Raw genomic sequence first — 288,358 nt, 5'->3', positions numbered from 1 at the left:
TGTGTGTGTGTGTGTGTGTGTGTGTGTGTGTGTGTGTGTGTGTGTGTGTGTGTGTGTGTGTGTGTGTGTGTGTGTGTGTGTGTGTGTGTGTGTACAGATGCATGAACGTTTGTGTATGAATGTAGCCTTGCACCTCCACTGCCCGGAGGCACACAAGAGGGGAGAAACTTGGCAGCGATTAGGCGCCGCCGTTTCCCCTTGGCCTTCTCCCTCCTGGTTGCGGAGGGTGCCGCGGATTTTGACGTTGGGAGCGCCCTCGCTTCCTTCGTTGCGTAGGCCGGCCGCCCCCGCTGTCTCCGCCATCTTCATTGCTGAGCGGGACTCTCTCTCGCTCCCTTTCCGCATCCTCCTTCTGTCGCATAACGATGGAGCAGAAGGAGGAGACGGCCCTCCAATTGTCTTCACTCTCCAGCATCTTCTCGATTACTGCTGGAGGTAACAGATCCACGCCGATTGCATCCGTTAGGACACGGCGCTCGTTAGCCCACGCCGTACAGTGGGCCAACGTGTGTTGCGCCGTGTTCCTGCCTCCCTCGCAGTGGTAACAATCGGTAGTCCGCTCCTTTCCGATCTTGCACAGGTACTCACTAAAACAGCCGTGCCCCGTGAGCACCTGCGCAAGATGGAACGACACCTCGCCGTGCGACCTTTCCATCCACTCACTTAAGTGTGGTCGCACGGCCCCGACAACGCGAGTTCCGGAGTTAGTTACCGGAACTGTGGTAAGATAGTTCTCCCACTCTTCCGTTATGCGTTGCCGGGCGTGGAGTTTCATCGCGTTCTTGACCCTGGCGGTGATCTTAATGTTCCGCCTCTGAAGCTCGCGCGTCTGATTGTAAGTTTCGTTATACATAGACGCGACGAGCTCCATTGGCGGAAACCCAGCCAGGGTCGTGGCCGCCGCATGCAACACTGCGATAGCCGCGCACCACTCTGATCGCGACACGCCGCTGGATACGTCGCAGCATGTCCCTGATCCTGGGAGTGGTAAGCGCGGCCCCGGCCCATAACGGTGCCCCGTATAGGGTGACCGAATTCACAATGGCGGCATACATGCGGCGGACCCGACCGTCCGGCCCCCCAAGGTTGGGGAGTATGCGGCCCAGCGCGGCCGCGACTCTTTCCACCCCGGGAACCAGACGATCGAAATGACTGATGAAACTCCACTTCCCGTCCAGCGTGAGACCGAGATATTTTATCTCCGTTCCCACCCGGATGGGGGTGCCATCCACTGTGATGTGGGTCCTCAGGGGCTTCCCATGGGAGCCATCGTGAAGAAACAACGCCTCGGTTTTCCGAGGCGCTACCCTCAGACCCATACCACGTATGGAGCGGACTACGCACGTCACTGTGAGTTTAGCTCTCCACCTCGTTTTCCCCCAGTTATCTCCCCCGGCCAGCACTAGTGTGTCGTCTGCATAGCAGACGACGCTGCAGCCGGGGGGGGCAGTGCGGATCACCTTGTCGAACGCCAGGTCCCACAGCAGCGGACCCAGCACGGATCCCTGTGGGACCCCGCAGGTGATCTCCCTCCTGCATACGTTGCCTTCCTTATCCCGGTACTCGATGTGTCTAGATCTAAAATAGCTTTTCATGACCTCCACAAGGTTGCTAGGGATGCGATGATACTCCATCGCGCCCCTTATTTCTTCCCAGGGCAGGGTGTTGAATGCGTTGACAATGTGCAGGGACACCGCCAAGGCCACCCCGCCCTCATCTACTACGGACTCCGCGAGGGTCCTGAGTCGCCGTATGGCATCGATTGTGGATTTTCTTTCGCGGAATCCGTACTGCTCTTCGTGGAGGTCTGGTCCTTCCCAGGATAGGTGTTGGACGAGGCGGTCAGCGATGACCCGCTCCAACAACTTACCCGCCTCGTCCAACAGGCATATAGGCCTGTACGCAGGAGGGGCTCCAGCAACTCTGTCCCCCTTAGGGATGAGGGCCAGATTGGCCCCCTCCCAAACTGAGGGGAAAACGCCTTCTCTCAGGCAGTCGTTGAATAGCTGCCTGATGGGCGTGGACAAGTAGTTCAAGGCCCATACCCGACCAGAAACGCCATCTGGCCCCGGGGCTTTGTTGCCCCGGGAATTTAACCTCTTGGTTATCCTGGTCATTTCGACCCCCGAGACCTCAAAAGCCTCTTCCCATGCGGCAGGCTCCCCCGGTTGATAGGGGGCCACCGCCGCAGTCGGGAAGAGCTTCTCCAGTGTCTCCGCCAGTTCCTGAGGCTCAAGGGTCTCCGTCACCGAGGGCGCCCAGTGTCGCAGCTTGTTCATCACTGCTTTGTGCGGGCGCCCCTATGGGTCTGAGCTCAGGGCGAACAGTTGCTCGTCTCAAGCTCTGGCCTTGGCCTTGCGTATGGCTGCGCTGAGGGCGCTGATTGCGTTCGAAGCGGTAGTCCGCATACGCCTCAGCCGTCACTTCGGCATCGTCGCGCCGTCTAGCTCGTGTAAAGCGGCGCCTGGAGCGGACCGACACCTGCCTTTGTTCGGCAATGTCGTCCGATCACCAGTACGCCGCTCGGCGCGACGTTTGTCTGACTCGAGGCATCGAAGCGTCGCACGCTCTTACGACGATGTCCCCGAGCAGATCGACCCGGCCCTCAATGTCCATTTCAGGCATTATCGTTCCGGGCCAAGTAGCCGAGGCGATCGCAGCCTTGAACTTGTCCACGTCCATCTTCCTTCTTGCCAATCTTCTGGGGCATTCAATCTCCCCCTGGGCGCGGCCGAGCACCCCTTGGCGGGCAACGTTGACCCTCATCTCTAGATACAAATGATCAGAGAGAGTATCGTCTTCCGCCACCCGCCATTTGCTGATTCTTCCAGCCGCAAGGGGGTTAGCCCACTTGAGGTCCACGATGGACTCCCCCTGCGGCCGGATCAGGATGCTCCTCGTGCCTGTATTTATGAGGTACAGGCCGAGTGCCGACGCCCATGCCTCGAGGACCCTGCCCTTAGCGTCGGTGCGCCGGGAACCCCAACTACTCGACTTCGCGTTGAAGTCCCCGGCCACTATTACCGGAGGAGGCCGCTGTGCACGAACGAAGTCTGCGACCTCGTCTAATATCCTCTCAAAGTGGGCAGTGTCCAGGCTGGGGGAGATATAACACCCCACGATGGAGACAGGCCCCCACTCTACGGAGACGAAGCCTTTCCCCGCCCCGAGTTTCTTACAGGGGGGGGGACTTCGCCTCCTTCCTCCAAGTGATGGCCACCGAGCCCGTATCATTGGCCGCCCAGCATGGGTGGTCGTCTGGGACCATGTAGGGCTCGGCGGCAATACCTACACCACATCCGCATGCCATCATTGTTTGTACAAACAAGTCTTGGGCACGACGGGCGTGGTTAAGGTTGGCCTGGAGGAGCCCGACTGACATGACTAATGCGTGTTTTCAGTCTCCTCCAGGACCACATCCATTTTCTCCGCAGCGCTCTCGGGCTGCGGTTGTGATTTCGCGGGCTGTTCCTCCCTCTTCTTTTTAGGCGGCCCAGCAGCCGGTCCAGGAGTGGCTTTCTTGGGCCTGGTGTCCCTGGCCCCGGCTTTTGGGCGGCTTTCACCTTTGGAGGCCGGCTTCCGCCGGCGTTCTTGGTGTCTTCCCTCGTTGGGACCGGGGTCGCTTTCGCTTCCCCCTTGGCCTTAGGTCTTTGCTTTCTCACCTTCGGGGGAGTGCACGTGGCACTCCCCATCCGGTGGTTCGCCGGTCTTCCCGCCTCCGCGCAGAATGCGCACTTTGGCGGGTTCCGGCAACTCTTGGCCTGATGGCCATCCTCCCCACAATTGTAGCAGGCATTCCTTCTGTCTACTTTGCCACTACAGTGCTCTTGCACGTGTCCTTTTCCCATGCAGCGGTAGCACTGCAGTGGCCTCTCCTTAGCAGTTCTACACTGGCAAAGATCCAGTCAAATTGGATTCTGCCGGTCCCGAGTATCTTTTGTGCTGGCACGAGTGGGCATCTCGCCCACACCGTGCCCATAGTCTTCTGGGCGAACCTTATGGTGCCCACTTTTATTTCTTCGGGGATGCATCCTCCTGTCTTGGCCAGACCCGCCTTCACATCCTCCACAGTTGTTGCCTCGTCAAGACCGCGGACCCTAATCTCCGCCGTCTTGACTGGCCTCGCTAACTTGACACCCTCCACATCCTTGAGGGCTTCCTTGAGCTTCTCAGCAAACAGGTCCGCCTTAGCTCCTCGTTCCTCCCCGGTTACCATCGCGCCAGTGACGCCTTTGTGCGCCCTGACGCGAGGTATACCTAGGTCGGCCAGATTTATCTTATTTCTGGCCAGACCAATCACCTCGCCATATTTACCCGGCGGGCAGGTGAGTGTCACCGCCGCCGACTTCATGGCCTTCTTCCCTCTAAGATCTCCCTCCTTGGACTTCTTCTTGACCGCCTCGACATCTGCCCTCTCCTTGAGAGAGAGGGAGGCGGGAACGGTCTTACCGCCAGAGTTTCCAGGTTGGGCAGGTTGTTGTTTGCCCTTATTGCCACTTTTCCCCCGTCGCCCGGCAACTTCAGCCCAGGATGATCCCTGGGCCTCCGCACTTCGGGGAGAGGGTGTGACGTGGCTTACGCTTGGCTCCGGGGCGGGGAGACTCTTCGTTCTCACAAAGTCCTCCCTGGAGCGTTGCGGAAGAGGCTTCTGCGCTACGTTTGCATTGGCCTCTTTCCTCTTGCCCTTTTTCTTTTTCTTTTTCCCGTTTCCACCCGCAGAGGCCTGCGCAGGAACGATGGCTTGCCTAGCCACAGGGGGCTCGGCGCGGCCGGAATTCCGCGTTTGGCCTCGCGTTGACGGTTTTGCGGGAGCTGGATCGTTACCCGTGAGCGGGAGAGGGCCTGCGCTGCCTTTTCCAAGGCCGCGCATGAATTTCTCCCTCTCATCTAGAAGCTGATTTATTTTGTCGGAGAGTCCGTCGTAAGTCAGCTTCTCTTCGTAAGCCGTCTTCTACAATGCCAGGAGGGTACTCCCCCATGGTCTTCGAGGACCCCTTTAAATTATATTTTTGTAAAGACATTAAGTATATTTCTGTGCAATATATCTCACTCTTATAAATGTGCGTCCGTACGTACACCTTGAATTCGTCATATTGGTTTCGCCATTATGTATCACAATTTTTAGCACACGGCATTCGAAAGAGTATGTTTTTAAGTAAATTTTGCACCCCTGAAAAAAATTTTTAGTTGCAATCTGTTCTGAGCAGAGAGGTGGCCCGGTTGACGTGGAATGACTCATATACATACATACATATATAATATATATAAATATATATATATTTATATTTATATATATTTATTACTTCTATATATTTATTTATTTATTATTAGATACGTTTAGAAATAAATATATATTAAGTACAAAAAAATCTATCTTCCTCTTTTATTCTTGCACGGAATTTTTTTTGTACATAATTCTATTAAAGAATCAAAATTAACTGATTTTGTATTCAATTTCCCAGTAACATAACAAGCTAACAGTAATGTAACATCAATATTATAATTTCCCATTCAACAATGTAACTGTTACGTATAAGGCATGATGCATTGTATTGTTATATTATTGAGTAGAAGTTTAAATTACAACATTGATGTTACGTTGCTGTTAGCTTATGTTTATTGAATTGTAGTCTTATTGTTGACAACAATTAATATTATAGTAGATATATACATACAATTATTACTTGAACAATTATTATCTGAACGATTTAAAATATATTTTCACTGCTTTTTCTTTCGTATGTATATATTTGTAAAAATATATTAGTTGATGAACAATTTAATTATTCTGTTGATGTCAAAGAATTATTATTAATATTGCATTATATTATTTTGTAATACGAATTTATCAATTTATTATTGATTAATTATTGACTTATTAAAATATTTCCAAATATATAGCAATGGTGTATCAAATACAGAGTGTCTCTGAAGTCTGAACCAGCCTCCTGAGCTGCTTTCGCGACAGAATCAAAATGATCCAGATTAAAATAATCCTGCGCTGTGATTAGTTAAATCTGAAATTTTATTGAACAAAATTTTAATGAGATTCAATAAAATTTCAGATTTGACCAATAACAGCGCAGGATCATTTTAATCTGGATCATTTTGCTTCTGTCGCGAAAGCAGGCCTGGATCTCGGAAATGGCTTTAGATATTGAAAAATGTTTCAAACAAAAGTTGTAGGATTAAGTGGGACAGAAGATGGCGCTATTGGCTTTTTTTGGAAAGGTGTTTTTCAAGGTCATTTGGAGATTGAAATCGATTCCTCGCAATTTTTGGCAAAAAATTGAGTAATATGGTAAAAAAATGTGTTTACGAGATATTTTATTCTTAAGTTTGACATAATTTTACATAGTATTCATAAAATAATGAAAGAAATCAATTGGTGTAAAAAAACACATTTGTTTGTAAAAAAAGTATATAGCTGCTACTTGCAATTTACATACTTCTCCTTGAAAACAACTCTTTCTTTTAAATCAATTGATTCATTATTTTATATAAAATATATTAATCAGACAAATGTAGCCAAAAGATAAAATTAAATTTTACCTGAAATTTTTTAATTTTATAAAATTTAGTTTATAAAAAGTTATAATTTAGAATTGATATCTCGACATTTTCATTGGAGAAAAATCGTCTCCAAATGGTTTTAAGAATATTTAGTTTTGTGCTTGTTATATAGGGTGTTTCATTTTAATTTCCCCAGGCAAATATTTCGAAAAATATGAAAGATACGAAAAAATGTTCCCTACAAAAGTTTTACGGCTTCGAGGGGGACATAAGATGATATCATTGGTTTGACCTTGGATAGTCATTTGAAGGTCACATAAAGTTCACCTACAATAAATCTTAAATGAAACCTTTTATTTTTCCTTGCATATTCTTGTATCTTATCTCGAGAGCTTTCTAAAACACTATAATAAAGTATTTTTTCGTTAGTATTTTTTGAGTTATGAGGCTTGAAAATTACACTACTCCCGGTATTAGCATTACCCAAGGTGTACCACGTGGAAGTTGCTCGGTCAAATTTACCCCTGTTTTGCGTGTTTGTTATAACTTGTCAAAGTATAAATCCGACCGAACAACTTTCACGTGATATACCTTGGCTAATGTCGGTGGTACTGTAATTTTCAAGCCTCATAACTCGAAAAATACTAAACGAAAAAATACTTTATTATAATGTTTTAGAAAGCTTTCGAGATAAGTTACAAGAATATGCAATGAAAAATAGTAGGTTCTATTTAAGAAATTGTAGGTGAACTTTATGTGACCTTCAAACGACTATCCAAGGTCAAACCAATGGTACCATCTTATGTCTCCCTCGAAGCCGTAAAACTTTTGTAGGTCTTTCATATTTTTTGAAATATTTGCCTAGGGAAATTAAAATAAAACACCTATAAAATTAAGTTTAGAAATAATTTGTTATCTATATATTTGTATGTATAAAGATATGTTTTAATAAATTACAGCTATTATTTTTGTGAAATGTGTATTATAAATTTATAATAAAATTAAATTTTTATTTAAGCAACGTTTAAGAAGATTCAAGAAAAGAAGAACAGAAAATCAAGAAAAGAAGAAAAGAAGAAAAATTTTAAAAAGAATATAAGACTGCTGTGCGCCAATACAAAAGGCTGCTTTGTGCCTACAAAAAGTGGCTGCTGTGCGCCCATACAAGCTGCTGTGCGCTTACAAAAAGTGGCTGCTGTGCGCCCATACAAGGCTGCTGTGCGCCTACAAAAAGTGGCTGCTGTGCGCCCATACAGTGGCTGCTGTGCGCCGATAAATTATTACATATTTACAAAAAAATTGTATCTTTGTAATTATTATATTTTTATCGAATATATATAAATAATGTCTGTAAAGACAAAAAAGCATAGAATTCTATCACCTAGGGATAAAGATATAATCATTCGAGGTGAATGGTTAACCTACATGATGAATGGTTAATATACATATGGAATATTTTGACAATTTATTGCAAAATTGTTCAGATTATAGACCTGTCGAAACATGGCGATTACAACTTCCTGATACTATTCAGCCTATGCCAATTGATAAAAAGGATATACAAATATTACATAGTTCATCAGGTCCATCAGATGGACATTGGGTGTGTAGTTATTACGATACAAAAAATATATTTATTTATGATTCATTAAATAATAAAAAATTGCATAGACATCATGAACAATTCTTGAAAAGATTATTTCCAACATATGACTTTGAAAAAATTCCTGTCAAATTTCCTACTGTACAATACCAACCAAACGGTAGCGATTGCGGGGTTTTTATAATAGCCTTTGCAATTTCATTGTTATTCAATATTAAACCCGAAAAAATAAAATATGACCATAGTTTAATGCATTTGCATTTAATTAAGATTTTTGAATCTAATGTTATCGAGCATTTTCCACAGCAGGATCCACAATATGCTCTTCAAAAAGTGCTTCCATTAGCAGTAATAAAAGCCAGAGAAACTGAAGCAAACCGTATACGTACTATACGTCGATGTGAGATGGAACAACAAAATTTGAATTGTTTAGAAAAGCAACGTCATATTTACCAATGTAAAAAAGAATTAAGTAATAATCAATTACAATTAATGGAAAATTCTCCAAAGAATTTCATGAAAACAAACAATATTTATGAAGAAATTAAGCAGCATGATTTGGAAAATCACTGTGTAAATAAACGTGCACGCTATGCACAAGATTTAGAAAATAATCAGGCTAAAAAACATGATTCATATGAGCAAGATTCCGAGAATAATTGCATTGAACAGCACGATCTGTATAAACAGAGCTTTGAAGATAGACGCGCTAAACGACGCGATCGTTACAAATAAAATTTAGAAGACAACCGCGCTAAACAGCGCGGTCGATATAGACGAAATTTAAAAGATAATCGCGCTAAACAGTGTGATCGATATGAACAAAATTTAGAAAATGAACGCGCACAAAAGCGTATGCGTTATTCGAAAAACTTTGAGCATGAACGAGATAGACAAAGAAGATTGGATTCTAATCACAAATGGCTTTATAATAAGCGATATTATCAGACAAAAAAACAGAACAAAATCAAGACAAAATCTACATTTGAAATTAAAACTTGCAATATTGTCAAAAAAATTACTAAAAGTATGAACAATTCTGGTCAAAAAACACCATAAAACTTCGTAATTCTTCAGAAATATTTATAAAAAGTATTATTGAAAAAATCAATATTAAGGGTCATATTGAGAAACGATTGAAAGCCGAAAAAATTGTACGTTGGTGCATGCGCATTAGAAAAAATTATATTCGCAATATATACAAAATGTTAAGTTTAATTAAAAAGAAATCGGAAGTGTATTTAACTCTTATCGCAGATTGTTCTACAATTGAAGACAAATTAACTGCGCTATGTGGCGAATCTAGACATACAGCCTCATCTGAAAATTATTTTATTGAGTCTACATATCATCATGATGTAAATCCATTGGAACCTTTGGTAATGAATGTAGAAGGAAAAGTAGTAAACATATTACCATTAATAACAGAACGAGCTAAAAAATCTTGGTCGTGTAATACTTCAAACTGTAAAATTAACGATCCGCTTTTAATTGATCGTTCTCAGAAGTTTCTCAAAACCGTAAATACAAGTACTTTAAAGAATGAACCAAAACTGATGTGTAATACTGCAAGCTGTAAAATTAACGATCCGCTTTTAATTGACCGTTATCAAAAGTTTCTCGAAACCGTAAATACATGTAATTTAAAGAAGGTACCAAAACTGATGCAAAGTATTCATAAATGTACTATGAAAACTTCAAATGAGAAATTGGGTCATACGCGTAGCTGTTATATTGATTTAACACTTTGCAAAGGAATGTTTCTTTCAGTTCAATTATTATCGCCTCATTTTCCAAAAGTAAGATATATGAAGCGTTAAATTTACCAACTTACAGTTTTTTATCGAAAGATGGAAAATCTAGATTATGCATTAAATCATGCTGATATGAACACATTGAATGAAATTGTAAGTTCCGCACAGGAAAAAGTAGATATGTATAGACATAATAAACGGACTGATACAATTTTGAGTGATGATGATATTATTTTTAAGTATCGTAAAGTATTTAAAGCCTTGACTAAACGCTCAGTGGACACACCACGACATGTTTGCGTATCGTGTGAGAGATTGTGTTATAAAAAAAATGTTTCTAAAGTCAATAGTCTTCAGACACAAATTTGGAGATTTAATGACGTATGTCAACAACAAAAGTTGATGCGCAATATATATGTAATTATTGTGCAAGCAAATTTCGTAAAGGCTTAATGCCTGCATACTGTGTCTTAAATAATTTCTTTACAAATCAGGTGCCTGAAGTAATATCATCTCTTAATACATTCGAAAAAATTCTTATACAAAGAGCTAAAGCGTTTTAAACTGTCCTCAAAATGGGAACTGTTATGAGTAAAAAGTTGCCTCAAAGACAAATGGTACGAAAAGTTAAAGGTAGAACATTTCATTTACCACTTCCGTTACAGGAGACATTGAATAAATTATGTTTTAATACTGATCCAATAAATATTAATCATGAATTATATATATTAGTTAGAGATATCCCGACAAAATCAAAGATTATTTGGGAAGAGGTAGTTGAAGTTAAAAAAGTATTTGACGCTTTAACGTGGTTAAAGCGCAACAATACTTTATACTCTCATATTATATTGCCAAATAATCACAATGATTTACGTTTACCAAAATTAAAAAATTCTGAATTCCAAATGGAAGAGACAGAAGATAATGCAGAAGTGGCCGATGATGAGATTAAATTATTAAATGATCCGATAGAAGAGATCAAAAATGATACAGAAGGCCAACGGAAAGCAATGTTAACTCAAGTTACTAATGCTGAAAATGATGGCTATTACGAACAATATACTATCTATCCCTTATATGAAAAGAAAGCAAATAAAACTGCGACAGCCTTATATCAAATGTTAAAAATTCAGGACTTGCCTTTAAATAATCGTGAGCAACATTTAGATTTAATGTGTTTTCCAGATTTATATTCTTCTGGTATTAATGGACAACGTGAGATTAGACAGGTTAAACTTCATGATCATGAATTTATTAAATATCTAAACATCCACAGTATAGATTAAATCAACAATACTTATTTTATTTATTGAACGATGCAAATATGCGTCAATTAAGTCGTGGAATTATTCATAAAATGAATGTAACTAATCCGCGACTTCGTTATACAGCTGCAGAATACTTAGACGCAATTTCGAAAGAATTGTTGGAATCTAATTTGAGTACAATATTTGCCACACTTCGAAATACGGAGCAATATTGGCATAGACCGAGAAGTGATTTAAATTGTATGACACAGCATTATGGGCCTGCGACATGGTTTTTAACACTAAGTCCAAGTGAGTGGTTATGGGAAGATTTAGGTGAATATATTCGTGAAGTAAATGGATGGCATGACGCTTCCTTAAGCGTTAGCGTACTCATTGCTAGAGATCCTGTATCAACATCCAGGTTTCTCGATAATAAGTTTCGGGCAATGCTTGACTTTATCAAGTCCAAAGATCATCCAATTGGAGAAGTAACGCACTATTTCTGGCGACGAGAATATCAAGGTAGAGGTATACAACATTTTCACTTATTAATTTGGATTAAAAATGCATTGATTTTCGGTGAATCTACTATGGAAGAGGTCTCCAAATTTATTTTACAACATATAAGCTGCAAAATGCCGGATAAAAATATTTCGCCATTATTATACAGTCGTGTTGAAACGCATCAGCGACATATACATAACGATTATTGTCTTCGCTCTAAAAAAGTAGGACGTAAAGTTATTCGTCGATGTCGTTTTGGATTTCCTCGTCCCGTTACTGAAACTTTGAATATGAGAGAACTTCGATAGCCGGTAGAAAACAATTGAAACATAAAAGTAGACTTTATGATCTTCCTCAAACGGATAATGAAGTTAATATAAATTACTATAATCCTGTTCTTCTTACTGCATGGGAAGGTAATATGGATATACAATTTATTGGTGAAAAATCATCGCTGCTTACCTGGTATATTACTAAATATATGAATAAAGCGGGAAAAAGTGAATTGTCTGAGACTATTCTTGATAGTAAGGATAACAAAAACAAATCATTAGCGAGTCATCTTTGGAATATTGCTTTGCGATTTACTAATAATAGAGAATGTGGAGCTCACGAAGCTGCTGATACATTGTTAGGTATTCCTTTGCATGGAACTGATCGAAATACAACCATCAGATGGTTAGATGTTAATCAAATACGATATAGAAAATTAAAAAGTCGCAGAGAAATTGAAGCTCTTGATGCTGAATCTACAAATATATTTTATCAATCTTTGATAGATGATCATTATCTACATAGACCAAACGAACTAGAAAATACGTCTCTTTATGAATTTGCACAGTGGTATGATATCTCGAAGATCAAACCGAAAAATAAGTATATTCAATATTACAAAAAAGGTAATGATTGTTATCTTAAACGGCGACAGCGCGGATATCTTATTAATCATTACAGATATAATGTTAATTCACAGACGGAAAATTATTTCTTTGCGTTATTGCTTATGTTTAAATCATGACGAAAATTAGATGATCTTAAAAATGAATGCGATACTTATGCCGAATCGTTTCACAAAGTAAAACTGTATCTTGTAGAAGCATTGCAATATCATGAAAGATTAGAAGAAATGCAAAAAGCATTTGAAACTGCAAAACAGTTAGTTCAGCAATGCTTAGATGACGATTTACAAAAAGAGCTGTCTCAGGATGATCCTGAAAATGCGATAGGTATTCAAAATATAGAGACTGGTGAAGTAATGCAAGATTTTAAAGATCTTGGTGATAGAGCGATTCGAGAAATTGATGTATCTGAAATGATAGTAAAATTAAATACGGATCAAAAACGAGTATTTGATAAAGTTATCAATGTTGTAGTGTCCGATAAATCAATATTACGATTATATGTTAGCAGAGAAGGTGGCACTGGAAAAAGTTTCTTAATCAAGACTATTAAATGCTGGATAAAACAAAATCTCAACAAAGATACTGCTGTAGCAGCACCTACTGGTATAGCAGCATTTAATATAGATGGTTTGACAGTTCATAGATTGCTTCAATTACCCGTTGAACATGGTCAAACTCCTAAGTATAAACAATTATCTGATCATGTATTGAAAGTTTTACGAGCAGATCTTAAAGATGTTATTCTTTTTATAATTGATGAAGTGTCAATGATATCTAATTAGACTTTAATATATATACATCTTCGATTGTCTGAGATTTTTGACACTAGTGATTGCGATGATGGTTGGTTTGGTGGAAAGCATATTCTTTTATTTGGAGACTTGCTTCAATTACCTCCTGTACGCGAAGATCCTATCTTTATACATTTATCAGATAAAAAAATTGCTAAATGTCTTGGTTCTTTAAATGCTGTTAATTTATGGATTAAATTATTTGAGTATGATGAATTGACAATCAATATGCGCCAGCAAGGAGATGATTCTTACCGTGAGTTATTGTCGCGAATTCGTATAGGTTTAGTGACAAAATCTGATTGTAAAATTCTAGAGAGTAGAAAAATATCTTTTAAAGCTGATTCTTTCGAATCTAGATTAAATGAATTATGTGATTTTATTAACAGTTTACCATCGGACACGGTTTGTTTATTGCCAACTTGTAATATGTGTAATGTCCTTAATGATGTAATGTTAAGTTGTGACCGGACGATGGGTCTTGAGAGTTCGGGAGTTATGTTGTTTAGGTAGTTTTCCTACCTTTAACACGGTCGCCAGTCCGTTTCTCTACACCACGGACAAGATCTCTGGATCCCCAGAATGAGAACCCCTTCTACAGATGAGTACCGCTACTGCGTAGTCTACCTGGTCCACAGACAAGACCTCTGGATCCCCAGGATGAGAACCCCTGTTACAGATGAGTACCGCTACTGCGTAATCTACCTTGTACACAAACAAGACCTTTGGATCCCCAGGATGAGAATCCCTGTTACAGATGAGTACCGCTACTGCGTAGTCTACCTTGTACACAAACAAGACCTTTGGATCCCCAGGATGAGAACCCCTCCTACAGATGAGCACCCTTACTGCTTCACTGCTCGCGGCTACTGCGTAATTTCCTTTGTCAGAGACAAAGGCACAAGATGACGTCATCCAACTGTCACCTTTGTTCGTTATATGCAATGACGCAACACTCGCGTCACACACTTTGTCAATAATTAATTGTATTAATTATTGTTTCAGGATCCACCAGGATGTGGCAGCTTCCAGTCTATGCGTCAGGACCTGTCCAGGATTCACCGAAGACGTCACCACGCACAGAATTCGGTTTATGGATAAATAAACGAGCACTCGATTTTATATTATAAATATATAAAATATTTATTTTAATTAACATAAAATATACTCGCTCTATACATCCAAAAACAAAATAAAAATTGACTCTAGGCGCACAAAACAAAAAAGAAACAGCTTTGCGTGTATATTGCACGCTTATCTCCGCGACGTTCCGCGTCGGTTGTTCCGGGAGAAAGAGCCTGGAATCCTCTCTCGGCTCTCCCTATATAGCCGAGCCCCCACTCTGCGTCGTCGAGAGCTCCTTGCGCCTGCGTATTCTAAAAGTAACGCATACGCTCCTTAAAATCTAGATACATATTATATCGTTTGCGCTTATTAGATCTAACTGTTTACAGTCCAATAAACGCTTAAATGTAACGCAATAAATAATAATTAATAATTAACTAAGTATTATATGGTTATCTCTTCAATGGTAAGTACCATTGAAGATAAGTTCGAGTGTCGGTAAGGTTACCGACTGTGCTCGGTCGGTAAGTCGGTAAGTCTTGTTGTGTACACTTTACAGTCGGTCACTTATCGTCCGTCGGTAAGTGATAAGACTCGACGTGTAAAGTGTTTTTCCTCGGGTCGGTTAGTTACCGACCGTCGGCTGTCGGTAACTGTTTGTCTGCTGTCGTTCAGTTACCTCAGAAGAAGTCTGCAGTGGCTGACCTCTTTCCCAGGTCCCGGATTTGGTCTGTCGGGACCCCTTCGGCCGTCTTCTTTTCCGTAGACTGGCTTGGTGGTCGTCTTTCAGTCTTGGCCGGCTCCTTGCTGGCTCCAGCTGTGACCATCCTCTCCACCCGAATCTGCGGTTGCAAAGTCGCATTGTTTCCAAAGAAATATTATTAATTGCTCAAGATACGATTGAATGTATATCATATGTAAAAAAGAAAGTATTAAAAGTATTGTCAAATAACGATGATGATAATTCTCGAACAGCTGGGCTTTCAAAACAAATTAAAATTAAAATTGGGGCAAAAGTTATGATTACGGCGTAACATCGATGGGTCTTGTAAACAGTACAATTGCTAAAGTAATTTCAATTGTACGAGAAACGTCTACTGATGAAATAGAAAAGATTAAACTTCTTTTACCATCAGGTTTAGATATGAAATTGAAAGAGTAAAGGTTAAATTTCAGGTATTGGATAGAGCGTATGTTGAACGAAAACAATTTCCATTATCTTTAAGTTATGGCATCACTATTCATAAAAGCCAAGGATTAAGTTTGCAAAGTGTTGTTATGGATATTGGCAACTCTGTATTTAGTTGTGGTCAAGTTTATGTTGCCTTGTCGCGAGTAACATCTCTAGAAGGATTATATTTAATTAACTTTGATCCTTCAGCAATAGTTGCTAACGATGAAGCTATTATTGAATATAATCGTTTAAAACGGATACACATTCCAAAAGCAGCAATGATTGCTGTGTCAAAAGAACGCTGTCATAAAGTGAAAGATGTTCTATGGGCATTACCAAAAGTAGTTGCTTCTGTTCAAAAATCAAGTTCAGATCAAAAAATTCAAGGTATTGCTTCAAATCGAAGAATTCAAAGCACTGCTTGGGTTATACAAGGTTTTCAGAATACAGACAAAGTTTCATGTTATGCAAATATAGTATTACAATGTTTATTACATTTAAATGTTATTAGGCAACAGCTGATTAATTGCGAAAAAACAGATGTTTTACGTTTATTAATGCATCCATATGAAAATGGAATGCGTAATCTAAATACATATGCAATACGGTAATGTTTGAGAGAATATTTTTCGAGCATCGTAAAACGAAATATGTATGATTTTCTTACGGTACTTTGCGAAAAATATGATTGCATAAGAAATTTGATACAACATCAGGTAACTTCTATCAAGCGATGCAAAACATGTGGCAATACAAAAACTATTGTTGAAAATAATATTACTATTTCAATTTCCCTTGATAATTTAAAGGAAAAAAGTTATAATCTTAATGATTTATTAAATGCTACGTTTTCACATTGGTTTCACTTACACAACAAATTATGTGAATATTGTACTGGAACTGATAAAATATTTAAAAATGAAGTAACATTAACAAGAGAAATAATTGTTATTCGTTTAATACAATTTTTATCACAAGATGGTAAATTAATAAAAGCAGAACACAAATTTAACTTATGTGCTGTTCCAACAACTAAAGTATTAATAGCGGGTCAATTGTACAAGACGATGAATGTTATACTTTATGATGGTTCGTGCACCGATGAAGGTTATTATATAAGCATATGTAGAGAAGGACTATCTAATATTTGGATCGAAATTGATGATGCGCAAGTTAAAAAGAGGCAGTGGCCTAGAGGTGCTAAAGATGTTTATATAATATTTTTACAAAAAATTACTAATAAATAATACAAATTCGATATAAAATAAAGTAGTTCTAAAATTCTCACTAAATAGATTTTTATAATATCAAACTTATGATTAATATTGAATTAATCATTTAATATTGTATTTTGATCAGTCCTATATAAAAGAATGTATCGTAATGTATTAGCAATTTCATGACAACGCTTTATATTCTGCATTATTCGTTAAGTGCAAAAAAATATTTTTTACATAAATGGTCAATAATTTGCCTTTACTACTAAAAATGGAATGATATAACACACTTTTCGCTTTATTTATATTTAATAATGAACTAGATAAGCAGCAACGATTATTTATCAATGGACTTAGAGGTATAGATTGTGAATAATAAATATATTTTTAATGACATATTAATCTATAAAAATAATGATATGAAACATTGCAACAACTGATAAATAAAAATCTATAAAAATATTTTAATTAAAAATGGTTGTACAAAATAGTTGTTTCCATTTATAGTAAGCAAAGAGGACCGTTGTATTTTGAAATATGACGGGGGTGGTGGCGGGTTCTTTGCTTATTTATTTAAAGATGTTTATCATATACAAAAATAAATGATATCCCTATAAAAACTTACTTATCCCTATAAAAAAAAGGTAAATAAAGGCGCCTAGTATGGGCACGCCAGTAGTGAAAAATTACCCATTGCAAACCCATGTAGAATCGTGTGAAAAATTACCCATTGCAATCCCATGTAGAATCGTGTGAAAAATTACTCATTCCAAACCCATGTAGAATTGTATAAAAAATTAACTATTGCAAACCCATGTAGAATCGAACTACAAAAGTAATGATATAAAAAAAAATTGCGCGCCAAGTGGAAATAGAAACTTGTACTTGAAATTTAGCAGTGCCTAGTTTTTTAAATTTAAATTTGTTCATTTTTTTATTTGTATTAATTTTAATAATTTTTGCATAAATTTTTAATTTTTAATATTTGTATTAATTTTTAATTCTGTTTTTTATGTGTTTGTCTTATTTTTTTGTTATGATTCTACATGGGTTTGCAACTTTCAGCGTGAAGAGAGGTCTATAATTATACGATTCTACATGGGTTTGCAATTTCCAGCGTGAAGAGAGGTCTCTATAATTATACTATTCTACATGGGTTTGCAACTTAAATTTTCACTAGTTCATTATACGACTCTATATAGGTTTGCAACTTGAATTTTCCACTGGTACAAGTTTCTACTTTCACTTGGCGCGCAATTTTTTTTGATATCATTACTTTTGTAGTTCGATTCTACATGGGTTTGCAATGAATAATTTTTCATACAATTTTCTACATGGGTTTGCAATAGTTAATTTTTTATACAATTCTACATGGGTTTGCAATGAGTAATTTTTCACACGTTATAATATATATCGCATGCGCGCGATAAATACGTGGCAGGATCAATATATTAATAGATACCGTGTATCGAGCTTCTTCTTCTTCGCGAACAGTCAAGCCGACAAGATCGAAGTCTCATATCATATTGTAACAGTTAATTATTCAGCTTAAGAATAAATATAGACATAATTTGTGTTCATATAAATCACGATCGTCCCTCTTTATTAAATTCCCATCAAATAATAACACAAAGAGATACTGCAAAGTATTGAAACATTAATTAATTTTTTTCCTTTACAGATACAGTCGATTATACATATAATGGACAGTAGCTAAACTTACCAAAAGATGTTGAGTAATTTGATTGTCGCAATTTGTCTTTCTTGCTTCTGTTTTGTCTTGATTTCCATTTTCATCGATGGATATCGATTTATCAATATCTAATATAAAAACGATAAAAAAATTACAATCTAGTATATAGCAAACAAACGTAGACAGACAGTACCTGCTTAATGCGCTCATAAAGTCCATAGTAAAAAAAGAGTTTTTTGATTTTATGTACTACATATCTAGATAGCAACTCAATATGACTCTCGTTTATTTAAGACCTTAATATTTATAATATTACTTAAAAATGTTTAATGTATAATGATGAGAATTAATATTTAATCGCCAGTGAGAATAAAAATAAAAAATATATATAAAATTCTTATTTTCGACCAATAACTGGCTTAAGTTGCAGATGTTCCTTTATTAGGAACATAAAATAAGAATTTTATATATATTTTTTATTTTAATGTATAATATTATTAAAAATGAATATTTAGAAAGATAGATATAGTTGTGAAAACAGATATAACATTTATAGAATATTGATCGATCCATTTCTGCGAAAGATGAATACTCGTGATATACGAATACAGAGATACAATGCATAAGCCTGATAATTTCTAATAATTATAAACTTAATGAATGTATCAAAATAAACCTACTGCATATATATCCAGTTTACTAATCAATACTGACAAACATTGTATACTCACCATTATGTAATAGAAAATCAGCTTCACTATCACAATTTCTACATGGAGTAATACTAATGTTTTTCCCGTTTTCATCAAGAAAGGGTATCGTATTAATATCTGACGTAAAAAATACATTAATATTTCATGCACATGATAATATAGAGTTTATATGTATATTAAATAGTAGCTAAATTTACCAAAAAGTGTTGAGATCAATATTTTGTTTGTTGCAATTTGTCTTTTTTGCTTCTATTTTGTCCTGATTTTCATTTTCGTTGATAGATATAATCGATTTGTCAATATCTAATGTAATAACAATAAAAATGCATGTTATAATCTAGTATATAGCAATCGAACAGACTGACATACTCAGCACGCTCATAAAATCTATGGTCAAAAAGAATTTTCAGTTTTATGTATTTGCGTTTCTAGATATCAATTCAATATGACTCCTGCTTATTTAAGAAAACTTATTAATATTTAAAATATTATTTAAATAATTTTAATGTTTAATATTATTGACAATTAATATTTACAAAGACAGATGTAAAAACAGAACACTTATAGAATATTGATCCATTTCTGCGAAAGATGAATATTCGTGACACACTAATATAGACAATGCATATAAAGACTGATAAGATAATTTCTAATGATTATTAACCTAATATAATTATAAATCTGAATGTACCAATAATAAATAAACTTACTGCATAAATACCAGTTTATAAACTAATGTTGATAAACATTGTGTATATTCACCGTTACGTAATAGAAAATCAGTTTCAGTATCACAATCTCTACATGGAAAAGTATTAATGTTCTTCCCATTTTCATCGAAAATTAGTACCGTGTTATCTGAAAAAGATACATATGATGGTTACACATATACAAGAGTTATACATATAATAGATAGCGCAGCTAAGCTTACCAAAAGATGGTGGGAGATTAGTAATCTGATTGTCGGAGTTTTTTTTTCCTGCTTCTGTTTTGTCCTGGTTTCTATCTTTTTCCATAGATATAATCGGTTTATTACCTAATGTAATAATGAAAAAGAAATATAGATTAAACAATTCGTAAAATGTATCTAAATTGTTTCGTGACCGACTGTACAGCATGTAATGCTTATAAAAGGCAAAATAATAAAATAGTCAATAATATTACTTACCACTATTAAATATCATATGTTATTATCATTTGTTATGTCATCAGAATTTTTGCTTATTCTATCAGTCGTATTATCACAGCTTTTATTTATTTTATCAGTATTTTTTCTATTTCCATTATCAAAATTAAGATTTTTACACAATATATGTGGTCTATTTTTTAATATATTTTTAAAAAAATCTAACAACATACTTTTATCATCTATAATAATAAGAAAATTTTGTCTGTAATATATTCACTGTCTATAATATAACACAAAAACAAACAAATATTTTAACTTACCATTTTTTGTTATGATACTTGCTACGTATTTGCGCCCATCACTGTATAAAGCTTTTGTAATACTTTATAATTAGTAATGTATTTTGATTTGGATACATAATAAATATTATCTTCATATCGCACTAATGCATACATTTTATCATTGCAATTTTCAGCACAATTTTATCGGATCGTTGAGTATAATTAAAATAAGTGAATCTCGTTCCAGATTAATTAATCCGTTAAGCTTTTCTGCCTTTATTTTAATTGTAGAGACCCTCGGATATGTAAAGCCTATCGCACAATGCAAAAGTACAGGCAATAGGAATAAGGAATAACACAGGCAACAGAAATAACCAAATTTCAACATACCAGAAACCGTGTATCAACGCACAATGGAATATGGAATAGGCAATAGGAATTCCGACGTGTTGGATTTCTGTTCCCTATTGCCTGTACCTGATCAATCATAGTTGAGATTCAGTTTTATGACGAACGCGTATTTTTAAATAGAACTAGAGTCCGTTGTCATCTGTGTACGCTAAACATTACAATGTACATAACAAAAAGAAAAATACATAATAATAAATAAATAATTACATGTTAATAAAAACACAACTATTTTTAATTTGTATTTGGAAGTAGTATTATTAATGCGGTTATGTTTATTACACACATGCTCACAAGCAGAGAAGCAGATGATTGGACAACACTCTTGTTGAAAAAGAATTATTGTGTTTCGATTTTACATAGGTTTCTATTCCGTATTCCTATTCCCTGTTCCCTCTGTTTCTATTGCCTGTACTTTTGCATTGTGCGATAGGCTTAAGTCAACGCACAATGATTTACGTAAATCATAGACGTATTAAGATCACAGATGTCTATGCACTACTAGATCGCTAACCTCGGCAAAATAGGTGAGGCTCGTAGGATATCCGGTTTCGGCCATGACATCGCAATAAAATGGCCACTCGCGCTTTTTTCTATACACATTAATACTACTAAAAGTACTAAAAAGTAATTTATTTACCTAAATAAGTGAAAATCATCTGTAGTTCTATTTTTGCACTTCGGAATACAACACCTTCTCGACATTTTTCTGTAATTTTTATATAGCTTTTAAATACGGATCATCACGCCGGGTCACTTTCACACACACACAGAGTAGTGTATATACATCTGTTGCTTACACATATAGACATTGTAGCCATTTTGTTGCGATGTATCATGGCCGAAACCGGATATCCTGCCGGCCTCACCTTTTTCGTCCGCCAAGCCCCAAGTTAGCAATCTAGTAGTGTATAGACATCTGTAAGATAGACTGCTTTGCATTCGGAAACGTCACCCGAGTGCATTCTCTCTCTTTCTATATCATGAGAGAGAAATCATAGGCCGGTATTCATAGGGCTTCTGCACACAGGCATAGACTTAGGCCCTGCGCACAATAGGAAAAATATTAGGAATAGGAATAAATATTAAGCATTAATACAAAAGTACAAGCAGTAGGAACAGAAAATAGAAAATATTCATCAATAGAAGCAAAGAATATCTATTGTTATCTTCTAATATCTATCTGCTTCTGTTGATACGTGGATATTTTTATTTTCTGTTCTTAATTTCTATACTTTTATATTGTGCAGTAGGCCTGATGCTTAATATTTATTCTTATTCCTAATATTTTTTCTATTGTGCGCAGGGCCTTATACTCATAGACTGCGCAAGCCATGAGAGAAACACACGCTGACACAAGAGTGAGAGAGCAATAGGTGGAGTAGTACTCTCTGTCTAATATGTGATGAAGTGGGGGTAAACCTTGCAGCCGGAAGTTAGGCTGAGAAGGATGACCGCGGATGCAACCAGCGGGGAGCCAGTCAAACTCCTCAGACAACCACCAAGCCCGTCTACGGAGGAGAAGACGGCCGAAGGGATCCCGACAGACCAGATCCGGGACCAGGGAAAGAGGTCAGCCGCTGCAGACTTCTTCTGAGGTAACTTAATGACAGCAGACAAGCAGTTACCGACAGCCGACGGTCGGTAACTAACCGACCCGAGGAAAAACACTTTACACGTCGAGACTTACCACTTACCGACGGTCGATAAGTGACCGACTGTAAAGTGTACACAAAAAGACTTACCGACTTACCGACCGAGCACAGTCGGTAACCTTACCGACGCTCGAACTGACCATCAATGGTACTTACCATTGAAGAGATAACCATATAATATTTAGTTATATTTAATTATTTAATAATTATTAATTATTATTTATTGCGTTACATTTAAGCGTTTATTGGACTGTAAACAGTTAGATCTAATAAGCGCAAACGATATAATATGTATCTAGATTTTAAAGAGCGTATGCGTTACTTTTAGAATGCGCAGGCGCAAGGAGCTCTCGACGACGCAGAGTGGAAGCTCGGCTATATAGGGAGAGCCGAGAGAGGATTCTAGGCTCTTGCTCTCGCAACCACGGACGCGGAACGACGCAGAGTCAAGCGTGCAATTTTAACCAGAGATTAATTTTAATTTTATTTGTGCGTGTATTTTATTTCGTTTTTGGATGTGATGGGAGAGTTTTATTATATATTAATTAAAAGAAATATTTTATATATTTATTAATATAAATGAATCGAGTGCCCGTTTATTTATCCATAAACCGAATCCTGTGCGTGGTGACGTCTTCGGTGAATCCTGGACAGGCCCTGACGCATGGATTGGAAGCCGCCACATCCTGGTGGATCCTGAAACAATAATTAATACGATTAATTATTAACAAAGTGTGTGACGCGAGTGTTGCGTCATTACATATAACGAACGAAGGTGACAGTTGGATGACGTCATCTTGTGCCTTTGTCTCTGACAAAGGAAACTACGCAGTAGCCGCGAGCAACGAAGCAGCAGTGGTGCTCATCTAGAGAAGGGGTTCTCATCCTGGGGATCCAGAGGTATTGTCTGTGGACAAGGTAGACTACGCAGCAGCGGTACTCATCTACCGAAGGGGTTCTCATTCTGGGGATCCAGAGATCTTGTCCGTGGTAGAGAAAAACGGACTGGCGACCGTGTTAAAGGTAGGAAAACTACCTAAACAATATAACTCCCGAACTCTCAAGACCCATCGTCCGGTCACAACCTTCTCTGCCTTCTCCGTCTTCTCCGTCTTCTCCCACTCTCTCTAAAATGTGAGAGAGCGCGAAAGACTCCATCACTATTTCTGTCCTTCTATGTCGGTGTGCGTGCACCCATAAGAAGGCGCAGTCTATGAGTATAAGTCTATGCACACAGGACGCGTTGACGCGTTACGCGTGGTGAGAAGGCGACGCGATAGCCAGATTTTCGCCGCGCGTCAAAGTTGGATTCGATCCAACTTTTATTGGCCATCGCGTCGCGTTCTCACCACGCGTAACAATGAATCCAACATCTTCGAGATTTAAGTCCCGCCCCATCGACCAAAGACCGGGAAATTTGAATAAATAAACTGCATTTTTTTAAATCCACAATTATATTTTCTAGTTTTTAGTTACAAAATAATGTAAAACAATTAAAAGTTATACTTTTTAATATACTAGAGCATAATAAGCGCGCGCGTACAAATGCATACAAAAAATATGTATTTAAATATAAAATTTGAACATAACATATAGTAAGTATATAATAGTAGTATAAATTATAAAAACATAAATAACTTGTATAATTATTTGCTTATACATTTAAAATTTGAACATAATAATAAATCGTAAGTAATAATATAAATTTATAGAACATAAATAACTTATATAGGATGTTAAAAAAGTGTCGCATACGCTCAACGCTATTCGATAGAGAATAAAAATTTAAGAAAAAATGTCTAATACTATTTTTCGATGCGATGAATAGTTTCGCTGCAATTAATTATTGTAATTAGTCAATCAGCATGGAGCTACAAGAGAAAACAAACGATGGAACGCACGAAGTGGAAAAGAATTTTCCGAAAAAATTATTTAAAGAGAAACCGCTTGCTCAAGTGTGAATTTGGTCTCATATTTTAGGTCCCATTTTTTAAATTTAGACAAGGTGAAATTATTCATCGCATCAAAAAATAGTATTAGACATTTTTTCTTAGATTTTCATTCTCTATTAAATGGTGTTGAGCGTATGCGACACTTTTTTAACATCTTGTATAATTATATGCAGATACGTTTACTGACCAATAAGAATAATTGGTTTAGTTAAATTATGTTTAAGAAATGAATTGTGTTGTCTCAATGTAAATTGTTTGCCATAATAAAATAATTAAATTTTTAAAATTTACTGAAAAATTAATTTTATATTAATTTTATTATAGCAAGATATTTGGAAAACAGACAATTAATTTAATAACGTCTAAAAATTAAATATAATGATATTTTAAATGTATACTAACAGTCATTATTCGATCAAGTGTAAAGTCCTGTGATTAATAGAAAAAATATTAGGAATAAATATTAAATATTAAGAATAAGAATTATTTAAAAATAATAAAATCGAAAAAACTATGATAATAAAATATAAATTCGGGTATAAAGGGTTCTTACTAGTTTATTAGCCCTTACTAGTCCTTTATACCCGAATTTGTATTTTTATATCAGAGTTTTTTCGATTTTATTATTTTAGAATAATTCTTATTCCTAATATTTAATATTTATTCCTAATATTTTCTCTATTGTGCGCAGGCCTAGTGTTTGGCAGACGCTTGAACAATCACAAGTCGACAGTATGCCTTTAGTTCCCGCATTACTCAATTGGTTGATGGTGGCGCTACACATCTTGGCTACAAGCTGAACTTAGCTACTGGCAGTCCATATTTCTATAGTCAAAAATATACAGGGTGTCCCCGAACTCGCGGATCAACTCTCGTGGGTAGATTCCTGGGATCATTTGGAGACGATTTTTCCTCAGCGAAAATGTCGAGGGAGGTCATCATTTTTTGCATGTTCCCAATTTTTGTCATCATGTATCTGTGTAACTAAGCCTTATATTAAAATTTTATTAAAGTAAACTCTATCTGAAATTAACTGAAGAATATGATTTTGTTAATATTTTATTTCCACATGGCTTAGTTTGTGAAAAACACTTTATTTTCAATCGCTTATAATTCGAAAATTATTGGTGCCTCGACATTTTCGCTGAGGAAAAATCGTCTCCAAATGATCCCAGGAATCTACCCACGAGAGTTGATCCGCGAGTTCGGGGACACCCTGTATATTATATTGTATATATATACAGGGTGTCTCTCCCATTTTAATCTCCTCAGGCAAATATCTCGAAAAATATGGAAGATACGGAAAAATGTTTCAGACAAAAGTTGTAGGACTTGAAGGAGGACAGATGATGAAAATATGGACTTGACCTTGAGTGACCTATTGAAGGTCAGGTCAAGGTCATCGATGTTTTCTTAAATGGAACCTTCTACTTTCTATTGCATATTCTTGTAGCCCTTGTTGAGACGTTTTCAAAACACTACATATTGATGTCTCTTACGCAAGCCGTTCCCAAGATACGAAGCTACAAAGTTGACGTATCATCGGCATTCGCATTATCCAATGTACACCGCGGGGAGGTTGTTCAGTCACATTTGTACATCAAGTGGCCCTAAAAAGGGCAGACTTTGTGTGTGTATGTGTGTATGTGTGTGTGGGTGTGTGCTCCTTTAGTAAAACTTTTCTCTAATTATTTTTCTTCTGGTTATTTTAATGTAAGGATAAGAAAATGGTAGAGAAAGAGAGATAAAAGTTTTACTAAAAAAGCACACACACACGCACGCACGCACACACACACGCACACGCACACGCACACGCACGCACTAAGTAATAAAAGAGTCATAAAACAGACTTAAATTTGCATGTGGTACTTCGGGTTATTTAGAATTATTAAAACAAAAACATCCATTACCTTCTCTTCGAACGTTAACCAAAAGATTAGAAAATTTAAAAAGAAGCGGTTTAATTGATACAATTTTTTATTTTTTACGCATTAAAATTTTACAATTTGAGATAGAAATGGACAAAGACTGTATGCTAATATTAAATGAGATGAGTGTTATTGCTGGAAATGTATATGATAACTCTACAAAAGAAATGCTAGGTCAAGTAACTTAACCTTGCAACCGCAGGTACGGGTGGAGAGGATGGCCACAGCCGCGACCAGCAGAGAGCCGGCCAAGCCACCGAGACGACCACCAAGCCCGTCTACAAAGGAGAAGACGGCCGAGGGAGTCCCAACAAACCAGTCTAGGGACCAAGGAAAGAGGTCAGCCGCTGCGGACTTCTTTTAAGGTAACAGAATGACAGCTGACGAGCAGTTACCGACACCCGACGGTCGGTAAATAACCGACCCGAGGCAAAACACTGAACACGTCGAAACTTATCACTTACCGACGGATGATAAGTGACCGACTGTAAAGTGCTCACAGCAACAAGACTAACGACTTACCGACCGAGCACAGTCGGTAACATTACCGACACACAAACTTACGATCAATGGTACTTACCATTGAAGACAACCATTTAGTATTTAATTTATTATTAATTATTAATTGTTGCGGTTAATGTTAAGCGTTTATTAGATTGTAACCATGTAGAACTAATAGGCGAAAAACATATAACATATAATCTAGACATTAAGACGCGTATGCGTGATTTTAGAACGCGCAGGCGCGAGCAGCTCCCGACGAGGCAGAGTGGGGGCTCGTATATATAAGGAGAGCCGCGAGAGGAGACAAGGCTCTTGCTACACCAACGCGGAACGACGCGACATGCGGAGACAAGCGTGCAATCTAAACCAAAGTTTTTTTTTATTCTATTATTGCGCGACGAACATTTTTATTTTAGTTTTGTGGATGTGAAGAGCGAGTTGTTATTTTATATTAAACAAAATAAATATTTTATATATTTATTGATATAAATACATTGAGTGACCGTTTATTCACCCATAAACTAAATCCTGTGCGTGGTGACGTCTTCGGTGAATCCTGGACAGGCCCTGACGCATAAACTGGAAGCCGCCACATCCTGGTGGATCCTGAAACAATAATTAACACGATTAATTATTAATAAAGTGTGTGACGCAAGCGTTGCGTCATTACATCTAACGAACAAAGGTGACAGTTGGATGACGTCATCTTGTGACTTTGTCTGTGAACAAAGGAAACTACGCAGCAGCCGCGAGCAGCGAAGCAGCAGCGGTGCTCATCTGGAAAAGGGGTTCTCATCCTGGGGATCCAGAGGTCTTGTCTGTGGACAAGGTATACTACGCAGCAGCGGTACTCATCTGGAGAAGGGGTTCTCATTCTGGGGATCCAGAAATCTTGTCCGTGGTAGAGAAAAACGGACTGGCGACCGTGTTAAAGGTAGGAAAACTACCTAAACAATATAACTCCCGAACTCTCAAGACCCATCGTCCGGTCACAGTATTATTGTGCTCGCCCACGGGGAATTTGATACCGTAACTGCGAATTTGTATTGGAAACGAAGTCCGGTGTCCCGTGTCTGTGGGAAATATCGCGCGGAAAAGTAACATTACCCAGTAGAAAATAATTAAATGAAAAATAAATAATTATTCTTTCGAATTGGCGACCGTGACAGGACGTTGCTACCCAAGTATCGTGAGTGCTTTGCGAATACGTGTTCACGCGGTAAAGTCGAGTAACGAGCGTGACGAAATAACCGTGTTCGATCGTGCGTAGCGATACGGCAATAGTTAACGGTAGAGCTAGATACGTGGACATAGCATAATGGCCGACAAAGACGAGAAAGAGTGTGAGGAGAGAGCGAGCGACATCGCTACAAAAATCCCGGGACCGGTGAAGCATACGCCGATTCGTGGGGAAAATATCGCGAAACTCGTAACCGGAAGTCAAAACGAAAGTGCGACGGACGCGACCGAGAACGCGAATGATGAGATTACGTCGCGATATACGGAAGTACGCGACAAAGTAACGACGCGTTCGAAGTCAACGTTGAGCGCGGAAGAGATGTTGGGTGTCAAGTGCGCGGAAATAGATATGCTGCGTGCACAGTTAGACAAAGTGACTGGGAGGTTAGGAAGGATGATGACAGAGTCGTCCAAAACAATTCCAAGGTCACGAGTCGATAAAGAAGGAAGGGACTTGACCGGCGGGCACGCTGGTAAAGTAGATAACTACCAAACCGATCCAACGGTCGGTAAGGTAGGAACTGACCGTATCATGCGAGTCGGGCAGGGCATGGTCGGTAACGAGTCGACGGACGATAAGATATCGACAGTGTTGCGGTCAATCAGTAACCGACTAGACGCGATTGAGGCTCGAGGTAAAGGAAACGCGACCGAAGCGAGACGCGCCGAGACTGAAAGGGTCCGCGATACAACGTCGAGCGATGAAGAAGTTTCCAGGGGTCCGTTCGTAACTATAGATGAAAACACGATCGTACGAGCTAAGTTACCGAGGGGGGGGTTGGTTGAAGAACCCATTCGAGGAACTAAAGTTCACCGGGAGGAATGACGTGCAGAATCCTATCAAATTTCTACGGAAATTCGAGAATATCGTAAAGTACGAGGGGGTAGACGAGCGTGATCAGCTCTACTACTTTGGTAGGTGCATGCGTGGCGCGGCAGCCAGCTGGCATGAGATCCGCGATCCCGACGATATAAACGACGCGAAAGAAGCGTTCAGAGACTATTTTTGGGGCGAGGAACAACAGGCGCGATTCCGCGAAGAGGTATACAACGGGAAGTATAAATACGATTCCGCGATCTCGATGTCGGAATACGCGTTAAACGTGTCCAAGCAAGCCAAATACTTGTCACCGCCAATGGCGGATCACGAAGTCATTAGATGCGTAAAGAGGCATTTTGGCGAAACCGTGGCTAGAGAAATTAGACCGACTACGGTTAAAACAGTCGAGGAGCTGATTAAGCTGTTAGACGAACTAGATTACGAGCGTAAAAGGATACAAGCGCAGAAATCGCGTACCGAAACGCCAAAGAATAGATCCGAATATCCGAATAGGGATAGGACGGGTGCAAAGAGATTCGCGAACACGAGTGAGCGAAACGGAACGAGCTCGAAACCGAATCATGGGGACACAGCTAATAACGCGAAACGCGAAAACTCGGAATACGCGCAAAATACTGCGAGTAACGTCGAGAAAACAGAAAGTGTCGGTAAAATGGGCAATAAAGAGATCGCGAAATACGACAAGAGCGCCGATAAGAAAGCATTCAAACAAGTGTCGGTCAGAAACGATCTAGCTCAGCGAAAACAAGTAGCGTCTATCGATACGAGAGAGGAGACGAGCGAAGTGGAAGAAAACGCGGAACCCGACAGGAAAATCGCGATTATGAGGACCAAAGAGTTGGTTCGCGAGATCGATGATCTAACGAGCGAAGATCAGAAGAAATCCGACGCGAGGGCAATGCCGTACGCGACGGTGAGGTTAGGAGACATGTCGGTAAAGACGTTGATCGACACAGGGGCACAAATCTCAGCCATAACGAAGACCCTGTACGACACGTTGACGGCGAAGAAGATCCCAATGAGGATCATACCGATAAGAAAGTTTTCTCTGGTGGGAGCGTTCTCAGACTGGGGACAGCCGATAGCCAATCGGGTACAGCTAACTTTCAAGCTGATGAATAGGGATTTTACATACGAAGTATACGTGGTAAGAAACTTACTCGTACGACATGATCTTAGGTCATGATTTTTTAACGGAAAACACCGCTACATTGCACTGCGATATAGAGCGGTTCACCGTAGAGTTTCCCTCGGAAAAGGAAAATATTGTCCAGTTGAACGCGATCGATGTAGATACCGCGTAGAGGCAATTAAAAATAATAATCAACAACAACGGCGAGTTGTTCGAAAACGTGATAGGGTGCGTGACGCATTACCGACACGAGATAAAAATGAACACCGATAGACCGTACAAAGCTAAAATATATCCTGTACCAGAGGTACATAGGGATCGGGTGCGCGAACACTTAGCGGAACTCGAAGACCAGGATATAATAGAAAGGGCCACGACTCAATACATCAATCCAGTGGTGATAGTGGTAAAGAAATCTGGTGATATTAGGCTCTGCGTAGATGCGCGCGAACTAAATAAAAGAATGACGAATGACCACGAGCAACCTCCGACAGGCAACAAAAACTACTTTTCGACATTGGACGTGGCCAAAGCGTTCTGGCAGATTCCTTTAACGAACGAAAGCAAGCGTTACACCGGATTCATGTTCGATAACAGATCTTACGTCTTTAAACGTCTACCGTTCGGCCTAAAAACGGCGGGAGCCGCGTTTACACGGGCGATGCGAGCGGCGATAGGAGACGAATGCGACGCGTTCACAATCGCGTATCTAGACGACATTCTGATCGCGTCGAACACGATAGAGGAACATCTGTTCCACGTCAATTACGTACTCGAGAAGTTACGTAAAGTAGGATTTCGGTTGAACCGGGAGAAATGCAAATTTCTCAAGACCGAAATAACATTTTTGGGTCACACGTTCGATAACGTAACAGCCGAGATGAATGAGAGTACCAAAACCGCGATTAGGAATTTCGAGAAACCAAAGAATAAAAAAGCCATCCAAGCTTTCCTAGGTCTTGTAAATCGGGATCGCCGTTTTGTAAAAAATCTATCTAGATTAACTAAGCCTCTAGAGAATATGCTGAAAAAAGCGACAAAATTCCAATGGACGGACGAAACGCAGCAAGCGTTCGAGTCGATAAAACAGACGCGAATAGATTATTCGTGATCCGTCCGGGATTAAAATTCGGTATATACATCGACGCGTCCAAATACGGGTTAGGCGCGATGTTGTACCAATACAGCGACGATGAACCGGAAAATAAATTCACAATAGCCTATGCGAGCCGTAGCCTCAAAGGGGCTGAATTAAACTACACGGTGACGGAGATAGAATGTCTCGCATTGGTGTGGGCCTTGAGAAAATGGCACCTACGTTGCTAGGCCGACATGTTAGAGTTCATTCCGACCATCGCGCGCTTAAATTTATAAACGCATGCGTGGACGATAGTTCGCGAATCGCGAGATGGATCGCGTTCCTAAACGAATTCAATCTCGAAATAATACACGTACCGGGAAAAGAAAACAAAATCGCGGACACACTGTCGCGTAATAATATCAAAAACGGTTACGTAATGGAAGAGGAGAAAACTAAGTGTATCGCAGCGATAAGCAAACCGACGACACCGAGACGTCGAATTGGTGTGAAATGATTGCGGAAGCGCAACGGGCGGACGAGGAACTGTTGAAACAAACTCGCGAACGTCCGGAAAACTTTTTAGAGCGCGAGGGTTTAATTCGATTAAATAAAACAGGCGGAGATCGAGTAATTGTACCAGAATCGATAAAGTGGAAGATAGTAGATAGGGTACACAATTACCTACTGCATTTTGGTACCGACAAAGTTACCGACTTCGTGGAACAATACATGTCGATATTAAATTTAGAGCGCGTGGTACGAGACGTAGTAGCGTCCTGTGAGGCGTGTCAAGCCACGAAGTACTATACCCGACCGACGAGGGGTACCGAATACTATATATTACCTGAAAAACCTGGTCAAGTAATTTCTTTGGATTTATTTGGACCACTGCCGCAAACTCCACGCGGAAACAAATACATACTGGTCTTAATGGATCAGTTTCTAAATTAACGCGACTCTTCCCGTTAAAGAATCAAAAATTAGACTCCATAATGGATTGCTTGCAATTAGAGTATTTTCCAACAGTTGGTATACCGGACGAAATACTTACCGACAACGCGGGTTAATTTATAACGAATAGATGGCGAGAGTTCGGGACGGAAATAGGGTTTTCCATCCGAAAAACGTCGCCATATAACCCTCAATCGAACCCTGTCGAGAGGGTTATGCGAGAACTAGGCCGAATTATTAGGCTATATTCGCACGAGAGACAAACAGGATGGGACAAGATCATCAAACGCGCGGAGATCACAATCAACGCAACGACACACCGAAGTACGGGTTACCGACCGGTGGATCTACATCCTAACTACGAAGATGCACTACATATCGATCCCAGATTCGAACCACAGCGCAACGTCGATGACGAAGAGGAGGACATCGACCAAGCCGAGGAGGAAAAAAATCTAGAAGGGAAGATCAACAAGGCAGCCGATACACTCAAAAAGTGGGCCGATCAAAGAAAGACGCAAACCGACAAGCACGGAGAGGCTAAGCCATTCAATACGGGCGATAAGGTCTGGCTTAAACTACATCGAAGGAGCGATGCCAGTCGACGGTTGACAAAGAAGATCCATTTAGTCTTCGAAGGACCATACACCGTACGACAGGAAGTACGTCCGAACGCTTACGTGTTGGAGGACGAGGAGGAGAACAGTCTAGGGACGTTCAACTCCAGACAACTGAAACCGCACCGCGAGGCAAAACTAAAGCCCGAGATGCAGATAAATATGTTGACAACCGATAAACCAATCGGTAAAATTCAACATAAAGAGATCGACAAATTTATAAGCGATTTGAAAGAACAAGACGAAGCAACAGGGGAGGAGGAGCTTACCTGGAGCGAGCCGGAAGGAAACTCAACGCCGATAGATGTGGAGATCACAGACGACGAAGCAGGAGCATCAACGGTAAGCCACGAAGTCAGCCAGCAATCCCTGAAAAGAAGAAGAGAAAAGATTAGCGAGAAGGGGATGCGCCATATATCAAGAATAACTAAGTTGATGTACGGAAACAAACAAATTCCGTTCACGATGGGTCTAATAGAAGGTCAAGTGATGAAAATCTTGATGGACACACGTGGAGAATTTAATGTGATCACTAAAAAAGCAATCCAAAGAATTGAAAGTGATGGACACATCTTGGAGAGAATAAAAAGTCCAGAAAACATCCCAGCTTATCTGAAAAGAGAAAAGAAAATCAAAATCCGAGCAGTTCCAATAAAAATGGAAGCCTACGGAAAAGAATTAAACGTAGAAGCAATGATCCTTGAAGAAGACGAACCATGTCTCATGATTTGAAGGATAACGCGAAGAGAATTAGCCAAAAATCTCAACAAAAGCAAATGTGCGTCAATCGAAACAAAATACGCATTAACGAGATGGAGCGAACATATATCTTTGGAGTCCAGGGGAGCAGACAGCCAAGGTGACCAGAAGGATGACCAGGAACCCGAAGACAGCTAAGCTGACCAGAGGAATGACAAGGAACCCGGAGGAAGCCAATGTTAACCCCAAAACGACGGACGACATAGAAAGAAACAAAATGTGCGCGAAAGTGGTTTTCGTGTGCGCGAAAGCAGAGAAATTCCGAATCTATCGGAAATCCGAATTTCCGACAGTGCAAAAAGTGCATACGTTGCGGAAAATTCCTAAAATAGCGGAAAACCGAAACAAATAAAAGATTTCGGAAAAGACTTAAAAGACACTCATAGAGACTTTAAAACTAGTCGTAAGAAACCGAAACAACCCGAAAATAATCGGAATTTAACCTTAAGTCACGTAGATTTAAGATATAATATAGAAAAGTCACTAGATCCTAGTGATAATATATATATAAAACAAAAGACGACTAATGAAGTCGAAATAGTCGACGAATTATCAGATTCGTCGACAGAATCAATAATTTTAATACCTATTGATAATGAAATAGAGAGCGGTGCAATGGCGATGCTAAGTACCCAAAAGCTAAATAATACAGTTGAGAATAAAGATAATAGTCAAATTTTCAAGAAATTAGCTAAAATTAAAGAAGTTACTAAAGAAAAATCACTAGAATCTAGTGAAAAATTATAAATAGATAATTACGTAACACAAATATACGATTCCGAAAGGAAATATACCAACAATCCACTAACAAATCATAAAATAGTGGATAACGACGTTAAAAGTAATAATTTAACGTTAAAAAATATAAACAATATAATAAACTTAGATAATAAGTTAGAATTAAGTGAGAAATCGCGAGAAACTGCAAAAAATACGATTTTTCAAAAAGTCACTAGCCTAGGGGAAAATATTAATCGTATTAACAATGAAGATAAAACCTCAGAACACACCCAGGATAGATGGCAGAAGGACAACGACCGCAGCCACATGGAAACAAGCCCTGAGGTTGTGACCGGACGATGGGTCTTGAGAGTTCGGGAGTTATGTTGTTTAGGTAGTTTTCCTACCTTTAACACGGTCGCCAGTCCGTTTCTCTACACCACGGACAAGATCTCTGGATCCCCGGAATGAGAACCCCTTCACCAGATGAGTACCGCTGCTGCGTAGTCTACCTGGTCCGCAGACAAGACCTCTGGATCCCCAGGATGAGAACCCCTTCTCCAGATGATCACCACTGCTACTTAGTTTACCTTGTCTACAGACAAGACCTTTGGATCCCCAGGATGAGAACCCCTTCTACAGTTGAGCACCCTTACTGCTTCACTGCTCGCGGCTACTGCGTAGCTTCCTTTGTCAGAGACAAAGGCACAAGATGACGTCATCCAACTGTCACCTTTGTTCGTTGTATGCAATGACGCAACACTCGCGTCACACACTTTGTTAATAATTAATGGTATTAATTATTGTTTCAGGAACCACCAGGATGTGGCAGCTTCCAGTCTATGCGTCAGGACCTGTCCAGGATTCACCGAAGACGTCACCACGCACAGGATTTCGTTTATGGATAAATGAACGAGCACTTGCTATTATATTATAAATATAAAAATATTTATTTAAAATTAATATAAAATAACTCTCTCCCTTCACATCCAAAACAAAATAAAATATTCCGCACAAATAAAATAAAATATTCTATTGTTAAAATTGCACGACTGACTCATGCGTCTTTCCGCGTCGGTGGTCGCGAGAGCAAGAGCCTGGTATCCTCTCCCGGCTCTCCCTATATAGCCGAGCCCCCACTCCGCATGATTGAGAGCTCCTTGCGCCTGCGCCTCCTACAATCACGCATACGCGTCTTAAACTCTAAATACATATTATATCGTTTGCGCTTATTATATCTAACCGCTAACAGTTCAATAAACGCTTAATTGTACCGCAATTAATAATAATTAATCATTAAATAAAAAACTAAATATAATATGGTTATCTCCGCAATGGTAAGTACCATTGGTAAGTTCGAGTGTCGGTAAACTTACCGACTGTGCTCGGTCGGTAAGTCGGTAAGTCCCTTTTGTGTTCACTTTACAGTCGGTCACTTATCGTCCGTCGGTAAGTTGTCGGGCTCGACGTGTAAAGTCTTTTTCCTCGGGTCGGTTAGTTACCGACCGTCGGTTGTCGGTAACTGTTTATCTCCTGTCACTTAGTTACCTCAGAAGAAGTCCGCAGCGGCTGATCTCTTTCTCAGGTCCCGGATCTGGTCTGTCGGGACCCCTACGGCCGTCTTCTTCTCTGTAGACGGGCTTGGCGGTTGTTTGGCTGGCTCCTTGCTGGCTCCGGCTGTCACCATCCTTTCCACCCGGACCTGCGGTTGCAAGGTCAAGATCCAATATGGCCGTACCAAAGTGACAGCTAACACAACGTGCTACGAAATATCGAAGAAATCCAAACGAATCATGGACAAAGAACAGCAATCCAGCTCCGTAAAAACATTTTACGAGGAAGAAGACGACGCATATCAAAGAGCACTACAAATTATACGGCTCAAAGGAGTAAAAAGGCGAAGAGAAACACGTACACAGATGTTGCGGAAATTCGCCGAGGCAGAGGAGGAACTCAACGCATATTCGACCGAAGAAATCGACGAGTTGATCAAGGTCGAGGATGAAAAGACGAAAAGGATCAACGCAATGATAATTTAATCGATCAAGGCACAAGGTTTGTCGCAGACCTACTTCGATAGAACAGTGCTAAAGGACGACGACGACTCTGATCTGTTTGAAATTCAGACAATCATGGAAGTCAAGTTTTAAAAGATCAAGCCGAAAAAGCAAAGCCGTTTACAGCAGATTTTTTAATCGAAAACGGCCTAAAGCGAAAAAATATAAAAATCGTGACGGAAGAAGACATCGATATTATAGAGATCAATAAACCGGAACAAAAGGCTATTGAGACAATAAAAATTGACGTCAAGAAACAAAAGCCAAAGATATTAAGCGATATCACATTAAAGGAGGCAACCAAGAGGAGAATGTCACCTGAAGAGAACAAAGAAAACATCGCCGGGAAAAGATCCAAATTACCGACACCCGACAAATCCACAGAAGATAAAGAGCCTAGTCGTGATTTGCAAATTGCAAAGTTACGACAAAGGCCTTTAAGGGGGGCTATGCAACCGCAGGTACGGATGGAGAGGATGGCCACAGCCGCGACCAGCAGAGAGCCGGCCAAGACGACCGAGACGACCACCAAGCCCGTCTACAAAGGAGAAGGCCGAGGGAGTCCCAACAGACCAGTCTAGGGAGCAAGGAAAGAGGTCAGCCGCTGCGGACTTCTTTTAAGAGACAAGACAGCATGACAGCTGACGAGCAGTTACCGACAGCCGACGGTCGGTAAATAACCGAGGCAAAACACTGAACACGTCGAAACGTATCACTTACCGACGGATGATAAGTGACCGACTGTGAAGTGCTCACAGCAACAAGACTAACGACTTACCGACCGAGCACAGTCGGTAACATTACCGACACACGAACTTACCATCAATGGTACTTACCATTGAAGACAACCATTTAGTATTTAATTTATTATTAATTATTAATTGTTGCGGTTAATGTTAAGCGTTTATTAGATTGTAACCATGTAGAACTAATAGGCGAAAAACATATAACATATAATCTAGACATTAAGACGCGTATGCGTGATTTTAGAACGCGCAGGCGCGAGCAGCTCCCGACGAGGCAGAGTGGGGGCTCGTATATATAAGGAAAGCCGCGAGAGGAGACAAGGCTCTTGCTACACCAGCGCGGAACGACGCGACATGCGGAGACAAGCGTGCAATCTAAACCAAAGTTTTTTTTTATTCTATTATTGCGCGACGAACATTTTTATTTTAGTTTTGTGGATGTGAAGAGCGAGTTGTTATTTTATATTAAACAAAATAAATATTTTATATATTTATTGATATAAATACATTGAGTGACCGTTTATTCACCCATAAACTAAATCCTGTGCGTGGTGACGTCTTCGGTGAATCCTGGACAGGCCCTGACGCATAAACTGGAAGCCGCCACATCCTGGTGGATCCTGAAACAATAATTAACACGATTAATTATTAATAAAGTGTGTGACGCAAGCGTTGCGTCATTACATCTAACGAACAAAGGTGACAGTTGGATGACGTCATCTTGTGTCTTTGTCTGTGAACAAAGGAAACTACGCAGCAGCCGCGAGCAGCGAAGCAGCAGCGGTGCTCATCTGGAGAAGGGGTTCTCATCCTGGGGATCCAGAGGTCTTGTCTGTGGACAAGGTATACTACGCAGCAGCGGTACTCATCTGGAGAAGGGGTTCTCATTCTGGGGATCCAGAAATCTTGTCCGTGGTAGAGAAAAACGGACTGGCGACCGTGTTAAAGGTAGAAAAACTACCTAAACAATATAACTCCCGAACTCTCAAGACCCATCGTCCGGTCACAACCTGACCATAGTGGCGAAGCTGATGAAGCATTAGTATTTTTAATAGCAGGTTTAGCAAGCCGATGGAAACAGATAACAGATAGTGACATATTATTTTACAAATAAGAAAACACGCGGGAAAATATATAAACCAATTATTATAGAAATAATTAAGAAGTGCGAAGAAATAGGTTTACGAGTCCATTCTGTAACATCCGATATGGGCGCATCAAATCAAAGTATGGAATGCATTTGATATTTCAGCGAATAGATACTCTACTGTGCGTAATTCATGTAAACATCCTTGCAATAAAAATCGAAATTTATAGTTTTTTGGTGATACTCCACATGCTTTTAAAAATATTAAAAGTGGTTTTTTTACAAATGAAACTTACAATCCCTGATATTTTTGTTAAAAAGTACAATTTGCTAAATAATACTGTTAAAGCCTCACATTTTAAAGAATTACTTTCTGTCCAACAAAATTTAGTATTCAAACTCGCTCCAAAATTTACATAAGACTATTTAGATACAAAGAAACATTTCTTAAAAATGCGAGTCAGTAGTGTCACTAATGTTTTTAGCGATGAAACAAGCTCTGCTTTAAAATTTTTGGCCAAAGAACATTCTAAAGAGGAATGCTATTACACTACTACATGGTTTGTAGATTTTATTTTTCATTGGTTTAAAATAATGACTGCACGTCATCCAGCATTTGGATTAGGAAAAAAATATGGAATGCTATGAAAATGCAAGAGCACATCTGAAAGAAACTATACAGTTTTTTTCCTTTCTAAACGTCGGTACAAAAAATCAATGGAAACCGTTTCAGACATCCGTTATGATATCTACTACATCATTTCTCGAAATGTCGGAATATTTATTAAATGAACGAGATTTTAAATTTGTTCTTGGGTCAAGATTTACTCGAGATTGCTTAGAAAATGTATTTAGTGTAGTTAAATCCAAAAACAAAATACCAAATAGTTTACAATTAAAAAATAATATAAAACTTATTAGTATTTTCCAATATATGAAAAATGTTTCTTCTGGAAATTACGACAAAGATGATACAACATTTTTATCAGAATTTCTAGACATTTTACAAAATAGAAAAAATAATACAGACGAACCGAACGATAGTACGAATAAATATCAAACATTAAATTTAAATATACCACAGACACACACTAATATTGTGCTAAACAATATCGAATTAAATGGAATATATTATATAGCTGGGTATATGTATAGTGAGTAACATTAAAACATGTTATGATTGTCTAAAATATACAGATTCTAAAACGCCAAGAATATGTCATTATTCCAAGTTAATTCGTATAAAAAAGAAAAGTACCAAAGATACTTTGTTTTTTGTTAATGACACATTTAATCATTTCCTGTCTATGGAGAAAATATTTAGGGCTTATTATAATTCCCCTCCGTAGACCGCCACCTTACCGTGGTGGAAGGGCTCACCCTTCCTGCTGGAGGGAAGGGTGCTAAGAGCGGTCTGTACCTGTTTTACGGGTACATCTTTCATATCACAGATTTCTGGGGACGAACTTGGGGCAACCTAGGGGAATCTTTGGGGAAATGTGATGGGGAGGGGTTACCTTTAGCGGCGGGGGCCGTGGGGTGGGGTGGGGTCATACTTACCTTGCTTTGCGGCTTCCGTCGCTGGGGGATGTGGGTGCTAGCTCCCCTCGTGTCTGGGGTCGGGGTGGCGGGAACGCCCCCCGTCGCTCGCGGCCTGGCATGAGGTTTAAAGGAGCCAGCGTCCCACAGTGACGTGACGGATAGCGGGGTGATACATCCAGAGATATCTGGGTGTCCGGAAGCCTCCAGACCCGCTGCTCCGGGCCGTCATCGGGCCGCTCGGACGTATTCCGAGGCAGGATCAGTGGCGGCGAAGGTTTATGGCCGAAACTCAATGGTGGAGAGCCTCGGCTCTTGTCCTAGTGAGTGGAGGCCGGCCGCCGAGGCCGCTCGAAATTATCTCGAGGTCTGGGCTCGGCGGCGGGTGTATAGATACTTCCAGTCGGTCGGGACCGTTTCTTTTTCCGGCCAACTGGAAGAGGCGTTGCCCCCCGACCGGAGTTGAAAACCGAAGGGGGGCGGCTGGTCGCCACGGCGGGCAAGGCGGGGCCGGGGAGCGGCGACAACCATCCGTGGGGCCCCCCGGGTGGCGCCGCCTGACGAGGTACCCCCGCTGTCGGAGGCGGGGGACCCCTGAGCTAGAGGTAAGGGGCTGGGACCCTGGGAGGGAGTCTTATGGACTTCACCCCATGGGTGTATGCTGACCCCCCCCGGAGTACCGGGGGCCTCGGCCGGAGATGCGGCCGATCATGTTTCGGAGCATTCTCGGCTGGATGGGAGATACGCCGGTCAGCGGAGCCTCGTCAGGTAGTGGGATCAATAGAAATGAGTAGCGCAAATAAGAATAACACCATGGAGTGGGAGGGAGGTAAGGAGGCTAAGGGCTCGAAACCGGGCCCGAGGTCTTCGAAGATTACAACGAAGGAGATTCAGCAGGTGTCGATCCTTCTTCGTCGGGAGGATGCTGCTATTGCATCCACGTCGTCACAGGCGTCGGATTGCGGATCCACTGTTAGCAGCAAGGGGAGGAACGACTACATCCCTGAGGTAGCCGACGAGTCCCTCCCCAAAAAAAGGAAGCAGGGGCGCCCCGTAATAACAGGGGACTACGAGAGGCTCAAGGCCAGGAGGGCCGAACAGCTGTTCGTAAAGGAGAAAGAGGAGTCCGAAATGCTGGACTTTAAGCTCCCGGTTGGCGATAGCCAAGCGTGGAGAAGGATGGAAGAGAAGGTCACGGACTACGCCGAGGAGATGAGGCGCCCATTATGGACGTCTCCACGCAGTGCCTCGCCCACGCGATGATCCTGAAAAAAGTGGCCTTGAGGAAGAATCTCAAAGGCACAACATAGAAGGAGCTGACAGAGGCAACCTGCTTCCTGCAGGCGGCAATCGCTACTCTCGCCGTCAGGGTACCGGAGAAGGCGGCAACAACGGAGGAAAGTGAAGTGGAGATTCTCCAGAGGCAGATACGAATCCTGCGATCGGAGAACCTCCGTCTTCACAATAAGACTAAAAAGAGCCTCTTTGTGAAAGAAAGAGGGGCCAACGCGCCAAAGGACCCTTCGGGCTTCAAAGCGCTCAACAAGGAAGAGGATAAAAAGAGGGACAAAGCCCCCTCTCCACCTCCGGAGGAAGAAATGGAGGTGGACGTGGAGAGAGATACTACTCTCCTTCCACCACCGCCAACCATGAGACCCCCGATTAAGGGAGTCTCGAGCAAACTGGGGGATTACCCCCCACAGATAAAAGCTGAGGAGGATCGCAAGATATACGACGCTATTACGACAAGTATCGAGCGCCTCCTCAGCAAAAGGGAGAAACTAATGAGGGGGGAACTAAAGACCCCTTCACAAACGGCTTCTCCCTTTGAGAATACGGCCCCTCCAATTGGAAACCCGCGACCTGCTGAAGTCCCGACAAATTCGGTCCCTGTGGTCTCGGGCTCCAAGGGGAAGGGCAAATCCAAGAAAGCGAAGACATAGTCCAAGGAGGGCTCTACCTCCAAAGAAAACAATGCCCCGAAAGACAAGGGGAAGGGAAGAGACGGGCCCACTAAAACCTATTCAAAAGGGTCTTCCCCTCCCTCACTCCCGCAGCCATCGGGTAACCAGGAGGTTCCCTAGTCGAAAGTGATGAGGAGGAAAGAGGCGAGGAGGGAGAGACAAACAACATCCCAGCCTGTCCCCATACTTCCCTCAAAAAGACCGACGGTGCCAACAAAGCCTCCCCCCTCTCACTCAGAAGAGGGATAACAGGGGCAAGGCTGACCCTAACGTCGGCGAGGGGAAGCCGAGGAAAACCCCAAAATCGGCAGCTGTTACCCTCATCTGTCCCGAAGGGAAATATGGTGAGATAATACAACTGGCTCGCCAGAAAATAGATCTGGCTAAATTAGATATAGACAGGGTGAAGGTTAGACGTGCGATAACCGAAGCCCTGGTCTACGAAATTCCCGGTAAGGGGAGGACCGAGAAGGCGGACCTCTTCGCGGCCAAACTGGTCGAGGCACTAAACGGTAAAGAGGGGGTCCGAGTGGTCCGCCCTATTAAGAAGGATGACCTAAGGGTCAGAGGGCTGGACGAGTCCGCCACTCTACAGGAGGTGGCGGTGGAACTCGCCAAAATTGGAGGTTGCGATGTGTCGCAAATAAAAACGGGCAAACTCCGCTTTTTCCCGCGGGCAATGGGCCCAATGTGGGCCCAATGTCCAATGGCGGCGGCGAAGAAAGCAGCCGCCACGGGCAAGATAAAAATTGGTTGGATAACTGCCAGCGTAGAACTTAAGGCGAGGCCCCTACAGTGCCACAAGTGCTTACAGAGGGGCCACGTCCAGGAGTTGTGCACCAGCAACGTTGATCGTGGTGGCTGTTGTTACAATTGCGGTGCGCTCGGCCACAAGGCCAACGTGTGCAACGCAAAGCCACGTTGCATGGCGTGCGTAGAGGCTGGCCAATCATAGGATCGGCAGCGCAAACTGCCATCCTAAAAAAAAAGGCGGCAAAGGGGCCAAAAAGACCCAACAGAAGAAGTCATGGGAGGGAAAGAAGGAGGTTACGACCTCCAGAACACCCCCCCCCCCTAGAAAAACAAATGGAGGCACCCAAACCCCGGAGAAAAACCCGGGGTAAGGAAGCCTCCAAAAGTAACAAGGAGGAGACCAATACCGAAAATTCTCCGGCCAAGAAACCGGAGGAACTAAAGGAAGTGGTCATGGAGGAGGCCTAAATATATAGCTTTAACTATGAAGATCGGTCTCCTCCAGACCAATCTCAACCATTGTGCTAGGGCGCAGGACCTATTTGTCCACGCTCTGGCGGAAAATAAGTGTGGGATCGGGATCGCGGCTGAGCCCTATAGAGTTCCGCCAAACCACCCCTGTTGGGCGGCGGACGATAGGGGCTCGGTCGCGATCATCTGGAGCCGCGAGGTTGCCCCCCCAGCAACAAAGTGGGAGGAGAAAGATGCCGTCGAGTGGGGCCCGCTTTGGCTGGTGGGATGTTATATCCCCCCCAGCGTGGACTCTGTCCAGTTCGGGGACATATTGGACGAGATAGCCATGCTCGTCCAGAGAAGGCTCTCAGAACCAATCGTGGTCGCCGGGGACTTCAACGCCCATTCGCAACGTTGGGGTTCCCGACGCACCAATCACAAGGGCAGAGTCATGGAAGATCGGGCAGCGGTACTCGGCCTGTGCATCTTAAATACAGGCACAAGCAGCACCCTAGTCAGGCCGCAGGGGGCGTCCATCGTCGATCTGACGTGGGCTTCGCCCTCTGCGGCTGACAGAGTCAGTAACTGGCGGGTAATGGACCAAGAACCTCTTTCGGACCATTTATATATCTGAATGGGGGTGGATACCGCCTGCCATAGGGTGCCCGGACTGCGCCCAAGGGGGGATTGCGAATCGCCAAAGCGGTGGGCCCTTAAAAAGTTGGACAAGGACAGGCTGGAAGCAGCTCGGCGACCTGGCCAGATGCACAAGCATCTCAGGACATCAATAGCCAGGTGGAATGGCTCGGGGAAACTATGGAGAGGGCGTGTGACTTCGCCATGCCCCGAGCCAAGCCCAGACCACTCAGGGCGGCGTACTGGTGAACCGAGGAGATCGTGGATCTTAGACGCGCCTCGGTTCAAGCCAGACGCCGGTTCACTAAAGCGAGGTGGCGTGGTCTTGCCAAAAACACGGAGGCGGCGCTGGAGCAATACCGCAACGCGCGAAATGCTCTAAGCGCCGCCTTCAGACGGACCAAGGCAAGAGCATGGGATAAGCAATTGCTCACCCTAGACTCAGACCCATGGGGGCGTCCATACAAGATCATCATGAACAAACTTAAACACTGGGCGCTCCCCGTGACGGAATCCCTGGAGCCTCAAGTTCTAGAGGAAACTCTATCTACCCTTTTCCCGGTAGCAGACAGGGTTCCCGAACTCTTTGTTAGGGAACCCGTAAGCTGGGAAGAGGAATATGAGGTGTCCAGGGATGAAATAACCGGAGTAGTCAAAAGGTTAAGGGCACGAGGGAATAAAGCCCCCGGCCCTTACGGTATCCCCGGTCGGGTCTGGTCCCGCAGGGGTCAGTTTTGAGACCCCTACTATGGGACATCGCATACGATAGCATCCTACGGACTGCCCTCCCCCCGTCGGGACCGTCGTCTGCGTAGCAGACGACACTCTACTACTAGCTGGGGGTGCAGACTGGGGGGAGGCAAGGGCAATTGCCAATCTCGCGGTGGCCTGCGTTGTTAGGGCTATAAGGAGTATGGGTCTGAAGGTGGCCCCCAGAAAAACTGAAGCCATCTTCTTTCACGATGGCTCTCAGGGGAAGCCACCTCAGACCCACGTCACGGTGGACGACACCCCCGTCCTGCTGGGTAAATCCATGAAGTACCTTGGACTCTGGCTGGACGGGAGGTGGAGATTTAGAGATCACTTTGATCGTCTGGTTGGGAAGGTCGACGGGGCTCTTAGCCGCCTGCTGCCCAATATTGGAGGACCGGACGATCGGGTACGCCGTCTGTACGCGAATATTATCAACTCGGTAGCCCTTTACGGGGCACCGGTTTGGGCGGACGAAGCGGTGGCCACTCGGCACATACGCGACGCACTGCGTAGAGTGCAACGCAGAGTGGCCATCCGTGTAGTCCGCGGATACCGGACGGTACCGCACGCGGCGGCCTCGACCCTGGCGAGATTACCCCCAATGGAGCTCGTTGCCAGTGCACACACCGGAGTGTACCGGCAGCTTAAAGAGCTCCAAAGTATGGGGGAGATCATCACGAACAGGGCACGGGGAATCTCTGGGCTCCAAGCCCGGCGACGGATGACGGAGGAGTGGAAAAAGTATCTCTTAACCATTCCTCCAACTAATTCGGGGAGTAGAGTCGTCGGGGCCGTGAGGCCTGTACTGGAGGAGTGGATGGACAGGCCTCACGGCAAAATGTCGTTCCACCTAACCCAGGTGCTCATCGGACATGGCTGTTTCGGCGAATACCTGCACAAGATTGGAAAAGAGCCCTCAACGCAGTGCCGCCATTGCGAACATGAGAGGCGCAGCACACGCTGGAGTTTTGCCCAGCGTGGGTGGAAGAGCGCCGTGCCCTCACCGACATAGTCAGTCTAGACCTGTCGGTCCCGACCACTAACAAGATTTTGACAAGAGTTTCACTAACAAGATGATCGAGAGCGATGCTTGGAGGGCGGTCGTCTCCTTCTGCAACAGAGTTATGCTGCGGAAGGAGACGGCCGAGAGAGAACGGGAGAGACGGGGTGGCGGGGAAGAAGGGATCATACCCCCGAGTCCCGAGAGGAGAGGGACGACCCCACCTGGTCGCCTTGGCGGGGAAGGGGCTCTCGCCGGGGCGGGGGTCGGGGAGAAGTCGGGTCCCGCCCCACGCATAGAGGAAACTAGCTTCCCCCTTACATAGAAAGGGGGAAGATAGTATCGGAGGTTCGAGCGGGAGACTCGAACCCTCGTCCCGCCCCCGGGAGGGATACATAACTCCCTCCCGAGAGGGCGCGACGTGGAGGTGTTGTCCCTCCGCGCCGCAACCACAGCATATACAGTAGCGCAACTCTCTCGATTTTGTGTTGGCTAAAATGGAGTGCGCATGCGCGAAGTAAGCGAGTTGCCCAGTAGTGCCATCTGAACTTCTCTCTCACTCACTCTTACTTGTTTCGGTCTCTCTCAGTCTCATTTAAATGCCTTAACACATTTAAATATCATAAATATATATTATGTAATGTAATTTTTAGTATATCTACATTAAATCAACATGTTATTTTTAGGAAAACTAAAATACTTTTAATTTTATTTATTAATAAAATTTGTAATAAATATTTTGTGATTTGTAATAAATATTTTATATGTGATTATATTTTTGTTTCATAAATTTTATTTATATACTTCATATTAACATTATTATACAAAAATATATATTTAATAAATTAATTTTGTTATTTTATAAAAATATTGCATTTTATTATTTCTCTTTGTCACTTATTTATAGCGTGCAATTAAATTTTTGTATAATATATAATTTTATTATTTTGATATATATAATTAATAATACTATGATTTTTTTTATAACAATGTATATAGTTAATAATTTTTATATATTATATTTTCTTTTTTTTGCCTTTGTCTATTTTAACATTACACACGTCTCATAATATTTATTAATGATACGCTTTAGAAATTTTTATTTATTTTTTAACGTACATATAATAATTTTTATTTCTTTCTATTTTGTATTATTTTTGTTAAATTATATTATTCTGATATGTTAGTAATGACTGAGTTAGAAAGAGTGTCACGTCCGGCCGCTAAACATTTTTCATTTTCTTATGTTTCTCATAAAAATAATTCTAAGTCCCTTAAGCGCTATTTGAAAAGCGCGCCAGCGACGGCCATGATGCCTAACTCCGCCTAGTGCCTAAACGTGGCGCTGCGTAGCGCCTAGGAACTTTCCCACCACGGCGAGCGCTCCCACTACGGCAAGCGTCCCCCACCTCGGGCCGCCGCAACGCCGAGCCGCCGAAACGAAGGACCTCAGATCAGTCCCAAACTTAGTCAGTTCTAATCGCGACTCCAACCAGAGCAGTTCTACTCCAAACGCTCTCTAACTCTAAATCCTAGTTCGAATTCTAACTCTAATTCTAAATCTAATAATAAGCTCTAACTCTAAGATTTGATTTCTTGTATTAAGTGCGTCTAGTGTTAACTTTAAATAAATTGTGTGTTTTATATTAACAATCCTAATATTTATTTGAAAACACAACCTCATCTATAACCTCACGCGTTTCTAGTTCTACATCTTACTTATTCTCAAAATCTCTAAATTCAGTTGTTTCTCCAGCGTGCACGTGTCGTATAGTTTCTTATTAAATAAACTATTATCGATTACGAATTCTAGGCTGCGATTTAGAGAGGACGAACCGCTCATCGTCGCTAAACAATTCATTTCTTCTATTAAATTCTGGAACCTGTAGTGACTGTTTCGAGAGGACAACCCGCTCACAGTTATATACCGAAACAATAACCGACAGTGAGGACCGCCGCACGTCGACATATTGTGAAAGTAACGCAGTCTCCAGAATGTTCTATATGATTTATAATGCCTAAGACACGCCGTGCAGGAAGGAAGAATCAGCTTCGTCGAATAATCGCGCGTTATTACCACCCGGCAAAACCAAAGGAATATTCAGCTATTATTGGCACAGATTATCACAACGATCCTGAATACGAGGCATTATTCACCAAACACGTGCTACTGAGAGAGTGGCCCGCGAAATTATCGCAAATCGACATCGAAAATTGTTATTTTAATGTATATAACTATAATGCATAAAACATATGTATGATACAGATTACTTATCAATTCTCATTTCAGGTAACATCATCTCGCCACTTTGCATTATATGAAATTTGATAAAAACTAATCGCCTTAAAAATAGGTGCAAATGGTGTTATATATTATAATGTTAATGTATTTTAAATTATATTAATATGAATTATTAATAATAATAAATACTGATACTGACTTATATTTTATAATTGTTTATATAACAAATTAAATCAATCTTTCGTCAATAAAGTTGTATATAATAAATTAAATCATTCGCAGACAAAGCATTTTCACTTTTTATTTATTTTGAATAAAGTTATTATTTTCATATATTATTATTTGTAAAAAATATATTTTATTTGAGTTTGAAATAAAAAAAACCATATTATTTTTATTATACGTAAATATATAAATGGATATTGTATAATATTAATGTGATTTAGTAATGATAAACATTTTACATAAATAATATCAATTATTAAAATCATTTACATTATTTCCGAATATATAATATACATATTGTTGCGCTCACGGGCTGACTGCGTGAATTCTCGAAAGACGCTCACGTAAAACACGAAAGAACTTTAATAATAGTAACACATAAAGTAATACAAGATAACAGAACAACATGCATCAGACCGTAACAAACACGTCCGCGCGTGATAACGGCCGATCCAAAACTCCCCAACCCCTTTTTTGTTTCTATCAACACCCCTTTAGTGACCCGCTCGGAGATAACTTTCTTTCCTTGCCAAACTTCTCGCCAGAAAATATATATATCCGGCAGCCGGCAAATACGGGGACACAACACTGCCCCCTTTCTTCTCAGATTGTCGTCCCGACAATCCTGTCCTTGGTCGTTCTCGGAGTACTTGAAGTGACTTCTTGCCCTATCCTGAGCTGCTGCTACAGGTTACCGGGCCGCACTACGTTCCATACTCCATCGACGTAAAACATTTCCATCCTCCGATTGTCCTTCGATTTTCTTCAGACAAAAGGGGGATATCCTCCGTGGACCCAACGTTCCCAAAGGAACTCCTCAAGTCTCTGCCTTGGCATTCGCCCTACGACCCACGGGAAAACCACGGATGAAAAACCGTGGGTGAGGCAGTCTTCATCCAACAAAGTATGTCAATGTGCGAAGATTTCAATCTTCAATTTTCAGAAGAAATATTCCTTCTTCTCTCTAAACAAAAATTTTCTCGCGAAAGAATTATACCAAATAAAACAATCATTAAACATTATTAAAAATTCAAAATTATTCCAACATTAGTAATAAGTTGCGGGCTCCGATTTTATAATTCAAGAAAATTATCGTCTTTTAACATAAGAAGCCAATCTATTAGAATGAACAATTTTATTCCTACCCTGTTTATTCGATTTCCTAATTGTTTTCCCAATAGTTTTGTAATTTAGGAGTCTTTCCCTTTTCCCTACGTGGAGTAAATAACCAGACTTTTTGCCCAATAGAAAAAGAAATTCTCCTAGCCTTCCGATTATAATAGGATTTTGCACAAGAAGATTTGATTTCTAAACGTCGTCTAACCTTATAATGAATTCCCTCTAACCTATTCCTCATTTCTCCAATATAACTTTCACCCGAATCTACAGTTCTAAATTGTGGAGGACAACCTCGTAACAAATCTAAAGGTAACCTCAAGTCTCTACCGAAATAAGATTCAGAAGGAGTAATCCCAGAAGTTTCATGTTTAGAAATCCTATAAGCGAGCAAATACAACGGAATTAACGATCCCAGTCCCTTTGGTTCTCAGCGATAAATTTCGCTAAATAATTACTAATTGTACAATGCTGACGTTCAACTTGTCCATTGGATTGTGGATGAAAAGGAGTAGTTCTCGTCTTCCTTATCCCAAGCAACTGCATTAATTCCTGGAAAAGTCTTGATTCAAAATTCCTTCTCTGATCCGCATGTATCTCCAAAGGAACACCATGCCTAGAAATCACTTGCATAACAAAAATCTCAGCTCTTTTCTTTGCTCTAACACTCTTCATTGGAAAAGCTTCCACCCATTTCGAAAAACAATCGGTAATAACTATTAAATATTTATTTTCTGCACAAGTTTCCGGTAACGGACCAAGAATATCCAACTCTAATCTTTCAAATGGAGCTCCTACATTGAAACTTTGAAGAGAAGATTTTCCTTTACCAGAAGGACCCTTCCTTGCAATACAATTTTTGCAAGTCCTACACCATTCCTCCACATCAGATTTACTAGAAGCCCAATAAAAACGTTTTCGAATCTTGGCTAGTGTTTTGTTAACACCAAAATGCCCTCCTGAAGGGGAATCATGAGCTTCCTCTATAATCTGATAAATTTTTCTTCGAGGAACGATTACTTAAAGAACACTTAATTTTAAATTAGGTGCTTTCCACCTTTTATAAAGTACAGCGTCCTTCAAAACAAGAGCATCCCAATATGACCAATACACCTTAGTTGAATTCTCCCTAGCAACAACCTCGGACCAAAGTGGACGCCTTCCTTCTTCTTTTCCTTTAATAAAAATAGCAATACAAGGATCCTCTAATTGTTCTTTTTGCCAAATTTCCAAATTAGTTCCTTCCAAAGTGATTCGAGCAATTCTCTTCTCCTTCACTACTTCCTCTAATATTTCCACCTTGAAGCAGTATTTGCATTCAACCTTAGCACAGAGACGATGAGATAATCCATCTGCGTTTTTATGAGAAAGACCTTTCCGATGAGCTACTTCAAAATCATATTGTTAAAGCCTCTCTATCCAGCGAGCTAATTGTCCTTCTAAATTCCTGAAAGACATTAACCATTTGAGATAAATGTGATCTGTTCGTACCAAGAATTGTCGTCCATATAAATAATGGAAAGACTTGATTGAGTCCACCACTGCTAACAATTCCCTTCGAGTCACACAATAATTTCTTTCAGTCTTACTAAACGACCGACTAAAATAAGCGATGACTTTCTCGATTCCATCTTGTTCCTGAGATAATACCGCACCATTTCCTGAATTAGAAGCGTCCGTGTCTAGGATAAATTTTCCATCCTCTTTAGGAAAAGAAAGAATAGGCGAAGATATCAAAGCCTTTTTCAAAATCTCAAATGCTTCTTGACATTGCGTTGTCCATTCAAACTTGGGCAGATTTTCCGTCAAAATATATAAGGGTTTCACAATTGAAGAAAATCCTCTAACAAATTTCCTGTAATACGAGCAAAATCCAAGAAAACTGCGGACCTGTTTCTTATTTCGAGGAGCCGGCTACTCTTTTACTGCAGAAATCTTCTCCGGATCCGTACTAATTCCTTTCTCCGATATGACCTAAATATTTCACCTCTCTTCCAAATAAATTACATTTCTTTGGATTTATTTTTAAATTAGCTACCCGTATCCGAAGAAAACCTTTCTTATATTTTAAATCACTTCCTCAAAACTTTTTCCAAAAATTATTACATCATCGAGGTAAACAAGACAAATTTTTGATAATTTATATAAAACTCGCTCCATAAACCTTTCAAAAGTAGAAGGAGCATTACATAATCCAAATGGCATAACGTTAAATTGCCATAACCCGTTACCAATCGAAAATGCAGTTCTCGCTTTAACTTTTTAGCAAATCTTTACTTGCCAATAACCACTTTTTAAGTCTAAAGTAGAGAACCACGAGTTACCTGATAATTGATCCAAAATTCCATCTATTCTAGGCAATGGATACGAATGTTTCATAGCATTCAACTTACGATAGTCGACACATAATCTAATTGAACCATCATTTTTCTTCACTAAAACCGCCGGAGAAGTTCAAGGACTTTGCGATTCTTCTATTACACCTTTTTCCTTCATCTCCTCTATAATCTTATCAATTTCCTTCCTCATAGAAATTGGAATCCGTCTAGGCGTTTGTTTGATAGCACGTGAATCACTAAGATTGAGCTCATGCTCCACTAACCCAACAACTTCCTGCAACAACATCTTCAGAGAAAATATCCTGAAACTCTGAAAGAAATGCAGTAAAAATTTTCTTCTGTGAAGAATTAAAATTTTTAGAATTCTTCTTAAAAAGTATGTAGAGAATTTGAGGAACATTTTCCTCAACATTCTCTAAACGCGAATAAGAAAAGATCTGAAATTCTTTCTGTCGAGGAATCCCTAATACAGAATCAAAAACTGCTTCTAAACCCCCCCCCCCCGGTCATAGGGGGAAAATGTCTTTCTGCGGATTTGGCTAATTTTTCGATATGTTGTAGTTCTCGTCATTCTGAACAAATGTCTGAGCGGGCAGAATGATCTAATGAGCCGTTTCCGTGTTACAAGCCCTGAAAGGTCCAGATTTAACATGCAAAAGTATAAGTTTTTCGACTCGAAATAAGGAAGGATGGATTTTTTTCTTCAATTCTTAATCCACTGTATTGATGACAATTATTGTTTAGAGTCGTATAAAAACAACGGATGTATGTAGTACAGTCCAATCTATGTGGATTTATAATGTATGTCAATTATAAAAATAGACATATAATGTGTATGTATAAGTTGAATATATATTTATTGATATTATATATATAGTTTATAACATCTGTTGTCTTTATACAACTCTTAACAATAATTATCATCAGTACAGTTAAGAATTGAAGAAGAAAAATCCATCCTTCTTTATTTCCAGTCGAAAAACTTATATTTTTACATGTTAAATCTGGACCTTTCAGGGCTTGTAGCACGGAAACGGCTCATTAGATCATTCTGCCCATTGAGACATTTGTTCAGAATGACGAGAACTACAACATATCGAAAAATTAGCCAAATCCGCAGAAAGACATTTTCCCCCTATGACCGGGGGGGGGTTTAGAAGCAGTTTTTGATTCTGTATTAGGGATTCCTCGACAGAAAGAATTTCAGATCTTTTCTTATTCGCGTTTAGAGAATGTTGAGGAAACTTATGTGTCTTCTGTCACTTAGTTACCTTTAGAAGAAATCAGCTGCGGCTGACCTCTTCTCTTGGTCCCGAATCTGGCCTTTCGGGACCCCTTCAGCCGTCTTCTCTTCCTTAGACGGGCTTGGCGGCTGCTTGGCTGGCTCTCTGCTTGTTCCGGCTGTCACCATCCTCTGCACCCGGACCTGCGGTTGCATAGCCCCCCTCAAAGGGCTTCGTCGTGACTTTTCAATCTGAAAATCACGACTAGGCTCTTTGCTTGTTGAGGGTTCGTCGGGTGTCGGTGGTTTGGATCTCTTGCTGGCGATGTTTTCCTTGTTCGGATCCATTGACATCCTTCTTTTGTCAGCCTCCCTCAGTTTGACATCGCTCAGTATTCTTGGTTTGCTTTGCTTTTTAATACTGAGATTACCTGTCTCGATGGCTTTCTGCTCTGTTTTATCGACTTCGATTATTTCGATATTTTCTTGTGTCATAATTCTGACGTTTTTACGCATTAATCCGTTTGCGATGACGAACTCTGCTGCGAACGGTTTGGCTTTTTCAGCCTGATCCTTGAGGAATTTGACCTCCATAATAGTTTGGACCTCGAATAAATCGGATCCATCGTCGTTCTTGAGTATTGACCTGTCAAAATAGGTTTGCGACAGTCCTTGTGCTTTGATGGCTGAGATGATCATTGCATTTATCCGCTTAGTTTTCTCATCCTCGATCTTTATTAATTGGTCGATCTCTTCAGCCGAGTATGCACTAAACTCTTCCTCTGCCTCGGCGAATTTCCGCAGCATCTGCGTGCGGGTCTCTCTTCGCCTTTTCACTCCTTTGAGTCGTATTACTTGTAACGCTCTTTGGTACGCTACGTCTTCTTCTTCGAAGAAAGTTTTTACAGCGTCGGATTGCTGCATGTTGCTTCTTTTCAACACGATTACGTCGGATTCTTTAGATAACTCGCGGCACGTGTTGCTAGCTGTCACGAGTGAACGGCCATATTGAATCTTGACCTCAGGGCTTGTTTCCATGTTGCTGTGGTCGCTGTTCTTCTGCCATCTATCCTTGGTGTGTTCTAAAGTCTTCCTTTCATCGTTAATCCGATTAATTTTTTCCCCTAGGTTAGTGACTTTTTGGGAAATCGTATTTTCCGCTATTTCTTGCGATTTCTCACTTAATTCTAACTTATTACTAAAGTTTGAACTAATTTTAATATTCTTAAACGCTAAATTAGTATTATTAATGCTGTTATCCGCTATTTTCCTTATTGTTAGCGAATTGTTGGAATATTTCCCTTCGGAAACGTATATTCCTGTCCTATTATTATTAATTTGTGAATTTTCACTAGATTCTAGTGATTTTTCCCTAGTAACTTCTTTAAATTTAGTTGAATTATTGAAAATTTTGCCTTTCTCTTTATTCTGAAGTAACTTGTTCATCTTTTGGGTACTTAGGATCGCCATTGCACCGCTTTCTATCTCGTTATCGATAGGTGTTATAAATGTTGATTCTGACGATGAATTCGTTAATACATCGACTATTTCGACTTCATTGGTCGATTCTTGTTTTATAAATATCTTATCACTAGAATCTAGTGACTTTTCGACATCGTACCTTAAATCTAAGTGACTTAAAGTTAAATTCCGATTAATTTCGGACAGTTTCGGTTTCTTAAGACTAAGTTTAGAGTCTCTATGACTGTCTTTTAAGTCTTTGCCGAATTCTTTTTTCTGATTCGGTTTTTTCCTAAATTGAGGATTTTCCGCAACGCATGCACTTTTTGCACTGTCGGGAATATGGATTTCCGATTGAATCGGAATTTCTCTGCTTTCGCGCACACGAAAACTATTCTCGCGCACACTTTGCCTTATTTTGGGTCGTCCTTCGTTTTGGGGTTGGCGTTGGCTTCCTTCGGGTTTATGATCATCCTTCTGGTCAGCTTGGCTGCTTCCGGGTTCCTGATCATCCTTCTGGTCACCGTGGCTGTCTGCTACTCTGGACTCCAAAGATAAGTGTTCGTTCCATCTCGTTAGAGCATATTGTGAGTCGATTGATGCACCTTTGCTCTTGTTGAGATTTTTGGCAAGTTCTCTTCGCGTAATTCTCCCGATCATTAGACATGGTTCGTCTCCTTCGAGGATCATCGCTTCAATTCTTAACTCTTTTCCGTATGCTTCCATTTTAATTGGAACTGTTCGGATTTTAATTTTCTTCTCTCTTTTCAGATAAGCTGGGATGTTTTTCGGAGTTTTAATCCTTTCCAAAATGTGTCCATCACTTTCAATCCTTTGGACTGCTTTTTTAGTGATAACATTGAATTCTCCACGTGTGTCCATCAAGATCTTCATTATTTGACCTTCTACTAGACCCATCGTGAATGGAATTTGTTTGTTTCCGTATATCAACTTGGTTATTCTTGATATATGGCGCATTCTCTTTTCGCTAATCTTTTCTCTTTTCTTTCTTTTCAGGGATTTCTGGTTGACTTCCTGGCTGACCGTTGACGTTCCTGCTTCGTCGTCCGTGATTTCCACATCTATCGGCGTTGAGTTTCCATCCGGCTCGCTCCAGGTAAGTTCCTCCTCCCTTGTTGCTTTATCTTGACCTCTTAGATCGTTGATAAATCTGTCGATTTCTTTATGCTGAATTTTACCGACTGGTTTATCGGTTGTCAACATATTTATCTGCATCTCGGGCTTTAGTTTTGCCTCGCGGTGCGGTTTCAGTTGTCTGGAGTTGAACGTTCCTAGACTGTTCCCCTCCTCGTCCTCCAACACGTAAGCATTTGGACGTACTTCCTGTCGTACGGTGTATGGTCCCTCGAAGACTAGATGTATCTTCTTTGTCAACCGTCGACTGGCATCGCTCCTTCGATGTAGTTTAAGCCAAACCTTGTCGCCCGGATTGAATGACTTAGCCTCTCCGTGCTTGTCGGTTTGCGTTTTTCTTTGGTCAGCCATCCTTTTGAGTGTATCGGCCGCCTTATTGATCTTTCCTTCGAGATCTTCTTCCTCCTCGGCTTGATCGATGTCTTCTTCTTCGTCATCGATGTTACGCTGTGATTCGAATCTAGGATCGATATGCAGTGCGTCTTCGTAGTTAGGATGTAGATCCACCGGTCGGTAACCTGTACTTCGGTGTGTCGTTGCGTTGATTGTTATTTCCGCGCGTTTGACGATCTTGTCCCATCCTGTTTGTTTCTCGTGCGAATATAACCTAATAATTCGGCCTAATTCTCGCATAACCCTCTCGACAGGGTTCGATTGAGGGTTATATGGCGACGTTTTTCGGATGGAAAACCCTATTTCCGTCCCGAACTCTCGCCATCTATTCGTTATAAATTGACCCGCGTTGTCGGTAAGTATTTCGTCCGGTATACCGACTGTTGGAAAATACTCTAATTGCAAGCAATCCATTATGGAGTCTAATTTTTGATTCTTTAACGGAAAGAGTCGCGTTAATTTAGAAAACTGATCCATTAGGACCAGTATGTATTTGTTTCCGCGTGGAGTTTGCGGCAATGGTCCAAATAAATCTAAAGAAATTACTTGGCCAGGTTTCTCTGGTAATGTATAGTACTCGGTACCCCTCGTCGATCGGGTATAGTACTTCGTGGCTTGACACGCTTCACAGGACGCTACTACGTCTCGTACCACGCGCTCTAAATTTAATATCGACATTTATCGTTCCACGAAGTCGGTAACTTTGTCGGTACCAAAATGCAACAGGTAATTGTGTACCCTATCTACAATCTTCCATTTAATGGACTCTGGTACAATTACTCGATCTCCGCCTGTCTTATTTAATCGAATTAAACCTTCGCGTTCTTGAAAATTGTATGGACGTTCGCGAGTTTGCTCTAACAGTTCCTCGTCCGCCCGTTGCGCTTCCGCAATGATTTCGCACCAATTTGACGTTTCGGTGTCGTCGTTCGGTTTGCTTATCGCTGCGATACGCTTAGTTTTCTCCTCCTTCTTTACGTAACCGTTTTTGACATTATTACGCGACAGTGTGTCCGCGATTTTGTTTTCTTTTCCCGGTACGTGTATTATTTCGAGCTGGAATTCGTTGAGAAACGACATCCATCTCGCGATTCGCGAACTGTCGTCCGCGCATGCTCCTACAAACTTTAACGCCCGATGATCGGAGTGAACTCTAACGTGTCGGCCTAGCAACGTAGTGTGCCATTTTCTAAGCGCCCACACCAATGCGAGACATTCTATCTCTGTTACCGTATAGTTTAGTTCAGCCCCCTTCAGGCTACGGCTCGCATAGGCTACCGTGAATTTTTCCTCCGATTTATCGTCGTTGTATTGGTAAAGCATCGCGCCTAGTCCGTACTTCGACGCGTCGACGTAAATACCAAATTTCATTCCCGGACGAATTACGAATAAACTATCCGCTTCCTCGAACGCTCGTTTAATCGCCTCAAACGCCTGTTGCGTTTCTTCGGTCCATAGGAATTTTATCGATTTCTTAAGTAAGTTCTCGAGTGGTTTTGTCAACTTGGACAAATTTCGCACAAAACGACGATCCCAGTTTACGAGTCCCAGGAAAGCTTGAATGGCTTTCTTATTTTTGGGTTTCTCGAAGTTTCTAATCGCGTTTTTCGTACTTTCGTTCATCTCGGCCTTCACGTTATCGAACGTGTGTCCCAGAAAAGTTATTTCAGTTCGGAGAAATTCGCATTTTTCGCGGTTCAATCTAAACCCTACTCTGCGCAGTTTCTCGAGCACGTAGTTCACATGGAACAAGTGTTCTTCTATAGTATTCGACGCGATCAGTATGTCGTCCAAATATACGATGGTAAATGCATCGCATTCGTCCCCTATCGCCGCTCGCATAGCTCGCGTAAACGAAGCACCCGCTGTTTTCAGCCCGAAAGGTAAACGTTTAAGACGTACGATCTATTGTCGAACATAAATCCGGTGTATCGCTTGCTTTCCGCGGTTAGCGGTATCTGCCAGAACGCTTTGGCCACGTCCAACGTCGTGAAATAACTCTTATTGCCTATTCGGCGAAATACTTCGTCGATCGTCGGAGGTTGTTCGTGGTCGTTGGTCATTCGTTTGTTCAACTCGCGCGCATCTACGCAAAGTCGAATGTCACCAGATTTCTTCACTACTATCACGACTGGGTTTATATACTGAGTCGTGGCTTTCTCGATTATATCCTGATCTTCGAGTTCCGCTAAATGTTCGCGCACCCGATCTCTGTGTACCTCCGGCACAGGATATATTTTCGTTTTAAACGGCTTTTCCGAATTCATTTTTATCTCGTGTCGGTAATGCGTCACGCACCCTATCACGTTTTCGAACAGCTCGCCGTTGTTGTTGATTATTATCCCTAATTGTCTTTCCGCGGTGTCTATATCTATCGCGTTTAATTCGACAATCGGTTCCTCTCCTTCCGGAAAGTCTAATGTAAACCGGCTTACGTCGCATCGTAAAGTCGCGGTTTGTTCGGACAAGAAATCATGCCCTAATATCATGTCGTAAGACAAGTTCCTAACCACGTATACCTCGTAAGTGAATTCTCTACCCGTTAAAAGGAAAGTCAACTGTACTCGGTTCGCGATTGGCTGTCCTCGGTCGGAAAACGCTCCTACCAAGGAAAATTTCCTTATCGGTATGATCCTCATTGGGATCTCTTTGGTTTAACGTGTCGTATAAAGCTTTAGTTATCGCGGATATCTGTGCCCCGGTATCGATTAACGTTTTCACCGACACGTCCCCTATCTTTACCTCCGCGTACGGCATCGCCCTCGCGTTGGTTTTTTCCTGATCCTCCTTAGATAGATCGTCTACTTCGCGAATTATTTCCTTCGTTCTCATAATCGCGATTTTCTTATCGGGTTCTACGTCGTCCTCCGCTTCGCTCGTCTCTTCCCTCGTATCGATAGTCGCTACTTGTTTTCGCTGAGCAAGATCGTTTTTTACCGACACTTGTTTGAACGCTTTATTACCGGCGCTCTTGTCGTATTTGTTGACCCCTTTATTGCCCATTTTACCGACACTTTCTATTGGTTCTGAAGTTTTCGCGGTATTTGGCGTATATTCCGAATTTTCGCGTTCCGCGTTATTAGCTTGATAACCCGTATTAGGTTTCGCGCTTGTTTGGTTTCGCTCACTCGTGTTTGCGAATCGTTTGTTGTTTACCCTATCCCTATTCGGATATTCGGATTTAGTTTTCGGCGTTTCGGTACGCGGTTTCTGCGCTTGTATCCTTTTACGCTCGTAATCTAGTTCGTCTAGTAGTTTTATAAACGCTTCGACTGTTTTTACCGTAGTCGGTCTAATTTCCCTAGCTACGGTTTCGCCAAAATGCCTTTTTACGCATCTAATGACTTCGTGATCCGCCATTGGCGGTGACAAATATTTGGCTTGCTTGGATACGTTTAACGCGTATTCCGACATCGAGATCGCGGAGTCGTATTTATACTTCCCGTTGTATACCTCTTCGCGGAATCGCGCCTGTTGTTCCTCGCCCCAAAAATAGTCTCTGAACGCTTCTTTCGCGTCCACTATATCGTCGGGATCGCGGATCTCATGCCAGCTGGCTGCCGCGCCACGCATGCACCTACCAAAGTAGTAGAGCTGGTCACGCTCGTCTACCCCCTCGTACTGTACGATATTCTCGAATTTCCGTAGGAATTTAATAGGATTCTGCGCGTCATTTCTCCCGGTGAACTTTAGTTCCTCGAATGGGTTCTTCAACCAACCCCCCCTCGGTAACTTAGCTCGTACGATCGTATTTTCACCTATAGTTACGAACGGACCCCTGGAAACTTCTTCATCGCTCGACGTTGTGTCGCGGACCCTGTTAGTCTCGGCGCGTCTCGCTTCGGTCGCGTTTCCTTTACCTCGAGCCTCAATCGCGTCTAGTCGGTTACTAATTGACCTCAACAGTGTCGATAACTTTTCATCCGTCGATGGGTTACCGACCATGCCTTGCCTGACTCGCATGATACGGTCAGTTTCTACCTTACCGACTGTTGGATCGGTTTGGTAGTTATCGACTTTACCGACGTACCCGTCGGTCAAGTCCCTTCCTTCCTTATCGACTCGTGACTTTGGAATTGTCTTGGACGACTCTGTCATCATCCTTCCTAACCTACTTGTCACTTTGTCTAACTGTGCACGCAGCATATCTACTTCCGCGCACTTGACACCCAACATTTCTTCCGCACTCAACGTTGACTTCGAACGCGTTGTTACTTTATCGCGTACTTCCGTATATCGCGACGTAATCTCAACATTCGCGTCCTCGCTCGCGTCCGTCGCACTCTCGTTTTGACTTCCGGTTACGAGTTTCGCGATATTTTCCCCACGAATCGGCGAATGCTTCACCGGTCCCGGGATTTTCGTAGCGATCTCGCTCGCTTTCTCCTCACACTCTCTTTCGTCTTTGTCGGTCATTATGCTATGTCCACGTATCAGGCTCTACCGTTAACAATTGCCGTATCGCTACGCACGATCGAACACGGTTATTTCGTCACGCTCGCTACTCGACTTCACCGCGTGAACACGTATTCGTAAAGCACTCACGACACTTGGGTAGCAACGTCCTGTCACGGTCGCCAATTCGAAAATAATACGATATATTTCTTCTACGATTATGTTACTTTACCGCGCGATATTCCCACAGACACGGGACACCGGACTTCGTTTCCAAAACAGGATTCGCGGTTACGGTATCAAATTCCCCGTAGACGAGCACAATAATACTGTGACGATGGGTCTTGAGAGTTCGGGAGTTATGTGATTTAGGTAGTTTTCCTACCTTTAACACGGTCGCCAGTCCGTTCTCTACACTACGGACAAGATCTCTGGATCCTCGGAATGAGAACCCCTTCGCCAGATGAGTACCGCTGCTGCGTCGTCTACCTGGTCCACAGACAGGACCACTGGATCCCCAGGATGAGAACCCCTGTTCCAGATGGTCACCACTGCTACTTGGTTTACCTTGTCTCCCGACAAGATCTTTGGATCCCCAGGATGAGAACCCCTTCTGCAGATGAGCACCTTTACTGCTTCACTGCTCGCTGTACTGCGTAGCTTCCTTTGTCAGAGACAAAGGCACAAGATGACGTCATCCAACTGTCACCTTTGTTCGTCATACGCAATGACGCAACACTCGCGTCACACGCGTTGTTAATAATTAATCGTATTAATTATTATTTCAGGAATCACCAGGATGTGGCGGCTTCCCGTTTATGCGTCAGGAACTGTCCAGGATTCACCGAAGACGTCTCCACGCACAGGATTTCGTTAATGGATAAATGAACGAGCACTTGATTTTATATTATAAATATAAAATATTTATTTAATAAAATATAAAATATATCTCTCCCGTCACTTCCAAAAAACAAAATAAAATATCTGCGTACAAATAAAATAAAAGTATTCTATGGTTAATTGCACGACTGACTCATGCATCCGTACACGGCGGTGGTCGCGAGAGCAAGAGACTTGGTCCCTCTCTCGGCTCTCCTTTTATAAGCGCGAGCCCCCACTCCGCATGATGGCGAGCTCCTTGCGCCAGCGCCTCCTACAATTACGCATAGGCGTCTTAACTTTAAGGAACATATTATATCGTTCGCGCTTATCATGACTAATCGCGAACAGTTTAACAAACGCTTATTATATCGCACTTAATATTAATTAATAATAAAGACTAAATATGATATGGTTAGCTTCTCAATGGTAAGTACCATTGATGGTAACCCTGAGTCGGTAACCTTACCGACTGTGCTCGGTCGGTAAGTCGGTAAGATCTTTGGGTCGACTTTTACAGTCGGTCACTTATCGTCCGTCGGTAAGTCGTCAGACTCGACTTGTAAAATGTTTTTTCCTCGGGTCGGTTAATTACCGACCGTCGGCTGTCAGTAACTTATGTGTCTTCTGTCACTTAGTTACCTTTAGAAGAAATCAGCTGCGGCTGACCTCTTCTCTTGGTCCCGAATCTGGCCTTTCGGGACCCCTTCAGCCGTCTTCTCTTCCTTAGACGGGCTTGGCGGCTGCTTGGCTGGCTCTCTGCTTGTTCCGGCTGTCACCATCCTCTGCACCCGGACCTGCGGTTGCAAGGTTAGGTTATATTAAATAGTAGTTAATATTTGATGAATTTATTAAAAATATGTATTTCAATAAATTCAAAATATTGTTTTACATTTTTATATATACACTTATTCTATATATACATTTATCTATCTATATATACATATATATCTATATATACATTATCTACATCTACTACATATATATATATATCTAATATTATCTACATATATACATTATCTTATATTTTTCAAGAGTTTGACTAGCAGAGTCAACAGCATCTTGCTACATCTTCTCTGACATAATACTATATTTAGAAGATACGTACAGCTACCGGAATTACGTCCTACAATATATGTCACGTTGAATTATACTTTTTCGAATTCTTTGATAAACACCGCAATTTGTCTTTTTTAATAATATATTTTGAATTATTTGCTACTCTGGGGGCCAAGATAAGGTGAATCTATAAGATTCAAGGCACAATGCCTGGCAACAGTCAATAAGAACAGGGAATAGAAAATATTCACCAATAACAAAAGGGAATAAATATTATTCCCTGCTTCTATTGGTAGATATTTTCTATTCCCTGTTCTTATATTGCCTGTTGCCAGGCATTATGCAAGGGCCTTCATTCTTGCTGCAGATTTCGAGAACGCTCCATGCGCTCTTTAGCATGAGCTAGCCATATTTTTATAGGTGCAGCAATCTGCTCATCTGTTACATTTACATGCGATTTTCATATTACACCTGGAAAAGTAATATATTTTTATAACTTAATTATTTCTCAAGAAATAAGAACAAATAGATCTATAATTTATTTCAATTAAGTATTTAATTTAAATCAACAAATTAGTATACGTTTATTTCTAATATATATACATATATGTTTATTTCTAATATATTTTTATTTCTAATATATACAGGGTGTCTGATAAATTATGCCAACGAAAGTTTTCACCGTTTTGCAATTTTCGCAATAATTATTGAAATAATAATTTTATAAAAATGGCGAATAAGTGCGCATTTAGGATGTATGCTCTCTAAGTATGCCAGCAGTGAGTCAGCGAGTGTCGCAAGGGCCAAATTTCGTCGCGCAATTAAACTTTTCGCGCCGTGAAACAATCGTCGACTGGCCATACTTTTTAATTAATACTTTATTAATTATTGCAAAAATAAAATAGTAAAAAGGAATTTTTGTTCAGTTACAATATGTTCTAACTGTTCATGAGCGTTGGCACAATCTTTATCAGATATCCTGTATGAGATAATTAAAAAATATTAATATTTTGTGGACATGTTTTAATAATTATAATAACAAAAATTTACAAAATGTCTTTCAATTTGTAAGCAATTATCAAATTTATTAATAAAAAAGATAGATTACTTTTATTTACGTCCTTCGCTAGGACGTCCGGCATCCTCGTAATGGGCGGCGGCGCCATGCCTAGTCTGCGTTCGCATACGCTCGATTTCTCTATCTATGTCGTCGGACGGGACCGTGGGGTGTGTCATAGTGTTTCCGCCAGGTATCTCAAAAATACTACTATCGTATGACACGGGGGAGTAGTTTCGTCTTACCGAAACGCGATCAACCGTTGTTCGATCGATATTGCTCGGTCCTGCTTCGTTATTATTATGCGGCGAGGACTGGTTGTCCGTTACGCCTTGGGTTTCCGGTTCGCGCGGATTTACGCCTGGGTATTCGGATTCGAGATTCTTTCGTACGCTATCGCGAATATCGCGGGCCGCTTCTTCTACTACTTGCACGAGCGTTACGAAGCCGAATCTATTTGCTAATTTCGCCGGTGCGCTTAAAAAACGGGGTCGTTGAAATGTGACCTTTTTTTTTGACGGTGCCGACATTCAGGCTATGTTATTATACACTATGCTGACTTACAGTATAATGATGGTACGCATTCTTCTTTCGCTCGCTCGTTGTTCCCGCACGGTCAGCTGTTGGTCGGCGCCGGAGAGTCTTCTGTCGCACTCCGCGGCGTTCCCGAATTACTGGGGTCGTTCTCTTGCGCTTTTTGTGGTTGCGTACTCCTGTCCTAGTCCGCTGCAGCTTCTCTCGGTTTTCTGTTTGAGGTCCTCGAGCACTGACGATGTTGGCAGATCTCTCTTGTTATCAGGAATCTTGTATTGTCAGATATCCTTTATTGCTCAGTATCAGTATCCCACTGCTGCCACCATTTTGTTGTGCCTCTCAGGGTACAACGGGATTTGTAGGATACTGTGAGGGGTCCGTTCGTCTTAGGAGTTGGGAATCCGAGTGTCGAGGGTGGTGAACAGAACACTTTGGTCCCAAGAGAAGAGTTTATTCCAACTCACGTGTACAATTCTTTGGTATGTCGAATCGCAGCGCGTCCTCGCAATATTATATGTAATTACTTGTCTTCTTCGGTTCGGAATACGGCCCCGAGGAGTTAATCAGGCGCGCTTATATTACCCGAAAGTAGGTTTTGTTTTTCGGTTAATGTGTCGCATGTATGCAATCGGTTTTGCATCGTCTGCGTTTTGCGATCTCGAATGTGTCGCGATGTCTTAACGCGTGTATGCAATCGGTTGCGTTTTTGATTTCGAGGCGCGCGCTATATCTTTCGAAATGCTGATTCTGCGTTCTCTTTTGTGGATTTTTAGGTCGTGGTTGTGTCATAGTGTTTACGGTTACAACACGTGTCAATTGTTTAATCTGAAATTATTTTATAAAACTAGCATTATTAATAATTATTTTCGAAATATATATAATCGAAATTTTATATTATTTTTTAAATAATATTCTTTGCATAAAACATATGAAAATGAGAAGGGTATAATCTTAGGATTTGCAACTCTGAATAAAAATATTCCAGTAAATTCATTTACATTTTTGTAAATGCTTTTTTAAAATTGCTATTAAAAAACTTGTTTCATATAAATATATAATTTATATACATATGCGTCCGCTATCTGAGAAATTTATGTATGTTGCATGAATCAAATACATATTATACAATGTAAGAGGTAATAAATATGATTTTATCATGCAAGAAATACGTAAAACTTTTTTAACGACTTCTATTGAGGGCCACTTCGATCAACTCCATTAACTTTAACCGACGATTAAACTATATCTTTGTCTCTTTTTAAGAACGTATCTGAAAAGAGACAAAGATATAGTTTAATCAACGATTAAAGTTGATCGAAGTTGGTCGAAGTGGCCCTGCTACTCTTTTCAGAATTGTCCTAATTAGATCCTAAGCTGTTGTCCTTTTTTTTAAAGAAATATAATATTGAATTATTTTTAATATTGAAATATAGATCTTCGACTTACCATTTGATTTCGATAAGATGAGTCATTTTTTAATTTTTCTTCCACGAGTTGAAGACTGTTCTCATCTTTGAGCGGTAAATCTTCAAAAACATCAATTTCTCTTTGTTCCATATCCAAAGTTGAGCTGACTAAAAGTTTCTCCAATATGAGCTTTTGATTTGTATTTATTACTTTCACTTTTTGGTTTATATTGTTGATTTTTAATTCCAAATTTGTTAATTTTCTAATTACAAATTTTTGAAAATTTTCCATTCCTATAAAATATAAAATATTGAAAAAAGTTAATTCATGTACGAAAACAAAAGACAAAATTTTTAAAAAGTTTTAGCGATTAAAAATATGAAAAAATTGGAAATAAAAATAAAAAATATAACGCAAAATTGTTTCCAAATAAATAACATTATGACAAAATATAAGTAAAATAGAAACTATTTGCATACTAACTTTGTTCATTCAAGTTTGGACTTGACGTGTTATTTGCTAATATGATTGGAGGGTTAACATCATCGTTATTGTTGTTATTCTTATCATCATGATCATCATCATCCTCTTCTGAGTTAAACAAATTTTCAGTACATTGCGGCTCTAAAAATAAAATTACTATTATTACTATTTCAATACAATTTAAACATAGATTTAATTATACAATTATAATATTGATCTAATTTTTTATACATTAATGTTTTTTAATTTATATATTATAAGAGCGTCAAAGTTGGGTGTTTTCCAGCAAAAAACATAGAAAACAGTGTAACACGTCAACTGTTTCTTGTTAAAAATCTCCCATTATAAAGAACATATTTAGATGTATAATGTCACGTCCGGTTACATAAAATTTTTACTTTCACATGAAATATAATAAATTCTAAGTTCTCTAAGCGCTGTTTGAAAAGCGCGCCAGTGCCGGCCATGATGCCTAACTCAGCCTAGTGACTAAGAGAGGCGCTGCGTAACGTCTAAGAACTTCCTACTACGGGGAAACGCCCCCGCCACACCGAGCGTCTCCCACTCTCGGGCCGCCGCAGCGCCCGAGCCGCCGAAAACGAAGGGCCTCAAAGCGGTCCCAAAATCCGGCAGATCACTTCGCGACTTCAACTAGAGCAGTCATACCTAGAACGCTCTCCTAATTTTAAATCTAATTCAATTCTAACTCTAATATTATAAGTCCTAACTATAGCATTAAAACTTTAACTTTAGTTAACATTTGTATCGTGTAGCGTTAATTTAGAATAAAAATGTGTTTCATTTATAATAATTCTCCACATTTATTTTAAACAATTCCAATTCCAATTTCACGCGTTTCTAATATAATATTTTGCTCTATTATTATTACTATTCTAATATTACGATTTTAGTATTTCTAAAATATTCCTAAAACGAGTTCTTCCAATCTGCACGTGTAGTGAAAATCTATTATATGAATAATTTTCTTAGTGGAATCCAAGCTGCGACTTAGAGAGGACGAACCGCTCGTCGCTGCCGCACGATTTTACTTTTCTTATAATTTCTGAATTCTCTTGTAACTACTTTGAGAGGACGAGCCGCTCGTAGTTACGCACTGGAACAATAACCGACAGTGAGGACCGCCGCACGCCGACTTATTGTAAAAGTGACGCAATATTCAGAATGTTTTATATTATAAATCATTATGCCTAAGACACGCCGTGCAGGCAGGAAAAACCAACTTCGCCGTTTAACCGCGCGACTCTACTATCCGGCACCATCAAGTGAATATTCAAATCTTATCGGCACCTACTATCATAACGACTCAGAATACGATAAACTATTTGACGGAACCGCGCCGTTCGCTGTTAATAATAAAGACGTTAAACTGAGAAAGTGGCCAGCGCAATTGATTCCAATCGAAATCGAGAACCCTCGTATTCCGAGACACGACATCCCGGACAACGATCCTCGTCGCACCCGGTACTTGCAAATCAGGGCGGACATCCTGCACATTCACTACGACGCGCCTACTCCAGAGCATTGGGGAACCACTGTCCACCCCCTAGAGATCAACTAAGGTAAGTCTCAGTTATTATAAACAATTGGAATAAATAATAAAACTCAACGTTAAGATTCTAGTACTAAAGGATAAGATTATTTGCCGTCACGAATAGCCAAATTATCGAAATAATTTCAAACACATACGTGCGTGTATAATTATTGTTTAAACATGTTTTAAATTAATATTTTCTACGAATTATGAAATATAACTTTACACGTGGTCTCTAGAATATTCGTAAAGACTCTTGGAAAACTCAGTTTTCCAAGGGCCATAAAAGTGAAACTCTGTTTTTGCCTAGGGTCATAAAACTGATCAAAAGTAGAAACATGAAGGGCACCGTGAAAGATGAGATGGCGGACGCGGCGTGTTATTTGCAGGCTGCATTTGCTGCTATGGTCGCGCCAAGTGCGATGGCCGCGTTAAATAACAGCCAGGAAGGGGAAAGCGAAATGGAGGCGCTCAGGCGCCAAAATAAAACGCTCGTGGCTAAGGTGCTTGCCTTAGAAAGCAAGGCGAAGCGTCTTAGCGAAGAAAGAAATGGCAAAAAGGGGAAGAAGCCCCAAGTTATGCCCCCAGTGGGAGCACAAGATGGGGAAGACCCAGCAGGGGTGAGGGAGAGTACCCCACGTCCCTTGCGGGCCCCGCCGGCGGAGGCTATGGAGGTGGACGTGGCGGTGGAGGTAACAGCACCGCCACCGGTTAACAGACCCCCTGTAAAGGGGGTTGTTAAAGAGCTCAAGGACTATCCTCCTGGCATTAGGCAGGAGGATAGGTACAAGTACGATGAGATCTCAGCCCAGATACAGGGGTTGTTGGACAGGAGGCCAAATCTTAGTAAGGGAACCAAGGCTCCCCCAGTAAGACCTCCCCCGGGAGGAATAGCCCCCTCCTGTGTCGACCGGCAGTACGCCGTGACCCCGCGGGGACCGGTCCCTGCTAAGGCCGATACCGGGAAGGGGAAGAACAGGGGCAACTCCCAAAAGGGAAACAAACCCAAGGGAGACCCCAAGAAAGATGGACCAAAGCCTGTTAAGGCGAAGGTCCAAACTAAGGATCCTCCTCTAAAAAATCCTCCCCAGATCCCGCGACCTTCGGGAGCTCAAGATGAGTGGGTGAAGGTCGTCGGGAGGAAGGAAGGGAGGAGAAACCGGGCGCCGCCACCAGCGCCCGTAAAGGCCTCCACGACAGGCAGCAGCGGGGCTAAGAAGACCTCCCCCCCCTCTCAGTAAGGAGAGGGCTGAGGGCAAGGCTGCCCCAAAGGCTGCAGCTAGGAGGTCAGGGAGGATCCTTCGAACGGCGGCAGTGACAATAACCTGTCCCGAGGGCCAATATGGCGAGACTATCGCCCTGGCCCGACGGAAGGTAGATATTGAAGCACTGGGCATCCGGGATGTACGGGCCCTCCGAACAGCCACCGGGGCTATACTGTATGAAATCCCCGGTGAAGAAAAGGCGAAGAAGGCCGATCTCTTCGCCGACAAGCTTAGGGAAGCTTTAGACGAGAAGGAAGGAATCCGGGTGACCCGCCCCTGCAAGAGGGGCGACCTAAGGGTCCTCGGACTAGATGATTCCGCTTCCGTGGAGGAGGTGAAGGCGGCGATTGCGGCGGTTGGAGGGTGCCAGGCCTCCGAGGTGAAAACGGGCCAGATCCGGTTCGCCAAGGGGGCCATGGGCACCCTCTGGGTGCAGTGCCCGGTTGCGGCCACGATCAAAGTGGCCGCGGCCGGAAAAATCAAGGTAGGGTGGATTGTGGCCAGAGTGGAGCCGCTCAACACGCGCCCCCTGCAGTGTTTCTGCTGCCTAGAAAGGGGACACGTAAAAGAAATGTGCAGCAGCCCTATAGGTCGTAGTGGCTGCTGCTACAATTGCGGCTCCCCTGGCCACAAAGCCACGGACTGTAAAAACAAGACGCGCTGCGTCATATGTGTTGAGGCCGGCTTGCCGGCAGGACACCGCGTCGGCAGCGAGGGCTGCCAGGCGAGGAAGGGAAGGAGGGCCGCGAAGAAGAGTAGTGGCCAGGCGGAAAGGAAGGGAGGAGCCAAGGGGGGCTCCAGGGATGGCTCTGCCTCCCCCGGGCCTTCCCAAGGCGTAAAGGAAAAGAAGAGAGGAGGAGCTGGAGAGGGATGGTCTAGCCTCCCCCGGGCTCACCCACAGCCAGACAACGGAGGCGCCCAAACCCCAACGAAGAAGTAGGAGAAAGGGCGCCTCCAAGAAGCAAGAGGAGACGGGAGTCGACACTCCCCCGGCTCAGGGTGAGCCGATGGAGGTTGCCATGGAGGAGGCATAAAGTTCGCCCATTATGGCGAACAAAATCGGCCTCCTCCAGGCGAACTTGAACTACTGCGCCAGGGCTCAAGATTTATTCTTGCACACCCTGGCGCAGTGGAAATGCGATTTAGGGATCGCGGCCGAGCCGTATCGCGTCCCACCGAACAGTCCGTGTTGGGCAAGCAGCGATGCGGGCTCGGTCGCGATCACGTGGAGAAAGGAGATGGGCTCGCCTCCGTGTTCCAGAATCGGAGGCGGGCGCTCATATGCAGTCGTAGAATAGGGCCCACTGTAGGTGATAGGGTGTTACATCCCCCCAGCATTGACCCTGCCACGTTCGGGGATATCCTAGACGAAATTGCACTCGTGGTGCAAAGGAGACTCCCCGAACCCATTGTGGTCGCCGGGGACTTTAATGCCAAGTCACGGCATTGGAGTTCCCGGCACACTGACCGCAGAGGCAGGGTCTTAGAGAATTGGGCAGCGGTTCTCGGCCTCTGTATAATCAATCAGGGGTCGAGCAGCACCCTGGTCAGTCCGCAGGGGGAGTCCATTGTCGACTTGACATGGGCGTCTCCCTCTGCGGCGGACAGGATCCAGGACTGGCGGGTGATGGAAGAAGAGACCCTCTCCGACCATCTCTATATTAGGATGAGGGTCGACATCGCCCGCCGGGGGGTGCTGAGCCGCGCCCAGGGGGGGAATTCGCCCGGAAGGTGGGCTCTAGCAAAGCTAGACTCCGACAGACTGGTGGCAGCCATGCTCTCGGCCGCCTGGCCCGGTGCAGATAATGCACCGATGGGAATTGAGGACCAGGTGGCATGGCTCGGGGAGACAATGAGAGATGCCTGTAACATCTCTATGCCCCGAACCAAGTCGAGGCCCATGAGGGCGGCGTACTGGTGGACGGAGGAGATCGCGGATCTCAGACGCGCCTCCGTCCAGGCCAGGCGCCGCCTGAAGAGAATAAGAAGGAGGGGCCTCGGCAATGAAGACGAGGACATGGCAGAAGCGCTCGAGGGTTACAGAGAAGCACGTAACACTCTGGGCGCTGCCATTAGGAAGGCTAAGGCACAGGTCCTGGGAAGAGCAGCTCAGGAACCTCAATGCGGACCCTTGGGGGCGTCCCTACAAAGCAGTAATGAAAAAGCTGCGGGGATGGACGCCCCCCGTGACGGAGGCGTTGGACACCGAAGTACTCGAAAATATATTGTCAACCCTCTTCCCACAGTGTGACAGGGTTCCCGATCTCTATGAAAGGGAACCTGTCGAGTGGGAAGAGGCGTACGAGGTGTCCAACGCTGAGTTGGCCGGGATTGCGAAGAGACTCAGGGCTCGGAGCAACAAAGCCCCCGGGCTCGACGGCATCCCCGGAAGGGTCTGGCAATATGCCGTAGCCCATCTGTCGGAGCCCATTCGAAGGCTGTATACGAGCTGTTTGCGGGAAGGTGAGTTCCCCCAGTCTGGGGTAAGGCCAAACTGGTCCTTATCCCAAAAGGGGGCAGAACAACGAGGTCGGCAAGATTTTTGAAAGAATCATCGCCGACCGACTCGTCAGGCAGATGAATGAGGTGGGCCCAAATCTCCACGAGGAGCAGTACGGATTCCGCGAGAATCGATCGACAACGGACGCCATACTACGCGTCCGTTCTCTCGCGGAATCCGAGACTGCAGAGGGCAGGGTGGTGGTTGCAACTGCATTGGACATTACCAATGCATTCAACACCCTGCCCTGGGGAAAGGTGAGGGGCGCCCTATTAGAACACGGCGCCCCTCGTGGAGATAGTGAAGGCCTACTTCAGATATAGGAGCCTAGAGTACCGGGATAAAACCGGTACTCTGCGCGGAAGGGCTGTGTCGTGTGGTGTCCCGCAGGGGTCAGTTTTGGGCTCCCTGCTGTGGGACATCACATATGACAGCGTGCTCCGTTCTGCCCTCCCCCCCGGCTGCAGGGTCGTTTGCTATGCAGACGACACCATAATCCTGGCCGGGGGAAATGACTGGGGGGACGCAAAGGGAAAGGCCGATTTGGCCATAGCGTGCGTGGTGCGCTCCATAAAGGAATTGGGCCTTAGGGTGGCTCCCGGAGGAAGCCACCGAAGGCCCAGGTTATCGTGGACGGCATCCCCGTCCAGCTGAGGCAAAATCTCAAGTATCTTGGCCTCTGGCTGGAAGGGACTTGGAGTTTTGACGACCATTTCGGCCGTCTGGCTGAAAAAGCCGATGGGGTAGCGGCGGCACTCAGCCGCCTGCTGCCCAATCTCGGCGGGCCAGACGGCCGAGTGAGAAGGCTGTATGCGGCCGTGCTAAATTCGGTGACCCTATATGGGTCACCGGTATGGGCGGACGAGGCGGTGGCTAGGAGACGAATCAGAGACGTCCTCCGACGTCTACAACGGAGAATGGCCATCCGCGTCGTCCGCGGATATCGCACGGTCTCGCATGCGGCGGCCTCGGCCCTCGCGGGAATGCCTCCCATGGAGCTCCAAGCTCGTACTCACAAGAGAGTATACGAGAGAATCAAGGAGCTCCGTAGGTGGGGTTTTAAGATAACTGAGAGGGTCCGAGGGGTCGTCAGGACACAAGCCCGACGGCTCATGATCGAGGAATGGGGGGAAAGTTTGGGAAACATCCCCCATCCAGATCGGGCAGGAGAGTCGTCGGGGCCGTGAGACCTGTGTTGGAGGAATGGGTGAACAGGTCTCACGGCAAGATGTCGTACCACGCTACATAGGTATTCACCGGGCACGGATGCTTCGGCGAGTACCTGTGTAGAATAGGAAAGGAGCGCTACACGCAATCTCACCACTGTGAGGAGGACGAGGACACGGCGTAGCACACGCTGGAGATCTGCCCAGCATGGGCAGAAGAGCGCCGTGTCCTCGTCCAGAAGACTGGCGAGGATCTATCGCTCCCGGCCATCGTTGCAAAGATGGCCGGGAGCGAGGAAGTATGGGAGGCGGTCTCCTCCTTCTGCGTCAAAGTAATGACGCAGAAGGAGGAGGCGGAAAGAGCGGGAGAGGCGGGGAAGAGGGAGGAGGCTCCCTCTCGCCCCTGAATCCCGGGAGGAGAGGGACGACCCCTCCTGGCTGCCTAGGCGAGGAAACCGCCGTGATTGTGGCCGGGGGGGAAGAGAGCCCGTGACGAGCCGGGAGATGGCGGCGGGGTAACGAGAGGAGACCCCGTCGCCAACAAAGGCAGGCCCGGTGACACTAAGGGGGAACTCAAGTTCCCCTAAACGTCACCGGGAACGGGCCGCCTCCCTAAGACCCAAACACAGGTGGAGCAGAGGAGGAGGAGGAAGGCCACTTTTTGGGGCGCTAAGGCTGGGCGGGGGGCGCTGTGCCCTCCCGCCCGGCAATAAGAAATAGGCCCCCTCCGGGGGTGGAGTTGTAGTCCGAGGAGGTGGGCGGGGGCGGGTGTCGCCCGGCGGGCGGCCGCACGGCGAAAGCCTTGCGACCGGGAGTCGGGTGGCATCCGCCCCCGCCCCTGCCGAGGTCCTTCCCCAGGGGAGGGTCTCGGTGATGCCCCCGGGCCGACGGTCGAATCCCGTTAAGGGAGGGAACCACGCGCTGGGGACACGGGGGGATCACAGGGGCTCAGTTACTACCGAGCCCCATTGCACGTGATCCCCCCCGGGAAGGGACGCGGCAGGGGCGGCCCTCTCACCGGTGCCTAGAGCGCCGATGGGAGGGCACCACTGCCTGCGGGGGTGCTCCCTCCCCTTCTGGGGGGGAGTTCCCAGGAGTAGGGCTCCCGGAGCGTTGGCCGAATCTCCCGTCCCTTTTGGGAGGGAGAGGGAGCCTCGTTCCGGGAGCGGGGGGTGGCGGCTCGAGCGGGAACACTCGAGCCGTGACCCCGCCCCCAAACTTTTTGGGAGAGCGCGGCGTGGGGGCGGTGCCCCCCTGCGCCGCAACCGGGATAGGACCGCACGATGCGCGGGGGAGAGTATCTTCCTCTCGGGGAAGATGCTCTTCCGGGAAGGTCGGGCCAGAGGATGGCAGGAAGCAATGCTCGGTAGTTCCCTGCCATCCTCGTAGGAGCCAGCGTAGGCACCCGCTGTGGTTTTAGTGAGGTAGGTCTTGGGCCCCCTGATCGATCCATTCGTGGATCGGTCAAGGGGAACGAGGAGTCCCACATAACCCTCATCCTCTACCCGGGGGATGAGGGTACCATGAGGTTTCCACAGCGCAAAAAAAAAAAAAGGGTCATAAAACTGACCCTTAGATCCTTGTTAAAAAAAGGGGTCTCGACGATTTCTCTTTTGCAAACTTAGCTAACGTAGCACACTCAATGAATACTCTAGAATTCCGAATAAAATAACGTGAACGTTTTATTCATTTATTTAATTCCATTTATTTAAATAATTCACCCATGTGCCCAATAAGGCGTCGGTACTTTACCGCCCCGCACATCTTGCCTCTTCCCGTAGAGGAAGAAGAGCCTATTGAACAAGGAACCCCTTACTGCCAAATATCAGTCGGATTTATTAATAAAGAAACAAATGCCGCCCTTTGCGTAGACTGCCATATGCGCTTACGCGGTACTGCTCGAAACGAATGGTTGAACATTGCTAAACATTTACTCGTAATCGGCAACTTACCGACCGGAATAATTTGCTCGGTGTGTAACTTCCATCGACTGTCGGTAACTCGCGACCCTCAACTCCACTGTTACCGTTGTCAGATAGCTTACCTACGGTACAACATCAATGGCGAAGAAACCTTTCGTATCGACACCGATGGTAACATCGTGATTACAATTTTCCACTCCGTCGATGATTCCCTCGAACGTTTTCAGGATTATATTCGATAATACCCCATACTCCTGTGTAACATTTGCAACTTCCTCGTGCGAATCCTAAGGCGACACCCTCCCCTCCGCAAGACATTGAACCGTTGCGTGTAACCTGGGCGGAACACCCTTCGTCGTAGGGTATCCCCGGAAAAGTTTTCCGAAATACGACGTTGTTCAGCGCGATCCGAGCACGTGGACCGCGATAATTATTTCTCACGAATTTCACGCCGCGACTGCGCCCCGGACGTAACACTATAAAGCATCGTTGTTGAAATGGTGATGGGTAACACTGTATGACGTTTATCACTCGGTTTGTTAGACACTTCATCGTTGGGAAGCGAAAAGTAGCAAGTCCGAAATGACAACGTCCACCGTGTGTGGGTTATTTCGAATGGTATACTAATATTAAAAATAATTAATGTGATACATTATCTGTGAGTAAAAAATTATTAAAACTACTTACAAGTGTATAGAAAAAAATATTTAGTTGTCTAGGGCCTCCTATCTCTACAGTGTCTAGGTCATGATTGTTCGTATTTACAATGATGAAATTATGAGCATTAAAAAATTAGAAACAAACAAATGTGATAATTTGTTGGACAATTTATGTAGAATGTCAAGATAACTATCGTCAAGTAATTCGGTGCCTGTGTTCAAATTAATTCCTTGTGTCTGTTCTTTTATATGGATCATTTCGGAGATAATTCTTTTATGATAGTTAGTCTCCGTGTCTAAAATCTTAACGTTTTAAAGAAAAAGGTAAGCCCGATGGTTTATTTATTTATTTATTTTAAGATTAGGCAATATATTGGAAAAGTTGCAAATAAAATCATTGATTTTTATTGAATAAAGCAGATATTAGTATATATATTATATATATATATATATATTTATCAACTCATATATAAAATATTTATATATGCATATGCTTTTATATTTTTATATTTAATATTTCATATTTAATTATGTATATTCAATATAATTGTAAATATAGTATTATTTTTTATTGTAATTAGAACATATTACTAAAAACTGTTAATTTATACAAAAAATTTGAATAATTTTTATATAATATATATATTGAATATAATTCAATACAAAATAATGAATATAAAAATATAAAACCACTACACATATATTAAATATTTTATATATTGTAAGATATGCGTTCACGTATATGTATATGTAACACGGATGAGAGCGCGCTCTCTGTATGATGCGCGCGCCAAGATGGCTCATCGTAATTGGTTCGCCGGGAAGAAGTTCCGCGCGAGATTACTACGCTCGTTGCTGATTGGCTAAGAGGCCTTAGAGATGAAGAAGGAGAGGTGCTTTAGTCAGTCTTTGTAAGAGACCGAGAGCGGGCACATGGTCTCGCGTAATAAAGAGTGTTAAAGATAAAACACTTCGTCTCTTTTACAACCTCCTGCCTAGAGAAACCTTCACAATCACGCTGTTTCCTCCTGACATTTCCAACACGAAAATCACTACCTCTCACAATATGATGAGTCAATAAACATATATTTAATATTTATATTTGATATTTAGTTTTATTTTCTTTTTTAATTATTTTAGTTTTAATAATTTTTTACATTAAATATGTTACAGTGTTACTACTTTTGGAATATACATAAAATTTCCTTCCTAAATTCAATTTTTTCTTTCCTTTAATACACAATTTTTTGATTAATAATGTTCAAATGTGAAATATGCAACTGTGTATTTTCATCTATACTTTTGTACAACAAGCACCAAATTCTTCATAAAAACATGCCTTATTTAAAAATAATTTGTCTGTTTAAAAATTGTGGGCAACAATTTAATAAATATCTTAATTTTAAGAAATATATTTTTAGACAGCACTCAACAGATAATATAAAACAAACATGCATAACTTATTATTGCAAAGAACAAAATTGCAATGCTTATTTTAAAAATACATTAAATTTTAATAAACATTTATATAAACACTTAAGACAAAATAAAATTGGGATTTATTGTGGATACCCAGCTTGGTCTACTAATAAAATTTTCAAAACACTCAGCACTTATGCAGTACACATGTGTAGACATCATTCAAATTATAATTTTGATAAGCAATTTACTGCTAATAACGAAGAATTGATCAATTTTGATACCAATAATTTTGATACCAATAATTTTGATACCAATAATAATAGCAATTTTTTTTACAAGAGGAAACTTTAAGATTTTGTAATATAAACAATAGTAAAAGAGCTATAGCACAATTATATTTAAATTTGACTACACAATATTTCCTAACAGAATTTGCTTTACAAGCTGTAATAGATGATATGTCATCTATATTTACACTTATTCAAGAACACTTTATTACAACTTTAAATGAAAGTGATCTTCAAGATGATATAAAAGAAAAAATTAATGATATGTTTCAACGTAGATGTTCTTTTTTTTTTAAATATTCATAATCCTATAAATGGTTGTCTTCGAAATACATATTCGAGAAATACATATTTTCAACAAAATTTTCATATTGTGATACCTGTACAAATTAATTTAGAAATTGATAATAATTACAAGCAATGTTCTTATCATTATATTCCAATTTTGAAAACTATAGAAACATTATTACTAAATTCTGATGTTCAACATTTTTGTTTAAATTCATATAATAATGATAATAATAATGTGCTTTCTGATATAGAAAATGGCAGTGTAATAAAAAACAATAATTTTTTTTATAATAATAAAAATGTGTTAAAAACTTTGTTATATCAAGATGCATTTGAGATATGTAATCCATTGGATGCATAAAAAAAAGTTTTAACTTGTAATATATTTGATGCTACAAAATTTACCTGTTTATCTCAGATCAAAAGTTGATAATATACAGCTTATAATGTAATGTTACTAAAAATATATAATGTTCTTTGGTTAGGTTGGTTGGCAAAAAATAATGGAAATTTTAATACATTATTTAAGAAGTTTAGAAAAAGAAGGAATAGATATTTCTGTTGGTAATGAAACAATTAATTTTGTTGGCACTGTTGTTGCTATGGCGGGCGATAATTTAGGAAGCCATCAAATTGGTGGTTTTGCAGAAAATTTTCATTCTTCAGAACACTTTTGTCGTTTTTGTGACATTACTTAAAATGAATTTAAATCAAAATATACATACACGAATATAAACAGAAATTGAGATAATTACAATTTGTACGTTACACAAGCAAAAAATAGTATGAAAATTGTAAAGGGTATAAAATATGATTCGCCTTTAAATAAACTTAATTATTTTCACGTTTGCAATCCAGGATTATCGCCTTGTATAGCACATGATCTGTTTGAAGGGATTGTTCCTTATGATCTTATATACTGCATTAAATATTTTGTAAAAGAAAGTTGGTTTACTTATTAATTTATAAATTATCGCTTACAAAAAATTAAATTTTTTAACGAAAATGTATGCAGTAGCATTCCTATTTGTTAAATACAATCATAAGTTACTCAAAGAAGTTTTACCGGAACTATTTGCGACAGCTTTCGACGTCGAGAGACGTAGGAACAATAACGAGAGGAGGAAAGAAAAATAGATGTACACTGAACTCGAGTTGAGTTCCGTTATATTTTCTCTAATTGTAAATTGTCAATTCGGCTCACAGAGACCGTACAAGTTACGCGCTATCGTCAGACTGACTGACTTCGGGGGTGGTATCGACCACGAGGCCCTCGATCCTCACCTACTTGTCACGATTCCTAGTGTATGAACCAATCAAATCTAAGACTCGAAGTATATGCCCATATAAGGCAATGAACAGCTCTATTTACATCTAACACGCGGGAAGCGAGCCAATGTATGTGAGAAGTCGAGAGAGCCTCTCGTGGTGGCAAAGTCACCCTCGGTTTCAAAACAACCGTAGGAGATCCTGCTAATTATAAATTAATAGTTATAAACTCCTTTTTGCTCCGAATAATTATTCCGCAACACTATTATAAAAGATTTATTTAAAATTGCAGGCACCGCAAATCAAATTAGAAGAATACTATTAATATTTCCTTTAGTTATCTTTGACTCAGTTAAAAATATTGAAAATAATGTTTGGATTTTAGTATTGCGTCTTCGAGAAATATGTTCTTTAATGTGTGCTTCTGCTCTATTCTTTGGTCAAGTTGCGTTATTACAAGAAAAGATAAATGAATATTTATCATTGAGAATAAAATGTTTTCCAAATATCAAATTAAGACCGAAACATCATTATACCCTTATTATCCCTCTTTAACTATATCTTTTGGTCCGCTGAAACATTTATGGACGTTGCGATTTGAAAGCAAACATAAGTATTTTAAAAATATTGTTAAATATTCTCAAAATTTTAAAAATATAACAAAATTATTATCATACAAACATCAATTTTTATAAAGTCAATATTTCAAGAAAATACTATGCTTTAGCAATAGCAGATAATACACAAAAATATATTTCTGAAAACTTCAATGATCAGATTTCTTATATCATAACGGATTATTTTCATGACAAACAAAACGAAAATGTAAAGTATATATCCTCAAGTTACTTTTAGAGGAATTAGGTATTAAAAAAATGTGTATCTGCATAGGTAAAGATTGCTATGATTATTTCATCATTTGCAAAATTAAATATATTTTAATAAATGAATGCTATACAAATATTTATTTTTTGGGCAGTACAACAACAATTATATACAATCCTGATTTTGCTGTATATGAACAATTTGAAATTAAAGATCAAAATTATAATGTCAGGAAAATCTTTTTGTTTCCATACACTTGCCTCCTTGCACCACATCCTATTCTTGAAACTAATTTTAATTCCATTCCCATATACGTCTTCAAATACACACCTCTTGATTTATAAGTTTGGATTTTAAAATTATGTAAGCAATTTATATTTCAGCATTACTTATTTTTATTATATTATGCATATATATTTATATATATATGTTTCTTTTTATTTTGTAGATGTCATATTTGTATAAAGTCTGGTCTGTCAATAGAAAAAAAAGATATCACTCATAATTAATGAATCAGAAAATATGCAATCGAATCTTATTGTAAAAAGTAATATCAAACTTGGCATTGTTGGTTCTATTCTTGTTATGGAAAAAGATGGCACAATAGTTAATGATGTTCTAAAATTTTGTTCTGGTGAAACTTTCATGTTGCTACAGCCTGAAAAATCTTGGTCTATACAAAATGAAACTGAATCTAACATAGCAACTTCTGATACTGCTTCACTCACATCTAGTTTAAATGAAGAAATTTTTTCCAAGTTCCTCACCAAGTTCGCGATCCATTGCATCGCCAACAAATCAAATATCGAATAATAAAATACAATCGCATAATGAAACTTGAAAAAATTTTCGAATACCATGGAATCATTTAGAACCACCAGTGATTAAAGAACTAGAAAGTGGACGTCGCAGCAAATATGCAATAAATGCGGTTGTGAATTGTACAGTTTCAGAAATATACAAGAATATATACTATTTAAAGCGTTCAAGATAGCGGAAAAATTTGCCGATAAATACTCGCAAACTTTCAAAGATATGGATGAGGACGGCAAATGTTTTGGAGACGGATCTCATACAATATATTTAAAACTTCGAGACCGAAATTGTTATTTAAATAGACCACATATGAAAAGATGTATAAGCCAAAGTTTAAATATACTGTGACGTTGCCGTCACGACGCGCGTCCATTTCGCCGTAATCGCGGGGCAAGGGCTGAGCGGTCGCGCCACGCGAGAGAGAGTACGAGAGCCGTACCGATTTTTCCCGGAGAGACGGTTTGCGATAGCATATAATTTACAAATATTAATTCGCGTTTTATTTTTTATTTTTTTTTATATCGGATAGGAGCCTTATCAAGCGGACGTATTTTAATAACAAAAGAGAGGTAGCGACACAAAAAACGTTTGGCGACAATCTTGGCGGGCCACACAAAAACAGCCAGGAGCAACAATATTTGCCGAACGCCGGAATTCGGCCCATCCAAGGACGCAGCCGTTACCGCGCGGAACGCGCAGATCCTCGAGGCAAGACAGTAACGCACCCTGCGAGGGCGAGGAATTCACCCCGGATCACCGAGAGCAGGAATTATCACACTGCAGTCCGGCGGAGCCGGAAACTGATTTCGGTCACACCCATTGAGTCACACCCATTGAATCCCCGAGATTCAGGGACCAAAACGGCTAGCAGAAAAGTGATGTAATTCGCGATTACCCAATTTATAGCGAATTTGCGATAAGGGCGCTGTCGCCCTAAGTACGGCCTTGCGTAGGCCGCGCAGTAACGATAAGCCACGCGACGCGGTAATTGGGTGGGCGTCCGCGCACCCCCTTTCGCGCAGGATTGAGCCCCAATATCGACCTGGGGCGATAGCAAAGAAAATAGACGAGTATAGAAGCACGGATCCCGTACATAAACGGGTTCATGAAAATTAAGTACAAATCACACCATTAGATGGCGACACTCAACAATGTTTTGTGGGCACGTTATCAATAAAATCACTAGACTTTATATTTATAAATAAATAACATTTAATTAAGCAGAACGATATGTACAATACAACGCGTGCGTGCGTGTAAATTTGGGCTCAAATTCCTCAAACAGCAATTAGAGCATGCATTAATATGCGTGAACGTATAGAAAAAGTAATCTGAAGACGAGGGCAGGAACACACAATTTTGAATGAGAACATTCCTACATTTCCCTCTCTTAACCATACGCACGCACGCACGCACACATACATACACATACATACACACAGCAGAGAGAGGTTTGGAGTCATTAAATGGAAAAAATGTACGGGTAACTTTCATATGTAATAACGCCGCGAAAAAAAATCGTACGAACTTTGCTTTTTTTTAAATTTGTAGTAAAAAGTCCACATTTTACGATAGTTATGATAAGATTTGCGAAAAAAATTTATTCCACTCCGTGGAGTGCGTCAAAGTACGCAATTTTTTAGAGACAAAACACGTCCTTATTTTTGAAGTAGTAGCGTACGGGGGAGGAGGATAAATTAAAAATCTGACGAATGGTTTTTAAAAGAGACTTCAAGCTTGACAGTAAAAAAAATTTTCAAATCCGATCATTTTTAGCGGAGTTATGCTTATTTGAAATTATGCGAAATTTTGACTTAAAATACATATGTGTTAATTTTGTTGACGAGTGTATAAGACCAAAGGGAAAAATCTCAAAACAGAAAATTTCAATCAGGGGCGCAGCCAGGGTCCCCTTAATGCGCCATAGGGTTAACATGGAAAAATTTCAATCTGGCCTAAGAGGAAAAAAATAAAGTATACCCCGACAGGGGCTAACGTAAAACAAAAGGGAAAAATCGGAAAACCCAAAATTTTTATTCAGGGGCCCCTAATTCTGCCGTAGGGGTTTACACGGAAAACTTTACATGACGTAGGAAGATGAAATTTGGTGTTCTGCCAGGGGCTAGAGTAAAAGCAATGAAAAAAACCAAAGGGGAAAATCAGAAAACTCAGGGGCGCAGCTAGGGGCTCTTTAATATCCCATGAAAAAATAACGCCTGGCGTACTCAGGCTTTTCCCCTAGTAGCAAATAAAGCATATTAATTATATTAAAACAGAATACAAACAGTATCAATGATGTAAAACTTTAAATAATTTTTTATGTTTCCTCGGAGTTTTATATGCTGCAGAATTAATGATTCTTTTTCTATTATTTTTATCTCTATAATCACGCGAAATCCATTTTAGATTATAAAAAATGTGTACCCGAACAAAACAAGCTATAATATATTCGAGGTGATGATAACAATTACTATCAGTAACCCAAAAATCAAAATGGTTTTTAATCAGCATATCACTAATAGATTTACGGAGATGTGCTGCTATTCCTATTTTATGACTATGGATGCGTTCTGAACACACAACAGTTGAGCAACGTTACTAGATTTTATATATTATATGGCGATATAATATAGATTAATCTGGTAACGTCGCTCAACTGTGTGTGTTCTGAACGCACCCTATGTAATTTAAATTCTTCATTAAAAATTTTATATGCGGATGTTATTACAGAATAAAACTCATCAGATGGTGCTTGAAGATTGCCAAATTCACTTTCATTACTATTACGATAGGCTTTCCAAAATATTAATAATTAATTGATAACTTCCAGTTTTTTATTATCTTTTATTAAAGAAGCAAGACATAAGGAACAATTAAATTTAATTAAACATTTATGTACCAAGTAACCACTCACATATCTAAAAGAGCAATCTTCTAAAGTTGTAATAGAAAAAATATTATTTTCGATAGAAATGCTGTCTTGCAAGTTTACATTTGCCGATTCAAATCTTATTGTATCTTCGCTATCAACCCACATTTCAATATCTTTATTAACAGATGTTAATCTAACCATCTTGACATTCAAAATTTGGAGTAGCCAATAACAATGAATCTGTGTCATCTACTTCACAATTAGTGCCTACAGGAGGTTTCATTAGATTAGCTGTCATAGCATATTGTAAATTTCTACGAAACTCCATTGCAGATGGATTATCATTTCGTCCGGAACGATTTCGAAGGATAGCAAAAAGATTTTCTAAAGGATCTTGATTTAAGTGACATGTAATAAGATATAATTAATTTTTTTTATAGATTCCCGCATAGATTCCCAAAACATTAATATACTCTTAATGATTAATCCCGCAAAGCAAGGAAGTGAATTACCCGAAACTGTATGCCATTCATTTAACCACGAATACGATTCTTTTAAAAAACTTTCAATTTGTGGCTGCTTCTCAGATAATGCACATTTATAAGGATTCGAATCATACGCTCGACGGCTATTTAAACAATCAAAAAGCTCATTCATCTTTTTATAAAATTCGCTGTTGCCTCACAAGCAGGATGTTTTAAATCACCTGTAATTTTACTGTATAGTTAATGCGGCCGAGACTGTTGCGCTAAAAATTTGCGTAGCTAAACTAACAGACATACGTTCAAAATTATTTGGATTTACATGACGATTAGTTAATTTAGGTGCTGCTCTACATATATTATTTCGCTCAATTTCTCGAATAACATTCCACGCGTATAACATTCCACGAAATAATTTTACCTTTAATAATGAAATCTTGTTTTAAAAGATTGTTCCGAATACTTTTAATAAGATGAGGTACATCATAATTAAAAAATATTTTATAGCCTTCTAATTCGAAATATGGGTGTTCTTCTGAAATATTTAAATACCCAATAGCTTTTTGATTTGTTGATCCTTGGTCACATACCATACTTTTCAATATAAGTCCTGTTTTTAATATTGACTCTATTATTTTATAATAGTTAAAATAATACTTAAATCGCGTCCATGAACATTTCCATGTAAAGTAAAACAAGCTATAGGTTGTTTCCACGAACTTTTTAAACCTCGAAGCAGAAAACAAAGAGCATATTTTGCAAAATTATTCGTTCTACCAAGACCTCCCAAATCTTGATATCCTTCTACAAAATATCTCTTGAGTTATATTGAAGAATAGCTTTTATACTCATTTCGTCCCACATTAAAACGCATTACTTTTCAAAATTACTCATATTTTCAGCCATCATAGTTATTTTATGCATTATTTGTGGATTTATACTGGATTTGAGCTGAAGGTCATTAATCCATTCACGAATTAATGTTATGCAAGGTAATGCGAATTTTGTTTATTTCTCAAGAAAATATAAGTTTTAAGAGATGTATAATATAAGGATTAAGCAAATTCTTTTTTATTCTGCATCCATTTTCATTTTTTAAGATGATTTATTTCATTTTTACAAATAATAATTGATCTTGATTTAAATATTTAGCAATATAATGCAAAACGTCATTATAGATATTTTTTGTTATGGTTAATGGCATTAATTTTTCTAATTTTTCGATTTTTAAAAATTAATTGCCGACGTAAATTTCTTATTTGATTATTGAGATGTTTCTCTGTAACTGTAGGAATTGTAAATCTCCTTACACAATGAGTTGTAATATTTTTCGGAGTTAATAATACATTTTCTTTTGTAATTACATTTTCAGACGTTGCTAAAGATTTATTTTGATTAAAAGAATCTGATGTCTGTAGTATTAATTTCTCTATTTCATCTCCAAAATTATCAATCTCCGAATTAACATTATTATTTTCATTTACATCAATTGGTACTGCTGTACTTATAAGCATCATCTTACCAGATGTAAAAGTGTTTTTATCTCTTGGTAAAAAATGAATTGAGCAAATACGTTTTTCTATAAGTTGCTTTGTACTTAACTCAGCAAAATTATCATTCCCAGAACGCATTATCCACTCTAATTGACTATAGATGTAGGAAGAAATAAGAAATATATGTCAAAAAAGTATAATGAAAGGATCAATATTGAAAATAATCGACCAAACTAGCACAAATTTTTTATACTTTATTAAAAGTTACGACGTTTCGACCATATGGTTGTGGTCCTTTTCAAGTATACACTAAAATAATACAATTGAAAATTAAACTTATAAATCTAAACGGTTTAAAGATAGTAATATGCATAGAATAAATTGGATATAAAAAGAGTACATACGTTATAAATGTGAATCTTAGACAAGCATGTTCAAATAAAAGATTCGCTCACACATGTTGTCAATATTAAAGGCGAGAACGTTAAGTCAGTAAGAAACTTTGTCAATAACTAACAATATTAGAAAACTTATTACACGACCTTTATTATTTTATCATAAATATTATTTAAGCTCTCAGTGTCCTTTTGAAGATTAATTGTATTCTTAAATTTTTTGATGTAGAACATTTCCGCAATTTCTCTTTTACGCATATGTTTCTCATTATGTAATATATTGAGTTTAGTCCAATCAAATTCATGTCCATAATTTATTTTGTGTTTACTTATAACAGAGTGATTTGTTTCATGTAATTTAATATTTTTAAAATGTTCGTTCGTACGAGTCCTTAAATGTCTTTTAGTTTGTCCAATATATGATGCATTACAATCTAATTTGTATACCACATTCGTTCGGTCATCTTTATGTAAATTGTCTTTGCCGCGTTTTATTAACATATTTAGTTTTTTATTAATTTTATAAACGACGTTCAAACCAACTCCACGTAAAACTCGACATAAATCTTGACTCGTATCTTTAACATATGGGAATGACAGAAAGGACGTCCTATCGAATTTCCCTTGGTTCAAATCTATATCGTTATTGTGATTGCGATTTTTTAAAAAATTAATTCTTTTTTGTATGTGTCGTTTAATAATGTGTTTGGGGAAACAATTGTTAAGTAAAATATCGTATACTAAATCAATATTACTATGGTGGAATCTATTAAAAGGACCACAACCATATGGTCGAAACGTCGTAACTTTTAATAAAGTGTAAAAAATTTGTGCTAGTTTGGTCGATTATTTTCAATATTGATCCTTTGATTAATTTACTAGCGATATTTAAAGAATTTATTGTTTGAATTTACTCCTGGACCTAATTATGGAGCTTAGTCGGATAGATAATTTTTTCCAACTGGTATCAAAACGGTTTGACGACAACAGTACAATCCTGTTGAAATCATGGATAGGCTGCAAGAAGAAGATGTGCACATCTAGACAACAATTAACCTTTTTAATCCGGTGCAGAAGATACGATTTGATCCCTGCACATATAAAGAATCTAAAAATTAACATTTCGTTTCATAGCAACCATATTAAACGTAAGCTTGACAATTTCATAGTTGCTAATCAATTCAAACTGTTAAATTTTGAGATCGAAGATCTAAATATTAATTTAAACTACTTACATAAAAAAATTAAAAACATTGAGGTTAAACTCCGGGATAGCTTACCACAGGAATTATTGACTAGTTTTTTCGAATTAAATAAACATAGAATTACATCATTTGATCACAACCAAAAAAACAACGCAATCAAGAAAATCAACAATTTAAAACTAAAACACAACAGTATTATAAACCCTTTTTTAAATATTGATAATTCAAAGTGGTTAGTAAATATTAGTGGTAAAAAAATTTCTGACAGTGTTTCTGACCTTTTAAGCTTAGGAGACAACTTTGCATTACCTATACAACAAGAACATAAAAATGATCGCGTTAATTATGTACTAGATGTTGTTAAGAACTTTGAATTGAAGTGTACGAGTATTCCTACAGATCTAATTGAAACAACTAGAATTAATGTCGCTAATACTCTCCAAAAATTCTTACGGGAAAATAAACATGTCAATTATTTAGACAGATATATCCTCAATGCTGCGTCTTTGTCTAAAAGATATTTATATGAAAATAAAGATATTCTTGTCACTAGAGCAGATAAAGGTCAGACTACGGTCATTATGGACAAAAAAGACTATTATGAAAAGATGGAATTAATATTGAATGATGTATCGACGTATAAAAAGTTAAAGAAAGACCCGATAAAACGAATAACGAACAAAATAAACTCACTAGTTAAATCTTGGCGCAATAATGGCTTGATTGATGATAGGACTTACAAACATTTAAATTGTACCAATGGCAATATGCCACGTAGTTACGGTCTCCCGAAGGTTCACAAAACTGGTATGCCATTGAGAATTATAGTATCGTCACTTGGTAGTCCGTTATACAATGTTTCTGGTTATCTTCACAAAATATTACATAACTCAATCAAAAAACCAAAATCACATGTCAAAGATGGTTGGTCCTTTGTCAAAAATATTAAGGATACTTCTATGAATGATAATGATATAATGATATCGTTAGATGTTAGTGCGTTATTTACAAACGTTCCCAAAGAATTAGTGTTAAATGCTATTAAAAAAACGTTGGGACGATATTACTAAGAACACAGATTTCAGTTTAACTCAGTTCCTATACGCAATAGAATTAGTCTTAGATTCAACCAGTTTTATTTTCAATGGTCAGTTTTTTGAACAAATTTTCGGCACACCAATGGGTTCCCCCCTATCACCTATCCTCGCTGATATGGTAATGGATGATCTTGAGACACAATGTTTAGAGTCGTTAAGTTTCATGGTACCTATATATTATAGATATGTAGACGATATATTCGCCATTGTACCGCGTAAAAAATTGAGTGAGATATTAGCGACTTTCAATAATTACCACCAACGCCTGAAGTTCACGTATGAAATCGAGGTTGATTCATCCATCAGTTTTCTAAATACAACGATCACTCGCGTGGATAATATACTTATTACTAATTGGTACAGGAAACCTACTTCGTCTGGAAGATATATTAACTTTTTCTCCAACCATCCTCTAAAATATAAGATCAATACTATTTATAATCTTGTAGATCATGCAATTTTATTATCACATGATAGATTCCACCATAGTAATATTGATTTAGTATACGATATTTTACTTAACAATTGTTTCCCCAAACACATTATTAAACGACACATACAAAAAAGAATTAATTTTTTAAAAAATCGCAATCACAATAACGATATAGATTTGAACCAAGGGAAATTCGATAGGACATCCTTTCTGTCACTCCCATATGTTAAAGATACGAGTCAAGATTTATGTCGAGTTTTACGTGGAGTTGGTTTGAACGTCGTTTATAAAATTAATAAAAAACTAAATATGTTAATAAAACGCGGCAAAGACAATTTACATAAAGATGACCGAACGAATGTGGTATACAAATTAGATTGTAATGCATCATATATTGGACAAACTAAAAGACATTTAAGGACTCGTACGAACGAACATTTTAAAAATATTAAATTACATGAAACAAATCACTCTGTTATAAGTAAACACAAAATAAATTATGGACATGAATTTGATTGGACTAAACTCAATATATTACATAATGAGAAACATGTGCGTAAAAGAGAAATTGCGGAAATGTTCTACATCAAAAAATTTAAGAATACAATTAATCTTCAAAAGGACACTGAGAGCTTAAATAATATTTATGATAAAATAATAAAGGTCGTGTAATAAGTTTTCTAATATTGTTAGTTATTGACAAGGTTTCTTACTGACTTAACGTTCTCGCCTTTAATATTGACAACATGTGTGAGCGAATCTTTTATTTGAACATGCTTGTCTAAGATTCACATTTATAACGTATGTACTCTTTTTATATCCAACTTATTCTATGCATATTACTATCTTTAAACCGTTTAGATTTATAAGTTTAATTTTCAATTGTATTATTTTAGTGTATACTTGAAAAGGACCACAACCATATGGTCGAAACGTCGTAACTTTTAATAAAGTGTAAAAAATTTGTGGTAGTTTGGTCGATTATTTTCAATATTGATCCTTTGATTAATTTACTAGCGATATTTAAAGAATTTATTGTATAATTTAAAGTTAATATTTATAAAAAATGTTTTATATTTCATAAGACATTCTTATTTATTGCGAATTAAGAATTTAAAATATGCGTTAAAAAATTGAGTTTATATATAGAATGCTTTGCTGATATATATGGGGCATTCGCCAAATCAACGATTTTTTTCCCCGACCATTTTTTATTTGCTTCATTTTTTTTATGTTTTTGTATCCATTGAAAGTAGCTTCTATGAATTTTTTTAGATTTTTATCTTTATCGATTTCCAAGTTACACATTTAAAAAAAATTGATTTTAACAATTTTCGAAAATTTTAAATATTTATAACTTAAAGAAAAATAAAAATATTGTCATTGATAAGGTGGTCATTTTTTTTGACTTTGAATGTACTTTTCGAAAAAAATATTTAAATAATTTTTAAAAAAATGTAATAATGTTTTAATCAATTTTAACCAAAATTATATTTTTTTATAAATTGAGTATTACATAGGCTATAGGAGCACGTACGCGGATTTCGGTGCGTTGATTCCAACAAAAATTAAGTTTTCGTTGGAATTAAATAATGGTGCACGGGGCACGAATATTGCTTGATACACTGCCAAGACTTTTTTCAGAATAATCTCTACTAGAGGGGATCAGAGGGGATAATCGGAATTAAAAATCTCTAGTAGAGATTATTCCGAAAAAAGTCTTGGCAGTGTACCAAACAATATTCGTGCCCCGTGCACAATTATTTGATTCCAACGAAAACTTAATTTTCGTTGGAATCAACTCACCGGAATCCGCGTACGTGCTTCTATAGCCTATATAATACTCAATTTATATTTAATATAGAAGGAACCTTTAAAAATTCTTAATGTTTAGTTTACGCCGGCTGAAAAAAGACGTTCACAAATAGTTATTCAAAGGCGAAGGAGAGAAGTATTGTTTCGAAGGGTCTGAATAGCTTAGAGGTAAGAGCAGTCGCTCGGCAAGTGAAAGACTCGGGTTCGATTCCCGATTCAGCGACTTTCGGACCAATATTTTTCTCGCCTATATTTCTGTAGGGGAGTCAGAGGGGATAATTGGAATTAAAAATCTCTAGTAGAGATTATTCCGAAAAAAGTCTTGGCAGTGTACCAAGCAATATTCGTGCCCCGTGCACAATTATTTGATTCCAACGAAAACTTAATTTTCGTTGGAATCAACGCACCGAAATCCGCGTACATGCTCCTATAGCCTATGTAATACTCAATTTATATTTAATATAGAAGGAGCCTTTAAAAATTCTTGATGTTTATATTTTTTTCCTCAATGAGACCCCTTCGATTTTTTTCAAGAAAATGTATATTATTCTAGACTTAAAAACAAAATTTTTGAGCTACTGGCGAAGAGGGGATTCAAATATTTTAGATTTTTTAAAACTATTTTTCGAAATTTTTTTCAATTTTTTTTCAAAAATCGCACTTTTTGGTGTTTTACACCACTCTGATTTAAAAAATAAGTATTTACAAAATTAATAGGCATTCATTTCGAAGTATTAAAGGGTTAAGAAAAACGAAAATTCCAATATGATAGAAAATAAAAAAATATTGGAATTTTCTTTTTTCCTGACCCTTAAAACCCTTATAACTTTAAAATAAGTGCCCGTTAATTTTGTAAAGACTTATTTTTTAAATTAGAGTTGTGTAAAACATCAAAAAATGCGATTTTTGAAAAAAAAATTGAAAAAAAATCGAAAAATAGTCTTAAAAAGTCGAAAATATTTGAATCCTCTTTTCGCCAGTAGCTCAAAAATTTTTTATCTTTTTTTTTACCTTTTTTAAAAAAGGTAAGTTTTTTTTATGGATATCACTATTATGAGTGCTTTGAGCTATCAAAAATGTATATATTATTTATAATTTTTTAATTTACATTTTATTTATTATATATTATTAGCTTTTATTCACTTCCTTATTTTATGTCAATAATTATAAACTTATGAAGAAATAGTATGATAGAAGCGTAACAAGAAAGGTTGTTATAAAAGAAAATCACATATATATGTTATCGCATATCATATGTATATAGTATAGTATTGCAAACTGTAGATTTAAAAGAAATAACAGGATTTTACACTACTATACTATACTACATACATGTAATATGCAATACTACATATTATATGTGATAAATTATATTTCTTTTATAATAATAATTTTTCTGTTACGTACCATGCTCTTATAATAATTACTTTCTTATTGCGCTACCATCTTCCTAATTCTTCTTCATAAGTATGTTATTGTTGATATAAAATAAAAACTTGAATCTCTATCAAAAATGCATATTATTTAACTTTCCTCTTTACGTTATTTATTATATTATTAGCTTTTATTCAATTCCTTATTTTATATCAACAATTATATACTTGTGAAGAAATAGTAGGATGGTAGCATGACAAGAAAGCAATTTATATTTCTTTTATATCTATCACTCTATTATTTCTTCATAAGTACATGTACATATAGTTGTTGATATAAAATAAGAAAATGAATGAAAGCTAATAATATAATAAATAATATAAAGAGAATAGCTTATAGCATTTGTAATTGTGCTATGAATTATCAAATTCTTACTGACCTTTTTTACGTTATTTTTTATTTAGTATTGTAAGACTCGGCACTCGCTCATTGGTATATGCGCATGCGTGCAAGGGCGCTCGTCAGTAGCGCGCGCCAACCTTACGGAAGTAACCTCGCGCCGGGCATGTCGGATATTACTACGCGCGGCCGTGATTGGTTGTCCCGATCACGTGAGCACGAGAGATGATGAAGAAGGCGGATGTTCGAGTCAGTCTTTGTACAAGAGTCATACAGCACAGACGTGCTTTCTAAATACACGTCTTCCATTTTAGCACGTGTTTCTTTTGTTATCCCCACGTTCAGAGCGAGCTTCTCCACATTCTCCCTTTCAGATCCTGACCATCCTCTAAAAATATCCCTTCTTTACAGTATTAATTTTTATTCACGTTTAACTTTTGTATTATACACAATTATTTTTTTTATACATAATTACAAGTTTCTTTTACTTTCTTTCAATCAATTGATTAATGAATTAATCAAACATAATAATGAATTAACCTACATTAAAACTAAACCTATGTGTCAAAACTAATAACCTAATGACATCATTCATGGAGCGACATCAACGCTGTCTTGCAATGAATGTTCGAACTGGACATTTTCTGGTACATGCGTATTGAGAAGGTCGATGGCGACCAAAACTTGAATCAATTTTTTATAAAAACAAACTTTACATTATAATATCTCCGTTTATAAAGCACATAGAGAAAAAATAAAGGCACTTTTATTATATAATTTGAACTCAATCTATCGATGGAACGTAGTAAGAACTCGATCGCTTCAGCCGTTATTGCGTATCTGAAATATATGATACTCTCATCAACTGTCCGACTCGCGTATAGATACACGGCATGCCTCGCGGTCGCTACGCAAAGCTACGCTTATTAAACTTGGCGCGAGACATTACCGTGTATGTGTATTTGTGTTCTGATATACGTATACAAAGAACCACAATAATTATAGTAACTTTTAATTATTATACATTTATTAAATTATTAAGGCTCTTTGGTCCTTGCCGCGATCATGTTGGATTATGACGTCAGAACCGAGAAAATACACGCTGAAAATTTTTGCGTGCCATTTTTTGATAAAAAGATATTGTGTTTCAACACAATATCTTTAGATTGTTTTAGCACACTTTTAAAATTGTCCGAAAATTATTTTTTTCCCTTGACAGTCAATCAATTACCGTAAAATAATTGAAACATCAGACGTTGTCTTGCGGAATGACAACGTATGTGCAAAGACCAGACGAACTGAGCTTCATGTTACAGTCATTTACAGCTGTTAATTGGTTATGAAGGGAAAAGGATAGTTTTCGGACTATTTTAAAAGTATGCTGAAGCCATCTAAAGTTGTATTTCATCAAAATATCTTTTTATCTAAAAATGGCACGCAAAAATTTTCAGCGTGTATTTTCTCGCTTCTGACGTCATAATTCAACATGGTCGCGGCGAGGAACAAGGAGCCTTAAGATTCTACATATAAAATAAATAAAATAAATATTTAACATTATTTTAAATTAAACAAAAATTTAAACAGTAAACAATAAACAACAAATCTAATAACATTAAAGTTATAACATTAAACTTATAACATTAAAGTTAACTTTTTTAATAACATTTAACAATAAATTTGAATAAAATAGTAATAACTTCTTTCTTCTTTTCCACAATTTTTTTTTTATTAAATTCTTTTATTTAGATTCTATTCTGTTTATTTAGATTGCGTTCTGTTTATTTAAATTCCATTATTACATATTTTTTTATTCTGCAAACACAAACATATATATTTTTCCATATTTAAAATATGTATTCCGTAAATATCTATTATATTAATATATTATATAATATTTTCATTCTATTTAAATGTCTATTTTTATTATAGTTGATTTATAAAATAGAAAACAAAAATAAATTTTCATTTACTAGTAAATTTTCATTTACTGTATGTATCTATGTATATATTTATTCTTCCCCTTGGGGATTGAAGGCGCTTTTTCGAGGAGCGTGCCCGAACCTCTCACACAAATTTACAATCGCCGGTGGCAACGCTTTTTACATTGTCCTTAATTCTATACTTAACTTATCAACTTAACTAACTTATCTTCCTAACTTATAAACTACCCTAACTAAACCATCGAGAGAGAGAGCTCTGCCTCCTGACTACCGCCTCGCTTCGACTTCCAGTTCCAACACACATTCTCTTCATTCACCAATCATCCTTCCACCCTTCCATCCTCCTCCTCTACCCTTCTTCCTCCCCTTCCCCTCTTCCTTCCCTTTTCTCCTCAAGCTCCCTCATCCACCATTCCCCTTTCCCCCCTTGTTCTAAAATCTCCCTCATTTTCTCCCACCAGTTTCCTATCCCATCCCCCCATACATTCCCCCAACACATGCTCCCACTTCTCTTCTCCTCCCCCACATATCCTACACACCTTCTTTTCTTCTTCTTCCCAGTATCTCGCTCCTCTCATCTCATTGTTCAGCCTAAACCTGGTCACGCTTCTCCATCTACTTTTCCCCCATCCTTTCCTTAAGTACCTTGGCACTCCCTCTTCCTTTATCTCCTTATACCATCTATTATAACTCGACTCCCTAATCTTTTCCCATCTCTCCTCCCTTTGCAATTCCTTATCTCTTTGCTCCCACCCTTCATACACCTCCTCTTCTCTCCCTCTCCTTTCCTCCATCTCCCTCACTCCTTTTCCCCTGCTTTCAAAAAACTCTTTCCTTTCTTCTTCCCACTTTGATAAATCCCTTCCTTCGCATATCCTTTTTTCATTTCTTCGAAGCATTTTTTCGCCAAAATTCCTCCTCTCCCCTCTTCCAGTTTCCTTTCGTACCCTACTGCTCTCTTTCCTGCTCCTATTCTAAACTTATCCTTCCCTATCTCCTCCCTCACCATGTATCCCGGCGTACACCAATCCACTCCTAACGTCCACCTTATCCATCTTTCTTGCATCGCTTCCACTTCCCTTCTTTCTTTCCAACCCCATATTTCTGCCCCGAACTCCATTACCGTCCCTACCAGCCTTTCACACAACCAAATACTTCTTTCCTAATCTCCTGCAAACCTCCTTTTCCCTATCCCCCAAACCTGCCTTATCACCGCCCCTGCCTTCCTAACTCTTTCTCTTACGTGAGCCTCCTGTCCTCCGTTCCTCATTAACTTATTATATATCCCAAGTACGTAAACTCTTTCACCTCCTCCATCTTTTTCTCCTTCCATCTCCATTTCACACTTTTCATCCTCTCCCCTCCCTTTCTAAACCTCATTACCTTCGTTTTTCCTACATTTCTTTCCAGCTTCTTCCTATCCAAATATCCCTCTAGCTTCCATAACATATGACTCATTCCCTCCTCATTCTCCGCTAGCAGAACCATATCATCCGCGTACGCCAGACAATACACTTTTTCTTCCCCCAATTTCACTCCCCCCATCCTCCCTTCCTTAACACTTCCTCCAGGTCCACCAATACCATATTAAAAAGATGAGCTCATAGGGCACCCTTGTCTCACCCCTCTAGCCGTCCAAAAACGCTCTCCCATCGTCTTCCCTACCCTCACTCTGCTCCTTGTTTCTTTATACACCTCAATCCTATTCCTGACTCCTTCCCTAACCCCTCTTTCCCTCATAGCCTCCATTAGTACCTCCCTATCCACCGGGGTCAAACGCCGCCTTTAAGTCTATAAACGTAGCCACCACTAATCCCCCTTTCCTCCCTATTTGCTTATTCACCAGATAGTTCAAGACATATATATTATCTACAACCCCCATCCCCTTTCTAAAGCCCGTCTGACTCGGTGGGATCATTCCCTTCTGCTCCACCTCCTCTTTTAGCCTTTCTGTTAAAATTCCTACATACACCTTATACAGTGTCGGCATCAACGTCACTCCCCTATACTCCTCTACCTTATCCCCCGTTCCCTTTTTCACCAATGGCACTATAATTCCCTCCTTCCATTGGTCCGGCCATCCTTCTCCCCTCCATATCCTATTGCAGTCTCCCTATCCATTCCTCTATCCTTTCCCCACCAAACCTCCATACCTCATTCGGCACTCCATCTGCCCCTGCCGCTTTTCCCTTCTTCAGCTTCTCCACCGCCTTCTTTATCTCTCCCCTCCCTATTTCCTCCTCTTCGTCCTCCTTTCTCCCTCCCTTCCGCCCCTTTAATACCCTATCTTCCACACCTCCCAACAATCTCATAAAATATTCCCTCCATTCCTTCTCCTCTATCTCCTCATTTATTCCCTTCCACCTTTTCCTTTCCCTGTTCACTATTCTCCACACCTCCCCTTCTGTCTTTGTTCCTTTCGCTTCCTTTATCCATTCTTCATTTTCCTCTTCCTTTTTCCTTCTACATATCAATTTATATTCCGCTCTTTCTTTCCTATACCTCTCTACCCCCCCTCCTATCCTTCTCCAATCCCTTAGAACTTTCCTCACCTCTTTCCTTTTCCCCTCACACTCTTCATCCCACCAGCCTCTCCTTTTCCTCCCTCTCTTTCCTTTGCCCCTTTCTTTAGCTCTTCGTCAATTCTCTCCACCTTTATCTTTATCTTCTCATTTATCTCTTTATCCTCGCTATCATCCCATTCTATCATGTCCCTAATCCTCTCTCCTCCCCTTCCTGTCCATCTTCCCCCTCTCTCTCCCTCCCTTCTCCGTTCTCCCCTCACCGTCCTATCCCCTTTCCTCTCTATCTTCACTATTAGCGGATGATGGTCTGACTCCACGCTATCTCCTACTTCCATCCTTACCACTCTATCTCTCATTCTCTCTTCCCCTATCACATAATCGATCACCGATTCTCCTCTCCCCCCCGTATAAGTAAACTCTCCTTCCTCATCCCTATTTGTGTTTCCATTTAGTATCACCCATCCTACTTTCTCTAACTCTTCTATTAATTTCCTTCCATCCGCATTCCTCTTTTTATCCTTCGACTTTCTTTCATCCTCCTCCCCTTCGCCGCCCTCTTTTCTTCCCCCTAAGCTACCTGTCCTCGCATTGAAATCCCCTCCTATCATTGTCCATCTGTCCTCCCTCTGCTCTTCAAATCATTCCCTCATTGTTTCCAACTTTTTCTCCATGTCTCCGTTCACAAATGCTCCAATTATCCTTCATCTTTCCTCCCCCATCCTTACTTCTACTGCCATCACCCCTTCTTCCTTCTCCTCTACCCCAATTATCTTTGTTACCCCCTTCTCTTTCCTTATCCCAATAATTATTCCTCCCATCGGTCTCCCTTTTCTATTCTTTCTTTTCGCCCACTGCTTCTCCCATCTATATCCTCTCGGCATCCTGCTTTTTACCCCTTCCCAACTCTTCCTGTCTACCCATGTTTCAATCATCACCACCACATCCAATTTTTCCACTTCTCTCCAAAATTGCTTCCCCTTATTCTTTATCCCTGCCACATTCCAAAATCCTACCTTCCATCCACCTCCATCTCCTTTTTCCTCCAGCTTTCCCTTCCCTCCACCTCTCCCTCCCTCTCTTCTCTCCCTTGCTCCTTCCTCCCATCTTATTCCCTTCCTCTCCTCTCTACACTTCCTTATTCCTTTTCTCTCTTCCGGTCCTCTTCTTCCCCCTTCTCTTCACTCCCCTCTCTTACCTCTTCCTTCCAGTTCCTAAGCCTACCTTCCCCTTCATCCCATCTCTACCAACATTCATTTATTCTAATTTTCCCATATCCTGTCCACACTCTATTCCCCTTCTTCCTTTTCTCGTCTGCAATTCCCCCAGCTTCTATTTTATTTTCCTCTCCTCCCAAGTTAAATCGTCCTCAATCCTTACCGCCTTCCCTCTTAATCCTTTCTTCCTCTCCACTACCTGTCTCTTCTGCTCAATACTTCCTAACTTTACCACCACCGTTTCCATTTCCCCCTATCCTTTCCTCCCACCTTTCTAGTCCACTCTATCTCAGGTTTCACTCCGATCTCCTCTAACACTTTTTCCACCTTTTCCCTCGTCTCCCCCGTTCCCCCTTCTAATCTACGAATAACAATATTATTCCTCCTTTCCTCCCTCTCCTTCATTTCCATCTTCCTATCCCATCCTATCATCTTAACTACCATTGTCTCCTTCAATCCCCTACTCCCCTCCATCCCCCTTTCATTCATTACTCCTCCTCCCCCTTCCACCCCCTTGCCTTTTTCATTTTCCATCTCCGTTACCCTCTTTTCTAAGTTTTGAATCCTTTTTCCCATCTCCTCTTTTTCCTTTTTCCACTCTTTTTCCCTTTAACATATTTCCAGTCTCAACATCTCCTCTCTGATCATTTCACTAATCTTATTCGTTATTCTTTCTTCCATTCCTCTAATCAAGTTGCCTATATCTTCCTTCCCCTCCTCCTGTAATTTCTCCGTTTTTTTTGTATCTCCTCAATTCCCCCTCTTCACTATCCTTTCCTTCCTCTCCTAACACATCCCTTTTCCTTTTGAAAAAATCCTCCATACACCCCGTGCTCCCCGTACTCCCTCTCCTTTCCTTCCCTAACTCCTCTATCCTCCTTGGCCTCCCCACCTTTTTCTTTTCCGCCTCCACGACTTCTCCCCCGTCTCCTACCTTCACCAATTCCTCTACTTCCATTGCCGCCTTTTCTTTCTTCTCGTCACCCTTCTTTTCTCCGCGTCCTACTCTCTCTTACCCCGGGCTATCTTCTCTACTCTTTGTCCGTGCTCTACCGTTCCGTCCCACCCACTCGACTCTTCCTTCTCCACTGCCTATACTCTATGCCTTCTCACCTTCCGCACCACCCGTCTACACTCTCTACTCTCTCTGCACCTTCCACGCCTCGTGCCTTTCTCTCACCTTGCGACCGACAGGCGCTCGAATATTCCCGTTTCAGCAGCAGAGCCGAGACCTGGATCTTCCAAGGAGTGAAGCCAAGGTACCTGTAAATAAAAAGAGAGAAATGTATATAGTTAGTTATAAGTTTATTTAAAATAATAAGTTATAGAGTTTAAAAGGAAAAAAGAATTATAATTAAAATTATAATTGGGAAAGGAATAAAAAGTTAAATAAAGTTAAAATGTAAAATAATATAAATATTTAAAGATAGAGTTTTTGAATAAAAGAATAAGTTGTTTTTATTTTGTTTAGCAAACTTTAGGTTTGATAAGATTATAATTATAGAATGTGCAAGAGCAAAAGTTAATTGAAATAATAAGAGCGCAAAAGGAATAATTAATTTTGATTTAGAATCAAAAGGAAAGATAAATCCTAGAGTTATTTTGAGTTGAAACATTAATTATAATATACGCACGATAGAGCGTACGAACAGAGGTTCGTAATATAATTAATAATAATCTTTTAATAATTAGAATAAGTTTGTAACGTTGGAACGTTGTAACGTTGGAAGAAAATAGAATATATGAAAACAAAATAAAAAGGAAAGAATTAGAGAACGATCCGTATGATCAGTGCGAGGTCAATAAACGAAAGTTGACGAATCGTTATAAAACTCTAATGATGTAACCCTATAAATATTTAAAACACATTCCAATCATTAATTCAGTTAGGAAATTAATTTGAGTTAACGTAATGAAAAATCAATCATAAACAGGTGTTGAAGAATAAAGACACTGATTGGAAATTATTTTATAATTTAAAACAAGCAGACAGATGCTATTTATTTTTAGTTTTATTAGAATTATTAATTGACGTTATTTTTAGTTGTGAAAAATAATCACGGTTTGTAGTCAATTAACAATATTAATTTATCAGCATTATGTTCAAGGAATGAATGATTGAAGTGTGTAACTATGTAAATATATATGTACAGTTAGTTTTAAGCATTATAATATACGCGAAGCGTCCGCTAAGAACGCGAAAAGGGAAATGATATGATTGGCTAGCGCGAGCGTGGTGGGGATAACTAGGTGACTACCAAGCGGCGAGCGCGGACCATAACGAGACGCCTGACGCGCTATTGGCGCTGAACGACTGCCAGCGCGGAGGACACGGATTGGCCGGTGACCCAGTAGTGGGGAGACATAGTATAAGAAGCGGCGATCCGAAGACTCGAGAGCGAGAGTCTCACCGAATCCCGACGCGTAAGGATCGCTCGGCGATGGGGGTTTCCGCTCACACCCTCGTACCGCGTAGAAAAAACACGTTCAAGCTCGTTGACGCGAACGCGAAATAACTTGTAACGAAACGTGACGTGATATAAGTGCGAGAATTGTAACCGCGTTATTACCTGCCATAGTAAAACAGCGCGAGTTAATTTAATTGAGATTCCCTGTAATAAATCATAATTTCATTAAATATATATAACGTATTAGTGACAATAAAAATCAAGTGTTACTTACCTGTGATACTTACCCAATCCTAATCGGTTGAGTTGACCATCCTTGTGAATGGTTGTCCTGTCGATGAATCCGGATCCTACGGGCGGTGCATCGATGTCCAACGGCGACCTGAAACAGAAAAAGAAGGAAGTCTAAATCGAGGAAATAGGGAAATTGGCTCGAAGAAGGATCTTTGGCCAAAGTTGTCCATCGTTACTTTCCAAACAACCAAACCTTGGTATTTCCACTGGTTAAAATACCTGGCGACCGATGAAACTTGGCGAAAGCGTTGCAACCTGGGGACTGGTGAGTGATACGTATCACGCGTTACTCTCTAAAGACCGGTCACAACCTAACCTCCTTTACTTTCTTCCTCCTATCCTGTCCCAACTATCACTACTCACCGCCCTCCCTTTCTTTCTTTCACTCCACTTCTGCTCTCTATCACCCGTACACACCTCTCTTCACTCCTCTCCTTCCAACCACCTTTTTCCGTAGAACTCTGACCACAGACTCTCACACCTGTCACACACTCTCACTCCGGAACCGGAAGCCAATTTTCATTTACTGATTCATCTTCATTAATTTTTCTTTTTATTGGAGTATGTACTCCTTTCAATAATTCTAGCATAGAATATGCCCATCAATCTTACCTATATCTTTTATTGAATTTACTATTAAATATGGAGGTTCTATAATAAAGTAGAAAAATATATAAAATTATAAATTTGTTTACAATTACATTACATTTTTGTAAATTATATATAAAAGCTTGTTTTCGACTTTTTAGTATATGTATACAATGAATACATACACACACACACACACATGTATATACAGATATGTTTATAATATCTACACTTGTGCGTGTAACTTTTTATTACTTATCGTAATAGTAACTATGTGTAACGTTGTTTAATTTTTGCAATAGGACATGATCTTATATTAAAGCGATAATATAATTAAATACTTATACGTACCTGTATTGCTCATTATTCCTATAACTTCAATTTTGTCTCCTTTCTGTATATCATATTTAAAGTAATCGTTATGTACAAAATTTATAATGTGAATCTCCAACTTTATTATACTATCTGTGATTGATCCACAGCGAATTTTTTTATTTAATTTGTTATTATAAACGCTACTAAAATTAGATTTTATATATCCTTGTAATACTGCAAAAACAATATATATATTTATTATAATTAAAAATGTGTTACGTCCAGACTCACGGAAGGAAGAGTCGAAAGGAAGGATGCAACTAAACTTATTTCGAATGACGGCAGACTATCCGTCTGTTCGACCCGAACGAACGTGCTTAGGCCCAAATAGGTCAACGATCAGGAAGGTCGCTCTTACTCCATTTAAAGGGCCGTTCGCTCGGTGGTCCCTTTTCGGCAAGAGAATCTAATCTCTTTTGCTCGGGATGGGACCTTGTGCGATCTTGGATTACGGGAATGGAAGTAACGAGATCGGGTCTATTAATTAAAGAGTATTAGGCATCATATTAAAACAATTAATTAATTTTTACTCTTAAAGAACGAGAAAAGAAGAATTAGATTCATAAGAATCATTATACTTATACGTTATTATTATTATTATTATTATTTATTCTAATAGTGTAGCTCTCTTAGTCGGAGAAAAAAAATAGATGCTCCTATGTATGAGTGAGTGTGTGTGTATGGATCGCGAGTGATACATAGATACGGAGGTCTTTAATCGGGGCAGAGAGGGGAAACAGTTATTGTTTAAATTTTAGAATCCCGATTGGTTGTTACAATAATTTAAAACGATAATAGATATATAAAATTTGTGTCCATGTGTGTGCGTGTGTGAGAGAGTGCGAGTTTATGAGAGTTCGGTAATTTCGACGGTGGAGGGGGGAAGGAAGGCGCGGAGGATATCGGCGGGGAATCCGATAGGGTAGGGATGGATAGAGGTAAACATAGGGATGAGGGTACCGGGGAGAATTCCCGTTACAATTTTGTAAAACTGTTCTTCATCGGGATCGTCTGACCTGCAGGTGTAAACACCTTCTGGGAGAGGGAGATCTAGTATAGGGAAATTAGAGAGGAGTCATCTATAACATTCATCTTCGTGTTGGAATGGAATTCGCCCGATGTGTTTCCTGAAAAAGGAGTAGGCCTCGTTATAAATAAAGGGGATTTCTACTACCTCTTGACAAGTGCAACCTTCGTCACACTCTATATTAAGTGGGGAGAATGATCGAGACAAGGAGGGGGAGGGTGGTTCTGAGGTGCAGGAGATGGAATGCGCGGTGGCTCTGGAGAGGAAATCAGAGGGTCATGGGGAGTGTCAGGGTTCCTATTTCCGCTGTGTTTATTAATTATATTAATATGTTCTGTAATTAAGCGCTCTAATAGTTCCTGGGTTGAACTATCGTCCGGGAATGAGTCGGCCGTAGCCCGAGCCACTTCTTGCCTCAGGCGTCGATTCCGACGATTTCGCGCACGTTTTGCTCCAGCTCTCGAAGTCCGCTTACTTAAGTCGTCCACTAAGAATGACGAACGATAAGAAATATCGATCGAGGCGATGGAATGCAATTTCGAAATAATTCTTGCAATACTATTCTCTTTCCATTCTGTCGTTATTAATTATATTTCTTATTCTTTGCGCTTGTATAATTTTAGAGAGAGAGAGAGAGAGAGAGAGAGAGAGAGAGAGAGAGAGAGAGAGAAAGAGAGAGACTGGATAATGTTGAGTAGGGGAAAGGTATGGGAAACGGTATCACGAATCTTTCCGTTATCACGGGAGATCCTGAGTGATTTTTGGAACGGGTGAAATCACGAATCTCGCCGTTATCACGGGAGATCCTGAGTGATTCTTTGGGATGGACGAAATCACGGATCTTGCCGTTATCACGGGAGATCCTGAGTGATTTTTGGAACGGGTGAAATCACGAATCTCGCCATTATCACGGGAGATCCTGAGTGATTTTTCGGGATGGACGAAATCACGAATCTCGCCGTTATCACGGGAGATCCTGAGTGATTCTTGGAACAAGTGAAATCACGAATCTCGCCGTTATCACGGGAGATCCTGAGTAATTTTTCGGGATGGACAAAATCACGGATCTCACCGTTATCACGGGAGATCCTGAGTGATTTTTGGAACGAGTGAAATCATGAATCTCGCCGTTATCACGGGAGATCCTGAGTGATTTTCGGGGTAAAAGAGAGAGAGGGAGAGAAAGGTTTAAGGTTGGATAGGATAGGACATGCGCAAAAGGAGATAAAGAAGATGGCTTTATCTTGAATCCAAGAATTATTTCGATACGGGGTGATGATTTTACTTTATGTTTTTCTCTTTTTGTTATACATGTCTTGACTTATTGTTAGTGGAGTGCGTTGTTAATAATGGCTGCTGGGTTCTAGTCTGGTTGTGTGGTCTTCCGGACTTGCACTATGTTCTTTCACTTGCACTCTAACGAACGTCGGAATTTGAGTTGAAACCGGATTTCGAAATTGAAAGTGTATAAAAGTCCGAAGAGTCTAAATACGAGCTTGTGCACGGCAAACTGCGCTCGAAAGTTCGGAGTAAAATCTGCTCTCTCGAGGGATATCGCGGGTATATAAACCTTCTTGCTCCTCCTCTCCATTCGTTTATTAACATTTCCTGACGAATAGGAAATTTTTCAATGACGCCCTTTAAGTCCCGGAGGCGTCTCTTTTAATTTTACAATTGTCGTGATTGGTCAGGGCTCTGTTTAGGCCCTTATGTTTCGACCAATGGAGAATTTGTTGCTATCAAGTGTGATTGATATGTTTATTACCTCTCGATCTTATCTTAGACAGATATCGCGTAACGACGATCTGTCAGCCGAGAATTGTTTAGAATTGCTTATCGTTGTTAGTCTTTCTTCTAAAATTTTATTAGTCTTTCCAAGTGTTGGTTTCGTTTTGAGAACTGTCGACTAGTTTAACTTCTTAGAATATGATGAGTTACAGTTGAATTTTGTGAGTTGATCTGTATACTTCTCTAGTTCTGTATATATTCTGTTACTTTTGCGATAAAGCTGTCTCGGAATATGTTTGCATCGCCTGCCAGATCGTCGGTTTATTTGCGCGACTGTGATGTTTAAAATGTGGCGATTATATCGGCACATATTCCCCACGGTTAACATATAAATACATACACGAGACAAAAACAATAAGCGAGACGCGAGACGAAATAAACAGGTAGAAAACACAACAGACGAGACAGAGAGACAAAGACGATAATCTAGACTCAAAATTTAATAACACAGGCGAGTTAAAAACACGGATTATTCGCGAAGATTCTCGAAGGTCGTAAGACCGGAGAGAATAGGAAAATGTAACGCTCGTTCGGGACGGTCGGCTACCTACAGTTGTTGCGTGCGGACGTGCGAACAAAGAAATTCTGTATCGAATTCAAAGTCGGAAATTATAACACATTATACACATATTTGAAGGCTCGATTCTTTTCACACTCATATAACACTCCTGCAGCCGTGCATTGACACGAAATTATAATCCCAAAGTGGTGACCCCGACGTGATCGGGTATACGCGAAGAGAACAATTTCGCGATCGGGTGTCGAGTGTGTGCATAAAAAGTGACATGCCTGTGATGCGGGACGGCGAAGACGCTATTCCGCGCGTGGAGCCGGAGACGCGGGCATTCGAGCAGCCGAGGATTCAAGCGCCGAATTCGCACCTGATCGCGATGCAGCCGGCCAGGGCGGAGCAACCACCGGGGTATTTTTTACCTGTCCCCGAGGTGAGTCGAGTGGGCATGCGAATGCCGGAGTTTACGCCGACGGATCCGGAGCTATGGTTTAACATCGTCGACCGGAGTTTCCAAGCCGCCGGGATTACGGTCGACGCGACGAAGTTCGGGTACGCGTTGACCGCCCTCGGACCGCGTTATACTACCGAAGTGCGCGATATAATTATGGATCCGCCCCCGGAGCGCGCGTACGAGACTCTTAAGGCCGAACTCGTTAAGCGACTTAATTTGTCGCAGGAGCATAAGACCCGGAGGCTCCTCGAGCACGAAGAAATCGGCGATCGGAAACCGTCGCAGTTTCTGAGACATCTTCGCGGTCTCGCCGGGAACGTGGTTGGCGACCAGGTGTTGCGGACGATCTGGTTGAGTCGATTGCCGGCTCACCTTCAGCCGCATTTAATTACGCGCACGGCAGATACGCCCGAGCAACTGGCGGATATCGCGGACGCAATCGTGGAGGCTTCCCGGGCGCCGGTATTCCAGGTGGCGGAGACGACGAGATTCGTCGCTCCTCAGGATCGGAGCGCGTGCGACCCGGTTTCCCTGGAGACGAAAATGGAGCTGCGAATGACGCAGATGCGACTGGTGATGCAACAGGAGATGGCGGAGCAGTTGACGGCCATACGGAAGTCGATCGAGGCGATCGGAAGTGATCGCTTTAGAGAAGATCGCGATGACGATCGACGTCGTCCGCGTTCGCGCCAACGCTCGCGTTCGCGCTCGCGAGCGCGATCAGGAAGCCGTGATCCGCCGGCCAGTGGAATTTGCTGGTATCACTGGAAATTCGGATCGAGTGCGCGACAATGCAGGCCGCCCTGCTCGATGCAGCAGCCGGGAAACGCGGGGGCCGGTCGCTAGTGGCGGCGAGCGACTCGGGCCACGGTGCGCGTCGCCTGTTCGTGACCGACGCGAAGACTAAAGTAAATTTTTTAATTGACACGGGCGCTGATCTCTGCGTGTATCCTCGGGGGATGACGCGAGGACCACGACAGAGGTCAACCTACGAACTTTCGGCCGCGAACGGCACACCGATTTTTACGTACGGAACAGAAACTTTGAATTTAAATTTTGGTTTACGACGGGCGTTTTCGTGGCGGTTCGTGATCGCGGATGTCTCGCGACCTATAATCGGCGCGGATTTTCTCGCGCACTATGGACTCCTCGTCGATCTGCGAGGTTCCCGTCTCGTCGACCAGGTGACGAGTTTGACCGCGCGCGGACGATGCATCCGATGCGATGCACCCTGCGTGAAAGCGGTCACGGGAGAGACGTCGTATCACCGGCTGTTGGAGCGGTACGCGGACATCGCGAGGCCAGACGGGCGTCCAAGAGAAACGATCCACACGACGCGACATCATATAGAGACGACGCCGGAACCGCCTGTCGCGTGCAGGCCGCGGAGACTCGCTCCGGATCGATTGGCGGCCGCGAAGAAGGAATTTAGGAGAATGGTGGAAGCCGGAATCGCGCGACCTTCGAGGAGTAGTTGGTCGGCTCCCTTACACATGGTGCCAAAAAGGGATGAAGAATGGCGACCCTGCGGAGACTACAGGGCGCTGAACGCACGAACGGTCCCGGATCGTTACCCGGTGCGACATATCCAGGATTTCGCGCAGGCCCTCGGCGGTAGGAAAGTTTTTACCACGCTGGACCTGGTGCGAGCATATCACCAGATCCCGGTAGCGGAAGAGGACATCCCGAAGACGGCTATCACCACGCCGTTCGGCATGTATGAATTTCCATACATGTCGTTTGGATTACGCAACGCGGCGCAGACGTTTCAGCGGTTCATCGATGAGGTTTTGCGCGATTTTGAATTTTGCTACGCGTACATCGATGACATCCTCGTCGCGTCATCATCGGAGGAAGAACACCACGAGCACCTGCGGACATTGTTCGAGCGTCTGCGAGAATACGGGGTGATTATCAACCCCGCGAAGTGCGTGTTCGGACAACGGAGAGTAGAATTCCTCGGATACGAAGTTTCCGACGAAGGGACACGACCGCTGCCGGCGCGAGTGGAGGCAATCCTCGCGTGTCAGATGCCGAGGACAGCGAGGGAGCTGCGAAGGTACTTAGGCATGGTGAATTTCTACCGAAGATTCTTGCCTAAAGCTGCCGAGAGTTTGGCGCCGCTCAATGACCTCCTTCGAGATAACATCAAGGGCAAGACACCGATATCGTGGACGCCGCAGACTCAACGAGCATTCGAGTCATCGAGGGAAGGTTTGGCCGAAGCCGCACTTCTGAGGCACCCAAGGACAAACGCGGAACTCGCTTTGTTTACTGACGCGTCCGAACAAAGCATCGGCGCGGCAATACAACAGCGGGGCAGCGACGGCTGGGAGCCGTTAGCATTCTTCTCGAAGAAGCTAAGCCCAGCCGAATCGAAGTACAGCGCTTTCGATAGAGAGCTGTTGGCGATATACTTGGCGGTCAAGCATTTTCGGCACATGCTGGAGGCGCGCGCGTTCGCGATATATACCGACCACAAACCAATCATCTTTGCTTTCCGACAGAAACCCGAGAAGAGCACGCCGCGCCAGTTTCGTCACTTGGACTACATCGGGCAATTCACAACCGACATCCGGCACGTGGCGGGCGAAGAGAATGTCGTGGCGGACGCGCTGTCAAGGATAGAGGAGCTGCGCTCTCCAATGGACTACGCTGCACTGGCGGAGTCGCAGGAGGACGAGGAGCTCGAGGAGTACAGGAGGCGAGAGTCCGGACTGAGACTCAACAGAGTCGAGATCCCCGGAACCGGGACCACGATATACTGCGACACAGCAACGCCAACGCCAAGACCATTTTTGACAAGGCCTTTCCGGCGGGCCGCATTCGACCTGGTGCACAACCTGGCACACCCAGGAATCAAGTCGACGGGCAAGCTCGTGGCGCAGCGCTACGTTTGGCCGTCGATGAACGTGGACTGCCGCAATTGGGCTCGATCCTGTGTGCCCTGCCAGCGGTCCAAGGTGTCGCGGCACGTCTCGGCACCGCTGGGAAAATTCGCTGCTCCATCTGGCAGGTTGAGCACGTGCATCTGGACATCATCGCAATGCCAGTCTCAGAGGGAAAGAGATACTGTCTCACGTGTGTGGACCGTTACACGAGATGGCCTGAGGCGTTCCCCGTACGAGATCAGGAGGCGAAGACGATCGCAAGAGCCTTTTACGAGGGGTGGATCTGCCGATTCGGGGCGCCCCTCCGAATTACGACAGACCAGGGAACGCAATTTGAGTCCGGTTTATTTCGACGGCTGAGCGAGATGACGGGGGCAAAGAAGTTGAGGACGACGGCATACCACCCGCAGGCAAACGGAATGGTCGAGCGGTTCCATCGCCAGCTCAAAACAGCGATAAAATGCCAGCAAAACGATCGCTGGACGGAGACGCTGCCGACGGTCCTGCTGGGAATTAGAGCAGCGTGGAAGGACGACCTACAGGCGACCACAGCCGAACTGGTGTACGGCCAGGCACTGAGGATCCCAGGGCAGTTCCTGAGTCGGCAGCCGACGGACGACGAGGACGACGCCGCTGATTTCGTCGGAGCGCTGCGCGAGCACTTCCGGAGGCTGCGACCGGTGGACGGGACCCGACACGGGGAGCGACGACCGTTCGTCTTCAAGGATTTGGCGACGGCTGAGCAGGTCTTCGTGCGAAACGACGGACCGAGGAGGATGCTGCAGGCGCCGTACGAAGGACCATACGCAGTCGTCAGCCGCGGGGACAAAGTCTTTGTCGTGCGCGTGCACGGCAAAGACAAAACAATAACCATAGACCGACTAAAGCCCGCGTATATATTTTCAGAAAACGATATAGGAGGCGACGGGCCGGCGGGGTCGACGACGCAGAGCCGAGACAGCGAGGTCGATCGGCGAGGGGTGCACGACGACGCGAGGCCACCGCTCCGACAGGGAGAGACGACGACGAGAGCGGGAAGAAGGGTCCGATTCCCGGATCGTTTTCGGGCGGGCCTGTGACGCGGGAATAATTATTTCGAGTCGCAAGGTTCCAAGGGATCGTCGTGCTGAGCGAATTATTTTTTATTCTATATTATTTATTTATATTGTTCTGTTTTGTTGGACACGCGTACGCATATGCAAGTACGAGCAAGATTATTATAATAATTATTGTTGGATTTTATTTTTCTCGGAAACTTACGTCGCGCGAAATGGAAAAAAAAAAAAAAAAATAATACATATATATCGGTCAGCGTCCGAACATCGCAATATCGTGCTATCGGCATAGCACTGGCGGGGGAGTCCTGTGGCGATTATATCGGCACATATTCCCCACGGTTAACATATAGATACATACACGAGACAAAAACAATAAGCGAGACGCGAGACGAAATAAACAGGTAGAAAACACAACAGACGAGACAGAGAGACAAAGACGATAATCTAGACTCAAAATTTAATAACACAGGCGAGTTAAAAACACGGATTATTCGCGAAGATTCTCGAAGGTCGTAAGACCGGAGAGAATAGGAAAATGTAACGCTCGTTCGGGACGGTCGGCTACCTACAGTTGTTGCGTGCGGACGTGCGAACAAAGAAATTCTGTATCGAATTCAAAGTCGGAAATTATAACACATTATACACATATTTGAAGGCTCGATTCTTTTCACACTCATATAACACTCCTGCAGCCGTGCATTGACACGAAATTATAATCCCAAAAAAATATCGCCTTGCATTCTCCGATAGAAAAGAATCGTGGAGTCCACAGGACGTAGCGATTCTTTACTATTATTGTTAAGTTATCTCGGCATATGATTTCTTCGCCTATCAGTTCGTAGTTTATTTGTGCCTCTGCGATATTTCGAATATCGCCTTGCGTTCTCCGAAAGAAAAGAATCGTGGAGTCCACAGGACGTAACACCCCCCGCCTTAGACAAATGTTGGGGGTGTAAAAACGCAAGAATAATATGTATGAAATTTGATTCTTTTCTTTCGGGGTTTTAGAAATTTGCTCGTTTAATTGACAATCTAAGATACATGGTAGATATATATAGTTTGTGTTTTCCTTTATTTTTAAGAAGGAGGAAAAAAGAAGGCGACCTCCAAAACCCCTTCCTTCTGTTTTTTCGTCTTTCTTTTACATACATTTAATTTTCCTTAATGGTTAATATTTGGATATATATTTCATTACAATATACGCTTGATTTTGAGAAGGAGGAAAGAGAAGGCGACCTCCAAAACCTCTTCCTTCCGTCTTTCGTTCTTCTTTTGTATACATATAATTTTCTTAACATCTAGCTTTTTTAATATATTTTCCTTCCAAAGGCCCATTTTCCTATCTATTTCTTTAAGTGGTCGTGACCGTATTACCATCGCCTTGTGACATATGGTTTCGAGATGTAGGTACTCGGAAAAAAGGTCTTCGCTCTTCTCTTATTACTCTTCTTGCCATCGTTGGATTACTTCTGATCCCCATCCTTCGTCTAGGTAGTCTCTGGGAGTGCAGGTATTCTTCGATGCAACCTCTGCATTCGTGTGCGGATTTTATCTGTACAATTCTTTTATTGCAATAGACGCAATGAGTTTGATGGTCGGCTGAGTCTTTGTGCACTAGGTTGTGTGGCGCCACAAATACGTATGTGTTCTTGTATTCGTCCTGTATATTGTTATAACACGTGGTACAGATTTTGTAGCTGTTATTAATGTTTTGGTAAAGCTGTTCTTCTAGTGCCATTACGCATCTGAGTTCCATGAGGTATTCGTGTGCTTCGGGGTAGTCACTCGGTTTTACTCCATCGATGGGTCCGTGGTATTCTTCTCCTTTTATTTCAGGGATCCACAAGAGGCGATGGTATACCGGCATTTTTCTCTTCCCCTTTTTTTTTATTTTACAACCGATGAGTAAGTGACTATGAGAGAACGAAAAGAAAGTAAAAATAAAAAGGGAAAATGGCTCTTTTTAAGATTCTTGTAAAATATATATACAGGGTGTCCCTACACACATACAAAGTCTGCTTTTTTTAGAGCCACTTGATGTACAAATTCGACTGAACAACCTCCCCGCGGTGTACATCGGATAATACGAATGCCGATGATATATCAACTTTGAAGCTTTGTATCTTGGGAACGGCTTGCGCAAAAGACCCACATAGGTAGTGTTTTGAAAACGTCTCGACAAGGGTTACAAGAACAATAAAAAATAGGGGGTTCCATTTAAGAAATCATCGATGATCTTCACGTGACCTTCAAATGACTATTCAAGGTCAAATTAATGACACCATCTTATGTCTCCTCGAAACCATACAACTTTTGTCTGAAACATTTTTGCTGAAAATGCTTCGTTAAAGAATTATCGAGGTGCGTTTTTTTAAATGGGACACCCTGTATATATGGGCTATTAATAATATAATATATAAGGGATATATATATAGCTATAGAATATAATTATAGAAAATGTAATATAATATTGCTTATGATTATTATTGTCGCTAATGTTCTTATGAGTTAATGAAACGGTTAATAAAAGAAAAATATGATAGAAAGAAAATGAGATAGTCGTAAAAGGAATTTATAGTCATAGAAATGAATAGAGTAATTTTTCTGTAACTACTTTATTTGTATGTATATGTATATATATATGTATATAAAACGGCAGTTTTCGGTCCACTTTCAATGATGAAATGGCAGTTTCCAGGACTTTTGGCAGTTTTCAGGTCAATCCTGAAAGTTTTGTCCTTGTAATGACAGTTTTCAGGACGGTCTTGAATAATGCCTATCAACCTGTTTTATATAGAAGGTCCTTGATACAATCTTTATGTTGAAAAGTTTTATCTATAATTTGTATAAATGCTTTAATTTAATAATAAATTTATAGATATGAATAAAACATGTATAGATATCTTTGGAAATATTTTCTTAATGTATGTACCTACATGTAGTTGCTATGTATGCAGTATTATAAAATATATGTTATATTCATGAACTTGAAACCTTAAATATGTTCTTTTGTATTTCTACTTTTTTTGTATTACTATATATTTTAAAAAAATTATTAAATTTTTTTTATTTTTTTAAAAATGTTATACATATACATATATTTATATGAGAAACATAAAAAATAAATGAGTAACAAATATACAACTGATCTTGTTGACACGCACAAGTATAATGTAAAGTATAATTAAAATACAATTAAATATGTAATATGTAATTTAATATGTAATTAAATATGTAACTAAATATGTAATTTTAAAAATTTTTAAAGAAAAAAGGTCATATACATATATACATTAAGAAAATATTTTCAAAGATATCTAAACATGTTTTTTTCGTATCAATAAGTTTATTATTAAATTAAAGTATATATACAAATTATTAGATAAAACTAATCAACATAAAAGTTGTATTAAGTAAAGATAGTATAACAGAGATCGACCGATATGCCGTCGTGACGTAAAAACGGATATCGGATATGACGTTTTCGATGGTGGTGTATTTTCATTGTTGAATAAATGCAAGAATACGATATATATTCTGGATCCATATTTTTTTCTTTCCGAATCTTTTGGAAATCGACACATTTGCTGAATCTCTTTTAATTGTATTAATGTAATAACCAGCACAGCAACTATTAGGCATTTCTGATTCATTCACCTATTTTATTTGAAAAAAAATAATTATTTTTGAGATTGGAAATATGCAAATGTTAACACATTCATATACTTCCACTTTATATAAGTAAAAATAAAAATTCTATATAAATTACTTTTAAAAAAACAGAATACAAAAATCGATTAACAGAGGCTGTTTTCTTCTGACAGGTGACAGGTTAGGTCGGATAGGCTTTCTTTGTCAGTTATATATATCTTTCTCTCTCACACTTCCGGTTATACCCCAAGGGACAGGAACCGATCAGAAAACGCATCGAATGATCTTTGATATAGTATCTCTAGTATCAAGGATCTTCTACATATATAAAACAGGATGATAGGCATTATTCAAGACCGTCTTGAAAACTACCCTTTTGAGGAAAAACCTATCAGGACTGATCCGAAATCTACCAAAAGTTTTGAAAACTGTACTATATACAGGGCGTCTCAGAGCATCCTTAACAATGTTCGTGAGGTGATAGAACGGATAGAAATGAACAAAAAAGTATTATACTATTTTGCTAAATTCCAAATAATTATTAAGTTAGTAATTAAAATATCTGAGGGAATGAGTAGATGGCAAGCGGTAGGTCGGAATCAGTGGGCATGTAGGATGGCGTATTTGTCTATTTCGCTTAGTAACAAAAGTATCATCTTACTTTTCAGCGCGGCGTCATTGCTCGCTGCTCGCTGCATGACTCCGTCTCTCGCTCAGATAATGCTTTTGTTACTAAGCGATGTAAACAAATAAGTCATCATATATGCCCACCGATTCCGGTCTACCGTTTTCCACCCGATCATTTATTCGCTCAGATATTTTAATTAATAACTGAATAATTATTACGAATTTATCAAAATTATATAAGACTTTTGTGTTCATTTCGATCCATTCTATCACCTCAGGAACGTTGTTAAGGATGCTCTGGGACACCCTGTATACATACGAGTGCATGTGTGCGTGTGTATACAAAGTATGGAAAATATTTATCTTTCTTTTTCTTTTTTTCTCTCGTTTTCTTTCCTCTCTTTCTCTTTCCATGTGTTTAATGTAGCAAGACATTTGATGATAAAGAGAGACAAAGGCAGAGTGGAGGAAAGAAATATGAAGAGAAAAAGAGAAAAAGGAGAAATATTTCTATGTGATACAATGCATGTACGTATGTATACATATATATACGGTGTTTTTGGCTGAAGCAGATTTGGTCGCTCTGAAAGCGATTAAGTCCTATTTCTCATGAACTTATGTTCGATTGAATCACTCTTTTATTATAAATTAAGTATTAATCTATTATTAATAATTAATTTAATATTAATAATATTAATTTAAAATAATTTAATAATTTATTACAGCTAATATTGATATTAATTTATTACTAATAAAGTCTATTACTAATAAAATATTATAAGTTTATTACTAATAATTAATAATATATTTACTATTAAATAAATTTTGTATAATTATGACTCCTGCACACTGAACGCGATAAACCTTCCCGCGCGTCAAGAAGCGACGCGGCAGCCAATCAGATTTCCGCCGCACCAAAAGTTGAACTCGATCCAACTTTTATTGGCTACCGCGTCGCTTCTTTTCGCGTGGCAAGCTTTATTGTGTCCTGTGTGCAGGAGCCATAATTGTTTCTTAATATATTTTTTTATAAATAATATTTTCTTTAAAATAAACATGGGTTGAGTATGGATCGGAATTTAGTCTGTCATTTCACAACACGATTCAGGCCGCACAAGGCACATCTTGGTATGTAAAGTCTACGCTTGAACTGTATAGGATGGATTTGTTATTACAGAATCTGTCATCTTAATTTCTTCTTATTTAATCATAGAGATATAAGAATAGAGCGCGCGAGTCATATGCTAGCACGTAAGAGGCAGCGAGAAAGGAATAGAAAGAGAGCTGCCATATAGGCCCGTATTCATAATCCGATCTTATATTTAAGATCGTCTTAAGTCTTGTCGGAAGTTGACTTAAGACCCCATTCAACCAATCAAATGGCTGCGTAGCATCTCAAGCTCGGACTTAAGGCCATCGCACACGAATTTCCATAACCGTAAGCATAAGACGTAACGTAAGAATTATTTTATGTCTAAAATATGTGTATATATTTATATATATTACATATTAATATTCTTTAAAATTATTAAATATCAAATCATACATAAATCAGATATATGCATACATATGTCATGCAATGAACATAAATCGAGTAGAAGAATAGAGATGTGCCATAACCTTTTAGTAGCAATACTCATATACAGGGTGTCCGGTAATAGTCGCATCAACCGTCGTGTGCAGGTAGAGCTAGTTAAACCGAGTAGAAAAGTCCTCTACCATTTTGCGATATTCTCAATAATAAGAGAGATATTAATTAATAAAGATCGGCCAATTCGCGTGACGACGGCGAGAAGAGACAGCCCAGTTTTATGTCGTTACTAAGCATGCGGCGAAAAGAAACAGTATAATGTTACACGGTTGCTAAGCGCGCGATGAAGCGGGGAGGAGCGCTTTACAAAAGACAGTAACTCCATACGAGTAGCGCTAACTCTGGACCCCAGAGTGGGCTGTCTCTTCTCGCCGCACGCTTATCATCGCGCGAATTGGCTGATTTTCTTTAATTTATTTCTCTCTTATTATTGAGAATATCGCAAAATGGTAGAGGACTTTTCTACTCGGTTTAACTAGCTCTACCTGCACACGACGGTTGATGCGACTATTACCGGACACCCTGTATATATATGTACACAATTCTTCGTACGTAAAAATTTCAACCGACTGAAATTCATGTTAAGATTATGGTTATTTCTGATCTTACGGAATAATTTAGATCAAAGCTAGTTTTTGATTGGTTCTCGAGCTTATGATTACGTCTTATGCTTACGGTTATGGAAATCCGTGTGCGATGGCCTTTAAAACGATCTTAAATATAAGATTGGACTATGAATACGGACCATAGAGTACTCTGTCTTTGTCAGTCCTTGTTCAACGCTAATACGCTATAGAGTATGGCGTATGCGTCGCTGAACAAGGACTGACAAAGACAGAGTACTCTATATGATTTCAGCTCGCTCACGCGCTCTATTCTTAAGGCCCGCACAGACTTTTGCATAACGCATAACGCATAAGCATAAGAAATTTGATTGGTTGAATTTCTTATGTATACGTTTATGGATCAATCAAATCTCTTATGTATATACGTTATGCGTTATGTAAAAGTCTGTGGTCTGGCCTTTATATCTCTATGTATTTAATGGAGAGTAAGAAACCACAGAACATATAAGAAACGTTTCCCGCGTACGCAAAGACTTGTTCCACAAATTTGCGTTGCATATTAATAATCTTATTAACGTTTACGAAGTGCTTTATATGCTATTAAACATAGCCAATACGTGATATATTTTAATAATGTGTGTCCAAATCTCAGATAGCGTAATAGTTTTACAAACGCGCGTATTGCATTAATAAAGGTTATATTTGAAACTACTAATGATATCGCTTTAGCGATAATTTAACATGTATGGTCTATATAAATATCAAAAAAAGTATTCTGTTCACATTCGCAATACACGAAGAAGGAAACAATTAATAGAATATTGAATGGTAAGTATTTTATTGTAAGCATAAAATATTGTTTAAATTCTATAATTTTTTTAATGTTTATGATTATAAAGATAAACATGTTACTCTAAAGAAATTCTTTAATTTGTAATTATATTCTAACTTAATGTTAGTAATTATATTCTATTTTTTTTAATTTATAAACACTACAACAAATTCACATTTTTTTCAATTTTATTAACATTAATAGATGCATTTTTCTGATAGTTATAACCAAATTATATTTATAAAGTACTAATGAATATAAAAATGTTTTGATATAGATAATCATAAAATGCTTGAAGCAATAGCTGAAAATTTAAATTTAAAAGTACCAGTCTTACAATTGCACAAAGACATTGGTAAGTATTATAATTTTTATATATATTATAAAAAATATATATTAAAAGATTGTAGCATGTTATAATAATTATTAGTAATTTTTAATTTTTAACCTTGATACATACTGTTGTCCATAATACCATTGATGGATTTGACTGTATTATTACAAATTATTTTCAAACACTTTCTGCTGAAATTATAAATATTGAAGAGTTGACAAAACAAAGTAATATGTGTGATAAAAATATCAGTATTGAATTAGGAAATAAATCGACTTCTAATATTACACTGCCAGCATGCAATCCGTATGTATCAGTCATGCAATTGAGTGAAGATAAGAATTTAATTCTTGCTTATATACATTATGATACAAAATATTTTACAATTGATTATAATTCATTTTTTTACAGTCGGTGATAATATTGATACACAATGCAATCGTAATATAACTAATGAATCTGAATCTGTTGTCCAAATAAATAATTTTCAAACAGTATAAAAGCTGTACATTCTGATGATTTAATGAAACAAACTGATACGTTAGATAAAAATGTTAATGCTGAATTACGAAATGAAATTATCTCTAATGTTGTGTTAGACAACAATCTATGTACAAATACAAGTGATAACTTAAGTTTGAAAATACCAGTCGTACAATTGAATGAAGACAATGGTAAGCATTGTAATTTTTGTTTATATTATAAAAAATGAAAAGAAACTGTAATATGTTTCAGTTAATTACAGAAGAATCTTTATTTTACAGTCAATAATAATGTCGACAACGATATTGTTCCTCGTAATGGTACTGATGAATCTGAATGTACTAATGAAACCACAAAGGATTTTGAAACACTTTCTAAAGTTGTAAATACTGAAGAGCTGACGAAACAAAATCAAAATAAGTTAGATGAAAAGATAAGTACTGAATTAGTACAAAATAAATTTGCTTCTAATGTTACATGGCCAGAATGCAATCTAGATATACCAGTCATGCAATTAAATAAAGGTAAGAAACATAATTTTTGCTTATATTATAAAATATTTTACAAGTTACATAATATTTTAATATTTTATTAAACTTTTTATTATTTTACAAATGATCATAATTTATTGTTTTATAGTCATTGATAATGTTGAGCCACACATTGCTTATAATTTAACTAATAAATCTGAATCTATTATTGAAACAATAAATGGTTCTCAAACACTTCCTACTAGTATAGAAGCTGTACATTCTGACGATTTAATGAAACAAACTGATACATTAGATAAAAATGTTAATGTTGAATTACGAAATGAAATTATCTCTAATGTTGTGTTAGACAACAATCTATGTACAAATACAAGTGATAACTTAAGTTTGAAAATATCAGTCGTGCAATTGAATGAAGACAATGGTAAGCATTGTAATTTTTGTTTATATTATAAAAAATGAAAAGAAACTGTAATATGTTTCAGTTAATTACAGAAGCATCTTTATTTTACAGTCAATAATAATGTCGACAACGATACTGTTCCTCGTAATGGTACTGATGAATCTGAATGTACTAATGAAACCACAAAGGATTTTGAAACACTTTCTAAAGTTGTAAATACTGAAGAGCTGACGAAACAAAATCAAAATAAGTTAGATGAAAAAATAAGTATTGAATTAGTACGAGATAAATTTTCTAATGTTACGCTACCAGAATACAATCTATATAATGATATACTTATTCTATCTGAAACGAATACTAATAATTCTACATTAGAATGCAGTCTTGATCAAATAATTTCAACTGACGAACTGAATCATTTAGACGTATCTTTGAATAGTATAATAAATTGGAATACAGACGAAAATAATATGCTTAATGATAATCTTGATGACTGCTGCAGTTACAACGATAGTGATAATATGGAAACTCAGGATAATAATAGAAATGAAGTAAATAATAATAGTACATATGAAGCAAACCTGATGCAATATACTAATAAGAACTTGAAACAGTTTCATAAAGCACCTTCTAATGTAAATAATTCTCCTGATAATAGCAGTGACTGTAGCAATGATAATATAGATAGAGATCCTGATTATTGCTATTCAGATTCAGAAGATTCTGATGAGGAGAATAATATTTCTGTACCATCATGTCCAATAGAATCTAATAACGTTACAGGAAGTAGTTTAAAAACTTCATTAAATATTTCTGGACAAAAAATCTGTGATGATACAAATTTACAAGTTAATTGTTCAAATCCTAAAGGTACAGGAAAACAAAATTTTTGTTAATGCAAGAAAATGCAATCGAAGATAAGTAGGCATCTAGAACGGGTGTATAAAAATGAAGAAGTAAAAAAATTTGCTGCATTACCGAAAGGTATAGAAAATATATTGTTGAAATATGTATTTTTGATATTTATTTTTATTTTTTAATGTTATTCTATTTATTATCTAGCAGCGATATTTCCATTATTTAATGAATTATTTTATTTTATTGAATTATTATTTTTACAATAGAATTTATTTATTACTTATTGCATTATTTTATTGAAAATTATTTTATAATAGAATTTTTTGGATATCGTATTTATTAAACATATTTAAGAGCAAGTTTTGAAAAATATATATTATTATATGTATTAATTAATGCATATGCTCTCAAACTATTTTCTAATTATAGAATACCGTTCTTTGTGTATTTTCTAATTGTATATATAAATATTCGATAATTGTATTATATTAATAATTTAATTATATTTTTATTTCTTTTTTAATACAAATATTGTATTTTATATTAGGTAATAAAGAAAGGCAGAAGATTATTGGACTTCTCAGACGAAGAGGAAATTATTTGTTCAACACAGATCCTGCATATAATAAGGGAGAGCTTATAGTTTGTAGAAGACCAGCAGAAAATCAAGAAAAAAACAAGAAAATCAAGAAAATCAAGAAAAAAAACTGCATGTGATTTTATATGTTGCGCTGGATGTAAAGGCTTTTTTACAAAAAATAATATACGTCATCATTTTAAAGAGTGCACTCAGAAAACTGTTGGCATATGTGTCAAAATGCTTGGCAGAAAAGTCCAAGGCCGAATTCATGAATGTGCAAATTCTATTTTGAGAAATGTTGTATTTCCAGTATTAAGAGAGGATGATATTATTAGATTAATTAGATATGATGAATTATTAATTACTTACGGCAATAAATTATGTTTGAAATACAAGCATCAGCACCAACAAGATATGATAAGATTTCGTTTAAGATTATTAGGAAGATTTTTACAAATCCTCAAAAGGATTAATAAGAATGTAACAGATTTTTACAGTATTTATCATCCATCGATATATGATGATTGTATTACAGCTGTAAATCAAGTAGCAGGTTTTATTACAAGCACAAAAATTTATGCAGCTCCTGTTGCATCAAGAATTGGCACTCATAAAACAAATAGGAAATATGGGTATTGCTGAATGTATAAAAAAAAATAAATTGCAACCCAAAGTTGATATAGAAAACTTTTTAAAGTTACTCGAAGAAGATTTTAGTGTGTCTGTTAATAAAACTGTTGAAGAATCCATATTACAAACTAAGCGCTATAAAGTACAGGATTTACCTTCATTAGAAGACATAAAATTATTACACAATTTCCTACAAACTAATAGGCGCTCGGCATTTCAACGACTCAGTGAGACATTTACATACAATAATTGGCGGCAGCTAGCACAATTTACCTTGATATCCGTTCAAGTGTTCAATAGGCGAAGAGCCGGAGAAATAGAACGTATATCTATTGATGATTACAAACATCAGGAAGATATAAATGAGCGAACGAATCCAGATTTATATGAATCTTTATCGCCTGAAGCTCAAAAGGTATGTTTACTTTTTGTATATTTTCTATATGATTATTATTTATTATTATATATTTTTATTATATACTACATAAAAAAACTAAGGATCTAAATGTTATAAATCAATTAAATAACATGCACAGAATAAATTATGTACAATTCAATAATCATCACTTAGTATAATACAGCAAATATTACACTGCAGATTAAAATATATATTATATATTAAATATAAATATTTTACAAAATATAACAGATTTATTTATTATAAAATATGATAGATTAAAATAAATTTGATATAGAGAATAGAGCATTTTTAATATATCATATATTTATAAAGAGAAATATTCCAATTTTTACATATCAGATTATTTTTAATAAGTTTGAAAATATAATTTATAAAATATAAAATTTTTTAAATATAAAATATAAATTTAGATTGTTTAAAAAGAGAAAAAATTTCTTTTCAAAGAAAAAGTTTTGAATTTCTATTTACATATTCTTTTAATAATTAGAGAGAGAGAGAGAGAGAGAGAGAGAGAGAGAGAGAGAGAGAGAGAGAGAGAGAGAGAGAGAGAGCAGAAATTGAATTTTTCATATATTTATGAAATATATTAAGATAATTTAATTTATAATTTATCAATTATATCTTGCAATTATAGAACATATTTTATTTTTTATTGAATAGTTAATGTATATATAGAGAAAGATGTAAACTCTCTCTCTCTCTGTCTCTCTCTCGCTCTCTTGAATGTTATTAATTAATAGAATCTAAAAGAGTTTAAATATTATTAATAGATTATTAATTCAACATTTTAACAATATTTGCAATTATATTAAATAATTAATTTTAAATATTTCTGTAAGTAATACAATAAATAATTATTTTAGATTGCCAATAAATATGTAAGATTTCTCATTAGAGGAAAATTAGGAAGATCTGTACCTGTTCTTTTGGATAGTGAAATGAAAAGCTCTATAGATTTGCTCTTACAGTATCGTAAGGAAGCAAACATACCTGAAAAAAACCCATATATCTTTGCTTTACCAGGTTATGATAAAAATCGATTTAAATATATAAGAGCATGCGATTTATTACGCACATATTCCTTAGACTGTGGAGCAAGTATGCCTCTTAGATTACGAGGTACAAAGCTTCGCAAGCATATTGCAACTAGATGCATTACATTGAATCTGTCGGACCTTGACATAACATAATTAGCCGATTATAGGCCATGATAAAAGTATTCACATGCAACATTATCGTCAGTCTATTCCACAACTTGAAATAGTTAAAATGTCTCGATTACTTAAAATAGCGCAGGGTGAAGAACATGATTTTGAAGATGATATTCAACAAAATGACTTTCACATTAATACAGATAAAGATAATTTTACTGTCAATAAAACACTTCAAGTGAACAATGACAGTGATTCAGATTCATATACAAATTTAATTTGTAATACTACAAATAAAAGAAAAAAACGTAGTAGTAAGTATATATGAAAATTATCTAATTTTCTTATTGTATGTGCAATATTTCTTATAATAGTAACATTTTAATTTTATGCAGCTTCACCGTATGGTTCCACAAAACGCGTAAGATGGACACAAGAAGAAAGTAATATAATAATTACAGCATTTAAACAAGAGATGACGAAAGGACGTTTGCCTTCAGGAAAACAAATGGTAGAAATTAAAATGAAAAACAAATGTTTAAGCCGTCGTTCCATTCCACAAATTAGAAGCTGGATCCACAATCAAATTTCTAGAAAAACTAAATCACGTGTTAATGGTAAAAATGATACATTTTTTTAAGAAAAGTTTTTTACTATGTATAGCGTAATGATATTTAATATATTTTCAATACTATGGCTCTAGTAATTTTTTTATAACAATATAAAAATTTATTTTTAAAAAATATATAATGATCTATGTGTGTGCATGACAAAACTTTTTAAAATCATAAATGATAATTGAAAAGTAAATTAGAAATATTATTCGCAAATATATGTATATAACTGTAATTATCTTTATATATATATATATATATATATATATATATATGGAATTATATTTTCAGTTAGTTATAAATTTTTATATTTATATTAATTTTCCTATTTATGTTGTGCAGTTTAAGTGTGCGAATTGCGGTGTAGTGCGCGGACGCGAGTGCGAGAGAGACAGAACGAGAGAGACAGAACGAGAGAGACAGAATCGAACGCCACAAAAGAATATTTGAAACGGCACTATATTTACAGTTAATGTACAGAGATTGATACACGGCGATTGCGAGAAGTGCAATCGCTGCGCGAAGCTTATTTGTCAGCCGGAAGTGCGATATAACAAAAGAAACTTGTTTGCGAACTGCGATCTATCGGTACGAACGACGTCAAGACGAGTGAGCGCGATCGGCGCTAAACGGGCAGCTTTATCCTTTTCGACCTTCGAGAAAGTACCAAAAATGAGATCATCAATTCTTGGTCTCGTGACGGAGCGATAAAGGACTCTCTCGCAAGCCGGAGGACAAAGCTGTTTGTTTTCCGCGCGTTTGTTTTCTCGCGATGATTCGAGCGGCCGGTGTTTCGAACGAGCGATGTTTGACGACGCGCTAGAGCGAGAGCGCGCGATGTTTGACGACGCGCTAGAGCGAGCGCGCGCGGGCTTGCGCCGACGCACCGGCCGGCAGCTCGGATTTATTAGCCGTCGCGTTATAGATGATCGCCAGAATTGCATATTTCTTGAAATAGCACATTATGCTCGCCTACCCACACACACATACACACACACACATATTTGCGACATCCCGCCCGCCTCGTCGAGATGCGAGCGACGACCAACCTCGCGATTCCTTTCTCATAGATGCATTCTTCGCGGCGATATGTCTCGAATCGATCGTATCGATGTTGCGATCGAAATCAAGGGGCGTGCAGTCGCGCGTTTGACAGGTGAGGTTATGTGCCCCATGTGCACCGTTGCGACGTGATACGAGAAAAGGGCGAGTGTTCGAGCTGACAAGTTCGGGACCGGACAACGCGACAATTATGCAAGTGAGTGAACGTATGACTTACAATGTTACTGAGCGGAAACGAATACGTGTGTAATTGAGTGTGCATCTTTTTTCAGGCGCGATTGTACGCGTGGCGCGGAGGAGATCGAAGCGCGATGAATTACGCGGACGATTCCGGATCCGCGGCGTCTGTCGTCGGCAGTGGCACAATCTTGACCACTGGGCGGGTCAGCTCGCCGACGGCGGTCCGGACATCCACCACGCGCACGTGGCCGTCCTGTCCCGGGTGCAGGCGAGTGACTCGCGCGAGCGGCCAGCGGCACGGCGGGGTGTTCTCGCCCTTGATGAGGCAGAGCTGGCCTTCCCTCAGGTTCCCTCGCGTGGCCCACCACTTGGGCCTTGGCGTAAGTCCCTGGAGGTATTCGCTGGTCCAACGTTGCCACAGGTGGTCGCGCATCTGCTGAAGGAGGCGCCAACGACTCAACCGACCTGGCCGCGCGTCCAGGAGCGAGGGCTCTGGGACCGCGTTGAGCGGACCGCCAACCAGGAAGTGTCCAGGCGTCAGGGAGTCGAGATCCTCCGGGTCATCGGACAAGGCCTGAAGTGGTCTTGAATTGAGGCATGCTTCGACCTCGGCGAGGAGTGTTGTGAGCTCCTCGAACGTGAGCTTTGTCTCTCCGATGGTCCGTCGCAAATGGTGTTTCACCGCTTTGACCGCCGCCTCCCAGAGTCCTCCGAAGTGGGGGGCAGCCGGCGGATTGAAACTCCACTTGATGCCGTCGTCTGCCAGGTGTCCGGCGATCGACCTCATCTCTCGGCCAGCGGCCTTGAAGAGCTCCCTGAGTTGGTTGTCGGCGCCGACGAAATTCGTCCCACGGTCACTGTAAATGGTCTCGCACAGCCCTCGGCGCGACACGAATCGACGGAAGGCAGCTAGGAAGGCGTCGGCCGAATAATCGCTTGCGACCTCCAGGTGGACAGCGCGGGAGCTGAAACATATGAAGACGACCAGAAACCCCTTATATGACTTCTGGCCGCGACCCTTCGAAGTCCGAAGCCAAACGGGGCCCGCGAGGTCCACCCCGGTGTGCATGAATGGCCTGCTTGGAGTGACACGTGCCCGTGGTAGAGCACCCATCATCGGCTGGGGAGTTGCCGCCCGCCATCGCACGCAAGTGAAGCAGCGATGGATATGTCGGCGAACCAGCTGACGTCCCCGCGGGATCCAGAACTGCTGCCGGATGCTAGTCAAGGTGGCCTGGACTCCCCCGTGCAGCGTGCGTCGGTGACAGGCGTCTATCACCAGGTGAGTTAACCGGGACTCCGGTGGTAGTATTGTAGGGTGGCGTTGATCGTTGTCTAAAACGGAATGTTTCAGCCTTCCTTGTACCCGCAGGATCCCTTCGTGGTCGAGCGTCGGAGCCAGCTTGCGGAGTGGACTTCGTCGAGGCATGGCTCTCCCGGCGCGGGCATCATCCAGTTCCGGATGAAAGTGCACTAACTGCACCACCCGGATCCAGCGGCGCATTGCCGCTTCCAGCTCTCGTGGCTCCAAGAGTGCCGGACGCGCCGTGCCCATTTTGATCTCTGCAGATTGGTGGTATCGGCTCCGCCAGCGCCACATCCAGGCGGAGACGCGGAGTAGATGACGGAGACTCGAGAAACGGCAGAGTTCTTCGGGTTCCCGAACGTCGGCAACCACGAGACATCGCAGCGGTCGCTGCTCCGGGATGTCATCGGCGGCTTCCATACTGGCGTCCTTTGGCCAGGCTTCCGGGCTTTCGCAGAGATAGTTCGGCCCCCTCCACCAGAGAGGATGTGAGAGAAGCTCCCTCGGTGATACTCCTCGGGATGCGCAGTCGGCTGGATTTTCTCGGCCAGGTACGTGTCGCCATTTTGCTTCTGGATTTGCTCGCTGTATTTCGCTCACACGATTTGCTACATATGTGGTCCATTTTGTAGGGTGTCCACGTACCCAGCCGAGCGTAACTGTGGAGTCCGTCCAGAGGTTCACCGCCGAGACTTTCAGGCCCAGCGTAACCCGTATGTGCTCGGCTAGTTTGGCTAGCAAGGTCGCAGCGCACAACTCCAGGCGAGGGAGCGATATTCTCTTCAACGGGGCGACCTTTGACCTGGCAGCAACCAGGAAGATGCTAGGTGTATCGTCGACATTGGATCGCAGGTATACCACGGCGGCGTAGGCGCGCTCGGAGGCATCCGAGAAGCCGTGGAGCTCCCAGGCACTCGCGGAGACGTCGCTGCCAAACCAACGCGGTAGTCGAACTCCTTCTAGCAGCGGCAGCTCTTCCTCCAGCATGGTCCACGACGAAGCTTCTTCTTTGGCCAACGGTGCGTCCCAATCGAGCTGCTGCAACCATGCAGTTTGGACGAGCAGCTTCGCTCGCACGATGAGTGGCGCCATCCAGCCTAGCGGATCGAACAGTCTAGCGGTTTGAGATAACACCGATCTCTTTGTAGGCGTGGTGTGGGGTGTTCTCCGCACTATTAACGCGAAGTCGTCACTGTCCGGATTCCATCGGAGGCCCAGCACGGAGTGGTCGTCCGTCGGCAGGCTGGCGTCGGCTGAAGACGTCAAGCGGTGTTCGATCGGGACTTCCTCCAGGAGGGCCCGATGATTTGCGGCCCACTTTCGCAGAGGGAAACCGCCCGCCCTGCAGAGAGCTGACACCTGCATCAGACGCTGACGTCCCTCCTCCAAATCACCCGCTCCGGTGAGTATGTCGTCGACATAAATGTCTCCTCTCAACACGTCGGCGCCCAACGGGAAGCGGCTCTCCTCGTCCGCGGCTAGCTGGCGCAGCACGCGGATGGCGAGGTACGGTGCGCTTGCCAAGCCGTAGGTGACGGTGTTGAGCTGATAGTCTGACGGCTTGTCTTTCTCTCCCCACAGAACCCGCTGCAGGTCTCGGTCGTCCTGGTGCACCAGGATCTGCCTGTACATTTTTTCCACGTCTGCCACGAAGACGTAGCGGTGACGTCGCCAACGGATCAGAACGTCCGCGAGCGCCGGCAGCAAATTCGGTCCGGTGTGAAGAAAGGCGTTGATTGAAGCGCCGGCCGCGTTGCGTGAAGAGCCGTTGAAGACCACGCGGATCTTGGCTTCGGGCCCGGAGCCCCGCAGCACTCCGTGATGCGGCAGGTAGCAAAGCGGAGTCTTCGACGCAGGCGACGGTCCGACGGCTTGCGACATGTGACCGAGTGACAGGTATTCGGCCATGAAGAGGTGGTACCGCTCACTGAAGTCGCTGTCGCGGACGAATTTTCGCGACATGACGTCCAGCATGCGGGAAGCGGCGCGACGTGTGAACGAAAGGTCAGGCAGATCCGAGCGCACGGGCAATCGCACTTGATAGCGACCGTCGCTAAGTCTCTCGTGCGTGTGCGCGAAGTGCTCCTCGCACGCGAGTTCGTCGGCGGTCAACGGCAGCGCGACCCGAGGAAGCTCTTCTGCTTCCCAGAAGCGTCGCACCAGCCTGGTGAGCTCTTCCACAGCGGAGCACTGCAAAGACGACACTTGAGTTGCAACGTGACCGACGCCTGCGGCTCCCAGCAGCACCCAACCTAGCTGAGTCCGCTGCGCGATTGGTTCAGAGGGTTCTCCACGTCGGAGGTCGGGCATCACGATGCTGGCGTAGGCGTCCGCTCCCAACAGCAGTTCCACGGGATCCTGGCGGTGGAACTCGGGATCAGCGAGCTCGAGCCCGTGAATATGAGACCACGACCGAGTCACGCCGTCTGACGCGCCGCTGTAGATCGTCAGCCGCGGCAACACCAAGGATGACACTGCGAGCGAGAAGTGTCCAGTTAACGAAGACACGGTGACCGCGACTCGACCTCGTGAAGAGCCCGTCTGAACACCTCCGACCCCGAAGATGGCCACTGACGACGGGGTTCGGGAGAGGCGTAGTCTCTGCGCGAGAGACTCGGCTATTAGTGAGGTTTCGGATCCCGGGTCCACGAGCACGCGGACGATGTGACGGACTCCGACGCGATCCGTTACCCGCACACGAGCTGTCGCGAGTAAAACCGGTCCGCACTCCGCAGGTGGCTGCTTGGCGACGTGCACTGTAGCCGACGCGGATGGCCCGGCGGTGGGCACAGCGGTGAAGGCATCGTGCAAAGATGTGTGGTGGCGAGCTGAGCACTTGACACATACCTTGGCGGAGTTGCACTCTCCAAGTAAGTGGCGGCCCAGGCAGTTCCAACATCGTTGGTGAGTAGTGACGGCCTCGCGTTTCTCCTGTGCCGTCTTCCTCTTGTATAGGTCACAATAAGCCAAAAAGTGTTCCCTTTTGCACAGGGGGCAGCTGCGGTTCGAGTCCGGCCCTTTACCTCCTACTAGACTGGAGCGAGCAGGTTTCCCGGATTTCTCCATTGACTTGCCGGACGACTCGGCGCTGATCGTCTGCAGCACCTCCTGCGTCATCAGTTGCTCCTGCAGGAACGTGCGAAGCTCCTCATAGGTCGGTGGCTCAGATGATTTTCCAAGAGAGACCAGAAAATGTGCAGTTTAAGTGTGCGAATTGCGGTGTAGTGCGCGGACGCGAGTGCGAGAGAGACAGAACGAGAGAGACAGAACGAGAGAGACAGAATCGAACGCCACAAAAGAATGCATCTATGAGAAAGGAATCGCGAGGTTGGTCGTCGCTCGCATCTCGACGAGGCGGGCGGGATGTCGCAAATATGTGTGTGTGTGTGTGTGTGTGTGTGTGTGGGTAGGCGAGCATAATGTGCTATTTCAAGAAATATGCAATTCTGGCGATCATCTATAACGCGACGGCTAATAAATCCGAGCTGCCGGCCGGTGTTTCGAACGAGCGATGTTTGACGACGCGCTAGAGCGAGAGCGCGCGATGTTTGACGACGCGCTAGAGCGAGCGCGCGCGGGCTTGCGCCGACGCACCGGCCGGCAGCTCGGATTTATTAGCCGTCGCGTTATAGATGATCGCCAGAATTGCATATTTCTTGAAATAGCACATTATGCTCGCCTACCCACACACACACACACACACACACACATATTTGCGACATATGTTATATTCATCTTTTTTTGCTATGTATTTAAAATAAGCTTATTTTGATTTTAATTCTAATTTCTTATTTTATATTTTTATTTATTTATTTATTTATTTATTTAACGGGACTCATCCCTCTAATACAAAAAACAAAATTGAAAATTTTATGTATTAACATCAGTAAAAGACATAATTAAAATAATTATAATAAGAGACAACGCAATATAAGTATTAACAATCAGAAACAAAATATACGTGATAAATTAGTGAAAACATTTCGATAGAGATCGTTTGAATGAGTAGAGCGAACAGTGAAAGAAATCGACACGATCTGAAAATTTATTCGCCAATATGCTAAGTTTGTTTAGCGGTTTAAATTTACCAAATGAGGTACGATGAAATTCTTCCCCGAAAATTGGACTGATTCTGAGAGGCCTAGCTGGGATACGCAAATTTACTCGTGCCAATAATTCCGAACAACAGATATGGCCGTTGATCAATTTATATAAAAACAGTAAATCTAAAAGAACTCTTCTATCTTCCAATGTGCTTAAATTAAGCTTCTTCAAAATTACATCATACGTATGATCGGAGAAACGCATTGGCCTGTCCGTAAGAAAACTCATCCTGCGGAGAAATCGATGCTGCACTCTTTCAATCAGAATGCAACAACTCTTCCGATACGGATCAGACAATCGATGCATATTCCAGCTGAAACTTAACAAGCGTGCAATACAACAATCTTAAAGTAAAAACATTTTTAAAATACTTGAAAGAGCGCATTATAAAGCCAAGTTTTTTAAACGCCCAACTCGTGATATTTCGAATATGTTTACCAAACGATAAATCCGCGCTAAAAGTGACACCCAAATCTCGTATGTCATCAACAACTGATAGAGTAAACCCATCTATCATGTAGTCGTGCTTATACACTAATATTTTATGATTAAAACGAACTACATGACATTTAGATAAATTAAAGTGTAATTTATTCCTATTGCTCCAATGGTCAAGGCGAAGCAAATCTTGCTGTAAAAGATCCGCATCCACAGAGTTATCCACCCGACGAAAAATCTTTAAATCATCAGCATAGAGCAAAAATTTACTATGATAAAATATTTCTCCAATATCATTAATAAATAAATTAAATAGTAACGGGCCTAAATGAGAACCCTGTGGTACGCCTGACGACGCTTTTATAACTCTGGATAGACAATTATTGTACTTAACGGTCTGCAATCTATCAGTTAAATAACTAGTTATCCATTTTAATATGTTACCGCCAAAGGCACGCAATTTGCAACGCAGTGTAGCATGGTCAACACTATCAAAAGCTTTTTTAAAATCGGTATAAATAGCATCTACCTGGGAGCCATCCTCAATTGTCGCGCTTATAAAATCCTGATACACCAATAAATTCGTAACCGCAGAACGACCAGCAATAAATCCATGCTGCTGCTCAATCACTACATTCTTCAACATTAAAGCAAGTTTATTAGTAATCAAATTCTCAAATATTTTTGGTATAATACTTTGCTTACTTATAGGTCTATAGTTGGAGACTAAAGACCCATCCCCGCTCTTAAAAATCGGAGTAACGATAGATAGCTTCCAGGATTCCGGAAAGATACCACTTGATAAGGACTTATTAAAAATTATCCACAGAACTCTAGACAAGATATAGTTGCATGACTTAAGAAGCACCGATGGGATGCCATGGGCGCCCGGACTGGAATTTATTTGAGTGGAATTAATAAAGTTGAAAATGTCCCCAATGGAAATATCCATATCCCGTATATTCAAGTCATGCTCATACATCACGTCACAAACTTGACCATTAGAGACGGAATAGACAGATTCGAAATAATCTGCGAAACAATTTGCAATATCCAAGCTATCATCGATACAAGAATCGTTATGGTATATATACGTAGGTGATTTATTGGAGGTCGTCATAGAATTAATAAAATTCCAAAAAATTTTTGGATCTTTGGTGATCGCTGACTCTGAGTTAAGTACGTAACTCCGCAAGCATGTCGATGCAAGTGATTTGCACTGCGCTCTCAGTCTCGAGAAAATCAGATAATCGGAATATTGATTGCTACATTTATAACGGAAATGAGCAGATTTCTTAGCCTTAATAAGAGATATCAATTCCCCCGAAAACCATGCAGGATGCAGAGACCTGCGAACCGGATATCTAGGCACATAGGCAGATGTCGCATACTCAATATGATTATACATCAATTCAACAGCCGCATTTACATCAAGATACCTGAATTCATCATCTCATAAAATACTGCCAAGATAATCATTAATAGCACTGTAATTCGCACGCTTAAAATTCCATCTCCATTCAACTTTAGAAGGTAGAGAAATCTTCATCGGTAACTGAACAGATATCGCAATAGCCGGATGGTATCGGTCGCATTCGCATAAAGGCTCTGTGGCTGTCCGCACCGAAACACTGCGTAAAGAAGAGAAAACTAGGTCCAATGCATTATAATCGACATTTACTATCTTATTATGCTGAAAAAAGTCAAATTCATTGGAGTATTGCATTACAATATTCGCCTGCAAAGACATTCTACTGCAATGTTCAATATCACATTGCAGAAAGTCATTATTATTGTGCCAATGGATTTGAGGCAGATTATAATCACCAACAATTAAAATCGCTGCATTAAGTGACCCAGCTCTCACCTCTCCCACAGAGAGGCAGTGAGATTCATAAATAGACGGATCCGAGCCCGGCGGTATATAAACAGTACCCACAATTAAGTGTTTATGCTCGAGTCGAATGTCAACAAATATTTGTTCGACCCATGACACCGTTACATTCAAAACACGACAAAACAAAGTATTTCTCACAGCAATCAATACACCCCCTCCCCGCGAGTATTCGCTATTAGAGTTATTTCTATCATTTCGAAAAACGTTAAAATTATCAAAGCCCAATTCCATATCAGATATGCCATCGTTCAGCCATGTCTCGACAAGAATAATAATGTCATAATCATCGGAGACAGATGCAATAGCACAGCGCAGATCACAAAGTTTCGTTCGCAGGCCACGCACATTCTGATAATAGATTAGAGGGAGGCGAGCAGGTTTTTTGAGGATGTATTTACATCAACGATTTTAGGCACACCATTTTTATAACGTATAGTCTTATTATTATCACCCGCATCCTTATACTCTTTTAATTTATCTTGAAGATTTTTAAGATGCTGTCTCTGTTTAAGCGTTTGATCCTGTGAGATTTTGACTGGACCGGAATAACGCGATTTGTTCTTCAAGATCGCAATGGCTTCACGTTTAGCCTGGAAGGTTACTCGCAGCGGTCTCAAATGATCTTGCTTTTTCTTCCCCAGTCTCAAAATACGCGTCACATGAGCATCAGGTTGAATATTCCGGATGATATCATTTACAAGATCAGCATCAGTACAGTTTCCTCCATCCGGCTCATCGAGATTATAGAAGATTAAATTTTTTGATCTCCTCTTCCTGTCCTCAAGTTCTTCGATCAAATCCTCCTCAAGAGATAATGGGGAGACGGCTGAGATTCAGTCAACAGACCTTCGACATGTTTGACTTTTTCCGCTAGGCACCGTATGTCCTCCTTAAATTTATCCATATCTGCTCGATATAACTCCCTCATTTCAGTGCGAAAAACAAGAAATTCAGCACGAATCATATCCTTGATGTTTTTTAGAAAGGCGGAGTCTGTATCCAGGCTCATCGCTGCACTCGCAGAGTTTTTACAGTTCGTAAATTGCCCATTAGAATGAGGGTGACCCGTTCGAGAGAGACAGGACGGATGTGATGCAAAATTGCAGTCACCACAAATTACAGGCTTAGCCACGACAGTGTCACACCCCTTGCACGTCTTTCTTCCGTCCATGACGTTAAAGAAAGCTTAAAATCACGTTAAATGTCACAAATAGCCAACTATCAAAAATTCAAAATCACGCCAGTAACAGCCCGAACAAAAACACGTCCGTCCTCTACAGATGTATACTTGAGACTGATATTAACTGAATTTTATTAATAATATTGAATAATACTATATATGTATAATAATCGATAAATTTTAAATATACAGAGTGTGTATAATACTAAACAAACATATGAAGCATAGCATCAGGTACAGGACAACAAACCAAATCGAAAAATCCTGAGTCATTTTTTGATCCGAGCTTTTTTCTCGATGCTATAAGGTGTTAAAGTTTGCTAATCAGCGCGTGGCTACAACGAACAGCAGTGTGGATGGGAGTTCTGCCTCGAAAAGAAAACTCAGATCAAAAAATGGCTCAGGACTTTTCGATTTGCTTTATTGTCCTGCACCTGACGGTGTGCTTCATATATGTTTGTTTAGTTACACCTATATAATTGGGTGTATGTGTGCGTACATCTCTTATACTTTTATCGAAAATATTAAAGATAAGATAATTATTCTATGTTTCAGACCCTGATAGTGGGAGCGAATAATATTCATCTCTACATATGTATTTTCTGAAATCAAACTGCCTAAAGTAATTTTACAACATATAACGTATAAAATTTTGCTATATAAAGCTTTATAATTATATAAAATTCATTAATTTCTTAGCTTTTTTGTTATAATCATAATTTTTTCATACATTTAAGCTGTTCGTCATCATAAATTATATTTATTTAAGACTTATGTGTTAAGTACTATAAGAGAAATATTTTGTTCTCCTTAACTTTTGTTTCTCTCATATTCTGTTATAAAATTATAGTACAAAGATTTGTGATACAATTAATACTTAAGATATAAAGAGAGAAAGTGAGAGAGAAAGATAGATAGATTATTTTAAGTAAAAATAAATACTTTTTCTTTAATTTTTCATAAAGTACAACATGTGATAGAATTTATTTTTAAATAAATGTGCAATGAATGAGAAAAAAGTTTATTTAGTGTAATTGTTTCATATTCATTTTATTTTTTATGTAATTGTTTCAAAATTTGATATTCATTTGAGACTTATGTGTTAAGTACTAAAAGCAAAATATTTTGTTTTCCTTATCTTTTGTTTCTCTCACATTCTGTAATAAAATTATAGTACAAAGATTTGTGATACAATTAATATTTAAAAAGAGAAGTGAAAGAGAAAGATAGATATATTATTTTAAGTAAAAATAAATACTTTTTTTTTTAAGTTTTCATAAAGTACATGCGACAGAATTTATTTTTAAATAAATGCAATGAATAAGAAAAAAAATTTATTTTATGTAATTGTTTCGTATTAATTTTATTTTATGTAATTGTTTCAAAATTTGATTTCATTAAAGTAATAAATGTATTCGTTAATAAATGTATTCGCGTCAATAAATGTTTTCTTATTACTGAACATTGTATTGTTTTTATAACCGTCCAAAATAATACACATATTTATAAAAACTCTTTGTTTAAAATGATATATACAATTATGTCCTAGAATACTAATCATTCTTCCTGAAATATCCTCTGTACATCAAAATATTATATTGCGACCTAAAAACTACAAATAAATATTATATCAATAAATAGGCAGTTTTCAGATTTATTGATTTCTTTCAAATTATATAGAATTATTCTATTTTTCCATTTGCTTAGGATAATACAAATAATACAAATTAAATATAAATATAGTACTTATTAGTACATGTGCATATTTAAGGGATCGTAAACTAAACAATTATCACTATTGCCATTTAGTCAATGATAAAATTGTGATATTTATTCGTTAATAATTTTTAAAAAATTTTTTGTGATTTGATATATAATATAAAAATGCACTTTGAGTTTCCAATTAATAAATTATCATTTTGTAAACGGACTGCTGTTTTGTGAACAATCTGTATATATTATATACATTTTACGTTTAAGGCATTATTATTATTTTCAATTAAAAAGTAAAAAAATAATCAATTTCAAGATATCAGAATTTAAAGTTTTCTATGAATAAGAAATATATCCTAAGAACAGAAATTTGTATTATTATTATAGTTTCACAAGATTTTATAAATAATATGCTTTTTGAAAAGAAGATTTCTTTTTCTGAAATAAAGAAACCTGATTATTGGTAAAATTATATGCGTGTATGTTTCCATTAATCACATTTTATTAAATTTAAATCTAAGCAAATAAAAAATACCATAGTTTATGTTTTGTACAAAAAATTAATGGTCCTGAAAACCACTTAGTTGTTGATATATTTATTTGAACGGCAGTTTTCAGGTCGCAAATATTCTATCTATAATTCTGTTATTAGTTTATATATTAATATATTATAATATAATTTAGATTCTAAATTTTATGTTTTTCTATTTAGATCATAAGAACTATAAAATGTGATATAATAATATATTTTAAACATGAAATTATAAACGACCTGAAAAATACCTCTCTATAAATATATAATTTTACAAAAAGGTTTTTTTCAGGACATGCAAAATATTCATTAAATATTTTGAAATTCCAACTTGAAAAGACATAAATATAGTGTATTATTACTTACATATGGTATATTTAAAAGAATTAAGTGTTAAAATTAATGTATTTTATTGTATTTATGAAAAAATATGTTGGTCTTCGAAGCTGCCCTATCATATATTATTCTTGATATCCAAAAAAGTACTTATTATTTTTAAAATTTTCGAACGGCACTAGTTTCTGCATAAGACTTACTTAAAATCTATACAAAAAAATGAGGGGTTGTTTCCGGTCTTGGAAACTGACGTTTCATATACATATATATATATATACAGGGTGATTCAAAACAACCGTTTGTCCTTAAAATGTCGTATTCCTGACTGAATTCTAAGACAATTTTTCCTTTGCCAAAATTTGATCCGAAGCTTAGTTTTCAAATTATTAAAAGAAATATTTAGCGAATTATGGCACGAGTACGGGCGGTAGGCAGGAGCGGCGCAACTCATTATCCAACGCGGGCGACTGTGTGAGGCACTCGCTGCGATCAGCTGTTCGCTACACGCGATGGTTAGTGTTTGTTTATGTCTGTGTTTTGCGTGTGTGCGTACATACACACACACACACACACACTCTCTCTCTCTCTCTCTTCTCTCTCTCTCTCTCTCTCTCTCCCTCTTTCTCTCTCTCGCACTTACTCACTTTTATTCTTACCTTGTAGAGGTGTTTGATGACTTTACTTCTGATGAATAATTGTTGCACGACTGTTAACAATGAGACGTTCTCATCTGACACACCGAATAATAAACAAATTTTTTTTCTTTCAGAAATTGTATCCACATTTAGAGCGAATACACTCACGCACTTGATCGAAAATAAAGAATATATTTATCGATTGTAACAGTTAATCACAATCTCGGTTACTACTGATTGATTATTAAAATCACTCACAAAAAACGCGTTAAATGCAAAGCGCACGTTACTCGATGCGGATGACAATAGTCTGCGACGATGACAACAGACTGCGGTGACGCGACGCGACGCGACGATAACAATCACGGCGTTGCCGAACGTGAACGCGTACATACATTACATGTGATAATAATATGTATAATTTTTAAGTTATTAAAAAAAAACATATTATAACGTATTATAATACGTTATGCTTTTCTTTTTTTTTTTTTAATAACAACATTATTTACTGTTTTGCCTTTTTTCGCAAGCGAGACATAAGAAAAATTAATTTTAGGTTTTTGCGAACAAGATGTTCCACGTATGAATGTGTTGGTTGCTCTGAAAAGAGCGAGTTGTTTTTTGGCCGCTCTGAAAAGAGCGGATTTTTAGTTTCAAAAAAATTTATAATAAGTGCTCAAAATGACCACCATCGATTCTAACGCAAGCTCTCATGCGTTTTAATAGATTTCTTTGGACGTTCGGCAACGCCGTCATTGTTATCGTCGCGTCGCATCGCGTCATCGCGTCACGTCGCGTCACCGCAGTCTGTTGTCATCGTCGCAGACTATTGTCATCCGCATCGAGTAACGTGCGCTTTGCATTTAACGCGTTTTTTGTGAGTGATTTTAATAATCAATCAGTAGTAACCGAGATTGTGATTAACTGTTACAATCGATAAATATATTCTTTATTTTCGATCAAGTGCGTGAGTGTATTCGTTCTAAATGTGGATACAATTTCTGAAAGAAGAAAAATTTGTTTATTATTCGGTGTGTCAGATGGGAACGTCTCATTGTTAACAGTCGTGCAACAATTATTCATCAGAAGTAAAGTCATCAAACACCTCTACAAGGTAAGAATAAAAGTGAGTAAGTGCGAGAGAGAGAAAGAGGGAGAGAGAGAGAGAGAGAGAGAGAGAGAGTGTGTGTGTAGGTACGCACACACGCAAAACACAGACTGTTACGTCCGGGGGTGCAGTTGCGGCGTAAATTTTGCGAAATTTAAATCGCGACCTACGAACTCGAACTGCGGGGCGGACTACGTCGTATTTCGGAATTACTCCGGGGATACCCACGACGACAGGTATTTCCTTTATGGTCACGGTTGCGTTTTGGGAGAAAGGGAGCGTTTCGTATAGGTTCGATTACTGACGAATCAGTCCATGTATCCGCGGAATCGTTCGAGTGAATCGTTGACGGAGTGGAAAATAGTGATTACTGTATTACCATCCGAGTCGATACGGTAGGGTTCTTCACCACGGCGGTACAGAAGGTAAGCTCGTTGGCAATGATAACAAGGGTGGTCGATGTCACGTGTTTTCGACAGTCGGTAAAAATTGCAGACTGAGCAAACGACTCCGGTCGGTACGTCGCCGATAACGAGGAGATGCTTAGCGCAAGTTAACCACTCAGATTGCACGCCAATAGGTAAACGCATATGGCAATCCGTACAGAGAGCGGCACTTGTTTCCTTATTAATAAAACCGATTATCCGTTGGCAATACGGGAGGTTATTTAGGGTTTCTTCAATAGTTTCTTCCTCGGAATCATCCTCGGGGAGAAGCAAAGTGGTGGGGATGTCCAAGTGTGACGGTATTATTGGACACATAGGAGTTGATTGTTTAAACTAATGTTAGTTAAAATAAATAATTGCCATGAGGTCGATTTGAATGTTCTAACACGTTCACGAAGTTTCTAGATATTCTGGAAAGATTTAGAATTTTCCAAAGGGTTGACTGTAGGATACCTACTGCAGTTTTATGAGGGCCATAAACTGACCCTTGATAAAAAAAAAGGTTTCGCACGATTTCTCTTTTTGGGAGATGAGAAAATTTAAGACGCGCAGAGAATATTCTGGAAACCACGTGGTAAGCTAATATTTCTAAAATTGCAAGAGAATTTATTAGTTATTATTGTTAAGTGATTCAAAAATGCGTAGACGTAGTTTCCGAAATAGATTCTTGTATTTCGCGGGTTCCCGGGCAGAAGGGAGGCTCGTGTTGTAAAGAAATATCTTGAGCACCTACCTTTTTTAATTTCCAAGGAATGGACAACGACTGGATGGCGATGATCCGGGGTACCCGCGTTGTAGAGGGTGTACAGGATGCCAGACCTTTCTGCAGATACCTTGTACGGCGTGGATCGTTGTCCGGGATGTCGTTCAATGGCACCTTGGAATTCTTGATTTCGATCGCGTGCAATTGCGTAGGCCACTCCCGTAATTTAACGTCCGCGTGATTATTATTATTATTATTAATGCTAAAAGGCACGGAGTCGCCGAACAATCTATCGTATTCCGCGTCGTTATGATAGTCGATTCCAATGAAATTAGAGAGACCACGTGTTGATTCAGTGCGATGTAGTCGTGCTGTTATACGCCGTAGTTGATTCTTTCTTCCTGCACGGCGTGTTTTAGGCATTATAAAATTTAAACATTCTGAACGTCGTTTCGCTTCTGCAATAATTAACGTGCGGCGGTCCTCACTGTTTGTTGTTGCTTTCGGCGAGAGATTATGAGCGGTTCGTCCTCTCTGAATAATCACTACGAGGTTCAGGAAATATTTCTATGTTATAGAATAGTAATTTGTTAGGAATGAATTACTTGACGCGTGTTTTAGGCATTGTAAAATTTAAACGTTCTGAACGTCGTTTCGCTTCTGCAATAATTAACGTGCGGCGGTCCTCACTGTTTGTTGTTGCTTTCGGCGAGAGATTATGAGCGGTTCGTCCTCTCTGAATAATCACTACGAGGTTCAGAAAATATTTCTATGTTATAGAATAATAATTTGTTAGGAATGGATTATTCGGCATGTGCAGGCGAGAGAATTCGAGATGCGTTTTAGAAATAATATAGGCTTGGAGATACACGAGGTTGGAACTAATTTAGAATGAATTTAGAATATATATATATATAACACTTTTATTCTAGTATAACACTACGAGTAATACAAAATATCTAAGTTAAATTTTAGAGTTAGAATCTTAGAGTTAAAGTTAGAATTAGAGTCTTAGAATTAGAATTAGAATCTTAGAGTTAGAATTTGAATTTTAGAAATCGGAGAGAGTCTTAAAAGTGACTGCTCTGCTTGACGGCGCGATTAGAACTGAGCTCCTCTGGGCTCGCTCTGAGGTCCTTCGGTTTTCGGCAGCTCGGTTGCGGCGGCCGAGAGTGGGGGAACTCTCTAGAGTAGGGAGTTGCCGTGGTAGGGAAGTTCCCAGGTGCTGCGGAGCGCCGCGCTCAGGCACTAGGCGGAGTTAGATGTCATGGCCGGCATTGGCGCGCATTTCGAACGGTGTTATAAGAACTTAGAATTATTTTGCATAAGAGTGGAAAAATTTAAGTAGCCGGACGTGACACCTCCCCCCTTAGAAGAAAAAGTTGGACCATGTCTAACTTTTTCAGTTCTATATCATAGTGGGTATAATTTTATTTATGCTTAATGTTAAGGTTAACACTTTCTTATTTCCTAGTGGTGAACGAGTCTATACCTCTTCGTTGAGGAGGTTGCGCAATTCTTTATAATTTACATGCACTTCACTTTTCACTTTTTGTATTGGTGGGGAGTCTTCTTCTTGTGAGGGGGGGGCTAGGGGTGTTGATTCTTCCTGTACGGGTAGTGGTCCCAGTGGTGGTTGCTTCCTTTTGTTATTTTGTCCTCCGTCGGCCGGTCTTCCCATGTGTAATAATATGTTCGTGACTGATGTCCATACGGCTCCCAGGAGGTGTAGGCTCCATCCGTAAACGGAGTGAAGTGCGTAGCCATGGATCAGTGTGTCTATTATTAATTTGGCAAGTCGTGCGACGACAAAGATGCCCAGCACTCCGGCGCTGGCGGATCCGAAGCTTATGAAACCTTTCCATAAGCGTGCTCCCGTGTTTTCTGCTAGCTTGTCGAGTGTTTTCTCGTCTAGCAGGTTTAGCATGGATAGACTTCCTGTGGGGACTTCGTGTCCCATTGCTCCCCTGGCGATCGTGTTGAGCATTGAGGGTTTTTCCATCGGGAACATGATGTGGTCGCGCAGACGATCCAGGTCTTCGCTGGTGTAAATGCCGCTGGAGGCGAGCGAGTCAGGGCTTACGTATCTCCATGACGGCTTGGTTAACGGCTGGATTGTCGGAGGTGCGATTGACTCCACTGGTTTCGGTGTCAGTCGGTACCATATGTTGTGCACTTGGTACATCGCTGGTAGGAGTTCGTTGCAGTCCCTGAGTGTTCCAGATTTTGTGAGTATTTTTGATCTGGGTAATAGGAAAAGGGATTTATTCTGGTGGGTGACGGGAAGCTCGTTGTAGCAATTGTCGACGGGTCGTACTCGGCATTCCACAGGTACGCATTTGATGAGGTGGATAACCTCGCCAGCTGTAATGGCGGTGTACCCTGGTGATTTCATAATTCTGTGCGCCATCTCGTCTGGTGCAATGCTTGCAAGGGAGAGAGCGTTGAGCAGGATTTGTCTCTCTAGAGCGCATTTCTGTTCCATTATGTCTCTGTATAGTTGTGATAGCTGTGTTCTGAGGTGTTTTTCTACGTAAATAAACTTGGAGTTTACGTACGCGAAAATATCAAGATTGTCGATTTTGATTTTTGAACGACCTTTGAACACGCGTCCTGGCTGCGTTTCGAGGACGCAGAGCTTGGGGTGCTCAGTTCGCAGGAGTTTATATCCACAGATGTTTGTCTCGGTTGTGCTTGCCAGCGCGAACGTGGTATCTTGTGTCGTTACCGTGTAGACCGTTGGGGAGTCCTTATGCGATGATTTCGGTGATAAGCGATGTGCCAATCCTTCGTATAGGACATCGTATCGGCCGAAATGGCAATTGTCGGCAGGTAACACCGACCAGTATGTGGAGGCTCCGTCTGCGTCGTTGCATTCTCCTGTTGTCACGGGGCAGCGAACACCTGAGGGGAGTATTACCTCGTTAGTGTTGTGTTTAACGGGTAACTCCAGCTTCCGGGTAGTGATCCGTATTGAGGCTTGGACGATCGCGTTATCCCAGGTGCCGTACGGATCGCTGTATTGAGTCCCGCTACATCCTCCGTCGGTTTTTACGGAACCTGCGAATGTTACTGCGCGCAGATTGGTAGCATTTGGTTTAATGTCGGAGAGATGTCCGTTTAATCCTAAGGAGATGGTTCCCGTTTCGTGCAGTTTTCTACAAGTATCGGCCGATGTTTCGTGAATGTATTCGCGTCTGCCGTTATGTACGGCAGATATGTGTGAGTGCATCCCACAGTAATAGACAGTTCGGTCGACTTCAATTTTGCACTGGATTCCTGATGTGTGCTCGAATTCGCTCAACTGTAGCAATTGTACGTAGACCTCTTCCTTCTTTGGCTCGATGTCGTCGACTTTGCATTCTTCTATGTCCAATAGTGAGAGCGTAGTGATATTTAAACCGCGGCCTCCGCAGTCGTACCCTATTAGCCCATTAGAGGTTAGGGCTAACAGTGCGATTGCAGTTAGTATGCTTGCGTAGGTCTTCATTCTGTCGTGGTTGGCTGGTTACTGGCCCGTCCTCCGTCGGGGTGTCCGAGATATAGTCATCTTCGGAGTGGGGGTATTCCGGGGTAGGGGCTTGATGTGGCGAGGGTTTTAGCTTATCCATATGTACAATTCTAAACCTATTATTACTTATAGCTAACTTAACATTATGGTTTTTTAGGATTTGTATAATTTTATAGGGGCCTGTATATTGGTCGGATAGTTTCCCCTTTTTGGGTTCTTTTAATAGGTATACGTTATCTCCTACCTTAAATTCCTTTACATTTAGTTTCCTATCGTAATATTTCTTAGATCTAATCTTAGCTTCTATTAAATTTTCGCGCGCGTTATCTTGTACGTCGCGGATTCTAGAGAACAATTCTCGAAGATAATGCGAGTATGTTTCGTTTTCTTCATTCTCTAGTGGCGGATCGTTGGAGGGGACACGCGCTATTTTGCCGAATATAAGTTCGTGCGGAGTGTATCGCGTGCCTTCGTGTACACTAGTGTTATATGAGAACGTAGCTAACTTCAAAAATTGATCCCATTCGCGGTTTTTATTAACGTATTGTTTAAGGTATTCCCATAGTACATGGTGGGATCTTTCAATCGAACCATTCGATTGCGGTCTATAAGCTGTAGTTTTATATTGCTTAATTCTAAACTTACGTGCTATATTGCGCAACAGAGAATTAAGGAAATGTGACCCTTGGTCAGTTAACCAAGCTATAGGAGCGCCGTATATACATATGAATTCGTTAGTGAGTGCATCGGCTACGTCGGTTGCGGATGCGTGCTTTAATGGAATGGCTAGTGAATACTTAGTTAAAAGGTCCTGTATGGTAAGAATGTATGTATTTCCTAAGGAAGTTGTAGGAAGAGGTCCCATTATATCCATTGAGATTTTATCAAATGCTGTGCCTGGCGTATCTGTAAGCACCATTGGTTGTTTAGTTTTTACTCTTACTAATTTTTTCAGTTGACAATCTTTACATTTACGAATATATTCACAGACGTCTTCCTTCATCTTTGGCCAGGAGTATCGTTCTTTTAGTCGGTTATACGTTTTAGTTACTCCTTTATGGCCTCCTATCGCTGAGCTGTGGTTATCTTTTATAATTCTTTCTCTATCTGCAGGGAGTGGAATTTCGATCTTGTTTGCGCATACGAATATCTTAAGATTAGTGTCGCTTAATGTACGCTGCAGCAATGAATATATGATATTCCAGGTAATGCTATCTACATTGTCTTGACATATCGAGATTGACTGTAGGTCCAATTCTGTAACTACGTCCTTTAGTGAGCGTAGCGTTTCTTTGATAATTTCTATTTCAGTGGCGGCTGAGACTCTTTCTTTAGCGATAAGTGATATTAAGTGTCTGTTACCGTTGCAATTAACTTTTGCTCTGCCCAACGTGGCGTCTTTAATTACGGGTAGTATGTTATTATCATGCAACATTTGAGCTCCTCGTCCCAGCGGTACGCCTTGTTGCGTAGCAAATATAACAAGATTGTCTTTTCTGGTTATAAAGTTATCTGGAATAGTTATTATTTTGAATCTCGCGTTCGGTTCTCGTAATTCAAAGGGGGTTCTAGGGTTATCGAAGATTTGATTCTCTTCGTCTGAACTGGAGCTATCGTCAGTCTCGATTTCTTTGTCGGATTCATTTTCTGCGGTACTATCAACGTTATTTCTTGTTGATGAATTTACATTTGTTGGTATGGGAGAATCGACATTTGTTGGGGCTTGTGTTTTCTTATGTTGATTAGTCGAAAATAGTGATTCGTCGGAGTCGGATGTGTTTACAAGCGGGAGAATTTGTTCGATAACAGGGTTTCTAGATAACGCGTCGGCGTTAGCATTTATTTTACCTGCTTTGTATTCTACTTTATATTCGTACTCTAGTAATTTTAGACGCCATCGGACTAAACGCGATGATGGGTCCTTTACTGAGTGTAGCCATACTAAAGGCTTATGATCGGATACTAACTGGAATTGTCGGCCATATAGGTATGGTCTGAAATAATTTACACTATATACTATTGCTAACAGTTCTTTCTCAATGGTAGAGTAGTTTATTTCTGCTTTATTCAATAGTCTCGATGTGTAGGCTATAGGAAGATCCTTCCCTATAGTGCCCTGGCTAAGTATTCCTCCAACCGCATATCCGGATGCGTCGGTAGTTACAATGAACGGTTTAGTGAAGTCTGGGTATTGCAAAATCGGTTCGTTACAAAGCGCATTGCGGAGCTGCGTGAAAGCCGACTCTTCTTCCTCTTTCCAGACGAATGATTCCTCTTTCTTTAGCAGATTCGTGAGAGGTTGTGCTATCTTGGAGAAGTTAGGTATAAACCTTCGATAGTAGCCCGCGAGTCCTAAGAATTGTTTTATGTTTTTCGCGTGTTTGGGTCTAGGGAAATCTTCGACCGCTGTTATTTTCTTGGGATCGGGTTTTACTCCGGCTTCACTTATTACATGGCCCAGGTATGTGACTTCTTTGCGGAGGAATTCGCATTTGTCGGGCTGGAGGCGCAGTCCTGCCCTTCTGAGTCGTTCCGCTAGTTTGTGGAATTTGATTTCGTGTTCTCGCAACGAACTGGAATACAATACTATATCGTCGAGATACACGAAGAGTTCGGCACCTTGAAGTCCCGACAGTACCTGGTCCATGAGCCTTTGGAAGGTCGCGGGGGCATTTTTGAGCCCGAATGGCATTCGTTTAAATTCATAATGCCCATACGGAGTGGAAAACGCGGTTTTATGTGTGTGGGATTCGTTCATCTTTATCTGGTGAAAACCCGATGCCAAGTCAAACACACTAAAGTATTTCGCGCTCCCCAGCTGATCGAGGATCTCTACTATGTTTGGTAAGGGGTAAGCGTCCCCGACTGTTTTTTCGTTCAGTGCTCGGTAATCTATTACCATTCGCCAACGCTTGTTACCTTGTGAGTCCGGTTTTTTGGGCACGATCCACAAGGGGGAGTTATATGGTGACATAGATGGTTGGATTACATCATTCTCAATGAGTTCTTGCACTTGTTTGTTAATCTCCTCCTTGTGCATCGGCGGGTATCTGTATTGTTTTGTGTGTACCGGAAGTTCGTCGGTCGTTGGGATGGTGTGTGTGGTGACGTTAGTAGAGTGTAGTTTGTCGGTAGGAAGGCGAAACAGATCATTGTAAGTGTGTATTAGGTTATGTACGTGTTTCGTTTCTTCCGTGTTTAGATGATCGAGTCGCAGTAGTGTCTTAATCTCGTCGGGACGGGATGTGTTTTGTTTACTTAGTGTTGCGACGTACTGTGTTTTCTTAGCGAAGGTCTCCTCATGCCCTAAGGTTGGGAGAGCGGCTTCGGAGGTTTTATGACTCTTGGTCGAGGGATGAGATTTGGAGAGAGTGCTTTTACGACTCTTAGAAGGGGGCGGTGAGTCCTCATGGTCTCGAGGATGGGATGTGGAGAGTTTTTCTATCTCTTGAAGACTTATTCTAGGTAAGTTGAACTTGAGATCCTTATCGCTTATATTGACGGCTTTTATGTAGGCTATGCCGTTGCGGTTGGTGACGATGGCGTCTCCTAAGTAGATGTCATCGTTTACGTGGATCCGTGATATATACCCTACGCTAACGTTGGTATCGCTAACACGGAGCGGTAGTGTAGTTCGCGATCTTGCTGGGATCGTGAATGTTTGTTCGGCGTTGAAAGGGATTGAGGCCCCTTGCCAAATGATGCAGCGTTTGACGTAGTCTATTTTAGACGCGTCTTGTAAGAATTCGGAACCTAAGATTCCGTCTTGCGAGATTGGAAAATCGTCGGTGACGACGTGGAGTTTGATTTGGTGACCGAGGTATTTTATGCTAATAGTCCCGAGCGTTTTGATTTTATCGTTCGTGATTCCGCTAAGGAAGATCGTCGAACTTTTATCAATGTCGTTGCTGGGGAGTATTTGTCCTTGTTTAACAAGATTAGGCGCTGCACCTGTGTCTATCATAAAGCATGTCTCGGTCGATAATCCACCTGCGGCTATGGTGACCGCGGGCGCATGTGAAAAATCGTTCGGAGTTAACATTGCGATTCGCGTGTTTCCGGATCGTGTTCCGTGCTTATCGCTCTTATCGGGCGGTTCGTTTGAGAAGAGGCCCCTTGGTGAGGTGTACCCGACCTTCCCGCGGGGCTCGGTGCGTTTCCCGACTCATTTTTTTGCACGTTATTATTATATTCACGTTTTCTGCATTCTTCTATCTCGTGCCCGTTGTTTTTGCAATAGCGGCACCATTTATTGCGACGGTCGTTGTAACGAGTAGGCGCATTAGTGTTTGTGTTAGTATTATTGTAATTTTGGCGTCTATCGCCATATGTTGGGCGTTCGTCGGAGAATCTCACCGGATCGTTACGCGTATTGTTCGGATAGCGTTCCCGAAAATAATTTTCGTTACGCGGAGGCGTATTAGCGTATCCTCGACGCATATGTTCGTTTCGCGGTGGTTCGGGTTCGCGGCGGTCACGTGTTTTATATCGATCGCGGTCTATTTCTTCCCGTTTTGCGAGTTCTTTCGCTCTCGCGAACGCCTCAGACGGGACGGAGTATAATCGTCTATCCATCTGCAATCTGTACTGCAGAGGGAGTCCTTCGCAGAAGGATCGTGCCGTGAGTTCGTCGATTCTTAGGGCTGTCTCATTATCTATGCGTCCCATTGCGCGGCGTTCGGCGTCTAAAATCGCGGATCGTAGATCTTTGACGCGGCTGATGTAATCTAACATGTGCTCTTGGGGTTTTAAGTATACGATACTAAGTTCTCCCCTGTATTGATCGATCGTTTTCGCGGGCCCGAATGCGTTATTTAATAGGTCGATCAGTTGTGTGATGCTTTCGCAGGGCTCCCCCTCGACGGCGCTATAGGCACGCCCGCTAAGCTTATTAAGTAAGAGTTTGGTGAGGTTGCGTTCGGATGTCGGGGGAATTATTTCTTTCGCGCGTTGGCATGCCCGTGTAAATTGCCTTAACGGTATATTATAACCGTCGAAAGTAGGCACGGTTTCGGTCGCTTCGCGAAAGGAGACCTTGGGGGACTGGGGTCGTCCGGAAGGTAACTCGGAATGCCCGGCGGAGTCGTCGAGCGATAGTAGAGGTTGGCCCGAGAGTCTGATAGACGGACTGGGCTCTCGCCGCAGCCGATTCACCTCATTGCGTAATATTTCGATTTCCGCGAGGAGATCGTTTTTGAGGGAATTCATATCCTCAGGGATGGTGCCCTGGGGTTGGCTCTTTCCCGGATTCCTTTCCATATTTTCGCGGAGCGTTTCGATTTCGCGTTCTCGTTTATCTGCTCTTTTCCGTTGCTCTTCGAGGAGTGCGGCCTCCTCTCTTAGGCTGATTTCTTTGGTTTTCGCGAGAGCTTCCCTAGTTCTAATACGATTTTGAGCTTCGATAATTTCGACTTCCTTTTGCTTTAATTTTGCTTGTATATCCGCGAGCTGTGCTTCAGTTAATTCCTTTCCCGCGAATTCCTTTTCAACCGATTCTTCCTTATCTCCCTGTCTTCCGCGCGTCCCGACCATAGCTCGGAAATTTCAGTATCCCACCGCTGTCACCAGTTTTGTTACGTCCGGGGGTGCAGTTGCGGCGTAAATTTTGCGAAATTTAAATCGCGACCTACGAACTCGAACTGCGGGGCGGACTACGTCGTATTTCGGAATTACTCCGGGGATACCCACGACGACAGGTATTTCCTTTATGGTCACGGTTGCGTTTTGGGAGAAAGGGAGCGTTTCGTATAGGTTCGATTACTGACGAATCAGTCCATGTATCCGCGGAATCGTTCGAGTGAATCGTTGACGGAGTGGAAAATAGTGATTACTGTATTACCATCCGAGTCGATACGGTAGGGTTCTTCACCACGGCGGTACAGAAGGTAAGCTCGTTGGCAATGATAACAAGGGTGGTCGATGTCACGTGTTTTCGACAGTCGGTAAAAATTGCAGACTGAGCAAACGACTCCGGTCGGTACGTCGCCGATAACGAGGAGATGCTTAGCGCAAGTTAACCACTCAGATTGCACGCCAATAGGTAAACGCATATGGCAATCCGTACAGAGAGCGGCACTTGTTTCCTTATTAATAAAACCGATTATCCGTTGGCAATACGGGAGGTTATTTAGGGTTTCTTCAATAGTTTCTTCCTCGGAATCATCCTCGGGGAGAAGCAAAGTGGTGGGGATGTCCAAGTGTGACGGTATTATTGGACACATAGGAGTTGATTGTTTAAACTAATGTTAGTTAAAATAAATAATTGCCATGAGGTCGATTTGAATGTTCTAACACGTTCACGAAGTTTCTAGATATTCTGGAAAGATTTAGAATTTTCCAAAGGGTTGACTGTAGGATACCTACTGCAGTTTTATGAGGGCCATAAACTGACCCTTGATAAAAAAAAAGGTTTCGCACGATTTCTCTTTTTGGGAGATGAGAAAATTTAAGACGCGCAGAGAATATTCTGGAAACCACGTGGTAAGCTAATATTTCTAAAATTGCAAGAGAATTTATTAGTTATTATTGTTAAGTGATTCAAAAATGCGTAGACGTAGTTTCCGAAATAGATTCTTGTATTTCGCGGGTTCCCGGGCAGAAGGGAGGCTCGTGTTGTAAAGAAATATCTTGAGCACCTACCTTTTTTAATTTCCAAGGAATGGACAACGACTGGATGGCGATGATCCGGGGTACCCGCGTTGTAGAGGGTGTACAGGATGCCAGACCTTTCTGCAGATACCTTGTACGGCGTGGATCGTTGTCCGGGATGTCGTTCAATGGCACCTTGGAATTCTTGATTTCGATCGCGTGCAATTGCGTAGGCCACTCCCGTAATTTAACGTCCGCGTGATTATTATTATTATTATTAATGCTAAAAGGCACGGAGTCGCCGAACAATCTATCGTATTCCGCGTCGTTATGATAGTCGATTCCAATGAAATTAGAGAGACCACGTGTTGATTCAGTGCGATGTAGTCGTGCTGTTATACGCCGTAGTTGATTCTTTCTTCCTGCACGGCGTGTTTTAGGCATTATAAAATTTAAACATTCTGAACGTCGTTTCGCTTCTGCAATAATTAACGTGCGGCGGTCCTCACTGTTTGTTGTTGCTTTCGGCGAGAGATTATGAGCGGTTCGTCCTCTCTGAATAATCACTACGAGGTTCAGGAAATATTTCTATGTTATAGAATAGTAATTTGTTAGGAATGGATTATTTGACGCGTGTTTTAGGCATTGTAAAATTTAAACGTTCTGAACGTCGTTTCGCTTCTGCAATAATTAACGTGCGGCGGTCCTCACTGTTTGTTGTTGCTTTCGGCGAGAGATTATGAGCGGTTCGTCCTCTCTGAATAATCACTACGAGGTTCAGAAAATATTTCTATGTTATAGAATAATAATTTGTTAGGAATGGATTATTCGACGTGTGCAGGCGAGAGAATTCGAGATGCGTTGTAGAAATAATATAGGCTTGGAGATACACGAGGTTGGAACTAATTTAGAATGAATTTAGAATATATATATATATAACACTTTTATTCTAGTATAACACTACGAGTAATACAAAGTATCTAAGTTAAATTTTAGAGTTAGAATCTTAGAGTTAGAGTCTTAGAATTAGAATTAGAATCTTAGAGTTAGAATTTGAATTTTAGAATTCGGAGAGAGTCTTAAAGGTGACTGCTCTGCTTGACGGCGCGATTAGAACTGAGCTCCTCTGGGCTCGCTCTGAGGTCCTTCGGTTTTCGGCAGCTCGGTTGCGGCGGCCGAGAGTGGGGGAACTCTCTAGAGTAGGGAGTTGCCGTGGTAGGGAAGTTCCCAGGTGCTGCGGAGCGCCGCGCTCAGGCACTAGGCGGAGTTAGACGTCATGGCCGGCATTGGCGCGCATTTCGAACGGTGTTATAAGAACTTAGAATTATTTTGCATAAGAGTGAAAAAATTTAAGTAGCCGGACGTGACAACACATAACACTCATATAATGCGTGTACGGAATAACAGGAACACACAACAAATTTTGAAAATTGTACCGTTGGATACAATTAAATGTAAAGTAGTGTATATAGATGTGAAAGATAATATATACGTGTGTACTCTTCCAAATGTTCTTGAAATCCAATAATTATACCGTTTATAATATATAAGCCAAAATGTTACTCTGTAAACATTACAAATTAATAAAATTGTTTATTTGTAACAACAAATAAAACACATATCGATTCTATATTTTATTTTTTACCTACTGTAGACAATTATGTATTTTATATTAATTTGGAGTATATTCAACTGGAGTTAAAATTCGACATAACTATAATAAAGTTTTATAAATAACCTTTCGATAATCCCGTATATAAAACTAATAATCTCCGTATTGTGTTCACATAGAAAACGATAACATATCTGTACATAATTATGCAAGTTGTCCGATTGTTATACAAGTATGTGACTCATCTAGACACGTAAAATTAAAATTGTATAAGTCACACAAGAAATGATAAACTCTTTCGTGAATATCCAATTCAATATCATAAGTATTAATGTTTAACATAATAACAATAGGTTATTATAAATAATCCTTAGTAAGTCCCGTATAAAACTAATCTTCGTATTTTTCACATAGAAAACGATAGCACACCTATACATAATTTTGTTCGATTGTTCAACAAGTATGTGATTCATATTTAGACATATAAAATGAAGATTGTATAAGTCACCCAAGAAATGATAAACTCCTTCGTGAATTTCCGATTCAATATCATAAGTATTAATGTTTGACATAACTACAATAGGTTATTATAAATAATCCTTAGTAGATCCCGTATAAAACTAATCTTCGTATTTTTACATAGACAACGATAGCACATCTATACATAATTTTGCAAGTTGTCCGATTGTTCAGCAAGTATGTGATTCATCTCTCTCTGTAGTCGATACCCCATTACTGGGGATCGTGATCTTCGGTGACACGAGTGACTAGTTCTTTCCATTGAGTACGGTCCTCCGCACTTCTCATAGAGTAATGTCCCAGTGGCCCTCTGTATTTGGTCGGTCCAACGTGTTGGCGACCGTCCCCGACTCTTGCGTCCCTCCACATTTCCGATTACAATTAGCCTCTCTAGGTTATCATCTTCACGACAGGCTATATGACCAAAAAATGTAAGTGTGTGTTGTAGGCAGATGGAGGAAGCCTTGTTTGGATTCTCAGTTCTTGAAGAATCGATACGTTCGTCCTACGTGCCGTCCATGGGATTCGGAGCATCCGCCTCCAGCACCACATTTTAAAGGCATCTATTTTCTTGCGCTCTGTAGCTCGCATTGTCCACGTTTCCACTCCGTATAAGAAGATGAAAATACCAGCGTGCGGACTAGTCTCATCTTGATTCTTTTGGTTATTGAGCGATCCCTCCATAACATCGTCAGTCTGCTCATTGCGCCCTTCGCCATTCCCATACGTCTTCTGATTTCCGTTGCACAATTACCCTGGTTGTTAATACATGACCCTAGATATACATATATATTCATTTACTTGTTCAAAGTCGTCCAGGGCTGTCGTTAGCTGTATGGAATTATGGCGATCTACTACCATTATTTTTGTTTTTTGTTTGTTGATTTAAGACCTACTTAGACTTTCAGTCTCCACTCTGCATAGAAAGGTTACCATTTCCTTCTCATTGGCTGCGACTAGGGTGGTGTCATCTCCGATGGTTGGATCCCGCTGAGGGAGAGAACCGCGGCCCGGGGGCACGGGGGGGTCACAGGAACTCAGTCATGAGTCCCATTGCACGTGTCCCCCCCCCCGGGAAAGGACGCGGCAGTGGCGGCCCTCTCACCGGTGCCTTAGAGCGCCGGTGGGAGGGCAACACTGTCTGCGGCGAGGGTTCCCCCCCTTCAACAGGGGGGAGCCCTCGGGAGAAGAGCTCCCGGAGCGCCGGCCGAATCTCCCGTCCCTTTTGGGAGGGAGAGGGAGCCCCGCTCCGAGAGCGGGGGGTGGCGGCTCGAGCGGGAAAACTCGAGCCGTGACCCCGCCCCTCAAACTTTTGGGAGGGCGTGGCGTAGGGGTGGTGCCCCCCTGCGCCGCAACCGGGAAGGACCGCAGGTTTATTCGCGGGAGGGAGTATCTTCCTTTCGGGGAGGATGCTCCCCTAGAAGGTAGGGCCAGGGGATGGCAAGAAGTAATGCTCCGGCAGTTCCTTGTCATCCCCATAAGCGCCAGCGAAGGCACTCGCTATGGTTTTAGTGCGGTAGGTCTTGGACCCCACCGCCGATCCATACGTGGATTGGCGATGGGGGACAAGGAGTCCCACATAACCCTCATCCCCTACCCGGGGGGTGAGTGGTACCATGAGGTTTCCACAACGCAAAAAAAAAAAAAAAAGGGTGGTGTCATCTGCATACCTGAGGTTGGGGATCTTTCTCCCGGCAATAGTGATTCTTCCGTGCCAGTCCTCTAGTGTCTTTCTCATTATATGCTCACCGTAGATATTAAACAGAATTGGCGAGAGAATGCAGCCCTGTCGAACTCCTCTTTCTATTTTAAACGGTGCCGAAAACAGATTATCCAGCCTGATCCTTGTATTATTTGCTTCATAGAGGTTTTTGATAAGCATCACGAGGTGCTTGGGAGTTTCCATTTGTATTAGAATATTCCATAGGTGCTGCCAGTCAACGCAGTCAAAAGCTTTCTGATAGTCCAGGAAGCAGATAATCATTGAAAGTTGAAATTTGCGATTTTTTTCGATCATCTGTCGCATATTCAGAATCTATTCTCTTGTGCCTTTCCCTTTTACGAAATCAGCTTGTTCTTCTGGTTTGACAATCTAGGAATGATCTAATACGTGCTAGTATTATTTGGAGCAGTATTTTACTTGCATGACAAACTACAGAGATTGTGCGATAGTTTCCACATTTTGTTGTCAGTCCCTTCTTATGTGTAGGAACGAACGTAGATGCGCACCAGTCCTCTGGCCTAATTCCGGTGTTCCAAATTTTTTTACACACTTCCAATATGGCCTGTTTTCCTTTTTTGCCCAAACTTTGAAGTAGTTCACTTGAGATCTCATATCTCGTCGCTTTGTGCCTCTTTAGCGACTTTATGGCTTCCTCGATCTCCGCCAGCATTATCTCCGGTTCTTTCTCCATTCGACTTAGGTCTCCGTCTATCAGGGGTGTATTACCCATCTGTTCTTGTTGGTATAATTTAGCGCAATAGTTCTTCCACACCTCCATTTGCTCATGATCATTTATGGTCTCTCCTTGTTCGTTTTGAATTGCCCAGTTTTTGAGTTTGAAATCTTGAGCTAGAAGTCTCACTTTGGTATATAGATCGCATGACTCATTACGATTCCCATGTGCTTCAATTTCCTTGCATATGTCCGATATGTATCTTTCTTTATCCCTTCGGCATTGGCGCTTAATTTCTTTGGATAGTTTTGTATACTGGTCTTGATCTTAATCATCAGATCTCATCTTAACAACTTTCCTTTTATTAATAGTCTCCCATGTTTCTTCACTTATCCACGGTTTCTTGGGTTTTTCTGTAGTGCTGTCACATTGCTGGGCCGCATGTATAATTTCCTGTTTTAGTAGTGGCCAGTGCTTTGTTCACCTTTTAAAGCATTCCATTTCAGATTCGTTTAGGATTGTCGGTTTTTTACGGTTGTAAGAATACAATTCCTTAAGCCTAGTCTACAATGGCAGTAAGCAGTATAGAGTAAGCAGTAAGCAGTAAGCAGTATGAAATGGGAATTGCCCATTTCGTTACTCTCGGTCTTTACATCCATTAAAAACAGTATACAATGGCAATAACAAGGCTGTAGAATAGAGAGTATACTGTTTTTAGTGGATGTAAAGACCGGGAGTAACGAAATGGGCAATTCCCATTTCATACTGCTTACTGCTTACTGCTTACTCTATACTGCTTACTGCCATTGTAGATTAGGCTTTAGGAGCATTCCTTAGACGCAACCTAAGATTCATTGTCAATAGCTGGTGATCACTTCCGCAATCCGCGCCGGGATATGTTTTTACATTGGTTATCGATGATTTCCATCGCCTGATGATTAGGATAAAATCAATTTGATTTCTTGTTCAATCCCCCGGGGATCTTCACTTGGAGATATGTACACTTGTACAGCCTACGTGGATGATGTTTAAATCACGTGTTCATCACTGTTAGTCTGTGTTGGAGACAGAAGTCAAGGAGACGCTCACCCCGCTCATTTCTCTGCCCCAGTCCGAAGCTTCCCAGGATCTGTCTCAGATCATGATCATGGTCTAAATTGGTTCTTCCTATTTTGGCGTACCAATCATCAAGGATTATTATAACTCCCCGACCAGGGATTCGGCTTGTTACGTCCTGGAGGGAGATTTTTGACGCGTTCTTGCGTGACCTATGAAGGTACGCAATAGAAAGCCTGGCTCGCGGGCCGAGCGTTAAAACACGCGTGGTCAGGACTTATGAAGAGAACGCGACGTCGCAGGACGACATAAATATGTATGCTTAAGTATGAGCGTGTATGATTTAAATGGAAGGAAATGTAAGTAGTGAATGCAAGCTTCTTAAGTACTATATTATTGCGGGTGATAAATTAAATAAGGCTAACTCGATGTAAAATATATATATATGTTTATTTCATTCCAGGGTTATAACTTCCGGTTCCCGGCGTCGTATAGTCAAGCGAACGCTATGCGGTTCCCTAAAGATTTCAACTGTATACGAGGGAGTTTCTCGTCGTATACCTTCGTATACGATTTCCGGAATCGAATCATCGGTTGCTGGGCTGTTAAATAGTCTGAGAAGCTTCTGAGTTGTTCAGGCAACGTGAGATTGAGCCAACTCTGTGGGAGCTTCCCGTTGTCAATTGAGCGAAACAGTCGCTTTAATAATTGAGTACGTCTGGATTTCCTCGTGCGTTCCATTTTACTAATAAGTAATTAACGTGTGAGTACAACAAATTTCATTTGTTATGTAAGTTGTTAATATCCTGTTGTTAGTTAATTAATGGTGGTTATTAACGTTATTTTGAATGTTTGCGCGTTTACATTAATTGTTTTCCAGTTACCTTGTCGCCTGAACTGCTTAAGGTTACATATAACAGTTGATTTTATTTATTAATAATTTATTTATTCTTCAATAAGATGAACTAATTCTGTCTTTTATTAATTTACAGGTAGAGAAGGGAAGCAGTTATCGTCCTGAGAGAGGCGTGACCCTGAGGCTATAGGCTGAGGTTCACCCTTGTAGAGGCACTCCCCGAGAATAGGATATAGAGCTGGATGAATTATCAAGGATCGCTCGCCCTGTCGGAGGCGCTCTAATGGATAGGAGCAGTGCGACGCCCTGTGAGAGGCGCGCGGTAAACCAATGAAATATTGATAGAAGACTGAATTATAATTAGATAAGTATAAAAATTCTTTATGTAATAATCATTTTTCTTATATAGCAGTCTGAGCTTGTAGTTATTTTACAGGTTCGAAAAGATGTGCCAATAGGAGGCTGTGGTTTTGCTATTATGCGGTCGATGAAGAAGATTATGGAGAGAAGAGCGAAAAGTAGTGAAACGTTGTGTCGAGTTAAATATATAGTATTAGAATTGTGAAACAATTGTTAGTACTGTCGCGGTACTTTAGTTATTCGATTATTAATACGTTGCGTTGATTAATTATAATGAAATAATTTATAATGTAATTAGTTAATACATGGTTTGGTAGCACTCGAGAATAATTATAATAATAAGTTGATTAATACTTACTATAAATTGTAGGTTTCCAGCAAGTTACTCGTAGAATAAATATGTAAGATAGCTTAAGAATAATGAGTATTTATTTTATACTGAACTGGTATAATTATAAGAATATTAAGATATAAATATAGTATAATAATTATTAAGTAGTTTGTAACGATATTTGTAAAGATTCTGATTTTTGGTTTGTTGATGCTATTAGTATGATAGTATGAATATTAATCTCTTAGTGTATATACATCCCTTGCGAGCGGCGTATATATACCTCTGGGCTACCCCCAGATTACGGAAACAGGCGGTTACAATATTTCCACGTGTCTCCGAATGATAGGGTCTCGCGTGAGAGTTTGAATATAATAACCGTTTTATTATATTTGCACAGCAACATTTGTATCTATTTTTAATCGAGATGTTATTATCGCTGTTTTTATAATGTATTTTCTTTTAATATTTGTACTTGTCAAATAATAGATGTTTTTATATTGAATAAATAAAGAATACGTTGATTTCAAATGTTCCTGTGTTTTGGTGTTGTTATTTAAGTGCCTTTGTTTTTATATTTTCGGAAATATATATATATATATATATATATGTGTGTGCCTTTTTATACGTGTATGTATGTACGTGATTGTACTCGGTAAGAATATAATAAAGAAAAAATAATTACATATATGTGTATATATAATTATATAGCCCTTTTGAAGCTTATAATATTTATCTGTATTTAATAATAATATTACTATTGCAAGACTGTTTGTTAAAATAATATATGCTTATTACATATTTTCATTATATATATTTATACTTATTTAGTATTTAATTAATTTAATACCTATCAAGTTTTTATTTTAATGTTTCAATCCTGCAATTGACTTAATGCTAGTGTTAGTATTAAAGATAATATAATTCTTAGAATTATCTTAATTTAACATAATATAATTATTTCTCTTAATATATATATATATATATATATATGTCTACAATTAAATATTGTTAAAAAGGAAACGTGGAACGTAAATGTTCCTTAAGGAGGGTGGTTGCTCAAGTCAAAATAATAAGAATAAGTTCAAATTTATAGAGGATATTCGTCAATGGGAATCTGTCGTTCATGCCAAAGATGAAGGCAATTGTCTGCACGATTGTCGAGTAATTAATTATTAAAGTTATACTTCTCTCTCTCTTTTTTACACACGGGCGACATAGCAAAAAGGTTATGTCACCTGTAATTTAACTCTCAAAAGCATGTTAAAAATGATAAGAATTTAATGAAAATAGATGCAAATAATTTGTTATACATTTACCAAGGACTTTGACGAGAACTGAAATCATTTGTCTACATAGTTATCAAGAAATTGTAAAAATAAAACAGCATATTGTAACTGTTTCGCGTAAAACTATCGACGCTTCACGACAAACGACAACGTCGCAGTGAGTCGGCCCTGATAAATGGGCGCTAATGGGGCCCTAATTCAATCAGAATAGTGAAATAATCGACGCATTATTTTATTATTTCATTATTATTATTTTTTATCGTTACATATAGGAGTAATGTAAAATCAAATGTAAGGACACGTAATATATATACGAATTAAAATTTGTTAATTGTAAATTTAACAAATTTGAAAATTTTAAATAAACAAGTAAATAAGTAATAAGTAAATTGAACTTGTTCAATTATTACTTATTTACTTGTTTAATTAAATTTACTTGGAAAATTAGAATTAATTTTCGTGCGTGGCTCTATAGGCCGGATTTAAAAATCACATTTAGTTATTATACTGAGAGCCGATAAAAATATTTCTTAATTTAAATTGAACTTGTTAAATAAAAAATATAAAAGAAATTAATATATTTTATTAAATAGATATGCTATTAAACTTTATAGCGCAGCAACATGACATGTGAAAACATAACGCTTAAATATAGCTTAAACATAGCTTACAGCATACATATTACAAATTTAATTAAGCAATTCTTCGAAATGACTTATAATAGTATTCAGCATTTTTTTTGTTTTAATCACTTGCTTTTTTCCATTCTCTTTCTTTTCAAGCAGTGATATAATCTCTTTCTTTCCTTGGCTGTATGTATGTTGTAATAGTACGTAGCTAATACCTGCATTAGCCATTATTTTTCTTATCTTGTCAGAAACAAAATCTGCCAAAGATACGAGTGATTTTAAATTCTAGTCGTATTGCAACATTTCTACGTATTTTTTATTATTGATAAGTAATTCGTCGACTGTGAAGTTATGAAAGGTCACGTTCTGTAGCATTATTACATCATACATCGCATCGTGAGCTTTTTGTGGATGTAGAGCGAAATTTCGAGCTGCTAGCTTTACTAAACTGCAATCTTCACCGGGAAACTTATTCCTAAAAAGTGGCAGAGTGTCTACGAATCCATCAATAACGTGAGTAAATTCTGTAACAAGACCTACATGATTGATAAGACGTATAAGTCGTGGAGCATCAAAGGCACAATTATGTGCAATTAGCACGCAAGGCTTCTCTAAATCCTTTAAAAATTGGAGCAATTCGTTTGCGACTACTTGCAAAAGCTTCGCAGGTACGCTTCTTCCGTGTAAAAACAGATCGTGTCCTTCGTTGGTTAATCCATTGACTTTCGAACCAGCTAAAGATATATTTTCGTTCGGTCTTATATATTCATTGAACGTTTTGCTCCCACATTTCATAGCAATCTGTAAGACTTCGCAAGTCAGTTTTAAACCCGCAGTTTCCAGATCGAAAAAAACCAAAGCTGTGGAGATATTGTCGTGCTCGAAATTATTTACTAAGCTTGGCAACTCAGTAGATGATGTATCGCGGTCAGTTTCTACTGCAGGCATGCTCAATAGACCGATGTGACTGCTGTAAGTTTCACCTTCGAGATGATCCCGTCTGTTTCGTAATTGAGATCTCTGTTTTCTGAGAAATCGTCTTCGCGCTTTGAAAACCGGTGTCTTCGCTTTCATCACTTTTATCCGAGCTGATTTCGCACATCTTTTTACGTGTTTAGATAGATGTGATCCTGGATTTAATTCGTAATTTTTACATACCTCTTGTACATATTTTTCGCCGTAATTTTTCTGGGCAACCGCGGATGCATATCTAAAATCAGCAGATTCGGAAAGACTATAGCAAATGGCTTTTGACGCTTTCCTTGACATAATGCTATTTAGGCTTTCATTAGCATGGCTCGAAGCGCAGTCGAGAATTTCTCTGCATTATTTGCCAATTTATGAAACAGTTCTTTTAATTCTTCAAATAAACGTTCCTTTTGAAAGCCACCAAGAACGGTTGTATGTGTGTAATTTTCCGGATCCTTCGAATAATTGCACCAATCTCCGCAATTATCATGTATGTTAAAAGCATGGAATGGGATATTTCTAATTGCGGCAACCAAATTATCCGGATTTCCTTCATTCTGGGATACAGCATATGTAAAACATCTGTGTAGATATTTGATAGCTAAAATGTGATTCTTAAATATTCTTAAAGATTCTTAGATATTTGATAGCTTCTGACGTCAGCTCTTTATTAGGATCACTTCTCTTGTCAATTTTGTATAACATATTTATCACACCTCTCGAAGTGTGGTTTTTGTCTGAGTGCTTCACAACGGAGTGATTGCATGCGTTTCTCACAGCGCAGATACTTGAACTATCATCATCACCTATAAAAACTCCAACTTGAACGTTTTGCGAGTTAAAAATCGTGCTATTAACCGCTAATTGAGCTGCAGTATCAGGCTCCATTGCCTTGGCACTGCCGTAGAAATTTAAACGACAGTCATGCATTTCCTTCGCTTGCCCTAAATAGCATAAACAGCACTGCCTGTTTCTCGTTGCAAAATCTAAGACTTTACCAGATTGCGTACTGATCATAGCAGCGTAAGCATTCAAACTGTCATACTGACGCCCAGAGCCTCGTTTGCTCCAACCCATGTCATAAGAAACGAAGATTCGTACTAAATCGTTCATCACTTCATCGGTCGATTCGTCTGACGCGTTATAGTTTTCCGGGAGTTCACTCGAATTATTGGTTTCTTTCGTTGATAGAACTAAATATTCGGATTTTTCTATACTTCTAACTAAAAACCCACTTTGAAGATCTTGAGGCCTATATATACAGGGTTTGTCAAAAGTGTGGAAACCCCTAAATAATTTTTGTAAAAATGAAAATATCAAAAAACGGTAAAACACGTATTTTGATTTATCAAAAAAGCTACCCTATGACATGGATACCGATCATCCCCCACCCCCTGGTACGCGGGGATAAGAGGGGGGTTGAAAATTTTAAATTGGATTAAGGGTCGAGTGGGGGCTCGTTTGAAAGGTCTTTTCATAACAAACACACCCTTAAAATTTTAAGTCGCTACGACCCCCTCATTCAAAATGGCGGCCGTTCAAATTTCGAAATTTCATTCACTTATGTTAGTGTTATCCAGGATCAACTGCGTGGAAGTGGCATGAATTTGATCCCTTGTGTGTGTGTGTGTGTGTGTGTGTGTGCGCGCGCGCACACACACACACACACACACAAGGGATCAAATTCATGCCACTTCCACGCAGTTGATCCTGGATAACACTAACATAAGTGAATGAAATTTCGAAATTTGAACGGCCGCCATTTTGAGGGGGTCGTAGCGACTTAAAATTTTAAGGGTGTGTTTGTTATGAAAAGACCTTTCAAACTCGACTCTTAATCCAATTTAAAATTTTTAATTCCCCTCTTATCCCCGCGTACCAGGGGGTGGGGGATGATCGGTATCCATGTCATAGGGTAGCTTTTTTGATAAATCAAAATACGTGTTTTACCGTTTTTTGATATTTTCATTTTTACAAAAATTATTTAGGGATTTCCACATTTTTGACAAATATATATAATTGTACAGTTAATAATTGACAAATATATATAATTGTACATATAATTGTACATTTAATAATAAATAAGAGGATAAGAATAAGGGTTAAGAATAAATTTACATACATAATTTCTACATACATACATATAATTTCTTACATTATTTATGAGTCATTTTATAATAGCCATATACAATTATTTGAAATTTGTATTTATATTTTTTTATATTTTATATTTTTATTGTACTTATTATTTATATTTATATATACTTTTATTTATATCATTTATATATTTATTTATATTCTATAAGCATGTAATTATAAAATTCATTATTAAAAGAATGTAAAGTTTCAAAATAGAAAGTAAATATGAAAAAACTAGATTTCATTATAAAAAAGTCTTAGATATACAATGATTATTGATTTATGCAATTTAAAATCCTGAGACGCCAAGACTTACAAAACTTTTTCTAAAAATGCTGCATTTTTTATTGTTAAAGATCGTTCCAATGCTGTGGCTTCCTGACAGCTTTGTTTTGCAACTAATTCGATTATAGGTTCGATCTCTCTCTCATGTCGTTTGTACGAGGTCGAACACATGTTTGGTATATTCAGACACTGCAGATACTTGTTAACAGATGTGTACCCTAATCCTGAGTGCACAGTTCCTATAAGAAAGTCGCATCGTTAGAAAATGTAAATATTTTATTTAATTTTCATTTTTTATTAATAAATTATACAAGTACGCATTTATGTAAACTTTTATGTAAAATTATAATATACAAACTTACCTAACGCTGATTTAGTGTTGACGTCGTATAGCGACTTATTTATCGGTCCAAGATGTAGTTCCAGTCGATACCTTATTCATTAGCAGGCAGTTTTGGCAGAGTACAGAAAATATTGAGGCTAAACCGTGTTTCTCTTCTTTTTTAATATATCTCAGCAATAAATCCTCGTGACAGAAATTACAGCATATGTGTTGCGACATAATCTTTAGATCTATTATACGTCGCCCATCGATCACGCATTCTGTTTCTGTCTCATCTCTCGCTTTTTTTAACCGCTTTCCATTTTCTACTTGTTTTAGACGTCGATTATATTACTTCTCTGTTTGTAACTTTCCCTTCCACCTTTTCATTTTTGAGAACACTAAAATAGATATAGTCGGTGTGGTCGCGTTCTGACAGGGTGGTCGCGTTCTCTCAGGGTTATTCGTGTATCAATGCTACCAGTTATTGAAAATGAAATGCGCGGTTGCCACATTTCAACGTTAATAATAACGTAGATTAACTTTAGATTTTTCTTTCGCTTTTATTCAATTGTTTTTGGCGGATTCTTGTAAATCGCGAGTTTTTGCAAATAGATTAGCTAAATACGAATTATATGTTTCAGGTTCTTCTTCGCAGTTGAAGCTAGATGGGATCCTTGCTGGATAGCCGAAAATTAATTCGTGTGGTGTGTATCCTGTTCCTTCGTGTACGGCGGTGCTGTAGTAAATCTATGACAGCATGTGATGGTGACGGAATCGTCGGCGAGAGTGCTTCGCAGCGAGAAATATAGTTGTCTCCAAGGTATTGTATCTAATCTTTTGACTTTACGCAGGCTTATCGTACATATATTTAATTCAATTATTACGTCGCGTAAAGACTTAATACATTCATTTAATATATTTTCGTCTAATTGTGTATTCATTCTTTCTTTTATAGGTAGAATGATAATGTGCCGCCTAGGATGCATGGAAGGATAGACGCGTGCTCTTCCAAGTGTGAGTAATTCGAGAGGAGGCATGTTTCCTGATTGCAGTAATTCGTGTGCTTCGTTGTCTAGAGGATTTTTATCAACAGTGACAAAAATTACAATATTGTCGTCCAGGTTAGTTATCGGTGTGTTGCTTTCTTTAAATCGGCATTGAAAATTACGTTGTAAAATTTGGTTTCTTTCTGGTTGTAGATCCTCTTTGGGAAATATTTCATCGATTGGCTCGTCTTCGCTGTTCATCTCAAAATCGTCTTCGGAGAAGTCTTCTGTCGGTTCAAGCTGTGTTTCTAATGGTTGATGCGGAGTAATTAAAGTTGCAGTGAAGAATTCGAGATCTGACTATTGGTCACTTGGTTCGTTTAAATTAAAGTTTCTAATTTCTGTTTCGTAATTATTTTGTTCGTCAACGGTTTCGGCAAATCTGACAATTTTCTTTTGTTGTTTGTCAGGTGGTTTTGCAGGTGGACGTTCTCGTGGAACGGTGAAGATATCATCTGTGGTGTCGGAGTCTTCTGTTAACTTGTCGTGATCCTGTGTGTAGAGGCTGCTCGTTGGCGGTTCGAGAGCTTCTTCGTCGGTGTCGTCGTCGGAATTTTCGAACATTCCAGTCTCGAATAGGATTCGAGGTCGTTTTTCAACAGGATACGAGGAAGGATAAGTAATATTATTTATCGGATTTCGAGATAATGCATCTGCATTTTTGTTAGAGGTTCCTGTTTTGTATATCACTGTGTAGTCGTATTCTTCTAATTTCAGACGCCATCTCATGATGAGATGTGGGATCTTTGACCCTATGTATTCATGTGAGTGGTTGATGGTCCGTTACGAGAGTAAATCTGCGCCAGTAAAGGTATGCTCTAAAGTGAGCTACGCAATATACGATAGCGAGAAGTTCTTTTTCGATTGTTGAATATTTTCTTTCAGCGGCGTTAAGTACTCTGGAAGCATATGCGATGGGTAAATCTTGGCCTATTTGTCCTTGGCTTAATACACCAGCTATTGCGTAATCGGATGCGTCTGTGGTGAGTACAAAATCTCTATTAAAATCGGGAAACTGTAATGTCGGTTCCTTACATAATGATTCGCGTAGAGTGTTGAAAGCGTTTTGCATTTCGGTGTTCCATATAAATTTTCTATCTTTTTTCAGAAGAAGATAATGGTTTGGCGATCCGTGAAAAATCAGGGATGAAACGGCGGTATTATCCAGCTAAACCGAGAAATTGTCGCACGTTTTTTGAGTTGCGTGGGACCGGAAAATTCTTGACAGAAATTATTTTCTGAGGATCTGGACGAACTCCGTCATCGGTGATAATGTGTCCGAGGTAAGCGACTTCGTGTCGTAAAAATTCGCACTTGTCTGGTTGTAACGTTAAAATTTGCGGCTCTGAGTCTTTGCATTAGTTTTTCCATTTTGATATCGTGCTCGCGTAATGAACTTGCATATATTACGATGTCATCCATGTAAACTAATAATTCTACTTCTTGCAGGCCGGTCAGTATTTGATCCATCAATCGTTGGAACGTTGCGGGTGCGTTTCTGAGACCGAATGGCATTCGTGAAAATTGATAGTGGCCGTGTGGCGTCGAGAAAGCTGTCTTGTGAGCATCTGCGATGTCCATTGATATTTGGTGAAATCCACTGGCGAGGTCGAGCACTGAGAAATATTTCGCTCCGCCGAGTTGATCGAGTATATCGCAAATATTTGGCAATGGGTAAGCATCTCCTAGTGTTTTTTCGTTTATCTTTCTATAGTCGATAACCATGCGCCATTTCTTGTTTCCCATAGAATCCGATTTTTTTGGAACGATCCATACAGGCGAGTTATACAGTGACATCGATGGTTCTACAATCTTCTTCTGAAGTGATTCGTTTACTTGATTGGTGATTTCTTGACGGTGTATCGGCGGAAATCGATACTGCTTGGTATGTACAGGTGTTTCGTCGCTGGTAATTATTTTGTGTTTTACAATGTTTGTTTTTCCTAAATATTCGACCGTTAAATGGAATCGGTCGCTATTTTTTTGAATTAATTTAATAATGTTATCTTTCTCAATGTCATTAAGATGATCGAGTCGTAATAAGTGTATAATCTTATTTTTTCTATCGTTTTTACAATGTTCTCCCGGATCTAAATCGTGTTTTGTGGTTTCGAGTTTTTTATCATGTAAATTTTTATAATTCTCAATAAATAAATAAATATGATGTTTTAGAAGTCGGCCAATAGAGCCAAGCGCGAAAATTAATTTTTAATTTTTCGGAACAGTATCTCTTGGTTTGAGATTACTGAGTTCCATTGATTAATTATTAATTAACCTCGAACTTACAACGGAAAAATAGGCGAGAAAAATATTGGTCCGAAAAGTCGCTGAAGCGGGAATTGAACCCGCGTCTTTTGCTTGCCGGGCGACTGCTCTTACCACTAAGCTATTCAGACCCTTTCGATCCTATATTTTTCATTTGCCTTCTAATAGATGTTAGTAAATAACGCCATGATTAGGCCCAGGCGTAAATAAATATATAACTTAAGAAATATTTTTTTAATCGGCTCTCAATCTTAATAAATAAATAAATATGATGTTTTAGAAGTCGGCCAATAGAGCCAAGCGCGAAAATTAATTTTTAATTTTTCGGAACAGTATCTCTTGGTTTGAGATTACTGAGTTCCATTGATTAATTATTAATTAACCTCGAACTTACAACGGAAAAATAGGCGAGAAAAATATTGGTCCGAAAAGTCGCTGAAGCGGGAATTGAACCCGCGTCTTTCGCTTGCCGGGCGACTGCTCTTACCACTAAGCTATTCAGACCCTTTCGATCCTATATTTTTCATTTGCCTTCTAATAGATGTTAGTAAATAACGCCATGATTAGGTCCAGGCGTAAATAAATATATAACTTAAAAAATATTTTTTTAATCGGCTCTCAATATTAATAAATAAATAAATATGATGTTTTAGAAGTCAGCCAATAGAGCCAAGCGCGAAAATTAATTTTTAATTTTTCGGAACAATATCTCTTGGTTTGAGATTACTGAGTTCCATTGATTAATTATTAATTAACCTCGAACTTACAACGGAAAATTTTTATTTATTAATATTGAGAGATGACGAGAGGTAGCGAGGCGCACGCGAGAGAGGTAACGCGGCGAAGGAGAACGCAAAGAGAAAGGCGTTCGCAAGAGAGAGAGGTAACGCGAGGCGCATGCGAGCGCAAGAGAGAAAGAGATAGCGACAAGATGACGCGAGAGAGGTAACGCGGCGAAGGAGAGCGAATGAGAGAGGCGTACGCAAGAGAGATTTTTTCTTTCATAATAATAATAAGATTTTAATAGGTGGAAAGGAGAGGAATTTTAAATAAATACATTTATTTAATAATAATAATTTTTTAATGAATATATATATGTATATACATATGTGTGTACTGTACAAATGTGTGTGTGTGTTTACAAAATGTGTGTGTGTGTGAATTTAAAATATAAAATATACAATATATAAAATATACAGTATAATAATATAATATAAATATAAAATATGAAATATAAATAGGGGATGTGGGGCGGTGTTGAGTGATGGTGCGACGGCGGCGGCATGGCGATGTGGTTTCTGCATAACAAAATATTTATTAATATTTTCCTAATTTTTTAATTTATTCTAAAATAAAAAACTTACACAGATTACCAAGAAAACTCGTTTGCAATACAACCAGGATTGAGTTCTGTTACATAGAAATTATGAACTCGCCATTCAAAAAAGTCGAGTGGAGAATGATACAAATTATGCGTAAAGATGCAATCATACAGGTTTTTCGTGTGACGTTTTTTGAAACCTATTTCGCGCCCGTGTATTGCCTGCACGATTGAATTTACTGGAGTGTTTGTCGATAGTGCTGGAACATTATCTACGCTTAAGTAACGTCTGCATAGCGATCTTCTTATTTCTTCAAGTGCGCGATTCGAGCAGTCCGTGACTGCAAATCTCCGATCAATAATTTTGGATTTATTTTTATTTCATAAAATTTCCAAAAAAATCTCCATGGTTGTGGGTATTGTCCTTTCAGCAAATCGATACATCCATCGCACTCCAACTCCCATTTATTATAACTCATTTTACGTTCATTTGGATGCACTGCAAAATTTTCTTTTTCAAAGAAATCGGCTTTCTTCAACACATCTTTTTCCAGCGATGCAATCGATGTATTCGTCCTGAGTTAGCATCTTCATATCACTCGCCATTTTCACAGCACTTTAAATGTTTTAATATTTAAACAGTTTAATGTGTGCAAATAGGACACACTGCACGATAAAATTTGATTTGATTTAGGGAGCATCTACAGTTGCAACACGTTTTCCCTTCAATTAGAATATATCTTACAGTTTCATGCAACCACACAGCACGAACATGTGAGTATAAGTCTGCTACTCGCAGAAAGCATGTAGAACAAAATTTTTCATCTTCATTAGTTTTATAATAAAAGAAAATATTGCACATTTTTGTCAGTTCATTAAAATCATTTATATCGGCCTGATTTAAAACTCATACACATTTGTTATTAAAGTCATCGCTATCGTAATCAGAATCTGCTGTCGATGATATTTTAATTTCAGATTCTTCCTCTATAATTTCTTCATCATTTACTTCTTCGGCATCTATATCCATGTATTCATCACTATCATCAATTACAATTACTTCTATATCCATTTTACATTCAAGACTGTCAGAAACGTGACGATGGGGACACATATTATAATGTTGCTCCCCTCTTGATTTTTAATTCTACATCTCTCTTGTTCTAACTGGAGTATCACGTCTCAGCTAGCTCATCACTTTTCTAGAGAGCGAAAAAGTTTTGTCAACTATGCACTTATCAGACAGGGAAAAAATAATTAAACGCAGATTAACAATGAAATAATTTATTCGTTAGAAGCATCGTGAAGAATAACATTTACAGCACAAATTATCAATTCACAATCTATAAGTGATTCGTTGTCAAACATACGACTTTCATGTATCGCTTTTGCGGCATTGCTCGCATCGCAGATATTATCACGTTGTAAAACATTTACAAATTGTTTAAACTTTTCAGTAACAATATGCGTATTTTCACACAACCAGAAAGACATATGATCAACACATTTTTCAAAATCGAATAAATGTAATAAAGTTGATGGTTTCATGTACAAAGTATTATCTGATAATGTAATCTTTATAATTTTTGAAGTATGCATATTAACCACTTCGAGTCTCAGATCTCGAATCCATAGTGGAGTTTCAGTTAATCGCTCAATGTCTGCTCGCTTCTGCATTAGCAATTTCCACGTTTTAATAGACAATACTATTTGATTGCCTCGATTATCTCCGAGAGCTAATTCCACAGAAAATATATTTCCAACTGATTCCAGCTGATTCCATTTTCCAAATATTTGTACGATGTTGATCTTAGAGGATATCTTCTTTCAAGAATACGAACCGCACGATGAGCGCTATAAATTTGAGGTTATTTAAAAATCATTATTTAACAAAAAAAAGTATTAAAACTTACATATCACATTTCTTCTTGCACAAAACATCGCTCTTCTGAATTCTCGGAGTGTAATAATTCATGCTGCTTAAAAGAACCTTTCACTCAAGTAATCAACCCAATACTAAATAATTATTATTACAAATTTACATTGTTGCATTGCAACTGCAATTATTGCTGACGCGATAATATTTTCAACCAATCAAAGCGCCGATACACGGCTGCTGTCATCTCCAGGTGTTCAAAACCTATGTGACAAAATCAGCTGATTAGCAAAATGTATCAAAGCTCCAATGTACAGCTGCTATGATATCATCCTCAATAAAATCATCGTAAAAATGCAACATATATAAATTTCAAGCTCCGCTGAACGGCTGCTATGACATATATTATCCTCAGATGATTAGACGTAAAAAATGCAACATATTCACAATTTCAAGCGCCGATGTACGGCTGCTATGAAATCATCCTCAATGAAATCATCGAAAAAATGCAACATATCCAAAATTTCAAGCGCCGATGCACGGCTGCTGTCACCCTCAAGTTTTCAAAATGTACGTGACAAAATCACACCGATTTGCAAAATTGCAATTTTCAAGCGCCAATGTACAGCTGTTATGATATCATCTTCAGATGAACTATTAGATGGAAAAAATGTATCAATTTCAAGGCCGATGAGCCGCACGTGACAAAATCGCAACATACTCGAGTTTTTCAAGTGTCAGTGATCAAATAAAAATGCTGGTAAGGAGGCATACTCTGTCAGTATCTTTGTCAGAGGTTCAAGAAGTGCATCTCGAGTAAAGAAATATGGCACAATTGGAAACTGTTACGTCCGGGGGTGCAGTTGCGGCGTAAATTTTACGAAATTTAAATCGCGACCTACGAACTCGAACTGCGGGGCGGACTACGTCGTATTTCGGAATTACTCCGGGGATACCCACGACGACAGGTATTTCCTTTATGGTCACGGTTGCGTTTTGGGAGAAAGGGAGCGTTTCGTATAGGTTCGATTACTGACGAATCAGTCCATGTATCCGCGGAATCGTTCGAGTGAATCGTTGACGGTGTGGAAAATAGTGATTACTGTATTACCATCCGAGTCGATACGGTAGGGTTCTTCACCACGGCGGTACAGAAGGTAAGCTCGTTGGCAATGATAACAAGGGTGGTCGATGTCACGTGTTTTCGACAGTCGGTAAAAATTGCAGACTGAGCAAACGACTCCGGTCGGTACGTCGCCGATAACGAGGAGATGCTTAGCGCATGTTAACCACTCAGATTGCACGCCAATAGGTAAACGCATATGGCAATCCGTACAGAGAGCGGCACTTGTTTCCTTATTAATAAAACCGATTATCCGTTGGCAATACGGGAGGTTATTTAGGGTTTCTTCAATAGTTTCTTCCTCGGAATCATCCTCGGGGAGGAGCAAAGTGGTGGGGATGTCCAAGTGTGACGGTATTATTGGACACATAGGAGTTGATTGTTTAAACTAATGTTAGTTAAAATAAATAATTGCCATGAGGTCGATTTGAATGTTCTAACACGTTCACGAAGTTTCTAGATATTCTGGAAAGATTTAGAATTTTCCAAAGGGTTGACTGTAGGATACCTACTGCAGTTTTATGAGGGCCATAAACTGACCCTTGATAAAAAAAAAAGGTTTCGCACGATTTCTCTTTTTGGGAGATGAGAAAATTTAAGACGCGCAGAGAATATTCTGGAAACCACGTGGTAAGCTAATATTACTAAAATTGCAAGAGAATTTATTAGTTATTATTGTTAAGTGATTCAAAAATGCGTAGACGTAGTTTCCGAAATAGATTCTTGTATTTCGCGGGTTCCCGGGCAGAAGGGAGGCTCGTGTTGTAAAGAAATATCTTGAGCACCTACCTTATTTAATTTCCAAGGAATGGACAACGACTGGATGGCGATGATCCGGGGTACCCGCGTTGTAGAGGGTGTACAGGATGCCAGACCTTTCTGCAGATACCTTGTACGGCGTGGATCGTTGTCCGGGATGTCGTTCAATGGCACCTTGGAATTCTTGATTTCGATCGCGTGCAATTGCGTAGGCCACTCCCGTAATTTAACGTCCGCGTGATTATTATTATTATTATTAATGCTAAAAGGCACGGAGTCGCCGAACAATCTATCGTATTCCGCGTCGTTATGATAGTCGATTCCAATGAAATTAGAGAGACCACGCGTTGATTCAGTGCGATGTAGTCGTGCTGTTATACGCCGTAGTTGATTCTTTCTTCCTGCACGGCGTGTTTTAGGCATTATAAAATTTAAACATTCTGAACGTCGTTTTGCTTCTGCAATAACTAACGTGCGGCAGTCCTCACTGTTCGTTGTTGCTTTCGGCGAGAGATTATGAGCGGTTCGTCCTCTCTGAATAATCACTACGAGGTTCAGGAAATATTTCTATGTTATAGAATAGTAATTTGTTAGGAATGAATTACTTGACGCGTGTTTTAGGCATTGTAAAATTTAAACGTTCTGAACGTCGTTTCGCTTCTGCAATAATTAACGTGCGGCGGTCCTCACTGTTTGTTGTTGCTTTCGGCGAGAGATTATGAGCGGTTCGTCCTCTCTGAATAATCACTACGAGGTTCAGAAAATATTTCTATGTTATAGAATAATAATTTGTTAGGAATGGATTATTCGGCATGTGCAGGCGAGAGAATTCGAGATGCGTTTTAGAAATAATATAGGCTTGGAGATACACGAGGTTGGAACTAATTTAGAATGAATTTAGAATATATATATATATAACACTTTTATTCTAGTATAACACTATGAGTAATACAAAATATCTAAGTTAAATTTTAGAGTTAGAATCTTAGAGTTAAAGTTAGAATTAGAGTCTTAGAATTAGAATTAGAATCTTAGAGTTAGAATTTGAATTTTAGAATTCGGAGAGAGTCTTAAAAGTGACTGCTCTGCTTGACGGCGCGATTAGAACTGAGCTCCTCTGGGCTCGCTCTGAGGTCCTTCGGTTTTCGGCAGCTCGGTTGCGGCGGCCGAGAGTGGGGGAACTCTCTAGGGTAGGGAGTTGCCGTGGTAGGGAAGTTCCCAGGTGCTGCGGAGCGCCGCGCTCAGGCACTAGGCGGAGTTAGATGTCATGGCCGGCATTGGCGCGCATTTCGAACGGTGTTATAAGAATTTAGAATTATTTTGCATAGGAGTGAAAAATTTAAGTAGCCGGACGTGACACCTCCCCCCTTAGAAGAAAAAGTTGGACCATGTCTAACTTTTTCAGTTCTATATCATAGTGGGTATAATTTTATTTATGCTTAATGTTAAGGTTAACACTTTCTTATTTCTTAGTGGTGAACGAGTCTATACCTCTTCGTTGAGGAGGTTGCGCAATTCTTTATAATTTACATGCGCTTCACTTTTCACCTTTTGTATTGGTGGGGAGTCTTCTTCTTGTGAAGGGGGGGCTAGGGGTGTTGATTCTTCCTGTACGGGTAGTGGTCCCAGTGGTGGTTGCTTCCTTTTGTTATTTTGTCCTCCGTCGGCCGGTCTTCCCATGTGTAATAATATGTTCGTGACTGATGTCCATACGGCTCCCAGGAGGTGTAGGCTCCATCCGTAAACGGAGTGAAGCGCGTAGCCATGGATCAGTGTGTCTATTATTAATTTGGCAAGTCGTGCGACGACAAAGATGCCCAGCACTCCGGCGCTGGCGGATCCGAAACTTATGAAACCTTTCCATAAGCGTGCTCCCGTGTTTTCTGCTAGCTTGTCGAGTGTTTTCTCGTCTAGCAGGTTTAGCATGGATAGACTTCCTGTGGGGACTTCGTGTCCCATTGCTCCCCTGGCGATCGTGTTGAGCATTGAGGGTTTTTCCATCGGGAACATGATGTGGTCGCGCAGACGATCCAAGTCTTCGCTGGTGTAAATGCCGCTGGAGGCGAGCGAGTCAGGGCTTACGTATCTCCATGACGGCTTGGTCAACGGCTGGATTGTCGGAGGTGCGATTGACTCCACTGGTTTCGGTGTCAGTCGGTACCATATGTTGTGCACTTGGTACATCGCTGGTAGGAGTTCGTTGCAATCCCTGAGTGTTCCAGATTTTGTGAGTATTTTTGATCTGGGTAATAGGAAAAGGGATTTATTCTGGTGGGTGACGGGAAGCTCGTTGTAGCAATTGTCGACGGGTCGTACTCGGCATTCCACAGGTACGCATTTGATGAGGTGGATAACCTCGCCAGCTGTAATGGCGGTGTACCCTGGTGATTTCATAATTCTGTGCGCCATCTCGTCTGGTGCAATGCTTGCAAGGGAGAGAGCGTTGAGCAGGATTTGTCTCTCTAGGGCGCATTTCTGTTCCATTATGTCTCTGTATAGTTGTGATAGCTGTGTTCTGAGGTGTTTTTCTACGTAAATAAACTTGGAGTTTACGTACGAGAAAATATCAAGATTGTCGATTTTGATTTTTGAACGACCTTTGAACACGCGTCCTGGTTGCGTTTCGAGGACGCAGAGCTTGCTCAGTTCGCAGGAGTTTATATCCACAGATGTTTGTCTCGGTTGTGCGTGCCAGCGCGAACGTGGTATCTTGTGTCGTTACCGTGTAGACCGTTGGGGAGTCCTTATGCGATGATTTCGGTGATAAGCGATGTGCCAATCCTTCGTATAGGACATCGTATCGGCCGAAATGGCAATTGTCGGCAGGTAACACCGACCAGTATGTGGAGGCTCCGTCTGCGTCGTTGCATTCTCCTGTTGTCACGGGGCAGCGAACACCTGAGGGGAGTATTACCTCGTTAGTGTTGTGTTTAACGGGTAACTCCAGCTTCCGGGTAGTGATCCGTATTGAGGCTTGGACGATTGCGTTATCCCAGGTGCCGTACGGATCGCTGTATTGAGTCCCGCTACATCCTCCGTCGGTTTTTACGGAACCTGCGAATGTTACTGCGCGCAGATTGGTAGCGTTTGGTTTAATGTCGGAGAGATGTCCGTTTAATCCTAAGGAGATGGTTCCCGTTTCGTGCAGTTTTCTACAAGTATCGGCCGATGTTTCGTGAATGTATTCGCGTCTGCCGTTATGTACGGCAGATATGTGTGAGTGCATCCCACAGTAATAGACAGTTCGGTCGACTTCAATTTTGCACTGGATTCCTGATGTGTGCTCGAATTCGCTCAACTGTAGCAATTGTACGTAGACCTCTTCCTTCTTTGGCTCGATGTCGTCGACTTTGCATTCTTCTATGTCCAATAGTGAGAGCGTAGTGATATTTAAACCGCGGCCTCCGCAGTCGTACCCTATTAGTCCATTAGAGGTTAGGGCTAACAGTGCGATTGCAGTTAGTATGCTTGCGTAGGTCTTCATTCTGTCGTGGTTGGCTGGTTACTGGCCCGTCCTCCGTCGGGGTGTCCGAGATATAGTCATCTTCGGAGTGGGGGTATTCCGGGGTAGGGGCTTGATGTGGCGAGGGTTTTAGCTTATCCATATGTACAATTCTAAACCTATTATTACTTATAGCTAACTTAACATTATGGTTTTTTAGGATTTGTATAATTTTATAGGGGCCTGTATATTGGTCGGATAGTTTCCCCTTTTTGGGTTCTTTTAATAGGTATACGTTATCTCCTACCTTAAATTCCTTTACATTTAGTTTCCTATCGTAATATTTCTTAGATCTAATCTTAGCTTCTATTAAATTTTCGCGCGCGTTATCTTGTACGTCGCGGATTCTAGAGAACAATTCTCGAAGATAATGCGAGTATGTTTCGTTTTCTTCATTCTCTAGTGGCGGATCGTTGGAGGGGACACGCGCTATTTTGCCGAATATAAGTTCGTGCGGAGTGTATCGCGTGCCTTCGTGTACACTAGTGTTATATGAGAACGTAGCTAACTTCAAAAATTGATCCCATTCGCGGTTTTTATTAACATATTGTTTAAGGTATTCCCATAGTACATGGTGGGATCTTTCAATCGAACCATTCGATTGCGGTCTATAAGCTGTAGTTTTATATTGCTTAATTCTAAACTTACGTGCTATATTGCGCAACAGAGAATTAAGGAAATGTGACCCTTGGTCAGTTAACCAAGCTATAGGAGCGCCGTATATACATATGAATTCGTTAGTGAGTGCATCGGCTACGTCGGTTGCGGATGCGTGCTTCAATGGAATGGCTAGTGAATACTTAGTTAAAAGGTCCTGTATGGTAAGAATGTATGTATTTCCTAAAGAAGTTGTAGGAAGAGGTCCCATTATATCCATTGAGATTTTATCAAATGCTGTGCCTGGCGTATCTGTAAGCACCATTGGTTGTTTAGTTTTTACTCTTACTAATTTTTTCAGTTGACAATCTTTACATTTACGAATATATTCACAGACGTCTTCCTTCATCTTTGGCCAGGAGTATCGTTCTTTTAGTCGGTTATACGTTTTGGTTACTCCTTTATGGCCTCCTATCGCTGAGCTGTGGTTATCTTTTATAATTCTTTCTCTATCTGCAGGGAGTGGAATTTCAATCTTGTTTGCGCATACGAATATCTTAAGATTAGTGTCGCTTAATGTACGCTGCAGCAATGAATATAAGATATTCCAGGTAATGCTATCTACATTGTCTTGACATATCGAGATTGACTGTAGGTCCAATTCTGTAACTACGTCCTTTAGTGAGCGTAGCGTTTCTTTGATAATTTCTATTTCAGTGGCGGCTGAGACTCTTTCTTTAGCGATAAGTGATATTAAGTGTCTGTTACCGTTGCAATTAACTTTTGTTCTGCCCAACGTGGCGTCTTTAATTACGGGTAGTATGTTATTATCATGCAACATTTGAGCTCCTCGTCCCAGCGGTACGCCTTGTTGCGTAGCAAATATAACAAGATTGTCTTTTCTGGTTATAAAGTTATCTGGAATAGTTATTATTTTGAATCTCGCGTTCGGTTCTCGTAATTCAAAGGGGATTCTAGGGTTATCGAAGATTTGATTCTCTTCGTCTGAACTGGAGCTATCGTCAGTCTCGATTTCCTTGTCGGATTCATTTTCTGCGGTACCATCAACGTTATTTCTTGTTGATGAATTTACATTTGTTGGTATGGGAGAATCGACATTTGTTGGGGCTTGTGTTTTCTTATGTTGATTAGTCGAAAATAGTGAGTCGGAGTCGGATGTGTTTACAAGCGGGAGAATTTGTTCGATAACAGGGTTTCTAGATAACGCGTCGGCGTTAGCATTTATTTTACCTGCTTTGTATTCTACTTTATATTCGTACTCTAGTAATTTTAGACGCCATCGGACTAAACGCGATGATGGGTCCTTTACTGAGTGTAGCCATACTAAAGGCTTATGATCGGTTACTAACTGGAATTGTCGGCCATATAGGTATGGTCTGAAATAATTTACACTATATACTATTGCTAACAGTTCTTTCTCAATGGTAGAGTAGTTTATTTCTGCTTTATTCAATAGTCTCGATGTGTAGGCTATAGGAAGATCCTTCCCTATAGTGCCCTGGCTAAGTATTCCTCCAACCGCATATCCGGATGCGTCGGTAGTTACAATGAACGGTTTAGTGAAGTCTGGGTATTGCAAAATCGGTTCGTTACAAAGCGCATTGCGGAGCTGCGTGAAAGCCGACTCTTGTTCCTCTTTCCAGACGAATGATTCCTCTTTCTTTAGCAGATTCGTGAGAGGTTGTGCTATCTTGGAGAAGTTAGGTATAAACCTTCGATAGTAGCCCGCGAGTCCTAAGAATTGTTTTATGTTTTTCGCGTGTTTGGGTCTAGGGAAATCTTCGACCGCTGTTATTTTCTTGGGATCGGGTTTTACTCCGGCTTCACTTATTACATGGCCCAGGTATGTGACTTCTTTGCGGAGGAATTCGCATTTGTCGGGCTGGAGGCGCAGTCCTGCCCTTCTGAGTCGTTCCGCTAGTTTGTGGAATTTGATTTCGTGTTCTCGCAACGAACTGGAATACAATACTATATCGTCGAGATACACGAAGAGTTCGGCACCTTGAAGTCCCGACAGTACCTGGTCCATGAGCCTTTGGAAGGTCGCGGGGGCATTTTTGAGCCCGAATGGCATTCGTTTAAATTCATAATGCCCATACGGAGTGGAAAACGCGGTTTTATGTGTGTGGGATTCGTTCATCTTTATCTGGTGAAAACCCGATGCCAAGTCAAACACACTAAAGTATTTCGCGCTCCCCAGCTGATCGAGGATCTCTACTATGTTTGGTAAGGGGTAAGCGTCCCCGACTGTTTTTTCGTTCAGTGCTCGGTAATCTATTACCATTCGCCAACGCTTGTTACCTTGTGAGTCCGGTTTTTTGGGCACGATCCACAAGGGGGAGTTATATGGTGACATAGATGGTTGGATTACATCATTCTCAATGAGTTCTTGCACTTGTTTGTTAATCTCCTCCTTGTGCATCGGCGGGTATCTGTATTGTTTTGTGTGTACCGGAAGTTCGTCGGTCGTTGGGATGGTGTGTGTGGTGACGTTAGTAGAGTGTAGTTTGTCGGTAGGAAGGCGAAACAGATCATTGTAAGTGTGTATTAGGTTATGTACGTGTTTCGTTTCTTCCGTGTTTAGATGATCGAGTCGCAGTAGTGTCTTAATCTCGTCGGGACGGGATGTGTTTTGTTTACTTAGTGTTGCGACGTACTGTGTTTTCTTAGCGAAGGTCTCCTCATGCCCTAAGGTTGGGAGAGCGGCTTCGGAGGTTTTATGACTCTTGGTCGAGGGATGAGATTTGGAGAGAGTGCTTTTACGACTCTTAGAAGGGGGCGGTGAGTCCTCATGGTCTCGAGGATGGGATGTGGAGAGTTTTTCTATCTCTTGAAGACTTATTCTAGGTAAGTTGAACTTGAGATCCTTATCGCTTATATTGACGGCTTTTATGTAGGCTATGCCGTTGCGGTTGGTGACGATGGCGTCTCCTAAGTAGATGTCATCGTTTACGTGGATCCGTGATATATACCCTACGCTAACGTTGGTATCGCTAACACGGAGCGGTAGTGTAGTTCGCGATCTTGCTGGGATCGTGAATGTTTGTTCGGCGTTGAAAGGGATTGAGGCCCCTTGCCAAATGATGCAGCGTTTGACGTAGTCTATTTTAGACGCGTCTTGTAAGAATTCGGAACCTAAGATTCCGTCTTGCGAGATTGGAAAATCGTCGGTGACGACGTGGAGTTTGATTTGGTGACCGAGGTATTTTATGCTAATAGTCCCGAGCGTTTTGATTTTATCGTTCGTGATTCCGCTAAGGAAGATCGTCGAACTTTTATCAATGTCGTTGCTGGGGAGTATTTGTCCTTGTTTAACAAGATTAGGCGCTGCACCTGTGTCTATCATAAAGCATGTCTCGGTCGATAATCCACCTGCGGCTATGGTGACCGCGGGCGCATGTGAAAAATCGTTCGGAGTTAACATTGCGATTCGCGTGTTTCCGGATCGTGTTCCGTGCTTATCGCTCTTATCGGGCGGTTCGTTTGAGAAGAGGCCCCTTGGTGAGGTGTACCCGACCTTCCCGCGGGGCTCGGTGCGTTTCCCGACTCATTTTTTTGCACGTTATTATTATATTCACGTTTTCTGCATTCTTCTATCTCGTGCCCGTTGTTTTTGCAATAGCGGCACCATTTATTGCGACGGTCGTTGTAACGAGTAGGCGCATTAGTGTTTGTGTTAGTATTATTGTAATTTTGGCGTCTATCGCCATATGTTGGGCGTTCGTCGGAGAATCTCACCGGATCGTTACGCGTATTGTTCGGATAGCGTTCCCGAAAATAATTTTCGTTACGCGGAGGCGTATTAGCGTATCCTCGACGCATATGTTCGTTTCGCGGTGGTTCGGGTTCGCGGCGGTCACGTGTTTTATATCGATCGCGGTCTATTTCTTCCCGTTTTGCGAGTTCTTTCGCTCTCGCGAACGCCTCAGACGGGACGGAGTATAATCGTCTATCCATCTGCAATCTGTACTGCAGAGGGAGTCCTTCGCAGAAGGATCGTGCCGTGAGTTCGTCGATTCTTAGGGCTGTCTCATTATCTATGCGTCCCATTGCGCGGCGTTCGGCGTCTAAAATCGCGGATCGTAGATCTTTGACGCGGCTGATGTAATCTAACATGTGCTCTTGGGGTTTTAAGTATACGATACTAAGTTCTCCCCTGTATTGATCGATCGTTTTCGCGGGCCCGAATGCGTTATTTAATAGGTCGATCAGTTGTGTGATGCTTTCGCAGGGCTCCCCCTCGACGGCGCTATAGGCACGCCCGCTAAGCTTATTAAGTAAGAGTTTGGTAAGGTTGCGTTCGGATGTCGGGGGAATTATTTCTTTCGCGCGTTGGCATGCCCGTGTAAATTGCCTTAACGGTATATTATAACCGTCGAAAGTAGGCACGGTTTCGGTCGCTTCGCGAAAGGAGACCTTGGGGGACTGGGGTCGTCCGGAAGGTAACTCGGAATGCCCGGCGGAGTCGTCGAGCGATAGTAGAGGTTGGCCCGAGAGTCTGATAGACGGACTGGGCTCTCGCCGCAGCCGATTCACCTCATTGCGTAATATTTCGATTTCCGCGAGGAGATCATTTTTGAGGGAATTCATATCCTCAGGGATGGTGCCCTGGGGTTGGCTCTTTCCCGGATTCCTTTCCATATTTTCGCGGAGCGTTTCGATTTCGCGTTCTCGTTTATCTGCTCTTTTCCGTTGCTCTTCGAGGAGTGCGGCCTCCTCTCTTAGGCTGATTTCTTTGGTTTTCGCGAGAGCTTCCCTAGTTCTAATACGATTTTGAGCTTCGATAATTTCGACTTCCTTTTGCTTTAATTTTGCTTGTATATCCGCGAGCTGTGCTTCAGTTAATTCCTTTCCCGCGAATTCCTTTTCAACCGATTCTTCCTTATCTCCCTGTCTTCCGCGCGTCCCGACCATAGCTCGGAAATTTCAGTATCCCACCGCTGTCACCAGTTTTGTTACGTCCGGGGGTGCAGTTGCGGCGTAAATTTTACGAAATTTAAATCGCGACCTACGAACTCGAACTGCGGGGCGGACTACGTCGTATTTCGGAATTACTCCGGGGATACCCACGACGACAGGTATTTCCTTTATGGTCACGGTTGCGTTTTGGGAGAAAGGGAGCGTTTCGTATAGGTTCGATTACTGACGAATCAGTCCATGTATCCGCGGAATCGTTCGAGTGAATCGTTGACGGAGTGGAAAATAGTGATTACTGTATTACCATCCGAGTCGATACGGTAGGGTTCTTCGCCACGGCGGTACAGAAGGTAAGCTCGTTGGCAATGATAACAAGGGTGGTCGATGTCACGTGTTTTCGACAGTCGGTAAAAATTGCAGACTGAGCAAACGACTCCGGTCGGTACGTCGCCGATAACGAGGAGATGCTTAGCGCAAGTTAACCACTCAGATTGCACGCCAATAGGTAAACGCATATGGCAATCCGTACAGAGAGCGGCACTTGTTTCCTTATTAATAAAACCGATTATCCGTTGGCAATACGGGAGGTTATTTAGGGTTTCTTCAATAATTTCTTCCTCGGAATCATCCTCGGGGAGGAGCAAAGTGGTGGGGATGTCCAAGTGTGACGGTATTATTGGACACATAGGAGTTGATTGTTTAAACTAATGTTAGTTAAAATAAATAATTGCCATGAGGTCGATTTGAATGTTCTAACACGTTCACGAAGTTTCTAGATATTCTGGAAAGATTTAGAATTTTCCAAAGGGTTGACTGTAGGATACCTACTGCAGTTTTATGAGGGCCATAAACTGACCCTTGATAAAAAAAAAGGTTTCGCACGATTTCTCTTTTTGGGAGATGAGAAAATTTAAGACGCGCAGAGAATATTCTGGAAACCACGTGGTAAGCTAATATTTCTAAAATTGCAAGAGAATTTATTAGTTATTATTGTTAAGTGATTCAAAAATGCGTAGACGTAGTTTCCGAAATAGATTCTTGTATTTCGTGGGTTCCCGGGCAGAAGGGAGGCTCGTGTTGTAAAGAAATATCTTGAGCACCTACCTTATTTAATTTCCAAGGAATGGACAATGACTGGATGGCGATGATCCGGGGTGCCCGCGTTGTAGAGGGTGTACAGGATGCCAGACCTTTCTGCAGATACCTTGTACGGCGTGGATCGTTGTCCGGGATGTCGTTCAATGGCACCTTGGAATTCTTGATTTCGATCGCGTGCAATTGAGTAGGCCACTCCCGTAATTTAACGTCCGCGTGATTATTATTATTATTATTAATGCTAAAAGGCACGGAGTCGCCGAACAATCTATCGTATTCCGGGTCGTTGTGATAGTCGATTCCAATGAAATTAGAGAGACCACGTGTTGATTCAGTGCGATGTAGTCGTGCTGTTATACGCCGTAGTTGATTCTTTCTTCCTGCACGGCGTGTTTTAGGCATTATAAAATTTAAACATTCTGAACGTCGTTTCGCTTCTGCAATAACTAACGTGCGGCGGTCCTCACTGTTCGTTGTTGCTTTCGGCGAGAGATTATGAGCGGTTCGTCCTCTCTGAATAATCACTACGAGGTTCAGGAAATATTTCTATGTTATAGAATAGTAATTTGTTAGGAATGGATTATTTGACGCGTGTTTTAGGCATTGTAAAATTTAAACGTTCTGAACGTCGTTTCGCTTCTGCAATAATTAACGTGCGGCGGTCCTCACTGTTTGTTGTTGCTTTCGGCGAGAGATTATGAGCGGTTCGTCCTCTCTGAATAATCACTACGAGGTTCAGAAAATATTTCTATGTTATAGAATAATAATTTGTTAGGAATGGATTATTCGGCATGTGCAGGCGAGAGAATTCGAGATGCGTTTTAGAAATAATATAGGCTTGGAGATACACGAGGTTGGAACTAATTTAGAATGAATTTAGAATATATATATATATAACACTTTTATTCTAGTATAACACTACGAGTAATACAAAGTATCTAAGTTAAATTTTAGAGTTAGAATCTTAAACTTAGAATTAGAGTCTTAGAATTAGAATTAGAATCTTAGAGTTAGAATTTGAATTTTAGAATTCGGAGAGAGTCTTAAAGGTGACTGCTCTGCTTGACGGCGCGATTAGAACTGAGCTCCTCTGGGCTCGCTCTGAGGTCCTTCGGTTTTCGGCAGCTCGGTTGCGGCGGCCGAGAGTGGGGGAACTCTCTAGAGTAGGGAGTTGCCGTGGTAGGGAAGTTCCCAGGTGCTGCGGAGCGCCGCGCTCAGGCACTAGGCGGAGTTAGATGTCATGGCCGGCATTGGCGCGCATTTCGAACGGTGTTATAAGAACTTAGAATTATTTTGCATAAGAGTGGAAAAATTTAAGTAGCCGGACGTGACAACACGTTCCGTTTCACGCATATGCGCGCATTTACCTATAGTACACGTTACGTTTACTATAGAAAATGCGCGCGTATGTATGAAACGGAACGCACCTATTATATATTTTCCAGAAGTCTCTCCGCATAAAAAGCTACCATTATTACAATATTCTACTGAACCACAACCGTTGCAAGTAAGAATACATTTGGAATGTACCTGAATCTTTATCGACATCTTCGTGGAGAAAAGACTCATTGTCTTTTCCTTCGGGACCTTTTCGCACCGCTGTTGTCAGTGTATTAGAATCAGTCTCATGGTCTCCTACTTCCTGCGTATTATTCTCCAATGGCGGAATACTAGGTGTAGGAGCACTAACATATGTCTAAAAATATATATAATTCTGAAATATGCTTTTATTATTTTAATGGTCGATAATTGGTTAATGATCGTCATTTGAGTGTAAATGAATTATTCCTGTCAATATTAGAATTCTGAATACCTAATTACTTGAATACCTAAGTTAATTTTTGTGCATTAAATGTATGGATAAAAAAAATTTGTGAAAAATAATAATTCGCGAACATAGATGTTTATTTATTGCAAAAAAAGTGTACTATATCCATATAAATAAATGCAACTAACTATTCCATATAAATAAATGCAACTAACTATTCCATATAAATAAATGCAACTAACTATTCCATATAAATAAATGCTTGTAATTATTACTGCTCGATAAAGTAATAATTATTTATATGGCTCTGTGTGTGTGTGTGTGCGATGTTCAAAGAATAGCACAATCGAAGAAACGCTGAAAACTTATTATTATCTATCGTGTGTTGTATCGACTTTGCATTAATCTCTCTGAATTATATGAAGACAAAATATTTCAGTAGATTAATTCGTTTTTTTTCTGTGAGTTAATAATATTAAGATGTCTAATGTCAGGTATAAATTATTTTGATATAAATTATTGACGATTCTTTTTTTATATGTCGCAAGGTTAACTTAATTCTTGATGCAAATTAATACATTTAGTTAATTATTATTCACTTTATAATACACTCTCTCTCTCTCTCTCTCTCTCTCTCTCTCTCTCTCTCTCTCTCTCGCAATGGGAAGATGGAAACGTTAATTATAGCATGGTTCAACGTTTGATTACAACAGTTATCGCTGGTGCGATACAAGAAGAAGAAGCGTCATTCTCTTTCGTGTACGTAAAAGAACATGAAAAGCGAGAATGATTGGCCGATATATTGGTTGATGCAAGAAACGGTTTCATTATTGGGACCTTGGATGCAAACTGAAGATATTCCTGCCTTAAGCAAATTAGATTCCTATAACATGCGTTGTGAAAAACATACTGAAAATTGTGCTTTACAAATGTATTTAAAATATTTAATTGGTGGTCGAATTATCGCGATGATTTGCCACACCCTTTTTTTGAATAAATTATTACAATAATATTCTCTTTGTTCTCTCTCCTTTTCCTCTACCATGTATGCGAGCGAATATTATATTTCCGCACGTGCACGTATTATTTTCAGTACGTGAAAGCATTTTTATAATTTTTTAAATGTAGTGGATCGAATATATTTTGAACGCGGATCGAACGTGGTTGATCGAGGTTCGAACGTGGTTGATCAAGGTTCGAACATGTTTAGGGGGGAAAGAAGGGGTCAGAATCGATCGCCCCACGAAAACTGCGGAAATACGCATCAGGGGGCTAGATGACTCCACAACCCTTGCAGAGATAAGGAGAACTATCTCGGAAACAGGGGGTTGCGAGGAGGAAGAAGTAAGAATCGGGGATATCAAAAGAGCCCCAAACGGAGTAGGAATGGTGTGGGCTCGATGTCCGCTAACAGCGGCTAACAGAATGCTGGCAGCAGCGCAAGTCAGAATGGATGGGCAATTGTAAGGGTCGAAATGTTGGAGAATCGATTCTTACAATGTTATAAATGCCTAGAAGGGGGACACGTCCTGCAGCGATGTCCGAATAAAGAAGACCGCAGCGATAGGTGCTATCGCTGCGGAGAAAACGGACACGAGGCCAGAAAGTGCACAGCTGTGCTAAAGTGCCCGGTATGTAGCGACAAGAACCTCCCGTCGAATCACCGAACGGGGGGAAAGTCCTGCATACCGGTGCAGAAAGGAAGGAGAGGTGTCCAGCTCGGCAAGGTGATAGGAACTCCGAGCAAGGTAAAGGACAAAAGGAACAAGGAAGCCTCGCCTCCAAAGAGTGGGAAGGCCTCCACGTCCCAAGGAGGAAAGGAGGGAACCGGGAGTGAAAGAATCTCACCTCCACCGAATGGTGGGGAAATCCCGACACTCTCAGAATCCCCCAAGGAACAAAGACTTCTCAGGACAAGGATAAAGGAAAGAAGGAAACAGGAGGAAGAACTCCCAGAGGGAGGGAAGAAGAAGAGGCGAATAAAGGAGTCTCTGGAAGAAGAAGGATCATCCGTTATGGAAACGGAGGAGGAAGGTACGGAGGATGACATTGCCAAATAGAATGGTGAAAGTTATTCAAACTAATTTGAATCACGCGAAGGGTGCATAGTCCCTCCTTGACCAATCAATGGCGGAGAGGGGCTGTGGGCTAGGAATTGTGGCTGAGCCGTACAGGATTCCGAACAATCCAAACTGGATCAAGAGTTTGGACGGCTCAGCCGCAATTGTGAGAAGGCATATGGCAATGTCACCCCCCCCCCCTGCAAATGGAAGAAGCGGGAAAAGGCTTTGTCATAGCTTCCTGGGGGTCCACCATAATAGTTAGTGTCTACCTCCCACCCAGTTTGGGAAACAGGGAGTTTAGGAGGGGGTCGCGCGCCTGCGGTGTTGCGCTTCCTGCTTGGCACCGTGGGGTGCGGCCCCCTCCCCTCTAGGACGAAGATGCGGCGGGAAGGCCCTCTCACCGGGAGCCGAAAGGCACCGGTGGGAGAGCAACAACGCCACAGGGGGGGGGCCCTCTTTTTCCGAGAGGGCCCCCCCCGGTGAGGGCCTCCGGGGCTGGATGCCGAATCCCCTATCCCTCTAGGGAAGAGGAGGGAGCATCACTCCGGAGGCGGGGAGTGGCGGCTCCTCGAGCGGGCTACTCGAGCCGTGACCCCGCCCCCCAAACTCTTGGGAGGGCGCGGCGTGGGGTCGGTGTCGCCCTGCGTCGCAACCGAGTACGGTCCGCACGATGGCGGAGGGAGAGTATCGTTCCTTCGGGGACGGTGCTCTCCCCGATAAGGATAAAGGGGGGGGGCGGCGAGACGGCATGGGATACCAGCATCCTCGCCGCCCCCCACCTAACGCCCGAGTAGGACACCCGCTGTGGTTTTAGTGAGGTAGGGCCCCCTGACCGATTCATTCGTGGATCAGCCAAGGGGAACAAGGAGTCCCACATAACCTTCATCTCCTACCCGGGAGATGAGGGTACCATGATGGTTTCCACAGCGATACAAAAAAAAAGTTTCGAACATGGCTCGATTATGGTTTGATCATGAATGATCGCGGTTTGAACATGATTGATCGAGATTTAAACATGATTTGTGAATTATAATTCGTTATATGGGAACATGACAACTTTAATTTTCTCATGGACCATTGCCTGAGAACATGCTAACTTTTGTCTTTTTATCATGGATATGTGCTAACTTTTGTTTTCTTATCAATTGCTATATTATATGTTATCCCCTACTGTTTCTACCGAGAGCGGGTCTATCTCTGCGATGTTCATCATAAAGTCTACGATATTTGATGTGTAAAGATTAGAAGTGACAAAAAATGGAGAGAGAAGTTATTATGATTGATAGTGATGATGAAGATGTAATTATAATCGAAATCATTGACAATCAGGTGGAGATGATAGATATTGCGGGAGAATCTGATAATAGTGATATAGAAGGATTAGGTGAAGGGTCAGATGTAGAACCCTTCATAGATTCAGACTATAATAGTGAATGTAGTGAAGACTTCGTTGAAACATCCCAGCGAGTATTAAGCACATCAAAAATTTTAACAGTGAATGAAACTATAGAGATGTGTGCTATATATTATTATTATACCCCTGGACATGATCTCAAAATGTGTACACATTGTTTCGTAAGAATAGCGGAATTGTTTACATCTATTCACGCAGTACGTGAACATTTAACAAATATGTACGGTGTAAGGTTAGAAAAATGGTATTGCGATTGTGATGATCCGTTGCACCGAATAATGGCATGCAACATGTGTCCGGTGTGTATGCATTGTAAGTATCAATTTTTATTTATGTTAATTTATTCTAAATTTAAATATTATTAATGTTTTTTCTGTTATGTAGGAGTCCCACCCGCCTCGGAGCAAGCCATCACAGCCGCCTCCGCCACCGACAATTTTTTAAATATTATATAATATTCATTAATATTTATATATTCTTTTATATTTTATATTCTTATATTTAAAATTTTATTATTTATTATTTTATTATTTATATATTCTTATATTTATATTCTTATATTTTAAATTTTTATACAAGGTTTAAGATTTTATTGACCAACACTGACTAAGACTAATTCTTATATTATAAGACCTTATTTGGGAATAATCTCAATTCGAGATTTATTTCCCGACTCCCCTCTAACCCCCCTATAAAATTATAGGCGAGAAAAATATAGATCCGAAAGTCGCTGAATCGGGAATCGAACCCGAGACCTTTCGCTTGCCGGGCGACTGCTCTCACCAACTGAGCTATTCAGACCCTTCGATTCTATACTTTTCTCTGCCTTGATAAACAATTTCAATCAACACCATTATTAGGTCCAGGTGTGTAAATAACAATATGTAAGATGTGATTTGCCAGTCGTTAAATTTTTATATTTATATATTCTCATATTTTAAATTTTTATATTTATATATTCTCATATTTTATATTCTTATATTTTAATTTTTATATTTATATATTTTTATATGTATAACTTTATTTTTATATATTCATTTATATATTTTTAGATATTAAATTTTTTAATTCACACACACACACACACGTATTACACATTTATTATGATTAAAATTATTAATGGTAAAAAAGTATTCATTTAAAAATACTTCTCTCTCCTTTTCTTGTGCATATTAAAAAATATTATTAAAAAATAGTGAAAGAAAAAAAGTCTCTCGCGCTCTCCTAAGCGCTATCTCTCCTTTGCAAACGTTGCCGCGACATCTCTCTTCTTCACCGCGATATCTCTTTCCTTCGCATACTTTGCCGCGACATCTCTCTCTCTCTCTCTCTCTCTCTCTCTCTCTCTCTCTCTCTGTTTCTTCGGTGAGTGGTGGTGATAGAGGTGTCTCTCGTCGCTCTGTCTTGTGTGCCTATTTTCTGCCGCTTTATGCCCTCCGGGGCCTTTCTTTTTTAGATACTGTATTATCAAGGCTGATATTCTTGAATTTCAATAGTTTTGTGGATCTGGCATGGTCAATATAGGCTGTTGATGGACTGAAATTAGTTTGGACATCAATTAGACTAAATCTGGCTCGGTGGTAACGGAGCTCTTTATTGTGTTTACTTGACCTACTACAATAACAACGGAAACACAATTGACAGATGGAAACAGGCGTAGGCGACGGTGGGCGCGATGACAGTGGCGCAGAAAGGAAGGGGCTTACGAGGCAGTCATCTGGCGCGGCAATTTTAAATCCAGGTATGTTAGAGAAGTCGTTCAAGGCATTAAATACATCTAGGGTAAATGCGCTTAGAGCCATGATAGAAAGGGAAAGCGACGCTATATATAAGGCGCTGTTGACGAGTAAGGAGACGTCGGATAAGAGAGCGACAATTGAGTCGGCGTGTCGAGACGCCTTTATGGAGGTGGCTACAGTTTTCATCAATATGATGGAGGAACGGAAGTCGTCTGATAACATATCGGAAACTGATATTAAGAGAGTGGTTAAAGAGGCGTTGGATGATGCAGATGTTGGAGGCTCGCGAGGAGGGAGAGAGGAGGGCAGCTTAATGACGGATCGAAGTGTGGAGGGAAAAATATATGCCTCTGCTGTGGCTTCTGCAAGGATGAAGGTACGGGTTTCGCGAGGTCCTGCGGTTGAGCCGCCTAACACAACAAGTTTTTTGATAGTACCGGAGGAGCGAAATAAGAACAAATATGCTTCATCTCAGGCAGTCAAGGAAGCTCTGTGCAGGGTATTTAAGCCTGCGGACTGCGGCCTGAAGGTGAACAAGCTTACACTTGTGAGAGATGGATGTGTCAGGGTCGAAGCACTATCCTCTGATCTTGAGAAACTAAAGGCTCATCCTGGATTTGTGGCAGCTGGACTCAGGATACAAATGAACATAAAGTCCAACCCAAGGTTAATAGTACACGGTGTACCAACAGAAATGACTGACAACGAGATCAAGGAAGAATTTATTGCTCAAAATCTTAATAAAGAAGAGACAAGCCAAGTAAAAATCATTTATCGTGTTAAGCCTAGACAAGACAAATGAGCAAGTAGTGTCATTGAGGTTTCGCCAGCTGCGCGTGGAGTTCTGCTTGAGCGTGGAAGGATATACTTGAGATATACGGCATGTCCGCTGGCAGATCATGTAAGGATTGTGCAGTGCTTCAAGTATCTCTCTTTTGGGCATTTTGCTGCTGATTGCAGGGGAGAGACTGCTTATGGGCATTGTGCAGGAGCTCATGAAACGAAGGATTGCAAGGATAGAAATCTTCAGCCGAAATGTGAAAATTGTAAGCGCTATCTTGGACATCAGAGTGACCTTGCACATACTGCTGTGAATGCAGTCAAGTGCCATATTCTACTCAAGAAGATTAAGGACAAAATAGCACTAATAAACTATGGCTGATAGATTTGCCATGTGAACTGTCAATCGTTCTTCGCACACCTTGATGAATTTCGGTGTTTCTTAAGCAACTCTGACTACCACGTTATCTGCATGTCTGAGACATGGCTGCGGCCTAGCATCTCCGACTCCATGGTAGAGATGCAGGGTTACTTAGATATTTAGCTATTTAGATTAGCTATTTAGATGTGACAGAGAAGGTAGGCAAGGAGGGGGTGTATCGTTTTATGTGTCTAAACATCTTCGTGCCTCTATTTTATGCAGTTCGGCTGGGTCTCAGCCTGGAAGGCCGGAATTTATTATTGCCGAAATTTCATTCTCGGGTACATCTAAATTACTGCTGGCTGTTGTATATCGTCCCCCTAACACAGGATATTTGAATGAGTTTTTTGAAAATTATTCTGAGCTCCAGGTAGGATACAGGCATGCGGTTATTCTCGGCGATTTTAATGCAAACATGTGTCAGGTTACTTTTGAAAGCCAGCAGATGGATACTTTCATTTCTGCGTTGGGTCTATATCTGGTGCCGTATGGACCTACGCATCACCTAAGGTGCTCTAGCACACTGCTGGATTTATGCATAATGGACGACAAAGATAAGTTAATAGAATATGGTAAGCAGGATATGGCGTTTCTATCTGCGCATCATTTAATAGATACAGGATTAGGATTCGGCGCAAGAAAAGCAGGCGGGTTACTTTCAGAGACTGGAGTGGCCATTGGACTACGTTTCGGACAGCCATACAAGACATGAACTGGAGTGATCTCCTAACATGTAATGACATGGATGAAAAAGTAGACTTGTTCAACACGAAGCTAATGGACATTTTCAATTCTCAAGTTCCACTGCGGACACGCCTTCAGAAACCTGCCTGCTCCCTGGTTGATACATGATATTCGTGTGGCCATGAGAGGCAGGGACCCAGCGAGACGAGCTTGGCGTAGACACAGATGCAACCGCCTTTATGAAAGATACAGAGCCTCGCGAAGCAGACTCTGGTGCGCTCTGCGAAGAGCAGATACTTTGCAAGCATTTTTAATCGAGCTGGGGGCGCGAATAAAGTATGGAGGGAACTCAGACACCTTGTGGACTTGTTAAGGCTGCAAAACATGGAGAAGGTCTTCTACACACGGTCGAGGAACTTGGAGAATTTTTTGCCCGTGGCACTGATTCGGTCCGACAATGTGAGGACTCTATCGATGACATATTGTCGTGAGTTTTCAATGAGGAAAATTTTCACTGGAGACATGTCACACCAATATCAATAACCAGGGCGATTTCAAAGATCGAATCAAATGCCGTTGGAGCAGATGGTATCTCCTTGGCATTGTTGAAGCACTTTATTCACGATTTGATGCCAATGCTAGAGCATTTGTTTAATTTTTCTCTTATCAGTGGAGTCTTTCCGGCAAAGTGGAAAACGGCTGAAATCTGTCCGATACCCAAGATCAGAAGTCCAGTGAGAGTTCAAGATTATCGACCTATTTCGGTTCTACCTGTGCTGGCGAAGGCGTTGGAGAGTGTGGTTTGTGAACAATTGCGAGGATTTCTTGAGGATTCAAATCTCTTTGACCAATATCAATCTGCCTACCGGAACAACCATTCGGTTCAAACAAGCCTGATCAGGATGATTGATGATGTCAGACAAGCAGCGGATAAGAGAATGATCACAGTATCTGTACTCTTTGATTTTTCTAAGGCCTTTGATAGAGTGAATCACCATCTACTGATCAAGAAACTGAAGCACCTGAATCTTTCAGATGGTGCATTGAAATGGATAAATTCTTACTTGACAGGAAGGACGCAGGTTGTTGTGGATCGTGCAAGGAATACCAGCTCTTCGGGGTCTCTTGTCAGGACAGGAGTGCCGCAGGACTCAGTACTGGGACCCTTGCTTTTTGTACTTTATCTATCGGATTTCGGTCCTATCCTCAGGCACTACAGATACAACTTCTATGCGGATGACCTCCAAATATATGTACACTGTGAACCGAGGAATTTGATGGACGCTATCAGCAGAGTGAACGAGGATGTTGAAGCCATAGTTGACTGGTCTGTGGCTAATGGACTCCTACTGAATGCCGACAAAACACAGGCAATTATCCTTGGAACCTCAAGATTCATCAACAAAATCGACTTGAATGTTCTCCCTGGAGCACAGTAGCGCAACTCTCTGTCGGCGCCTTTGAAGTTAGTGTTGGCCAAAATGGAGTGCGCATGTGCGAAATAAGCGAGTTGCCCAGTAATGCCATCTAAACTTCTCTCTCGCTCACTCTTGTTTATTCTCTCTCCAACTCATTCTCTTTCTAACTCAGTCATTATTAACATATCAGAATAATATAATTTAACAAAAATAATACAAAATAGAAAGAAATAAAAATTATTATAATAATATGTACGTTAAAAAATAAATAAAAATTTCTAAAGCGTATCATTAATAAATAATATGAGACGTGTGTAATGTTAAAATAGACAAAGGCAAAAAAAAAAAATATAATATATAAAAATTATTAACTATATACATTGTTATAAAAAAAATCATAGTATTATTAATTATATGTATCAAAATAATAAAATTATATATTATACAAAAATTTAATTGCACGCTATAAATAAGTGACAAAGAGAAATAATAAAATGCAATATTTTTATAAAATAAAAAAATTATATTTATTAAATATATATTTTTGTATAATAATGTTAATATAAAGTATATAAATAAAATTTATGAAACAAAAATATAATCACATATAAAATATTTATTACAAATCACATATAAAATATTTATTACAAATTTTATTAATAAATAAAATTAAAAGTATTTTAGTTTTCCTAAAAATAACATGTTGATTTAATGTAGATATTCTAAAAATTACATTACATATTATATATTTATGATAAACAAAGAAATGTTTAAAAAATATTTTTATAAATATGCATATACATATATATATATATATATATATACCTAATATCTCTATTTTTTTCTTCCAAATTCTTTACCTGTCTGTACCTCAGCTACTTGATCCACCTCGATACAAACAAGAAAGAACCTCAGAAGAGCAAAAGAGACTTTATATAATAATTAATAATATTATAATACATATAATATAGTAAAAATACATATAGTAATAATCTATAAATAATGTTTTTATAAAAAATGAGACTGAGAGAGACCGAAACAAGTAAGAGTGAGTGAGAGAGAAGTTCAGATGGCACTACTGGGCAACTCGCTTACTTCGCGCATGCGCACTCCATTTTGGCCAACACAAAATCGAGAGAGTTGCGCTACTGTATATACTGTGCCTGGAGTAAAGGTGAATAAGTCTATGACTAAATTCTCGACATCTGTAAAGTACCTTGGAGTGATCATTACAAACACGCTGTCGTGGGAGAAGCAGGTCACCAAGACTACAAACAAAGTTCATTCGGTTCTTTACCAGCTAAAATTGTGCAAACATCTATTTTCTGAAACACTTAGAACTAGACTTGTTACGTCCCTGATACAACCGCACCTAGATTATGGATGTGTTGCCTTTACTGATATGACGGCGGAGCATGATAGGAGATTCTACAGGGCTCTAAATGCTTGCATACGATTCATCTTCAATGCGAGAGCGGATGTTCGTATAATACCGTATTATGAGAGGCTACACTGGCTTAAGGTTGGTCAACGTAGGAACTACTTCGTGGGATGCCTACTATTTAACATATTGCGGAAAAGACAGCCTGACTATCTCTACTCGAATCTCTCCTACAGGACTCCTGCATCGGAGCGACTAACTAGAGCTTCCACTGGCACTTTAGTACACAATGTAGGACAGAGTTGTTCAAATGCTCCTTCAGAGTTGCGTCTATTAGACTGTGGAATGGTTTGCCTTTATCTGTTCGGGATGCGGAATCGTTAAATGTCTTTAAACAGGAACTCTATGCGCATTTGCTCAATCAATCTTCTTAACTGTATATCAATTAATGTATAAAATACGAACACTCTCTAGCATGCCTCAATGATAGAATGGAGACTTTAATGAGTAACTGACTGCTTTCGATATGCTAACATACTAATGCACCTGCTGACCCAAAATATTTGGTTCTGTCTATGATCTTTATGATCTTCAAATTTAATATATGCCTTTACCATATTACATCTACTACACTTTCTACTATACTATTTATGCTCTATACTTTACGTATATGCTTCTACTACATCCTACATTTATTATAATACTCTTAACTATCAAGCATGTAACATTTATTGACTGTGTCAATTATTGTAGTCTGTGCGCTTGAGGGGATTTATCCCAGAACGCTCAATAAATATAGCTTTCTCTCTCTCTCTCTCTCACGAACGTCTTGCGCTATCTCTCTCTACATCATCTCTCGCGTTCCCCTCCCTGCGGACCCTTCTTTCACGGATGATTGTGGTTCGAACGTGGTTGATCGAGATTCGAACATGGTTCGATTCGCTATCTCTCCTTCGCATACTTTGCCGCGACATCTCTCTTCTTCACCGCGATATCTCTTTTTCGCGTGCTCCTCGCGCTGTCTCTTTCCTTTGCATACTTGGCCGCGACATCTCTCTCTCACGAACGTCTTGTGCTATCTCTCACCACATCATCTCTCGCGTTCCCCTCCCTGCGGACCCTTTTTTTACGGATTCCCCTCCCCGCCGAGGTTCGATTGTGGTTCGAACGTGGTTGATCGAGGTTCGAACGTTGTTCGATTGTGGTTGATCGCGGTTCGAACGTGGTTGATTGAGGTTCGAACATGGTTGATCGAGGTTCGATTATGTTTCGAACATGGTCCTCTGGGTGGTCGTCGGATGGACACACCTTGACGTGGTGGAGAGGCTCACCCTAGAGCAGGAGGATAGTCCTGCTCTGGGGTGCCAACGGGTCCAGTCGAGAAGTCCGCGGCTCTGCCGCTTTCATTCTTCGCTTTGGGGGTTCTGTTGGGGGGTGCAGACTTGGGGTTTTGTCTTAAGAATGTATTCCCCTTCGGGGGGCTCTGGGATAGGGACTGTTGCGGCGTGGACCGCGGGGTGGGATCGGAGGAGTTATCCTCCTTTTCTGGGATGGACGGCTAGTGGGGTTGATGCTCTCAGAGATATCCGAGAGCCCGGAAACCTCCGGACACACTGGCTGGGCCGCCCTCGGGCCGCTTGGACGTATTCCGAGGCAGGGTCGAGGGTGGCGGTGACTTACGGCCGCTATGCGGGGACCAAGAGGGTCTTTGGCCCTGGAGGTCCAGCGCCGCGGCCGGCCGCCGAGGCCGCCCGGACATATTCCGAGGCAGGGCTCGGCGGCGAGAGAAGATACCACCAGTTGGAAGCGACCTTTCCTCTTCCTAAGCGACCAACTGGTGGAGGCGTGCCCCCGATTCGGATGTGATTACCGATAGGGGGCGGCTGGTTGCCACGGCGGGCAAGGCAGGACCGGGGAGCGGCGACCCTGCCCCATCCGTCCAGCTGACTGTACGATACCCCCTGCAGACCCTGTTTGCCACCCCCAGTAGAACTGCTGGCCCGCATGTACGCCGACGTCTATCGGCGTACACGCGAGTACCAAAGAGCGGGCATGGCGATAACGGACGGCATTCGGCGCACCATTAGGGTCCACACCCGGCGGGAGCTGATCCAGCGATTGACCGACAGCCTCTTAGACCCGAGGCTGCCGGAACAACGTACCGTCGGGGCCATCCAGCCCTGTCTAAGCGAATGGTTAGACAGGGTAAGGGGAGGTGTTACATACCGGATGACTCAGGTACTCACAGGCCACGGATGTTTTGGCGAGTACCTGAGACGAATACAGAAGGAGCGCACGGCACGTTGCCACTATTGCGGCTACGAGAGTGACAGCGCCCAGCATACACTTGAAGAATGTGTTGCCTGGGCGGCTGAGAGAACAGAGCTCGTGGCCGCAGCTGGGAGGCACCTGTCACTGTCGGCAATTGTTAAGGCCGCAGTGACAGATGAAGATGCATGGAAGGGGTCCTCCTGCTTCTGCGAGAATGTAATGAGGCAGAAGGAGGAGGCCGAGAGAGAAAGGTAGTGGAGCGGAAGGAGAAGACGCTCCTGGGAGCGGGCGGAGGAGGAAAAAGAGAGCAGTGGGGAGGAACCCCCTCCACAATCACGGAGGGGGAGATTCAATAATGACCCGGCCTCCCCGGGGTCAATATTGACCCGGGATGAGATTTTCGGGGGTGGACCCGAGACGCTCAAGTCTTGGTCTCCTCCCCCGACGACCACCCAGGAATTTGGGGCGGGGCCGGGTAGGCTACGCTCCGGCGTGGCATGCTCGCCCAAGCCCTCCCCCAAAACGGGCAACCTCCTTACTCCCAGGAAAAGGGGAGTCCCACCTCACCTGTAGGAAACTCGGTGCGGGGAGAGGCTTCGTCTCCGTAGAGTGAGGGCCTGCCTCCATCGTAGGGTGTTATATCTCCCCCAGCCTGGACACTGCACACTTTGAAAGAATATTAGACGAGGTCGCAGACTTCGTTCGTGCACAGCGGCCTCGTCCGGTAATAGTGGCCGGGGACTTCAACGCAAAGTCGAGTAGTTAAGGGTTCCGGCGCAACGACGCTAAGGGCAGGGTCCTCGAGGCATGGGCGGCGGCACTCGGCCTGTACCTCATAAATATAGGCACGAGGAGCACCCTGATCCGGCCGCAGGGGTAGTCCATCGTGGACCTCAAGTGGGCTAACCCCCTTGCGGCTGGAAGAATCAGCAACTGGCAGATGGCGGAAGATGAGACCCTCTCTGATCATTTGTATCTAGAGATGAGGGTCAACGTTGCCCGCCAAGGGGTGCTCAGCCGCGCCCAGGGGGAGACTGAATGCCCCAGAAGATGGGCAATAAGGAAGATGGACGTGGACAAGTTCAAGGTTGCGATCGCCTCGGACTTGGCCCGGAACGATAATGCCTGAAATGGACATTGAGGGCCGGGTCGATCTGCTCGGGGACATCGTCGCAAGAGCGTGCGACGCTTCAATGCCTCGAGTCAGACAAACGTCGCGCCGAGCGGCGTACTGGTGGTCGGACGACATTGCCGAACAAAGGCAGGTGTCGGTCCGCGCCAGGCGCCGCTTTACACGAGCTAGACGGCGCGACGATGCCGAGGTGACGGCTGAAGCGTTTGCGGACTACCGCTTCGAACGCAATGCCCTCAGCGCAGCCATACGCAAGGCCAAGGCCAGAGCTTGGGACGAGCAACTGCTCGCTCTGAGCTCAGACCCATGGGGGCGCCCGCACAAAGCTACTGCTTGTTCATCACTATGAACAAGCTGCGACACTGGGCGCCCTCGGAGACTTTCGAGCCTCAGGAACTGGCGGAGACACTTGAGAAGCTCTTCCCGACTGCGGCCCCCTATCAACCAGGGAGCCTGCCGCATGGGAAGAGGTTTTTGAGTTCTCGAGGGTCGAAAAAACCAGGACCGCCAAGAAGTTAAATTTCCGGGGCAACAAAGCCCCGAGGCCAGATGGCATTCCTGGTCGGGTGTGGGTCTTGGCCTTGAACTACTTGTCCACGCCCATCAGGCAGCTATTCAACGACTGCCTGAGAGAAGGCGTTTTCCCCTCAGTTTGGGAGGGGACCAATCTAGCCCTCATCCCTAAGGGGGGCAGAGTTGCGGGAGCCCCTCCTGCGTACAGGCCTATATGCCTGTTGGATGAGGCGGGTAAGTTGTTGGAGCGGGTCATCGCTGATCGCCTCGTCCAACACCTATCCCGGAAAGGACCAGACCTCCACGAGGAGCAGTACGGATTCCGCGAAAATCCACAATCGATGCCATATGGCGAGTCAGGACCCTCGCGGAGTCCGTAGTAGATGAGGGCGGGGTGGCCTTGGCGGTGTCCCTGGACATCGTCAACGCATTCAACACCCTGCTCTGGGAAGAATTAAGGGGCGCGATGGAGTATCATCGCATCCCTAGCTACCTTGTGGAGGTCGTGAAAAGCTAATTTAGAGCTAAACACATCGAGTACCGGGATAAGGAAGGCAACGTATGCAGGAGGGAGATCACCTGCGGGGTCCCACAGGAATCCGTGCTGGGTCCGCTGCTGTGGGACCTGGCGTTCGACAAGGTGATCCCCACTTCCCTCCCCCAACCCCGGCTGCAGCGTAGTCTGCTATGCAGACGACACAATAGTGATGGCCGGGGGAGATAACTGGGGGGAAACGAGATGGAGAGCCGAACTCGCAGTGACGTGCATAGTCCGCTCCATACGTGGTATGGGTCTGAGGGTAGCGCCTCGGAAAACCGAGGCGTTGTTTCTTCACGATGGCTCCCATGGGAAGCCCCTGAGGACCCACATCACAGTGGATGGCACCCTCATCCGGGTGGGAACGGAGATAAAATATCTCTGTCTCACGCTGGACGGGAAGTGGAGTTTCATCAATCATTTCGATCGTCTGGTTCCCGGGGTGGAAAGAGTCGCGGCCGCGCTGGGCCGCATACTCCCCAACCTTGGGGGGCCGGACGGTCGGGTCCGCCGCATGTACGCCGCCATTGTAAATTCGGTCACCCTATATGGGGCACCGTTATGGGCCGGGGCCGCGCTTACCACTCCCAGGATCAGGGACACGCTGCGACGTATCCAGCGGCGTGTCGCGATCAGAGTGGTGCGCGGCTATCGCACAGTGTCGCATGCGGCGGCCACGACCCTGGCTGGGTTTCCGCCAATGGAGCTCGTCGCATCTATGTATAACGAAACTTACAATCAGACGCGCGAGCTTCAGAGGCGGAACATTAATATTACCGCCAGGGTCAAGAACGCGATGAAACTCCACGCCCGGCAACGCATAACGAAAGAGTGGGAGAACTATCTTAGCACAGTTCCGGTAACTAACTCCGGAACTCGCGTTGTCGGGGCCGTGCGACCACACTTAAGTGAGTGGATGGAAAGGTCGCACAGCGTGGTGTCGTTCCATCTTGCGCAAGTGCTCACGGGGCACGGCTGTTTTAGTGAGTACCTGTGCAAGATCGGAAAGGAGCGGACTACCGATTGTTACCACTGCGAGGGAGGCAGGGACACGGCGCAACACACGTTGGCCCACTGTACGGCGTGGACTGACAAGCGCCGTGTCCTAACGGATGCAATCGGAGTGGATCTGTCACCTCCAGCAGTAATCGAGAAGATGCTGGAGAGTGAAGACAATTGGAGGGCCGTCTCCTCCTTCTGCTTCATTGTTATGCGGCAGAAGGAGGATGCGGAAAGGGAGCGGGAGAGAGTCCCGCTCAGCAGTAAAGATAGCGGAGACAGCGGGGGCGGTCGGCCTACGCAACGAAGGATGCGAGGGCGCCTCCGACGTCAAAATTCGCGGCACCTTCCGCAACCAGGAGAGAGAAGGCCAAGGGGAAACGGCGGCGGCGCCTAATCGCTGCCAAGTTTCTTCCCTCTTGTGTGCCTCTGGGCAGTGGAGGTGCAAGGCTACATTCATAACTTTAGTTAACATTTGTATCGTGTAGTGTTAATTTAGAATAAATGTGTGTTTCATAATAATTCTCCACATTTATTTTAAACAATTCCAATTCCAATTTCACGCGTTTCTAATATAATATTTTGCTCTATTATTATTACTATTCTAATATTACGATTTTAGTATTTTTAAAATATTCCTAAAACGAGTTCTTCCAATCTGCACGTGTAGTGAAAATCTATTATATGAATAATTTTCTTAGTGGAATCCAAGCTGCGACTTAGAGAGGACGAACCGCTCGTCGCTGCTGCACGATTTCACTTTTCTTATAATTTCTGAATTCTGTTGTGACTACTTTGAGAGGACGAGCCGCTCGTAGTTACGCACTGGAACAATAACCGACAGTGAGGACCGCCGCACGTCGACTTATTGTAAAAGTGACGCAATATTCAGAATGTTTTATATTATAAATCATTATGCCTAAGATACGCCGTGCGGGCAGGAAAAACCAACTTCTCCGTTTAACCGCGCGACTCTATTATCCGGCACCATCAAGTGAATATTCAAATCTTATCGGCACCTACTATCATAACGACTCAGAATACGATAAACTATTTGACGGAACTGCGCCGTTCGCTGTTTATAATAAAGACGTTAAACTGAGGAAGTGGCCAGCGCAATTGACTCCAATCGAAATCGAGAATCCTCGTATTCCGAGAGACAACATCCCAGAAAACGATCCTCGTCGCAGCCAGTACTTGCAAATCAGGGCGGACATCCTGCACATCCACTACGACGCGCCTACTCCAGAGCATTGGGGAACCACTGTCCACCCCCCAGAGATCAACTAAGGTAAGTCTCAATTATTATAAACAATTGGAATAAATAATAAAACTCAACCTTAAGAGTCTAGTACTAAAGGATAAGACTATTTGCCGTCACGAATAGCCAAATTATCAAAATAATTACAAACATACGTGCGTGTATAATTATTGTTTAAACATATTTTAAATTAATATTTTCTACGAATTATGAAATATAACTTTACACGTGGTCTCTAGAATATTCGTAAAGACTCTTGGAAAACTCAGTTTTCCAAGGGCCATAAAAGTGAAACTCTGTTTTTGCCTAGGGTCATAAAACTGACCTTTAGACCCTTGATAAAAAAAGGACAATTCGGAAATTCCTCACTATACTCGTCATTATAGTCCACTTTTGAGTACCTCATGACATATTATGTCACTTTGTCTATCTAATGGGATATCGATAGGGGGGGCTCATGGCTTTTGCGCTACGTGCGGTAGTATGTAGATTCCCCATTATTATTTATTGTATTAAATTTACTGAAGAAGGTCCAAAGAAAGGACCGAAACGTTTAGATTCAATAAATTTGTTATTCCAACAAGTTTGTTTTTAATATTTGCGTACCTACACCTTACGCGTGGTTCCATATAGTCTCCTTTTGAATTTGTAATTTATCAATGCAGGGAGCCTACATTGTTACTTATTAAAAATAAAGTAGTTATTACATATAATAAATTGCTAGAAATTGTATAATTATTTCTTGATATAACTGAAAACATTTCTTTATGTTTATTTTAGGGCAGAAAAGGATGCAGCAGTATCAGATCCATCTATAGTTTCAACTGATACATCTTCAACAGTTTCAGTGACTTCACGAAAGCAACTGAAACACAAAAAGTTCGTCAATCTTCAAGATTCTGGTGTAGTTGAAAATAATAATAATGTAAAATATCCTTGTATTTGTACTCTTAAAAATATTTTAAGTTTTTATTTTTTGACTAATTAAACGTTCTTTTCTTTTTCAGACCTAAACTATAATTAAAATATAAAAACAAGAATATATATAAAAACATAAGAATATATATTTATAAAAACATAAGAATATATATTTATATAAACATAAGAATATATATCTATAAGAATATAAGAATAATATCTTAAACATTTTACAAATATTATAAAAATAAAATTAAATTATAATAACAATATTGGTAACCTATCTCTAATACTTATAATTAATTAAAGAACATTCATTCCCGCATCATAATTGTTAACTAAAAACTAGTTTAACGTAAAACTAGTTTTTTGACGCTTTTACACTGGTTGTCGTTTATCGCTAGGGGCTAATGTTTTTTGCCAGGGTTTTAGTTTATCCAGTGACATTGTGGTACTGTACGGTCTCGCTGTTAAATTAAAACCCGGAACATCTTGTATTACGTATCAATTATTATTTAACACCTTTGCGACTATAAACGGTCCTTTATATAACGCCTTGATTTTCTTACTTTGACCGGGCTTTGTCTGAGTGTTGCGTATTAATACGAAATCTCCTTACTTATACAAGGTAGGTAGCCTGTGTCGTTTATCATATTGTATCTTATTGTAATTTCGTATCTTTTCCATCGTTTCACGTGCGATGTGTCTCGCCTATTGTTTCTCTCCTTTTCTAAATATATTTCGATTTTTAACAATTTATCAATTAACTCTCTAACAACTTCATCGGTATGATTGCGCTGTTCATATCCTAATAAGAGTTTACTGGGTGACATTTTAATGGACTTGTTTATCGTGTTATTTATTACATATTGGACTTACGGTGTATATGATTTCCATTCATGAGGCTTATTAATTAATTTATTCAAGGATGGTTTTAAAAATCTATTTACTTTTTCAGCGATGCCATTAGCCCATGCCACTGCTACCTTGCGATGCTTGATTTTATGGGAATTCATGAAGAGCATAAAATCATTAGCGGTAAAAGCACTTCCTTTATCAGAAATAATTTCTTTTGGTGTTCCAAAAATATTAAATAAAGGGCCTAGGGGGATAAGCATGTAAAAGTTGCCCCCGCACGTATCAAGTTTAGATTGACACCATAGATTGACATCTATGTAACTAAAAAATCCTGCAAATATTAACCTTAAAATTATATTTTTGTAGGAGTTATGGAGGGAGAAAGCAAAATCAAAAAAGTGGTTTTTCTCGAAAACGGCTGAACCGTTTATGAAAAAAATATATGTTATAAACATCAATGAGACTATTTTAAGAATAAATTTAAAAAAAAAATTCTGACAAAAATACGGGTAAAAAAAAATTTTTGAATTTTTCAAACATTTTTTTGAGGTTATGTTTCAGAGATACACCTCTAATTTTTTTTTTAAATATACCTTGAAATGTCTACTTTAACATATATTTTTTTCAAATTTTTCATAGAGGTACTTCATGACGAAAAATAATGAAAATCATGTATTCGGCGCGGCTGCAGTACGGTTTTAAACTTCTTATTGGGGTGCTTTATTAGTGTGAGTCCCCTTGCCTCTCACAAAACGGGGTGCTTTTTTAGTCTGAGTTCCCTTGCCTCTCAGAAAACCGGGTACTTTTTATGAGTCAAGATTATTTTTTTAATCTTCATCATTATCACTCTCTATTACTGGAATGTAATTGTTTTTCTTGAATACTTTGCTGAGTATTTCCGCTGGTTTGAAAATTTTTGATAAGTACCTAGCATGTGATAAATAATATACCACTGCAGCAATATGGGAGCAACAACCAACAGTTCGTTTTCCATTGGCACATTCACATGTATAATGTGTCAAACCAGAAAAACCAACACTGTTAGGCTTATATCTTAAGAAGCACCTATATGTTGTTCGAGAAATATGACGAAATGGAACTTTCAATTTGAGTACATTTGACTGATCTTTAAGATACTCAATTTTTAGCTTACCATCTTTGTACACCATTTCTGCCAAATATGATACGGCTTGACCGAGTTGATATGAACCGGTGAATAAGATTTTTAAATCTCTTGCTGTCATTTCTGGGAAATCTAAAATGTCATCTGATGTAACATTTTTGAAAGGTAGCTTTCGACGAAGCCACCATTTTCTTCTAACTCAGCCGCCAAAGTATTCTGCACGTCTTTTTGACTATGCATTCTCTGTAGAATGTCATCAAAAGTGTCTACATCAGAATGAAATCTTTTTCCAAAGGTGTTGTTGAGAAATGACGCGATTCTGAAGTAAGATCCAATTTTCGGTATCAACTTGTTGTCAATTTTATGATCCAACAGGCGATATTTTTGTTTAAGCACACCGTGAACAGATTCAACTGCCCAGCGAATTTTAATGACAAAACGTGACTCATTGGACTCTTCCATGGATAGTTGTTTTCTTTTTCCTTTCAGAGCAGGCATCAAAACTCTGAAATCTTTTTCTAAAATATTTTTTATATCACGGAAACCGCGATCAAGAACAAAAATATCATCTTTTTTTAGGAACTTACGCAAACTATTTGAATCATCAATGACACTTTTTAAAATCTCCGCATCATTTTGATTAGCAAGGTATGGTCCAAGCATGTCAACAATGTAGCCGTCAGTTGTGCAGAGAGTAAAAGGTTTGTACAGACTTTTTTCTGCCCAGAAAGATTTCCTCTGATATTCATTGTTGGTGCTTTTTGATGACGAGCGTATGTGCCATCACAAATCAAAAATAAATTGTCATTAACATTGAATAATTTTTTTGCCATTTTAGTTGTATGATTCTGAATAAGATCATCTCTATTGAGAAAACTTATGCCGAAACGAAATGGTAAAACATCATCTTCGAAAGATTTTATTATACTGTTAGAATAATCTGAAACATCATGTTCATTCTTTAATTGTAAGATAGAAGCTATCATTTTATTAGAGTTCCCTGTCCTTAACTTAAATAGAAAGATAACGAATGCTTGGATCACCGAACGGGATTTACTGTTTCGCAGTGAAATCAACATATCTTTTATGGTATTAAGATTTTCCCAATTTAATCCCGTAAAAACTTTTAACTGTTCTTCTGAAATACTATATTCGCCCACTTTGTCTAATAATGTTGAATCACATTTTATAGAAAGTTTCCATCACTTTGGATAACTCTAGCGCTGTGAGATTTGCTGTGTTCGAGTGTACTCTCAAAAGACCAAGATCTTCTTCATAAATTCTATTTTTTATTAAGTGACTTTTACAATACCGATTTCCACATGGTATGTAGATTTTTTTCTTAATATATGCTTTTTCTTAATATAAAATTCGAGCTTCTTCAGGAATCGTAGTTAAATTATTTGACAATGAACAAATACAACAATATTTATGCGTAGCTACAGTTCGTTGGATGGGAATTTCGACACATTGAACCTCAGTAATTGTTTTATTTGGTCGGAAAATTTCGAATGTCGGATCATCGGTATCGAATTCAAAAGGAGAGTCTCTTTCGATTTCAGACTCAGCATCTTTTTCGGGATTCTTTTTTTTATATATGGAAAGTCGACATTTTTTACATAAAATATCATTAACAATTATTATTCGTTGTAAAGATGAAGAGAAATCATTTGCTTCATTTACATTTTTTACAATTTTCTTTTTACCTTTTACTTTATTCAAAAATGTGTCGCAACCGGCACATTTCAAGTTTATCGCTGGCGTCCTAGGCATTCTCAAATAAAGAAAAACAAAAGCTTCAAGTAACAAGTAGTACGAATAATCGCGATTATTAAACGAACAAATACGATTAATCAAAGAAAGAAACGCGTTTCAGTTTTCATAAAACATAAGAGAATGTCCAAAATCAAAATAATCACAGCAAAGCAGTCACAGCTGAAATTGGCTTTCACTCGGCTCTCTATCAAAAATCCTAGAGAGTTAAATAAAATAAATGAATAACGGATTTGGAAGACCGACTGCCTGCGCAGTATTAATCAGAGAAACAAATGACTATCAAATAACTAAAGCTGGTATTACGTACTTTTGAACATACGTTGCTAGCAGTTATTATGCGTCACGAATACACATCAATCATGAAATAACGAAAGATTCTTATTAATAGCTCTTTTCAGATGTTTCATGTGAGCGGGAAGTAAAAATTACGGCTGAAGTTGGTTTCTAGAATGAAACGCTCGGCTCTCTGTCATAAACTTCAGAGAGTTAAAAACTAATGAATAGCGGATTCGGAAGGTTGTCAAAGATGACATATGATCAAGACTAATTGTAAAATTAATTCAATATAGTGTCAACCAGTCAATCGAGTTTCATGTATGCGGCTGGAGCGAGAGTGCCATGTGCTGTGAAAGCGTGGTAGCGCGCCGCATACATGATTTTCATTATTTTTCGCCATGAAGTACCTCTATGAAAAATTTGAAAAAAATATGTTAAAGTAGACATTTCAAGGTATATTTAACAAAAAAATTAGAGGTGTATCTCTAAAACATAACCTCAAAAAAAATGTTTGAAAAATTCAAAAATTTTTTTTGAAAAAAAAATTTGAATTTTTCAAACATTTTTTTTTACCCGTATTTGTGTCAGAATTTTCTTTTAAATTTATTCTTAAAATAGTCTCATTGATGTTTATAACATATATTTTTTTCATAAAAATTGGTTCAGCCATTTTCGAGAAAAACCACTTTTTTGATTTTGCCTTCTCCCTCCATAACTCCTACAAAAATGTAATTTTAAGGTTGATATTTGCAGGATTTTTTAGTCACATAGATGCCAATCTATGGTATCAATCTAAACTTGATACGTGCGGGGGCAACTTTTACACGCTTATCCTCCTAGGCTCTTTCTCAAATGTTCCTTGGTAGTTGTGAACCGTGCAGGGAACAACAATCGTGTGAACCCATCTACGACTACCAGAATGTATTTGTACCCATCCTCTGCTTGCGGCAAAGGACCAAAATGGTCAATGTGTATCGCTTCAAAAGGTAAATCTGGAGACTTTTCTATTTGCTTCTTTCCTTCTCTTGCATGGGCTGACGCATTAGCTGCTAAGCACGTTACACAATTTTCTATATACGTTTGTATTTTTTTCTCATAGATGGAAACCAATACGTTGTTTTCATTCCTTCGCAAGTTTTGTCGGTACCACAGTGAGCCATATCATCGTGATATGCCTTAATAATACTGTTTATCATCGCATCAGATACAACGAAGCGTGATCTATCACTATCCTTCTTATATACAAAGCCTTCGATAAGTTCGAATTTATCATTTTCAGTCTTTTCTAATTCACTAACAACTTCTTGTATCCTATCATCTCGAAGTTGTCTAAATTCCAATTCTCTCTCTAGTGCAGGCATGTCAAACTCGTTTTGCATTACGGGCCACATGATCTATTTTGTATTAAGCTGAGGGCCGCATGTTTTCAATGTTCCTAGAATAAATAAAATACGATTTTTTAAATTATTATATTTAGTATATTCAATGTATATTATACATAGTCGCTTTATATTTATATCTTATGTTACTTTTTAAAATAAAAATATTTTACGATTTTTTAAATAAAAAAACAAAAATAGAAACTATAATAAAAAATATTTTACTTTTTTTTATAAAAAACAAAAATAGAAACTATAATGAAAAATAAACAAAATCACAATTTAATATTATTTTTTAGAAGATATTTGACATCGTTTTTCACAAAACAATTTTTTTGAAAAGATTTTCAAGAAGTTTCGGCGGGTCGCAGTTTTTTTGTTGGCGGGCCGCGTGTTTGACATGCCTGCTCTAGTGGCAATTGACTAACATACATTATTTGTCTATTTAAGGCATCTACATGGGCCATTCGCTTGCCAGGCCTATGCGCTACTTTAAAATGATAGTTTTGAAGTGCGAGGGTCCATCGAGCAATTCTGGGATTAAAGTTGGTTTTATTGATTGCATATACTAAAGCGTTGCAATCTGTTACAACGGTGAACTCTATCCCATACAGGTACGTATGAAATCTTTCGATAGCTCTCACTATAGCTAACTTTTCTAATTCAAAGCTATGATACTTTGCATGAGGATGGCTGTAACACCTTGCGAGCTGGCATCCGTATGTTCTGTCTCCGCTTTGTGGTTATACAACCTTAAGACAGGATAAGTCATCAATTCCTTTTTTAATCTGTCAAAAGCATTTACACAATTTGTATCAAAATTAAATGAATTATTTTTCTTTATTAAATTGTACAAAGGTCGAGCTATCTCTGCATATCCTTTAATGAATTTTCTAAAATAATTAGTTAATCCCAAAAATCTCTCTCTCTCTCTCTAGACCTCTAACGCATTCTTTGGTTGTGGGAATTTTTTAATCGACTCTGTATGTTTTGTGCTTAACGTTATTCCGTCCTCCAAAATCACACAACCAAGATATTCTACTTTTTTTATCAAAAATTGACATTTACTGTAATTTAGTTCTAAACAGTACTTTTTCAACAAAATTAAAGTTTCTCTTATTATTTCTAGATTATCATTCGCGGAATCCGAAGCTATCATAATGTCGTCAATATAAACAACGACCTTGTCCTGTCGAATCAACGGCTGTAGGATATTTACCAAACGCTTCTGGAACTCAGCAGGTGATTCGCAAAAACCGAAAGGTAAGCGTTTATATTCGTATTGCCCGTCGGGAGTTGCGGAAAGGCAAAATATTTAGTGTCCTCCGGATGGACTCTAATATGATGGAATCCGTCTTTAAGGTCAAGTACGGTAAATACTTTTTTGTTTCCCAAGCGAATCAAACAGTCTTCTATTATCGGAAAAGGATATCTCTGCTTTGTGACTCGGTTATTTAGGTGGACGAAGATCAATACCATTCAAGCATCATACCATTTCTTTTTCTAACCGGAATGATCCTAGCACAATACGGCGAGACGCTTGGTTTAATAATTTCCCTATCTAAGAGATCATCTATTATATTTCGTATTTGCTTTTTCTCTTCGAAGGCAAAGCGGCAAGGCGCATACGCATAAGTCGATTTATCTTTAATATTAACTCTTACTACGTAATTATCCTCTATCAATGGAATCTTATCATTTTCTACTTTCAAAATAAAATGTTTCAATCGATTCTTAATGGTCTTGTCGAAATTAATTTGCAAATCATCAATTCTTGCCTCTAAACTATCCGTAACTTCATCCGTAACACATCAAATTGCGGAAGAAGTTGCACATAATCTACCGATTCTGTTTCTTCCGGTCTATATATTAATGCTAATTTTTCTTTCTTTAGAAAATCTCTACTAACAATAAGATCATGAACAAAATTGAGATTATTTAAGTAAATCTATATCAAACCAGAGACCAGGCCATTGTTCGAAAGAAATCATTGATTTTATTGTACCTCGCGTACTTATCGGTAAATCATTTAACGCTGTAAACGTTCTATTTATTGCCTTCGACGGCTTAACTTTCTGCGCGAAAAACTTATTAAAAATATTCTTGCAAATAAACGAAACTGGACTTCCCGTGTCTATGAGCGCTTGAAACTCGCGATTCTGCCCATAAAGTTTTATTTTTTGTACAGGTGAGTTACTTATCGTTAAACTCTTCTCGCTTTCCAAGACCGACGCCACTGCTTGTTCCTCGTCTGGAGACGTCTGGTGACGACCGCCGACACCTCTGCCTTCGACTGTTCTGGTTGCCCCTTAGACGCGTCCTTCTTCAATTTAGGACTCCCATTTTCTGTGACCTTTCTCTTTGCAGGAGAAACATGTGATCTCCGGACTTCTGCACTCCTTCGCGGAATGACCCTTCTTTCCGCAGTTTCTGCAGGTACTGTCCTACGCCTTGACGCCCTTGGTGTTAGCTGCTGATCTTTTCTCCGCCTCGTTTGCAGTTGCTGTGATCCGTAGCATCTGCTCCAGGAACTATTCGACGGTCTCCGCGGTCACCGTCATCACCGTGGCCCTCAGGGACGCTTTTGCACTGCCTCCTATTATGGAATCTTTATCAGATAAATTCAGACCGTGCATTAAAGCAAGTTTTTCTATTGCATAATGCTGAAATGTCTCTTTTCCAGGGGTCCACTTCCGGGCTTCTATTTTCTGCATCTGGACATACAGAGGCACCTTCTTCTCGAACATCCGTTGCAATGCCACTCGCAAATCCGCCCAGGACTCGAGTGTTGCACCGGTTTGGATGTCCATCCACTTCCTGGCCGCCTTCACTAATTTGCTGGACGCCGCCAACAATGTGACCTCGTCGGCAACCCGATGGATTTGTGCCACCAGATCCACCCGTCGGATCTACCGCATCACGTTCTCCTCCTCTCCGCCACCGAATTCTGGAATTTGCAGAGCTAGGAGAGATACTGCGTTTGCCGGCGGCAACGCTCCTACCAGCGATTGCACCATTCCTCGGCTATTTCCGGATGTGAGCTCCTCGGAGTCTGCTAAAGCCGTCTCTCGATCCGGCGTTCCGCCCGTCGCAGAAATTCCAATCGTGGTGCCTCCGGACGGTGTCCGTCTATCGGCTTGCTGGGGCTGTCCGAACTGCTGCAGGGTCTGTCGAAATTGCTCCATCATCTACTGCTGCTGACTTTGTATTTGAGCGGTAAGCGTGAGCATAAATTGCGTTAGCGTTTGTTCTATAATACTTGTGGTTCCCGGCGTCATGTTCCCTGTGTTTGATGTTGCAGATGCTGCTGCTGTCTGGTCCGTAGACTGCTCTTCACCGTCCTGTGGCTCTCCAGCATCGGGCTGTTTCGCTCCAGGTGGGACATAATAACGTCTATTAGTTGATCTCTTGTTTCCTCCTGGCGAAAATAAAATGTAAAGCGAGCATTAACAAAGCGTGATTTGGAGAGTAAATCAAGTGTAGAAGAAGAGTGACGGAAGCGTAAACAAAACTTCTAGGAAGCGTAAATTGAAACATCGGAACGTAAAGAAAGCGACTTTAAAGCGTTAAAGAAGCGTTAATAAAGCATCATCAAATTCTTCGATAAGTGTGAGCATTCTCGTAATGTAAATGGAGCGTCATCGAAGTCCTGCCAAAGCGTAAACAAAGCGTCAATGAGATTGACGGTGAATCCTGGCGAAAATAAAATGTAAAGAAAGCGTTAACAAAGCGTGATTTGGAGAGTAAATCTAGAATAAGAGAAGTAACGGAAGCGTAAACAAAACTTCTAGAAAGCGTAACTTGAAACATCGGAACGTAAAGGAAGCGACTGTTAAACATTAGAAAAGCGCGTTAATTAAGCAACGTCAAACTCTTCGACAAGTGTGAATAAAATGTATAGGGAGCGTCATCAAATTCCTACAGAAGCGTAAACAAAGAGTAATCGAGGTGTCAACCTTGACGAATGTGAATGAAATGTTGTCGAGCTTCTCGGCAAACGTGAACGGAAAGTAAGCGTTATCGAGACGTAAACAATTTCAAAATTTATACCATACCATTACATGCCATATCAAATGCTTTAATATGTTTTGATTCTAAATTAAAACATATTAATGCGTGAGCAAAACTATTGATTTAAATATATATCTGTAAATTATTTATGTGTCTAAAAATTATATGTAAAGAGTAATATTATATTGCAGCAATGTTGCTCTTCACATACAATTAAACGATTTATAGATATATATTTAAATCAATAGTTTTGCTCATATTAATGTGTTTTAATTTAGAATCAAACTATATATACATATATTGTCACGTCCGGCTACTTAAATTTTTCACTCCTATGCAAAATAATTCTAAGTTCTTATAACACCGTTTGAAATGCGCGCCAATGCCGGCCATGACATCTAACTCCGCCTAGTGCCTGAGCGCGGCGCTCCGCAGCACCTGGGAACTTCCCTACCACAGCAACTCCCTACTCTAGAGAGTTCCCCCACTCTCGGCCGCCGCAACCGAGCTGCCGAAAACCGAAGGACCTCAGAGCGAGCCCAGAGGAGCTCAGTTCTAATCGCGCCGTCAAGCAGAGCAGTCACCTTTAAGACTCTCTCCGAATTCTAAAATTCAAATTCTAACTCTAAGATTCTAATTCTAATTCTAAGACTAATTCTAACTTTAAGATTCTAACTCTAAAATTTAACTTAGATATTTTGTATTACTCGTAGTGTTATACTAGAATAAAAGTGTTATATATATATATATTCTAAATTCATTCTAAATTAGTTCCAACCTCGTGTATCTCCAAGCCTATATTATTTCTAAAACGCATCTCGAATTCTCTCGCCTGCACATGCCGAATAATCCATTCCTAACAAATTATTATTCTATAACATAGAAATATTTTCTGAACCTCGTAGTGATTATTCAGAGAGGACGAACCGCTCATAATCTCTCGCCGAAAGCAACAACGAACAGTGAGGACCGCCGCACGTTAGTTATTGCAGAAGCGAAACGACGTTCAGAATGTTTAAATTTTACAATGCCTAAAACACGCGTCAAGTAATTCATTCCTAACAAATTACTATTCTATAACATAGAAATATTTCCTGAACCTCGTAGTGATTATTCAGAGAGGACGAACCGCTCATAATCTCTCGCCGAAAGCAACAACGAACAGTGAGGACCGCCGCACGTTAGTTATTGCAGAAGCGAAACGACGTTCAGAATGTTTAAATTTTATAATGCCTAAAACACGCCGTGCAGGAAGAAAGAATCAACTACGGCGTATAACAGCACGACTACATCGCACTGAATCAACACGTGGTCTCTCTAATTTCATTGGAATCGACTATCACAACGACGCGGAATACGATAGATTGTTCGGCGACTCCGTGCCTTTTAGCATTAATAATAATAATAATAATCACGCGGACGTTAAATTACGGGAGTGGCCTACTCAATTGCACGCGATCGAAATCAAGAATTCCAAGGTGCCATTGAACGACATCCCGGACAACGATCCACGCCGTACAAGGTATCTGCAGAAAGGTCTGGCATCCTGTACACCCTCTACAACGCGGGCACCCCGGATCATCGCCATCCAGTCGTTGTCCATTCCTTGGAAATTAAATAAGGTAGGTGCTCAAGATATTTCTTTACAACACGAGCCTCCCTTCTGCCCGGGAACCCGCGAAATACAAGAATCTATTTCGGAAACTACGTCTACGCATTTTTGAATCACTCAACAATAATAACTAATAAATTCTCTTGCAATTTTAGAAATATTAGCTTACCACGTGGTTTCCAGAATATTCTCTGCGCGTCTTAAATTTTCTCATCTCCCAAAAAGAGAAATCGTGCGAAACCTTTTTTTTATCAAGGGTCAGTTTATGGCCCTCATAAAACTGCAGTAGGTATCCTACAGTCAACCCTTTGGAAAATTCTAAATCTTTCCAGAATATCTAGAAACTTCGTGAACGTGTTAGAACATTCAAATCGACCTCATGGCAATTATTTATTTTAACTAACATTAGTTTAAACAATCAACTCCTATGTGTCCAATAATACCGTCACACTTGGACATCCCCACCACTTTGCTTCTCCCCGAGGATGATTCCGAGGAAGAAACTATTGAAGAAACCCTAAATAACCTCCCGTATTGCCAACGGATAATCGGTTTTATTAGTAAGGAAACAAGTGCCGCTCTCTGTACGGATTGCCATATGCGTTTACCTATTGGCGTGCAATCTGAGTGGTTAACTTGCGCTAAGCATCTCCTCGTTATCGGCGACGTACCGACCGGAGTCGTTTGCTCAGTCTGCAATTTTTACCGACTGTCGAAAACACGTGACATCGACCACCCTTGTTATCATTGCCAACGAGCTTACCTTCTGTACCGCCGTGGTGAAGAACCCTACCGTATCGACTCGGATGGTAATACAGTAATCACTATTTTCCACTCCGTCAACGATTCACTCGAACGATTCCGCGGATACATGGACTGATTCGTCAGTAATCGAACCTATACGAAACGCTCCCTTTCTCCCAAAACGCGACCGTGACCATAAAGGAAATACCTGTCGTCGTGGGTATCCCCGGAGTAATTCCGAAATACGACGTAGTCCGCCCCGCAGTTCGAGTTCGTAGGTCGCGATTTAAATTTCGCAAAATTTACGCCGCAACTGCACCCCCGGACGTAACAAAACTGGTGACAGCGGTGGGATACTGAAATTTCCGAGCTATGGTCGGGACGCGCGGAAGACAGGGAGATAAGGAAGAATCGGTTGAAAAGGAATTCGCGGGAAAGGAATTAACTGAAGCACAGCTCGCGGATATACAAGCAAAATTAAAGCAAAAGGAAGTCGAAATTATCGAAGCTCAAAATCGTATTAGAACTAGGGAAGCTCTCGCGAAAACCAAAGAAATCAGCCTAAGAGAGGAGGCCGCACTCCTCGAAGAGCAACGAAAAAGAGCAGATAAACGAGAACGCGAAATCGAAACGCTCCGCGAAAATATGGAAAGGAATCCGGGAAAGAGCCAACCCCAGGGCACCATCCCTGAGGATATGAATTCCCTCAAAAACGATCTCCTCGCGGAAATCGAAATATTACGCAATGAGGTGAATCGGCTGCGGCGAGAGCCCAGTCCGTCTATCAGACTCTCGGGCCAACCACTACTATCGCTCGACGACTCCGCCGGGCATTCCGAGTTACCTTCCGGACGACCCCAGTCCCCCAAGGTCTCCTTTCGCGAAGCGACCGAAACCGTGCCTACTTTCGACGGTTATAATATACCGTTAAGGCAATTTACACGGGCATGCCAACGCGCGAAAGAAATAATTCCCCCGACATCCGAACGCAACCTCACCAAACTCTTACTTAATAAGCTTAGCGGGCGTGCCTATAGCGCCGTCGAGGGGGAGCCCTGCGAAAGCATCACACAACTGATCGACCTATTAAATAACGCATTCGGGCCCGCGAAAACGATCGATCAATACAGGGGAGAACTTAGTATCGTATACTTAAAACCCCAAGAGCACATGTTAGATTACATCAGCCGCGTCAAAGATCTACGATCCGCGATTTTAGACGCCGAACGCCGCGCAATGGGACGCATAGATAATGAGACAGCCCTAAGAATCGACGAACTCACGGCACGATCCTTCTGCGAAGGACTCCCTCTGCAGTACAGATTGCAGATGGACAGACGATTATACTCCGTCCCGTCTGAGGCGTTCGCGAGAGCGAAAGAACTCGCAAAACGGGAAGAAATAGACCGCGATCGATATAAAACACGTGACCGCCGCGAACCCGAACCACCGCGAAACGAACATACGCGTCGGGGATACGCTAATACGCCTCCGCGTAACGAAAATTATTTTCGGGAACGCTATCCGAACAATACGCGTAACGATCCGGTGAGATTCTCCGACGAACGCCCAACATATGGCGATAGACGCCAAAATTACAATAATACTAACACAAACACTAATGCGCCTACTCGTTACAACGACCGTCGCAATAAATGGTGCCGCTATTGCAAAAACAACGGGCACGAGATAGAAGAATGCAGAAAACGTGAATATAATAATAACGTACAAAAAAATGAGTCGGGAAACGCACCGAGCCCCGCGGGAAGGTCGGGTACACCTCACCAAGGGGCCTCTTCTCAAACGAACCGCCCGATAAGAGCGATAAGCACGGAACACGATCCGGAAACACGCGAATCGCAATGTTAACTCCGAACGATTTTTCACATGCGCCCGCGGTCACCATAGCCGCAGGTGGATTATCGACCGAGACATGCTTTATGATAGACACAGGTGCAGCGCCTAATCTTGTCAAACAAGGACAAATACTCCCCAGCAACGACATTGATAAAAGTTCGACGATCTTCCTTAGCGGAATCACGAACGATAAAATCAAAACGCTCGGGACTATTAGCATAAAATACCTCGGTCACCAAATCAAACTCCACGTCGTCACCGACGATTTTCCAATCTCGCAAGACGGAATCTTAGGTTCCGAATTCTTACAAGACGCGTCTAAAATAGACTACGTCAAACGCTGCATCATTTGGCAAGGGGCCTCAATCCCTTTCAACGCCGAACAAACATTCACGATCCCAGCAAGATCGCGAACTACACTACCGCTCCGTGTTAGCGATACCAACGTTAGCGTAGGGTATATATCACGGATCCACGTAAACGATGACATCTACTTAGGAGACGCCATCGTCACCAACCGCAACGGCATAGCCTACATAAAAGCCGTCAATACAAGCGATAAGGATCTCAAGTTCAACTTACCTAGAATAAGTCTTCAAGAGATAGAAAAACTCTCCACATCCTATCCTCGAGACCATGAGGGCTCACCGCCCCCTTCTAAGAGTCGTAAAAGCACTCTCTCCAAATCTCATCCCTCGACCAAGAGTCATAAAACCTCCGAAGCCGCTCTCCCAACCTTAGGGCATGAGGAGACCTTCGCTAAGAAAACACAGTACGTCGCAACACTAAGTAAACAAAACACATCCCGTCCCGACAAGATTAAGACACTACTGCGACTCGATCATCTAAACACGGAAGAAACGAAACACGTACATAACCTAATACACACTTACAATGATCTGTTTCGCCTTCCTACCGACAAACTACACTCTACTAACGTCACCACACACACCATCCCAACGACCGACGAACTTCCGGTACACACAAAACAATACAGATACCCGCCGATGCACAAGGAGGAGATTAACAAACAAGTGCAAGAACTCATTGAGAATGATGTAATCCAACCATCTATGTCACCATATAACTCCCCCTTGTGGATCGTGCCCAAAAAACCGGACTCACAAGGTAACAAGCGTTGGCGAATGGTAATAGATTACCGAGCACTGAACGAAAAAACAGTCGGGGACGCTTACCCCTTACCAAACATAGTAGAGATCCTCGATCAGCTGGGGAGCGCGAAATACTTTAGTGTGTTTGACTTGGCATCGGGTTTTCACCAGATAAAGATGAACGAATCCCACACACATAAAACCGCGTTTTCCACTCCGTATGGGCATTATGAATTTAAACGAATGCCATTCGGGCTCAAAAATGCCCCCGCGACCTTCCAAAGGCTCATGGACCAGGTACTGTCGGGACTTCAAGGTGCCGAACTCTTCGTGTATCTCGACGATATAGTATTGTATTCCAGTTCGTTGCGAGAACACGAAATCAAATTCCACAAACTAGCGGAACGACTCAGAAGGGCAGGACTGCGCCTCCAGCCCGACAAATGCGAATTCCTCCGCAAAGAAGTCACATACCTGGGCCATGTAATAAGTGAAGCCGGAGTAAAACCCGATCCCAAGAAAATAACAGCGGTCGAAGATTTCCCTAGACCCAAACACGCGAAAAACATAAAACAATTCTTAGGACTCGCGGGCTACTATCGAAGGTTTATACCTAACTTCTCCAAGATAGCACAACCTCTCACGAATCTGCTAAAGAAAGAGGAATCATTCGTCTGGAAAGAGGAACAAGAGTCGGCTTTCACGCAGCTCCGCAATGCGCTTTGTAACGAACCGATTTTGCAATACCCAGACTTCACTAAACCGTTCATTGTAACTACCGACGCATCCGGATATGCGGTTGGAGGAATACTTAGCCAGGGCACTATAGGGAAGGATCTTCCTATAGCCTACACATCGAGACTATTGAATAAAGCAGAAATAAACTACTCTACCATTGAGAAAGAACTGTTAGCAATAGTATATAGTGTAAATTATTTCAGACCATACCTATATGGTCGACAATTCCAGTTAGTAACCGATCATAAGCCTTTAGTATGGCTACACTCAGTAAAGGACCCATCATCGCGTTTAGTCCGATGGCGTCTAAAATTACTAGAGTACGAATATAAAGTAGAATACAAAGCAGGTAAAATAAATGCTAACGCCGACGCGTTATCTAGAAACCCTGTTATCGAACAAATTCTCCCGCTTGTAAACACATCCGACTCCGACGAATCACTATTTTCGACTAATCAACATAAGAAAACACAAGCCCCAACAAATGTCGATTCTCCCATACCAACAAATGTAAATTCATCAACAAGAAATAACGTTGATGATACCGCAGAAAATGAATCCGACAAAGAAATCGAGACTGACGATAGCTCCAGTTCAGACGAAGAGAATCAAATCTTCGATAACCCTAGAACCCCCTTTGAATTACGAGAACCGAACGCGAGATTCAAAATAATAACTATTCCAGATAACTTTATAACCAGAAAAGACAATCTTGTTATATTTGCTACGCAACAAGGCGTACCGCTGGGACGAGGAGCTCAAATGTTGCATGATAATAACATACTATCCGTAATTAAAGACGCCACGTTGGGCAGAGCAAAAGTTAATTGCAACGGTAACAGACACTTAATATCACTTATCGCTAAAGAAAGAGTCTCAGCCGCCACTGAAATAGAAATTATCAAAGAAACGCTACGCTCACTAAAGGACGTAGTTACAGAATTGGACCTACAGTCAATCTCGATATGTCAAGACAATGTAGATAGCATTACCTGGAATATCATATATTCATTGCTGCAGCGTACATTAAGCGACACTAATCTTAAGATATTCGTATGCGCAAACAAGATCGAAATTCCACTCCCTGCAGATAGAGAAAGAATTATAAAAGATAACCACAGCTCAGCGATAGGAGGCCATAAAGGAGTAACCAAAACGTATAACCGACTAAAAGAACGATACTCCTGGCCAAAGATGAAGGAAGACGTCTGTGAATATATTCGTAAATGTAAAGATTGTCAACTGAAAAAATTAGTAAGAGTAAAAACTAAACAACCAATGGTGCTTACAGATACGCCAGGCACAGCATTTGATAAAATCTCAATGGATATAATGGGACCTCTTCCTACAACTTCTTTAGGAAATACATACATTCTTACCATACAGGACCTTTTAACTAAGTATTCACTAGCCATTCCATTGAAGCACGCATCCGCAACCGACGTAGCCGATGCACTCACTAACGAATTCATATGTATATACGGCGCTCCTATAGCTTGGTTAACTGACCAAGGGTCACATTTCCTTAATTCTCTGTTGCGCAATATAGCACGTAAGTTTAGAATTAAGCAATATAAAACTACAGCTTATAGACCGCAATCGAATGGTTCGATTGAAAGATCCCACCATGTACTATGGGAATACCTTAAACAATATGTTAATAAAAACCGCGAATGGGATCAATTTTTGAAGTTAGCTACGTTCTCATATAACACTAGTGTACACGAAGGCACGCGATACACTCCGCACGAACTTATATTCGGCAAAATAGCGCGTGTCCCCTCCAACGATCCGCCACTAGAGAATGAAGAAAACGAAACATACTCGCATTATCTTCGAGAATTGTTCTCTAGAATCCGCGACGTACAAGATAACGCGCGCGAAAATTTAATAGAAGCTAAGATTAGATCTAAGAAATATTACGACAGGAAACTAAATGTAAAGGAATTTAAGGTAGGAGATAACGTATACCTATTAAAAGAACCCAAAAAGGGGAAACTATCCGACCAATATACAGGCCCCTATAAAATTATACAAATCCTAAAAAACCATAATGTTAAGTTAGCTATAAATAATAATAGGTTTAGAATTGTACATATGGATAAGCTAAAACCCTCGCCACATCAAGCCCCTACCCCGGAATACCCCCACTCCGAAGATGACTATATCTCGGACACCCCGACGGAGGACGGGCCAGTAACCAGCCAACCACGACAGAATGAAGACCTACGCAAGCATACTAACTGCAATCGCACTGTTAGCCCTAACCTCTAATGGGCTAATAGGGTACGACTGCGGAGGCCGCGGTTTAAATATCACTACGCTCTCACTATTGGACATAGAAGAATGCAAAGTCGACGACATCGAGCCAAAGAAGGAAGAGGTCTACGTACAATTGCTACAGTTGAGCGAATTCGAGCACACATCAGGAATCCAGTGCAAAATTGAAGTCGACCGAACTGTCTATTACTGTGGGATGCACTCACACATATCTGCCGTACATAACGGCAGACGCGAGTACATTCACGAAACATCGGCCGATACTTGTAGAAAACTGCACGAAACGGGAACCATCTCCTTAGGATTAAACGGACATCTCTCCGACATTAAACCAAACGCTACCAATCTGCGCGCAGTAACATTCGCAGGTTCCGTAAAAACCGACGGAGGATGTAGCGGGACTCAATACAGCGATCCGTACGGCACCTGGGATAACGCAATCGTCCAAGCCTCAATACGGATCACTACCCGGAAGCTGGAGTTACCCGTTAAACACAACACTAACGAGGTAATACTCCCCTCAGGTGTTCGCTGCCCCGTGACAACAGGAGAATGCAACGACGCAGACGGAGCCTCCACATACTGGTCGGTGTTACCTGCCGACAATTGCCATTTCGGCCGATACGATGTCCTATACGAAGGATTGGCACATCGCTTATCACCGAAATCATCGCATAAGGACTCCCCAACGGTCTACACGGTAACGACACAAGATACCACGTTCGCGCTGGCAAGTACAACCGAGACAAACATCTGTGGATATAAACTCCTGCGAACTGAGCACCCCAAGCTCTGCGTCCTCGAAACGCAGCCAGGACGCGTGTTCAAAGGTCGTTCAAAAATCAAAATCGACAATCTTGATATTTTCTCGTACGTAAACTCCAAGTTTATTTACGTAGAAAAACACCTCAGAACACAGCTATCACAACTATACAGAGACATAATGGAACAGAAATGCGCCCTAGAGAGACAAATCCTGCTCAACGCTCTCTCCCTTGCAAGCATTGCACCAGACGAGATGGCGCACAGAATTATGAAATCACCAGGGTACACCGCCATTACAGCTGGCGAGGTTATCCACCTCATCAAATGCGTACCTGTGGAATGCCGAGTACGACCCGTCGACAATTGCTACAACGAGCTTCCCGTCACCCACCAGAATAAATCCCTTTTCCTACTACCCAGATCAAAAATACTCACAAAATCTGGAACACTCAAGGACTGCAACGAACTCCTACCAGCGATGTACCAAGTGCACAACATATGGTACCGACTGACACCGAAACCAGTGGAGTCAATCGCACCTCCGACAATCCAGCCGTTGACCAAGCCGTCATGGAGATACGTAAGCCCTGACTCGCTCGCCTCCAGCGGCATTTACACCAGCGAAGACCTGGATCGTCTGCGCGACCACATCATGTTCCCGATGGAAAAACCCTCAATGCTCAACACGATCGCCAGGGGAGCAATGGGACACGAAGTCCCCACAGGAAGTCTATCCATGCTAAACCTGCTAGACGAGAAAACACTCGACAAGCTAGCAGAAAACACGGGAGCACGCTTATGGAAAGGTTTCATAAGCTTCGGATCCGCCAGCGCCGGAGTGCTGGGCATCTTTGTCGTCGCACGACTTGCCAAATTAATAATAGACACACTGATCCATGGCTACGCGCTTCACTCCGTTTACGGATGGAGCCTACACCTCCTGGGAGCCGTATGGACATCAGTCACGAACATATTATTACACATGGGAAGACCGGCCGACGGAGGACAAAATAACAAAAGGAAGCAACCACCACTGGGACCACTACCCGTACAGGAAGAATCAACACCCCTAGCCCCCCCCTCACAAGAAGAAGACTCCCCACCAATACAAAAAGTGAAAAGTGAAGCGCATGTAAATTATAAAGAATTGCGCAACCTCCTCAACGAAGAGGTATAGACTCGTTCACCACTAGGAAATAAGAAAGTGTTAACCTTAACATTAAGCATAAATAAAATTATACCCACTATGATATAGAACTGGAAAAAGTTAGACATGGTCCAACTTTTTCTTCTAAGGGGGGAGGTGTCACGTCCGGCTACTTAAATTTTTCACTCCTATGCAAAATAATTCTAAGTTCTTATAACACCGTTTGAAATGCGCGCCAATGCCGGCCATGACATCTAACTCCGCCTAGTGCCTGAGCGCGGCGCTCCGCAGCACCTGGGAACTTCCCTACCACGGCAACTCCCTACTCTAGAGAGTTCCCCCACTCTCGGCCGCCGCAACCGAGCTGCCGAAAACCGAAGGACCTCAGAGCGAGCCCAGAGGAGCTCAGTTCTAATCGCGCCGTCAAGCAGAGCAGTCACCTTTAAGACTCTCTCCGAATTCTAAAATTCAAATTCTAACTCTAAGATTCTAATTCTAATTCTAAGACTAATTCTAACTTTAAGATTCTAACTCTAAAATTTAACTTAGATATTTTGTATTACTCGTAGTGTTATACTAGAATAAAAGTGTTATATATATATATATTCTAAATTCATTCTAAATTAGTTCCAACCTCGTGTATCTCCAAGCCTATATTATTTCTAAAACGCATCTCGAATTCTCTCGCCTGCACATGCCGAATAATCCATTCCTAACAAATTATTATTCTATAACATAGAAATATTTTCTGAACCTCGTAGTGATTATTCAGAGAGGACGAACCGCTCATAATCTCTCGCCGAAAGCAACAACGAACAGTGAGGACCGCCGCACGTTAGTTATTGCAGAAGCGAAACGACGTTCAGAATGTTTAAATTTTACAATGCCTAAAACACGCGTCAAGTAATTCATTCCTAACAAATTACTATTCTATAACATAGAAATATTTCCTGAACCTCGTAGTGATTATTCAGAGAGGACGAACCGCTCATAATCTCTCGCCGAAAGCAACAACGAACAGTGAGGACCGCCGCACGTTAGTTATTGCAGAAGCGAAACGACGTTCAGAATGTTTAAATTTTATAATGCCTAAAACACGCCGTGCAGGAAGAAAGAATCAACTACGGCGTATAACAGCACGACTACATCGCACTGAATCAACACGTGGTCTCTCTAATTTCATTGGAATCGACTATCACAACGACGCGGAATACGATAGATTGTTCGGCGACTCCGTGCCTTTTAGCATTAATAATAATAATAATAATCACGCGGACGTTAAATTACGGGAGTGGCCTACTCAATTGCACGCGATCGAAATCAAGAATTCCAAGGTGCCATTGAACGACATCCCGGACAACGATCCACGCCGTACAAGGTATCTGCAGAAAGGTCTGGCATCCTGTACACCCTCTACAACGCGGGCACCCCGGATCATCGCCATCCAGTCGTTGTCCATTCCTTGGAAATTAAATAAGGTAGGTGCTCAAGATATTTCTTTACAACACGAGCCTCCCTTCTGCCCGGGAACCCGCGAAATACAAGAATCTATTTCGGAAACTACGTCTACGCATTTTTGAATCACTCAACAATAATAACTAATAAATTCTCTTGCAATTTTAGAAATATTAGCTTACCACGTGGTTTCCAGAATATTCTCTGCGCGTCTTAAATTTTCTCATCTCCCAAAAAGAGAAATCGTGCGAAACCTTTTTTTTATCAAGGGTCAGTTTATGGCCCTCATAAAACTGCAGTAGGTATCCTACAGTCAACCCTTTGGAAAATTCTAAATCTTTCCAGAATATCTAGAAACTTCGTGAACGTGTTAGAACATTCAAATCGACCTCATGGCAATTATTTATTTTAACTAACATTAGTTTAAACAATCAACTCCTATGTGTCCAATAATACCGTCACACTTGGACATCCCCACCACTTTGCTTCTCCCCGAGGATGATTCCGAGGAAGAAACTATTGAAGAAACCCTAAATAACCTCCCGTATTGCCAACGGATAATCGGTTTTATTAGTAAGGAAACAAGTGCCGCTCTCTGTACGGATTGCCATATGCGTTTACCTATTGGCGTGCAATCTGAGTGGTTAACTTGCGCTAAGCATCTCCTCGTTATCGGCGACGTACCGACCGGAGTCGTTTGCTCAGTCTGCAATTTTTACCGACTGTCGAAAACACGTGACATCGACCACCCTTGTTATCATTGCCAACGAGCTTACCTTCTGTACCGCCGTGGTGAAGAACCCTACCGTATCGACTCGGATGGTAATACAGTAATCACTATTTTCCACTCCGTCAACGATTCACTCGAACGATTCCGCGGATACATGGACTGATTCGTCAGTAATCGAACCTATACGAAACGCTCCCTTTCTCCCAAAACGCGACCGTGACCATAAAGGAAATACCTGTCGTCGTGGGTATCCCCGGAGTAATTCCGAAATACGACGTAGTCCGCCCCGCAGTTCGAGTTCGTAGGTCGCGATTTAAATTTCGCAAAATTTACGCCGCAACTGCACCCCCGGACGTAACAATATACATTAAAGCACTTTATATATATGGATGCACATGTAATATGGTATCTTCTTCTTCTTCTTTTATGGCTGCTTGAGCTTAAGGGTTTACTCATACGCCATTAATTGATTAAAATGATTCAAACTGCTCTCCGATCGCAGATATAAGGATACTTTCCAAAAAATATACTTTATGCGTAAAAACGCGACAAAACACGTCCGCACACGTCGAAGGACGCCAACGGACTCTAATATGATATATGGTATAAATTCTAGATTTATATAAATTTTGAAATTTCTTACGTCTCAATAGAAATATAAATTATATAAATTTTAAAATTTCTTACGTCTCAATAGAGGTAAACTACATTGAAGCATTTAAATATAGCATTCCACTCAAATTCAGTTCAAAAATTCTGGATCTGATATAAATTTTGGAATTTCTTACCTCTCGATAACACTCCATTATAACAAATAAAGGCAATATTTCATTAAAAAATCAATATAAATAATCTTAAACAATAAATATATTATAATAAAATCTTAGAAAATTTTTAATTTTATTCTTATAATATTTGTAAAATGTTTAAGATATTATTCTTATATTCTTATAGATATATATTCTTATGTTTTTATAAATATATATTCTTATGTTTTTATAAATATATATTCTTATGTTTTTATAAATATATATTCTTATGTTTTTATATATATTCTTGTTTTTATATTTTAATTATAGTTTAAGTCTGAAAAAGAAAAGAACGATTAATTAGTCAAAAAATAAAAACTTAAAATATTTTTAAGAGTACAAATACAAGGATATTTTACATTATTATTATTTTCAACTACACCAGAATCTTGAGGATTGACGAACTTTTTGTGTTTCAGTTGCTTTCGTGAAGTCACTGAAACTGTTGAAGATGTATCAGTTGAAACTATAGATGGATCTGAAACTGCTGCATCCTTTTCTGCCCTAAAATAAACATAAAGAAATGTTTTCAGTTATATCAAGAAATAATTATACAATTTCTAGCAATTTATTATATGTAATAACTACTTTATTTTTAATAAGTAACAATGTAGGCTCCCTGCATTGATAAATTACAAATTCAAAAGGAGGCTATATGGAACCACGCGTAAGGTGTAGGTACGCAAATATTAAAAACAAACTTGTTGGAATAACAAATTTATTGAATCTAAACGTTTCGGTCCTTTCTTTGGACCTTCTTCAGTAAATTTAATACAATAAATAATAATGGGGAATCTATATACTACCGCACGTAGCGCAAAAGCCATGAGCCCCCCCCCCCCTATCGATATCCCATTAGATAGACAAAGTGACATAATATGTCAGGTACTCAAAGTGGACTCTAATGACGGGTATAGTGAGGAATTTACGAAAGGGGGCTCACTCTTACTCACACACTCATCCATCGCACGTTCACACGACCGTACGCGGACGCGCCCGACGCACGAGTGAAGAAGATATTCGTTTTGATGCTATTTATAAGGCGCCCTACCACGGCTCATAGCCTATTATCGAAGTCAATGTCAAACAATGTGTGGAATTTATTTCTCCTTCTCTCTCTCTTCCTCTCCCCCTCTTCCCCACCCCCCTCCGTCTCCTCCCTCTATCCCTGTCCCCCCTTCCACTCGCTTTCCCCCCTTTCTCTATCTCCCTCTCTCAAACATACGATGTATGGAGATTAATGTTACAAATGACTTTATTTTTATTAAAATATGAAATTAGAACTAACCTTTGCAATATATTATCATTTTTAGATTTCTTTGAGCGTTTTGCACGAGAGGATATACTTCTTCCTCCTCCAAGATCAAGCGCTCGATCTGAAAGATAAGTTGGTAGTGATTTGACCATTTTATCAATGCCACCTTCATAGTTGTCATGATTCAATCGCTCTCTGTACAGGTCAAAAAAATATGTAAAAAAACAAAAGAGATGAATATAAAATAAGAGAAAAAAACATAATATTTCACAATTGAATATTTAGCTTTGAGCTAATATCAGAAATCCAAGCGGAAATTTATTTAATCCCTGTTTTCTAGGATAAACCCTCATTAATTTAGCATCTTCGCCGAAAACTCCAACAAGAAGAGCTACAGCCCAGTCGCAATCATTATGTGATGCTTTCATTGCTGTGAAGCCTGCATGCGTGCAATAGAAACCACTCCCAAGATGAATCTGACAAAATAAAAGAATTTATGCAAAATATGGTTTTTAAAAAATCACCAAAAAAGATAAACAACCTTGTTTTCTGTTTCTAAAGACATACCGCTAGTGCTGTGTCTATCTCCAAAGTTGCATACCCTTTCTGTAAAAATTTATTCAATTTTATTAATTTTGTGTATTTTAAATTTTAATTATGCTGTCTTTCTTTGAAAATTAGTTATTGTACACAAATACTTTAGAAATTAAAATCAATCATTCTTCACACATTCTTTATAAAAATAAGTTTAAATAAATAATTGCATTAACTCTAATACTTACCTAGTGGTCATTGAATTAACTCATAAAATTCTGTATAATCTCGAGAATTATTTAATCATTCTGTAACATATTGAACATTATCTAAAATGCTTGAATTAAACTTACTCAACATTTATTCCATATTAGAGATTGCATTTTCACATGCTTGTGAAAGTTCTTGTTTCATAATGTCTAAAATTTTTTCTTCCATTACTTTGTTTCTGTTCTCTATTTTCTCTTTCATATCCTCTCCTCTTTCTTATTTAAAAAACTTTTCAATTCTTCAAATGTAACAGACACAGTCTTAGTTTGATTACGAACACCCATTGATATTTTTTCTTGATTTTGTGAGTGTTTTTAGTAATATATCCACTAGAATCTGTTATCTGCTCAGAGAAATCACTAATTTTATCTTCTGACTCTTTTACGAAACTACAAGTGTACAAAAACTTCTGATATTCTTCACCTGTTGCTGCTCTTCTTTTGGATTTTTTTAATGTCTGCATATGAAATACATTTTAAAGAAATTCATTAAAAGTAATAAGTAACAATGTAGGCTCCCTGCATTGATAAATTACAAATTCAAAAGGAGGCAGTATGGAGCCACGCGTAGGGTGTAGGTACGCAAATATTAAAAATAAACTTGTTGGAAAAACAAATTTATTGAATCTAAACGTTTCGGTCCTTCCTTTGGACCTTCTTCAGTAAATTTAATACAATAAATAATAATGGGGAATCTACATACTACCGCACGTAGCGCAAAAGCCGTGAGCCCCCCCTATCGATATCCCATTAGATAGACAAAGTGACATAATATGTCATGAGGTCCTCAAAAGTGGACTCTAATGAAGAGTATAGTGAGGAATTTCCGAAAGGGGGCTCACTCTTACACACTCATCCATCGCACGTTCACACGACCGTACGCAGACGCGCCCGACGCACGAGTGAAGAAGATATTCGTTCTGATGCTATTTATAAGGCGCCCTACCACGGCTCATAGCCTGTTATCGAAGTCAATGTCAAACAATGTGTGGAATTTATTTCTCCTTCTTTCTCTCTCTCCCGCTCCCTCTCCCTCTCCACTCTCTCTCTCTCCCTCTCTTTCCCCCCTCTCCCTCCCCTTCCCCCTCCGTCACTCTCCCTCTATCACTGTCCCCCCTTCCTCTCACTTCCCCCCCCTTTTTCTCTATCTCCCTCTCTCAAACATACGATGTATGGAGATTAATGTTACAAATGATTTATGGCTCTCTAAAGGAATTCGATAACAACTAAACGAAGACCGTCTTTCAAGAAATTTGAGGCATATTTGTCACAACAGATATATATGCTTGACTTAGACACTCTGTGTCTTCTTGTCGGTTTAAGCCATTTATCTGGCGCCTGATAAACAGCATCTCTGAAACAAGTCTCTTCCTCATCCAAGATCTCAACGTTATCCCAATCAAATTCGTGGTTATTCAGCCTGTGATCCGTGATCACGGATTTTTGCGCGGTGTTTCTTTTTATGTGATTTCTGTGCTCCCTAATGCGTGTTCTCAACTGCCTGCTGGTCTGACCGACATAAGAGGCATTACAATTTTGACATGAAATTTTGTATACAACGTTATTATGCCAATCTTTCTGCAGTGTGTCTTTATGCACGCGGATAAACGAGCGTAACTTATTCAAACCTGTGTAGGACATTTTTACATCTAGATCACGGACCACATGGCTAAACCGCTCGGACCATTTGGGTATGTATGGGACATTAAAATATGCAACGCGAGCCGAATTAGTATCAGGTGTTCTGTTAGCGTCACCTGAATTATTATTTTTATTTCTCGCAAACAAAGTCCTAAGCCTTTCGTGAAATGTTTCAAAAATCAGTTGTAATGGATACCCATTCACGTAACACCCCAATGACCAATTCGAGGTTCTTTTGGTGGTATCTTGGATGTGATAACCAGAAAGCCCTATCTATTAGGCCAAATATTGTGCCTCTCTTGTGGCAGAGAGGGTGACAGGAGTAATAATTCAGATATCTTCCCGAAAATGTTGGTTTATGATACCAATCGAATTCAACGTATCCCCGATTTAGAATGAATGTAATCCAAAAAATCGAGTTCATTAAAAGTGTTGTTAAATATTGTCTGTACTTTAGAAGTAACCATATTCCAAACAAACTTTTATTGTTTATATTTCGAAAACTGAAAGAAAGCTACGACTAGAACTGTCAAGATATTAAAAGGATAATTGCAACCTCTTTGTCAACTTTTGAGATAGCATTAAATTTTCTCTCACATATACATATATTATTTTATAAACATTTTGATTTTAAAATTGTTATAGAGAGCTACACGCTCTCTCTCTCTCTCTCTCTCTCTCTCTCTCTCTCTCTCTTTCTCTCTCCCTCTCTCTCTCTCTCTCTCTCTTTCTCCCTCTCTCTCTCCCTCTCTCTCTCCCTCTCTCCCTCTCTCTCTCTCTCTCTCTCTCTCTCTCTCTCTCTCTCTATATATATATATATAACAATTTCAAATAAACAATAAATATTTTCATTATGAAGTATAAGCAGTATCTTTTCAAGGATGTTCCCATTCCTCGTTGTATTGCATATCGACGGCAAAAAAGGACACATGTAAAATGGATTACAAAGAATATTATACAGGTTAAATGCAAGTATAATATTTATTTTAAAAAAGTTAGTTTTATGCTTTATTTCTAATATAGTCTAAGTTTTTTGCAAAAAAATACTTATCTCATATTTTATTTTAGAAACATGCAGAACATAATGACATGCATGTAATGCAATTGTCAAGTGAAGATGATGGTTGCATTCACAATTCTAAGGAATTTGTGAACTTGGTGGATAAGGTATAGTAATTTAATATGCATGAATATATTTTGCAGCAAATTTAGATGAATAAGCACTAATATATATTAAAAGACTATCGTGTATAAACTTACAAAAGCATACATAATTAAAACAGTAATTAATATTTTTAATTATTTTTATTACTCATTATTATTATTGTTAAATACAAATACTGTTTAATTTAAATAGTAACTGTTTTAAATACTATTGTAAATTTTTATCACAGTTTTTAATATGCATTAGTGTACAAATTAATCAAATTTACTATTAAATTTCTACAGAAATAATTTTCAATTTTGTTTATAAAATTTATTTCGCATATTTAACAATTGAGAGCTTGATATGAAATTATTTATGCTTGTAATTTGTCAGGAATCTGAACTGAGGAATTCTTCAAACAGTGATCACTCTGAGGAAGTTCAATTAGAAATTCTAGCAAATAACTCACAAATTTCTTCACATCCAAACACATCTGAGCCATCTTTTTATCAACATCAGTCTTCTTGCATCATTGTTAATGAAGAACAAAATTTTTGGGAGGAAAGACAAAATCAGAAATGTACTATATGTCTGTGTACAAAGTCAGAAGATGTTATGTTTATGTGTTTAACTCTAGGATTGAGACATAATTTATCATGGGTAGCACGAGAAGATATTTTGAAAATGATAAATGCAATTTATGGAGATGAAAAAATTCCAAATACTAAATACATGTATTTTAATCATATAGATCGATCAGGTCATAATTTCAAATATCACATTTTTTGTTGAAGACAGAATGTGAGAAATATTTTGGAAATAAGGATAATTTACCAGAATCTATCGATTACAACTGTGGACATGTTATTAGTGTTTACTCTTCAAATTATTTTTTATCTATAGATTTGGAATTTCAATTCAAGAGACTTCTTAAGAATACAACCATTATTAATTCTCTTTTGACTTATAGATTTAATCGTATCAAAATTAATGATACTGCTTTAGAAGATATCTATGATGGGGCAGAATATAGAAAACACTTTGATAATGGAAATATTCTTTCATATCCTTATAATTTCTCGTATTCATTTTGTTGGAATAAAAGTCCGGTGAGAATTCTGGTTGGTTGGAGTGAGGCGGAAATATGGGCAGAAGCCACAAAAATAAAAGGGCGATGTTTCACTCAAAATTATAAGTCTAATTTATTCACTATAATTAAAAGGAGAAAAGAAATAATACTGGCCTTCTGCCAATTTACCGCAAAATAATAAATGTGAGTTCAGAAACTAAAATAACAATGTCTTTGGCAATTAATAACAAGTTGGAAGGTGAGAAGTCCGATTGTTATTGAGACACGTGCCGTTAAACGGGACTGGTAATAGCCGCACTGCGGATCACACCGCACTTGTATGGGTTGATTGAGATTCACTTGTCGTAGTCCGTTGTCACAATGAGAGATCCGATAATCGTTCCGTGAAGATGGAGAGTCCGAGAGATAGCAATGGTCCGTTGTAGAGTTGTCTGATATCACACTTTCCGTTCGCTTACTTATGTTCACGTTTAGCCGAGAGAGAACTGCTCGAGGTAATCGGAAACGAAGTACTGACTCGATGCTAGCGAGATCCTTGGAGAGGCGATGTGCGCACGATGATTGATGTGTTGCTCCTTGATTGGCCTAGTTACCTCAGGGAGATAGCCCGTGATTTGTGGGTCACGGCCGTGGGAAAGGGGGAAAGAGAATGCGTGAGCAGTCAGAAAGAGAGAGAATGAGAGAGCGAGTGATAGCGGGTGAGTGGGAGTGACAACGAACAAGGAAGAGGTCGTTTAGGAGTGTAGAGATTTTCCAAACACATTTAATACTGATAGTGTTCCTATGGGTAAATCTTGTGGCAAAACAATATGGCCCATTTATATTACGATAAATGAGCTGCCACCAAAGGAAAGGAGAAAACACATCTTACTTGTATGTTAGGAAAAAAGATCCAAATCAAAATGTCTTTTTACAATCTTTTATTGAACAAGCTAACAAATTGTCCCTTCACGGCTTTCATTGGAATCACAATGGAAAAAATGTGATAAGCAAAGTAATTCCTTTGTGCGCTATTGTTGATTCTGTAGCTCGATTTCAGATGTTAAATATGTCTGGTATCAATTCTTACTATGCATGTATATTTTGTTATCAAAAAGCTGAACATACGGTAAAAGGGCAGAGATTCCCTCCTTGTACATACCTGAATGAACAACCGATAGTACTATAGAAGACGTTAGAAAAACTTACGAAAAGCGGAATGAACGTGATGAAAGAAAACGATATGTAAAAGGCTTGAAGGGACCAACAGCGTTGTTACAATTACATTTCTTTAATTTGATTGCTGGATTTGTGTCTGATTATATGCATTGTATTCTTCTGGGTGTTATTCGATTACATACTGAATTACTTTTTGACTCTACTCGTAAACAATTTTGGAAAAATGTGAGAAACAATGATGAAATAGCTATGAAACACTTAATATCTGCCATTGATGAACGTTTCATTAATATATGTGCTTTGACCTCTATCACCCGATCCGTTCGTTCTCTTTCACAAATAAGTATTTGGAAAGCGTCTGAATGGAGATCTTGGTTAATATTTTATTGTGTACCGTGTTTGAAACGCTTTTAAAAAAAAATATTTAAAGCATCTTGCTATGCTGTCAAAAGCTACAAACATGCTTTTGCAAAAATCTGTTACAAAAGAAAATACCGTACAGGCATACGAGTTATTTTTGAGTTATGTTTTCTTATTTAACAAGTACTTCTCACATTGCACTAAATGTTTTAAACTGGGGTCCTCTTAGGACTCATAATGCTTTTGTGTATGAAGGACAGAATCGCCATTTGTTGCAGAGTCCAGGTCAGGTTGTAAAGCAAATAGCTCGCAAGTTTTTGATATTCAATGATTTACCAATTTTATGCAATGAGTTGATATCAACCAAATCAATAATCAAATTTTGTGAAAATGTTATACAAAATAAATTACAGCATTTTATAAGATGCGAAGGAGTAATTTTGTTAGGTAAAAAAAAATATGTAAATTTTCACACGAAGAATATATCTGCATTAAAGAATATAGTTTTAATTTAGAAGATTGTAGATTGTTTAAAAGAATGTTATATAATGGTATAAAATATTGTTCTGAGGATTATGCAAATAATAAGAAACATAATGATTCATATATTTTGACTCGTTATGAAATAATTGCAATTATAAAAAGATTATACATGTGTCTGATTCAAAAGTAGTAATTTTAGTACAAGAAGTTGTGGTGCAGAAGGAACCTTTGTTGTCTGATCAAGATTTCAAATATACTCAAGTTAAACGATTCACAAATTATGGGAAATATTTTTGTACTGAACCCTCTGAAATAGAAGCTCAATATGTATTTATAGATCTTATAAGCGATAAATATCTTTGCAAAATGTCATTTGGCTGTTACGGTGATTAATGATACACATATATTTCATCATTTTACATCATTGTCACATAACATTAAATTAAGCATTTTTAAAATGACACTTCATGTTTATATACTCAGATATAGATTAGAACATTGTAATCCGTGTAATGTAATATTAATAAATGTAATATTTATAAATGTAATGTAAATCTTAATTACCATAGCTTTTAAAAATACATTGAAAGTTCTGAACATTTTCTTGAACCCATTTTATTTTCCATATAGAATCCATTTCCTTTTTTACAGTTTTTAACATTGCAGAGTTTTAAACAACACGGGGTGAAATAGAATAAGCAAAATAATTGATACAAAATATTCTCATATCATATAGAAGTAATAAAAAAACAAAATATGTTCCCATCTTTCTATATAAATTTTTCAAATTACTTTTAACTTTATTGTCATATATTTTGTTTTGAATAAACTCTTTCAATTAATACATATAATAAATTTCAAATAATTACCTGAAGTATTTTTTTTTATTTACTCCATTTTTTTAATTTTAAAATCTTTTATTGTATTTAATGTTATCAATAAATAATATATAAGTTAGTAAGTTTAAAGCAAATGTCTGTGTGCGCGCTCGCGTGTGTGTGGTACAAGTTTTTATAAAATTTCGAATTGAAAGAAACGTTAGTTTAGCGATGTTATTAAAAAATATTTATAAACGTAAATAAAAATTTTTATTCTAGAAGTATGTACGAAGCGTATTGAAACGCTCCATATATTTTTTCAGGAGTATTTAAGAAGTGTAGATGGAAAGCTTTTATTGAAGTGTACGGAAAGCATGTCAAGTATTTACATACATGTTTTGTGAAGTGTTTAGGAAACGTAGATGAAGAGTTTTTAAATGTCAATCATCGAAGTGTGAGGAAAGTGTATCGAGACACTCTTTGCAGAGCGTTTGGGAAATGTAGATGAAGAGTTTCTAAGTGTCAACCATTGAAGTGTGAGGAAAGTGTATCGAGATGCTCCGTACACTCTTTGCAGAGCGTTTGGGAAATGTAGATAAAGAGTTCTAAGTGTCAACCATTGAAGTGTGAGGAAAGTGTATCGAGATGCTCCGTATACTTTTTGCGGAGCGTTTAGAAAGCGTAAAGGAAGAGTTTCTAAATATAAATTATTGAAGCGTAAAAAAAGCGTATCGGAGTGCTTCGTACACATTTTGTGGAGTGTTTGAGAAACGTAAAGGAAAACATGAAATATTGGAGCGTGCGAGAAACGTAATAAAATGTCTCATACATGCTTTATGGAACGTTCGAGAAGTGTGTATGAAGGTTCGAAATCGCGAAGAGTCAATGGAAAGTCAATGAAGTGTCTACGAAGCGTTCATTACGTTCGTTTACACTTCCTTAACGTTTCGAGAAGCTTTTAATTTTCGCCAAGGCCGGGATGCGTAATTGATATTTTTTCGCTTCCTTTTTCAGCTCTTCGAGAGTCATGTGTTCCAGGCGGTCTCGTTCGGTCATGGCTGTCTAATGTTTTTCGACCTCGCTGCCCTTCGAAATTGCTGACGTGGCTCCGCTTCAACACACTTTGTCCGAGAATAACTCGGAGACACAATAGAATACGCGCCATTATTTTAAGGAACTGGGAAGGTAACCCACTTCTGAATTTAATTACTGTGAGCTAATTACTAGAGTTTTGCCGGTAAACGAAATTAACTAACAGTTCGTATCCCAGTTATTTTTAGGAGTCCAGGATTGTATTTAGAAGTAGATGGCCAAATAAACTGATTTCTCTTTAACACAATAACTGAATTTATTTTGAACCGAATTTGAACTACTTTCCGCAACCATTTTATTATATTTATCGATAAAGTTCTTTTGCTCCCAAAAACTACTAGTTTCGCGCTCGCTCTTGTCTTCTGTTCCACTGCTCCTCCGGAAAAGGTGCCTGTGTCGTCTGGTGACCGCTTATATAGGGAGAAAGTTCCCCAGGATGGAGACCCTAGTGAGTTCCTATATATTCCCTATTGAAATCTTACACTACTTTACGACTCCATTAGATGGAGTCCCTTTAAGGGCCTTTCCACACACCTTCCGTAACCGTAAACTTAACCGTAACATAAGGATTCCATTAATTGCGTTGCTTGATTCGCATGACGTACAACCGAATTAACCAATGCGATTGGTCAAATCCTTACGATTACGTTTACGAAAGGTGTGTGCTATAGCCTTTACTGCTTAAGTTTTTTTATGTGCACCGGCCCTAAAATATAAGATCGGATTCATAGAACTTATACATATGGAAAGGGAATAGCATATACTTTCTATATATAGTCGAAACTACGTCCGACATTTGTGCGACAAGGTTAGATAAAACATGACTTTTGTTTGTTATGCGCACGCGCTAAACCGTATACAGACGAAAATGCACACCTACAAACACAATCTCGCTTCGGCCGCTCATGCGCATTTCGAGGAAAAGTAATAGAATGAGACAGAATCTCATATAGTTTAGAATGAGACAGAATCATAGTTTGTTGTCTCACTTCTTGGACACAGTTGTGCGCATCCTCCTATTCCTCTTCCATATGTATAAGTTCTATGATCGGACTATAAATACTGGCCATAGAAGATAAAAGTAAATTACTATATAGCATTTACAATATAAAATTATATTTGAAGAAGTTGATAATATTAAGAGAAAAGTTACCACAGAATTTTGAAATATCTCCCTTTCCCTGATAATCGCAGGCATCATTTAGTTTACAAGCCTTATTTTTCGTTTCTATTATTATCAGTGCAGTCTATTAGCTCGTTCATATTATTATCTTCCATTATTACTAACAGTACTTAAAAATCTAATATACATAATGTATACGTAAACCTACAGATTTTCAATACTGTCACTTATGATGAAGCATGCCTTAATTTAAAACGACAGAACTAAATTACTGTGTGGCACTTGTAATAAAACTGTGTGTGTTAAGAAAGAGAGAACTAATTGTTATATAATATTACCAAAATTTTAACTACAAGATATTAGGACATAAGAATATCTCCTAATTACATTCTTTTTTTGATGTACTTGTCTTGTCTTTGCTTTCATTTCTATTAATGCAGTTTATTATTTTGTTACTATATAATACTGCAATATACATATATGGAACAGAAACAGATATCATATATAGAATAGTAACAGATTTATACATATACCATACACATTCAAAAGAACTGTAATTTGCAGAAATACTTTATAATAGCAAAAATATACATACCAGAAAAAACATCAGCATTTCCTGTTTCAATTATTTCAATGCAACTAATTCCTATTATTTAATATAAAACAATAGAATTAAACTATGTGGCACTTGCAATATAAATGGAGAGAAAGAGAGAGCGCCAGAAACGAAAGAACTTAAAAATATGATATTATAAAACATACTATACGTATTGAAGATGGCATTAAAGTAAGACGTTCTTAAATTGAAAGTTTTTGGATATGCCAACAAGTTCTATACTTTTTTATTTTACTGTTGAAAATAGTCAGCATACCTAGCATTTGTTTTAAATCTGAAAAAAGAAGAAAAACCCACAAAGAATCAAATTGTAACAAACTGTAAATCTAATTCTAAATTAAAATATTTATCTGATGAAGACTGTATTGTACTTAAAATGCGGATGCACTAGCTATTAAAAATCCAAATCAAAAGCTGCAAGATACAAAACATATTTAAATAAAGTTTTAAAACTGCAGTAAATGTCTCTTTTATTACAGTATTTAATCCTTATTTTATTTTGTATTGTGTTAGAAAATTGAGTAGCATTTATATTACTAATCAGTTAGTTAATATATCAGCGAAGACAATGCCTTAGCATGCCATACAAATGCAGCATATTGTTATTATCTATCATAAAATAAAACTCTCATAACATTTTGTTCTTAACTGATTTATCATCAACTTTACAATTACATTGGAGTGTATTATATGAACACAATCATTAGCAATATAATTATCATATAGATACAAGATTATTTCTCTGAAAAATGTGGTCATATATACATTCCAATATAATTGTGAAGTTGCAAAATCGATTAAGAACAAAATGTTATAAGCGTTTTCTTTTGTGTGATATATAATAAATATATGCTGCAATTTAATATGGCATGCTAAAGCACTGACTTTGCTGATATATTAACTAACTGAAGAGCAATACAAATGCTGCTCAATTTTCTAACACAATAATATGAAATCTTTATTACTTCAGCAGACACTGCAAGTTAATGAATGATCGTTGATTATTCCATTACAAATCAAAAGATTCTATAAGCGGAGACTACAATATTGAACTCTCGCTTAAAGATTCTCATGATTTGTAAATAGATTCTTTTTCGATGCTTGATGACAGGTTTGCTCTGCAAATTACTACCGATGCATAAAATATGTCCATTCTTTTATATCTAAAATAGGCATTTAGTAATTTTAAGACAGCATAATATCTAAGAATGTTATATGATATCAAGACTCATATCGTATACATACATTATCGCAGTTTATTAAAGAGAAAATAACTTTAAGAATACTGAAACAGCAACTTGCGTTATCAATGACATTTTTCATAGCATTGATGGAGATATTGCACAAAACACTATCATTTGCTATAGAGCAAAGTTGATGTACAACTGAAAATAAAAAATATAGTTACTTATCGGAACATTGTTAAAAATATATTTAATTGTGTTCAATAAATGAAGTCTGGAATCACGTACAGCAGGCATGTCAAACTCGTTTTGCATTACGGGCCACATGATCTATTTTGTATTAAGCTGAGGGCCGCATGTTTTCAATGTTCCTAGAATAAATAAAATACGATTTTTTAAATTATTATATTTAGTATATTCAATGTATATTATACATAGTCGCTTTATATTTATATCTTATGTTACTTTTTAAAATAAAAATATTTTATTTTTTATAATAAAAAAACAAAAATAGAAACTATAATAAAAAATATTTTACTTTTTTTTATAAAAAACAAAAATAGAAACTATAATGAAAAATAAACAAAATCACAATTTAATATTATTTTTTAGAAGATATTTGACATCGTTTTTCACAAAACAATTTTTTTGAAAAGATTTTCAAGAAGTTTCGGCGGGCCGCAGTTTTTTTGTTGGCGGGCCGCGTGTTTGACATGCCTGACGTACAGCAACGGCAAAATTCCTTCTAATCTTCAATAATATTATAACCTTTATAATCGTTGAAACAATGTTATATCCTTTTCTTTGTTGTAAAGGAATCAGAATAATAATATAAAAGATTACAACTAAAAAAAACTTGAAAGGAAATGTCGTAAAAAGTCGTAATTAAGACTCTATAAACATGTCGTAAACATATTTAAAATTGTGAAAGATTTTGTCACCTTGCGGCATATAATATTTGTAATTATGAATGATTTTGTCACCTTGCGGCATATAATATTTGTAATTATGAAAGATTTTGTCACCTTGCGGCATATATTATTGATTAGAAAAAGAGCCGTTAAAAACTCTCATCACCATAAGGCAAAGAAGAAGCAATGATAATGTGAGAGTATCACCTTGTGGCTAGCCTCTGGAAATTGGCTTGATGGAAGGTCTCAACTTATCAAAATTGTTTATTAAATCGGACTTAAGTCCCTATCCAATGATATGTTTGAAAGATTTGATTGCAATAAGCCTCAGTAAAGACACAAATCTAAGCGTTTATATGATGCGCACTATAACCTAGATATAAGACTGACAGATAAGCAAAATCTCAGAAGCCAGGCAACGAGACATTCTTCTTTTTACGAACACTATGAATTTATTATCTTCAAGTTTAATCGAAAGAATTGCTTTTCTAAACAAATTGCAATCTTGTTTTATTGCGAGTATTTGAATACAGTAAATAATACTCACTGACAATTGTAATATTTCCAATTGCTCGAATAACAATTTATTTCAGACGATAAATATGATCAATTTAATTTCTTTTGATACGTACTTTAACACTTAGATTTACATTACGAAAAGTTAGGAAATCTGTCATCACAAGGATGTGCAAGGCAAAGATGCAGAGTGATATGATATAATTCTTAATTATTAACGAACAGCCGCATACAAATAAAAGCAGAAATGTACTTGCTTCCAAAGTAATTTAGCACATATTTTTATGCTAACGCGCACGCGCGTTTTAAAAACATGTATATTTCAGCTCTTTGTTCAAAATATAAAAATTTCAAAAAAAAACTAACACGGGAAGTTAGGCAACCCGGAAATTCAAAAAATTTTGAAACTTGGTGTACAAGTATAGTAGTTGTTTATCCACAACAGAAACCTATTTTTTTTGTGCTGAATTTCGGTCTGAGGGGGTGAAACCACCCCTCATAAGTAGAATGGCTTTCTGCTTTTTCGATATATCTCGAAAATTATTCAAGATGTCAAAAAATGTTTTAGACAAAAGTTTTATAGTAAAAGCACCTCTATCTAACCACATTAATAAAACTTTGAAAAAAAATTTTAAGGAAAATTTTTTTCAAAAATTGTTGCACACAATTTTTTTTTCAAAATGTTATTAATGCGGTTAAATAGATGTGCTTTTACCTAAAACTTTTGTCTAAAACATATTTTTATATTTCGAATAATATTCGAGATATATCGAGAAAAGCGAAAAGCTCCTCAACATATGAGGGCAGTTTTTCCTTTTAATTTATTTACTTACTTCCCTACATGTGTAAAGTTTCTCATCATAAAAACAGCTCCATTTAATTACATTAATATAATTTTTCAAAGATAATGTTTTTAACAAAGGAAGTTAGACAACCCGAGAAATCAGAAAATTGTGAAACATGCAAAATAAAACTAATCAATCCTACAAGTAATCTAATTCATTAAAACTAATCAATGACGTATATGAATCATAACAACAACAACATAGATATATATAATATTATTAAACAATTTTGCAAACCGCACGAAAAATAAGATATTGCAATTCTTTTAACATTAAATGACGCAGAGTCACATTGATGCGTCGATAACTTTGTCGATCACTTTCCGATTTAAATGATGCGGACGTGTTTGACTCCTGACCACTAATATATATTGATAAGATAATCTTAAGGAAAAACAGTTTGTACTTATACATTGCATTCACTTTTTGTACATGCTTTGTTGTTTAATTATACTTTGGAAGAGTTATATTAGTACAAAACGACAGATAATGTCACGTCCGGCCGCTAAACATTTTTCATTTTCTTATGTTTCTCATACAAATAATTCTAAGTCCCCTAGCGCTGTTTGAAAAGCGCGCCAGCGACGGCCATGATGCCTAACTCCGCCTAGTGCCTAAACGTGGCGCTGCGTAGCGCCTAGGAACTTTCCCACCACGGCGAGCGCTCCCACTACGGCAAGCGTCCCCCACCATGGGCCGCCGCAACGCCGAGCCGCCGAAACGAAGGACCTCAGATCAGTCCCAAACTTAGTCAGTTCTAATCACGACTCCAACCAGAGCAGTTCTACTCCGAACGCTCTCTAACTCTAAATCCTAGTTCAAATTCTAACTCTAATTCTAAATCTAATAATAAGCTCTAACTCTAAGATTTGATTTTTTGTATTAAGTGCGTCTAGTGTTAACTTTACATAAATTGTGTGTTTTATATTAACAATTCTAATATTTATTTGAAAATACAACCTCATCTTTAACCTCACGCGTTTCTAGTTCTACATCTTATATTTATTCTCAAAATCTCTAATTCAGTTGTTTCTCCAGCGTGCACGTGTCGTATAATTACTTATTAAATAAACTATTATCGATTGAATTCTAGGCTGCGATTTAGAGAGGACGAACCGCTCATCGTCGCTAAACAATTCACTTCTTTTACTAAATTCTGGAACCTGTAGTGACTGTTTCGAGAGGACAACCCGCTCACAGTTATATACCGAAACAATAACGGACAGTGAGGACCGCCGCACGTCGATTTATTGTGAAAGTAACGCAGTCTCCAGATTGTTCTATATGATTTATAATGCCTAAGACACGCCATGCAGGAAGGAAGAATCAGCTTCGTCGCGCGTTATTACCACCCGGCAAAACCAAACGAATATTCAGCTATTATCGGCACAGATTATTACAACGATCCTGAATACGAGGCATTATTCACCAAATACGTGCTACTAAGAAAGTGGCCAGCGAAATTATCGCAAATCGACATCGAAAAACCTGAGTCCCCGCCAGTCGACATCCCAGAAAACGACTCCCGCAAATCCGGGTACCTCCAACGCAGAGCTGAAGCCTTGCACGAGCAATACGAGAAGCCACTCCAAAACATCGTGGAACTGCCACTCACCAACTACAAGCCCGACTAAAAAGTAAGTAAAAGAAATATCTCTCGTCAACTTATGATCCTTCGGTTTCACTTAAAAGTAACAATAACGTTCTACTTTAACTGTAAATGAACAACTTCTTCAACGGGCAAACCAAACTAAAATAGTACGTAGCTACAGAGTCATAAAAGTGAAACTCGGGTCATGATAGAAAAAAAGGTCAGTCATAAAAGTGAAACTCGGGTCCGATAGGAAAAAAAGGGTCAGTCATAAAAAAAAGACAAAGGAGCGATTTCTCTTTCCAAATTCTTTGGCCGGTTTCGCTTTTCGTGCTAGAGTAAGAGAACGAATATTTTCCAATATTAACAAGCTTTAATTGTTTAAACAATACATTACTCATGTGTCCGCGTAGTTTTTCCAACTATATTATTCCACCCTTTGAGGAGGAATACGAGACAATCGAGACTGTCGAGACGATTTATTGTCAACGTGCCACAGGGTACATTCATCTAGGTACGGACGCCGCGTTGTGCATACGTTGTTACTTCAAATTAAGTACAAGCGAAAAGTCTAATTGGGTAATTTCAGTAAAGCACCTCCTTATAATCGGCGAGTTGCCCACTGGAATAACGTGTTCCGTGTGTAAATTGAACAGATTGACACAAACTCGCGATCCACACCACCATTGTCTCATGTGTCAAATCGCGTATCTAAAGTATCTCGACGGAGAAGAAACTCCCTACACGAGCAGTGACGGCAATACAGTAGTGACCGTTTTCTACGCGATTAACAATTCGTTCGACAGGTACCCAGAATACCTCTAACTAAACAACGCAAATTCGTGTTTCCTATTCACTCTTGTATCTATCCGTTCTTGACGCGTGACCATACAATCGGATAGCCTCCGTCGCGGGCAATCCCCGGAAGTAAATCTCCGAAAAGCGACGTTGTCTTGCGCAATAGTCCGAGTACGTTGTTCGTGACAATATATTCCGCGAATTATACCCCGCGACTCCGCGCGGACGTAACAAAATTGGTGACAGTAGTGGGATAGATAAATCCGTACAATGGTTATCACGCGCAAGAATCCGGAAGAGAAGGGAGAAAAGGAAGGATCGAGTAAACTACTATCTGATTCCGAGTTAGCAGATATTCAAGCGAAATTAAAACAGAAGGAAGTCGACATTGCGGCAGCTGAACTTAGGTTAAAGGAACAGCAAGAAAGTTTAAATAATGAAGCTGCGTACTTAGTAGAACAAAGAAAGAAACAAGATAGAAGAGAGCACGATATCGAACTGCTCAAAAGCCAAATGAATAAGGATAGCTTCAGTCATAAGCAAGGGGTTAACTCTAGCGAAATGGATAATTTCAAAAGTGATATTTTGTCCGAGATAGAACAATTACGTAGGGAGTTCGGGCGACATCGGCGCTCAACTAGTCCGACACCGCGCCACTCCGGGCAACCCATGTTAGTACTCGATGAAACCGGACCAGTTAGAGAATCGACGTACAGATCCTCTCAACCACCAAAAGTATCCTTTCGCGAAGCCACGGAATCCGTGCCAAATTTTGACGGATATAATGTATCGTTAAGTCAATTTATCCGAGCATGTCGCCGCGCTAAGGAAATCGTGCCTCAGTCATCCGAACGGAATCTCACGAAACTGTTAATAAATAAACTTCGCGGACGCGCATACTACGCTGTCGAAGACGAATCTTGTGAAACCGTCACTCAACTAATCGACCTTTTAAACATCGCCTTCGGATCTGCGAAAATGATTGACCAATACCGCGAAGAGCTCAGTACGGTATATCTCAAACCGAACGAGCACATGTTAGATTACATAAGTCGCGTTAAGGACCTCCGTTCCGCTATCCTTGACGCAGAACGCAGAGAGATGGGATACCTCGACGAAGGGACTAAAACCGACGTAGATGAGCTTACCGCGCGCTCTTTTTGCGATGGCCTTCCGCTACAATATAGGTTACAAATGTACAGGCGCCTCTACGTCTTCCCCTTCGAGGCTTTTGCAAAAGCCAAGTCCCTCGCGAAACGAAAAGAGCTAGACAGAGAGCGATACAAAGCTCAAGACCGCCGTCAACCAGATAGGCCGCGATACGAATACGCTCAACGCTCAATTACCTATGCACCACCGCGCGATGGAAACCGCCCTAGAAGTTACCTCGCGAACGCTCCACCCCGTGACGCATATGTAAGACATGCTATTTCTCGAGAACCGGAAGGACGACGTGACAATAACGAGCGCAGGTCCCCTAATGCGAATTCAAACGCGAACGTCGCCCCTCCTCGGGATAGTCAGCCCACTAAACTGTGCCGGTATTGCAAACACCCAGGACATGAAATCGACGAATGCCGGAAAAGACAGTATAACAACTCACGTCAAGAGCAGGGAAACTTCCCCCGCCCCTCGAGGCCAACGGACGAACCTCGAGCGGGAACCTCTCGGGAAGCAGTCCGTCCGATAAGAACGATAGTCGCGGAACAGCAGGAAGAAGCACAAGGTTCGCAATGCTAATTCCCGACGACTTCTCCCACACACCCACTGTATCTATATGCGCAGATGGCTTATCGCAAGAAACAAGCTTTATGATAGACACTGGAGCCGCACCGAACCTTGTTAAGCAAAGCAAAGTACACCCCGAGACAAATATTGATTAAAATACTATCATATTCCTTAGTGGAATAACGAAAAGTAAAATTAAAACTCTCGGGTCGACCGACGTCGAATATTTAGGTCACAAGATTAAGTTGCATGTTGTCCGAGACGACTTTCCCATCTCACAGGGCGGAATCCTAGGATCTGACTTTTTACGCAACGCGACTAAAATTGATTACCTAAAACATTGCGTCGTATGGCAAGGATCACCAATTGCCTTTGTCAACAATGAAACCGTAACGATCCCGGCAAGGTCGCGCACCGTTCTCCCACTCCGCGTAAAAAACCCTAACGTACGCGAAGGTTATGTACAGCAGATTCACGTAAACGACAAAATCTACTTAGGAGATGCAGTCGTTACCAACCGTGAAGGAAAGGCGTATATGAGCGCAATAAACACGGGCGAAGAAGACTGTAAAATTACCTTACCGAGCATTGAGCTCCATGAGGTTGAAATATATTCTACATCCGGTCTTCAAAACCTTACTAACTCAAATTCCATATCTTGTTCTTCACAGAGTCATAAAAGCACCCTTCCGAACACCCACCCAATGTCTAAACGTCGTAAAAGTTTAGAGAGCGATATCTCGTCCCTAGGGCACGAAACGATCACTCCTAAACAAACAAGACATGTCGCAACATTAAACGGGAACAGCGTACAATCCCGTAACAAAGAAATACAGTCTTTGCTGCGACTCGAGCACTTAAACGAGGAAGAGACGGAACACGTCCATAACCTTATAAATAATCACGACGATCTGTTCCACCTTCCGTCCGATAAACTGCATTTCACTGACACTGTTTCACACACTATCCCGACGACCGACGATCTTCCGGTCCATACCAAACAATATAGATTTCCGCTTATACACAAGGAAGAGATTAACAAACAAATACAAGGCTTAATAGAAAACGACGTTATACAGCCGTTAGCTTCATCTTACAACTCCCCCTTGTGGATAGTGCCAAAGAAACCCGACTCCAAAGGTAATAAGCGCTGGCGGATGGTAATAGACTATCGCGCCCTGAACGAAAAGACAGTCGGCGACGCCTATCCCCTACCCAACATTGTGGAAATACTCGACCAACTAGGCAGCGTTAAATATTTCAGCGTGTTCGATCTCGCATCCGGATTTCACCAAATACCGATGCATGAGTCTCACGCGCTAAAGACCGCATTTTCAACGCCGCACGGGCATTACGAGTTTAAACGCATGCTGTTCGGACTAAAGAACGCACCCGCGACGTTCCAAAGACTCATGGACCAGGTATTGACCGGACTACAAGGAATAGAGCTATTTGTGTATCTAGACGATATCGTACTATACGCGAGCTCCTTACAAGAACACAACATTAAATTCAATAAATTAGCCGAAAGGTTGCGAGGAGCAAACTTAAGACTCCAGCCGGACAAATGCGAGTTCCTGAGAAAAGAGGTCGGCTACTTAGGCCACTTAATTAGTAGTGAAGGCGTAAAACCAGACCCTTCCAAAATAATCGCAGTCAAAGAATTCCCCAGACCCTAGCATGCGAAGAATATAAAACAGTTTTTGGGTCTGGCCGGTTATTATCGTAGATTCATCCACGGATTCTCTAAGATTGCACGACCTCTCACAGATCTTTTAAAGAAGGACGAACCATTTGTCTGGAAGGACGAACAGGAGATAGCTTTTACGCAACTCCGCGACGCGTTGTGTTCTAAACCCATCCTACAATACCCAGATTTCACGCGACTGTTCGTCGTGACAACCGACGCCTCAGGACACGCGATCGGAGGAGTCCTGAGCCAGGGAGACATCGGCAAAGATCTGCCCATCGCGTACACCTCGCGTTTACTAAACAACGCGGAAAAGAACTACTCCACAGTCGAGAAGGAGTTGTTAACTATCGTTTACTGCGTTAACTATTTTCGTCCTTATTTGTACGGACGTAAATTCACGTTAGTAACAGACCACAAGCCACTGGTATGGTTACACTCTGTAAAAGACCCCACCTCACGACTCGTCCGATGGCGACTGAAACTCGCAGAGTACGAATATTGCGTAGTATATAAGGCGGGGAAAATTAATAATAACGCCGACGCGCTCTCCCGAAATCCTATCCTACTTAACGCCTTACCTAAAAGAAACAAGACAATGCAAACGTTACCTTAGACACACGCGGGAACTCTCTAATTCGGAAGAATCGCTATATAACCCAAAAGGGGGGCGAATCGAAGAATCGCCGCGACAAGTAATATATGTAAATGATAATATAGACCCTTTATCGACTCCGCGATCCCTTAGCACGGACGAAGAAAATAACGAACCGAACGAAACAGACGAAACCAACACTGAAAGCGACGACTGCTCCGATTCTAACGACGAGGACCGCATATTTGATAATATAAATCAGTGCTGGGATTTACTTGCCATTTACGGCGAGATTTCGAGACGCATGCTTCTTGCCCCCCACTCCTCGCTCGCGCTATAGCAACGCAGCGCCGGCCGCTCGTAACTAAGGAGCGCGGCACATAGTCTCAGGAACGTGCGTATCAAACGTAATAGCACAATTAGCATTCTATGTTACGTCCGGGGGTGCAGTTGCGGCGTAAATTTTGCGAAATTTAAATCGCGACCTACGAACTCGAACTGCGGGGCGGACTACGTCGTATTTCGGAATTACTCCGGGGATACCCACGACGACAGGTATTTCCTTTATGGTCACGGTCGCGTTTTGGGAGAAAGGGAGCGTTTCGTATAGGTTCGATTACTGACGAATCAGTCCATGTATCCGCGGAATCGTTCGAGTGAATCGTTGACGGAGTGGAAAATAGTGATTACTGTATTACCATCCGAGTCGATACGGTAGGGTTCTTCACCACGGCGGTACAGAAGGTAAGCTCGTTGGCAATGATAACAAGGGTGGTCGATGTCACGTGTTTTCGACAGTCGGTAAAAATTGCAGACTGAGCAAACGACTCCGGTCGGTACGTCGCCGATAACGAGGAGATGCTTAGCGCAAGTTAACCACTCAGATTGCACGCCAATAGGTAAACGCATATGGCAATCCGTACAGAGAGCGGCACTTGTTTCCTTACTAATAAAACCGATTATCCGTTGGCAATACGGGAGGTTATTTAGGGTTTCTTCAATAGTTTCTTCCTCGGAATCATCCTCGGGGAGAAGCAAAGTGGTGGGGATGTCCAAGTGTGACGGTATTATTGGACACATAGGAGTTGATTGTTTAAACTAATGTTAGTTAAAATAAATAATTGCCATGAGGTCGATTTGAATGTTCTAACACGTTCACGAAGTTTCTAGATATTCTGGAAAGATTTAGAATTTTCCAAAGGGTTGACTGTAGGATACCTACTGCAGTTTTATGAGGGCCATAAACTGACCCTTGATAAAAAAAAGGTTTCGCACGATTTCTCTTTTTGGGAGATGAGAAAATTTAAGACGCGCAGAGAATATTCTGGAAACCACGTGGTAAGCTAATATTTCTAAAATTGCAAGAGAATTTATTAGTTATTATTGTTGAGTGATTCAAAAATGCGTAGACGTAGTTTCCGAAATAGATTCTTGTATTTCGCGGGTTCCCGGGCAGAAGGGAGGCTCGTGTTGTAAAGAAATATCTTGAGCACCTACCTTATTTAATTTCCAAGGAATGGACAACGACTGGATGGCGATGATCCGGGGTGCCCGCGTTGTAGAGGGTGTACAGGATGCCAGACCTTTCTGCAGATACCTTGTACGGCGTGGATCGTTGTCCGGGATGTCGTTCAATGGCACCTTGGAATTCTTGATTTCGATCGCGTGCAATTGAGTAGGCCACTCCCGTAATTTAACGTCCGCGTGATTATTATTATTATTATTAATGCTAAAAGGCACGGAGTCGCCGAACAATCTATCGTATTCCGCGTCGTTGTGATAGTCGATTCCAATGAAATTAGAGAGACCACGTGTTGATTCAGTGCGATGTAGTCGTGCTGTTATACGCCGTAGTTGATTCTTTCTTCCTGCACGGCGTGTTTTAGGCATTATAAAATTTAAACATTCTGAACGTCGTTTCGCTTCTGCAATAACTAACGTGCGGCGGTCCTCACTGTTCGTTGTTGCTTTCGGCGAGAGATTATGAGCGGTTCGTCCTCTCTGAATAATCACTACGAGGTTCAGGAAATATTTCTATGTTATAGAATAGTAATTTGTTAGGAATGAATTACTTGACGCGTGTTTTAGGCATTGTAAAATTTAAACATTCTGAACGTCGTTTCGCTTCTGCAATAACTAACGTGCGGCGGTCCTCACTGTTCGTTGTTGCTTTCGGCGAGAGATTATGAGCGGTTCGTCCTCTCTGAATAATCACTACGAGGTTCAGAAAATATTTCTATGTTATAGAATAATAATTTGTTAGGAATAGATTATTCGGCATGTGCAGGCGAGAGAATTCGAGATGCGTTTTAGAAATAATATAGGCTTGGAGATACACGAGGTTGGAACTAATTTAGAATGAATTTAGAATATATATATATATAACACTTTTATTCTAGTATAACACTACGAGTAATACAAAATATCTAAGTTAAATTTTAGAGTTAGAATCTTAAAGTTAGAATTAGTCTTAGAATTAGAATTAGAATCTTAGAGTTAGAATTTGAATTTTAGAATTCGGAGAGAGTCTTAAAGGTGACTGCTCTGCTTGACGGCGCGATTAGAACTGAGCTCCTCTGGGCTCGCTCTGAGGTCCTTCGGTTTTCGGCAGCTCGGTTGCGGCGGCCGAGAGTGGGGGAACTCTCTAGAGTAGGGAGTTGCTGTGGTAGGGAAGTTCCCAGGTGCTGCGGAGCGCCGCGCTCAGGCACTAGGCGGAGTTAGATGTCATGGCCGGCATTGGCGCGCATTTCAAACGGTGTTATAAGAACTTAGAATTATTTTGCATAGGAGTGAAAAATTTAAGTAGCCGGACGTGACACCTCCCCCCTTAGAAGAAAAAGTTGGACCATGTCTAACTTTTTCCAGTTCTATATCATAGTGGGTATAATTTTATTTATGCTTAATGTTAAGGTTAACACTTTCTTATTTCCTAGTGGTGAACGAGTCTATACCTCTTCGTTGAGGAGGTTGCGCAATTCTTTATAATTTACATGCGCTTCACTTTTCACTTTTTGTATTGGTGGGGAGTCTTCTTCTTGTGAGGGGGGGGCTAGGGGTGTTGATTCTTCCTGTACGGGTAGTGGTCCCAGTGGTGGTTGCTTCCTTTTGTTATTTTGTCCTCCGTCGGCCGGTCTTCCCATGTGTAATAATATGTTCGTGACTGATGTCCATACGGCTCCCAGGAGGTGTAGGCTCCATCCGTAAACGGAGTGAAGCGCGTAGCCATGGATCAGTGTGTCTATTATTAATTTGGCAAGTCGTGCGACGACAAAGATGCCCAGCACTCCGGCGCTGGCGGATCCGAAGCTTATGAAACCTTTCCATAAGCGTGCTCCCGTGTTTTCTGCTAGCTTGTCGAGTGTTTTCTCGTCTAGCAGGTTTAGCATGGATAGACTTCCTGTGGGGACTTCGTGTCCCATTGCTCCCCTGGCGATCGTGTTGAGCATTGAGGGTTTTTCCATCGGGAACATGATGTGGTCGCGCAGACGATCCAGGTCTTCGCTGGTGTAAATGCCGCTGGAGGCGAGCGAGTCAGGGCTTACGTATCTCCATGACGGCTTGGTCAACGGCTGGATTGTCGGAGGTGCGATTGACTCCACTGGTTTCGGTGTCAGTCGGTACCATATGTTGTGCACTTGGTACATCGCTGGTAGGAGTTCGTTGCAGTCCTTGAGTGTTCCAGATTTTGTGAGTATTTTTGATCTGGGTAGTAGGAAAAGGGATTTATTCTGGTGGGTGACGGGAAGCTCGTTGTAGCAATTGTCGACGGGTCGTACTCGGCATTCCACAGGTACGCATTTGATGAGGTGGATAACCTCGCCAGCTGTAATGGCGGTGTACCCTGGTGATTTTATAATTCTGTGCGCCATCTCGTCTGGTGCAATGCTTGCAAGGGAGAGAGCGTTGAGCAGGATTTGTCTCTCTAGGGCGCATTTCTGTTCCATTATGTCTCTGTATAGTTGTGATAGCTGTGTTCTGAGGTGTTTTTCTACGTAAATAAACTTGGAGTTTACGTACGAGAAAATATCAAGATTGTCGATTTTGATTTTTGAACGACCTTTGAACACGCGTCCTGGCTGCGTTTCGAGGACGCAGAGCTTGGGGTGCTCAGTTCGCAGGAGTTTATATCCACAGATGTTTGTCTCGGTTGTACTTGCCAGCGCGAACGTGGTATCTTGTGTCGTTACCGTGTAGACCGTTGGGGAGTCCTTATGCGATGATTTCGGTGATAAGCGATGTGCCAATCCTTCGTATAGGACATCGTATCGGCCGAAATGGCAATTGTCGGCAGGTAACACCGACCAGTATGTGGAGGCTCCGTCTGCGTCGTTGCATTCTCCTGTTGTCACGGGGCAGCGAACACCTGAGGGGAGTATTACCTCGTTAGTGTTGTGTTTAACGGGTAACTCCAGCTTCCGGGTAGTGATCCGTATTGAGGCTTGGACGATTGCGTTATCCCAGGTGCCGTACGGATCGCTGTATTGAGTCCCGCTACATCCTCCGTCGGTTTTTACGGAACCTGCGAATGTTACTGCGCGCAGATTGGTAGCGTTTGGTTTAATGTCGGAGAGATGTCCGTTTAATCCTAAGGAGATGGTTCCCGTTTCGTGCAGTTTTCTACAAGTATCGGCCGATGTTTCGTGAATGTACTCGCGTCTGCCGTTATGTACGGCAGATATGTGTGAGTGCATCCCACAGTAATAGACAGTTCGGTCGACTTCAATTTTGCACTGGATTCCTGATGTGTGCTCGAATTCGCTCAACTGTAGCAATTGTACGTAGACCTCTTCCTTCTTTGGCTCGATGTCGTCGACTTTGCATTCTTCTATGTCCAATAGTGAGAGCGTAGTGATATTTAAACCGCGGCCTCCGCAGTCGTACCCTATTAGCCCATTAGAGGTTAGGGCTAACAGTGCGATTGCAGTTAGTATGCTTGCGTAGGTCTTCATTCTGTCGTGGTTGGCTGGTTACTGGCCCGTCCTCCGTCGGGGTGTCCGAGATATAGTCATCTTCGGAGTGGGGGTATTCCGGGGTAGGGGCTTGATGTGGCGAGGGTTTTAGCTTATCCATATGTACAATTCTAAACCTATTATTATTTATAGCTAACTTAACATTATGGTTTTTTAGGATTTGTATAATTTTATAGGGGCCTGTATATTGGTCGGATAGTTTCCCCTTTTTGGGTTCTTTTAATAGGTATACGTTATCTCCTACCTTAAATTCCTTTACATTTAGTTTCCTGTCGTAATATTTCTTAGATCTAATCTTAGCTTCTATTAAATTTTCGCGCGCGTTATCTTGTACGTCGCGGATTCTAGAGAACAATTCTCGAAGATAATGCGAGTATGTTTCGTTTTCTTCATTCTCTAGTGGCGGATCGTTGGAGGGGACACGCGCTATTTTGCCGAATATAAGTTCGTGCGGAGTGTATCGCGTGCCTTCGTGTACACTAGTGTTATATGAGAACGTAGCTAACTTCAAAAATTGATCCCATTCGCGGTTTTTATTAACATATTGTTTAAGGTATTCCCATAGTACATGGTGGGATCTTTCAATCGAACCATTCGATTGCGGTCTATAAGCTGTAGTTTTATATTGCTTAATTCTAAACTTACGTGCTATATTGCGCAACAGAGAATTAAGGAAATGTGACCCTTGGTCAGTTAACCAAGCTATAGGAGCGCCGTATATACATATGAATTCGTTAGTGAGTGCATCGGCTACGTCGGTTGCGGATGCGTGCTTCAATGGAATGGCTAGTGAATACTTAGTTAAAAGGTCCTGTATGGTAAGAATGTATGTATTTCCTAAAGAAGTTGTAGGAAGAGGTCCCATTATATCCATTGAGATTTTATCAAATGCTGTGCCTGGCGTATCTGTAAGCACCATTGGTTGTTTAGTTTTTACTCTTACTAATTTTTTCAGTTGACAATCTTTACATTTACGAATATATTCACAGACGTCTTCCTTCATCTTTGGCCAGGAGTATCGTTCTTTTAGTCGGTTATACGTTTTGGTTACTCCTTTATGGCCTCCTATCGCTGAGCTGTGGTTATCTTTTATAATTCTTTCTCTATCTGCAGGGAGTGGAATTTCGATCTTGTTTGCGCATACGAATATCTTAAGATTAGTGTCGCTTAATGTACGCTGCAGCAATGAATATATGATATTCCAGGTAATGCTATCTACATTGTCTTGACATATCGAGATTGACTGTAGGTCCAATTCTGTAACTACGTCCTTTAGTGAGCGTAGCGTTTCTTTGATAATTTCTATTTCAGTGGCGGCTGAGACTCTTTCTTTAGCGATAAGTGATATTAAGTGTCTGTTACCGTTGCAATTAACTTTTGCTCTGCCCAACGTGGCGTCTTTAATTACGGATAGTATGTTATTATCATGCAACATTTGAGCTCCTCGTCCCAGCGGTACGCCTTGTTGCGTAGCAAATATAACAAGATTGTCTTTTCTGGTTATAAAGTTATCTGGAATAGTTATTATTTTGAATCTCGCGTTCGGTTCTCGTAATTCAAAGGGGGTTCTAGGGTTATCGAAGATTTGATTCTCTTCGTCTGAACTGGAGCTATCGTCAGTCTCGATTTCTTTGTCGGATTCATTTTCTGCGGTATCATCAACGTTATTTCTTGTTGATGAATTTACATTTGTTGGTATGGGAGAATCGACATTTGTTGGGGCTTGTGTTTTCTTATGTTGATTAGTCGAAAATAGTGATTCGTCGGAGTCGGATGTGTTTACAAGCGGGAGAATTTGTTCGATAACAGGGTTTCTAGATAACGCGTCGGCGTTAGCATTTATTTTACCTGCTTTGTATTCTACTTTATATTCGTACTCTAGTAATTTTAGACGCCATCGGACTAAACGCGATGATGGGTCCTTTACTGAGTGTAGCCATACTAAAGGCTTATGATCGGTTACTAACTGGAATTGTCGACCATATAGGTATGGTCTGAAATAATTTACACTATATACTATTGCTAACAGTTCTTTCTCAATGGTAGAGTAGTTTATTTCTGCTTTATTCAATAGTCTCGATGTGTAGGCTATAGGAAGATCCTTCCCTATAGTGCCCTGGCTAAGTATTCCTCCAACCGCATATCCGGATGCGTCGGTAGTTACAATGAACGGTTTAGTGAAGTCTGGGTATTGCAAAATCGGTTCGTTACAAAGCGCATTGCGGAGCTGCGTGAAAGCCGACTCTTGTTCCTCTTTCCAGACGAATGATTCCTCTTTCTTTAGCAGATTCGTGAGAGGTTGTGCTATCTTGGAGAAGTTAGGTATAAACCTTCGATAGTAGCCCGCGAGTCCTAAGAATTGTTTTATGTTTTTCGCGTGTTTGGGTCTAGGGAAATCTTCGACCGCTGTTATTTTCTTGGGATCGGGTTTTACTCCGGCTTCACTTATTACATGGCCCAGGTATGTGACTTCTTTGCGGAGGAATTCGCATTTGTCGGGCTGGAGGCGCAGTCCTGCCCTTCTGAGTCGTTCCGCTAGTTTGTGGAATTTGATTTCGTGTTCTCGCAACGAACTGGAATACAATACTATATCGTCGAGATACACGAAGAGTTCGGCACCTTGAAGTCCCGACAGTACCTGGTCCATGAGCCTTTGGAAGGTCGCGGGGGCATTTTTGAGCCCGAATGGCATTCGTTTAAATTCATAATGCCCATACGGAGTGGAAAACGCGGTTTTATGTGTGTGGGATTCGTTCATCTTTATCTGGTGAAAACCCGATGCCAAGTCAAACACACTAAAGTATTTCGCGCTCCCCAGCTGATCGAGGATCTCTACTATGTTTGGTAAGGGGTAAGCGTCCCCGACTGTTTTTTCGTTCAGTGCTCGGTAATCTATTACCATTCGCCAACGCTTGTTACCTTGTGAGTCCGGTTTTTTGGGCACGATCCACAAGGGGGAGTTATATGGTGACATAGATGGTTGGATTACATCATTCTCAATGAGTTCTTGCACTTGTTTGTTAATCTCCTCCTTGTGCATCGGCGGGTATCTGTATTGTTTTGTGTGTACCGGAAGTTCGTCGGTCGTTGGGATGGTGTGTGTGGTGACGTTAGTAGAGTGTAGTTTGTCGGTAGGAAGGCGAAACAGATCATTGTAAGTGTGTATTAGGTTATGTACGTGTTTCGTTTCTTCCGTGTTTAGATGATCGAGTCGCAGTAGTGTCTTAATCTCGTCGGGACGGGATGTGTTTTGTTTACTTAGTGTTGCGACGTACTGTGTTTTCTTAGCGAAGGTCTCCTCATGCCCTAAGGTTGGGAGAGCGGCTTCGGAGGTTTTATGACTCTTGGTCGAGGGATGAGATTTGGAGAGAGTGCTTTTACGACTCTTAGAAGGGGGCGGTGAGCCCTCATGGTCTCGAGGATAGGATGTGGAGAGTTTTTCTATCTCTTGAAGACTTATTCTAGGTAAGTTGAACTTGAGATCCTTATCGCTTGTATTGACGGCTTTTATGTAGGCTATGCCGTTGCGGTTGGTGACGATGGCGTCTCCTAAGTAGATGTCATCGTTTACGTGGATCCGTGATATATACCCTACGCTAACGTTGGTATCGCTAACACGGAGCGGTAGTGTAGTTCGCGATCTTGCTGGGATCGTGAATGTTTGTTCGGCGTTGAAAGGGATTGAGGCCCCTTGCCAAATGATGCAGCGTTTGACGTAGTCTATTTTAGACGCGTCTTGTAAGAATTCGGAACCTAAGATTCCGTCTTGCGAGATTGGAAAATCGTCGGTGACGACGTGGAGTTTGATTTGGTGACCGAGGTATTTTATGCTAATAGTCCCGAGCGTTTTGATTTTATCGTTCGTGATTCCGCTAAGGAAGATCGTCGAACTTTTATCAATGTCGTTGCTGGGGAGTATTTGTCCTTGTTTGACAAGATTAGGCGCTGCACCTGTGTCTATCATAAAGCATGTCTCGGTCGATAATCCACCTGCGGCTATGGTGACCGCGGGCGCATGTGAAAAATCGTTCGGAGTTAACATTGCGATTCGCGTGTTTCCGGATCGTGTTCCGTGCTTATCGCTCTTATCGGGCGGTTCGTTTGAGAAGAGGCCCCTTGGTGAGGTGTACCCGACCTTCCCGCGGGGCTCGGTGCGTTTCCCGACTCATTTTTTTGTACGTTATTATTATATTCACGTTTTCTGCATTCTTCTATCTCGTGCCCGTTGTTTTTGCAATAGCGGCACCATTTATTGCGACGGTCGTTGTAACGAGTAGGCGCATTAGTGTTTGTGTTAGTATTATTGTAATTTTGGCGTCTATCGCCATATGTTGGGCGTTCGTCGGAGAATCTCACCGGATCGTTACGCGTATTGTTCGGATAGCGTTCCCGAAAATAATTTTCGTTACGCGGAGGCGTATTAGCGTATCCCCGACGCGTATGTTCGTTTCGCGGTGGTTCGGGTTCGCGGCGGTCACGTGTTTTATATCGATCGCGGTCTATTTCTTCCCGTTTTGCGAGTTCTTTCGCTCTCGCGAACGCCTCAGACGGGACGGAGTATAATCGTCTGTCCATCTGCAATCTGTACTGCAGAGGGAGTCCTTCGCAGAAGGATCGTGCCGTGAGTTCGTCGATTCTTAGGGCTGTCTCATTATCTATGCGTCCCATTGCGCGGCGTTCGGCGTCTAAAATCGCGGATCGTAGATCTTTGACGCGGCTGATGTAATCTAACATGTGCTCTTGGGGTTTTAAGTATACGATACTAAGTTCTCCCCTGTATTGATCGATCGTTTTCGCGGGCCCGAATGCGTTATTTAATAGGTCGATCAGTTGTGTGATGCTTTCGCAGGGCTCCCCCTCGACGGCGCTATAGGCACGCCCGCTAAGCTTATTAAGTAAGAGTTTGGTGAGGTTGCGTTCGGATGTCGGGGGAATTATTTCTTTCGCGCGTTGGCATGCCCGTGTAAATTGCCTTAACGGTATATTATAACCGTCGAAAGTAGGCACGGTTTCGGTCGCTTCGCGAAAGGAGACCTTGGGGGACTGGGGTCGTCCGGAAGGTAACTCGGAATGCCCGGCGGAGTCGTCGAGCGATAGTAGTGGTTGGCCCGAGAGTCTGATAGACGGACTGGGCTCTCGCCGCAGCCGATTCACCTCATTGCGTAATATTTCGATTTCCGCGAGGAGATCGTTTTTGAGGGAATTCATATCCTCAGGGATGGTGCCCTGGGGTTGGCTCTTTCCCGGATTCCTTTCCATATTTTCGCGGAGCGTTTCGATTTCGCGTTCTCGTTTATCTGCTCTTTTTCGTTGCTCTTCGAGGAGTGCGGCCTCCTCTCTTAGGCTGATTTCTTTGGTTTTCGCGAGAGCTTCCCTAGTTCTAATACGATTTTGAGCTTCGATAATTTCGACTTCCTTTTGCTTTAATTTTGCTTGTATATCCGCGAGCTGTGCTTCAGTTAATTCCTTTCCCGCGAATTCCTTTTCAACCGATTCTTCCTTATCTCCCTGTCTTCCGCGCGTCCCGACCATAGCTCGGAAATTTCAGTATCCCACCGCTGTCACCAGTTTTGTTACGTCCGGGGGTGCAGTTGCGGCGTAAATTTTGCGAAATTTAAATCGCGACCTACGAACTCGAACTGCGGGGCGGACTACGTCGTATTTCGGAATTACTCCGGGGATACCCACGACGACAGGTATTTCCTTTATGGTCACGGTCGCGTTTTGGGAGAAAGGGAGCGTTTCGTATAGGTTCGATTACTGACGAATCAGTCCATGTATCCGCGGAATCGTTCGAGTGAATCGTTGACGGAGTGGAAAATAGTGATTACTGTATTACCATCCGAGTCGATACGGTAGGGTTCTTCACCACGGCGGTACAGAAGGTAAGCTCGTTGGCAATGATAACAAGGGTGGTCGATGTCACGTGTTTTCGACAGTCGGTAAAAATTGCAGACTGAGCAAACGACTCCGGTCGGTACGTCGCCGATAACGAGGAGATGCTTAGCGCAAGTTAACCACTCAGATTGCACGCCAATAGGTAAACGCATATGGCAATCCGTACAGAGAGCGGCACTTGTTTCCTTACTAATAAAACCGATTATCCGTTGGCAATACGGGAGGTTATTTAGGGTTTCTTCAATAGTTTCTTCCTCGGAATCATCCTCGGGGAGAAGCAAAGTGGTGGGGATGTCCAAGTGTGACGGTATTATTGGACACATAGGAGTTGATTGTTTAAACTAATGTTAGTTAAAATAAATAATTGCCATGAGGTCGATTTGAATGTTCTAACACGTTCACGAAGTTTCTAGATATTCTGGAAAGATTTAGAATTTTCCAAAGGGTTGACTGTAGGATACCTACTGCAGTTTTATGAGGGCCATAAACTGACCCTTGATAAAAAAAAGGTTTCGCACGATTTCTCTTTTTGGGAGATGAGAAAATTTAAGACGCGCAGAGAATATTCTGGAAACCACGTGGTAAGCTAATATTTCTAAAATTGCAAGAGAATTTATTAGTTATTATTGTTGAGTGATTCAAAAATGCGTAGACGTAGTTTCCGAAATAGATTCTTGTATTTCGCGGGTTCCCGGGCAGAAGGGAGGCTCGTGTTGTAAAGAAATATCTTGAGCACCTACCTTATTTAATTTCCAAGGAATGGACAACGACTGGATGGCGATGATCCGGGGTGCCCGCGTTGTAGAGGGTGTACAGGATGCCAGACCTTTCTGCAGATACCTTGTACGGCGTGGATCGTTGTCCGGGATGTCGTTCAATGGCACCTTGGAATTCTTGATTTCGATCGCGTGCAATTGAGTAGGCCACTCCCGTAATTTAACGTCCGCGTGATTATTATTATTATTATTAATGCTAAAAGGCACGGAGTCGCCGAACAATCTATCGTATTCCGCGTCGTTGTGATAGTCGATTCCAATGAAATTAGAGAGACCACGTGTTGATTCAGTGCGATGTAGTCGTGCTGTTATACGCCGTAGTTGATTCTTTCTTCCTGCACGGCGTGTTTTAGGCATTATAAAATTTAAACATTCTGAACGTCGTTTCGCTTCTGCAATAACTAACGTGCGGCGGTCCTCACTGTTCGTTGTTGCTTTCGGCGAGAGATTATGAGCGGTTCGTCCTCTCTGAATAATCACTACGAGGTTCAGGAAATATTTCTATGTTATAGAATAGTAATTTGTTAGGAATGAATTACTTGACGCGTGTTTTAGGCATTGTAAAATTTAAACATTCTGAACGTCGTTTCGCTTCTGCAATAACTAACGTGCGGCGGTCCTCACTGTTCGTTGTTGCTTTCGGCGAGAGATTATGAGCGGTTCGTCCTCTCTGAATAATCACTACGAGGTTCAGAAAATATTTCTATGTTATAGAATAATAATTTGTTAGGAATGGATTATTCGGCATGTGCAGGCGAGAGAATTCGAGATGCGTTTTAGAAATAATATAGGCTTGGAGATACACGAGGTTGGAACTAATTTAGAATGAATTTAGAATATATATATATATAACACTTTTATTCTAGTATAACACTACGAGTAATACAAAATATCTAAGTTAAATTTTAGAGTTAGAATCTTAAAGTTAGAATTAGTCTTAGAATTAGAATTAGAATCTTAGAGTTAGAATTTGAATTTTAGAATTCGGAGAGAGTCTTAAAGGTGACTGCTCTGCTTGACGGCGCGATTAGAACTGAGCTCCTCTGGGCTCGCTCTGAGGTCCTTCGGTTTTCGGCAGCTCGGTTGCGGCGGCCGAGAGTGGGGGAACTCTCTAGAGTAGGGAGTTGCTGTGGTAGGGAAGTTCCCAGGTGCTGCGGAGCGCCGCGCTCAGGCACTAGGCGGAGTTAGATGTCATGGCCGGCATTGGCGCGCATTTCAAACGGTGTTATAAGAACTTAGAATTATTTTGCATAGGAGTGAAAAATTTAAGTAGCCGGACGTGACATCTAATAGCAAAAGTTATTATTAAAATTTTCTATTCAATCTTTTATTTTGTATTAATAATATAAATAGTTATTATTCTATTATTAATCACGTATATGTGTTCTTTTGCTATTAGAATGCTAATTGTACTATTGTGTTTGATACGCACGTTCCTGAGACTATGTGCCGCGCTCCTTAGTTACGAGCGGCCGGCGCTGCGTTGTTATGGCGCGAGCGAGGAGTGGGGGGCAAGAGGCGTGCGTCTCGAAATCTCGCCGTAAATGGCAAGTAAATCCCAGCACTGATATAAATGAACCATTCGTCCAGAGAATCCAAACGGGACCGCGAGTGGTAGCGATTCCCGATAATTTCAGTATGCGAAAAGACAATTTAGTTATTTTTGTGATGCAACAAGGCGTACCAATCGACCGTGGAGCCCGCATGCTCCAGGATAGTAAATCCTTGCCCATGATTAGAGGTGCCGCCCTAGCCAGAGCAAAGGTAAATCGCGACGGGAATCGCCAAATTATATCGTTAGTTGTTAAAGAACGAGAATCGGGAACGACCGAAAGAGAAATATTAAAGGAAGCGTTTCGGTCACTTTTGGACGTCGTCGGAGAGTTAGAGCTGCAGTCTATCTCGATAGCTAAAGGCGACATCGACAATGTTACCTGGGACGCAGCATACTCATTGTTGACGCGTGTGCTAGACGAAACTAATATAAAAATATTCATATGTAGAAACGAAATCACCATTCCACCGGAGGATGAGAGAAACGACATTATCGCCGAAAATCATAGTTCCGCGATCGGCGGCCATAAAGGCATAACGAAAACATTTCAGCGAATAAAAAAGCGGTATCACAGGAACGGCATGCAAGCCGACGTCAAAACATTTATCGAAAATTGCCGCCCTTGTCAACAGAAAAAGCTAGTTCGCTTAAAAACTAGGCAGCCCATGGTACTAACGGACACGCCCGACGCGAGTTTCGATAAAATTTCGATGGATATCATGGGACCGCTACCCGCTACGCGAGCAAGTAACATGTACATACTCACTATACAAGACCTTTTGACTAAATATTCCTTAGCGATCTCCCGGCGACAAGCAAACGCAATCCACGTAGCAGACGCATTCACTAACGAGTTAATATGCATTTTCGGAGCGCCGAAAGCCATATTAACAGACCAGGGATCACACTTCTTAAATAGTTTAATGCGTAATTTAGGTAAGAAATTTAAAATCAAACATTTTAAGACTACAGCCTACAGGCCTCAATCTAACGGCTCGATAGAGCGCTCCCACCATGTTCTGTGGAATATTTAAAACAATATGTGGATAAGAATAACGAATGGGATAAGTACCTAAAATTGGCGTCATTTTCCTACAACACGAGCGTACATGAGGGAACGCGATACACCCCTTATGAACTAGTTTTCGGGAGGATAGCCAGGACACCTTCTAGCAATCCCGACATTGCCGACGTCGCGGACGAAAGTTACTCTAATTATCTTACAACTCTTTTTAATAAATTAACCGACGTCCAGGCCATCGCCCGCGAAAACTTAATAGCAGCTAAGCGAAGATCAAAAACTTATTATGACCGCAAAGCCAATGTTCGTGAATTTAGAAAAGGAGATTATGTCTATTTGTTAAAAGAACCAACAAAAGGGAAACTAGGGAACCAATATACGGGTCCATATAGGATAATTAAACTCTTAGGAAATCATAACGTTAAGCTAGCGTACATGAAGATAAGCTGAAGGTCTCACTGCATCGAACCCCCACCGAGGAGGACCCTCACTCCAAGCCAAACAGCTATAACTTCGACGCCCGGATGGAGGACCGGCCAGTTCCAAGCAAACGTCGAAATGACTAACATCGCACTCTTATTGATAGCGCTGACAGCCATACCGGCTCATGGACTAGTAGGATATGACTGCGGAGGTCATGGACTAAATATCACCTCGCTTTCTCTCTTAGATATAGGAGAATGCCGGATGGATAATATCGAGCCTGACAAGAAAGAGGTGTACGTGCAGCTACTACAACTAAGCGAGTTTGATCACACCATTGGACTTCAATGCAAAATCGAAATCGATCGAACTATTTACTATTGTGGGATGCATTCGCATGTATCCATAATACACAATGGAAGACGCGAGTACATACGCGAGGTGTCAACTGAAACCTGTAAAAAGCTGTATGACACCGGGACCATATTCCTAGGAAACAACGGTCACATCAAGGTAAACACCACTAACCAACGCAGCCTCACATTCGCGGAGACCATCAAGACTGACGGAGGATGCATCGGTACACAGTTCAGCGACCCGTTTGGAACATGGGATAACGTGGTCGTCCAAGCTTCAATAAAGATTTATACTCGAAAATTGGAACTACCTGTCAAACATAGCACCAACAAGGTGATATTACCCTCCGGTGCTCGGTGTCACGTAACTGAAGGAGAATGCAACGATGCAGACGGTACAACTACCTATTGGTCGGTGTTACCCGCCGACAACTGTCACTTCAATCGTTATGACTGTTTGCGAAAAAAATTTAGCACACTTCATAGAGTTCGTCAAACAATGCAATTTTTTGAAAAAAAAACGTCCCTCCTTTTAAAGGGATGGAGAAAAGGGGAGAGAATAAAATCATATTCTATACCAGGGACTTGCCTACCGACTTACGCCAAAGTCTATGCAGAGAGAATCCCCGACTGTCTACACAGTCACCACCCAGGAGACCACATTCGCACTCGCACGCACAACAGAAATAAACGTGTGCGGATATAAAATTCTGAGAACAGAGCACCCCAAACTCTGTATCCTCGAGACGCAACCTGGACACGCGTTCAAAGGCCGCTCTAGAATCCCGATCGATAATCTCGACATATTCTCCTACGTAAACTCAAAATTTATTTACGTGGAGAAACACCTCAAGACACAACTGACGCAACTATACCAGGACATAATGGAGCAAAAATGCGCCTTGGAAAGGCAAATTCTTCAAAACGCCCTCTCACTCGCCAGCATCGCTCCGGACGAGATGGCACACCGAATTATGAAGACACCAGGCTACACCGCCATTACAGCAGGTGAAGTCCTTCATCTAATCAAATGCGTGCCAGTAGAATGCCGAGTACGCCAAGCCGAGAACTGTTACAACGAGCTTCCCGTAACCTACCAAAACAAATCCCTCTTCCTGTTACCAAGATCAAGGATACTCACCAAAACAGGAACACTCAGGGATTGCAATGAACTACTTCCGGCAATGTATCAAATCCACAACACCTGGTACCGCTTGACGCCGAGGCCAGTAGAGTCGATCGCGCCGCCAACGATACAACCACTAACTAAACCCTCCTGGAAATACGTGAGTCCTGATTCACTTGCCACCAGCGGCATCTACACCAACGAGGATCTCGATCGACTCCGCGATCACATAATGTTTCCGATGGAAAAGCCCTCTATGCTCAATACAATTGCGAGAGGAGCCATGGGACAGGAAGTTCCAGCGGGAAGTTTCTCGATGATGAATCTCCTGGACGAAAAATCGCTGGATCAAATAGCAGAAAACGCGGGAGCACGTCTCTGGAAAGGTTTTATATCTTTCGGATCCGCCAGTGCCGGAATACTGGGAATATTCGTCACTGCGCGTTTCACTAAACTAATAATCGACACACTCATCCACGGTTACGCACTTCACTCCGTATACGGGTGGAGTATACATCTTTTGGGAGCCATCTGGACTTCAGTGACTAACGTCCTGCTACATCTCGGAAGACCAGCAGACCAAGGGCAGAACAATGGAAAAGAGTTGTTACCACTAAATCCCCCTTCGACGACCGAAGATTCTGCGCCCCTAGCCCCCCCCCACACAAGGAAACCAACCCCCTCCAACCGAAAAAATGCGAGCGAGTGAAGTGCAAATTGACTATAGAGAACTGCGTAATCTTCTCTCAGAAGAAGTTAAACTCTGTCAACGCGATAGCGAAAATTAGAATTAAGCGTAGAAAATAAGTAAAAACCGTAACATATATATTACTAAGCCCTAGAATAAATTCGGAAAATTTTGGAACATGGTCCAAAATTTTCTATTTAAGGGGGGGGTGTCACGTCCGGCCGCTAAACATTTTTCATTTTCTTATGTTTCTCATACAAATAATTCTAAGTCCCTTAAGCGCTGTTTGAAAAGCGCGCCAGCGACGGCCATGATGTCTAACTCCGCCTAGTGCCTAAACGTGGCGCTGCGTAGCGCCTAGGAACTTTCCCACCACGGCGAGCGCTCCCACTACGGCAAGCGTCCCCCACCTCGGGCCGCCGCAATGCCGAGCCGCCGAAACGAAGGACCTCAGATCAGTCCCAAACTTAGTCAGTTCTAATCGCGACTCCAAGAGCAGTTCTACTCCGAACGCTCTCTAACTCTAAATCCTAGTTCGAATTCTAACTCTAATTCTAAATCTAATAATAAGCTATAACTCTAAGATTTGATTTCTTGTATTAAGTGCGTCTAGTGTTAACTTTAAATAAATTGTGTGTTTTATATTAACAATTCTAATATTTATTTGAAAATACAACCTCATCTTTAACCTCACGCGTTTCTAGTTCTACATCTTACATTTATTCTCAAAATCTCTAAATTCAGTTGTTTCTACAGCGTGCACGTGTCGTATAGTTCCTTATTAAATAAACTATTATCGATTACGAATTCTAGGCTGCGATTTAGAGAGGACGAACCGCTCATCGTCGCTAAACAATTCACTTCTTTTACTAAATTCTGGAACCTGTAGTGACTGTTTCGAGAGGACAACCCGCTCACAGTTATATACCGAAACAATAACGGACAGTGAGGACCGCCGCACGTCGATTTATTGTGAAAGTAACGCAGTCTCCAGATTGTTCTATATGATTTATAATGCCTAAGACACGCCATGCAGGAAGGAAGAATCAGCTTCGTCGCGCGTTATTACCACCCGGCAAAACCAAACGAATATTCAGCTATTATCGGCACAGATTATTACAACGATCCTGAATACGAGGCATTATTCACCAAACACGTGCTACTAAGAGAGTGGCCAGCGAAATTATCGCAAATTGACATCGAAAAACCTGAGTCCCCGCCACTCGACATCCCAGATAACGACCCCCGCAAATCCGAGTACCTCCGACGCAGAGCTGAAGCCTTGCACAAGCAATACGAGAAGCCACTCCAAAACATCGTGGAACTGCCACCCACCAACTACAAGCCTGACTAAAAAGTAAGTAAAAGAAATATCTCTCGTCAACTTATGATCCTTCGGTTTCACTTAAAAGTAACAATAACGTTCTACTTTAACTGTAAATGAATAACTTCTTCAACGGGCAAACCAAACTAAAATAGTACGTAGCTCAGAGTCATAAAAGTGAAACTCGGGTCCGATAGGAAAAAAGGGTCAGTCATAAAAAAAAGACAAAGGAGCGATTTCTCTTTCCAAATTCTTTGGCCGGTTTCGCTTTTCGTGCTAGAGTAAGAGAACGAATATTTTCCAATATTAACACGCTTTAATTGTTTAAACAATACATTACTCATGTGTCCGCGTAGTTTTTCCAACTATATTATTCCACCCTTTGAGGAGGAATACGAGACAATCGAGACTGTCGAGACGATTTATTGTCAACGTGCCACAGGGTACAATCATCTAGTTACGGACGCCGCGTTGTGCATACGTTGTTACTTCAAATTAAGTACAAGCGAAAAGTCTAATTGGGTAATTTCAGTAAAGCACCTCCTCATAATCGGCGAGTTGCCCACTGGAATAACGTGTTCCGTGTGTAATTTGAACAGTTTGACACAAACTCACGATCCACACCACCATTGTCTCATGTGTCAAATCGCGTATCTAAAGTATCTCGACGGAGAAAAAACTCCCTACACGAACAGTGACGGCAATACAGTAGTGACCGTTTTCCACGCGATTAACAATTCGTTCGACAGGTACCCAGAATACCTCTAACTAAACAACGCAAATTCGTGTTTCCTATTCACTCTTGTATCTATCCGTTCTTGACGCGTGACCATACAATCGGATAGCCTCCGTCGCGGGCAATCCCCGGAAGTAAATCTCCGAAAAGCGACGTTGTCTTGCGCAATAGTCTGAGTACGTTGTTCGTGAAAATATATTCCGCGAATTATACCCCGCGACTTCGCGCGGACGTAACAATAAATAAAAATTACGGATTGTAATTGGTACAGTAATGGTATTAATAAAAAGGGGAACACAAACAATACGAATATATGCAAATAAATTAAAGCCGTTCGTAGACAATTAACTAGCCACACATGCATGCAATACAGTAATCAGATACCTCAAATTTGTTACAGAATTGTAATTAATAAATTGAATTTTAAAATAATCTTGTCAATGTGATGTTATTTTATTCTCAAGTTAATTGTTTAATTTCAATATCATAAAATCGATATTCTGGGATTTTCCCTCTAGAACATGATTAAAGTTAGTTATTAATAGATTCTTCTGCTCTATACGATTTGACCACTAAATGACCCCTAAAGGTTATCTTAATTCAAGACTTAAGTACCATTCTGAACGTAAAATTTCCCGTTTTTTCCGAATCCGAGGTCAAAAATGGGGGTTTCCGTTTTCAAAAATCGAATTAATCTTTAAATGACCTTTAAACTTGACCTCAAGGTCAAGTTCTAGGTCACAATCAAGTCCCTTCTTTTTAACCCTACAACTTTTGTCTGGGGTATTTCTTCCTAAAATTCGATACTTCTGAGTTATTCAGGGGTTCCGGTACATTTTGAACACCCTGTATATATGTATATGTATATATATATATATATATATATATTATACTGGCCCTTAACGGGCCAAAAGCCGAAACCAGGCTATCAATCACAGGACAATCTCGACAGTAAGGCGAATTCCCGCGCGCCGCACAAGGATCGCGATTCTGAACATATTAGCGGATAACATCCGATTCACGGACGGCAGTTCGAAAACAAGAATGGGGTAAAACTGCCTATTCTCCTGCTGCCACTCCGGAGATTCCTCCAAACGAGGTAAATTCCACAGTACTTCTTCGTATGTAAATAAACCTCTATTCGGGTCCTCCCATCCCCATGGGGAGGGAAAACGCATTTCACGATTTGGAACAAACCATATTAATAAGAAATAAAACGTTCGGGATGGCATTCAAGACAAGACTAAAGAAAAACGTACATCTTGACAATTTTGCAAAATGTTAAAAGAATTGCAATATCTTATTTATCGTGCGGTTAGCAAAATTGTCTAATAAAATAACACTTCCTGTTATATATATAAGTATACTATATATATATATACATATATACAGGGTGTTCAAAATGTACCGGAACCCCTGAATAACTCAGAAGAATCGAATTTTAGGAAGAAATACCCCAGACAAAAGTTGTAGGGTTAAAAGGAAGGGACTTGATGGTGATCTAGAACTTGACCTTGAGGTCAGGTTTAGAGGTCATTTAAAGGTCAATTCGATTTTTTAAAACGGAAACCCCATCTTAATTCAAGACTTAAGTACCATTCTGAACGTAAAAGTCCCGTCTTTTCCGAATCCGTGGTCAAAAATGGGGATTTCTATTTTAAAAATCGAGTTGACCTTCAAATGACCTCTAGACTTGACCTCAAGGTCAAGTTCTAGGTCACCTTCAAGTCCCTTTTTTTAACCCTACAACTTTTGTTTGGGGTATTTCTTCCTAAAATTCGATTCTTCTGAGTTAATCAGGGGTTCCGGTACTTTTTGAACACCCTGTATATATATATATATATAAACAGGGTGATTCAAATCAACTGTTTGTCCTTAAAATGTCGTATTCCCGACTGAATTCTAAAACGATTTTTCCTTTGCCAAAATTTGATCCAAAGCTTAGTTTTCAAATTATTAAAAGAAATATTTAGCGAATTCCGGCACGAGTACGAGCGGTAGGCAGGAGCGGCGCAACTCATTATCCGACGCGGGCAACTGTGTGAGGCGCTCGCTGCGATCAACTGTTCGCTACACGCGATGTGTTTGTGTGTGTGTCTGTGTTTTGTGTGTGTGCGTACACACATACACATACGCATACACCTCTCTCTCTCTCTCTCTCTCTCTCTCTCTCTTTCTCTCTCTCTCTCTCTCTCTCTCTCTCTCTCTCTCTCTCTCTCTCTCTCTCTCTCTCTCTCACTTACTCACTTTTATTCTTACCTTGTAGAGGTGTTTGATGACTTTTACTTCCGATGAATAATTGTTGCACGACTGTTAACAATGAGACGTTCCCATCTGACACACCGAATAATAAATAAATTTTTCTTTTTTCAGAAATTGTATCCACATTTAGAACGAATACACTCACACACTTGATCGAAAATAAAGAATTTATTTGTAACAACGTCCCCGCGTCATTCCCGACCGTCCATCCGTCGGAAGGCTGCGCCCGACGAACACCGGCTGGGCAGGGCAGCAGGCACCGAGCGCCCATTGTTAATCATTTATCACCGCGATATCAAATTCGGAAACCGGCTCCGAAAGCGCCCGACGCGCGCCGGAAAAGACCGACTATCGTCGCCCCACTTTTCCCGTCTTTCCAATCCCGTTATCCGAGCGGTATAAAAACCGGAACGGGAAATGAGAGGGGCGAGATTCCGTTCCACCTCCGCCGCTTCCTAAGCTCCGCAGAGTCAACCAGAGAAGGAAACCGAGGTAGACGTATTCGCTGCCTCTGCGGAGATAGTCTCCGCACTCCAAGCTCCGGCCCTCGGAACCTGAGAACTTGCGTATCCGAGGTAGACGCGTCCGCTGCCTCTCCCGAGATTGTCTCGGGATACGTAGATTCCCGTCTCTCTCATCAAGCGCAGCGGCGACAGTTAGATGGAGCTCCGCCACCTTTGTCAAGGTATCTCGATCGCCGTTGCGTTCCCACCCCGTCCTTTAAGCAAATTAGTAGACGGCCGGGGAACGCCGTTTATGCGATATCCGCAGCCACGCGGACGCCCCGCACCGTCGAACTTACCGCAACGCGTACGGACGATTACATTATCGCGAGAATAATTGTGCCGGTCGATCACGCTCTCTTCGATATATCGGAGAGCGGCCGCTCTCGCCCGCCGCGTTTTTCTTGTACACGCCGACTCACGCGCCGGCAAAAACTCCGGCCGCCCCTCTCGCCGCGCCGACACCCGCGCCTAGCCGTCGCGTAAATACGACCGCGCCGCGAGCCGACACCGATACCCACCGTCGTACCTGTAGATACGCACGCACACCCACCACACACACACACACACACACACACACACACACACACACACATACGCCGCGGCGATTTAAATCCCCGAAACACAGCTGTCAGCCGATAGCGAGACAGTTATAGACGCGTGCGACATACACACATACATTCACGATACACGTTCACGCACACTTGTAAATACCTACAGCATACATGTTATAAAGTTCGTTTGTTTTAATTACCGCGTTCGCTGTCTCACCCTTCACGAGCCCTAATCCCGACTGAGATATTCCGAGCTCGCGAAAGGTACCGTTACATATTTATCGATTATAACAGTTAATCACAATCTCGATTACTACTGATTGATTATTAAAATCACTCACAAAAAACGCGTTAAATGCAAAGCGCACGTTACTCGATGCGGATGACAATAGTCTGCGATGATGACAACAGACTGCGGTGACGCGACGCGACGTGATGACGCGACGATAACAATCACGGCGTTGCCGAACGCGTACATACATTACATGTGATAATAATATGTATAAATTTTAAGTTATTAAAAAAAAACATTATAACGTATTATAATACGTTATACTTTTTCTTTTTTTTTAATAACTTAACATTATCTACTGTTTTGCCTTTTTTTCGCAAGCGAGACACGAGAAAAATTATTTTTATGTTTTTGCGAACAAGATGTTTCACGTATGAATGTGTTGGTCGCTCTTGAATTGATATATTTCACTTGAACATTTATTTATACAATACAAAAGATAAATTAAAAAGAAGGTTAGATACAGTATATAAGTATATAATTATCTACGATAAAAATTATCTAAAAATTGTATTATACTTCTGAAAAAAAACTCAAAAATGCTATTAGAACAATATAATAATAATATAGGTATAGGTTATATATATATATATATATATATATATATATATCTCAAAGATGAAATAATAAATCAAAGATGAATAATATAAAAAGAAATGTTTAATTTTCTTTAAAAAGTTTATTTTTATTTTTAACAGATATATTTAACAGATTTGTATGCACACGCATCGGCAGGAATGGTGTCCTGCGTTAGATGTGTGCGAATACGTGTATGACAGCCGAAAGTCATACACGTATTCGCACACATCTAACGCCGGACACCATTCCTGCCAGTGCAAGTACAAAGATAACCAAAACTTTTATTGCTTGTTATGGAACATTTTTACACATGTTTACGAAAATATTACTAGTGCAGCAGAAAGAACATAGAATATGTTTAAATAAGTATAAAATCAAAATTTTCTTTAGATCGTGAATTATTTTTACAAAAAGATAAACATTAATCATTTGAAACTAAATTAATATCTACATTAAATATCTAATTTTTGTTCATAAAAGCATATATCAACAAATTTTCGTAATTATAAATTTAAATTTTCCGCTAACTTTGGCTATTACATATGGCGGATTGGAATAACCAATCAGCAATTGATAGCCCGGTGTCTTAACTCTTACTAGAGGAACTCTATTTTAGATACTCTTCCACTACATTTATTACTAATCTATCCCACTACTTTTGGAAAAAGAGCATCACGTATACTCTTAATTTTTATACGATCACGTTAACCGCTCGTACCGATAGTTCACTTTTCACAACCTAAAGAAATGTACTACACTGAAAGAAGCAGCAGCTGCCCCGGCAGACGCGTGAATAATTACATACCGAGTCGTTATGAAACTCCATCGCTTGAGAACAAATGTAAAAAGTAAGTTTTGTTTAACTATTTTTTTATTTTCTTACATTTTTACAAATTTTTTATTTTTTAAAACTACTTTCATTTTTTTTATGTTTTCTACAGCACTTCATTGGAGCCTCGTGCGGTTCGTATACTAACAATAAGTAGACGATACGCATTGACAGCTACGGAATTCAAATTCCTCGAAATTGGTATCAACGTAGGTCCACCGAGTTACGTGGAGATTGTCATAGGAGATCATCGAGGAAAGGAACTGATATTATCTCTCGAAACGTGGAAGGGACTCTACGAGCAGCGTCACAATACTGAGAATTTTCTTCGGAACGACTCTAAAGATATCCACAGTTCTATAAACGTTGGACCGCTAAGTGTAAAAGTTCATACGATTAATAACGTCAAACTCATAAGTCTCGAATCTTTAAATGTACGCATGATGATGATCGAATCGACGTTACACCGTATGTTCGATCTCGATCAATGCATTGATATAACTTTAGATCGATTGGTTAAAATTACCGAGACAGTCGATGTCAAGTTTACGCAATTCTCCAATATCGCGTCTACTGTAACAGTATATAAAGAAGTATCAAATGTAATACGTGTTAGTAACGCTTTCAATAAGCATCAACTCGTCGATTGCGAGCTGGCATTTTTAGTTTCTAGTCCATAATATGTAAGAAAAAAATATGTAAAAGAATAATAAAGAGTTTTTAAGTCTAAATTATGATGTAATTTCTTCGCACGCATTTCCATTCACCATCTTTCTCCTACCCGTAAACAGCCCCCAGCCCTCATACGTAGCTCCTAATAGTTGCGGAGAATAACGTCATGCGGGGAAAGGGGACCGCGAGGCTAGAGACCGCGAGAGAGATAGCGCTTAGAAGAGAGAGAGAGAGAGAGAGAGGTAGCGAGAGGCTAGGAATCGCGAGAGAGATAGCGCTTAGAAGAAAGGAAAAGGAGAGGAATTTAAAATGAACACATTTTTTTTTAAATATTAATAATTTAATTAATATAAATGTGTATTTACATATGTGTGTGTGTGAATTTAAAATTTAAAAAGAATACATAAATGAATATGAATGAATATGAAATATATAAATTTTAAATATAAGACAAGGTTAAAATTTTATTGACCAACACTGACTAAGACTAATTCTTATATTATAAGACTTTTTATTTGGGAATAATCTCAATTCGAGATTTATTTCCCGAATCCCCTCTAACCCCCCTATAGAATTATAGGCGAGAAAAATATAGATCCGAAAGTCGCTGAATCGGGAATTGAGATTATTCCCAAATAAAAAGTCTTATAATATAAGAATTAGTCTTAGTCAGTGTTGGTCAATAAAATCTTAACCTTGTTTTAAAAATTCGACTGGCAAATCACATCTTACATATTGTTAAATATAAGAATATAAAAAAATATAAAAATACAATAAAAAATAAAAATAAAAGAATAAAGATAATATATGAAATATAATGTTATATAAGATAGCGGATTAGCTGCGACTGCGGAGCAGTGACTTCGAGACGGTGGCCGGGCGGTGGCAGCTGCTGCGAGGCGGTGGATGCGGGACTCCTGCATAACAGAAAAATTATTATTAGTATTTTCTTAATTTTTAGTTTAAAAAAGGATACTTACCAATTCCTGCACATCGGAAACTATTTAAATATCACTATTAGTATCTGTATCCCAGCACAATCTCCCAAAGTTTATTGTGTGCAAATAGGGCATAGACTGCATAATACTATTTGAGACACTGATAATGACATTCACAGCATCTATCTCCCAAAAGTAGAATGTATTGCTCAGTTTCATGTTTGCGCACAGCGCGCGCACGTGAAAACAAGTAATTGACTCGCAAGAAACATGCTGTGCAAAATTTGTCACTATTAACTTCGTAATGAAAAGAAATCCAACACATTTTTTGTAGTTCGTCAATGTCATAAATATCAGCTCGTTTTAAAACCCGCACTTGTTTCTCACTAAACTCCTCACTACATACACTATTATAATCGGAGTCTTCTAAAATTCTTATATTATCATCATCATCGGATAATTCTTCTTCTACGTTCATAACTTCATTGTCCATTTCTTCGACATCTATATACATGTCTTTTCCTCAATGGCCTCATTATTCCCAATGGCCTCTTCTCCATTTTCGATGACAATTACATCTTCTTCAATATTCATTTCTTTTATACACTTTTATACACTTTGCTCTTTACTATATGAATGCTAAAGACTTTTTGACGCGGAGACAGACCCTCTCTCCATAAGTTTTAGCCCCATTCTTCTCAAAATTTCCACAAAGAAATATCGTAGTAATAAAATCGGGCGCTATCTGTTTATATTGTTTATAAATTCGAGTTGCCGAACATCGGTGCTATTTTATTTACACCTGAAAAAACATATACCCTGACACGTTCGTCGATAACCGCAGTATCGAGATCCCTCTACACCCTCCCCTCATAAATTTCCATAAGTGATAAGAAATATCGTAATGATAAACATCTCTTACTAATAAAACAAGGAAGATAATTCCGTCGATTCTGAAGCGCTATTTGTTAAAAAATTCGAGCGGCTAGACATCGGCACTCACTTTTAGTGCTAATCGTAGAATTATTTTAAATAGGGAAGATACCGCGAGGGTACAAAGCTGCCGAACATCGGGGCGCTATTTTGTTTACACCTGAGAAAACATGTTGCGACACGTTCGTTGATAATCGCAACGTCGAGATCCCTCCATGATAAATCATTACGATATTTCTTATGGAAATTTATGAGGGGAGGGGATTACGACGTTTACGTCTCTTACTATAAAAAATGACGAAGATAATTTCGTCGATTCTAGGGCGCTATTTGTTTAAAAATGCGAGCGGTCGGACATCTCACTTCTTTAGCCCTAATCGTATAATTATTTATAAATAGGGGAGATACCGCGATAAGCGTCCCTGCCCGCGTGATGTCAGCCCCGCTCCGCCGAGATACCCCGCGCTCCGCTCGGAGCCCCATGGGTTAGAACCGGCCTCTTACACTTACTAACATAATAAGAATATACGTAAAAATGTAAAAAAAGTGAGTGATACAAAAGTAAGCATACGTATGTTACATAAGAATGAAATACATAATGATTTTTTTTAACGGAATATTTTAATATTTGCATAGTACTAAAGAATATTTTGTCAAATTGAGTCACAAATTATTATTTTTAATAAACTAACTCAACTTCGAATTTATTGTGTTCAGTTCTTTGTTTTTAATAAACTAACTAAACTTCGACAATATTTATATGTTTTTTTATACTAAATAATTTTTTAACAAATGTGAAAAAGGAAATAATTAATTTTATTAGTGTATAAAATTACACGCGCTTGAGTAACAATGCTAATGTAAGCGAAACGCTTCTCTCGAAAGTTGCTATAGCGCAACCAGCGCGAGGCGCGAAGCGAAGCGGAGTGGCTGAAGCTCGAAGCCACGAGGAGAAGCGAGGAGTGAAGTGGCCGTAGGCCCACGGAGCGCAGCAAAGGCGCCGAGCAAATTCTCAAATGTGAACTTTTGGCATTATTGTTAAATGATTACTTCTCTTTTTTTTCATAATTTAAGTTTTTTTAATTAATTGATTAAAAAGTGAAAGGGAAAAATATGGTGAATTATTATGAACTAATTATAATAATATATATATATATAATATTAATAAATATACATTCAACAAAACTAATAATCGTACTTTTCGTAGGAGAGTGTCAAAAGTATCGATAAGTACCACGAAAGAGTGGTGAGGAGGAGGAAGTCCAGGGAGGCATCAGGCAACAGCGAAGCAACTTATAAGATGAGTGATATTTACAATTACTTATAAGTGCAATAGTTTTCAAAATGTAGTAAGTATTTTTTACATAAATAAACTATTATTAAAACTCTTGGCTCTTCGCTGATTATGTCGTACGGTTATCTATAATACACAAAAATCATAATTATACAGGGTCTCCAATTTTAATCTATCATTCCTCTTAACTTTGCAGGAAGCGATCGTAGAGAAAAATTATACAGAAAGAGCATCCGCAAAAACATCCGTTTTTTCGTCCGTTTGGTGGGCCTCGTGGATCAAATCGAATTGTGCGGTCTAAATGATAGCTTATGATGATATATTAATCTGGGAAAAATTTCAAGTTGAGCATAGGAATGGTTTCGAAAATATGAAGAGTCAAAGTTGTCGAAATCGATAAGCAAATCCATAATGGTATAGGATAGATAAAAATATGTTGACTTACTAGTATGCTTGTTGCAAAAATCAATCGAAACGGTAGTCCACATAATATTTTGATCTATCACATACCGTTGAACAACTTTGACTCTTTAAGTCTCTGAAATCATTTCTATGCTCAACTTAAAATTTTCCCCAGCTTAATATATTATCATAAGCTATTATTTAGACCACAATTCGATTCGATTCGTGAGATCCACTAAACAGGCAAAATTTTGCGGATACTCTTTTTTTAACTTCGAGGGGGGACATAGGATGGTGTCATTAATTTAACCTTGGATAGTCGTTTGAAGGATTACGTGAAGATTACCTTCAATTTTTTATTAAGTACTTTCCGAATTATCAGACAAAGTTTACAGTATTTTGACATAAAATATAATATATCTTGTGAAATATTCACTTAAAGGTGACCTTCACAAGATCCTTAAACAACTATTCAAGGTCAAACCAATAACACTATTTTATGTCCCCCCCTCGAAGTTAAAAATTTTTTTATGAAACATTTTTCTTTACGATCGCTTCCTGCAAAGTTACGAAGGGGGGTAATATATTAAAATTGGACACCGATTTTTAAAATATTTCCACAGGTTAGTAGTAATATACATTTATCAACAAAATCGACGCATATATGTTTTAAGTCAAAATTTCGCATAATTTTAAATAAGCATAACTTCGCTAAAAATGATTGTATTTGAAAAATTTTTTTTTACTGTCAAACTTGAAATATCTAACAATATGTAAGATGTGATTTGCCAGTCGAATTTTTAAACAAGGTTTAAGATTTTATTGACCAACACTGACTAAGACTAATTCTTATATTATAAGACCTTATTTGGGAATAATCTCAATTCGAGATTTATTTCCCGACTCCCCTCTAACCCCCCTATAAAATTAGCAGTCGCCCGGCAAGCGAAAGGTCTCGGGTTCGATTCCCGATTCAGCGACTTTCGGATCTATATTTTTCTCGCCTATAATTTTATAGGGGGGTTAGAGGGGAGTCGGGAAATAAATCTCGAATTGAGATTATTCCCAAATAAGGTCTTATAATATAAGAATTAGTCTTAGTCAGTGTTGGTCAATAAAATCTTAAACCTTGTTTAAAAATTCGACTGGCAAATCACATCTTACATATTGTTATTTACACACCTGGACCTAATAATGGTGTTGATTGAAATTGTTTATCAAGGCAGAGAAAAGTATAGAATCGAAGGGTCTGAATAGCTCAGTTGGTGAGAGCAGTCGCCCGGCAAGCGAAAGGTCTCGGGTTCGATTCCCGATTCAGCGACTTTCGAATCTATATTTTTCTCGCCTATAATTTTATAGGGGGGTTAGAGGGGAGTCGGGAAATAAATCTCGAATTGAGATTATTCCCAAATAAGGTCTTATAATATAAGAATTAGTCTTAGTCAGTGTTGGTCAATAAAATCTTAAACCTTGTTTAAAAATTCGACTGGCAAATCACATCTTACATATTGTTATTTACACACCTGGACCTAATAATGGTGTTGATTGAAATTGTTTATCAAGGCAGAGAAAAGTATAGAATCGAAGGGTCTGAATAGCTCAGTTGGTGAGAGCAGTCGCCCGGCAAGCGAAAGGTCTCGGGTTCGATTCCCGATTCAGCGACTTTCGGATCTATATTTTTCTCGCCTATAATTTTATAGGGGGGTTAGAGGGGAGTCGGGAAATAAATCTCGAATTGAGATTATTCCCAAATAAGGTCTTATAATATAAGAATTAGTCTTAGTCAGTGTTGGTCAATAAAATCTTAAACCTTGTTGAAATATCTATTTTTTTAAAAAGCATTTTGAATGAATGCTTTTTTAAAATAAAGACTCAAGCTTGACAGTGAGAAAAAAATTTTGACTTAAAATACATATGCGTTAATTTTGTTGACAAGTGTAATTATGATTTTTGTATATTAAATAATTTATATAATATAAATTTATAGTCTACTGAAGTTATTTCTGATGGACAAAAATTGACTCAAATTTGATACCTTCCTTTTAGCAATGCTTTATTCTATCTACATTCTTTGGATATGTAGAAAATTATTTTATTTAATATAGTATTAAAATTATTATATATAATTATTATAATCATTAGAATTATTGTTATAATTGCAAAAAAATAAATTTTTTATTTTACTACTATATGTCAAATCGCGCGATTCGCGCGGCACTATACAATAACCTATAATAGTACATACACGTTGAGTTGGTTGTTTTTTTACATGTGTACCTTTCTTTTGATAATTTCCCTGGCGATAAATACGCGCTAGTTATACTTATTGCGATTTCTTTTCTATTTATTCCTCATTTTTTAGAAATTGTTGAAAATTTTAGAAACAGAAAAGAAAGGACACCACACTTTTTGTACGTAAAATACAATTAGACGTATCATTAGATAGATCAACCGCAAAAATGATTTTTCAAAAGTCTCTTTTTCGAGCTGTTGAAGCGATATACTCGATAACGATGCAGAGTTCGTATTATACAATATTTTTGAGATTTGCATTCTTATAAATAAGGAAAGAGATGTAATGATATCTAGAATTATGTATATTCTTGATTTTGGAAGATTTCTCGATATTCTATTTCACCACAAAGCTCATATTCGAAAAATGCTTCGATGATAAAGTTGAAATCATATCGTTTTTCTAGATCAATCCTCATGAATTAATATATTGCCAACATATTATAATATTACAAAAATATTACAATGGTTTGATTGTATGTTATTCGGACTCAGTTAAATCTCCAATCCGTAGGATAATCATACGATTATCATTTGTCATCGAAGCATTTTTTAAAATATGAGCTTTTTTGGTCAAATAGAATATCGAGAAATCTTTCAAAATCGAGGATATATGTATATAATTCTAGATATCATTACATCTCTTTCTTTTTTTATAAGAATGATTTCCGATGCAAATCTCAAAATATCGTATAATACGGACTCTGTATTATTATCAGGTATATCGCTTCAACAGCTCGAAAAAATGACTTTTTTAGAAAATCTTTTTTGTAGTTGATCTACATAACGATATGTCTAATTGTATACGGAGTTTGAAGAAAATCGGACCTATTTTATGTACAAAAAGTGCGGTGTCCTTTCCTTAAATTTATTTAATATCTCTTATGTAATATATTCTTTCATGTGCATTAAATTACACAAAACAGCAAATGACTTTGTCATTTTATTATATACAATGTAACAGAATAAATTGGATTATCATTGCAATATACAAAACAAAAATTAAGAAATTCTTATAATTCCAGCATAAAGATTACATAACTCACAAGGGACATGTCACAACTGTCCGGAACCGATTTGATTCTTCTTCAAATATGTTGTTAAATACACAAATCTAAAAGACACGTATTTTTTTATGTGCGGATATTGAGTTTTAAGGGGTGAAACACCCCTTTAAAGAAAAACGGTATTTTTCTTGAGGATCGAATATCTGGTAAACTATAAGAGGTAGAAAAAAAAGACGTACAACAAATTTTAATGGCTTGAAGAGTACTTTAAAGTTATATGAACAAAAATGTTTTATTTTAATTTTTTTAAATACCCCCATCACTTAATTTTTTTTTTTCAAAATAAAAATATTTTGTTCATATAACTTTAAAGTACTCTTCAAGCCATTAAAATTTGTTGTACGTCTTTTTCTTCTACCTCTTATAGTTTACCAGATATTCGATCCTAAAGAAAAATACCGTTTTTCTTTAAAGGGGTGTTTCACCCCTTAAAACTCAATATCCGCACATATAAAAAATACATGTCTTTTAGATTTGTGTATTTAACAACATATTTGAAGAAGAATCAAATCGGTTCCGGACAGTTGTGACATGTCCCTTGTCAGTGTAACCGAATGTAACAAGTAATATTACAGGATTATAACATGTAATACTCTCATTCCTTGTAATTTCTCACTCAAGGAAGCAACAATGTTATATGAATATTACATCATAATTTTCAAATGTTTTTAAATATACATGTAATATTTATATAACAATTATATAAATATCAAATCAGTAGCAATATTATGTTATATATTAATTTTATTACAATTATGTGTTTTCACATTGTACCAATTTATATAATTGTTACAATTAAATGTAATTTTCTAAATTTTTTTTGTTAGAATGTAAACATAATTAAATGTAATTTTCTAAATTTTTTTTGTTAGAATGTAAACATAGTACACGATGTTAATATAGCTTTTCTGTAAAATTTGCATGTTTTAAAAAAAGGAAATTTTACAAGAAATAAAAGTTACGTTAATATCATCATTATATTTTGCACATATTCTACAACAAAAGAAATTTTTAAAAATTGAGTTACTACAGATTTTTCTTCTTGAGAGATGCGTGATATATATATGTGTGCGTGTTTATGTGCATATATATATATTTTATATATATATATTTTATATATATAAAACATATAACAATCTTTTATTATAATCACTTTTCAAACATCGAAAATAATATAAAAGATTATGTAAGTAGAAATACTATGCCGATTCTAACTCAGGTCCTCTGAGAGGGGTGCGGGGTGCGGGGGGTTCTCCGTGGCGAGGGGTATGACGTCACGCGGGGCGGGGGTATCTCGATGGTGCGGGGGCACGCGGGTGGAGGGGGATGTTTCGACAAAGGAGGGGGAGTTTTCTCCGCTTGCCACCCGGCCGCCTCACCACCGTTGCCGCCACCACTGCCCAGCCGTTGCTCCTCCGCTTGCCGCCGACGCATTTAAAATTTTTATATTTTGTATTTTAAATTTATATTATTTATCTATTTATCTTATTTGTATTTTTTCTTATATATTCATATTATATTATTATATTTTTTAAATATTTTTATATTATATTCATATTATATTATTATATACTTATATATTCTTATATTTTAAATTTTAAATTCACATACACACATACACATTCATACACACACACAAATGTATAATACACATTTATTCATAATTAAAAATAATTAATATTAAATTAATATATTCATTTTAAAAATTCCTCTTCTTTTCCTTCACTACGTCATCTCTCGCTCTCTTTCCCTCGCGTTCACCTCGCGCTCTCTCTTTCTCTCCTAAGCGCTATCTCTCTAGCAGTCCCTAACCTCGCGTCATCACTCTCTCTCTCTCTACTCGCTGCGCCTCGCGTCATCTCTCTCGCGCTATCTCTCTCGCGCTACCTCTCGGTCCCTAGCCTCTCGGTCCCTAGCCTCTCGGTCCCTAGCCTTTCAGTCCCTAGCCTCTCGGTCTCTAGCCTGGCGTTCCCCCCTCCCCGCATGACGTCATCTCCCGCAAGGACCTTGCAACGAGCTATGTATGAGAGCTGGGACTGCTTACGGGTAGGAGAAAGATAGAGAATGGAAATGCATGCAAAGAAATTACATCATAATTTAGACTTAAAAACTTTTTATTCTTCTTTTAAATATTTTTTTCTTACATATTATGGACTAAAAACTAAAGCTGCCAGCTCGCAATCGATGAACTGATGCTTGTTGAAGGCGTCGCTAGCGCATATTACATTTGATACTTCTGTAGGACTCGTTACATTGGACGCGATATTTGAAAATTGCGTAAACTTGATATCAACTGTATTGGTAATTTTAACCAATCGGTTAAAAGTTACATCGATGTATGGATCGAGATCGAACATACGGTGTAACGTCGATTCGATCATCATGCATACATTTGAAGATTCAAAACTTATTAACTTGGCGTCGTTAATCGTACGAACTCGCACTGTTAAAGGTCCAACGCTTATAAAACTGTAGGCATCTTTAGAATCGTTTCGAAGCAGATTCTGAATATTGTGACGTTGCTCGTAGAGTCCCTTCCACGCTTCGAGAGATAGTATCAGTTTCTTTCCTCGATGATCTCCTATTGCGATTTCCACGTAACTCGGTGGATCCACTTTGATACCAATTTCGAGGAATTTAAATTCCGTAGCTGTCAATGCGTATCGTCTACCTAGTATACGAACTGCACGAGGCTCCAACGAAAAGCTGTAAAAATGAAATTAGTTTAAAAATAAAACAATTTGTAAAAAATATAAAGACAAAAATAGAAAAATAGAAAAAGTTAAACTTACTTGTCGCATTTGTTCTCAAACGATGGAGTTTCATTACAATTCGGTATGTAATTATTCACATGTCTACCGGAGCCGCTGCTTCTTTAAGCGTAGTACATATTTCCAGATTTTAAAAGTGAAACCATCAGTACGAACGGTTAACGCGACACTGATCGTATAAAGAAATTAATCGAGTGTTGTACATGACGCTTATTTTTAAAAGTAGTGGGGTAAATGTGGTGGGAGATTCTAGAATACTATTGGCGATATGAAATTTAGGAGAAGGGGAAACGGCGCTCGGATAAAAGGAATTCTTAAATGACTCGCGAGGGAAGGAATGAGGAGGGGGAATAAGAAATAAAACATATTAATGATTAAATATTTTATTTTTCCAAATCTTGCAATTCTTTCTGGCGTTGCGACCACCAGTTAAATATTTTGAATACATTTTGTAATGCGCAATTCTTAACATGTTTTCCGCATCGCATAGTGTTTTTAACATCTAGATTATTTAGAGACTCGATATCGTCGTAATCAACATCCAAGGTCTCAATAATGAAACCGTTTCCCGCATCATCCAATATATCGGCTAACCATTCTCGCTTTTCAAGTCGTTTTACATATACGAGAATGGATTCTTCTTCTTCTTCATGTGGTCCACCAATGATAGCTGTTGTAATCAAACGCTGAGCCATGCTATATGGAACGTTTCCATCTTCCCATCGTAATCCATGATGATTTCGAGTCAACCATGAGGCTTGGTGTCTCTCCGATTTTATGAGCACACCCCATGGTACAGGACATGCGAAAAAATAATACATGTGATAAAATAAATCCTCTTCTCAGGAATGCCGCTTCCTTTACAATGAATTGTTTATTGAGGATAAACCCCTGTAGATCCACAAACGTTGGTACAGACATGACGAGATCTCTCTTCGGTGCATCAGTTAAAAAGAAGAATGAGAATCATCTCATAACACTTTGATTTATATTCTGCTATGCTTCCCCCTCTCTAAATTGTTGGTGCGTTTAGGTGATTTTACGCACAACGTTGGTCAACGGGTTGTACTGGATCACGCGATCATGTATGATGAGACAGTACGCAGTGGTATTCATCGGCACATTCTCCTTACACTCGAATTCCAATCTCACATCCACGGTTGCGCTCTTGACCGATTCGTTTTGTCGAGAACAATCGATGATCACGAACGGACCGTTACGTAGAAACATTGAGACGGTGAGACTTGGCTCGAGATACTCATATCCATAATAGTTCTTGCAGAAACGCGCATATGTGTCGAATCGACCATCTATTCTTATCGAAATCCAGATTCATATCGTCGTACGGATAACATTTCGAGTTCAAATAGAGTTTCACATTGGTCATCTTGCAATCGTCGAATCGACTCATATCCTCAGACATGATGTTTTTCCGAGCGTCTGCAGAGCGAAGATAACGTGGCTTCTCCAGCTGAGTCGCTGTCTTAATGGCCCATGGCTTGGTTGTACGCTGCAATAGCGGATACTCATACAGATCCCACGAGCGAAAACACATGCTGAGTCCGCTTTCCAGAGCGCGCAGCTTCGACAGCTTCTTAATCTCGCTCAACAACACATGTGGCATTCGCCATTGTATCTTGAATATGTTGATCACAGGCTCCAGCGTCGAATCTCCAACCAGACAATTGTTGTCGTTGCGCGATCGTAATAAGATTAACTCATGATGAGCGTTAATTACCACTCGTCTGTAATCCTCACAAAATCCCAATAACATGTAGAGCGGTACGCAAAAATTGAAGTTTCCATTCGCAGTAGTCGGATCAGTCCAGCCGGCGTTTCTCATAATCACGCTTCTATCGGATGATATCGTTACATAGTTTTCGAGCAAACTTGTTAATCCCACGTTTCTGTTGCCATCAATCTCCACGCCAGCGAGTTCGTATCGAATCTCATCGAACATGAATGCGACACAATTATTTCCCAGTATCACAGCAGATCCTTCGGCTGGTTTATTTATCTTTAGTTCTCCCTCGATGTATAGGAAACTTTCATACGACTACGTATACAGATCCTGTTGTTGTATAGGTATTCATATCTCATCACTGTGTCCGAATGTTGTGTTAGCGAACGGGTTGTACGTGTGAGTCTCGATCTTGACGATGCGATCGTCGATGATTAGCTCGTCTCCAATGTTAAGGATGTCGGTCATTGTTCAGATGTTTCGCACCGCGAATACCAAAGATTGTAAAAACGCAACGTTTGATGCGTTCAGTTTCATTTTCTTAGTGCAACCGGATGATTGGATATTAGTGAATGTCGACGTTGTTGTTGTCGCTGGCTCGGTAAAGATTGTGTTATCTCTCGAATCTTTCGATCCGTTCAACACAAGCATTTCATACGCCGCACACGTACGTTATCGCTGTCGTCGTCGTACGTGCAATCTAATGGTGATCTCTTCTCGAAAATCGAGCAATCGACTGTCCTGGTCAACAACGCGTAACGTTAAATCTGTAATGCTCCGCACGATGATCGCAGGTAAATGATGTGCGCCGGTGTTTCCGATATCTTATATCCTGGTGGTACCCTCGGTGAAAATTCATGTATCGTATGAACGAGTTTGCCGTTGCTGTACGCGTCCGCGGTCACGTTACATTCCACGCGGATAATGTTCACGTTGATAATATTAATCGGCATGTCCGACTGATACCTTTTTCGCGGCTGCAGTATATGGTTCGAGAATCCCAGCTGCGATCCAATGTTGTTAGGCTTGCTAAAATTCATTCTGTAGGCGCATTTGATCTCGCTCCTCATCGTATTATAATTAGCGCGGAGCACTATCGGATATTCTCCATCTTCAAAATCACCGTCGTCATTCGTCCGAATATGCGTGGTGTTTGCGTGTTTTTTATCATCGTCACAAACAGCGTGTCGCGGACGTTTTCGTAAAATTGCATGTTTCAAAAACTCATGTATCGCTTGCAGCTCGTACGATCCCTCGGGAATCGTAATTTCCGCGTCATCTTTGCCAAAGTAAAATTCATTATTTGAGGAATTCATGTTCGATATCGTATGATAAGTTTCAAAATCCGCTGGCCCTAGCTCGTATTCATCGTCGCTCAAATCTACGGCGGGAAAGTAGTTCACCGCGAGAACACTACTCTTCCCAGTCAGTGTGAATGTCATAGACATGTTGACTAAACTGTTAAACGAATACTGAGTTAAATAGCGCAATGTCAGTCTTTAAATTCACGTGCATCGACCGCTCGGAGAAATTGTAAGCACAATTGTCCACAGATGCTTTGATTGTAAGTTTGAACAGGTGTGTAATTGTATTGTATCTTTGTCACATTTAAATATTGCACCAATTCATTCGGCGGTCGAAGATTGCCGAAACTGTCAAAATATATAGCGCGATCTCCCCAATTTCGCGATCATCCAAATTTACGATGCCGCTCTCGTTTCGATATATACCACCAATCGGTAATGAATCACGCATTAAAACACCTCTAAAATACGGAAGGTGCATACGTTTTGCCAGTTGTAGCAATTGTATGTTGGTAGTTACTCCCAGCGGCATTTTTAGCGTCTCTCTGACGTTTTTTTTCCCCTTTTTTCTTGTTGAAACTCCTCGTCCGTGTTTGTATGGAGAGAGATACAATCCACGACCTTCCATGGCGCGATTGTGACGTAGCATCTTTTGCAACTGACGTGCAACTTTTCCGTCGTTCACCATCTTTGCTACACCAGCCGCTCCACCGACCAGAGATCCGAGCGCGCCCAACATTAGTAGAATCGGCAATACACCCCACGTTTCGCTACCGGAAGTATTCGTTTCTTCGCCATCTTATTCTTCGTCTTCGTCTTTGTCGTCTTCAGGCCCATACCTAACTTCGTCTTGCCTTTCATCGCTGCCCAGACAGCTGTGGCGGCAGCTCTCTCACCGAGAGTCGAATCTCTCGCAACGATGCGAGTTTGCGCTTCTTTGGCGAGTATCCTATCTGCCGCGTGTCTCTCGATGAGATCGTTGCTTCGAGAGTACGCTATATCGTGTTCACGGCACGCCGCGTCCAATGGGTCGTCTCTGGATAATCGCTTTTGTAGTCGCGTGCCCGGACCGCAAAACTGATAGCTAGGGATATGGAATTCGATCGGAAGTGAGTTTATCGCGAGATTTAATAGGCCTCTACCTATTTTCGTTAACATTCGCTGCAATCTTTTATCATCGGCGCTGGACCGTCGATGTGCGTTCGCTGCCACGGTCGATGTAATGTTCGAAACAGCGACGATGGGTTTGAACCTCCAAATCAGCCTTTATATGTTCCGGAAGCTTGTCCCACACGCAGTGGACGTAATTGCCGCACATTCGCAATAAAACTGTTTTCGACACAAATTGTAGCTGTTCAGCGCTCAAATTACAAATATCGTAAGGACTTGATAGCAGGACAAACATTTTTTCGTTACTGAGCAATTCGCGGTTCCGCGCAGCTATAAATAGGCGTTCGATCCAGTCAGGAGTGTGAACATGAATTTCGTGCGACAACCTTTCGCGATACGCTGTTACGTCCGGGGGTGCAGTTGCGGCGTAAATTTTACGAAATTTAAATCGCGACCTACGAACTCGAACTGCGGGGCGGACTACGTCGTATTTCGGAATTACTCCGGGGATACCCACGACGACAGGTATTTCCTTTATGGTCACGGTTGCGTTTTGGGAGAAAGGGAGCGTTTCGTATAGGTTCGATTACTGACGAATCAGTCCATGTATCCGCGGAATCGTTCGAGTGAATCGTTGACGGAGTGGAAAATAGTGATTACTGTATTACCATCCGAGTCGATACGGTAGGGTTCTTCACCACGGCGGTACAGAAGGTAAGCTCGTTGGCAATGATAACAAGGGTGGTCGATGTCACGTGTTTTCGACAGTCGGTAAAAATTGCAGACTGAGCAAACGACTCCGGTCGGTACGTCGCCGATAACGAGGAGATGCTTAGCGCAAGTTAACCACTCAGATTGCACGCCAATAGGTAAACGCATATGGCAATCCGTACAGAGAGCGGCACTTGTTTCCTTATTAATAAAACCGATTATCCGTTGGCAATACGGGAGGTTATTTAGGGTTTCTTCAGTAGTTTCTTCCTCGGAATCATCCTCGGGGAGAAGCAAAGTGGTGGGGATGTCCAAGTGTGACGGTATTATTGGACACATAGGAGTTGATTGTTTAAACTAATGTTAGTTAAAATAAATAATTGCCATGAGGTCGATTTGAATGTTCTAACACGTTCACGAAGTTTCTAGATATTCTGGAAAGATTTAGAATTTTCCAAAGGGTTGACTGTAGGATACCTACTGCAGTTTTATGAGGGCCATAAACTGACCCTTGATAAAAAAAAGGTTTCGCACGATTTCTCTTTTTGGGAGATGAGAAAATTTAAGACGCGCAGAGAATATTCTGGAAACCACGTGGTAAGCTAATATTTCTAAAATTGCAAGAGAATTTATTAGTTATTATTGTTAAGTGATTCAAAAATGCGTAGACGTAGTTTCCGAAATAGATTCTTGTATTTCGCGGGTTCCCGGGCAGAAGGAAGGCTCGTGTTGTAAAGAAATATCTTGAGCACCTACCTTATTTAATTTCCAAGGAATGGACAACGACTGGATGGCGATGATCCGGGGTACCCGCGTTGTAGAGGGTGTACAGGATGCCAGACCTTTCTGCAGATACCTTGTACGGCGTGGATCGTTGTCCGGGATGTCGTTCAATGGCACCTTGGAATTCTTGATTTCGATCGCGTGCAATTGCGTAGGCCACTCCCGTAATTTAACGTCCGCGTGATTATTATTATTATTATTAATGCTAAAAGGCACGGAGTCGCCGAACAATCTATCGTATTCCGCGTCGTTATGATAGTCGATTCCAATGAAATTAGAGAGACCACGTGTTGATTCAGTGCGATGTAGTCGTGCTGTTATACGCCGTAGTTGATTCTTTCTTCCTGCACGGCGTGTTTTAGGCATTATAAAATTTAAACATTCTGAACGTCGTTTCGCTTCTGCAATAACTAACGTGCGGCGGTCCTCACTGTTCGTTGTTGCTTTCGGCGAGAGATTATGAGCGGTTCGTCCTCTCTGAATAATCACTACGAGGTTCAGGAAATATTTCTATGTTATAGAATAGTAATTTGTTAGGAATGAATTACTTGACGCGTGTTTTAGGCATTGTAAAATTTAAACGTTCTGAACGTCGTTTCGCTTCTGCAATAATTAACGTGCGGCGGTCCTCACTGTTTGTTGTTGCTTTCGGCGAGAGATTATGAGCGGTTCGTCCTCTCTGAATAATCACTACGAGGTTCAGAAAATATTTCTATGTTATAGAATAATAATTTGTTAGGAATGGATTATTCGGCATGTGCAGGCGAGAGAATTCGAGATGCGTTTTAGAAATAATATAGGCTTGGAGATACACGAGGTTGGAACTAATTTAGAATGAATTTAGAATATATATATATAACACTTTTATTCTAGTATAACACTACGAGTAATACAAAATATCTAAGTTAAATTTTAGAGTTAGAATCTTAAAGTTAGAATTAGTCTTAGAATTAGAATTAGAATCTTAGAGTTAGAATTTGAATTTTAGAATTCGGAGAGAGTCTTAAAGGTGACTGCTCTGCTTGACGGCGCGATTAGAACTGAGCTCCTCTGGGCTCGCTCTGAGGTCCTTCGGTTTTCGGCAGCTCGGTTGCGGCGGCCGAGAGTGGGGGAACTCTCTAGAGTAGGGAGTTGCCGTGGTAGGGAAGTTCCCAGGTGCTGCGGAGCGCCGCGCTCAGGCACTAGGCGGAGTTAGATGTCATGGCCGGCATTGGCGCGCATTTCAAACGGTGTTATAAGAACTTAGAATTATTTTGCATAGGAGTGAAAAATTTAAGTAGCCGGACGTGACACCTCCCCCCTTAGAAGAAAAAGTTGGACCATGTCTAACTTTTTCCAGTTCTATATCATAGTGGGTATAATTTTATTTATGCTTAATGTTAAGGTTAACACTTTCTTATTTCCTAGTGGTGAACGAGTCTATACCTCTTCGTTGAGGAGGTTGCGCAATTCTTTATAATTTACATGCGCTTCACTTTTCACTTTTTGTATTGGTGGGGAGTCTTCTTCTTGTGAGGGGGGGGCTAGGGGTGTTGATTCTTCCTGTACGGGTAGTGGTCCCAGTGGTGGTTGCTTCCTTTTGTTATTTTGTCCTCCGTCGGCCGGTCTTCCCATGTGTAATAATATGTTCGTGACTGATGTCCATACGGCTCCCAGGAGGTGTAGGCTCCATCCGTAAACGGAGTGAAGCGCGTAGCCATGGATCAGTGTGTCTATTATTAATTTGGCAAGTCGTGCGACGACAAAGATGCCCAGCACTCCGGCGCTGGCGGATCCGAAGCTTATGAAACCTTTCCATAAGCGTGCTCCCGTGTTTTCTGCTAGCTTGTCGAGTGTTTTCTCGTCTAGCAGGTTTAGCATGGATAGACTTCCTGTGGGGACTTCGTGTCCCATTGCTCCCCTGGCGATCGTGTTGAGCATTGAGGGTTTTTCCATCGGGAACATGATGTGGTCGCGCAGACGATCCAGGTCTTCGCTGGTGTAAATGCCGCTGGAGGCGAGCGAGTCAGGGCTTACGTATCTCCATGACGGCTTGGTCAACGGCTGGATTGTCGGAGGTGCGATTGACTCCACTGGTTTCGGTGTCAGTCGGTACCATATGTTGTGCACTTGGTACATCGCTGGTAGGAGTTCGTTGCAGTCCTTGAGTGTTCCAGATTTTGTGAGTATTTTTGATCTGGGTAGTAGGAAAAGGGATTTATTCTGGTGGGTGACGGGAAGCTCGTTGTAGCAATTGTCGACGGGTCGTACTCGGCATTCCACAGGTACGCATTTGATGAGGTGGATAACCTCGCCAGCTGTAATGGCGGTGTACCCTGGTGATTTCATAATTCTGTGCGCCATCTCGTCTGGTGCAATGCTTGCAAGGGAGAGAGCGTTGAGCAGGATTTGTCTCTCTAGGGCGCATTTCTGTTCCATTATGTCTCTGTATAGTTGTGATAGCTGTGTTCTGAGGTGTTTTTCTACGTAAATAAACTTGGAGTTTACGTACGAGAAAATATCAAGATTGTCGATTTTGATTTTTGAACGACCTTTGAACACGCGTCCTGGCTGCGTTTCGAGGACGCAGAGCTTGGGGTGCTCAGTTCGCAGGAGTTTATATCCACAGATGTTTGTCTCGGTTGTACTTGCCAGCGCGAACGTGGTATCTTGTGTCGTTACCGTGTAGACCGTTGGGGAGTCCTTATGCGATGATTTCGGTGATAAGCGATGTGCCAATCCTTCGTATAGGACATCGTATCGGCCGAAATGGCAATTGTCGGCAGGTAACACCGACCAGTATGTGGAGGCTCCGTCTGCGTCGTTGCATTCTCCTGTTGTCACGGGGCAGCGAACACCTGAGGGGAGTATTACCTCGTTAGTGTTGTGTTTAACGGGTAACTCCAGCTTCCGGGTAGTGATCCGTATTGAGGCTTGGACGATTGCGTTATCCCAGGTGCCGTACGGATCGCTGTATTGAGTCCCGCTACATCCTCCGTCGGTTTTTACGGAACCTGCGAATGTTACTGCGCGCAGATTGGTAGCGTTTGGTTTAATGTCGGAGAGATGTCCGTTTAATCCTAAGGAGATGGTTCCCGTTTCGTGCAGTTTTCTACAAGTATCGGCCGATGTTTCGTGAATGTACTCGCGTCTGCCGTTATGTACGGCAGATATGTGTGAGTGCATCCCACAGTAATAGACAGTTCGGTCGACTTCAATTTTGCACTGGATTCCTGATGTGTGCTCGAATTCGCTCAACTGTAGCAATTGTACGTAGACCTCTTCCTTCTTTGGCTCGATGTCGTCGACTTTGCATTCTTCTATGTCCAATAGTGAGAGCGTAGTGATATTTAAACCGCGGCCTCCGCAGTCGTACCCTATTAGCCCATTAGAGGTTAGGGCTAACAGTGCGATTGCAGTTAGTATGCTTGCGTAGGTCTTCATTCTGTCGTGGTTGGCTGGTTACTGGCCCGTCCTCCGTCGGGGTGTCCGAGATATAGTCATCTTCGGAGTGGGGGTATTCCGGGGTAGGGGCTTGATGTGGCGAGGGTTTTAGCTTATCCATATGTACAATTCTAAACCTATTATTACTTATAGCTAACTTAACATTATGGTTTTTTAGGATTTGTATAATTTTATAGGGGCCTGTATATTGGTCGGATAGTTTCCCCTTTTTGGGTTCTTTTAATAGGTATACGTTATCTCCTACCTTAAATTCCTTTACATTTAGTTTCCTATCGTAATATTTCTTAGATCTAATCTTAGCTTCTATTAAATTTTCGCGCGCGTTATCTTGTACGTCGCGGATTCTAGAGAACAATTCTCGAAGATAATGCGAGTATGTTTCGTTTTCTTCATTCTCTAGTGGCGGATCGTTGGAGGGGACACGCGCTATTTTGCCGAATATAAGTTCGTGCGGAGTGTATCGCGTGCCTTCGTGTACACTAGTGTTATATGAGAACGTAGCTAACTTCAAAAATTGATCCCATTCGCGGTTTTTATTAACATATTGTTTAAGGTATTCCCATAGTACATGGTGGGATCTTTCAATCGAACCATTCGATTGCGGTCTATAAGCTGTAGTTTTATATTGCTTAATTCTAAACTTACGTGCTATATTGCGCAACAGAGAATTAAGGAAATGTGACCCTTGGTCAGTTAACCAAGCTATAGGAGCGCCGTATATACATATGAATTCGTTAGTGAGTGCATCGGCTACGTCGGTTGCGGATGCGTGCTTCAATGGAATGGCTAGTGAATACTTAGTTAAAAGGTCCTGTATGGTAAGAATGTATGTATTTCCTAAAGAAGTTGTAGGAAGAGGTCCCATTATATCCATTGAGATTTTATCAAATGCTGTGCCTGGCGTATCTGTAAGCACCATTGGTTGTTTAGTTTTTACTCTTACTAATTTTTTCAGTTGACAATCTTTACATTTACGAATATATTCACAGACGTCTTCCTTCATCTTTGGCCAGGAGTATCGTTCTTTTAGTCGGTTATACGTTTTGGTTACTCCTTTATGGCCTCCTATCGCTGAGCTGTGGTTATCTTTTATAATTCTTTCTCTATCTGCAGGGAGTGGAATTTCGATCTTGTTTGCGCATACGAATATCTTAAGATTAGTGTCGCTTAATGTACGCTGCAGCAATGAATATATGATATTCCAGGTAATGCTATCTACATTGTCTTGACATATCGAGATTGACTGTAGGTCCAATTCTGTAACTACGTCCTTTAGTGAGCGTAGCGTTTCTTTGATAATTTCTATTTCAGTGGCGGCTGAGACTCTTTCTTTAGCGATAAGTGATATTAAGTGTCTGTTACCGTTGCAATTAACTTTTGCTCTGCCCAACGTGGCGTCTTTAATTACGGGTAGTATGTTATTATCATGCAACATTTGAGCTCCTCGTCCCAGCGGTACGCCTTGTTGCGTAGCAAATATAACAAGATTGTCTTTTCTGGTTATAAAATTATCTGGAATAGTTATTATTTTGAATCTCGCGTTCGGTTCTCGTAATTCAAAGGGGGTTCTAGGGTTATCGAAGATTTGATTCTCTTCGTCTGAACTGGAGCTATCGTCAGTCTCGATTTCTTTGTCGGATTCATTTTCTGCGGTACTATCAACGTTATTTCTTGTTGATGAATTTACATTTGTTGGTATGGGAGAATCGACATTTGTTGGGGCTTGTGTTTTCTTATGTTGATTAGTCGAAAATAGTGATTCGTCGGAGTCGGATGTGTTTACAAGCGGGAGAATTTGTTCGATAACAGGGTTTCTAGATAACGCGTCGGCGTTAGCATTTATTTTACCTGCTTTGTATTCTACTTTATATTCGTACTCTAGTAATTTTAGACGCCATCGGACTAAACGCGATGATGGGTCCTTTACTGAGTGTAGCCATACTAAAGGCTTATGATCGGTTACTAACTGGAATTGTCGGCCATATAGGTATGGTCTGAAATAATTTACACTATATACTATTGCTAACAGTTCTTTCTCAATGGTAGAGTAGTTTATTTCTGCTTTATTCAATAGTCTCGATGTGTAGGCTATAGGAAGATCCTTCCCTATAGTGCCCTGGCTAAGTATTCCTCCAACCGCATATCCGGATGCGTCGGTAGTTACAATGAACGGTTTAGTGAAGTCTGGGTATTGCAAAATCGGTTCGTTACAAAGCGCATTGCGGAGCTGCGTGAAAGCCGACTCTTGTTCCTCTTTCCAGACGAATGATTCCTCTTTCTTTAGCAGATTCGTGAGAGGTTGTGCTATCTTGGAGAAGTTAGGTATAAACCTTCGATAGTAGCCCGCGAGTCCTAAGAATTGTTTTATGTTTTTCGCGCGTCCCGACCATAGCTCGGAAATTTCAGTATCCCACCGCTGTCACCAGTTTTGTTACGTCCGGGGGTGCAGTTGCGGCGTAAATTTTACGAAATTTAAATCGCGACCTACGAACTCGAACTGCGGGGCGGACTACGTCGTATTTCGGAATTACTCCGGGGATACCCACGACGACAGGTATTTCCTTTATGGTCACGGTTGCGTTTTGGGAGAAAGGGAGCGTTTCGTATAGGTTCGATTACTGACGAATCAGTCCATGTATCCGCGGAATCGTTCGAGTGAATCGTTGACGGAGTGGAAAATAGTGATTACTGTATTACCATCCGAGTCGATACGGTAGGGTTCTTCACCACGGCGGTACAGAAGGTAAGCTCGTTGGCAATGATAACAAGGGTGGTCGATGTCACGTGTTTTCGACAGTCGGTAAAAATTGCAGACTGAGCAAACGACTCCGGTCGGTACGTCGCCGATAACGAGGAGATGCTTAGCGCAAGTTAACCACTCAGATTGCACGCCAATAGGTAAACGCATATGGCAATCCGTACAGAGAGCGGCACTTGTTTCCTTATTAATAAAACCGATTATCCGTTGGCAATACGGGAGGTTATTTAGGGTTTCTTCAGTAGTTTCTTCCTCGGAATCATCCTCGGGGAGAAGCAAAGTGGTGGGGATGTCCAAGTGTGACGGTATTATTGGACACATAGGAGTTGATTGTTTAAACTAATGTTAGTTAAAATAAATAATTGCCATGAGGTCGATTTGAATGTTCTAACACGTTCACGAAGTTTCTAGATATTCTGGAAAGATTTAGAATTTTCCAAAGGGTTGACTGTAGGATACCTACTGCAGTTTTATGAGGGCCATAAACTGACCCTTGATAAAAAAAAGGTTTCGCACGATTTCTCTTTTTGGGAGATGAGAAAATTTAAGACGCGCAGAGAATATTCTGGAAACCACGTGGTAAGCTAATATTTCTAAAATTGCAAGAGAATTTATTAGTTATTATTGT

At 40.5% G+C, this 288,358-nt stretch overlaps 15 protein-coding genes, 1 long non-coding RNA gene and 5 pseudogenes across 16 annotated transcripts; 14 read left to right on the top strand and 7 right to left on the bottom strand.

Annotated features, from left to right (window-relative positions):
• Positions 1–178: 178 nt before the first annotated feature.
• Positions 179–655, bottom strand: LOC145939895 (uncharacterized). The gene has a single exon (XM_083044526.1). It carries the CDS (start codon positions 653–655, stop codon positions 179–181), a length of 477 nt encoding a protein of 158 aa, XP_082900652.1.
• A 7,290-nt stretch (positions 656–7,945) lies between these two features.
• On the top strand, positions 7,946–8,851 carry LOC145939894 (uncharacterized). The gene has a single exon (XM_083044525.1). The coding sequence runs from the start codon at positions 7,946–7,948 to the stop codon at positions 8,849–8,851; it is 906 nt and encodes a 301-aa protein (XP_082900651.1).
• A 4,028-nt stretch (positions 8,852–12,879) lies between these two features.
• Positions 12,880–14,422, top strand: LOC145939893 (ATP-dependent DNA helicase Pif1-like; annotated as a pseudogene).
• A 28,584-nt stretch (positions 14,423–43,006) lies between these two features.
• LOC145939892 (uncharacterized) lies at positions 43,007–43,609 on the top strand. Its single transcript, XM_083044524.1, has one exon. It carries the CDS (start codon positions 43,007–43,009, stop codon positions 43,607–43,609), a length of 603 nt encoding a protein of 200 aa, XP_082900650.1.
• A 23,612-nt stretch (positions 43,610–67,221) lies between these two features.
• LOC145939891 (uncharacterized) lies at positions 67,222–77,706 on the top strand. The gene is made up of 7 exons (XM_083044521.1): positions 67,222–68,064; positions 68,156–68,792; positions 69,222–70,345; positions 70,395–70,588; positions 70,662–70,905; positions 71,239–71,670; positions 77,602–77,706. Exons 1-7 carry the CDS (start codon positions 67,222–67,224, stop codon positions 77,704–77,706), a joined length of 3,579 nt encoding a protein of 1,192 aa, XP_082900647.1.
• Positions 77,707–78,937: 1,231 nt separating this feature from the next.
• On the top strand, positions 78,938–79,653 carry LOC145939890 (uncharacterized; annotated as a pseudogene).
• A 24,106-nt stretch (positions 79,654–103,759) lies between these two features.
• On the top strand, positions 103,760–105,071 carry LOC145939982 (uncharacterized). Its single transcript, XM_083044706.1, has one exon. It carries the CDS (start codon positions 103,815–103,817, stop codon positions 104,838–104,840), a length of 1,026 nt encoding a protein of 341 aa, XP_082900832.1. The 5' UTR covers positions 103,760–103,814; the 3' UTR covers positions 104,841–105,071.
• A 2,179-nt stretch (positions 105,072–107,250) lies between these two features.
• On the top strand, positions 107,251–107,964 carry LOC145939889 (uncharacterized). The gene has a single exon (XM_083044520.1). It carries the CDS (start codon positions 107,251–107,253, stop codon positions 107,962–107,964), a length of 714 nt encoding a protein of 237 aa, XP_082900646.1.
• Positions 107,965–122,178: 14,214 nt separating this feature from the next.
• Positions 122,179–123,521, top strand: LOC145939633 (uncharacterized). Its single transcript, XM_083044086.1, has 2 exons — positions 122,179–122,433; positions 122,510–123,521. The coding sequence occupies exons 1-2, from the start codon at positions 122,428–122,430 to the stop codon at positions 122,855–122,857; spliced, it is 354 nt and encodes a 117-aa protein (XP_082900212.1). The 5' UTR covers positions 122,179–122,427; the 3' UTR covers positions 122,858–123,521.
• Positions 123,522–123,649: 128 nt separating this feature from the next.
• On the top strand, positions 123,650–124,408 carry LOC145939876 (uncharacterized). The gene is made up of 3 exons (XR_014425914.1): positions 123,650–123,699; positions 123,772–124,274; positions 124,356–124,408. It is a non-coding gene; the product is annotated as an uncharacterized LOC145939876 (long non-coding RNA).
• Positions 124,409–125,087: 679 nt separating this feature from the next.
• Positions 125,088–131,017, bottom strand: LOC145939888 (uncharacterized). Its single transcript, XM_083044519.1, has 5 exons — positions 131,009–131,017; positions 130,561–130,893; positions 128,795–128,902; positions 125,162–126,849; positions 125,088–125,106 (listed from the first exon to the last, which is right to left on the bottom strand). Exons 1-5 carry the CDS (start codon positions 131,015–131,017, stop codon positions 125,088–125,090), a joined length of 2,157 nt encoding a protein of 718 aa, XP_082900645.1.
• Positions 131,018–138,301: 7,284 nt separating this feature from the next.
• On the bottom strand, positions 138,302–139,300 carry LOC145939887 (uncharacterized). Its single transcript, XM_083044517.1, has one exon. The coding sequence runs from the start codon at positions 139,298–139,300 to the stop codon at positions 138,302–138,304; it is 999 nt and encodes a 332-aa protein (XP_082900643.1).
• An 11,811-nt stretch (positions 139,301–151,111) lies between these two features.
• On the bottom strand, positions 151,112–151,546 carry LOC145939886 (uncharacterized). Its single transcript, XM_083044516.1, has one exon. It carries the CDS (start codon positions 151,544–151,546, stop codon positions 151,112–151,114), a length of 435 nt encoding a protein of 144 aa, XP_082900642.1.
• Positions 151,547–156,247: 4,701 nt separating this feature from the next.
• LOC145939885 (uncharacterized) lies at positions 156,248–158,044 on the bottom strand (annotated as a pseudogene).
• Positions 158,045–169,555: 11,511 nt separating this feature from the next.
• LOC145939884 (uncharacterized) lies at positions 169,556–170,554 on the bottom strand. The gene has a single exon (XM_083044515.1). The coding sequence runs from the start codon at positions 170,552–170,554 to the stop codon at positions 169,556–169,558; it is 999 nt and encodes a 332-aa protein (XP_082900641.1).
• A 19,004-nt stretch (positions 170,555–189,558) lies between these two features.
• LOC145939883 (uncharacterized) lies at positions 189,559–190,254 on the top strand. Its single transcript, XM_083044513.1, has one exon. The coding sequence runs from the start codon at positions 189,559–189,561 to the stop codon at positions 190,252–190,254; it is 696 nt and encodes a 231-aa protein (XP_082900639.1).
• A 1,668-nt stretch (positions 190,255–191,922) lies between these two features.
• Positions 191,923–192,396, top strand: LOC145939882 (uncharacterized). The gene has a single exon (XM_083044512.1). It carries the CDS (start codon positions 191,923–191,925, stop codon positions 192,394–192,396), a length of 474 nt encoding a protein of 157 aa, XP_082900638.1.
• Positions 192,397–220,445: 28,049 nt separating this feature from the next.
• Positions 220,446–222,696, bottom strand: LOC145939881 (uncharacterized; annotated as a pseudogene).
• Positions 222,697–224,726: 2,030 nt separating this feature from the next.
• Positions 224,727–228,504, top strand: LOC145940097 (uncharacterized; annotated as a pseudogene).
• A 28,997-nt stretch (positions 228,505–257,501) lies between these two features.
• On the top strand, positions 257,502–258,452 carry LOC145939880 (uncharacterized). Its single transcript, XM_083044510.1, has one exon. The coding sequence runs from the start codon at positions 257,502–257,504 to the stop codon at positions 258,450–258,452; it is 951 nt and encodes a 316-aa protein (XP_082900636.1).
• A 6,976-nt stretch (positions 258,453–265,428) lies between these two features.
• Positions 265,429–266,190, top strand: LOC145939879 (uncharacterized). The gene is made up of 2 exons (XM_083044509.1): positions 265,429–265,529; positions 265,623–266,190. The coding sequence occupies exons 1-2, from the start codon at positions 265,429–265,431 to the stop codon at positions 266,188–266,190; spliced, it is 669 nt and encodes a 222-aa protein (XP_082900635.1).
• Positions 266,191–288,358: the final 22,168 nt, after the last annotated feature.

Source organism: Prenolepis imparis, unplaced genomic scaffold, assembly GCF_030444845.1.
Source record: "Prenolepis imparis isolate NDT839.2.m4 unplaced genomic scaffold, iyPreImpa1.0 SCAF_8, whole genome shotgun sequence".
Lineage (NCBI taxonomy): Eukaryota > Metazoa > Arthropoda > Insecta > Hymenoptera > Formicidae > Prenolepis > Prenolepis imparis.
Note: the sequence above shows the minus strand (reverse complement) of the source record. Positions and strands in the feature narration are given on the sequence as shown.

Bases quoted from the DNA above. Each gene is read 5' to 3' on its own strand.
- LOC145939895 (XM_083044526.1), bottom strand. From the start codon at position 655: ATGGAAAGGTCGCACGGCGAGGTGTCGTTCCATCTTGCGCAGGTGCTC.
- LOC145939894 (XM_083044525.1), top strand. From the start codon at position 7,946: ATGGTTAATATACATATGGAATATTTTGACAATTTATTGCAAAATTGT.
- LOC145939892 (XM_083044524.1), top strand. From the start codon at position 43,007: ATGAAGATCGGTCTCCTCCAGACCAATCTCAACCATTGTGCTAGGGCG.
- LOC145939891 (XM_083044521.1), top strand. From the start codon at position 67,222: ATGAAGGGCACCGTGAAAGATGAGATGGCGGACGCGGCGTGTTATTTG. The intron at 68,065-68,155 runs GTAAAGGCCTCC...GCTGCCCCAAAG, and splicing joins GGGCGCCGCCACCAGCGCCC to GCTGCAGCTAGGAGGTCAGG. The intron at 70,346-70,394 runs GTTGGACACCGA...CTCTTCCCACAG, and splicing joins ACGCCCCCCGTGACGGAGGC to TGTGACAGGGTTCCCGATCT.
- LOC145939982 (XM_083044706.1), top strand. From the start codon at position 103,815: ATGCCTGTGATGCGGGACGGCGAAGACGCTATTCCGCGCGTGGAGCCG.
- LOC145939889 (XM_083044520.1), top strand. From the start codon at position 107,251: ATGACGGGGGCAAAGAAGTTGAGGACGACGGCATACCACCCGCAGGCA.
- LOC145939888 (XM_083044519.1), bottom strand. The intron at 128,903-130,560 runs GTAAATACATCC...TTAATGTTGAAG, and splicing joins GTGTGCCTAAAATCGTTGAT to AATGTAGTGATTGAGCAGCA. The intron at 126,850-128,794 runs GTAGATGCTATT...ACGTTCCTGCAG, and splicing joins CAATTGAGGATGGCTCCCAG to GAGCAACTGATGACGCAGGA.
- LOC145939887 (XM_083044517.1), bottom strand. From the start codon at position 139,300: ATGGAACAGAAATGCGCTCTAGAGAGACAAATCCTGCTCAACGCTCTC.
- LOC145939886 (XM_083044516.1), bottom strand. From the start codon at position 151,546: ATGGAGGTGTGGAAGAACTATTGCGCTAAATTATACCAACAAGAACAG.
- LOC145939884 (XM_083044515.1), bottom strand. From the start codon at position 170,554: ATGGAACAGAAATGCGCCCTAGAGAGACAAATCCTGCTCAACGCTCTC.
- LOC145939883 (XM_083044513.1), top strand. From the start codon at position 189,559: ATGGCACTACTGGGCAACTCGCTTACTTCGCGCATGCGCACTCCATTT.
- LOC145939882 (XM_083044512.1), top strand. From the start codon at position 191,923: ATGGCGATAACGGACGGCATTCGGCGCACCATTAGGGTCCACACCCGG.
- LOC145939880 (XM_083044510.1), top strand. From the start codon at position 257,502: ATGGAGCAAAAATGCGCCTTGGAAAGGCAAATTCTTCAAAACGCCCTC.
- LOC145939879 (XM_083044509.1), top strand. From the start codon at position 265,429: ATGTACTACACTGAAAGAAGCAGCAGCTGCCCCGGCAGACGCGTGAAT. The intron at 265,530-265,622 runs GTAAGTTTTGTT...TGTTTTCTACAG, and splicing joins CTTGAGAACAAATGTAAAAA to CACTTCATTGGAGCCTCGTG.